At 40.6% G+C, this 221,383-nt stretch overlaps 1 protein-coding gene across 2 annotated transcripts; it reads left to right on the top strand.

Annotated features, from left to right (window-relative positions):
- Nucleotides 1–31,087: 31,087 nt before the first annotated feature.
- Nucleotides 31,088–208,733, top strand: kcnh5b (potassium voltage-gated channel, subfamily H (eag-related), member 5b). 2 transcript variants are annotated; one of them, XM_040041721.1, is made up of 13 exons: nucleotides 31,088–31,336; nucleotides 42,016–42,139; nucleotides 44,983–45,089; nucleotides 48,438–48,566; nucleotides 58,790–58,905; nucleotides 63,027–63,386; nucleotides 82,305–82,462; nucleotides 83,593–83,864; nucleotides 122,782–122,981; nucleotides 128,948–129,007; nucleotides 131,318–131,510; nucleotides 153,935–154,131; nucleotides 202,482–208,733. In XM_040041721.1, exons 1-13 carry the CDS (start codon nucleotides 31,264–31,266, stop codon nucleotides 203,574–203,576), a joined length of 3,084 nt encoding a protein of 1,027 aa, XP_039897655.1. In that variant the 5' UTR covers nucleotides 31,088–31,263; the 3' UTR covers nucleotides 203,577–208,733. The 2 variants fall into 2 exon arrangements, with proteins under 2 accessions (XP_039897655.1, XP_039897654.1); XM_040041720.1 differs by having other exon boundaries at nucleotides 31,090–31,336; nucleotides 62,994–63,386.
- Nucleotides 208,734–221,383: the final 12,650 nt, after the last annotated feature.

The following is a 221,383-nucleotide window of genomic DNA, read 5'->3' as shown; positions in this document are numbered from 1 at the left end:
CATTAGTTTTTCTTCTTTTATACCCTTTCTTGCCAGCCACGCTGTGGAGTACTTGGACGCGTGTGATGGAGCATTGTCCTGCATGAAAATCATGTTTTTCTTGAAGGATGCAGACTTCTTCCTGTACCACTGCTTGAAGAAGGTGTCTTCCAGAAACTGGCAGTAGGACTGGGAGTTGAGCCTGACTCCATCCTCAACCCGAAAAGGCCCCACAAGCTCATCTTTGATGATACCAGCCCAAACCAGTACTCCACCTCCACCTTGCTGGCGTCTGAGTCAGACTGGAGCTCTCTGCCCTTTACCAATCCAGCCACGGCCCATCCATCTGGCCCATCAAGACTCACTCTCATTTCATCAGTCCATAAAACCTTAGAAAAACCAGTCTTGAGATATTTCTTGGCCCAGTCTTGACGTTTCAGCTTGTGTGTCTTGTTCAGTGGTGGTCGCCTTTCAGCCTTTCTTACCTTGGCCATGTCTCTGAGTATTGCACACCTTGTGCTTTTGGGCACTCCAGTGATGTTGCAGCTCTGAAATATGGCCAAACTGGTGGCAAGTGGCATCTTGGCAGCTGCACGCTTGACTTTTCTCAGTTCATGGGCAGTTATTTTGCGCCTTGGTTTTTCCACACGCTTCTTGCGACCCTGTTGACTATTTTGAATGAAACGCTTGATTGTTCGATGATCACGCTTCAGAAGCTTTGCAATTTTGAGACTGCTGCATCCCTCTGCAAGATATCTCACTATTTTTGACTTTTCTGAGCCTGTCAAGTCCTTCTTTTGACCCATTTTGCCAAAGGAAAAGAAGTTGCCTAATAATTATGCACACCTGATATAGGGTGTTGATGTCATTAGACCACACCCCTTCTCATTACAGAGATGCACATCACCTAATATGCTTAATTGGTAGTAGGCTTTCAAGCCTATACAGCTTGGAGTAAGACAACATGCATGAAGAGGATGATGTGGACAAAATACTCATTTGCCTAATAATTCTGCACTCCCTGTATGAGCAGAGATGAATCTGTTGTGCCACATTTCCTTTGAACATCAAAAGGCTTGAAGTAACACAACTCAGTGATGTTCATTGAGGTGCCTTCTGGATGCAAGCAGACCCTAAATGCATGATAATGGTGATCAAAAAGCATGGTTTCCATCAGTTTTCACCACAGTAATGCAATTTTCTCTTTCACAGCCATAGTCTTGATTTTACAAAACACAGTCCTCCCATTTGCTACTTCTGCGCACATGACAAGGTCATGATGATGTACCGTGATGTTTTATCCACCTAGCAGAAAGCACACTGATGGACAATACGGCTCCACGTTTTACAGCAATCAGCAGGCCTTGTTCCAGTTCTGCAAAAATCACCATCTTTCCTGGTGCTAAAGCTAATCTATCCCTGCCATGGAGTTTTGATATGTCATAGCCAGTGTCTTTTACTACATTACTGTCAGAGGGGCCATGTCCAACCACTGTCTGGCCATTTGGTATGTGCAGTCCTCTCCTGTGACACTTGATCCTTATTCTCACTATCAGCAGGATAACAAACAGCCTAAGTGCAACATTTGCTTTCAGAAGCCAAAGGATGAAGGGCCATGGTGACTTCAGGGTCCTGCTCTCAGGTGTGCTTTCAGATGCACAATTCTCCTCTTGGTGCATATTTTATTCTAGGGATGCGTGCATGCTGTTTTACCCGTCTCTCAACAATCCTTCAAAGTGTCTGGCTTTGTGATACAGTGAAGTTCAGTCTGATGTGCAGTAAAATGTATTAGACTGTGTGCTGTAGAGCAGCGGTCCCCAACCTTTTTTGCACCACGGACCGGTTTATGCCCAACAATATTTTCACGGACCGGACTTTAAGGTGTCGCGGATAAATACAACAAAATAAAACTAGTACCGGTACCGAAAAAAAGAAGATTTATTCATAACACACGTGAAAAGACCCAGGAAAACCGAGTTAACGATAAAAACGATAACAAAATAACGCTGAAAACCGATAAAAACCCTGAAAACCATACATTTCACACCTGAGCCTCAACTCTTGCTGCCCGGTACCAAACGACTCATGGACCGGTACCGGTCCGAGGACCGGGGGTTGGGGACCGCTGCTGTAGAGCACCAATCATTAACACACACACACACAACACTCAACTCAACAAAGTCTAAATGTAGCAGTGAAATGTAAAGTTTGTAGTGCTGCTGAACTGTTTGTAAGAATCATAAAGTGGAAATGCTCAAAAAATATAAGTGATAGACTAAATTTAAGCTGACTTAAACAAGCAGAATTGCAGTTCACCTCCACTGGGTCTTATTAAAATATCTCCTCAGCCAGTCGTGTTTTTAAAGAAGTGCCAACATTAACTTATTATTATTATTATTATTATTATTATTATTATTCTTTTTTATTTTTTAGAATGGGTCTTCTTTCACCAGCACTCATGTCTAGATGAGAAGACAATCTAACTTTCCTCCTACATGTTTCAGTAGTGTAGATATTCCAAGTCAAAGAGTCACGAGACACTCCCACACTTTTACAATCAGCAGGTCTGAGTCTAGTTTGTCTGGTACATCAGTGAGCAACATGCTTTTGATGACAAAGAAATATAATTTGCAGCAGGCCAGGGTCTGTTTTCAGACTCCACATTGATTTAGTTTAACAGGAATACCTCATGTCTGTGAAGGTTCTCAGTCATCCAGTCTAAGGAGCTTGGAAAGAAAAGCGTCTGGACTTCTTTAGGTTTCCTTCAAGACGTTTTACCTCAGATCCGAGAAGCTTCTTCAGTTTTAAGAGCAGTTGGTGGAGAGTCCCAGGAATATGTGCCGTTTGTGTTCTTAATGGTTAACAATTCTTGTTGGAAATCGAAGTAAATGATCACAAAGACACAAAAAAGGACTTCAGACAACTACAAAAAGATGGGAGACCAATAAAAACAAAAAATGTAAACAAAAAAGTGGTGCAGGCAGACCACTAAGAGACGACAAAGAAATAAAAGCAAACATTTTAACTTAAAAATGCAGATTCAGATTTTCTTCTTTCTTTTTCTCTTTATTTAAAGACTCATTTTAATTATTTAAGTTATCTCATTACATATTTACTTTGTTTTCCTTTCTCACAATCAAACCAGATATTGCACATATTTCAAGATTACACTGTGAAGCAAGACTATATTTAGATGTGCAATCCTACCTCTATCTAATTTAATTGTAATGACTTGAGCTGGAAATAATTAGTGTGTCTTCTTGCTTATTTACTTTTGAAAAATGCGGGGAAAATGCTACAAAGTCAAAAACCGAGGCCTCTGCATTATTAGTCTCTGAAATGTTTAATTAGGAGCATTTATTTGTTGCTGTTCCACCATCCTTATGCTGTATATTTCTGTGGTGCTAATTAATCCCAGTAAACGTAGCAGACGCTCTGACGGTGCTCGGCTTATTTATTAGGAGGAAATGCTCGGAAACTAGGAAGCAGGCCAGGAGAGGTCGGAAATCCACCAAGGACTCTAAACATCCACTTTGGCTGTTTGAAGGCAGCGCAGCTAAATATTTAACACAGCTTAATGCACCGTGTTGAGAAACAGACTGTCAGATTGTGTAGAAACCACTCCCCCACTCTCACACATCCGTTCTTCCGCCAACTCCCTGACCGAGCTCGGGGCCAAAGCATTTTTTTAAAAGCTGTATCTCAGAGAGTTTTTCTCCTTGCTGCCATCTCATGTAGTAGAAAGAACACAGCACAGATGCAAAACTTCATGATCTGTAAAACCAGCAGCTTGTTTGTGTGCAGATGCACGGGACAGGTGCAGTGATGTGAGAGCATGTGAGACGATGAGTTTTCATGAGTTTTGTATGTTTCAGATTGCTCCTGTGCTGCTGGGGAATGTTTGGTCATGGCAATCCACGACCTCACGTCTTACAGAGTCATGTTTTCTCTTATCATCTTCTCCTAATTCGCAGCTTCTGTGATCTTGTACATGATCTTCTCTTCTGCTCCCAGTAAAAGAACTGCTGCTCCATTCTCACCGTCACTTCCCTGCGATGCATCTTTCTTGCCTTACGTTCAAGCTATATGTAAGCCATCTAGTTGACATGGAAACTGAAAACGAAGCCATGAATAGCCCACAGTGGGCGACAAGGTGACTCACTGTGCATCTTCCTGCCTGGAAAATGTCTCCCTGTGACCAAACATCTGTTTATTTGAAGTTCCTGCTATTACCTAACAACCAGCCAGCTGAGAGCTTGCTGATGTAAATAATCATCAGTCATTCCAGTAGCTTTTTGTGAAGTCTGTTTTTTTTTCCCTCAGGTGGAAAGTGAAACGGTGTAATCAGCTGGGGAAATGCTTACGTGGAGACATAAATGAATAACTTACATAGATTTTCTTTTCGTAATCATCAGCTGGACACTGGCAGAAGCAAGGCAGGATGGTTATTCACCCAAAGTTTGGTCAAGTTTCTGCTTGAACTGCTGCTTCTGAGTATATCTTCCTAATAATTTAAGAAGACTTTTTCCAGCCATCTGTTTTCCACCCATCTCATCAACAGCCTGTTCAGCTTCAAACTTAGCAGGTGTATTGCTCTTGACCCAAGTAAGTTCAGTGCTGAGGTTGAGCTCGTTTTGACAACTTGACAAGAAGTGGTTCTCATGTTTTAGCTACTTGCTGCTCTGTTATCAGTGCTTCAGCTACAAAAACTGGGGTTCATGTTAAAAGAATGCAGGTTTACACCCTTTCAAAACAGTGACCACATGTTAACATGCCTTTATGGCCAATGCCCTGAGGACAAATTCTCTAAGCTTCTTCGCTGTTTTCTTGGTTCCCAGGTTGACAGACAGTGATGGCAACAGTGGAGATTTAAAATGCACTTTATCACTCTGGCACAAAAAGCCACTTTAGACCCTTTAAACTGTTACAGAGTGTTGTTATATTTCAGGTGAAGTTGGGTGATGCTGTGCATGTGCCGATAAAGGATTTTGTTCTGATGATAACTCTGAAAACAGTTCACGATTTTCACCTCTGGGGACCATGAGTACACCACGCCAAGGACCTTTAATACCGACACAATGTAATGGAGGAGTTTGTCTAAGGGATTCAACATCAGCTTTACTGATCTTGACTTACTGATCCTCCACTAGTCTGACAAGCATAAATATGTGAAGCAATTTCTATAAAAGACATTAGCTAAAGAGGAAATTTCTTATCACTGTGATTCGAATGGAAATACCACGAAAAGCCTGAACAGCTCTGAACATAACGTGGAAATTCATGTACATATATTCATGTATTCATGTACATTTGGTCAAATTACAGTATGCTTGATGCTGTTTCTGCTACCCCTCAGTGCAGCATTCAACCCTGTTGGCCACAATATTTTGCTGCACAGATCACAACATGTCATTAATGCTTTTCTTGGGTAATATTATTAGAACTAGAATTGTAGTCTTAAAGACACGAAGACCTGGATGATCTGGAAAATATCCAACTTCTAAATTAAGACTAAACTGTTATTGTGAGTTATTGTACTCTGTTCTAAAAATCTCAGAAACACGATGTGTAGCTGATACTTACTTTAGATGGCATTACCTTGACCTCCAGTAATACTGTCACGAACCTTGGAGTCATTTTTGACCAGGATGCCTGAGGCTTCTTTTTGTTAAAAGGGAGTTTTTCCTTCCCACTGTTGCTAAGTGCTTGCTCATAGGGTTGTATGATTGTTGTCTTTCTAATATTGGAGGGTCTTTACACTATAATATAAAGCATCTGGCTTGTGGCTTTCTTCTTTCTCAAGTAAAGAAACCTTATAACACTCATCCCTCTTGCTGACCGTCTTCAAATATGGCTAACGTTTGATATCAGGCTTCTGTTTCCCACTGCTGAGACTGTGCGTCTTTACACTGCTGCAACTGCTACTGTATATCCGAGATTAGGAGGAGAGTGATTAACTAAAAGCTCCAAAATGAGCCTATTCAAGCTGCAACATTCAGATGTAGGAAAGGGGATTCAAAGAGAGAGAGAGGGGGTGCAAACTGCAGCGGGAGCAGAAACAGCTGTAATTAAGCACTAATTCTAAAAACAGTAAGGCAAAGTCATCACAGGCAGGTTACCTCAGGTGGCTAATCCAAATGCTTCAACAAAGCTTATGCCTGGGAGAAAAAAAAACACAAAAAACAAAACATTTACATTTCAGATTCAAGAAGTAGTAATTAGCCTACAGCGGAAAAAGCTTTGTTAAATGCCACAGCAAGCTGTTCATGCACCCGCCAGCTGACACAAAGTGGCTATTAGGTGTTAGATCCAAAAACAGGAAAGCAGAGAGAGACAGAGGAAGTCCCATAATAAGAACAGCAACAAGGCAAAACACTGAATTATAGTACTGTTGTATAATATCAAAGGCAGCATTAATAGCTCACACTTGATCCAGTTCTGTCTTCTCTCTGGTTGTTCTATTGTGTTTTATGCTGTCACACTCTTATCTGGCACTGTGTGCCTTTATGCAGCCCTCATGTTCATCCACTGTCTGAAACAGGCTTTTTAACTCCTTCCTCCAGAAAGCATTTTTATTGTGATTGGCTGCCCCTCGTAGGGGCAAACAGAACGTTTAAAAGTGTCAGGTTGGTGTTTCTGTGGTCCCAGCCAGAGCTGTGTGCCTGAGTGTGGGAGATGGCCTTAGGTATCTGATATCTGCTCTCTATGACATCATACAGAGCCTAGAAAAAAATCCAAATCCCCCAAATATTACTTTAGTTTCAATTTTGACTGTAACTTGTTTAAGATAATCATAACACTCACACTCTGATGAACACATCGGGAGCAAATCAGGGATCAGCGTCTTAGCCAACGATACTGTGGCATGCAGACTAGAGCAGTGAGGCACTGAACCACCAGTCTCACTCCCGAGTCAAGCCACCCCATCTGTCCTTTTGCCCCATGGTGACTGAAGACAGGCTCTGACTGCGGATAAACAGAAGAATACGGATGGATGTATGTTTACCAACAGAGTTGCTTTATCCATGTTTTATTTTGTAAAAATGATGGTTACGTGAAAAAAGCTATCATTTTCTCAGTGGATATATGCTGTGGAAAATGAATAAAGGTGTTCCTGCATATGACATCTGAGGGTCATGAGACTGCTGCTTTACCACAGAAAGAGGGATTCATGCCTAAACCCTGGCGGTCAAGTTGTAGCTGTGGATTACAGCCACTGTCTGTGCTTGTCAACTGAGGACATAGAGAAATAGTGGAAACATGTTTTTTTTTGCCAAGTGGATCCCTCCAACAGGTCAATCTGTCCTTGAGAAAACTCTTTCTCCAATAAGTGTAATGGACCTCTTTTTATTGACTAATGCAGCAATTTAGACCTCCCGCTGGCCCCCTGATGCAGCACACTGGCAACACAACAGAGACCTGTCTGTATGGCATAAAACCCATTTAACACCATGTCCCTCGGCTATGCTATTCTCATCCTCCTCCCACCTTTATCATCAGTAAGCTCCCCCTCCACCCGGTGTATTTTTTCCCAGGATGACCTAAGTCTGGGGCAGGGTTTGGAGGTTTGGTGCGGTCAGTGGACTTTGCGGTTGGGTGGGGGCAGAGAACGCTTTGATTTTTGATCCTCTTCCTTTTTAAGGAGCAAGTGAGAACACTGGTGGAAGCTGCACTAATTAATTCTGAGATCAATAAAGAGGGATGCAGCTATGCCTTCCTCCAGATGTGCAGGCGGTTCATTGATCGGCTCTGGGCGGTTCAATACTTCTATCTCTGTATAGTCCCACTTTCCTTCCCCAAATGAGGCGTCAGTGTCATCCCACTGCTGCCTTTGATCTCTACCATGTGACATTTACTCCTTTCTACTCAATGAGCAGGAAGCTGGAATTAGCTAATGCTGAGACGTGGAGCTGCACAGACAGAAGATTTCGGTTTCTTCCTGCTGATTTTTTTAATGCTCATTAGGGACCCGGTGTTTTGTTTTGTTCAGTGCCCCCGACATCCAGAATCACATTTGTCCAGCTCATGGCTGGAGCGTGGCTCACTGTGAGGATGGTGAGCACCAGCGCCTTTGTCACATGAATAAAGCAGGCCTGCTTGCTAAATAATGATTGGGTTTAATTGAGGGGTTGGTGATCCGATGTAATTAGAGTGATTACAGTCATTAAATCTCTATAGAAGTGCTCTTTTCTGTCCAACATGGCCAATCAACGATACATGAAGCGGTTTAGCGATGAGGTGGAGTTGACCGCATCAGCAATAATGCATTTTAGTTTTAAGGCCGAGAGCAACTACACTGACACAAACCTACAACTGCTTTTGCTTCACAGCAACAAATAGGAACGATGTCAAGTTGGATTTTTATTTAGTGCTTGTAAGGTACGGTCTACTCTGGCTCGGGTTATTTGTTATTGGTGTCTTTTTATTGTTGTAAGCCTATTCAGACTGGGAATATTGTTTAATATGTGGCATAATAATAAAATCAATCAATCAGGCCTACAATTTCCACATTACATCATACCTATAGGCCACACTGTGGCCCTTTTCCAGGGAAGAATATCAGTCTCGATTACAAGTCACCAGAGATGGGCAGTAACGCGCAATCCGACTACCTTTTTCAAGTAACGAGTAAAGTAAGGGAATACTATTGCAAAAAAGGTAATTAGATTACTGTTACTTTCCCGTAAGGATGCTGCGTTACTGCGTTACTAAAACCGTGATTTTTTTTTTGCGAGAGTGTCTCATGATAATGACGTAAGCGAGCGCGACGTTCGTGGCAACAGCTGTGTGCAGATCAACAATGGATAATATAAGGAGGGCGGGAGAGAGTATGAGCGTGCAGCGTTTAAAGCGTGGAAGTACCGACCTTACTTTGAGTTTGATTCCGTAAAAAGTAACAAAAACATTAGCGTCCGCTGTACACTGCGTGGGAAGAAAACTTCTTTTTATGCTGCCACGGAATGGGAAACTCCCAGATGCTTCCACTGACTGCTGCGGCACATCTGCACCAGGGCAAACCTCCGCCTGCCCCACTCCTGCTATAGAGGTGAAAATAGAGCAACAGGACCACTGAGTCTTTGATTTTATTTATTTTCTGTTGTGTTTTATGTGCATTTATTTGAAAGAGTGAGTGTAAACACAAAAAGTATTTTATTTTATGTGCTGGAATGTGCAGAAAATAGGTTTAAATGTTAAACAAATTTCTTCCAGTCAGAGAATGTTGCATATAATTTAATGTTTGCTTGATGGGTAAAGTTAAAAGATTAAAACTAATAAAACTAGTTTCAAAAAGAGACTTTTTCATTTGATTACATTTTATATGATGGATTATGCAGAAAAAATAGAATTGGGCTGAAAGATCTATCGCTTTATCACCTATTCAGGTTGTAAATTTTTTTTTTTTTAAAAGTAACTAAGTAACTAATTACTTTTGAAAATAAGTAATCAGTAAAGTAAAGGGATTACTTTTTTGGGGAAGTAATCAGTAATTAGTTACTGATTACCTTTTTCAAGTAACTTGACCAACACTGCAAGTCACTAATTCAACACTGATGATGAAGCATGTGTATCACACACCGTGTTGTCTGTATGAGCATCTATGTAAAACTTAATGTTTTACTTTATGTACACAGTGCATGTGAAATATCATCTGTGTGATACCACCTGCTGGTTTCTGTACTATATGTTGCCTGTAATGATCTTAAATAAGGCATTTTAACATGGCAGTCTGTGTGGATGGACTCACTTTTGGAGTCAGTCACAAGTAGCCACTGCACAAGCTGCACATTTATGTTGGCTTAGCACTTGAATTTTTATGTAAATGGTAAACGCACTGGTTTTTACACAACTCTTTTCAACTCACACACTTTCTCCCCGTGTCAAGTTTTTAACATACACCCTGATGAAAGCATCAGGACCACCTTGGGGATACTTTGACCGTGGATCGAAAAATGTAGTAGACTCAGCTGGTGCAGGTACTTGCATTAATTCAGACTGTTTCATGGACATTTCTATAATTATATACAAAACTCCCGTAACTTACTTTGCAGTATGGATTGTTTCTTTGCCTTACAAACAGAACCTGACATTAAAAAGCAAACACAGCCTCAGTGTGTGTAATGGACCTGAACACATTTCACCCAAGTGATGATACTTGTTTTGTGAGCCTGCTGGGGATAAAAAACTTCCCTTCCACCCGTCTGCAACACAAACACTACTTATCGAAGAATTAAGGAAGCGGAACCGGCTGTTCAAACCCCCACAAGGCTGTCCGCTGGGATTGAAATGACGGGACGAGGCGTGAGTTTCTCAAAATGGGCTCATTGAGTGCAGCACGGAGAAGATCTTGGAGAAGATCGGCTGCCGTGAATACTCAGAACAAGACCTCTGAGTGAAAAACTGGATTACATCTGGAGGGGCTAGCTCGAATAACACCTTTGAGCGCAAATTCGATCACATCTTGGGGAAGTGCACTGTGGTCGTGAGTTCTCAGAACCTGCTCTTTGAGCAAAAAGAACGACAACATCACGGAACGTAAGTTTGGATAACATCATAGAAAGCTCATGGCTCTCCAACGGGAGATTGAGAGACCAGTGTTGGACTGTTAGAACAGCTTTGAAATTCATATGAGTTGTTCGCACTAAAGTAAAAAGCACCATCACTTCATGCGGATACCCTCTCGGCGCCAGCTGCGGTTGCAAGGCTGGAGCCGAACAAAAAAACACCCTGATAACGACTGTGTTTAGACTGTTCCTTCCCATTCCATGCAAGGCCACCTGGGTTGGCTGGAAGACTGTTTACTTAGCCTAGCAGGGCGAAGGACACTGTCTCAGCTGAACTCTGGACACGCACACACATACATATATACACTGATATGCACACACTCATCCCCCCTCCCTTTCCAAACGCCTTCGACGCTTGTTCCCTTCCGATGCTGACGGTGGATCAAGGAGACCAGCGCACAGGCTGCAGGCCCGGATGTACTGTCTAAACTGGCTGTCTCTCACCCTTTACCCACCCCTGTTGCTTGTCATGTGTTTCTTTGGCGTATTTAGAGTTTTTTTTTCATGTGCTATGTGCAGAGGTGTTTTTTTCTGTTCTCAAACTGATCTCCCTGTTGGAGCTCAGTCTGGGGGGAGTTATTTTTTTTCTCCTTATCTTTCCTCATGTGGTGCATTTTCCATTGTTATACCTCTCTGACCTGTCTTCCCCATGTGATGTTTGTGTAATGTATGTATGGTCAGAACGGTAAGTCGGCGCTGGCAAAGGTCGGCAGCCTTAACCCAATTTCCTTCGGGGTCAACCTTCAGGATCAATAAAGTTTTATTGAGTTGAATTGAATTAAAATGATCACCTGGGAAATGTTTATCAGCTTTTTTTTTTTCTAAAATCCTTCTGGGTGACTCAAAAGATCCAGAAAGCTGCAGTTACTTGACTGTAAGCAGCCTCTGTTAGATTGCATGCAGTCATTTCATTCATTATTAATATAAAAAATATTGTCAAATTCAGTTTAAAGAAACACGGGCGAATCACTCGCGAGGTACCTTTTTAAATAATGCTGTCTTGGACAAATCTAGAGAAATCAACCTGAAATAACACTGGATGTGCAAAAACACCTGCAGTGATGCACCTGTACAGATATTAAAAAAGATGTTTAATAACAGTAAATGAAGAAAATACTCTAGGTGATATTTGACTTTATTATTTAAGCTGTATTGTGTGTTGGTGTTGTCCTTGATGGCATTATGTTATTGTTAAATTGCACAGGTGTTCCTAATAAAATGCTAATTGAGTTTAGGTAGCGACACACCAGCACTGACTCATCATTTCTTTTCATGGAGGAGTCTGCAAACCCAATAAATGGAAGTCTAATAGTGACAAACTATTAGACTTCCATATACTATTTGTCATGGCTGCTGTGTGAGCAGCTGGGTGTGGCCTGTGTGGATCCTTGTTTCCTGTGTCTGCCTCTGGGCAGGGTCTGCCGTCCTTGCACCTGGAATAATTCATGACTATCAATGGAGGGTGTTTATGGCCAGCTTCACCATCATCTTCATTCTAAATTCTTGTCTACGTACCTAGTTGTCTATGTTCTCTTGCCCTGTTGCAAAACCGGTTAACAAAAAAAATAGTACAGTTGGCATTTTAAAAAGAGAGTGCAGTGACAAGAAGTGGGAACTTAGAGATTTTTGGAAATGACCCTTTAACAGATGTATTTCTTGGAGTTCCTTTCTCAAGTAGCAAACATTAAATTTTGCAACACAGTTTACTGCAAAATGTGCAAAATTTACTTAGTTAAAAAAGCATGTCCTGTATTTTGTGCTTGATGCTGAAATAAACTGATGATGCCTATATTTAGAAAAGAGTGCAACTTTTCTAAATCACCTGCAAAACTAACCAGAACTGTGAGCACTGTTTGTGGATTACACTCACGCTGTTTTGCTCTACTCAGTGAGTCTGGCCCTTCGTTGGGATGCAAGACAGATGTTTAAATGGGAAATTAGCACCAGGCAACGCACATGGGTGGTCTGTGTCCTCAATTGAAAATCTGGGATGCTGTGAATCTGTCAGAAATATTCTGTGTTGCAGATTAGTTGCATTTTTTTTGGACAATGTCATATCTAATCAAACATAGGAGTTTGTCTTTACATTGTGACCTGCTGGCATCCAAGATCCAATTAAATTCAGAAAATTTTTTTCAAAAGATTGTTTCTGTTTCTGCACATCCACATGCATACGTCTTTTCACACCTGACTAACCTCATCCAGAAACTACAACAAACTGCTAACTACACTTGGAAAAAGCAGGAATTTTATCATACTGGCTCCCCTCAGTGGGGATACCTCCTCTTCTGCACTTCTGTGAGGTGATTGAGACCTAAGTTATTCCAAGAGCCTTTGACAACTTCATATAATCTCACAGTGACAATGAGATAAGGTCTCCTTTAGGGGCCATACCATCACTCACTCCTTTTTGTTACCACGCCAGATCCGCGGGCCCGAACCGTAGTAAGGAAACCTCTGGCAGTTACTTGAAGGTTCCGTGACTGGCTCGTAGCTGCCAACCAGCTTACTATACAGGTCAACTCCGCTAGTAAAAAGATCGAAGGAGGCGTAGAAAAACTGCTTCACCGAACTTTATTTCTTCTCCAAGGCACGAACACCGCGTACAGTGGGCTGAAACAGTTTATTCACAGCGAGCATCGCCGACACAACTCTGGCTGCCGAGGGAGTTATTATATTCCTTTTACTAATTTTCTTTCTGCCTCTTCTGTTGCTAACCTTTACTTTTTCCCCTTCTCCTCTCTCTCTCCACACACACACCAGGGCAGTCCCACTAGACACATCCCGAATACATTTCCCATCAGACTTCACCCTTAAAGGGCCATGCCTGTAACACTACCCCCACTCTGGATGATGATTAAACCCTTAACATCATTCCAGCACATGAACCCCCCAATAACAAGGAAACATACAGCATTCTATGCGGGACAGCAGTCATGCCACTCACGCCCCCCCCCCCCCCCCCCACACACACACACACAGTCCATAAATGGCAATCCTTAGGAGGGAACAATCTTGAAGTAGACAACTGTGTCCATATCTTGCACACAAAAAAATAAAATGCACAGGGTTCACTTTGAGGAGGTGCAAGTCAATGTCCATATCGGGTTCTTCACATATACAGTATTCATAAAGAAAAAAAACCACACACAACAGCAATTACATTGATCCCATGAGCGTTCAGAGGTGAGGCCCATATTATTCAAGATGCGCTAAGACATTAAGGCATTACAGCTGAACGTTTGCCCCTCTCTTACACCATTTGCCCCCATGTCCAGCTTTACTTCGTTAGTATAAACGGTTCAAACAATAACTTGCAGCCATATTACCAGCAAACAACAAGACAAAAAAGCCCAACAGTACACGTAAGAATAGCCCCCTGTAACAACTCAATCTACAACAGTCATATCACTTAACATCTGTAACATGGACAATTTTTTTTCTCTTCTTTTTTTTTTTTTTTTTTAATGTTTGAATAACTGAGCGGGGCAGCGATCCGCCTACACCCCGACTCAGTTTGGGCATACTAGCCTAGTGACTGACCCAGTCACCAAACATGTCCGCACACGCTGTGGTCTGGAACAGGGTGTGGAACTGAAGGAAGGGGGATGTCCTGGTCCTTCAGCCTCATCCACGTAAGGCTGAACAGGGCTGGCTGGCAACCCGCTACCGTCTCCTAGAGCGGCTGCGGGTGTCGTCGGCTGGCAGGTCAATAGGCTCGGTTATCTCTTGCCCCAGAAGCATCATGTTTGGGGTCAGTCCTGTGGAGCTGTGTTTAGTTGCCCGATAAAGAGCTCCTCAAACAGAAAGTGAAACTGGCCAAACAGCAGCTGAAAGAAAACTTTAAAGATGCCGAGGAGCAGCTCAACAAAACCTTAAAAGAACTGAAGGCAAAAGAAAAGAAAGCCGAGGACAGGAGGGGATTCTGGAGCAGACTGCTGAGAAAGAACTGATCCAGCAGCATCAAGTTTGAGGAGATCAATAGTTTCTTCCTCCTTCCCCTCTCTCCACCTTTCTTTCAGCCCATCCTTCTTCTTGGGACGTTTGTTTGTTTTTTAAAAACTCTAATCTAAATACATGTACTGAAATACACCAATAAAATTGCCATAACTTGACCTCATGTTGCCTGCTTCTTTTCTTGTGTGTCTGTGGATGTAAAACAGTAACACACTTTCTGCTCTGTGTCTTTAATTGTAAATAAATGCAATATGTTTTCATTTTAAAATGCAGTGCCAAAAACCTTCTGCTCTAAATCTTTTTTTTTAGCAAAAAGCTTTTTTTTTGTGCCTGTTGTGAAAGTTTTCCATTTAAATAAAGCCTGCAGACGAGCGGTGAGCGGTAGCTAACATTCTTTAATCAAAACACACAAAGAACAGACAAGCAAGCTTGATGAAGTCCCTGCATGACCACGGGACAGACGGTCAGCAGAGTCTCCCTGAGCCTAGCATGGCTCTCAGTTAAATACCTTCTCCAGGAACAAACGGCAGTACACAGCTGTTTCACACCTTAAGGTTCACACGCCCTTGCTACCTACCAGAGTCCTCGAAGAGACAAAAGACTCTTCCTGTGGAGTTGTCTGCTTCCCCCAACTTCCTTACTAGACCCCCACCATTTGTCTTACTGTATGAGTGTGAGACATGTTAAAATCCAGTGGCACCAAGGTATCATACAATAAAATAATGTGATTAATACATAAGTAAAAGAAGTTCCTATACGTGCCCCTTCCTGATTTCTTATGTTTTAACATGTTTGTTACACTTACATGTTTCCAATTTCAAATGTTAACACAGATGTTCAGAGTAAATACAGATTGTAGTTTTTTAAATGATGGTTTCATTTAGTTTGGGGAAACAGCTCCAACTTTACCTCATGTAGAAAAAGTCATTTCCTTCTAAACCTAATAAGTGGTTTTGTCATCTAGCAAGAACTGCAATCAAGCATTTGCAATAACTAATAAAAAAAGCACTTGGGACAATTGTGTTGGTGACAGCTTTTGTTATAATATCAATAATATTTCTATGAATATGGGATACTGTTACATGTTTGCATAGACTTTTGTGGAATATGGAGACACTCCTGGCATTATATGAGCAAAGTGAGACTCATTTTTTAGGGTTGGTGGAGATGAGTGTGAAGATCCAAACAATCCCTGTCAGTGATGGAGAAGCTTTGATGAAAATATTTGGTAAAAAGTTCACCAGCATGAAGGAAATGAAGTTTCAAACTTTCCTTAGGAGGAGCCCAGCACGCCTGCTTAAAGAAAAGTAAGTGTGGCGATGTGGATGCTTGCAGCGACTGCTGTATAGAGGCCATCCTGCTACACATGAAACACAGAGTCATAATTGTTATTTTAGTCACGTGTTTGTTTATTAACCTTATTGTTTTATCTGGGACAGTTTGCAGACATCTCAGAGAGAGGAGACACCAGCATCTGAACAGAGACTCAAACCAGCAACCTGCAGCTCCCTGCTTGGCTGCTCCAGTTTTCTCCTCACTCATGTTGCCCACCAGTGATTTCTAGCTGCCCACCCACACAGCAGGCTAGAATATGCGCTGAGCCTCAGCACCCAATACTTGGACATGTTTTCTTTATTAAACAATGAACCAGACCCCAAAAAGTAAACAGCTGTTATTGCTAGGCAACGGGAGCAGCATTTGGAGATGCAGCACCTGACATTCCTGACCGTGTGGGCGGAGCATGCATGAAATGGAATGTTTAGTAGAACTGTGCAACACAAGCACTTAGTTCCAGCATGTTTCATTGTATCCAGACACAGCTAGAGACACATCTACAGCAGCATCTCTGTGCAGGACAAACGACAGTTGATGAAGAAAACATCAAAAACTTCACTTCACTCCTCTACAATACGTTGGTTCCTTTGTTTAAAAGGCCAAAATGAATCAAGGGAGATCGAGAAGAGGATCGGCGAGTGCTTCACCTCACAATACAGTACAGCTGATTAACCTGCAAGAAGAATTTCAAATGATACAGGCTGAAAATGTCAAATTAAAAGAAGAGGCAGAAAAATCAAGAGGAGAAGCTAAAGATTCAAAGTTTGAAACTGAAGTAGTATTGCAGGAATTACTGCATGTGGGTCTCAAACTTAAAGGAGAGAAAATGGGAAAACAACAGGCAGAAAACGAGAATGAAAACATGAAGAAAGAACTGTTGGAAGCTCAAAAAGCATTGGAGGAAGAGAAAAGCACAGCACAAGAAGCCAAAAATAAATATCAAACTGCAAAGAAGGAGGCAGGAAATGTGATGCAGGAATTACAGGAGGTGCAGGAAGCTTTTGAAGAGGAAAAAAGGAAAATGCAGTTGGCAACACAAGAAGCTGCAAATGTAATGGCTGAAGCTGAAAAACTAAGGAAGGAATTACTGCATGTGAAGCAACAACTTGAAGAGGAGAAAAAATGTAAACATGAGGCAGAAAATGAGATTGAAAATATGAAGAAAGAATTGTTGGAAGCTCAAAAAGTGTTGGCGGAAGAGAAAATTAAAATACAGGAAGCAAAGAAAGAAATGGAAGATACAAAGAGTTACACTCAAAACATGAAGAAGGAACTGATGAAAGTGCAAGAAGAACTTGCAGAAGAGAAAATTGAGGTGAAGGTATTCAAGAAAGAAATGAGCGGCTCTGCGGTGACCAAGAAAGACTGCAAAGACGCACTTAAAGAAATACGAAAGCACAAAAAGGAAGCTAAAGAGCTCCTCAAACAGAAAGTGAAACTGGCCAAACAGCAGCTGAAAGAAAACTTTAAAGATGCCGAGGAGCAGCTCAACAAAACCTTAAAAGAACTGAAGGCAAAAGAAAAGAAAGCCGAGGACAGGAGGGGATTCTGGAGCAGACTGCTGAGAAAGAACTGATCCAGCAGCATCAAGTTTGAGGAGATCAATAGTTTCTTCCTCCTTCCCCTCTCTCCACCTTTCTTTCAGCCCATCCTTCTTCTTGGGACGTTTGTTTGTTTTTTAAAAACTCTAATCTAAATACATGTACTGAAATACACCAATAAAATTGCCATAACTTGACCTCATGTTGCCTGCTTCTTTTCTTGTGTGTCTGTGGATGTAAAACAGTAACACACTTTCTGCTCTGTGTCTTTAATTGTAAATAAATGCAATATGTTTTCATTTTAAAATGCAGTGCAAAAACCTTCTGCTCTAAATCTTTTTTTTTTAGCAAAAAGCTTTTTTTTTTTGCCTGTTGTGAAAGTTTTCCATTTAAATAAAGCCTGCAGACGAGCGGTGAGCGGTAGCTAATATTCTTTAATCAAAACACACAAAGAACAGACAACCAAGCTTGATGAAGTCCCTGCATGACCGCGGGACAGACGGTCAGCAGAGTCTCCCTGAGCCTAGCATGGCTCTCATATAAGCCATGACAGCATATGGGATCATTATATCCCAGTCCCAGTGGCAGTGCTCCGCGGTGGTGGCTAAGGCCTTCTGAAGGGTAGCATTAAAACGCTCTACCTGGCCATCGGACTGTGGGTGAAACGGCGTGGTGCGTGTCTTTTTGATTCCGAACAGTTCGCACATCCCCTGGAACACAGCCGACTCAAAGTTGGTGCCCTGGTCACCATGCAGAGACTGTGGGGCTCCATATCTACACACCCACTCCGCAACAACCTTTTCTGCCACCGTGGGTGCTTGTTCATCGGGGACTGGATAAGCCTCCACCCACTTGCTGAAATACAGGGAGTGCAGAATTATTAGGCAAATGAGTATTTTGTCCACATCATCCTCTTCATGCATGTTGTCTTACTCCAAGCTGTATAGGCTCGAAAGCCTACTACCAATTAAGCATATTAGGTGATGTGCATCTCTGTAATGAGAAGGGGTGTGGTCTAATGACATCAACACCCTATATCAGGTGTGCATAATTATTAGGCAACGTCCTTTCCTTTGGCAAAATGGGTCAAAAGAAGGACTTGACAGGCTCAGAAAAGTCAAAAACAGTGAGATATCTTGCAGAGGGATGCAGCAGTCTCAAAATTGCAAAGCTTCTGAAGCGTGATCATCGAACAATCAAGCGTTTCATTCAAAATAGTCAACAGGGTCGCAAGAAGCGTGTGGAAAAACCAAGGCGCAAAATAACTGCCCATGAACTGAGAAAAATCAAGCGTGCAGCTGCCAAGATGCCACTTGCCACCAGTTTGGCCATATTTCAGAGCTGCAACATCACTGGAGTGCCCAAAAGCACAAGGTGTGCAATACTCAGAGACATGGCCAAGGTAAGAAAGGCTGAAAGACGACCACCACTTAACAAGACACACAAGCTGAAACGTCAAGACTGGGCCAAGAAATATCTCAAGACTGGTTTTTCTAAGGTTTTATGGACTGATGAAATGAGAGTGAGTCTTGATGGGCCAGATGGATGGGCCCGTGGCTGGATTGGTAAAGGGCAGAGAGCTCCAGTCCGACTCAGACGCCAGCAAGGTGGAGGTGGAGTACTGGTTTGGGCTGGTATCATCAAAGATGAGCTTGTGGGGCCTTTTCGGGTTGAGGATGGAGTCAAGCTCAACTCCCAGTCCTACTGCCAGTTTCTGGAAGACACCTTCTTCAAGCAGTGGTACAGGAAGAAGTCTGCATCCTTCAAGAAAAACATGATTTTCATGCAGGACAATGCTCCATCACACACGTCCAAGTACTCCACAGCGTGGCTGGCAAGAAAGGGTATAAAAGAAGAAAAACTAATGACATGGCCTCCTTGTTCACCTGATCTGAACCCCATTGAGAACCTGTGGTCCATCATCAAATGTGAGATTTACAAGGAGGGAAACCAGTACACCTCTCTGAACAGTGTCTGGGAGGCTGTGGTTGCTGCTGCACGCAATGTTGATGGTGAACAGATCAAAACACTGACAGAATCCATGGATGGCAGGCTTTTGAGTGTCCTTGCAAAGAAAGGTGGCTATATTGGTCGCTTATTTGTTTTTGTTTTGTTTTTGAATGTCAGAAATGTATATTGTGAATGTGGAGATGTTATATTGGTTTCACTGGTAAAAATAAATAATTGAAATGGGTATATATTTGTTTTTTGTTAAGTTGCCTAATAATTATGCACAGTAATAGTCACCTGCACACACAGATATCCCCCTAAAATAGCTAAAACTAAAAGCAAACTAAAAACTACTTCCAAAAACATTCAGCTTTGATATTAATGAGTTTTTTGGGTTCATTGAGAACATGGTTGTTGTTCAATAATAAAATTATTCCTCAAAAATACAACTTGCCTAATAATTCTGCACTCCCTGTAGTCTTGTACCACCAATATGAACCGGTTATGCCTCTCCGTTTCGTTCAATGGTCCAATCAGATCGACTGCAATTCTTTCCATGGGGGCGCCAACACGTACCGTACCCATTGCTGCCTGGGGGGGGGGGTTTAGGGGCCGTGCCCTTTCAGCACAACTGGTGCAAGTGCGGCACCACAGGGTCACATCATCTTTCATGTTGTACCAGTAGTACCTATTCTTCAGGCGTGCCAGGGTCCTTTCTGCCCCAAAGTGGCTGCCCACTGGGCCATCGTGCATCTGCTGCATTACTGAGTGACAACAGTCCACCGCTGCTACGGGTGCACACTCTGGTCCTGCTACCCAGCTTTTCCCATTGGTACCATCAGGCCCCACTACCCCCACTAGGGGCTGCCCTGGTGGGGGGGGGGGGGGGGGGTTATGCTGGTACGACAGTCCTCTAAGTTACACTGCACACCTTTATGCTCAAACTGGCCGCTGTTTATGGTGGGCTCTGGAAGTGTGCACGGGCATGAAGCACGGCAGGGTCTCCTGGAACATGCATCTGCATTCTGGTGGTTTTTCCCAGGTCGGTGCAGCACCTGGAAGTTATACTCTGCCAGCTTCTCCAACCAGCGGGCCAGCTGGCCCTCAGGCTCCCTTAGCCTGGTCAGCTGTGAACGGCCTACCCAGTGAACGGCCTACCTAGCAGGTACTGTCTGAAGTGGGAAGTGAATACCACAACCGCCAAAAGCTCTCGCCTGGTCGTGCAATCGTTTTGTTTGGTAGCTGACAGCCTGCTCCCAAAAGCCAAGACCCTCTTTTCGCCCCCTTGCACTTGGGAGAGAATTGCTCCGATCCCACAATCGCTGGCATCAGTTTTAAGGAACAAGTCACCCTGGTCCAGTGGGTAACCCAGGACAGGGGCTGCTGTAAGCCGTTTTTTAAATTCCTGGAATGCTTCCTGGCACTCAGCAGTCCAGTTAAAATGGGCATACTTCTTAGTGAGTTCGTGGAGGGGTTTAGCTATTGTGGCAAAGTTCTCCACAAAATGGCGGTAGTATGAAGCTAAGCGAACAAACTGATGCACTTCTGTGATGGTCCGCGGTGTATGCCATTCCGTCACTTGTTGAACTATCAGGGGATCTGTGGAAATACCTCCAGCAGAGATGATATGGCCCAGATAGGTAACCTGCTCCCGAAACAGGCAGCATTTCAGTTTTAGGTTGGCTCCACGCAATCTGATGAACACTTGCTCGAGTCGCTCCAGCATCTGGGTGCTATCCTGAACCAGGACAATGATGTCATCAAGGTACACTAAGCACGTCTCCCACTGCAGCCCAGCCAGGACTCTGTCCATAAGCCTTTGGAATGTGGCCGGTGCATTGCACAGTCCAAACGGCATCACATTCCACTCGAACAATCCCTTACGGGTACAAAATGCAGCTGCTTTTCGGGCTCTGGGGGTCATCTCTACCTGCCAGTAACCTGATGTCAGGTCTAGTGTACTGAAGTACTTGGCAGTGGAAAGCGTGTCAAGGGTATCCTGGATGCATGGCAGGGGATAAGCGTCTTTAAGAGTGCGCTCATTTAGTGGTCTATAGTCCACACACAGTCTGAGAATGATCTTTCTTTTTCACCATAACAATTGGAGCAGCCCAGCCGCTATTGCTAGGTTGAGCTAGCCCAGCCTCCAGGATCTGCTGTACTTGCTGGTCGGCCGCTATTTGTTTGTCCCCTGCCATCCTGTGCGGTGGGTGCTTAACTGGTGGCCCTGGTGTGGTCAGGATGCCATGCTGGACAACACTGGTGCAACCAAGGTCATTCAGGCCAGTGGAGAAGACATCAGACATTTTTCAGTGCGTATGCGCCAACCAGCGTGCAGCCTGTTACAGTCGCTCCTGCTTTTTCTCTTAGTTTAGCTCTGTTTTCTTACGTATTCTTTTTTTTCTGACTTGTATTTTCATCCGTTTATTATCTTGAAGACCATCACTGGATTCAGGCCAACCAACAGCAGTGGAGCTGAGGGAGGTGAGAATAGAGCTAATGAGTTGAATCTGTTTTTCAATAGATTTGACACCACAGTGTCTGCTCACACCCCCACAACCTCACCTGTAGTCAGCCCGGAATCCAGAGCCACACCACTGTGCCAGCCTCTCTCTTCACATGGCGCTGTTGCCTCCTGTGAGATTCCTGACACCCCTCCCCCACCCATCACCTTCACTCAATACCAGGTTGAGATGCAAATGAGGAGACTTCACTCAGGCAAGTCTGCTGGACCAGACGGAGTGAGTCCCGGTAATCAGCAACACAGGGGCACCACAAGGGACTGTCCCCTTTCCTCTTCACCCTCTACACCACAGACTTCAGCCACTGCACAGAGACCTGCCATCTTCAGAAGTTTTCTGATGACTCCGCGGGGGTTGGATGTATCAGCAGGGATGATGAGACAGAGTACCGGGCTGTGGTCGACTCCTTTGTCACGTGGTGTGAGCAGAATCATCTGCAGCTCAATGTGGCAAAGACCAAGGAATTGATAGTGGACTTCAGTAAGACCAGGAAACACTTGACCCCTGTTTCAAACCAGGGGGTCAGTGTTGACATTGTGGAGGACTATAAATACCTCGGAGTACACATTGACAATTAACTGGACTGGGCTAAAAACACCACAGCACTTTACAGAAAGGGCCAGAGTCGTCTCTATTTTTTGAGGCAACTGAGGTCCTTCAACATCTGCCAGAAAATACTCAGGATTTTCTATGAGTCTGTTGTGGCCAATGCGATCCTCTATGCTGTTGCATGCTGGGGGAGCAGGCTGAGGGTCGCAGATGCCAACAGACTCGATAAACTGATTCGTAAGGCCAGTAATGTTGTGGGGATGGAGCTGGACTCAAGATGGTGTCGGAGAGGCGGATGCTGTCCAAGATAAAGACAATGTTGGATAACAACTCCCACCCACTCCATGACATGCTGGTCAGTCACAGGAGCAAGTTCAGTGAAAGACTGTGATTACCAAAAAGCACCACTGAACGACACAGGAAATCATTCCTGCTTGTGGTCATCCACTTAACACACTGTTTACTGCAACAGCTACACCCTTCTTGCACATGTTCTTTTTCAGCTATTTATTAATAAGTGACTTTTATATATATATATAAGCCTGTATATATTGTGCTATTCTTAGTTAGTGTATTGTCTGTCTCTGTTAATGTTTGTTTATAATGGAGCACTGTAACAAAATATAATTTCCCCTAGGGATCAATAAAGTATTCTGATTCTGATTCTGATCACCATAGGACCGCAGCAGGCCTGCCAGTTCGCAACGGGCAACGTGAGTCAAACTGGGGCTGCTCTCAGCATAAAGGGCCTGCAAATGGCTTGGCACAGAAGCAGGGGCAGTACTGTTAAACTCGAGGGCTGCCAAGACCCTTGGTGGGTGACTCTCCGACCCCTCCAGGATCTGCACCGGCTGAAGAACCCCTGCCACGGCACCCCGCTTTAAGGTAACAGCTGCAGCCCCAGGGTTAAAGACTCTGATTGGGATGCTAGAGGGTTTATGAGGTTGCACAACTGCGTGAGCCACCAGCACTTGGTGCTTCTCCACAAAGCCCTTTGTGGGGCTTAGCATCATGTCTCTATGAGCGGCACAATGGAAGCTGGAAAACCTGGGGACCACATACTCGCAGCCTGGTTCCAAAACCGTAGTGCGTGTCACCCTGACAACAAGCACCTGGGGTTGAGGGCACAAGCCAAAGCATGGTATCTTTTCATCAAACAGGGTTATCTCTTGGCGGCCATAGTCTAAGCAAGCGCACAATTGTTGCAGGAAAGGGTGCCCCAGGATAACTTCAGTGCCCTCAGCCATGTCGGCCAAAAGAAAGTCTACATTGTTAACACTGCTCCCCACATGTACAGGCAGGATGACCTCACCCAGGATGGCCAATCCCTCTGGACCAATGCCTTGTAGAGTCTGAGCAATGGATGCCTGCACCTGGGGTCTTGACTCTGCGGGGATGGTGTTAAAATAGTGGAGGGGCAGCACATTCCGCCGTGCATTTCCCATCCCTGTATTACTATCTGGACACACATCACATCTTGGCCTCCGTTATGGAACACTGTGCCTGGGTCAGGGGCTGGGCCTCTAGTGGCTTTTACAGGCTTTTGTGCAGGTGAGCGAGGAGAGGGGCAGTTCCTCTGTAGATGTCCTATGCCGGAGCAGTTATGGCAAACAGCCTCCTTCCTGCTTGGCTTGTTAAATGTACTCCAGCTTTGGCGCCCACGCTGGTAAGGTCTTTGAGCTCTCTCCGGTGGTTCATAGCTTAGGATATGAACATTCTCCCGTAATGCAGCTGCTCGGGCCCTCTGTGCTGCAGAGACTCGTGCGCCTGGCTGCATAAGCTGCGTGACTGCCCTGGCGGCCCTTTTCGTTGTCTCGAACCTGTTGCCGATTTCATTTGCTCTTGCCAGGGTGCATGGTTGTTCTTCCAATAATTTCTGGACCATTTCAGCATCTGCCAAAGCATTAGTGAAAATCTCTACAGCAATACAGTCCTGCTCCAGCTCGGAGCGGGTAGGAAACCTTCTCATATATATCATCTCCGAGGGTGTGCAGAGCCTCACCTGGTTTCCTGATTCTCTGCCGTAGCTCAATGCCAATGGCTGCTGCATGCTCTGAACACGGCCCATAGGCAGCCTCCACCTCCTCCACAATCCTCTGGTAAATCCAGCGAGCAGATTTGGGGTTTTTGTGGACTATGGCTCCAGCCGCGCCCCTCAGGCTGAATCTGAGTTGGACAGCCATGGTCTCCTCTGTCCAGCAGTTGGCCTTTGCACAGGTCTCGAACTGATAGAGAAAGTCTTTCCATGACCCTGACCCATTGAAATGGTTGTAATGTGGGAATTTTCTCCTTGCCCCTCGTCTGTTCATCAGCATTACAATCCGCAAAGCCACTGTCTTGCACCCTAAACAACCGCGTGGCCCTGGCGTGGCTTGTTTCGAACTGTGACCTTGGCCATGCTTACAAAGCCCACACCCCCCAGCTGGTGCTTGTATTACCATGCGAGGTGTTGGGGAAAAATAGCCCTGAGCTGGCATTTCATAACTGTATTGCGCAGGTTGGGGTGTACCTGGCATAACGTGTAGCTTCGCTGGCTCAGTAAACTGTGGTTTTGTAGGGACATTGCAGGTACAGTTCATGGCGGTGAATGGCTGGCTGCATGGCAGAGATGTAACAATCCGAGATAGGTGATCATGTGTGCCATGCCGTCCCACTGTAAGCGGTGTAGATGTAATATTACCAGGGCCTTCACAGTCTGAGTACTGAAACTGCTTAAACTCGCTGCACACTGCATTCTGCTTTGCTGTTGGTGTTAAGAAAGGTTTGGTGTAAGCTGAAGGTGGCGGGGTGAGATGCCATGCAGCCTCAAACTCTGTCATATTGGCTGCTGCTATGCTTGCCGCTGGCATTAACTCTATGTCTGTGATGAAGGGGTTGCTGCTGTGGATTCTATTATTTACATTAGTAGCACGGTCCACAGTAACTGTGCCACTCTCCGGGGATTCTGACAAAAATGGGTTGCTACTCTTACTGAAGTACATTACCATGTCATCCCCTTCAGCATCTCCCGGCGTCGCCATTCTCTCTGTCTCTCTCTGCACTTTGCGGAGTTTAATCCCGGAAAAGAGCCCCCAGTGTTACCGTGCCAGATCCACGGCCCCGAACTGTAGTAAAGAAACCTCTGACAGTTACTTGAAGGTTCCGTGACTGGCTCGTAGCCGGCAACTAGCTTACTGTACAGGTCAACTCCGCTAGTAAAAAGATCGAAGGAGGTGGCGTAGAAAAACTGCTTTACCGAACTTTATTTCTTCTCCAAGGCACGAACACCGCGTACAGTGGGCTGAAACAGTTTACTCACAGCGAGCATCGCCGACACAACTCTGGCTGCCGAGGGAGTTATTATATTCCTTTTACTAATTTTCTTTCCGCCTCTTCTGTTGCTAACCTTTACTTTTTCCCCTTCTCCTCTCTCTCCACACACACACCAGGGCAGTCCCGCAAGACACATCCCGAATACATTTCCCATCAGGCTTCACCCTTAAAGGGCCATGCCTGTAACATTTAGCTAAAGTTATGACTCTGCCTGATGTTCGGACTTATTGCAATCCTGCAACCTGATGCCTCCCTAATGGTATGGTGTGATGGAAATGGACCTAAACATCTAAAGTTGATTATACTTCAGTAGTGGTTTGAGAAGTTCACATGGATATTATGGGCTTTTGCATTGAGGACCCAGACTGTCACGGTTTGGCATGGCAGACCGTGGGGGTGTAGGGAAGGAGGACCCAGGCGCGGTGCTCTGTGTGTAAACAGTGCGTTTATTTACAGTGTATGGAACTAAACAACAATAAATCCCCGTGCTTTCCCCAGACTCCCGTGTCGTGTCTTCTCCCAGTGTTTGTGCTCTCCGCTCCCGTGTCTCAGCAATCCCCGATCTGGCTGCTGTCTGGCACTCCACACCTCTCCTGGGGACACAATAGAAGCAGCCGTCAGGACACATATAACCGCGGGCATACACACACTAACTGAGCTCAACAGGATGACTAACGTGGAGTCTCACGCAATGATCCCGCGTCGGTGGGAGCTCCAAGACTCTCCTAAGTAGCTCCCCCGACGAGGCCTGATCAGCAGCAGGCAGTGTTGGGGAGTAACGGAATACATGTACCGCCGTTACGTATTTAAAATACAAAATATGAGTAACTGTATTCCGTTACAGTTACCGTTTAAAAAGGTGGTATTCAGAATACAGTTACTTTGTTGAAATAAATGGATTACACTGCAGTACTTTCCTGTTTCATTTTGTCGCGGGTCAGGACTGTTTGGGTTTTGTTTGACAGCTACGTTCTTTTGTTTCAGGCGGCAGCGTTACGGTTGCCATGGTTACAGGGTGACGCTCTCTCTCTCTCTGCGACTGTGTGTTTCCTGGGTGAGAGAGCGCCTTTTCGTTGTTGTTGTTGTTGTGCTAAGCTAACAGGCAGAATGCTACAAGCATAGCTCTAAAGAATGTAGCATCATGGGCAGTGTAGTCCGTGTTGCAGGGAGAATGGACTGCCATACACGTTATGTTTCTGTGAGCGCGAGGAGGGAGAAAAAGGGGAGTGGAAAGGTACGAGTTGTCATCGAGCAAAAACGGGAGCTGGAAGCATGTAAATATAATAATAACCACTGCAGCCAAGAAGAGTGCCTGACGAGCCCAGTTGTAAGTAAGCTATTAAGACTCGACTGTACACCGTGTTTGTGTTTTCCTCCGAAAACAATAAGTTCCGTTGGAGCAGCCTTTCAACGCCTCTCTCTGTCTCTCGCAAGAAAAGTTGACCCACACAACAAAGTAAAGCTATTTTTCGGCTACGAGCCAACAGGGACCCCGCCATATTAGTCAGAGGTCCCTTTACTACAGTTCGGAGTCGCGGACCTTCAGTAATAGTAATAAATCACACAGCAATAGTACATTCACGTTGTTGTAAAAAGCATGATAATATATTAAGTAATCCAAAGTATTCAGAATACGTTACTGTCATTGAGTAACGTAACGGAATACGTTACAGAATACATTTTGGGGCATGTATTCTGTATTCTGTAATGGAATACATTTTAAAAGTAACCTTCCCAACACTGGCAGCAGGTGTGTGGCTTCGGGTGTGGCCAGTCCGCCAGCAGGCCTGAAGGCGCCTGCAGAAACACATATACACACACGCAAACAGGGAGAAGGACAGCAACACCAAATATACATACAATAATAATATAATTCATAACTGCTCAGGGATCCTGGGTCACTCCGACCCAGGACCTTGACACAGACACCTTTGCATTCTAACATGCCATGACCTCGTCTGACTGCTAATTTTTCGTGTGCCAGAACAACTTTCAGACCAACAAGCATAAACAAGGCGCATATTGAGCTCACTAGTATTCTTTTGTTAGTTGACACGCTGAAAACACTCTCTTTCGTCCACTTCAATATAAAGTCAGCTACACCAACTGACTGGTTCCTTTCCAGCAACAGATTTGTCGTTAATGAACCTCTGTAGAGTGAGAGACATTCACCTTGTGTAAGAGAGAGAGAGGCTCGTCTGCACAGCTCAGCCTGTTAGAGCAGACGGCAGCTGTCCGACCTGCGCTGTCACATATGGTTGATACCCCATGATGCAACTGGGCCAATTAAGGTTATCCCATGAGAGCATTTGCCACCTCGCGTGTTTACACACATGCTGGAATATCCGAGGTGATGCTGACAGATTTCTTGACAGCATCAGATGAAAAGAGTGTTAGTAGGTGCAAAAATGAGAAGGGAGATTTGCACGTAAGACTTTGGGATAGAGTCCAACATTTGAGTGTTAACTCAAAGACTTAGTCAACGTATGGTTTCCATAATGTTGGTTTTAATGGCCACTTAAAACTCAATGGGATGGTTACTGTAGGTGTTTTTTGTCCTTTTTGAACATTTATAATTGTGTTTTTGGATCATCTCCACAGACACATTCAAATTCTTAATAAGGTTAGTAACTTAGTTTTCAAACTCAGGGTTGATTTTCTTAGGGGGTTACAGTAGAAGAGAGGGTCACCAGGTATTTAAAGCGCAAACAGTCAAAGATTGAGACAATCTGATCAGCTTTAGTGCAGTTTTTAGACCTGCTATGTACAGTGCAGTAGATACAATGTGGTGACCAGTGTTGGGCAAGTTACTTTGAAAAAGTAATTAATTATAGTTACTAGTTACTTCTTTAATAAAGTAACTTAGTTAGTAACTAAGTTACAATATTCTAAAAGTAATTAATTACTTGAAAAGTAACTATTGCGTTACTTAAAAAAAAAAAAAGAAGTTTAACCCTCTGGGGTCCAGGGTGTAATTGGCCATTTTAACTACTTTTGATGTTTCCTCTACATTTCACCTTTAAAAACAGTTTACTTTGCCTTGTTTGGTATCATCCTTTTCAGCACAACCTCACATGTCTGAATTTACAGTTATGTTTTCATTTTGACATACTGTATTAACACAATTGATCTAAAATCCGACAAAAAACATAAAACCAGAGTAGAAAAGGTTATATTTTTTACTGTAACAACCACTAAAAATGTTTAATGAATCATATTTCATAAGTTTAAATGCAAATATAAATGGTCAATTTTAAAATCCTATGCACAAGTTTTGCAAACAACAAAGTTATTTGCATCAATTTACCTTTTACCTTGATTTTTTTAAAATAACCATTTCAAACTATTTACAGAACAATCAGCTGTTCTTTATTCAATAAGATGCCACACAAATTATTTGTGCCACTCCAAAAAAATAATTTCTGTCCACTATAAAGGAGAACATCACAGCCTGATGCCTGCAGGTCTGACAGCAGCAGGTGTATCACTCCTGTTTCTACCTGGAGACAGCAGCCGCCTCATTGTTCTGACACACAACACAAAACTATCCACAACACTACACACTAACTAACCAGACAACATTAACTACACACTCCAAACACGCTAAACGTCACAAATCTCTCACATCTTAAAACTCGGTCTCTCTCTCTTTTTCTGCGGTCTGTCTCTCTCTCTCTCTCTCTCTCTCTCGCGTCACTCCTAAAACTTCCCCTGTTTTTTTTGTTTTTTTCTTTAAGTGGTCATGTGATTGGCTTAACACGACTACTTTATTCTTCCTCAGTCAAACAGCAGCACTCATGTGATTGTTTTGCCCCCTTAGCTCCAGGTGTTGTGCTAGACAGTGATCGTGATTGCCGTCTGCGGGAGCGCGCGCCGCTGCTTAAAGCTGTAGCGTCCAGATTACTTACAGCTACTTCCGTGCAACTGATATAAAATGCGGTAAGCTGAACACAGCTCCAACTGTCTGTTTGTTGAAAAATAGTAGCGGACCGCGTTTTCTTGTTAGTAACTGTAACGGCGTTGTAACGATAGGAATAGTAATTAGTTAGATTACTCGTTACTCAAAAAAGTAATGCCGTTAGTGACGCCGTTAGTGACGCCATTATTGTAACGCCGTTATTCCCATCACTGGTGGTGACGTCAGCATGAAGTGTGGTCTCTTGCTCCAGTGGAGGCCTTCTGCTCCCAGGTGCCCCATTAATCCTTTATGCAAGCTAATGAACGTTCCTGGGGGAAGCTCGCAGAGGGAGACACTAGTTTTACTGCTTCATACTAAAGCAACTCACAGTTACTTATCTGCTCACTATTTTGAATTATTCTGCTAGATTTCTCTCATGTACCATGTTTGAATTAGGAAGCGCAGATAGTTTATTAAGAGTGGATGCAGGAAACAGCCAGCCTGACTCTGTCCTGAGATTAAAAACTGCATCTGTTGACAGCTCTAAATCTCACTGATTAACACACTATATCAATTTGCTCAGCATGAATTGAAATAAAGTTAAAAAGGGGGATTTTGTGGTTGTTTGTTTCACTTGGCTCTTTATTTCTCCTCGCATTAATTCCTGCTGTGTTACAAGTTTGTCTCATTATACCTTCCTCCTTCCTCTAGTTGGGCCCTCTGCTCCAGTAGACCAACATTTAAGTTTTCCTTTCTGGTGCCTAAACAGTTAAATTGTTAACCTTATATTCTTGATCTGTAGACTGTCGATGCTGTGTATCCTATAACCGTAGATGGACGTGTCTATGAAATCAACTTAAAAAGAACTGTATTATGGTTTTAACATGCTTTTATGAATAGATCTTTTGAAAGAAATTGCCATTAAAACTTGATGTCTGTAAACTGACCAAGTATAGCTGATTTATTAATAATCCACAGCTACCTTTTGGTCCTCTGGTTCCAGCTTCTCCATTGGAAGTATTTGCTGCTTTCTTTCAGTCTGGGCTGATTTTCTGTTTTCATAAATTCTTCTTCAATCTTAAAATGCATGAAACTATGACTGATTACCACCATTTTCTGTGATGTTGGAGAGCAAACAATAAATTAGTCAACAGAGGAAAACACTTGGCAGATTAACCCTAATCAGAACAATAAGAAATAAATAAGCTGCAGTTCTAGTGCCAAATAATTTTAATTCTAATGCGCTATTGAGCAGTTATGTAAATTGTTTAGAAAATCTCATCAAAATGCAAATGAAAAACATAACTAGTCTGATATTGCCATCTGTGTTACTAACGATGCAAACCGAATGTGTGATAAATATATAAAGGTTCCACTTATTGCTAAATATTAGCCAGTAAACAGCATTTATTACACAAACATTACAGTACATCGTTATTTTGAAGAGCAAGCACTCGGCAGCCGACACGCATGCGTCCTGGAGCTCCGTGCAGGCAGCGGGATGTAGCGCCGCTGCTGTGGCTCAGTGCGCACCGAGCATCCAGAGCGCACGGTTACAATGAGCTTCCCCATCGGTCCGACTGAGAGCCAGCGTCAGTACCGACATCCCAGCAGCAGACACACCGCCACAGACACCAGCTCCGTCCGCCCGCAGCAGGATGCCCGGGGGAAAGAGAGGGCTTGTGGCACCGCAAAACACTTTTCTGGAGAACATAGTCCGGCGTTCAAGTGGTGAGTCCACGCGTAGGAGCGAAGCTTGCTTTGGGTTTGGTTTTACCAGATCGCTTGGACCAGGACTTCGATGGAATACAGTGTGCGTGTGTGTGTGTGTGTGTGCGTTTTATATCAGTGCAACGAGGGAGGTTTGGAGGATATAATCACATAAAGTCACTTTATACCTGCATTTATTTGTTTGCTCCCCGTGTGAGGCAACGTGAACCCAATATTATTCATCAGCCGATGCCCGTCAAACCCAAGCAAGAGATAAAAAAGAAGCTGATTTCAGAAATGAGAATATTTTCCAATCACATTGGATTTTGTTTGCGTTAAGGTCCCTCAACAGTTACAGTTTACGCATCGCCTTTAACTTTTCATGTTAAATTATTGAGTTTATGCGAGGCCATTATGTCGCCAGTTTTTTTTAAAATAAAGTTTATTTGTCATAAACTGAAGTTATTATAATTATTATTATAATAATAATTATTATTATTATTACACGGGAACAGACTGAAAGGACTACACAGTGGTTTGAATGTTTTATAGCATGCTCCATCATGTAATGCTGTATCTGCGTTAGGTTTAGTTAGACGGAATGAACGATCTGCCTGGTTAAATAATAAAAACGTGCCCCCCTTTCCTTAAATTGCTAGGTATTACTCTGCATCACTGCTGACTGCTTTTTTTGTGTTGTTTCTGCACGAGAAGGAAAAAAAGCTATCTTTCTCGTAAACTGCGCCTTGTCTTGGCACCGGCCTGAAAACGCGCTCTCGTCTCTATTAGATTGATTGCTTTCCTTTATCTTCCCAAAAACGTCTGCCGGGTAATTGGCCGGAATGACTTGTGAACTGAGGAGGTTCAGGCTGTGTGGTGGTATTGAGGTCAAAAAGATGGTTCCGGAAAGGTGTTTCTGTCGCTTGCCCTTAGTCAAAAAAACATTTGTTGTAGTTTCTCTCGTGTTATTTCGGTTTTTTTTTTCTGTTTAAGAAGTCACAAATGAAACTGTCTGGGATGATGTGAGTAGTATAAGATGTAGATGTTGTACATTGTTCTCTGGCCTGTCAGCTCCTCCATACCTCAGGATTGATCTCAGGATTGAACAAAATCCATCACAGACTGTTTCAGTGCACCTTGGCATTGATTGTCCAAGTCTCTGATGCTTCTGCTGGAGTGCTGGAATATTTTTTTCCAAAACCACATTCATTTGATATTTGATATTTTAATTATGGTGGAGGAGAGTGCTGTCACATAAATCCGAAATCTCCCATAACTATTCAACTGAATGGAGGTTAGTGACTGCAAAATTCATGGCACCTGGCTCACATCACTTTCAGATTTGGTGTTTATGTGCCCTATAGAAGTGAGCGTGGTCATCGGTAACACTGACAACTTCACCAGTGTCAAAATGTTCTGTCCCAGGATAAAAGCCTGAAAACACGCCAATCACTCTTCCATCAAGGGCACAAGGAGAGCCAAAAAAACAGCAAAATTCAAATTTACGTTTTATGTTTACAAATGTAAACTTACATTTAAATGATGACAGCAGCCGAAGTGTGTTAATGTAGAACTTCAGTGAGTAATGATGGGTATACAACCCCAATTCCAAAAAATGGATCATGGCTTCTTCTTTGCAACCTGGATTTGTGGCTGGCATGGTGAACTCTGCTCACAGACAACGATTTCTAGAAAATGATGCTGTGATTTCCGACAGCATCTCTTTCATTTCCGTTCTACAGTTTATAGACATTGTTTTTTTGCAGATTGAGGTGAACCTCTGCCCATCATCACTTCTGAGAAACTCTCCCTCCCTAAGATGCTAATTTTATATCCAATCATGGTACTGACCAGTTAACAAAAGTTCCTTTAGAATAGAATAGAATAGAATAGAATTCAACTTTATTGTCATTGCACATGCACAGGTACAGGGCAACGAAATGCAGTTTGCATCCATCCAGAAGTGCTTTAGTGATATAGATATATTACAATATATATTAGCAATAATATAGATATGTGAGTATATTACAGAAATGGGTCTATTATGGTATGTTATAATGTACACGGTATGAAGTATGTTGTGAATATTCTATAACTATAAGTATGTACAGGCTGTAGTGAGTACAAGCTATGTACAGGATATGAACAGGATATAAATATGAAAAACTATACAGAATATGAAATAAATAACTTTACAGAATCTGAGATATACAGCTATACAGAAATGGGAACTATGCAAGTTGTAAACAGTTGTAGGATTAAAGATTATCGAATGTACAGAATGATTATTTACAGAGCTATACAGTAGTGCAGTTAAGATAAGTGAGGGTGTAGATAGTTTCTACAGAGGCTATATAAAGTGCTAGTGGTTGTGAGTGGTGGTTCAGTCCATGTTATTATTGTGTGTTTGAGGGTACAGTTGTCCATTGTGGGTGTGTGTATGTTCAGTCCATGAGTTTAACGTGGGTCAGATGTCAGGAGGCAGAGTTCAGGAGTCTGACAGCTGTGGGGAAGAAGCTGTTCCGGTACCTGGTGGTCTTAGTCCGGAGGCTCCTGTAGCGCCTCCCAGAGGGCAGTTTGTTTAGCAGTTTGTTTTACTTTTCCAGCCCTCTGCATGTTCTGTTTCACTAAATCTATGAAACGTCGCTGAAGTCTTCTTTGTTTGCTCATGCATATCCACTATCCCTCCTCTGCACATGTCCAAACCATCTCAGTTTTGCCTCTCTAACTTTATCGCCCAACCTCTACTCTACATCCTCTTCATAGCTGCCATCGATTCCTCCTTATTGTTCCTCTTCACTTCCTTATTCGTTAACTTTCCTCCATCCACCTTTGTCTCTATCTCATTTCCTTCATTCATCAGCTCCTCAAAACACTCCTAACATTTTCTCAGGACACACGCTTCACTCATTAGTACATTTCCCTCTCTATCCTCAATCGCTCTAACCTGCTGCTCATCCTTTCCGGCCTGAGCTCTCTGCCTACCCAGTCGGTACAAGATATACAAATCACAGCATTCTGTTTTGTTTTATATTTTAAAAAGCATCCTAGTTTTTTGGAGTTGGGGTTGTATTTCCAGCTGGAAGTTGAGTACTGCTAAGCAGCTCCTGTCATTTTTAAGGACATTGGAATGTGTTGGTAGGATGAGCTCTTACAGCACAACAGATTAAAAAAAACAAAAGACTGAAGCATCTTTTAATTTAAATGTATTATTTCTTTCATTCAGCTTTAATAAAAATTAAACAGTAACAGGTTTCATAGCCTGTCACACAGTTCTCTGAAAATTAAATCAGAGCTGTTAACTTTGGAATAATCTATTAAAAGTGGGTTTTAATAAAGTCCCACGATGGCTTTAGTTTTTCTTCAGGTGCTCCCGTGGTATCTGCCTTCAGGCAGCCATACTGGGCAGATACCACAGTCCAGCTAACGACTTGGCTGGGATGAAAGAGGAGAGTGGGAAAAGGTCAAGATGATTCAATGTGTTTTTTGTGTGTGTGGCATTAAGTCTTAGTCAGCACTTTAATTTTAAAGAGCCCACAGGAGGCTGCAGTCATCAGGTTTCAGGCTTAAAACAAGAAGGTGATAAATTAAGTAACTCCCGTTCCCTTTAGTGCTGAAAAATCTGTTAAGTAATTGTTTGGAAAGTGATGCAGAGAACAGATGAGGCTGATCTTGTTCCGGACTCTTCTGTCCATCTCACCCCTTACCCATGATGCTCTGCGGATTTTTTGGGGGATCATTTTTCAGCTCCATCAGCACGTAAGCCTGAAGCATTTTTGCACTAAATTAAATAAAAAAGTTATTTTAATCAAATGCCTGTTTCAAACTAATCTTTTGGGTGAATGAAAAATCTGGAGATGTTCTCCTGTGGGTGGTGCCAGAGAACACATCATATTAGGCTCAGTGGAGATGGTGGAAGATGGACAAGACCAGGTGAAAGTCTCAGATGTATTGGCAACCCATAAGATTTTTCAGTTGTTCATTAATTAGATTGTTAGTGCAGACATCTGAGACTCGTGTAAGACTTGGCTTAGTTTTCATCAGTTCGCTGAACTCTGAATAAGATTTGAGGTTATGCTTCGCTGAGCTGATTATAAGTGAACTTACACCAAAAGTCCTCCTAGAAGCAAATCGTTTGTTTTTGCTTTGTGCATTTAAAAATCTTCAGTTTTCCTGAAACCACATACCACATTTCCATTTTCTGTGGGGTGTTTGAATGTTCTCTCTGGGTACTCTGGTTTCCTCCCACAGTCCAAAGACACGCAGTTTGTGGGGTTAATTGGTGGTTCTAAGTTGGACGTAGGTGTGAATGGTCTGTCTCTCTGTATAATCCCACCTCTTGCCCTATGGTAGCAGGGATAGGCTCCACTACGTGGAAGTGGATTGATGGAAATTTCCAGCTAATCTGGTGTTGTAGGACATTGATTCAAAGGTTTTATTTCACACAAATAATATCCCTGCTGAGCTCTAAAGAACCCACTCTATACAGTACTTGGATTTTCTTTTCCATTGAATCCAGCAAAAAAATAAATACTTACAGTGAAGTTTAAAAATATTATCCGTGATGCTTCCACAACCACAAAAACAAAATTCAAGGTGTTTTTACAAGCCATGTCCTGTTTGGATATGGCCTTCCACTCCTCATTTTTCATGTTGTAGAAGTGCTCTCTCATAACAGGAGGGGCTGTTAAAAGAAAAAAAACTTCTCTTCTTGTAGCAGGAAAGAAAAACATGTCAGTGGAGACATAAAATCAGTGAGAATATCATTTTAAAACAAAGTCACTGAAAACCAGCCCCAGGTGATACTTTGACTGTCAGCCTGCTGTTACGGCTTCATGAAGACAGTTAATATTATAAAAGGTCACCGTTCCCCTTTGAATATACTCGCACACTTTCAAATGCCATCTATATGCTTTTCCAGTATGTCTGTGGTCACATGATCATTGCAAGGCGTTCCACTGATGAGTTTTTAAAAAATATACAATTGTTAAAAATCAAATATCACCCAGTCAGTGCTGGCAGGCCAATGCAGTGATAGAGGTTTTCTCCTGACTACAGCAAGAACGTTTTTATGATCGCTTTTTTTTAATCATTAGATGGCTGACTGGTGAAATCAATAGAGTGTGCTGCTTGAGGGTTTTACTCATCAGTCTGTAAATGGCTGAAAGAGCTGCTGACACACCTTCAAAAACTCATCCGCTCGTGTCTCACTGCAGAAATTTTATTGTCTTTCCAGAGCTTAAATGCTGTTTCACAGAGTTTTCCTCAATGCTGTAAATGTAGAACAGGTGGAAATGCTGCTTTTTGTGCATACATGCAGTCTTATTTGATTGGCTGCTACAGTATCTTTTCATCCTAAAATCCAGCCTTTTACCAGCCAACTGTTTTTATTTTGGAAGAGAGAAGTCTCTCTGAGTTACCAGGACAATATTCCTGGCAGGTGATAAGGGACATCACTGCTTTTGCATGTTCATTCCAAATACTGCTATCTGTTTTTTGACTTCTCAGACATGTTAACCAATGAGTTAGCTTCATAAATATCCATTCTCTTCCGCTTATTCAATTCAGGCCCACATTGGGGTTGGAGCCTATCCCAGCTGTCTTAAATCAGCGGTCCCCAACCTTTTTTGCGCCACAGACCAGTTTAATGTCAGACAATATTTGCACGGACCGGCCTTTCAGGTGTCGCGGACAAATACAACAAAATAAAATGATACAACCAAGACAAAAACTGCGGTCTTTTGTAAATATAATAATAAATGTGAATTCACTGTGTAATTGTGTAAATTTATTAGCAGCGTCCTCCTGAAATGCGCCAACAACATTGAGAGCAACGTCCTCCTTTAATGCTCTCTGGTCGCTATGGTAATGCGTAAATATTTCTTTCAAAATAAGACACACAACTACAACACGGGAAAAGACAGAGTTAATGATAAAAACCCTGAAAACCATAAATTTCACACCCGAGCCTTATCTCTCGCGGCCAGGTACCAAACAACTCACGGACCAGTACAGGTCTGTGGCCCGGGGGTATGGGACCGCTGTCTTAGGGTGAGAGGCAAGAGACCGTTAGCCTCACATAGAGACAACCATTCGGGCACCTATGGGCACCTAGAAACATCATTTAATCTAACCCCACTAACTGCATGTCTCTGGGCTGTGGAGAGAACGCAAACACGGGTTGAACATGCTCCACACAGAAAGACCGGCCTGATGGTGGAAAAGGAGGTGTATGCTGTGAGGCAACAGTGCTAATCACTGCACCACCATGCAGCCCTTAAATATACTTTATATAATTAGTAACTATTACAGTGAACCTTTATTTACTTTGCTAACATTATGATATTGTTATTTGCTGTAATCACCTACTTTTTAATGGAAAGAGCCTTGAAAATGAAACAGGTGTTACTATTTTCTTGCTCGTGTGTTTTGTTGTGATTTCGAGGAGATGCAAACATCGGAGAGATCGGATAGATTTAGCTGAAGTCTTTTGGGATTTCCTTATGCAGCAGCTGATTGTCAGCTTGAGGATGTTTAGGTGTATAAAACAGACAGCGACAGGAGAGTTTGGGAGATGTGTTGTGCACGGCTTAACAATGAAAAGGTTATTTACTTTAAAAGCTCAGCTGCCTCTTTAGCTCAGCGGGTGAGCAGACAACCTCGTGGCCAGAGTGCAGCAGCCTGGGTTCAAGTAACCCATGGACCTTTGCAGCATGTCTTCCCTCTTCTCTCTCTCTGTCCATTTTCACTGCTTTACCATCTAATAAATGCAAACATGCCAAAAAAAAAAAAACCCTTAAAAGATCATCTTGGCCCATTATGATTAGGGTGTTATTTCTCTGAGTTTGGCTATCAGTTATATATATTATTAAATGGTTCAGCAATATCTGGGTATTTCATAGCATGAAGAGCAGTCATGGCTGTTTCCAGCTTTTCCAAAAACAAGACGGTAAAAGTTGATGCACTAGATGGCTTTTACTTTGAAAAGACTCTAAGGAATTAAACAAAGTTTTGGCCTACCCTGTAGTGCTGCTGATTGGGCTGTGTTTAGTGTGATAGGTTGATGCATAACTCATGAGCAGTGATAATTTGTTGGGTTAGGCACAAGGAGGGAATCAAAGGCACAGTGGGGCCAGAGCCATCAAGTAAGTAAATCTTTCTCATGGGCTGTTTTAATTTCAAGTAAAGGAATAATGTGTTTTGTTTTATTTCATTGTTGTACACAAACAATACCCATCCTCCATATTTCTTTAGTCATAGTTGCTCCTGATAAAGAGTCATTTATCATTTTTAGCTTTGATTGTATTGAAATGCAGGACTTAGTCTTTTCACAAGTGTAGCCTTTTTTACTGGTCATTGGAGCACAGGCGCTACACCTCAAAAACATTAAGAGTAAAAAACTGAACCTCGCTAATCCTGAAACCGAATGTGTGTGTGTTTTAATATACTCCAGATAATTTATGTACAAAAAATTGAATATGTCATTGGGACTGCTCACATCTGTTAAACCTAAGCAGCATTATGATGTGCATGAGATTTGTACAGCTAATTGTTAAACAGTCAAAACCTTCTGCATTGTTCTCCTCAGTGACCAAGCTATCACCATGCAGAATATATCAAATGAATTATTAATGTCTGTGTGGTTAAAAAGGGAAAGGAGAAAGGGCAAGAAGCTGCTGGTGGTATTTTTCCTCTGCCCTGATGTTTCTGCAGTCTCATTTTTGCCAGACTGTAGCTGCTGGGTAACTCATTCAGGTTGAACAAGAGGGTTGGGGAGGTTTATGATTTTCTCACTCATTCTTATAGATTGCATGTCTGGGGGGAATTTGTGTTCATTCTTGTTCATAAGGTCATGTCCATTATTTATTTTGTCCTTATAAGTAAAACTGACTTGAAGAATCAGGTTCAGGTGACTTTTGTATCCATAAAGTTGGACCAAATATTCATGATGCAGATGTGTTTTTCTATCTGATAAGCTAAACAATGAATAAAATGAAAACAGTAATAAACACTAACAAAATATATAGCATACTATACATGGTATTAGGGCAGGGCAATATGGCCAAAAATATTCATCACGATATATATTGTAAAATTTGCAATAACGATATAACTGACGATATAACTGACGCGAGACAAAATACTTTACAACTCCACACCCACAACCCATCAATGTATTTTCACTTAAACAAGCAGCTGTTTTTTATGTGCATTAAAGTTATATAAAAATGTAACAGTGCAAATGCAAATTCCTTGCTGAAAGTTTAACTAAAAGGCATTTCCAGTGGAAATTGGCCGACATATCTTCAGCCATGTATAATTTCCACAAAACCTAGATTATACACACACAATAGGGTAATATTATGTTGAAGCACAGTACGTATCACTCCGCAAGGCTCCTGCCTACAATAGCCGTAATGCTCCGACAATCCATCAAGCGGTGCAGGTTCGTAGCTTCGTAGTAAAACATTTTTTGACAGATTTTCGAGCGCCGTGTACCACATAAAATCAGTTCGAGGTCAGTAACATTATATCTTTATATTTATATATATTATATCCTAACATTATACCGACCGGTATTACCGTGAACGGTATGATATGGCGCAAGCCCTACATGGTACACTGTAGTTTAAGACCCAAAAAAGGTGGAGGAAAGCGCGGAGCTATGTGTGACATCTCAAATATATCAAGTTATCAGGGGCATTGAAATCAAATGTGAAAGGAATAACGATCTAAATGTTTTCTTCAACTCCACTGAATCATTAACCTTTAGAAAACAATACATATACACATATATTTGAATATAAAGAAATATCATTAAACAAATAAAACAGGAACTCTTCAGACTCTTAATGTCTGCTCATTAGCTTTTCCCATAGGCTACAGATGGATCTGTTTTAATGCCAGTATCGTGCTGTTTTTCTTCTCATAGTACATTTTATATATATATATATATATATATATATATATATATATATATATATATATATATACACATATATATGTGTGTGTGTGTGTACAGGCAGGGAATTATTTATAATACAATGTTACAGTGTTTAAGGGAAATAAGTATTTGATCCCTACAAAACCATCAAAAGGCAAACAGGAAGCTTGGTGAGAAGGTGACAACTTTTGGTGCAGTTACTGTAGTTGGAAACAGAAGAAATGAACTTCAGTCGCCTTCAGTCTGGAGCTCTGTGCATCTCCATCCAGCTCCATCAAGTCTCAAGGGTTGAGGAGGCTCATAAAACAGGTGGTGGATCAGCCCAAAGCTACACAAGAGGAGCTTGTTAATGATCTGAAGACAACCACAGTAACCAAGAACTGCACTGGTAACACACTACATTATAATGGACTCAAATTTTGCAGCCCCATCTTAGGTTTGACAGTAAACAGATAAATGAGTTGGAGAAGGCTTAGGAGAAAGTGTCGTGGTCAAAGAAGAACCAAAATTAAGCTCGACTCGCCATGTTTGGAGGAAGAGAAATGCTGAGGATGACCCAAAGAACATCATCCTCACAGTCAAGCATGGAGGTGGAAACATTATGCTTTAGGGTTGTTTTTCTGTTAAGGGTACAGGATGACTTCACGGTATTAAGGGGTGGCTGTAGCTCGGGAGGTAGAGAAGATCATCTACTGATCGGAAGGTTAGTGCTTCGATCCCTGCCGATCCCCGGCATGCCAAGCATCCTCGGGCAAGATACTAACCCCAAGTTCTCTTCAATACATCCATCGGAGTATGAATGAGTGTGAATGTTAGATAGTAAACATTGAAGGATGTGATTGTGTGAATGGGTGTGATTGGGTGAATGTGCATGTTATAGCTTTGAGTGCTCAGGGGGAGTAGAAAAGCGCTATATAAGAATCAGTCCATTTACCCCTTAAAATCATGGACGAGACACTGAAGATGGATCATGGAGCTTCCAGCATGGCAATGACCCAAAACATTTTGCTCAGGCACCAAAGGAGTGGCTAAAGAAGAAGCACATTAAGGTCATGGAGTAACCTAACCAGTGTCGATTTGATTCAGGCTGACTGTCTTGAAGTAAGCCTTACTCAGCTCCTTATTCCATAGGGCACACATACGGCTGCAGCTTTTACGTTCAGAGTTTTTGAAGTCTGTCTTACTGCATGCTGGCTCACAGAGTTCTTGCTTGGTGTAATCGTTCCTCCTCATGTTACCAGTGCAGCATGTCCCCTCCGCTGTGAGAAGTTGTTTCAGAGTTAGTCTTTTTAGTGTAAAACACCCTCTAAACCTGCTTTTAGCTTTATTGATGGTCAAACCATTTCCTCTGGTTTAATAGCTTTGCAACAAGAGCTCTAACAAATCGGTTTAAAGTCGAATCACTTTTTTGTGGTTTGGCTAAACAAAAAGTTCATTACTAGTATAATAATATAGTATATTTAAAGCAAAGCTTAATGAACCTTTACAATCAGTTGTCAAAGATCAATTAAAGTATGCATCCTCTGAAATTCTGAGGTCCTCAAACCAGAGACTCTCCTTTAATCTCTTCCCACTAAGACTACAAACAGAACAACATGTTGGCTTCATGAAGAGTAAAACTAAAACTGACACGGCCAGTCTAACACATCTTTATCCAGTCCTCCTCAGAGGCTAAGAAGCTTTGTAGCCTTTTATCTGTTATTTATATTTGATGCTGTCTGGAGCTGATGTTCTGTCTTTCCTGTCTGTCTGTCAGAGACCAGCTTTCTCCTGGGAAACGCCCAGATCGTGGAGTGGCCCATAGTTTACAGTAATGACGGATTCTGCAAGCTGTCTGGCTTCCACAGAGCCGAGGTCATGCAGAAGAGCAGCACATGCAGGTACAAGTCAAATTAGATTTTGTATCATTACCAGACATTTGAAGTGGACCTGATATGTTTTTATTTGTTTTCTGGCATATATTTACTGCTGCACTGAAGGATGCTCAAATTAAAAATATCTGAAAGTTCAGGTAATAAACTGAAAAACTTAGTAAACTGCAGTCAGAGCAGTTTACTTGTATGTGATTGGCTGCGACCAAAGTCGACCTGCCTGCTTGTTGTTTGAGCCTAACGTCTGGAAGGAACAGCCAATCAGAAGAAGGTTGGCTAAAACACAGCTTAAGACAGTGGGTTGATTGAGGGGTGCATCAAGGTCCAGCATGAGATCAACTATTTTGAACTCTGAATCATGCAGAGCTACTGTCTTTGAGTCCAAGAAGAAAAAAGGTGGAAATAAGAATAGGTTCATTTTAAAGACTGCAAATATGCACGTATTGTTGTGTAATAGCATTATTAGTTATAGCGTGGTAATGGAGCAATAATCCAATCCCAGTTTAGCTATATATGCATTAAATTTCATCTTCACATTTGCATACAGTCCTTTGCTGAATTTCTAGTAGACTCATATGTCTTATTTAGCTCCCGGGTTTATGCATTTTTAATGGTTTATTCTTCAGTGAGAGTGGGACTCATAAAAAACCAATATATATTTATATGTTTTTTTCAACACTATTGTATTTATAACCACACCAGACTAGCCATGATTCACAGCTCAAACCCTGTCACTTTCAAAGTTCTCTATTTAGCCTGCAAAGATACACACAAACAAAGAAAAGGTTTCAAAGTGTCAATTGTTTTGCACCTCCCTAATTCTGTCCTCCTCTAGCCAAAAGAAAAACTCTTGTTTTGAAAGAGAGGAAGTAGAGAGAGGATGGCACACCACTCAGTGAGTGTCTGAAATGAATCCAGTCTGGAGCTGTCAGGGGAGCTCTTCCCGGTCCACCTCGAGGACGGTGCCCTGCTCGCCTGTCAGTCAAGATGTTTTAAAATTTGACTCCCTTTCCTCAGGCTGCTCTCAGATGTGACTGGAGGGTGGTGTGTGTGTGTGTGTGTGTGTGGGGTGGGTGGGTGGGGGTGGGGTCGGCCTTGACTAGCCTGCAGCTAAAAAGACTCCATTCGGACACTGAGCTGAGTGAGAACAGAGACACGGATTTATCCCTGTGCTTCCTGCTGCTCTGGGCTGAAGAGGACACTGAGACTGACAATGCGCTCAGTCGTGACACTGAGAGGATTGAAGAGGCCACTGAGAGCTTAAACTTACAGGCTGCTGCCAAACTGATGGAAGACAGCAGCCTGTTAATGGGGTCCAGAGACATTTCTTTTTCTTTTTAGTCTTTTAACTGTGGTACAAAAGGTATGAATCGGTAACAGTGGTGCAGATGTGCTGACATTTCACATAAAATCCTAATAGCAGTAAGTCAAGGAAAAAACAAAACAATTTCATAAAAAGTGAAGGTAGACCTCTTCAGCTGGGAATTGAAGATGAAACATTATGCTATACAAATTGCAGTGTTTTGCTTTTGGATTTTTATCAGCCAACCTACAAAGGACTCGTGTCTTAGACTGGTCCCATAGGCCGATCACCACACCACTACACGTGTATTGCTGGATTTCCCAGTAATTAAACATGCACATGTGGAAAGCCAAAGCCCGTGAAAGCAGGAGACCCCCATACAGAACAAGAAAGATATGACATTAATTAACTTAAGAACTGTGGGCAGATTAAGGAGCTTTAGTCTGCCCACACTGATTCACAGATTCACTTATTGGATGGATAGAAAGGCCAGCGGAGGATGTGGGCTGGCACTGACAACAGCTAATCCTAAACTAATGCTGTGCTTGATTTTTCACATCATTTCACTGAACTATGTCTTCAGCTCGCAGTAAGGCCAGGTTGAATTTTCCACTCTGCTTACTAATATGTCTGACATCACTGGTGACATCATTGCTAGAAGGCGACATTCAACTTTGGCCCATTCCATTAGAGGTTAGAGGGTGGGGTTAGATGTCAAATCCCAGTTTTCTGAAAACGTCCAATTTCTGTGTTCACATCAAGGTGCTGTGGTGGGTAGCACTGGTGCCTTACAGTAATGGTCCTAGGTTTGAATCCAGTCTGTAGTCTTTCCATGTGGGGCTTTAGCCTTTCTTTGGTAGACCTGTCCGGGGTGTACCCTGTCTCTTGTTGTATGATAGCTGCTGTTGGCTCCTGCATCCCTGATTTGGATTGATTCTGATTTGGATTTAAAAAAATGGATGGCTATACTTTGCATTTCTAACCAAAAGATGTTGAAATTTAATAAAATCCTCATTTTAAGTTCTTTGGCAAAGCTGGAAGAAAACATAAAAGCATTTACTGAGCTCAAGGATGAACTGATTAGGATCTGGTCACTGAGTTTGTTTGTGTATCAAGGAAAGATCAAGTGAAAGTCTAAACTGGTATTTTATTTTCAAATGGTCGATGGTCACCTGCACTGTGGCAGTATAATGGATAAAATAGTGACTGAATCTGTGCCCACACTAAAAAGTACAAATGTGTGTGGATGTGCAAACTGGAACTGGAATTTGATCTTGGAAAACAAAGTAGGAGAAATGTATAAATGTTCCTTTTATGGAATGATTACAGCCCAGAACAAATCTGCACTCACATCCCTGTGAGCCCAATTTATCCTTTAGCCGTTGCATCACTTTATTCTATTGAACCAAATATAAGAATTAATGGAGTTTTGATGGTGAGATAACACATTGACAGTACCATTAATAACATATATGAAATATCATACAGAGGCATGAAAGACTGATGATTGATTGTTGCAGTTTCTCATATTGCTTATTTCCCTTCACAGTTTTATGTACGGAGAGCTGACAGACAAGAAGACCATCGATAAAGTCAGACAGACGTTCGACAATTATGAATCTAACTGCTTTGAAATCCTGCTGTACAGAAAGAACAGTGAGTGTTCACTTCAGTTATTTCTTGATGTGTCTCATCATGTCTTTTATGTAATTTTTTAACACATATACATTACTGATAGCCTTCTGTCTGCATTGTTGTCATCATTTCTATCAGTGTGTATTCAGTTGAGTTATGTTAAGTTCAGTTATGTTTTTGTATTCTGATTTTAACATTCTATCAATCGATTATTTCTAATGAACATGTTCTTTTCATTTTTGTTTGATTTTACATGTGCTTGACAGACTTTTTTTTATTTATATGTCTTTAAGGATGTGAGATTTAAATCACTGCTCATGTTAGATAAAGGCAATAAATGGAGGGCAGATACAATTTGATAAAATGAATTTAAAAATGTAAACACAGTGTTGTTGACTGTGTATTTGAACAATAGTAAAGTATACCAACTGGGCATAACATTATGACCACCTGCCTTGCCTCATCCAGCTTGACTTCTTTCCATAGTGCATCCTGGTGCCAGGTATTTCGCATGTAAGTGACGCAGATGTATCCGGTTTTCCACACGATGTAAAAGATTCATCATCACCTTCTTCCATTCCTCCGTTCTCCAATGCTGATGCTCACATGGCCACTGTTGGTGCTCTCGGCATGGATATTAGTCAGCGTGGTCACCCTGACTGGTCTGCGGCTATGCAGCCCCATACAGAACAAATTGTGATGTACTGTGGATTCTGACATGTTTCTATCAGAACCAGCTTTAACTTTACTGGCAATTTGAGCTAAAATAGCTCATCTGTTGGATCACATGGAACAGATTTCGCTCGACACATATGAATGAGACTTGGCTGCCCATGACCCTGTTGCTGGTTCACCACTGTTTCTTCTGTGGGCCTCTTTTGATAGATACTATCCACTGCAGGAAAAACCCAGAGCCCGTCACAGTTCCTTGTGAAAGTTGCTTAAATCCTTACGCTTGCCTCTTTTTCCTTCTTCTAACACATTAACTTTAAGGACTAAATGGACTCTTTATCTCTATAAGGTCTTTAAGTCTGAGCCGTGTCCGGGTCCAAACTCCGCTTCGGGTCCCAAAGTCAAACAAACATTGCAGCATCACTGAGAGTTTAAAAACTGTATAAATTCTGTCATCTGTAATAAAATGATCAGTATGGCTGCTCTACCAGGTGTAACAATTAAGTTTAACATTCAGGCATCCATGAAAACAGGTTTTATGAAGTTAAACAGAGTAAGAAGATAGCAGGGAGTTAGCTCGCTAGTTTCCATCTAAACATACCATGTTCTGACTGAGGGATTTCTGAAAAAATTAAAACGTACAGCTCTGTTATCACTTCTGACATAAATGAAGACAGAAATCTAAACAGTAGTGACGTTTGTAGGGCTACTGAAGTTGGGCTAGCTGGTATGTAACGGTATGCTACATGGTGGCTAGCTACACAGCTAGGGTTAGCATACTATAAACACATTAGCACAGTGAAAACTTTTTTCCACTTGATAAAAGTTAACGTGAGGGTTCCCGATGGTTAGGGACAAACACAATTGTATGACAGAATCCTGAAAATGGACCAAACAACTGAACAACTGAGATAATCCATCCACAATACCAGGTTAGTCATTAATATACTGCTGCCTGTGCTGGGCTGTAATCACATAACAAGGTTTTAAAAACTGAGCTTTAGAATGAACAGTGGTAATAAAAACTGAGAGAGATGGACAGTGATTACAGCCTTTTTTTTAGAGGCTTCTTCAGATTAAGTAGAACAAGATACAAAGCATTAAAATACGTTAAAAACACAACAACCTAAACGCAGAGTAGTTTGGACCCGGAAGCAGGGTTCGTATGTCAACACTTAAAGACCGGATATCCCACCCACTAACAGGAGCCATGAGCCATTCACTTTACCTGTCAGTGCTTATAATGTTAACCTGAGAGGTACTAGATCAGCGTGTTAGGACAACTGACAAGCTGGAACTACAAAATGGTCCATCTTTGAGTGCAGAATGGAGAAGGAAATAAAAACTTTTACCATGGCACAAATTTGATGACAAATTATGAGAGCAGGGCCCTCATAGAGGCGTTTGTGTAATACGTGAATAAGGTGAATTCTTTATGTGTGAAGTATTTTCTCTTCTTTTCCTTAGTACATGTAGATTAATTGTTTTGCTTCTTTATCTACTGGCTTCCTTAGGGTGCCATCCACTGCCCCCTTAAAAGCTGAAAGAATATCACTTTGACCTCTGACACATCCACTTAGTTCAATTGCCATGTTTACCACTCTCACAAAGTACCCAAGTGCCACGTGAGTGCTGGTTCAGGACTCAACTCAGCCTTTTGTACTAATGAGTTAGCATGTTCATTGCCACAAAATTGCTTAAATTTCAAAGTAAGAAAGCAGAATATGATATTTCTTTTTATTTGACTTATGTTTTTTTAAATTAAATTAAATTAAATTTTATTTATATAGCACCAAATTACAACAACATTCATCTCAAGGTGCTTATATACAATCAGACGACCCCCTATGAGCAAGCACTTTTTGAAAAAAATCCCCTTTAACCAGATTTAAAAATAATGGTTATCACACACTGGTGTGTAATTCAGTTGTTTTCTTTATTAAGATAAATATCTCTAAAATCCATTATTGGTATATAGATTTAAACGTATATCTATATATCTATATATCTATCTATATCTATCTATCTATCTATCTATCTATCTATCTATATATATATATATATATATATATATATATATTTTTTTTTTTTTTTTTTTTTTACATTTATTCTAATATCTGATACAGACTCTTCTGAAACCAACCACATTTGACTCAGTGGCACAAAGATTGTCTTCTGAGAGTCTTAATGTGGTTGCTTGGTCCTGATAATGGAGCATAATTAATGGCTAGATTATATTTATATCTGCCCTCTGTTGATTGTTTGAGCAAGCCCAGAGCAGCAATTTAGATGTGAAATCACTTTAATCTGTTTTCTGCAAAGACAGCAGAGATGTCATAAAAGCTAGTGCAGTAATAAAACATTTTTTCCCCACAAATTGTTCCTGTGCAACATATATTTTTCACATTTTGAAAGAAGTGGTCAAAGGTTTGTGGACACCCTAACACAAAACCCTAATGGAAGCATTGATAAGTAGTTTGAAAAATTCTTTTAGTAAAGCAACATAAAAGTATAATGTTTCAAACCTAGTAAGGATTCCACAAGAGATTGTTCAGATTACATTTGGTAAGGTTATTTCGAGCATCATGGATGTTAAATCCTCAATGGTGACACTGTCTTGGGTCTATTTGTTATTTTGTTTTATAGTGACTCCCTTTGGACATAGGTACTCTAAGATTTGATGATGTTTTGTTGCAGGAAGTCCTGTTTGGTTCTACATGCAAGTGGCTCCCATCAGGAATGAGAATGACAAGGTGGTGCTGTTCCTCTGCACTTTTAAGGACATTACCCTCTTCAAGCAGCCCATCGAAGATGAAACTACTAAAGGTGGGTGTTTTCACACTGCACAAATGTTTCTCTCCTTTTGTTGAAGATAAGTTTTGTGTGGAGGACGACGGAGGGCCCAAAGTCTTGACAGATTTGAAAACCCGACGCTCCCTAGTGCAGATGATGATCAGCTTGGTGCTCTGAACCACTTGAAAAGATTATGTTGTGTTTCTGGTTTATTAGACAGCAACACACTATGAAGAATAACAGCAGAGCAGTGCAGGGCATGACATGTGACAAAATGTCTGAGAGCAAAAGAAATTAATACATGGCTGGATGCTCCAATGCAATCTAACGCCACTTGGCTTGTGATCGGACGTGTAATTAGCTTTCTTCATCCTTGTCCTTCAACAGCTTTTTTCTTCCTTTCTCTCCATCTCCTTCTGCATATGTACACTCCTACACTTTATTCTTTTCCTTTTATTACTTGATGTTTCTCTAAACTTCCTTCACCTTATCTTTAACTTTTCTTTATCATTCTCTACCTTTTCTTGCCCTTCATTTACGGTACTGACTTTCTCTTCCTTATCCTAGTTTCTTAGCTTTTCCTCCTCGTTCTTGCATCTTTTTCTTTGAACACCTGTTTTGTTTATCATCTCTCTTCTTCTGTTTTGCTCAGTCATCGTCTTCGCCTTTCATTGAATTCTCTCTGATATTCTCTGGTTACTGATTGCTACCTCCGTTACATTCTCTGTGTAATTATGCCCATTATTCTTTTTATCCTTGCTGGCACAGTTCATTGCAATACCAGTTGGCTGACTGGTCCACCACTTTTGCTTCAAACTGCAGCTTTAGAGGTTTTTCCCCCTGTGGCCCTCATGATGATGACACTTGTTCTTTGCCTCAGTGGATGGCTGTGAAAATGGATACTCAAATTTACATTACCCTCAGGAAATGCCTGATATCGTTGGTGATCTGTTGACTTATCGGTATGTGCCATCGTCAGGCAAAATTTATCTGTCTTATTATCTCCAAGTTAATGTGATTTCTGTTAGTCTGGGCTGCACTTTGTGTTAAGTTCCAATTAGCAAATTAGTCTCAATTGTCATCCACCTCATCCTTCTGCTCCCTTTGACTCTGCGTACCAAGCTCTCCACTGTCCTTTCTCTCACGCTGAGAAGTCTCAGAAGATTAGTACTTGCTACAAACCTTTTTCCTTTCTTTTGTTTTTCATCCCAAGCTGAATGTGAAAAAAAGGAACATGTCAAATCTCCCTGCAGTTTCCCTGCAAAGCTGTCAGGTTGTGTTTGACAAGGTTGTGATGCTGTCAGGAGTCACTGGAGGAGTGGGTACCGGTGTTATCCTCCGCGCCCTGACTGATGTACAGTGTCAGCTCCCCGCCTTGGGAGTCAGTTCTGGTGCTGCCATTCTGGTGTGTTTTCCCTTTTTACAAGGATCCTGCACCCTTCCCCCTTCATTGATATACAGGCACCTGTAAACGTGTGCGCACACATGCACTGATGTACTCCTGCCTCCTCGCTGCAAAGATCTCCCCAATGTTCTCATGTGTGTTTCTTTTAATTAATTAATTTAAAGTGTTCTCAGCGACATGAAAAACATGGCCTGAATCGAAGCAATCGAACGATCGAAGCCTTAGTGGATCTATTCGTCACATTAGCGTGTTGACATCTTTGTGATTTAGCTGTGGCTGCTGCCTCTGACAGTGTGACAAACTTTGCTTAATATTTTGACAAAGTGAGGCATCAAGTTTTATGCAGTATGAGTGTACTTAGCTTATCCAAGTTAAAGTATTTTTGTACAGTAATGGTGCTGTAGAGAAGCTCTAAAAATGTTGTATTAAAGTATTCTCACAAACATTACAGTTGTTACATATTAATAACCCCAAAGCTATGTAGAATCTGAAAAAGCAGTGGCACCAAATTACTGAGTTGTTCCCTCAGTTATGCTGTAACAGTATTCAATCAGGGCCTTTTTCCAGGAAGCAGGTTCATCAAACTCTGAGTCTAGCCATAAACCGAGTTCCCTTTAAAAAAAAAAAGGGAGATCAGAGTGAGTCCAATAGACTCTGAGTATGATCATCTTGAGTTAACTATATGCATGCGTAGAGAAAAAAGCTCCTCGTCAGTGGAGCTGTAATAACACGAGTTATAATTATGGGTAAATTGTACCAGTGCTGAATATGAACATGTGCCAGTACGGCCCAGAATATTGATTTAAGAAAATAAAAATAAAAAAGGGGAAAGTTTAGTTCACTCTGTCATCATCAGACACAGAAAAAAAAAAGTTGCATACAAATATTTACATTTTTCGTGCTCTCCATGGTCACCATTTATCTTAGCTAACGTGAGTTTTCATTAGCTAAAGCTGCAATCTTAATTTGACATCACAGTTTGTGATTCCATCTAATTATTCAGCAAGTTAACAGAGGAAAAATGTAGGTGACAGAAGCTGAAGATAAAAACATTGACTGACTCATCAGACATGTAACAGTTTATGGCCACTTCATTTTTTTTTAAAAATGAAATTCAATCAGCATTTAATATACTGATGTGCTGTAACAGTCTGATTTTTAATGTTAGAGGATTTAATTATTTCTTCCATTACTGGATAAAAATGCTTAATGAAATTTACAGAAAAACTATGCTTTGTTTCCCAGTTTAACCTTTTTTTAATCTGATCTAAGATCAGCCTTTACTGATAGCTGATAGCTGTCATACAGTCAGTAGTAACTGTTTCACATTTAACTAAAAAAATGCAGCTTTCCAAGTTTTGTAAGACACATCTAAGCTTTTATAGCGCTGTCTACTGTACATCAGCTAGATTTGACATATTTCATTATAGCTTTGGCGAGATGACCTATTTCAACCCATGAGAAACCAAGGTCACACAGGTGTTCTTGTTAAAGTTTTGACACTGACTCTCCCATAGTTTTCCTGACAGTAAAAATTGGTCTGGGCTCTTACGGGTTAAAATCAGGAATACAGACAAAATAAGCCCACCTTGATTCACCTGAATGGGAAGAGCTGGGAAATTACCTCATCTGAAATGGATCTGGGCCTGATCTGGTCTGAATCTATGATCTTTATCCATTTTGGATCTGCACTGGATAGTTTCACTTTTCCTGTACGCCATCCTATGTTAACCCCACAGATGGTTGTGCAGGAAAATCTCAGTCGATCAGCAGTTTCTCAAACCAGCCTGCCTGGTACAAACAACCATGCCACATTCAGAGTTACTTAAGTCATATTTCTTCCCCATACTGACACTCGTGACCTGCTGCCAGGTGATTGTCTGACTATATAGTTATGTTAACAAGCAGTTGAACAAGTGTACCTGATAATAAAGTGGGTGAATATTTACTGCCAATAAAGAAAATGCATTTTCATGTCTGTCAGTTTTGGATGCTATATTAAAAGTTTTTTAAAGTCATAGTTCATTAAAAGTCAAAAGCAATGGTTTGTGTGTATAAAACACAACACTAATTTATTTACAGTTAATATAAGTTCAAGCTAATGTGAACAGGGTTGGTTTGAGCAGAAAACAGTTTAGCATTTAATACTCTGATTCTTTTCATTTCTGACATTTCAACATGAAATTAAACATAATGTTAAAAAGGAATGGACTACTAAAGATATGGCTTCTTGTTCTAGACATGCATGTAAGTGCATATAGTTTGACCTTTTAAAAGACAATCTCCTTGGTAACAAAGCTCCACCTCGCAGGTGGTGGTTTGACTGGCATACTCCAACTTCAGACCAGCTAGTGCACTGTGGTGTATTTCAGTACAGTACAGCTCATTAGAGGCCACAGAGAGGATGCAGCCTTTGCCTGCTGTGCCACAGAGCACACAGGGGCGTACTGGGTTCAGCAGTTTAGCCCGCCTGGTGATAAGGGGGGTGGGAGAGGCCGTTTGTAGGGAAGGGAGATTCGCTGCTGCAGGCGTTGGTGGAGTTGGCTCGTGCTGCAGACTAAAATTCACTCTGGGCTCCGTCTCTGGCTGCTCCCACAGCGCGGCACGCCACAGCATGTCAGCGTCATCAGAGTGGGAGATATTGCAGTAAAAATCTAACAGGGGATTTCAAATTCATTGTGTGCTTTCTTGACACCGTGCCCCCGTTTCACCTAAAAATAAACCATTTATACACATTTATTGGTCTAAAACCTGGATGTTTCTGCATGTGAGAAGAGATTTGCATTCTTTCCTTCATGTTTCCACTTAAACTGAGCTTTAAATGGTGCTTCTCCCACGAACCTAAAACATCTGGATCGAGACAATTTTCTTTGCACGTGGCTGATTGTGGTTATCAAGGTGAACCAGCTGGCCGGTGCTTATTCGTCTCAGTATCATCCACTGACTGAAGCAGTAAGAAAAAAAAAGAGGAAAAAGAAAACACAGGAAAGCAGAACTATTAAAAAATAATGGTCACTGTGTTGTTGTTGTTTTATGGTAGAGTGGCTGTGTTGACTGCTTTGCTTTGTCAGCACCTGTGAGTGCTTCACAAAGTGCTGTTACCTCAGCCTCAGGCGAGACAACATTTCAGGCTGACGGCTGATCACAATGAGTGACGAGTACTGTGGCAGGAACACAAGTGCCTCAGGCACTAAGTGTAATCCTTCAGTTTTTTTTAAACCAATAGTTTGATTTAGCTTGACCAGTAACAGTTACCTTTACTCAAAGTGGTTTTGTGCTGTGGAAATTACAGTCCGGTCTGTTGAGAAGATCGGAAGTCTTTTTAAATGGTGACCTTCTTTTAAGGAATACAATATTTGAGAATGTGGAAGACATTTAATTGAATTGTTCTCCATTGTGTTTAAAAAATGCATAGATTTCATTTCATTTGTTGGAAATCTATCTGTGGCAGGGTGGGGCTCAGCTGCAGGGGAGGCTGAGACACACCGGAGCTCCGTCAGCCAATTACGTCTCCCCTATAAAGAAATGTACCGGGACCTGAGTTGGGGTTGTGTGTGTGGCTGGCAGCTGAAAAGCTGCGACCGTGTATTAAAGGCACGAACAGCCAAATAAAAGGGGTCAAAACGTGCGAACTGTGTGGTCGGGTTCGTCACTCTGTCTCACTGTCCAAGTTAGTTAATTGTAATCCATCTTTGGGTGAGAACAACTTGTCACACACAAGTTTTTTACAACTTGGAAAGCTCAAGGAACCTTACTAAGCACTGATATATTACAACAAATTGTGCAACAGCTACACTATATGTAAAAAAACATAGGTTGAATCTTTGAATTTGGGTGTTTTCAGTCCCGAACACACGCGTGTATAAAATCACAGCACCTAACCATGCAGTCTGCTTTTACAAACATTTGTGTCCATTTGATTCAACCACAGTGCTGTAACTGAATGCCATCTTTGTAACAAGTCTGCTTGTATTCCACGATCAGCTGGAAGTGGCATTACTGCAAGGTGAAGACCCACAGCAGCTCAGTCATGAAGTGGCAGACCACGTAAATTTACAGAGCAGGGTTGGCGAGTGCTGAGGCTGGGAAACGTTTGCCAACACTCTGCTGACTGATTATGGTATCTCCATCAGCACAAAAACGGTGTGCTGTGAACTTCACGGCATTTCAATGGCCACATAAAACTCATTTAACAATCTGACTTCCATTTTGGCTAAATGTCCAAATTATTGCTTGGATTTAGGGTTCTTTTTCCAAGGTTATCATTATGCAGCAATATTGTTAACATTTGTTGAATTTATCCTCTAAGTCATAAAAATGTTTGGGGCTGTTTAATTCCACTCAATTCTTAGCAACAAACATGATTTGCTGCAATTTGCTTCAACCTGCGCCATACTTGGATGTAGAGTTAATCTTTAAAACCGTCTGTGACCTCTTGCCAAACTCTGTTGTGATCTCTATATCTCCCCTCTTACAGGACATCTTTTTTCACCTGCACTTCCAGGTATTACAAAATGAGAAAGAATGATGTGCTTTTGCACTGCATGTATATAAGTCATGTGTCCTACATGTGCTGTTTATAAAGGCGCATGTCATGCAATGCAGTTTGCTGTGTGTAGTATTTTCAACCAAAATCTAATCTCAGACTCTACTTTGTTTGGTGCGTGCACTAGTTCCGCTCCTGTGTTATTTTTAGCCGAATGCCTTTTTCTTTTTTTTTTCAATTTCCATTTCAAGTCTGATAAATCACACGGTTGCTGCATTCTTGTGAAACATAGGCAGACGCAGCACTATTAACTGTGAAAAAGACCGCTTATTTTCTTGTCCTGCAGTTTCCTTTCATGCTCTCTGTGAGGGCCTTTTGTCCTGTATTTGCCACAATGTACAGTGGAAGCCTGTGGGCTGTCAGTATGTATTTACGTGAATGCCAGCAAGACAAATTCTCCCATTTTGCTTCATGATGAAAGTGTTTGTATGAAAAAGAGCACATTGGCTCATTTTCTCTGCCAGCGGCTCGCTGTTTTTCTGTTAATGCATTGTGCTGCTCTGTAATGCATGCACATTTTACCGTGAACTATTCAGCCATTATAGGCAGCACAGAAAAAAAGTCTTAAGAATGATATGAAAATGATAAGAATTACATCACAAAGGAAAGGCGCTACAGTCAAATCATTCTTTGTCACGGTTTCTAACATAAATTCATATGCAAGATTTAGGTGTTAGAAATAGTTCAGGTTTCACAACAAATCATGTGTCATGATGGATTTCCCTGTTTAAGAGAGTTAGATGTGGACTATTAATTTGCTGTCATGAGTGAAAAGGATGCTTAGTTAATGTAAGCCTCAATCGCAGCTCCTAGTGGTCAGCTTCATAGTAAATTGAAACTACTTGAAAAGCATAGGCAGCAAGATTTTTATTAGTAATGATCTAATTCATATTGTTAGCAGCTTGTTAGCCAACGTAAACATTGCTTTTCTTTGGACATTTTACTGCTTTTTCATGCATTTTCAGTCTAGTCCTTGTACCTTTTTCAGAAGAAATGTTTAATATTATCATCATCATCATCATCATCATCATCATTATTATTATTATTATTATTATTATTATTGTGATCTATGAGCCATTCAAGTATAAAAAGGCACCCAACTCAAGGATGATCCAGTGTTGTCTAAACATTAAATTTGCTGAATTAATTACTTTCAGCCTCTATCAAAAACATTTTATATGTTCCAGTTTCTTCAGCTGAATCTACAAAAATGCCAAAGATAACACATCTTGAAAGGCTTTGTCCCCAAGTTGATTTCTTATAAGTTAGAAACTCAGAATTGTGTGCAGTGTGTCCCTAAAAATTCTGAGGAAGAAGGTTTTTAGTGTTATAATGCATTAGTAGTGCTACATTAATGTGGGTCAGCATTGAGGGCCTCTGCTCTCTCCCTTGCTTGTTGAAGTTATTTGGGTTAGTGTGTTTTTTTTGGCTGATATCCTGTCTCACTTGTGCAATGATGTCAGTAGAGAGACCAACTAGGAGTCTCAGAATATTGTGTTTTTGTTATTATCTCATATTATTAATAGGTACATTTAGCATCCACTGAGCAACATTTACATTTTTTAATCAGTAGCCACCTTGACTAAAAATTGGCAGTTATGCGCCAAATCAACTCGAGCTGCATCGTGTCCTACACAGTAATTTGTCTCATAGTTTTCCCAAACTGGTTGCCTTACTTTCATTTTGACAGTACATTTATGTCCACAAGTTCCCAGCTTTACCTCTGACAGCTGCTACTGCTCAGCATCACTGCATGTTACTTTAACCCCCTCCCCCAGCCAGCATCCACCTGTAGGCTCTGGGGCTGTATTCATCACTTCCCAATTGCCCCATGTGTTGTATTTGTTGTACTCCGCTGCAACCATTTCAACACATCTACGCACAGAATGTTGTTTACACAGCAATATCTATTTACATGTACACAAGTGAGCACAGCTGTGTTCTTGTGAATGAAACATAGGAATAATATTATTAATAATAATAATGATGAGTAATAATTATTTGTAATTTAACAGTTTAATTGTAACAGTCCAAAGTTTGAGGAAAGAAAAAACTACACCCTTTTTTTAAAAAACAACCCCAAAGATAACAAATTAAGCCTTTCGAGATGGGATGTGAATTTGGTAAATGGACAGGTAAAGCACTTTTTTCTGTTGAGGATGTGACAAGTTGTTCATATAGCATCATTCAGACATGAACTTATACTCTGCTGGATGCAGGGAGGAACTCTGTACCTTTTTCTGTATCTTGCCCACGGATACTTCAGCATACAAACTGGAGAAGCCAGGGATTGATTCACCGACCTTCCGATCGGTAGCCGACCCAGTCTTCCGCCTGAGCCGCAGGATGTTTCGTGGGTTTACATGTATTTTTGTGTAAATATGAAATTAGAATCTTCAAATGTATTAGCTGTAGTTGTTAAAAGGTAATAGGTAACATTACAGCATAAGCGTAGGAAGTATACAGGTAATATTAAAGCGCACTGATGTAGAATGTGAGGTAGAAAAGATAGGAACACACTGCAGGGATTATGACGAACAAGTTAAATTGATCAACAGCCAACAAAATACAGTATATTATACAGTGAGTTACACAATCAATGTTAGTGTACATATGCTGCAGCAATTTCCCTGAAGAATATATACTTTAAAATACTCATTTTAGCTAAAAATTAAGGCTCATTTTCTGTGGTTGTGCAACACCAACTTTAAAAATGTGTAGAAAAAGAAAAGAAGCCTTAGAAACTGAAGCCGTACAGTAAGTTTTACAATAGCTGCAGCAGCAGTTTTGCTCGAGGGAAGCTGAGTGATTGGGTTTCGGCGCTCAGAATAAATTGGATGCCGTGTTGATATTCCTCCCGTATTGACATCAGCACAGCATTGTCTCAGGCTTTTCTACACCGCTGCACAAAGAAGTGAGCGCCTGAGTTTCTCTCCGTTCTAACAGAGAATGAAAGGAGGATTTTCACATAGCTGGAGGCCTGAGGGTTAAAAGCCATTTCAAAGTCTGCTTTTTATTCGTAATGGTTTCTTCAAAGGGCCGGGTCGATCACGACGTGTGACTACTGTAAGTGATGTGCCCCTGTTGTGTGACCCCTTTCTCTTTGAAATATTTGATTTTATTTTTAGAGCAATAGAGCAGGAAGCACCTGACCTCCAAAACTGTGTTTGCTCTTACTGAGAAAGGTGTGGCCATCATTACTGAAATGACCTCTGCTGACAAGGCTGTATTTTTAGGTAGACTTACAAACTTCTATATGAATCTGTTTTTAGTTAATAATTACATTTTCCAAAGAAACTGCAGCTATTACTGTCTTTATTTATTGGAATATTTCTTATGACCATGTTTTAAAAAAATGACAAAGACGCACAAACACGAGGGCTCAGAGGGCTCAAGAAGTGTTCGTTCATCTTAATCCTTGTTTTTCTAGTTTTTCCATGCATCTTCAGCATTTCTGTGTTTGTTTGGTTATGGACGGCTCTTCTCTACCCTTTTTCTTCTTTTGAACTGGAACAATTTACAATGACAGTTCAGTTCTGCCATTTTCACGACTATCAGGGTGTACGGATCTCTGAGTGTTGCATGCGGTCGACCGCAGATGATGGTGTGAATAAATATCAAATTACTGGGAATTTTCCTAGGAATAATGTCTGGTTGACTAGTACATACAGACAGCAGGTTCCCTAAGCCTTCGCTTTTTCACAAGACAAAAATGTGCAAAATTTTCAGTGATTCCTGTGTGGTCAGGGCACACCGGATGGCTCTGGGTTTTGCGCTGTGTTTACATGAATTAGTGAAATGGAGACAAAATGCCATCTTTTTGTTTACATGAAGACAAATAATGTATTTTACTAGGAAGGGTTTTGCTGCTGTGCTAGAAGTGTAAGTGAGGCTCCCCACAGTTGTTGTCAAACAGGTGCTTAAATGCTACCATGATCTTTTCATAATCCTAAGTAGCTTCACTTTTAATTAAGAGTACAATTGGCATGAAGAAAGTGTCAGTGGTTTGAAAAATATTGGAATTATGACTGTAGTAGGTGAAAGTCCTGTTACTTAATCCATGGCTCTGACCTCCTAAAGCAAACTGTGCTGCTTTGCAATGAAAGCACGGTGATTCAGTAGACAACATTTTGTGAAAATCTGATGAACTGCTGTGAGCCTTGAGCAGGGAAACTGCATGGGCAGTGGTAACATACAGCTGCCTGGGGTCTGATTGTGTTTGTGTAGCTCATAAAGTATCAGCTGACATAGATGACAAGACCAATGACTGTGATTTTGGCAATAATTGACTTCTCATTTTTTCAGGATGGACCAAATTTGCACGGCTCACACGTGCACTCACCAACAACCGCAACACCCTACAGCAACTGGCGCCTATTGGCAAACATGAAGTCAGCCATAAACAGTCCAGACTGGCTGAGGTGAGCACATACGTTATATGAAGAACATTTTTGCAGGTTTTTTTTGCAGGTACTTATCCTAGGTCCGATGAAAAAGTTACTCAGTGCCACCTATAAAAAAAAAAAAAGAGACCCAAACCAGTTTTGGCACATCGCCCCTTCAAGGTAATCATCTCGTAGATTTGGGTTTTGCGTAATGGATCATCACTGGTGATAAGAACCAGACCACAGATTATGACCCAAAGATGTACAAGTGCAACAAGACTTCATGGAGTGATCTAAATTTGTGTTTGAGACATTGTAACTGGACAAGAAGGTGACATGTGCTTATCTATTTATTACTTTGTTATTTCCAGGATGTCCTGATGTAGGAGACAGACATATGTCTATGTCTTTATAATATTGGGCTTAAGACTTTCCTGTTTGGCAAAGCTTGTAGCTAGGGCTGGATCAGGTGACACTGAACCTACCCTTAGTTATGCTGCAAGGCTGTTGGTGGCTATTAATTATGAGCTATTATTAATCTCTGGCTCTCTTCCACAGCATGTCTTTTATCCTGTCTTCCTTCCCTCACCCCAATCGGTCGCGGCAGATCGTTGCCCCCCGAGCCTGCTTCTGTCGGATGTTTCTTCCTGTTAAAAGGGAGTTTTTTGTTCCCACTGTTGCCAAAGTGCTTGCTCATAGGGCAGGGGTGGGCAATCTCAGTCCACGAGGGCTGGTGTCCCTGCAGGTTTTAGATGTGTCCTTGAACCAACACAGCAGATTTAAATGGCTAAATTAGCTCCCTAACATGTCCTGAAGTTCTCCAGAGGCCTGGTAACAAACTAATCATGTGATTCAGGTGTGTTGACCCAAGGTGAGATCTAAAACCTGCAGGGACACTGACCCTCGTGGACTGAGATTGCCCACCCCTGTCATAGGGGGTTGCCTGATTTTTGAGGGTGCTCTGTATTATTCTAGTATCTTTACAATATTAAGCACCTTGAGGCAACTGTTGTTATGATTTGAGTATTAGCTTGCTCAACTTTGAGGTTTAAAAAGCTTTTTTCCCCACCTAAATTGTACTTATGCCGTGTGTGCACAAGGTTTCACTAGATACAAATAGTTTTTTATCTGGCTGAAGTTGGTAACACAAGCTGAACTGCTCACACAGATAGATAATTTGCTGGTTACCTAGTAATAGCAGCTAGCTGGCTAATCCTAGCTTGATAAAAAAAAGAAATTGTATTATTGTAAATTTAAGTGCGTTTTCTGTTTGCCTGCTAACCTTTAAGCAGTGCAAAACCTTCTATTAATTGTTCCATTTAAGCAGCAGCTTAGTTCTTCAACTTAAACTGAAAATCATTCCCAATTCTTCATTCTGCAAACAACATAGTCGCTAACTGTAGCTACCCTGTCACACCAGAAGGAGTCTTCTGTATAAACACACACACTGTAAATTTGCCACCCTTGAAATATTTCTGCACCAAAAAAATCCCCGTATAAAAGATTTATAGCCTCCTTCTGACCATATTCCCAAAGCTCACTAAAAGAGAACATCAACTTTTACAGTCAAAAACATGCATATGCAGTCACAGGCTTCACCTTTTCCTAAACACGCACACCACCCTCCCCTTAACTGCTGTTGTTGGAAGTAACACATTCCCTGCTGCTCCTCTGAACTGTGGGCACCATTCAGGACAGGTGGAGAGACACAATAGGGTGGTGCGAGCACTCCAAATGATTGTGCTATAAAGTTAGAAAATGGATTGCAGGGTGGAAAGAAGATGGTTCATTTTCCCAGTGTTCATCAACCTGTTTTATTCATGAATGTTTGAGGAAGGTGTGATGCCTTTAATCAGAGTTTGTTTGTGTTTAGCGCATGATGCAAGAAGTTGTGAGGGTTTCTGGGAAGGTGTTACCGACTCAGGTGTCCTAAAGGTGAAACAGAGGTGAACTGAGAAAGGTGGAGAAAAAGAACTACAAAGAGAGGGAAGAGAAAGGAGTGGAAGTAGCAACTTAAGAGGGAAAGAATGGCATGAGAGAAGGAGATGTGGGAGAATGTAAGAGCAGTAATGGTTAGGAGAGAAGTAGGAAGGAAGGACTGGAAAAAGAAATAAGTTAGACCTGGTATAACAAGCTAATGCACTCTCTTAGCCGTTTTCCTGGCCTGGTGCTGGATGGGTTGCAGGGTAATGTGTTGAGGGTGCTCAGCAGACACTGCAGGTGAGCCATCTGCTCTGGAGTCTGAAAGGCACAGCTGGCGTCTGTCAAGGATGCTGTTGAGTGTCTCACGTGTAAGCAGGGATTTGTGCGAATGTTTTTTTTTCTTCTCCTCACAATGCTTCTGTGGGTTAATTGGCAGCCTCGTTTCTGAGCTGTGGTGCAGCTCTTGACCAGTTTGACTGACAGCTTTGATGAAGAGAATTAGAAGTGACTGAGCTCTGATGTTATGAAGCTTGCTGTTAAACCTCAGCTCTGTCAATCCATCGTTTTATTTAGCACCAAACTGAATCCCAGTGTGAGGACAGTTTGGGCTAACTGAGGCCACGCTGTCCCAACTGTTTTGTCAGGAGAAAATGATGATGACATGCAGTATCAGTAGTTTAGGGTTATTACTTGTAGTCATCGCAAATACAATAATACCAGAACCAGAAGAGCTGTATTGGTAGTAACTATAAAAACAGCAATTTCACTATTAGAGCTGTATTACTACTAAATATGTATATTTAACAGGCTTCTTTCACTGAATACAGAAACCTGTTAATGTGTTATGTTTGCGGCGGCAGAATATATTACAGCTCTGTAGCTGACACAAATAGACTATTATTTTGTATAAATAATGAGTCGAATGGTTAATGTGTGATCTGCATGTGGAGCTGCTGGATTTAATGGAGTCTGTTCTGTAGAGGTGGCTGAGCTTGGCAAGGGTGATCATCACCACGTTAGGAAATAGACTACGTATTCTTTTAAAAAAATGTTTTTAATTTAATTTTTTGGTCATCTATTCTTTCCCCTCTCTCTCTCCTTTTCTTCTTGCCAATTTCAGTCCCCCTTCTGTGTCTTCCCCACGTCAAGCCAAAATGTATTCATAATACATTTCTGTCACCAACAGCCTTACAGACGAACAGACGTGATGAATACAGATTAAAACTGAGAGGAAAAACTTTTCCTTCACAGTGCTGAGCACCATGGGCTGATGATCGTTAGACTTAATAAACAAAAACAAAACAAGGACTGTTTTTGTTGAGCTTTCTTTCATCTATTTCACTAATTTAATTTCCCCCTTTCTCTCATTTCCTTTCTGGAAACCGTGCATGTAGTTAGTAAAAAACAGAAATGTGCAATCGTCTGTCTTGGACTGCTGTTACAAACATCGCTGACAGTTAGAAATTCGCTTGACAGGACAAACTTTTCTCTAATGAACTAATAAATCGGACTCATGCTGGAGAAAGAACCAGGGGAATTTTAGCTTTCTTTGGAATTCTTGCATATATAAAATTTTCTGCTAATTCAAATCAGTATTAAAGGAAACCTGCAGCATTATGCTTTCCTTTAGTTCATGTCAATGCTACAATGTTGATATGAAACTGGTTTCCTAATGTTTCCAGTGTCTTTCACTTCATGCAATAGCAGGTCCAGCAGTACAGTTAGTATGGCTCACCCGGCTGCCCTCAGCCGGATTCCAGGAATTGGCTAATGAAGTGAAAATGGGCTTTTAGGGAGGGATTTCTTAAACAGACAACAGATAAAAATGACTTGTTTCTGAGAGACAATCAACTAAGAGCCCAGAGATAGAAATAAAAACAAAACAAAAACTTACTCTTATGCATTCTCAGAGTTTAAAAAAAGAGCTGGAAATGCATAAAATGCATAAACAAAACTGGCAGTTCAATATTTACAAGTTTTTAACACACAAAGATGCCGAAGAGCTGGAAAATCACTTATTAATTCATGTTATTAGTAAAATGTACACTTAAATATACAAAAGCCACAGATGTCTAAAGCATTAACCTGTTTTTTCCCCATACTGTACATTTACTGTTGTATTTTGTTTAGACTAAGGGTGCTTTTGATGAAGAACTGAAGTCTAATCATATTGCTGTTTCCATCTGCAAAACCACCTCCAGGTTTTGCAGCTAAACTCTGACATCCTCCCGCAGTACAAGCAGGAAGCCCCCAAGACACCACCTCACATAATACTTCACTACTGCACCTTCAAGACCACTTGGGACTGGGTCATCCTCATCCTCACCTTCTACACGGCCATCATGGTGCCCTACAATGTCTCTTTTAAGACCAAGCAGAACAACATTGTTTGGCTGGTGCTAGACAGCGTAGTCGACGTCATCTTCCTGGTGGATATCGTTCTCAACTTCCACACCACCTTCGTGGGGCCCGGTGGAGAGGTGATCTCTGACCCCAAACTCATTCGGATGAACTATCTGAAGACTTGGTTCGTCATCGACCTGCTGTCGTGCCTGCCCTATGACATCATCAATGCCTTTGAGAATGTGGATGAGGTAAGTTTGGGCATTTCTACCGTTGTTAGAGGTGCAATTACCTAGAATTCTCACAAACCTAAATCTCAATTCAGCCCTGAAAGTGGCCAACAACATTAAAACCACCGGTCTAAATATTGCGTAGCTGCCTCTTGTGCTTCCAAAGCTGCTCTGATCCATCAAGGTATGTTCTCCATTAGACCTGTTACGGTGACGTTGTTGTACTAATTACCAAGATGCTAGCAGCATATCCTTTAAGCCATGCAGAGTCATGTTGAGGTGGCATTTGGAAGCCAAAGCAACATCTTGAACCTCAAACTTTTTTTTAAAGTGTGGCAGTACGCATTGTTCTGCTGAATGGGGCTGAAGATACAGTTGACTTTACGAGGTGCACTTGTCCTGCAGTGTTGCTTTGGTTTTGGTACATGTCAGTGTAACATTCGCATTAATGCCAGGACCAAACATTTCCCTCTTGTCAAAGGTGCTCAGGCCCTTTTGCTCATTTTCTTCCCTCCTCCTGCTCAACACATCCATTTCAAAATGTAATAGATCTGTTTCTTCCTAATATATTTCACCCCTTTACAGGTGCCATGGTAACAAGATGATTTATATAATTATTCACTTTACCTGTCAGTGCTTTTAATGTTGTGGCTGAATTGTGCACCTCTCAAATAAGCTTTTGGACTATTCGTCAAATTTTTTGCCTTCTTTAGACTTCAGGGTTAAAAATCGTTACTGAAGTACAAGATGCAGTGAATGAACAGAAGCTTTTGAGCTTTTTTTAAATAAACAATGCCTAAGTGCTCAAACTTTATAGTTCTTCTAGGATTGTCTCGCCATCTTTTGTCTATTCATGCAGTCCTCGTCTCAATGCGTGATCTTGAGATGACGGGTTCGTATGAGAGTGGGCTTCTTCTTTTTGTGGCTGAAATGAGTAAACATTTAAAAGGGACTAATATGTTTCCCGGTACTGTTCTGTCTGTAGTCAGTCTGTCAGTTTGAGCCAGATGTGTAACAGATTATTTTCAGATGATTCAGAAGATGACTGATGATTGTTTTTTGATTTGCCACTTGGGCTTTAGTGGCTCCGTAATTCATTTACATCTAAATGAAAGGGATGTCATTACACAGCAAAAATCAGGCTTCGTGTTATACTTCCAAGATTACTGTAAGTTCTCTCGAGATGATGACTCATCAAGCCATTATGTCAGTCGTTTCCCACAGTTTGCTGATTGGTTGAGTTTAAAGCTCGGGGGCACAGATGAGTCACAGTGAATGTTTGTGACCCCATTTACACCTGCTATTAACAGGCAGTCTGTGTCTGCACGTCTTATCAGGACAAGGTAAGAAGGCATTTAATTCAGGTGTAAATGCAAATGTAAAATGTGATGACATTGGCCAAACCAGGTCTGGAGATGGTCACAGCTTGAGCTGTAATTGGATCTTGTAATGTAATTGAATTCTGTCCAGTGTGGTCACTATTTAAAGAAATAAAAACATCAAAACATTTGATGAAATCAAACATATGTTGGAAAGCCAAGAATTATGATTAATACCAAATGCAGCTGCAGGTTATATGTTGAAATCAGATGTACATGGGGTCATGTACTAATATGAAGGGGACGAATATGAAGCAAAATCTAAGCTCATCTTGCTTCTGTGATGCTGTTAGGTTGTATTTTGGCAGATTTAAAATCTTTTTAGGTTAAAGGGATGCACAGAGGAGGAAAGATTTTGAATATTGGAGACAGGATTTGCTCTTCCTCTTCCCAGAAGAAAGTGAGTGTCTGCTCTAGGGCATAATGACTGAACATGAGTTGCATGGATTTTTAAACATGCTAAAAGGTACTGCCATCAGATTTTCAGAGTGGTGGAGAACTCCTATGTCCCAGCTTTTCCTCACAAGGAGGTTACAGAAAATACTGTTGTACTGATGTTCTCCTGCACATTAGAGAGTTTGATTTCTGGTTAAGGTTTCATAATGAGATCGAGCTCATTCGGAGTATTTTTCACGCCCACTTACCCCCATCAGATATCGTGCAGTTATATCAATATGGCCTCAAGTCCATTAAAGGTGATTTTCCACTTGATTTCCCAGCAGTTAATTATATTTCAGCCCGAGTGTACGGAGTAATCAATTGAACGTAGAATGAAAAGAACAACTAATATCTACTGAAGTTTTACTCGTGTAATTCTTCGTTTTTTATGTGTTTCAACATTTAATTATTTATGTTTGATTTTTGCTCTTGTTGTGACACGTGCATGTGAGCTTGTGAAAAAACAAAGTGCGACTTGTGTTTTTTGCATTCAGTGTATACATGCATACATGTGTGTCTGCCAAGCTGGGCTTTAATCACATGAGTGCTCAGATGCCAGGAATAACAATAATAATACCAGCATTTAAACTACCAGCAGCTGAATTTTAATCATCTATTAATTTTTCATTTCACACCTCTCTTGGCATTTTATTCTTGTTAACATTTGGACTGACACAACATGCTGAAATGCTCACACATTCTAGTGGCTTTTTTTGGTAACTATTTTTAACAGCTCTTAAAGGCACAACAAAGTTATCTTTCTGTGTTTTCTAACTTAAATGTGCACCTACGAATCAGAACCAGAATACTTTATTAATCCCAGAGGAAATTATTTGGTTACAGCTGCTCAAAGACAGTAAGGACAGAAGTACCAACAGTATTAAATAATACAGTCACTGTCACAAATAGCTCTAATGTATAAAAATATCTCCAAAATCATACACAGAAGAGATAAAAAAATATCACACTGACAGGTATTTTCATGCGAGGATGTACAGATGTTGTTAATTAACTTTTTTTGTATTTTTATATTTTATAATTCTTTAAAAATCCCAGTGTTTTAGAGAGATCATTTGTTCTGAAAGAAACAAATAGGTATTTACTAAACAGTTTGTCATATACATAGATATGTACTGTATGTACTCTATCTTCTGGAAATCTGAATGAAACTTTGCATGAACAATGTCACACATACTGCAATTATCTAGATTTATACGTTTAAAAAACTTATTCTAAATGGCAATTCTTTGGCTTTTTGACATGTTACATTCATTTCCGCAAATGCGATGTTACCTTCTCTGTTTGCGTTTCTTTCACGTGTCAGATTCAACATATGTTACAGATTTCCCCTTACATTTGTTATATTTAGTAATTTATCCTTACTTACGCAGTTTAAAAATAAACTAATTTCACTGTCACAACAAGTCGAGGATTACTTGTTTACATTCTTGCCCAACTGCTTGGCTCAGCTGGTTGTTGTGTTTGTGGCATTGCAAAGATACGATGCCAACAGAGGAGTTGCAGAGTGCCCTCTGATGAACAAATGAGCAATAGCAACAATCATAAGTGTTGAGTAGAAAGTTTAAAATGTTTATTTAGCTGCCGTCACAAATGTCGATACCAATATATAATTGCAAATAGCTAATACTAGCTGATATATTGGTAGCACCCATAGATCAGTTGGACCAGTCAGATATTGTAATATTACGTTTTTGGTAAAGGCAAGAAAAAAAGTTAAATGAATCGATTCATGTTTTATAGTTTCTGTTTCAATTCAACTCATTACTTGCAGTATTACATTATGACCTGTTAACAGTGAACAGCATATTAATGACATGTGCATAAATATGCAGTAAACACTGAGTGAAAACGGTTGAGGGTTTTCAGACTATTTCCTTCTTCTATTTCAGCTGAAACATGGCGTGAGGGTTGAATTACTGGTAATTAATTCACGGCCCAGTGTCACAGCCAGCCTTAAACCTCCCCCTCAGCATGTTTTTGTGGTTATTTGCATTGGCTGGCCAACTGTGTCCACTGTCAGAGTGAATGATGTATTATATTGTGGATCATTCAGTAAGTGTCTGGAGCTGTGCTGCGTGTTAGTTCAGGTGTCTCTTGTCCTCCGGCCTCTCACCGCCGGTCGCTGATGGATTCGATGAGATCCCTGTTAGGTGGAGTTTTGTGTTGCTGCCTTTCAAATAGTAGACAACAGTGAACTGGGAGAGGGGGTGGAGTGTGGGGGAGACAGGCAGAGAGGAAATCAATGGCACGTAAATTTCCAGAGGACACAGTCAAAGCCTCTCTGCCCCTCTTTGCCTAATTGACATTTTTGCTGCTGCTTTTCTGTATTAGCAGGCTAGAAGAATGGATGCATGCTGACTGAGGACGGTGTTTGGGAGGCTTAAGGTGTAATGTGAAAGGAGAAAGGCAGAAATTATTTTAGCCTCATTTCATCCTCGTGTTGATGCATTCTATGGCTGAAGCAGGCGGGAAGTATTTTTAGTTGTATTTTAACGCAGGTTTCAAATGTTGTCAAGCCATGCCAACGCATGGTGAGATGTAGGTGCTGCCAACACATCCTTACACATACTTGCTTACACACAAACACATGACTTTTAGGGCTCTCATAAGAGCTCTCATAAGAGCCTTAAAAGTCATAACCATATATATATATATGCAGAAGATACCAGAGTTTGGAGCACTTTTCTTTTCTGTCTGAATAACAACATAGTATAGCCATATGGCAATGTTCAGTATTTTTCATAATAACAAGGCTCGTTAGTCCCAATTATATTGTTTTTGACAATCAGTGACAGTACTTTGAGCCACAACACTGCTTAACATTGTGGCTAATCAAAACTAGAGATGCAGTTCCTCTATTGCTCATCTTTTAATGATTGACTTTGACTTTGAAGCATTTTAAGTGTCAGGAAATAAACCTAATGTCCTCAGAGAGCTGCTTTGCCTGGCCAGCTATCCCATACTCAGAGATAATCACTTTACAACGATGCAAAACAGAGAAAACTTGTGAAAATGTTTTCCATTTTTAGGGTATTTGAGGGAAAGTGAAAAAGACAAAGTCATTACAGCAGTGAAAACAAGAAAATAATTAAATTCTATCTACCTAATTAACATAATTGTTTCAGCACATGAAACAACGAGAAAGTATTTTCTGAACAATTTAGAAAAATAAAAATAAATTAGCCCTAAAGCATATAAAGTAAAGCATTACAAATCAGTCCAGTTTTGCACTGCTGCTTCCTGAGTCTGCTTTAAAAAAGTGCACACAGCTACATTCATCTTGCACACTGGTGAGGTGTTCTGGTCATAAACTAAGAGTAGCAATTAAAGGTTGTTATTTGTCATCAGTTAAAAACTAGCATTTTGTAGGAATGTGATTAATGGTTTTTAATCTTTGCTTGTTTGTATATGCCCATCACATTCACCCAGAGCTTAATGTGACAGTTTGTTTTGACAAGTTCACGTCAAATAGGAAGAGGTTGATAGAAGATAGAGTTCTGTGCAAAAGTCCTGCGCTCTACCTCACTTCTTTATATTTGACAAACATACATGGAAAAACAGTATTTAAGGCAACAACAAGTTTGAGTTTGTAGAATTTGAACAAGCCTTAAAGTCAGTATTTGGTTTGACCACCTTTATTCTTCATCACAGTCTGAGCTGTCTTAGGCAAGCTTTCTTCTAGGTATAGATCATCAGGTATTTTTGTATTGTCATAATTTCATCAATTTTGACAAAATCCCATCATCACATTAAATTCAACTCCAAACCATGACAGAGCCCACAGGTAACACCAGTATGTCTTGAATAACTGAGCTTCTCACTCCAGCCACCCTTTAGAGGAAACTCATTTCCACAATGAGGTCACGGACACTACCGTGACCTCATTGTTTTGGTCATTACCCAGAGTTCATGACCAAAGTTGAGGTTAGGAACGTAGATTCACTTGTAAATTGACAACATCGCTTTTATGCTCAGCTCTTTCTTTACCGCAACAGATTGGTAACTATCACTCTCCCTTCACTCTTGAACAAGAAGATACTTAATTTTGTCCACCTGGTGTAGTAACTAGTCCCAGAGGTCTAGTCCCGGAGCACTCCCTCATTGAAAACCATGATCTTGAACTGGGAAGTACTGATTGTCATTCCTGCTGTTTTACACATCAGTGCGAGCTGGAATTCACAACCAAGCCAAGAGAACAACATCATCTGCAAAAAGCAAAGATGAAATCTGGAAGTCAACAAAGTACAGACTCTCGATCATCCTGTCCAAATGATCTAATATGTAAATGTGAAAGATCCCGCAGGCATTTTCATGCTTTTCAACATAAACTTTTATTTACGGCTGCTGTTTCACACAGACGGCTTCAGTTTTTCAGCTCACAGCCGAGCACACACCAACAATAACAGTGACAGGACCTAGTTCAGTTGATTTATGCCGGCGTGGTGTGATTGTGGATGCAGCTCAGGTGCGTCCGCCTCCCTCGCAGCTGCACCACAGACCACATAACCTCATCGCCCGGCTGAGGCATGCAGGGATGTCTTAGTTCAGGGGGCTGCCCGCGTATCCAGTGGCGGTGGTGACGAGTTGGGTCTGGGGGCCACCTGCGTAGCAACCGGCGGACCTCACGGTGCACGGGCCTCTGGTGGGAATGAGGCAGGTCCAGACGGCGCGCTGGCCTCTGGCGTGGACGCTGTTGGACCAGCCGGCATGGCTTTGGCTGTGCAGGTCCCTCACTCACACTGACCTCTAGCTCCATTTGAGCAGGACTCTCCGGCCCTCTGTCCATGCCCTCTGGCTGCACAGCAGGTCCCTCTGGCTCCTCGACCTCCGTCTCTGGCTGAGCAGGTGAGTGAGTCGGTGGACGTGGAGGTAACATTTTAGTTATATATACAGTAATACAACTAAAATGAACAGAATCCATGACAACCCCCCAGAGTACTGATGGCAATATGAGCCAAGCTCTAGCTTTGGTTGTACAGTGACTGAGTGGCCTGTAATTCTGAAGAATCCTCCACAGGATACCCCAAGACAAGTGGGTAAATGGCTTTTTCATAGTTTGTTTTTCAGTTCGTGATCTGACAGCTGGTGGTGTTTATCCTTTTCGAATCCAGTGGTGCCACTTCCAAAGATCTCTGCAGTTAAGTCTTTGAGTGAAATGTTTTTTTTCACAGGATAGTGAGTGTGTTAGAAAGGACAAGAGCAAAACCCTGAAGTTGTACAAAACTTTCCACTCTCCTCTTCTGTTCGTTCTAGTTGGCATTTTGGAGATAGAGGTTATGGATAGCTCAAAAATAGCAACACCCACACATACACAAGATGCATGGAGGTCAGCAATAACATGAACAGAGCAAGTGAAGTAGTCGGGCTATTACTGTAAAATCACAGCAGCAGAAAAAATGATGTAACGCTCGCATAAGGAGTGGTGCTGACTCTCCCTCAGGTTGCAGCAGGGTTGGTGTTGGATGAGGATTTGTGCGTGTGTGCTGAAGTGGGTGTTTGATACGCAAGTGTGGGAGTCAGGCATGGAGGAACCCCCCATGGGCCCGAAGCCACCTGCTGTCACAGAGAGCCCGGAAGGCCATCGGGAGTTCACAGTGTGCATCTGCAGGCACTGCGGCTGCTCAAAAAGGTCTAATCCACCCTGACCTTTCTGCGTGCCGTGCATGTTGCCACAGCCATGGCTGGCCAAGCTGACAGGGCCGGGAGGAAGCTGTGTGCCATGCAGCTAGGGGTGGGGATATTAACACTGCGTGTGAACACAGAGACTGTAAAGCTGAAAGAAGATAACAGAAAGTGGGAAATGAATGTGCTTGCAGTAAATGAGTTATTATTGAAAGAACTGTACGGAGTAGTAGAGAAGTGATCAAAGATCAGTGTTTAGATGTGGGAGATTCTATGTATGAGCAGTGTTGGGCAAGTTACTTTGAAAAAGTAATTAGTTATAGTTACCAGCTACTTCTTCAAAAAAAGTAATCGAGTTAGTAACTGAGTTACAATATTATAAAAGTAACTAATTACTAGGAAAGCGTTACTTTAAAAGAATGTTTAACCCTCTGGGGTCCAGGATATAACTGCCTGTTTTACTTTTGATTTTACCTCTACATTTCACCTTGGCTCGTTTGGCCTCACATGTCTGAATTTACTGTTATTTTTTCATTTTGACATACCGTGTTAACACAATTGATCTAAAATCAGACAAAAACATAGTTCAAGTTCAAACAAGTTCTTTTTTTTACTGTGACAACCACAACAATGTTTAATGGATCATTTTCATAACTTGAAATGCAAATATAAATTGTAAATTTTAAAAACTTGTGCACAAGTTTTACAAACAACAAAGTTATTTGCAGCTATTTACCTAAAAATTATAACCATTTCAAACTATTTACAGAACAATCAGGTGTTCTGCATCAAATGCAGATGCCACAAAGATTAAATGCACCACTTTGCATTTAATTTCTGGCTTATTATTAATCTCCGTTGTCCTGTCTCCTTTCCCTCATCCCCAACCAGTCGTGGCAGATGGTCGCTTCTCCCTGAGCATGGTCCTGCCAGAGTTTCTTCCTGTTAATTAGGAGGTTTTCCTTCCTGCTGTTGCCAAGTGCTTGCTTATAGCGGGTTGTCTGATGGTTGGGTTTCAATATGAGATGCCTTTACGGAGCTGTCAAGGCACTTTATATCACTTTATGCCACTGTTGTCACCTCTAGAGCTGATGATATTTGTGCTTTATAGATACAGTTGAACTGGATTCTATTAAATTAATTCAAATTTTGCTGTTTAAAGTTCAAATGTCATTTTTTATCCATAATTCAGGAGTTCATACGTTAATTGTAAATTTAGTTTTACACATTTTAGTTCGCAGATTATAATCACAAGTTAACATAGATAATCAACAGGTCAAAGTTCAACTTCACTTGGACATCATAGCATTGTTTTCATTTGCCATTCTTGAAAACCAGACAGTAGTATAAGAAAAAAAACATGTCTATTTTGATTCGATCCTGAACATACTTGCTGCACAGTGTACAGCCCAATCTTTGCTCTAGATAACGATTGAATGGTGAGGTTATAACATTGTTCTGTCTAAACTATCTTATGTTAATATTTAATACAGTGTATTACAGTATATCATACTTGTGGAAAAGCCATTCAGTCATCCTCTCAGTTGTCATCACAAGTGTGAGATGTGTGAAAATTAATGATAGCTGTAAGCTATCACCCACCTGGCAATATAAACTACACAAGTGTAAACAAGTCTGTGTCAAAATGGCTGTGAAGCTTTGAAGAAAACATGACTTTAACACTGATAACATTACATAAAAACTCCTTATCAGGCCTGTAATTGTGTTAGGAATTGGAAAAATGGAGGGATTCTCCAGAGATTTCATAACCTGTTTCTTATTTAAGGTTGAAAGTGTTTATTTGATCAGTTGTCTGTCAGCAAGACTGCAATAAAAACTACAACAACAGTTTTTTGACAGTTTGTGTAAAGTTAGGTCATGAGCACATGGAGAACTCATTAAAGATTTGGATCGCATTAAAAGTGCATGATCAGAGCCCGTCCCGTTCTTTCTGTTTTGCATTGTGTGAATTCAGCACGGAACGGAGAGAGCAGACCTTTAGATATGCGATAGCAGGAAAAGTACAGATGGTTCAAAAAATGCATTTCTCCATTTATAGGTTTAATACATTTTGGCACAGCAGTGAAAAAAATATGTGAAAAATGATTTGCTTCTCATTTATTTTGGAAAGCATAAAATTCCATCAGCGGCTCGCTGACTCATTCTGTTCAACACCGACCGGCCATCTTCTCTCAACCTCAGTGTAATAGCCAAAAGAAAGTATGTGTATGTGAGTTATGGTGGCCCTCAGTTAACTGTTAAATACCTCACCTCAGTCTTTTCCTGTTGTCACCACTGGTTTGACGAAAGAAAACTGTTGATGTGTTGCACTCTCTGCATTATCTGTTGGTGACTGTGTTTTAGATTGACCCCTACTGTATGAGCAGAAATGTAACAGGTACTAGCTGTGGGAAAATTTGTAGTGCAAGTTAATGCATTATATAAAATGAACAGAAATCACATTTTACTAGCTATAGCATGCCTGGTTAGCAGGGTTAACCTCTGACATAGTTTCTGACCAAAATGATGTACAACACTGAGCCATTTTGAAACAGATGCAAAACAAAACTGGTGATGAAGATGCCCTCTAATTATTTGTTCTAATTTTTTGCTAATTTGTTTTGGTGTTGTGTCTCCTCACTTTCTATATCTGAAGATATGAATTGTATACGTTGTTATTGGAGCTATTTTGGGGTACTAGGATATGGGAAAGATATTTACTTTCACATTTTCTCTCATGTTTTAATGTTAAATCAAACATTATATGGGATCAAAACCCATATAAAAATATTTTTTTCATTCTTTTTTTGGCTGCTTGGAGAGGATTTTGCGTTTGGTTCCTGTTTGGCATGAAGGGGCAATTGAAAACACAGTCGAATCATGAGATTTTACAACAATTTTGAGTTTTAATGCTTGTCGCATTAAACCCTGACAACACACTAAGCTCCCAGCGCTGTGAGGAATACTCAACAATGTGTCCTGAGCTGTGGAAATAATAAAAGAAAAAGCCTGCACTGTGAAAAAGAGCTTCCCGATGGACACATAATTTCTGCCTACACTCCGTCTCTCTTCGCCATGCTTTCTTTTGATAAACAGGTGCTTATGAGCCATGATTTTACATGCGTTGCTTGCTCTTGACTCATGCTCTTTTCATCTGCGCTGCTCTGTCCTGTGGCTGCTTAATTTAGAGGCATTTACATATGAGCTGGGAGCTGTCCGAGTCCTTGGGGAGGCCTTTGAAGCTGCGCCTGCAGAGAGGAGAGGTGGGGAGGGCTGCAGAGGGCTGCCTGGGATTGTGGCGTGAGAGAGTGACTCAAAACCTGCAGCAGGAGTTAAGTTGAAGTTGCAGCTTTGACCTTCTTGGTCCAGTGAAGACCAGGCCAAGTTAACAAAGAACTCAATATTAAAATGAGTCTTCAACAGCAATAGTAGTGACATAAAATGTTTCTCTATCACTGCCTTGAAGATGAGCACAGATGCAGATTCATCCTTATGTGTGGTGCAGCCAGGGCTTTTAGTATTTTGGAAGCGTGTGTGAGAGCCTGAGGTATTGTAATTTCTGGCACCAGGACTGTTGCGACAAGAGCTGGATCTAAAACTGGTGCTAGGGTGTGAAGCAGCTCACACTTCGGCTTTGATGGGAGAGGAGGTTCCAACTAAAGATGCAGCTCAGACTCAGAGCTGAACACGCTGTAGTGAACTTGTAGGAAGATCCCCATATGCTGTACGATACGTGATAGGATGTGTAATCTTTAGTAAAATCTGAAATTTTGATTTTGTTTTGTTGTATGAATTAGGTCCTGTTGCCATAGTAATGAGATGGACTCCTGCACCTCCCTAACCTTTGACTAGACAAGTAGTTAAGAAAAAGAATGGATAGAATCAAATGCTGATAAATACTATTTTTCCCCCCCGATACATCCCATATGTCACTATTTGCATAGCACACTGTTTTAACCCAAACGATACAATTTACTTAAAAAGTTTTTCCTTGTATATATATAAAGGGAGATTTGCAACACATTAAATTCAGCTCACATGCCTCGTTCTCTCAGGTATCCTTATTTATAAAGCACGTAACATATAAAAGTAGTTCTACTTTCTCTCTTACTCACATATTCTCAGTTAGTTTCTTCCACTGTAGCTACCATATGCATCTGTACCTGGATCATACAGGCAACAAACAGCATTTTTTGGGCATATTTAGTTGAGTCAGTTTCACTGCACTTTTAGCTCCCTGGTCACTTCCTTTCCCCTCAATGATTAAATGCCAGATTACTTCCTGTCAGGCTAATTGAAAGCTGTTAATCTAATAACGTTACTGGAAAGAATTAGTAAGCAAGTCTATCTCATTTGTACCCAGGGTGCATTTGTCAATTTGTTTTTAAAGACTTTTTCAGATGGTTTCCGATAACTGTTGTACTGAATTGGAGGAAAAAAAAATCTCCTAGAGAACATACATGAATATGAATATCAGTCTAGTGATGCTGTCAGGCTTTCAGTCAGAGCGAAATAATGTTTTACTGTAAAGCTAAAGGGCAAAGCTCTGGTCTTCTACTCAGGTCAGAGTAAAACAAGTGAGCTGGCTTCCAGCTGCAGACGGGGAAACTGAGGTTGAATGCTGATGTCAGGATGGAGGTGAAGGCTCACAGAAAACTGCAGCTCGTCTGCTCAGCAATCTCCCTCTTTATTACATAACATCCTTAGATAACCCTCCTGGCTCTGGCCCCGTCTTCTGTTCCATCTTTTTGCTTCAAAGTTGAGAATTTTTATTTTCTAATGTTGTAAATATTTAGCTAGGGGCTGTACAGTGTTGGCCCCTGCTGCTCTGAATACTCAGCTTTGTTAATTGTGTTAAAACACTTTGTGCAGAGCGTGCAGAAGCCTCCGGGGTCCTGGCTGCTACTCCTGTTTTTAAGAAGAATGAATGACTTATGTTTATTTTTATGAGCCTTGTTCTCTGCTCACTGGGTATGTGTAGATTTTTGACATAAAGAAAATATAAAGGAATCTATTTAGAAGACAAACACTGGTAGCAGAGGGAGCTTACTTACTAGCTGAATGAAAATCATTGGATGATGTCAAAATGTTGACCAACGTATGGACTAGTTGCCATCTCTTCTGTTGCATATGCAATTTCTAGTTACTTATCAGCAATATGCTGTTTAGTAATGGAGCAATATCAGCTTACACTCCACTGACTCATATTATTATACGTTCAAGTTTGAAAGTAGTTCATACTAAATAAACTGACTTATTAACACCTTGGTGGAAGTAATGTTTTTGCTACCGTTTGCGTTTCTGTAATTCTGGCTGCAAACACAACAGCTCAAAAGGTTTTGAATGAATTCTGATAAAACTTTGTAGACGTATAGCGTGGAGTCATGTTAACAATCACATCCACCAAGATCGTCAAGGTCAACTTAATGATTTATTGGTGGAAAATTGACAAAACACCTTCTAACTTAGAAACTATGATTCTTCCAAGTGTGGTGTCTACTGTATAAAGTTTTTAAATATCAGGTCACATTTGACCTCTGACCTCTCCTACAATATGGATCTGAAGGTCAACAAGATAATAATGCTCTGTAGAGCTATTTAAAACCATGTTTCGTACTGCCACTGTTTGTATTGACATTTAGACAGAGAATGATATATGAAGATTCTAAATATCACGATACTTTAGACCTCCGACCTCTTCAAGGTCAAATAAAGTCAAACTTTCATGAAATGTCTTGCCTTCAAAATTATTCTTAAATTCTACTGCCTTTTCACATCTGATCTTTATCTGATTTTTACTGCGCTACAAAGTTCTTAAAGTACGTTTAAAAAACAATAAATAAAACAAAATTAATATATAGACAATACAATACTATTACCCTTAATGGTAAACATAGCCCAGACCATCTCCAAGGCAAGCTTTCCCAGATGAATGTGCCTGATCCCATCTGCCGGTGGATCACTGACTTCCTGACGGACAGGAAGCAGCATGTGAGGCTGGGAAAGAATGTCTCGGACTCCCGGACCATCAGCACCGGCTCCCCTCAGGGCTGTGTTCTTTCTCCTCTGCTCTTCTCCCTGTACACCAACTGCTGCACCTCCACCCACCAGTCTGTCAAGCTAATCAAGTTTGCAGATGACACCACCGTTATTGGACTCATCTCGGACGGGGATGAGTCTGCCTACAGGAGGGAGGTTGAACGTCTGGTGTCCTGGTGCAGCCACAACAACCTGGTGCTGAATGCCCAGAAGACAGTGGAGATTATTGTGGACTTCAGGAAGCACACAGCCCCACTCCCCCCCATCATCCTGACTGACACCCCCATCACCTCTGTGGACTCATTCCGCTTCCTGGGTACCACCATCACCCAGGACCTGAAGTGGGAGCCCACCATCACCTCCGTCATCAAGAAAGCCCAGCAGAGGATGCACTTCCTGAGGCAGCTGAAGAAATTCAACCTGCCAACACGGACGATGATGCAATTCTACACCGCAATCATCGAGTCCATCCTCACCTCCTCCATCACCGTGTGGTACGCTGGAGCCACTATCAGGGACAAACAGAGACTGCAGCGTGTTGTGCGCTCTGCTGAGAAGGTGATTGGCTGTAGACTCCCATCTCTGCAGGACATGTACACCTCCAGGACACTGGGGCGTGCAGCTCGGATCACAGCTGACCCTTCTCACCCTGGACACAGTCTGTTTGACCTGCTCCCCTCAGGCAGGAGGCTCCGGTCCATTCGCACCAGAACCTCTCGCCATAAGAACAGTTTCTTCCCCTCTGCTGTTGGACACATGAACAATAACCGTATGACTGTTCCCACCACTAACACATGACCCTACGCTGTGTCACTGCATCATTCCATGTTTGGCACTGATCACCACCTGCACTCATGTATATATCATGTATATCATATATCTATCTACTTAGCGCTTTTAATTCTTATTCTCATTTTTATTTTCATGTCTATTTAAGCTTAATTTATAACAGTATGTTTGCACTGAAGCACCGCAGGAATTTCCTAATGTTGTAAACCCGCTCAACATTTGGCAATAAAACCCTTTCTGATTCTGATTCTGAGAGTGGGCAGTGTTTACCTGGCAAAGGTTGTGCCTTCAAGTGCTTCTTTTTTTGATGCTTTGTAATGTCGAACAGAGATGCAATTTAAGACAGGATTTGCCTTAAGCTGTTTTCATTTCTAGCCTAATCTCTCATTTATATTTTACAGCTTTTGAGGAACCGTATGTATTGAACCTATAAAACTGCTGATCTCTCGGCACATTTTTCATTTGATACGTCCAAAGACAGTTTTGTTTTCAGCTGCATAAGCACCTGCACACTGTGATAATTCTGTAAAGACTCGTTAGAGTTTAAGTGGGGATGACACCAAAAATAACTGAGCTCCAGGTTTTGTTTTCTTTGTATACACGTGAATTTTAGTGCGTGTACACCCCCTAAAACCATGTTCCTGCTTTTAGACAGACCTTTCTCTTTCAGGCGCCTCGGCAGTGATGTGTTGCAAAGCCGACAATAACACGGCTGAAAAGAGTCGTAGTGTTATTTATTTACTTTGTCTCATTCGCTGATGTTGAAAGTATGGTGTGCTGTTGATGCTTCGGGCCTTTCTGCTCAGTTTTTTTTCTAATGCCGTCTTACTATAATAAGACTGCGAATCAGTTATGAGTATCATTATTATTAACACTTATACTGAACCCAGACTAGTGATATCAGTGCTTTAGTCTTAACCTCTGGGGCTGAAGCCAGCTGGAAAAAACTGCAGTACCTGGCCATAAGATACTGCAGTATCTTATGGCCATGTCAGCAATGACATTAAAAAGCCTGTTACAGTGGTTTTCGGCTGTGTGATTACCACATGTTAAAGATATATGTACGACTGCTTTCATGCGTCTCTAAAATTAAAAACATCCTGTCTCAGAGTGATGCTGAAAACTAGTTTGTGAATTTATTACGTTTAAACTGGACTGCTGTAATTCACTATTATCAGGCTGTCCTAAAAACGCCCTGAAAGGCCTTCAGTTGATCCAAAATGCTGCAGTGAGACTGCTGATGGGGAGAAGAAAGAGAGAGAATATTTCTCCTACATTGACTCCCTGTTAAATGGAGAATTTAATTTAATTTCCTTCTCCTCAAATAAAAGGTCTTGAATAATCAGGACCTAATAATGTAGTAGTACACTGAAAAAATAACCTATTGGATTGACATGAAAAAATCTGTACAGTACATCAGTTACAGGAAGTAAAGTTATGTTTAGTCAACTTTATGTTTTTTATAACTGCACAACTTTTACATGTTAAATTAACAAGTTATCAAGTTTGTCAAGTTATCTCATGTTAATATAACACAAAAATGTTTGTTCACATTTAAACTTTTTTTTAATGTTGAGTGTATTTAGTTACCTTATGTTAAACCGATATAATTCTTTCATTTTAATGTATGTGTTTGTCTTGATAATCAAAAATTACAAATATCTGTTGGTCTATCAGCTAGTAGACCTGATGTCCTCTGGTTTGTCATGGGCATCTGTGTTTGGAGTGTTCATCATTCTCACTGTAGTCTCCTCAGTGCTGTGAAATGAGCAGTTTCTGCTCTGCATCAAACCAAAGCTGAGGAACCTGTAAGATTCTGGGCCAAAATATCCTTTAGCTGGATGAACTGGATGAGTCTAGGGAAGTCAGTATGTAGGGAAGGCACACCCACAGCACTCTGTCCTCTGAAGAGAAGAGAAGTAGTTTCCTAAAAGCACACTGTAAAAAAAAAAATCCTAATATAAAAGTATTTTACTGTGTATTTTACAGTTTTGTACTGTTCTTCTAGAATATCATTAAATTCACATAAATAGACTGTGATTTCACATTTCAAATGTAAATTACCGTAAAATCACTGCAATGTAATAAAACATAATTTTCTTGTTTTTTTAAATGTATTTGTCTGTACATATGCAAATTTAGATTGTTAAAATACATTCACAAATGCATCATAATTTCACAAATATTTGTCCGTTATTTGAAAGATTAAGTATTATTATTCATATTGCCGCATTCATCGACCTTGTTTATAGGTAATTTCATTGTTTAATCACATTAAATTGTTCCTAATTTAATGTTTAAAAGCACTTGAAAAAGGCAAAATCCCATGTAAAATTAGGGCAACAAACTGTATTGTCATTACTGGAAATAACCGTATTTTTATGAGTAAGTTATTTTCTGTTATTTTACGGTATTATTTTGGCGCCCCAGCTGCCGGAATATTACTGTTTTTTTAAGATGTTTTTTCTAACAGTGCATATCCATAAACTGAAGCTTGACATTGGTGTTAAGGCTGCAGTGGTTTAGTCTCTCTTTGTAAGTGCTGTAACAGATCCAGGAGTCCATCTTCAACTCTGTCTATAGTCCATCTCTGGTCCTTGAAGTCTTCATGGATCAGACATTGAGCAACACTGCATGTCTTCATCTGTTTAAGAGATTAAAATGATTGTTGCATATACTTCATATTAGGAACACGGTTATTTTTGCTGTATTTTCATCCACATACTGATGAGGGGGAGAGAAAAAAATAAATAAAAAAATAAATACTGTCATCGTCATCATCATCGAGCATTTTTTATAAACACCAAAAAATGTGATTTAACCCGCTGGAGTCAATGCCTGCGACAGTGTGTCCAAATCACATGACCTATTTAACGTAGCAACAGGACACAGCCTCGCCGACTCTCCATTTGTACAGTTGACAGCCAAGTAAAACCAGAGCTATGATAAATATTTTGCACCATCCTTTTTCAGAATACTGTCGTCACATTTAGTGCAGGAAGAAACGGTGAAAAAACAGATTTTCTAAGACAAGAGCTTACAACCTGAAAGTGCTTGCAAGTAAAACAACCCCTCACCAAAAAACACCCATGTCAATCAATCAGAAAATAAGATGGCAACAAGTCGTTGTTGTTGTTGTGTAGTTAGTGCATAGGCTTGTTGTTCTTTATTGCTTTATGTGCTAACATAAGTCATTTTATTTCAGGTACCTGTGATATCTAAAGCAACATTTCATGTCAACAAATAAATTAAAGCGAGTAAATGAAAAAAATGACTAAATACTGAAATCGTATGTAGATCAGTCAAAACGAACCAGTCTACAAAAGCTTTGAGCAGAGAAACATCCACAGACATACTCAGAGCTTTAATATATTTTCAGGGCTTGTAAACAGGATACAAAACATTGGGATAATTTTTACATTGAAGCTTGGGTCAGTGTAACTAAGTGTAACTTATTACTAAACTAATAGTAATAAAAATACTTTTTAGAAAAAGAATAAAAAACAAATCTATGGAGAAATAAGCATCCCAAACATATGTTTCAACCAGCCTTAGTTCAATATTATAGTTTGAGTGTGTTTCTAGTGTTTCTGTGTATGAAAAGTAATATGTCGTAATCCAAATGGTCAAACACCGGAGAACCAGTTCAGTGTATCGTTTTATCAAGCGTTTACCAGCATCTAATTTTCTGCTTTACTGAAAAATTTTGAAAAACATTTACAATCATTAATCTTAAATGTGATTCTCTATTTAAATTCTTGGCTGGTTTAGGTTCCTAATTGTGTTGTGAAAGATAATGATGGATTATAGAGGCTAATAACTATGTTTTCTCTGTGTTTTTCTCAGTTTTGCTGGTTTTCCCCCCGTTGAGCTTTGAGCTGCATAACAATTTATTTCTAAATGACAAAATGTCATTTAGCTGTAATTTTGATGGATGCTGAAGTGCAGCTTAGAACATAATAGTCTCTCTTGTTTTGCTGCAAATCGCTTGACCATATCTACCAGTTTCTCTATCAAGAAAATGAATACAAACATGGTAGCTGCTTAATGATATATATTGTAAAGTAATGAAAATTGGGCTTGCTGTTATGAATAGGAACACCTCAATATCTTTACTACTTGATGTGGTTGTAAAGACGCGTCTTATTTGTTGCACATATCCTAATTTGGGTAGTTCAAGTCTTGATAGTAGGGTTATTTTTGTAGTCGTGAACATAAAGCACTTTTTGAATGAAACAATTAACTTGCAGGTAAACTAAAAACAACAAAAGCACACTGTAATTAGAGTTTTCTTTACTCCATAATTCATTTTCCCTTGTGCAGCTCTTATGTAAGCACATAAAAGGTCTCTAACAAACTTTTTCAAAAGTTTTAATTGCTGCTGTGGGCGGCTCCGATTTTCTGCCTGTTTTGATTACATGTAAAAGTATTGTTGCAACAAAATATCAGTCTCAACATTTCTACACGTGTTTCAGGGTTTCATTTCCCCCGTTGTGATGACACTGTTAAGACAGATTTGACATAGATGCAACTTATAATAACCAATTTCTCTCTTTCTGTACTCGTCCCGCTCCTTCCCCATACCTTCCTACATTTCTAATATTTCTTTTTTTCCCTTTTCCTTCCTCCTTTCTCTCTCACTGCTGCTCAGGGCATCAGTAGCCTGTTCAGCTCTCTGAAGGTGGTCCGCCTGCTGCGTCTGGGCCGGGTGGCCAGAAAACTGGACCACTACCTGGAGTATGGTGCTGCTGTTCTGGTCCTCCTGGTCTGCGTGTTTGGACTGGTGGCCCACTGGCTTGCCTGCATCTGGTACACTGTGTTTGAAATGATTTCAAAAGTCATTGAAGAAACCTTCCCTTGTAGTAACATCTAAAGGCTGCTGCTGGCTCTTCTAGGGATTTACCTAACCTCACTGCACCTAATTACTCATGCATGCTCATTGCTTCCTTGTCCCTATCTGTGTTTTAAAAATCATACACTGCTGTTCTGCTTTGTTTAGTTTCTTCCACATGATATTGAGTAATATGCTAATTTAATTTGCCCCATAGCAAGATTAGGGGAACAGTTCCCACATGAAAACACAGAAACCCACTTCAAATCGTTCCTTAATTTCACATAATCATGAACATTTAACACAACAATATTTTTCTAACGTATTGCTCACTGAAATGTAGTCCATGGTCATTTTTGTACATTTCTTGTATTCTTGTAAGACACTCAAATTACTTAGTTAAATACTTTTAATGCATACTTCCAAAGGTGCATTAGTTTATTTTTATTAAGATTAAAGTGAACAGTCCATAAACACACCTAAAGTCTGTCATATGATAAAGGATTAACGATTTCAATAACCGTAATGAATATTTACTGAAGTTGTTTATTCACTACTGTAAGCAAATAAGAAATAAAAGTGTCAGATTTTATGCGCCCAATTAATGAAAGGAATAAAAACGGTATACATATTTTTTAAAGAGTTTTCCCTTCATCTAAATCATAGTTGTGATTGCTTCTGTAATGAAACAGTTCTTTCCTGCATTATGTTGTCTGTCATTTTCTTTGAAGCCTACTATGTTTGCACATTAAACCTGTAATGTTGAATTGCCGCATGCTTTAAATTTGGGTTGGGCAGCATTTTTTTTAACCAGAGCACCACATCGTCTTACATAAAGTAAGCAAATGGCCAACAGGATAACTAAATTGATACATATAAATGTATTTGAAAGAAGATGGTGATATTTAAGCACATTTACAGATTTGTTGAAATCAGCTTTCTTAGAATATAATCTCTCATTTAGTCAAGGCTGCTGAAAGTAAATGGGGAAGAAGATATTTTATTCAAATCTCAATCTAATTGTTCAGTTGTCAGACTAGCTGAAGGTACTTAAACTACTTAAACTAGGTACTTAAATGTATTCAAATTCTGATTTTGCCCCAAACAGGTACAGCATCGGAGACTACGAAGTTATCGATGAAGCCACCAACACCATCAAGATGGACAGTTGGCTTTATCAGCTGGCTATCAGCATTGGATCGCCTTACCAATACAACGCCAGCGGTTCTGGAGAATGGGAGGGCGGCCCTGGCAAAGATTCTCTGTACATCACGTCCCTGTATTTCACCATGACCAGCTTGACGACCATTGGATTTGGAAACATTGCCCCCACCACAGACGGAGAGAAGATCTTTTCTGTGGCCATGATGATGGTGGGATGTAAGTACAAGCCATGTGTTGTTTGGGCTTTTTGGTGATTTTCACGGGGCAAACGGGTATTGGCTGATGTTTCGGCCAGTGAAATGGTACTGGAGGCCATTTCCACCCAGTAGTTGTCCTCTGCTGCTGTAATATTCTTTGCAGACATTAAAGTTGTCTGAAGGAACGCTCGTGATGGAGTTTTGATATGTGCTGACATAATGTGGTGTTTGAAAGGTTCAGGTGTTGTTAGTTAGTCAGTCCAATGCTTTATTTCTACGCTAGTAATTTTAATGATTAAAGATATAGTTGAACACTTAAGACATCCAAGAGGTAATTACTAATGAATTTACTGACAGCTAAATCAGGTTGAAAATTCTTGTTGCACAGTCATTTGTGCAATCACATTCAGAATTCACAATGAATGGACCACAATGAATACTTAACATTTTAACTACACCAACTTTCGACTTATGATATTTATAAGGTCAAAATTTGTGCTTAGGGTACACCCCATGACAAAAGGATAACATCATCATGGTAGGATCACATCGCACCTGGCCAAATGCTAAAAAAAAATGCGTTGAGACGCTTTAAACATTCAAATGTGTGACTAAAGGCGTTGTTAAAAACAATGTTAAAAAAAGAGCCCAAGCGAAAAGCATGTTGGAGTTGTCATGGAAATGTCCCAGTGTTGGCCTCATTTGCAGATCATTCTTGGATTAAAAAACATGGTTATTCATAACCATGACACAAACCAGACACACACACACCTCGCCCTGATGTATACGCTCACAGACTTTTAACATCAGTGCCCCTTGTGAGGACACTTTTTACCTAAACTCTGGACACGCCAAGCCACATTTGGAGTATCATAACTGTGCACTCAGATGAGTGCTTTGGCTTAGTATGAGCTGCCACAGAGCAATTTAACATTATAATTAAGCAGTAATTTTACAGTCCTGCCTTTGTTGCAAAAGGATTCCTGACTGTCTGTCTATGTTAGGCTTTTGGGCCACGTAAAGTGTCCATATTTTGATAGATTCTGGTCAGCTGTGTGCAAATAGGTTCATTGTATGTTTGACTGCTGTTGTCTCAAGAGACTGTAGTTGGAAGGAATTTGAATTTGCTCACCTGTGTGTGTGTGTGTGTGTGTGTGTGTGTGTGTGTGTGTGTGTGTGTGTGTGTGTGTACCTGACATGTGCACCGTATAAGGTTTAATTATTGTCATGTATATTGTGTGTAAGGCAGGACATTTTCCTCAGCTGTGTGGACCAGTTCAGTTCAGTTTTGACTGACATACTTTAGTTATATTAGAATGTAAAACAAATATAGTACAATACCCACTCTATATCCTATTTTTACATTTTTAACAGGCTATATCAGGGTTTAACATACCCTGCTAATCATTACCATGATATTCTTGGTATCTAATATTGACTTCTTCACAAAAACCCACATGATGTTTATATGCAGCAAGCTTTAAGGTTATTATTGAACAGAATATCACAGTTGATTTAAATAATGGAAAATATTAACAGGAAAATTGCTGCTGAAAACGTTTCTCTAAACATATTAAAGGCTTTTGCTTGGAAGCACCATACTGCTGATGAAAGCAGGAGATAACCAAAAAGAACAATAGAAGGCAGCGTGAGGCAGAGATGAAAAATGGAAAATTGTGCTCCCTGTGGTTAACCCAAAGAATCATCTGAACAAATGACTTAGCGATGTAATATTTCACAGTGAATGGCGAATCCTGGCACGGTCCTTTTTTTCCTTAAAAAAAAAAAAAAAAAAAAAGTAATTCCATTATTCTGCATTTCAGAGAAAAAAAATGCTCACATGGAAATCTCATCCGGCTTCATCTTCAGCTTGTTGAACAGAATCACTGCTCTGAATCTTATTTGTCCCCTGGACCTTTCCCAAGTTGCCAAAGCCTGACTATAGCTCATTAGTTACGGTTTCACAGGCTCATGGTGGACACTACATAGAGGAATGAAGCACAATGTTCCCACATGTTATATTTCTTAAAGTAACTGAGTTGTGTGGTAACCTTAAGAATTGGTCCTGGGATTTATCTGAAGATAAGTCAGGATCTTCTTACACTGTGCATTTTATGTGTGAATACAAGACTTTAGAAAGTAGAAGTCAGTTCAGTTTTATTGAAACAACAAATAACAAAAACAGTCACCTTAAGACCTGATAATAAAAGAAAGGAAACCCCAACAATCACACAACCTTGTATGAACAAGCACTTGGTGACAGTGGAAAGGAAAAACTCCCTTTAACAGGAAGAAACCTCTGGCAGAACCAGGCTTACGGAGGAGCAGCCATCTGCCTTGACTGGCAGATGTTTTTGTTTTTTGGTTTGTCTGATATGGAGGGAGGATATGATGGAGCATTTGTTGATATGAACCTGCAGACAGGATCATGGCCCTGCTAGTTCGAATGGATCAGGACTCCAGTTTCAAATGTTATCAGTCCAGTAAAGGGCCATTATGAGTCAATGTCACTCCCGTACAGTTACATCCACAACCTGTTGGGCAAAGACAATTTTTATGCACCACTGCAGTGGACTTTAAATCAGCATGTGATTGAAGTGTAGCCTTTCAGCCTTAATTCAAGGGATTTTACAAAAATTACTTTGAGCCTCTGAAAATGGGGGAAATGGTAGCTATTCCTAAACAGTTACCACAAAATCTCTGTGAAACCCATTGAATTAAAGTTGAAAGTCTAACACTTCAATCACATATCAGTTGTTTGATTTAAAATCCACTGTTGATTCACAAATTGTGGATGAAAACAGCACCCACAAAGTAGCAGGTTCATTATCACCAAATTTTATAGTTAATGTGCACAAAAAAGGTGGGGGATGTTTCCGCCTAAAAGAGGTGGAATAAATGCATGAATAAATGTTAACATGAGGCGGTGGCAGTGGTTAGACAGGAGTTGAGTCTGTTAAGCTTCAATGAGACTCAAATTTTCACATGCTGTTTTATAAAGCACCACAATATTAGAAAAGCTAATTGCTTGGATTAAAATAACCCTTTCGCAATGCTATCCACATGTTGGCAAGTTTGATTTTCTATGCTATCAGGCTGACATAATCTAGTTTGCGTTTCTATTTATTACTGAGATAAGTAGAACAAATGGGCAATAATGCACTGTGGACTAGCACTTGGAGTCAAAGTATAGGATAAAATCTGTGAAACTAAGCAATTAGTCCAAAAGCAGACATCATGTGGCCAATGGTTATTTTTAAGTGTTCGCTTGTTTTCATATCTTTCATTAAAGCATTTGGCAGTTTTCCTCATACGTGTCACGTACAACTTTTAAAGCCAGTTTTCAGTTTGCCAAAACTCCATGAAGACTCTGCCTGCTTGGCACAATTTATTATCCATTTGAGTGGTATAAACAATCTGTTTGATCCTGTTTGTTCAGTGGTTTCTCTTTAAAAACCTTTCAGTGTTTTTGAGGAAGATGAGTTCTCCCCTCCTAAATTGTATTGCAAAAGCATTTCTGTTTGGAATTCTTGATGCTTCTGCTGGCCTGATGGGGCTTGTGTAACAATGTCTATATCCTGGAGGAAAAGTTACTTTCAGGTCATCAATTATTTAAGTGTACGCACAGTCTGCAAAACTGCAAATACAGATTCTTACACCGTGTTCTTTTTCTATCAAGCAGTCCCCTGGAGGCTTTGTCAGGGGAATGACAAACAGAACAGTTTAGGTAGAAAGGTCAAATAGTTACTTTAGCTATGACTTCTAAAATAGGCATTCACATTGTCAACAGCAGTGTGAGTAGTGTTTTCTATGATTATGTTTCTCAAAATTACACGTTTAAGTGAAATCTCTCTCGTTGTACAAGTCACAAATCTTAAGAACTCATACGTGTTATCACAACCACAATATTTTACACAACTCGAATCAGGAATCTTGTACCTGTCTTGTATTTTGCAGTTGTTTCACTTGGCAAGAAATAGTTTTTTTCTGTAGACACAACTGCCTTAGGGAAAAGCTGCTGTACATTATTTATCACATCTTTTATGCTAGAACAATTTAATTACGGTCGCTCTTTTTTTTATCCTGTGCAAATAAGTTATGTGTGTCTTTAAAACACTGTGGCTGTAGTTAAGCATTTTTGTCGAGTTTATCATTGTAATCATTAGTTTTAAGTCTTGTTGAGGGCAACATTTTCACGGCCAGCGGGGGCAGACCGTGTGGAGAGTGTGTGTGGTGGACCCAGGCGCGAACACAGGCGAGGAGACGGGAGTGAACTTAAACTGAAAGCGAGCCTTTATTTGGGCTGATGCAGACATGAACTTAACATAACCACATAGACATGAAACATGACATGAACTTAACCGCATACACATGAAACGTAGACGCAGGAACCAGGGACACTGAGTACAGGCGGAGATGACAGAAATAACTAAGGTCTGAACAGCAACCTAGAATTTAACTAGATTGAAAATGAATACAAAAAAATACATAAAACTCAAACACTGGGTCACACGACCCAGTACCGTGACAAACATGGTGTTTGTAAAGTAGTTTTTTGTCAGTCACAGCTCTATTTCGTGCACTTTCTGGAATATTTTCCAGCACTGTATTAGAGTTTTCAGTCAAATTACTTCAAACTTTCATACATATTTAAATATGTATGAAAGAGCAAATACAGTAACATACTGTCCAAGGTTTGTATTTCAAGGTTTGAAATACACACATTCAGTTTTGTGTCACTGCTGCTCATCCAAATTGTCCCTTTCAAGTACAACCCAAGAATGCTCTACTGGGCTGAGATCTGGTGGCTGTGGAGGCCATTGGAGTGCCTTGTTTTTCAGTCTTCTGTTGTCTAATTTTGGCCAGTTTGTGCAAAATGTAGCCTTAGTTTCTTGCAGTTAGCTGCTAGGTGTGGTCTTCTGTCGCTGTAGCCCATCTGCTTCAAGGTCAGATGTGTTGTGCTTTCAGTAATGCTCTTCTGCATAACTTTTTTGTAACGAGTGGTTAATTTTTTACTGTTTCCTTCCTATCAGCTCACAGTAGTCTGGCCAATCTCTTCTGCCAGACCATTCCCTGTAAAGCCTGGAGATGGCTGTGCAGGGAAATCGCAGTACATCAACATGTCTGAAATACTCACACCAGCCCGCCTGACATCATCAGCCGGTATCTTTCTTCCTTATTCTGATGCTCGGTTTGAACTTCAGCTGGCTGTCTTCATCATGTCTACATGACTAAATATTTTGAGTTGGTGCTCACAGGCTGATTAGATTTTTTTTTTTTTTTTTGTGTCCCGTTTGGATCTTTAGCCATCAGAATTGTTGTCTTAAGGCCAAGAAAGATGCCAAGCGGATTTATTTTGCCAAGTGGATCATCATGGCCTTGCCATATTGGTCCATTTGATTGACCTTTATTATAATTATGAATTTATTTTATTTTCAGTTGCAACAAATGGGACAGACATGACTGGGGGATAGGACAGGGAGAAAGAATGAAAGAAAGAGAGGGAGAGAAAGAAAACCAAAGGGGAGAAGAGACGGTGAGAAGGGGGGGAAGAAAGAAAACAAAACACACAAAACACCTGGGTCACCTGTATGGAGAAAAAAAACAGAAGAGAAAGCAAACAACAAAGAGCAACATAATAAAAAAACAGCACCATCACAATAAACTAGCTAGCAGTAGATATCAGTAGATACTAAATAATAAACGATATTGTGCAGCACGCAAGATAGACAGCGCACAATGTGCTTTGAGGCAGCAGCCAAGAAAGCTGTAGTCCGCGTCTGTGAACACCCGAGTGTACACCTGTGTGCACACCTGTGTGGATCAGCATGCTTGCATTCCAAAGGTTTCTCCATGTAACGATCTGCTAGGGAGTGTGGGGAGCCACAGCCCCGTCCCCCAGGGCATGAAGCAGGTATGGAGGAGATCCAGGCCCCAGATATCCAGAGGCCCCAGAGTACAAGGACCCGAGGAGGACCACCAAAGGGGGAGGGAACCATGCCACCCTCCTGGGAAGAGCTGAGTAGAGCCCCAAAGGAGAGGTCACCCCGCAGCTACGGAGCAGAGGCCAGAGGGGGGTGCAGTGGCGTGCCCGCGGGCTCTGCCGGCAGCCAGCTGTGCCAGAGAGGACCGAGCTTCAGGCCCAGAGGCCAGAGGCCTGAGGGCATCCCACCCCCCGGAAGGAGCCCAGCCGGGCCACAGGCGTCCGGCCCCGCCAATCGGCCACCAGGAGTGAGCCGGTACATACATGAGCGCCCAGCCCCAGACGACAAGGACCACCAACACACCAACGTCTGAGGGCATCAGCCACCGGCAGGGAGTGTGGTGAGGGGAGATAGGCCTCCGTACTTTAGAGGGCCTGAGATGTACCCAGAGAGGTTGAGTCTAAGACCCAACCTGACATATAGACACAGATGAACAGGCACACGCAGACACAGACGTGCATTCCCACCCCATATACACAACCAAATACTTGGCACTCACCCAACGTGTAGACAGACACAAATAGACACTGCACAGACAGTCGCACTCCCCAAACATACTCTATATCCCAGGTCCAGGTACCCCCGCCCTCAGAGGGGCAAGCCGCACCTAGACCCAGGAGATGTAACCCTTCTCTCTGGGGTGGAGGCAAGCAGACCACCTCCTTATCTGCAGTAGCAGGGAGGCCCCGCATCCCAGACCCCAGTCTGACGGCCAGCACCTCCTCCCAGCCCCCCAGCCCTGACGGCTAACAGAACCGGGGTGAGTGAAGACCTCAAACCTCCCTACGCCCGCTCATATGTAGTGTTGCTGTGTGCTGTTCTAAAGTGCATTTAAAACTCAGGAGAGCATGGTACTAGCTTCCTCTCAGAGAGCAGCACGGCTCTTCCTGAAAACCCTCAGTGTCTAAATGCATTTAAAATTGAGGGTAGGGCACCAGCGCCAGAGGTGGGTTGGAGTACACCGACCGTCCTCTGGATGCTGTAAAACGTGCCCACCCCCAAGGCCGTATATGTATGTGTTATGTGAGAGTGTGAGTAATGTGGATGTCTAGGTTGCAGAATAAAACTGAGGCACAGGCGGCCAGAAGGGGACAGAGGGGGAGTGCCTCCCCTGCACCCTGGTGACATACCTGCACCCCAAGCCCTGCGTGTGTGGGTGGGTGTGGTAGAGCGGGAATAGGGAGGCAGCTGAGGATGGGGAGGGAGGAAAGGGAGGGGCAAGCGGCCCCTCCCTGGGGCCAGCTCCCCCGCTGACCCCAGTAGGCACCCCCACACTCTGGAACCCACCAGGGCAAGGGGGCCCAGGCCCATCCGGACCGGGGCCCGCAGCAGCAGCACCGCCCAGCCCCACAGAGTCCGGGCAGCCCACCCGACTCCAACCCCAGAAAACGTGCCACCCACCCCATCATCCAATCAGCTCCCAAACTACACAAGACAATAGACACCCAGGTTGAGTTCATTCTCCCACCTCTCCTATATCTCTCCCCCCACCTGCAGAGTGAGCTCCTGTAGTGAGGAGACCACCTGCAAAGATATAACAACCGCCCCACCAGTTAGAGAGCCCCCTAGTTGGGCCGATGCACCAGAGGTCCCCTGCACCCACCCGCCCACTGCTCCGGTGACACAACAGCCAGGACCCAAGCCCCCAAGGCCCGGCCAGCACCCCAGACTGGGGGGCGGAGCACCCCCAGACCCCCAAGCCTCCACGCCCATCCCGGACCCTCCCAGGGGCAGCCAGGCTACCAGGCCAGTAACCAACGTCCGCCAGCACAGACCCTCCCCCATCTCCGCTGTACGCAGCCACAAGGAAAACACCATTCAAGAGCCCCAGAGCTCCTAACCAGGTCATGGCCACACCCCCCAGGTTAGTCCCTCTAGGGAAACGTCCCTAGGGACTCCCCAGACGCCCTAAGGCCGTCCCTACCCCCATATCAACCACAATAGCGAAGGCAGGACCAAACCATGACCCCCCACCCCCACTAGGTGATGAAGCCGATCAAAGGAGCCCAAAGGGATTGATCAAATGTGATGGTAGATGTTGTATCAAGACTAATGTGATCTATTAGATGGTTTCTATATTGGTTAGAATTAAGATGATTTTTATTTTTCCAGTTAATGAGGACCATTTTCTTGGCGATGCATAGGGCCGTAAAAACAACGTGGGCTGTGTTTATTTCTGCAGTGACCTCATCCAAGTTGCCCAGCAAGCACACTAAAGGGGAGGCTGGAATGTTACATTTCAGACACTTTGATAAGTCTTCACATATCTCACGCCAAAATTTCTGAACTGGTGGACAGAACCAAAGAGTGTGGATGTAATTGTCCGGTGTATTTGCTGTGCAGTGTGAGCAGGCTGATTAGATATTTGGACACTGGAACAGGCTTCTCAAGCCAGGACTTTGCATGACATCATGCTGGCTCTGTTCACCTTTTATATACAGGAATAACTGGTCTACTGTACAGTCTTTCTGATGAAGTATTCCAGAGTTTTACCTGTATAAGGTTGCAGGTAAAAATTAAACTTTCAAAAAAGATCTGGATATTGTGAACATTTTCAATAATATTTTTTATTTTAAAAAATCAACAATATTGTCCCTAAAAATGTTCGTTTTCATGCTGTTTTGATTTTCAGCTGAGAATCAATCCCGACTCAAAGCCTGTGGTTGGGATGAACCGTGTCCTTCAGCTTTATTCAGTATAGATTATGGATGTGGAGTTCACTTGAATCAAAAATGTAAGCGTTATTGCAGAAAGCACTGCTGTTTGGATTTAGGGGTTGAAAGATTTGTTTTTGGAACAAACAAATAGTTTTTGGCAACCTGTCGTATCATCTGACTTTGTCCATTTTAAGGACAGGGAAACAAAGCAACACACATCCAGAAACCGCTTGCAGCCAATGGCTATTTTTAGGTGTTCAAATTTGTTCTTAGCCTTCCTTAAAGTGTTTGGTGGCATTAAGCAGTGTTTTTCTTACACATCCTATAAAAATGTAAAAAGCCAACTTTCTCTGTTTGCCAAATATCCAAAAGATTCCAGCCTGTAGAAAGTGTTAAGTTTGGCCATTTTAAAAACACTATGAAGATTTTTTTTTACTCAGCCACTTTGTGAAAGCCAACATTTTGGAAAAGCAGTGTTTTTTATAATTTTCTCTTTAACTGATCTGTTCCTACCCTGAGGTTTAGTATCTGGGCCAAGCCAGAACCTCCTTGGGCCGCTCTACATATTGTTTATTTCTGGCACCTGGACCTTAAACAGCCTCGGCTCCGTAGTAAACAATAGAGAGACATGATATGTTTTTCAGTGTCTGTTCTGTCTGGCTTTGACTGATAGTCCTCTTGGCATGGCAGCCTCTCACACAGGCTGTGGGCAGTTTTACTGATCTCAGCAAGCAAGTGCTGATAGTGGGACAGATTCATTTCGCTTTCTGGATTTTTCCCGAGACTTACAGTGCATTACAATATAAATAGTCAGATTTACACCACCGTCAAGCTGCAGGAGAAAAAATATTTCCAACAAGGTGCCATTTAAGCATGGTTTATAAGCTTGAAGTGTTATGCCTGTGTTGTAGTCCACAGATCAGTCACTGCTGTTCTCATTAATAAGAATTTTGGGATGCCGAGTTGTGAAAATACATTTCTCTGGCATAATACCCATGATGCCATCAAAGAGCAACTCAGTACCAGCTCTTTAAAAAGTTCCATGTTCCTGAAATTCCTTTAAAAAAGGAAAATATTGCTTAGGGAAAGCTTGGATTAATTTGAATTCATTCAAATTAATCTTTAGTTAATGTTTCAATTTATGCAATGCTAATGTAAAAATGTAAGAAGAAGAATGTTTGTTCTAAAAATATTTTAAAATTGAATTGAATAACCATACCCCAAATTTAATATGGCACAGTTATGTTAGGAAAATACATCATATTATCATGCTATTTTATAAGGCTGAAGTAATGTTACTGACTAAGTTTTTATGTGTTCTGAACATTTTGCAAATACTGAGCAGTGCTGTAACAACGTCACCAGCTGGTAATGTTGAATCTTACCATATTATGACCAAATGCAACATTTGGATTATGTAATGTAACTGTGTGGTCGTAAATGCTCTCTTTTGTCTCTGTAGCCGCACTCACCTTTGATGTCACAGAGCACTAACATGTGAGATGGTGATCAAAAACTTTCAGTTGGTGTTACAGATGCATCAATTAAACTTCAAATATCTGCTGACACTGACTACTCATCCGGTATCTGTGTTAAATTTTTATGCTGTATTCGTCACACTGAGGCATGGGAATCCGATTGGAACACAAATTATTCTTTAAATGTGTAAGGCAAAATCAGATTTGACATTAACACTCCAATGTGCATTGAAGATGTAACAAATAATGACGGTGATGTGTGTAGAGTGAAGTAAATGAGAGAGAATATGAAGTGAAAGAGTATTAAAATGTTAATGGAGTTGATGACAACATGTTATGTTGCTGTAAGTGTAATAAAACCTTACTAAAAGGTATTAAACTGAACCAGATATCTTCAGGCAGCTACAGGCTACATTAGCATAACAGCCATTGGCAGCCATTCCCCAACTCTTTGTGCATGGTACTCATGACCACTGTTTAATTGTCATTGATCAGTGGTTGTTGTACAATGGTCATTACAATTTGCATATCAGTAATCAAGAAATTGACCTCACAGCCCATTGTTCCTCAGTGGTGCTAGTTGCAGTCTTTATGCAAATGTATGTTTATAAGGTTGAGGAAACCTGCAGTGAGCTGAGACTGAAGAATGGATGAGTGACAAAACGTTTCCCCCGCTGAAAACGCTACGTCCAGATGAACAGAGTCAACTTTTTGACATCAGCGTAACATTTGACCTCAAATAAACGTGTCAGATGTCCACTGGAATTGTGGGTAATGCAGTCGACAGATTTTGGTAGACTGTATAGAATAAAAAGATAGATGTGACAGATTTATTTTGATGTTTTTATCTTTTTCTAACCTACCCCACAATAATTCCAGCATTTTATGGGAATATAGTCACTTTTCAAAGAGTCATGACTCCAATCAACATCAGCAAAAGTCAGCAGAACACTTGTGAAATCTAATTGATTTCCTTATTGATTTGCCTTATTGTAATTAGCATTGCAGTCTTCTCTGTGAATTAAAGAGCTAATGTCAAAGACAAAGTAATGTCATTGAAACAGGGCAAACACCTGTGAAAGAGACTTTTAATCATTTGCCAACACATACACACAATCCTAGTCCTTTTTTATTAATCCTGTAGCTGGTCTATCAAGTATTAACAACAACGTATTATTGTTATTTATAGAGCATAAAAGTAACAAACTCTTAAACAGCTACAAAAGGACAAAAGGACCTATTCTTAATGCAGCCATTCACACCGACTATGAAAATGAATTGGAACTTATTGATTAGGCCTACATATAATATTTCACGTTACCTTTGTTAATCAAATAAAAGAGAACAAAGATGCATTGTGTCATTTTATATGTTGAAGAGCTATGGCTGACCCTGATGGAAATATATTGTTTAGAGACTTTGTTGATCTGATGAACATTTTCAACAAATTATTTTAAAAAGACAGATTAGATTAGATGAAGAGACGACGATGTCTGGGTCAAGTGCAGCATGTCAGGTTTCCTGCCTGTTTAAATGCTTGCTTGCCATCTTTCATTTATTCAAAGTTAATCTCTCATGACAAATGCTCTCAGTTAGGGACAGGAGGCCAAGTACAACACAGATGTCTTGCCTTGAGGGAAAATGGCACTTAGCTCAGTCCTAGTGAGCCCTGCTTGGTCCTGTGTTTGAGTGTTTTGAGGCACTGACATGCCAAGTTTGGAAGCGGTGAGTTAGGTAGCATCAACATAGAAGGACAATTATAACTACTTAAAGGATGCAGATTGTTTCTATATGGTTGAACACATCTTCAAGGAGAAAGGTTGATCTTTTGTATCCTTTATTCTATTTGATTCTGTTGTCTGTTTCTACTCAGTGACAGGAACATCTGGATGACATATCTGTTGGCACCATATACTGACTATGGATCAATGTTACTGTAGAAGCATTTATGCCACACTATCCACTTGTCTTCTCTGAAGACATAGGAATCAAATCCATCTGAACTGATAACCTTGGTATGTTATCAAATGTTATTCATCACATACACAAACACACAAAGTACAACATGCAGTGAAATGCATGTGTCCCAACAGACAGGCTGTGGACGTGGTCACGCCATCTCACCTCAGAGAAACTCCCTGATGTGGGAATTGAACTTGTGACTCCCACTCCAAAGGTGTGTAGTCATACCACTACTTCGAGAACAGTTTAAACCTGCCATGCATTACCAGTGTTACTGTTTGTAGCTAACCATGGGTTAGCAGATCAATATACGTTAACTACTTTGGCTCAATTTTACTACAGACCCCCTGCCCCAGAGTTGTAGCAGTGCTGTTTATAACACAGTGAACTGGGAACACATGTAACCTTCACTGATTCCTTGGTGCTTGTTTGGTTTTGAGAACTGACAGAACATTTGCACCTGAAAATGGCTAATGGTTAACAAGCAACTCCATCATCAAGTCATATTAGATAAACATTTTCAATGTCAAATACTTTGCTTTGGTTTGTGAAATATTCTTTCATGTATATTAAAGTGCTTTCCACAGTGTACATTAAAGGTTAACTTGTGATTTTCCATATTTTTCATGTAGTTTTTGAATCCTACCTGATCTAAATACTATCTAAATACTGAAAACGGTGAAATTCTCTGTAGCACTGTAGCTCAACAGTAAAAAGCCTCAGCACACACTAAATCTTGCAGAGAGGCTCAAGTAACAAAACACTATTTCTAGACTGTGCAGTGAGAGCTTTTATCTATCCAGAAAGAAAAGCACTAGTCAGTTCAAGGACATAACTCTTTGTTTTCTGACAGACTGATAATAAGTAATACTCCCATCATCATTTAGGCAGTTATTGACTCTCTGTTGCCTCTGAATGACAAAATAGACAGCCGAACCTGGGCTGTCTGCTTTCCATCTGACCATCACTCCTTTGGTCCTTTTGTCAGTGCTTCTGTCTGGCAGACTGAAAGTCAATCTGTGACTGAGTGTCTGTTTGTCGTCATTTCAAATAATCAAACCAGAATGAACCATGTGAATGACTCTCAGTGGAACAGAGATCGTTCTGTACAGCTCCTCCTTTGTGCTTCCCTCTGCCCGTCTCTCTCCCAGCTGTCCTCCCACACGTCTTACACCCAGTTTGTCATGAGACGGTTCAGGATTAATGGGCCTACTTAACAGTATCTGCGACCATCAGCAGAGAGCCAAGAAACCTCTCTGAACTCATGTATACCTCCCTGTTTGAAGGCTTGACTCACAAGCAAAGCGACAGCACAGACTTCTGAACCCAAACACCATGAAACTTTGATCAGCACCATTAAAGAGCCATTAGTATAATAGCCCTTAATGATTTTCATTTAATTCCATTATACTGTATGTAATTACATAGTAGAATTATCACATTGTGGAATACTTTCATAGCTGCTGGGCCACCTTGGCTCATCCCACTTAAGGTATGGGTGAGCAGCAAATTCTAAAATACCTTTTTAGAAATGATCCCAATATTTTCACTTCACCACCTTTTACATAAAAAGAAAACGCTTCCATCTGTACAGATACCACTTAACTGATTATAAGAAACACCAATCATACTTAGATAGTGAGAGTCTCTTCATCTGATATTTTCTATGGAGAGAAAATACATTTAAAAAGGAAATTAAATTTTGTTTCAGGTTGCAAATTTGAATTTGTTCTGTCAAACATTTTTAGTTAGTTTTGCTCCGTTACTGAGCACAGTTTTGCAGTGCAATCATGCATATGCATATGCATATTTGATCTGTGGTAACATCCCAACAGCTTACCTGAGATCAAACAGCTGGAAGAGAACTCGGTGCCCAAGACCACTTCAGGTTCAGTTCAGTTCAGCTTTGTGACCCAGAGTGTTTTCTTTACCATTCACTCGTCCATCAGGTTCAGAGTGAATACCAAGCATGGCAGAACCATTGGGGGTGTTGTTTTAGTGAATGAGGTGACTTTGAATGGGACGGCAACCAAATTCAGACTTGTATGCTTTTGTTAAAAGTGCAATCACAGTACTGTTTATTAATCACACCTATGAGATTTTATTTTTTTCAATCAGCAGAGAATTTAAATCACAAGATTTGTTAAAATCACTAAAGCTACAGGGCAGAATTATTTACCTCGAACTGTCAGAGTGCAATATTCAAAGAGTCCCTAAAACATTCATAGGGTGGCAGAAATGATCTGATGTAAAGGGGCACTGTTCTCTTTAATATTTTGTTGATGCTTTGTGGGCGACCGTGGCTCAGGGGGTTGGGAAGTTACGTATCTGTAACTGGAAGGTCGCCGGTTCGATCCCCGGGCTCTCTGTCCTGGTCGTTGTGTCCTTGGGCAAGACACTTTACCCTACCGCCTACTGGTGTTGGCCAGCTATGGCAGCCTCGCTTCTGTCAGTCTGCCCCAGGGCAGCTGTGGCTACAACTGTAGCTTGCCTCCACCAGTGTGTGAATGTGAGAGTGAATGAATAGTGGCATTGTAAAGCGCTTTGGGTGCCTTGAAAAGCGCTATATAAATCCAATCCATTATTATGCTGTAAAGTCAGTATCACAGATGCCAAAGGCGCACGGAAACACTTGTTCAGCCTTTATGGTTCTGCTCATGCAGCAGTATTGAAACAAAATAACGCTCCTTAACCTGCTAATTATTCTGAGAGGATTGGTTTTCGTCACAATATTCCGGCCAAGCAATGAGTACATACATTTTTTCACATGGGTGTGTGGTATTCTGAGCTTTTATTATTACCTTTGTCTGCCACTTACATTAATTATGAAGAAACTATGCAGAGGTGTTATTTTGAATTTTGAACTGATAGTATGAGGGTATAGCCGGCAATATTCCTTACAGTATTTAATTTAATTTAATTTAGCAGCATCTAAAGTGCTTCACATCACGCTTAAAAAAGCTTCAAATGCTGCTAAATCTCAAATATGGCATCATACTTAAAAGGCTGCTTTAGCCTAAACACAGTCGCTGTGCAGTTACTACAAGCTGCTTTACAACCCACTGCCCCTTATATCCTCCTTTCATGTTGTACCAGATGTGATCTTTGTCACGTATTGTCAGTGACGTCCACCTTGCTCTGTTTTAAGCTGCTGCTTTCCCCGCCTCTAACTTTCCATGTATGTATGTAAAAGTGCATGATGACTTATATGACCAAATACAAATTACTGCAGTGACAATCTTCTTTTAACTATAGTTGTCCTGACTGAAATATTAACATGGCAAAGAAAAAAACAGATAGCAGATACAAGCAGCCAAAATGTACTTTGTGGGGTAGCGCCAAATATTTTTAGACACAGAGTGATGAACTGAGACATTCAGAAAGACCTCAGAGTAGAAGTGCTGCTGTTCCACACTGAGAGATGTCAGCGAAGGTGGTTTCATCTTGACAGTCCTGTATTTGTTGTCTATTCAGTGCAGTAAGCGCTTTTCATGTGTGGATGCCATTTTCCTTGTTATCTTGAATGACTTGAGTTGTCAAATGCCAAGGTTTTAATTCGACATCTCTCGCACACACACTTCTGTTTAAAGGTTTAATTGTGGAGTAGATGAAGAAGTGTTTTTGCTTTTGTTTTTTCTGCAGTGGCTTAGAGGGAAATAACAGTTCTTTTAGAGCACAGACAGTAATTACAGTCTGAAAAGCATTGCATAAGTCTTGTGTGAGACCTCTCTATCAAACTAAAACTCAATGGGATTCTTGTATTTTCCCGCCTCCAACTGACGCTGCTGCTTCGAGTTTTCTTGTTCATGACGCTAACACTGGCAAACTGAAAAGGGCATGGAAAACCATGACTCGGAATCAAACATGAATTGGGAAATATTTCCAAAATGGAATCAAGCTTTTTTAGTGAGAGAGAGAAGTTCAGCTTCAGCACTGTATTATTTTTCTCATGTTTTTATCTGTCAAGATTGAAAAAGTAATCAACAGATATTGATGGAGTGTCACCCCTGCAGTGTTTTCTTAATGATACAGAGCAGAAAGGTGTGAAAGTAATCCAGCAGGACATCTGGATCAAAGAGGTGAGGCAGGTCGAAACCACAAAACAATGAAAAAGTGCTGCTGGCTGCACTTGGATGTGCCGTTAAAGCTCCGCACAGCCAGTGGGTGAAAACTGACATTAGCAAGTCATTAAGGCAAGCACAGAGTCTTACTGGTATTTCCTAATGAATATACCACTGTAGTGAGGCAGATTCACTTATGTCCAATACAAATGACCTTTTTGAGCAAAAGAAATGGACTCCAGATTCTCCCCAAAAGTCCTTTTTAATTCCATCTTCCCCCCCAAAAAACCTAAATAAATCAGAGTCAGACTAAGGGCACCTGTATTAGAGTTAAACACACCATCTTGCACCACTTTTGACGAAGATAATCTTGGGAGATCGGGATTTGGCACAAATACTCCTGTGAAAAAGAAAATATCTATCTTCAGGCTATCTTTCCGACTGACACTGTCAGAGTTACCTTCACGCTAACTGAAAATCTCTCTTTTTTTAAGGTAACTACAGTATGGGTTTCTAACAGGAACCAGACAAACTAGTATTTTTGTGCAATGCAAAAGCAAAGGAAAACAAGGTGAGGCAGTACAAAAATCACAAATGATCACACAAACGAGGCTGACTTGATGGTCATCAGCTGGATGGTAATACTGGGAGTTACATGCATTCAAAGGGATTTGGTGATGCTGGTGATGCGTTCACCTGGGTGGAAGATTGCAATAGGTTTAGCTTGGGGAGCCTGATTTCTCTGGGTTTTTAAGGGGAGGAGACTTACGAGACTCAAAGGAGGAAAGGGGAGGACAACATTTAAAAAAAGAGGTGAAAAAAATCACAAAGGGAAGCTCTTCTGTTTGACGTCTCGCCCTCGGCTAAGTATTTATCTGAATTAAAACCCTGCCTTATAAGAAAAGTGTTCCAGTAGTGTCTCCTCTGGAACCGGTTGCTGCTTCCACACAATCTCATGACAAGTTTGGGTTTCACAGAGTGGATTGGAAATGCTCCTGACCTGCCACCCCCACCCATCTATCCCAGCCCACTAATTCATCTCCTGACAGAGTCAGAGGCCCGCGGGGGTGAGACGGGGAGGTAAGGGGAAGAGAGAAGGAGATGGAAGCATGGAGAAGAGAAGGCGGGTTGATGAAAATGATGCAGAGAGGCTTGGGGGAGGAAGGGAATAAAGTGGTGGAGCTCCAGGGAAAGAGAAGGTGGTGAGAACAGAAAGCAGGGATGGCAGAAAAATGGGGCTCGCGAGGATGAGAAAGGAGACAGGAAGAGTGGGGGAGGACGATGGGGGAGGAAGGGAAGGACGGCAAGACCGAGAGAAGAGGAAGCAGCTCGGCGTGTCGTTTTCCCCTCTGGCCTCTCAGCTGAGATGCTCTGATTAGTTTGGAAAGCAAGAGCTGGAGAGATAGAAACACGTACACTCAGAAACAATTGGATGAAAAGTGCTCTGTATTGTTGTGCTAGCTCATCCTGTGGGAGACTGGACTGTGTGTGGCCTCTCTGACAGCAGCAGTCGTGAGGCAAGTAGTCCTCTAATCCATAAGAAGCCATCGGGTTCTTTGTTTTGGCCACTTTTTTCTTTCATTCTCCCCTTTCTTTATCTTCTCTAATGATCCCTACTTTTCCTCCCACCCTTATAATGCCATTCCCTCAGAGATTTGTTTCTCTCCCTCTGACTCATCAGAGCTGGGATTAATCTGTGAACATTAGGTTGACCAGTTGTAGACAGCCTTCTCCTGAAGACTACATCCATTGGTTTATCACGATCAGGTTTCCTTAAAAGCAGAGTTACTGAAACACTGGATTACTTGGCCCTGTGGTGATTTTTTTAAATGTGTGGATGTTCTTCAGTTTGTTGTTTTGACTGAAATATATCAGCAACATTTGGACAGACTGCCAACAAATTAGAACGTGGGTCACGTTCAGCCTGCACTCTAACTTGGTCCGATTGTATAATATATCCAGTACTTTTTACTGGTATTGTCGTCACCCCGTTGGCTGTTTCCTGACAGGCAGTGGATGATGTAAACACATAACTTTGCTACAATGATAACTCAAGTAGGATGTCAGTATTATTTTGGGATGAAGACCATGCTGCATGTTTCAGGTAAACAGCTAATATTCTGCTAATTTGTCTTTCATTTTAAGACCAACCAGGAAAATCATCATCAAATAGAATATTAGTCCAACTATTGTTCTTATAACAATGCCGATCAAAAATGAAGTTTAAAAATGACGTAACTGTGGTTTTCACATCTAAAGTATTTTGGAGCCACAGAGATTCTGTCCTGTCAATAACGTTCCCACACAATGACGTTCTCTCTGTCTCTCTCTCAGTATTGTATTTCAGGTTGTCCGATCAGTTGTGATCCTGCCCTTTTTTACGAGTGTCTCCTGGTGACTGAGATCCCGTGGCTTCAAGCTTGGTGCTGCTCGCCATGTACTCTCTGTAAAAAACTAAGATGATGATTTGGACACCCTGAAAAAAAAATGTTTAGCCTCCATGATTTTTCTACCATTTTTATTATTAGCCACCCCTTCATATGATACTGTACTGTACGACTGTTTGATTTCAATTCAGTTTAATTTCTGTTAGTTTCCGCAGTGGATTTTCTTTTTACAGTTTAGTGTTTATTGTTTGATTAGTCTTTTTAGTTTTTAATGTATGAATGGTATGTTTAAGAGGCAAAATTAAGGGAAATCAGGCCAGGTAATATAACAAAAACACAGAATTTTTTGAAAGCAGCTGACTCTCTGTCCTGTAGACTTACAGAGACTCAATAAACACGTCATCAGTGGTTCATCAGGCAACCATAATACCCTTGGTACAGATACTGTACAGCAGTTTGGGTCAGTTTAATTCAAGACAACCGTTTGTGTGATACCTGTACAGGTTCTTATGTTGCGGTTTGCAGAGCACTCAAATTATGCCTCATTCACCCATTCACACAAGCACTTTTTTCTACACCTCAGTGCTCTTTATCACTCATATTCACACTCTGATCAATACATCTAAAGTCAACTTGGGGTTAGTATCTTTTAGTATATTTGGGATGCAGACTGGAGCAGCCAGAAACCACCAACCTTCTGATTAGTAGTTGGCTTTACAGCCAGGGGCTCTTGATACAGTACTTCAATCAATCAATCAATCAATCAAGGCTTTATTCGCCACGTGCAGGTTGCCCTGCAGTGAAATAGGACCCCCCCCCGACCTTACACACACAACACAGACATCACATGGGGATACAGGTCGGAGATCGGTAGCGTTACAGAAAAAACACTGAAATATACACTACAATGGGAAAGTACAAGAGGAAAAAAAGAGACCTCTACTCATGCTGGGCTCCTGGGAGGACAGCATGAGAACAGGAAACAAAAAAACTCCTCTGCACAAAAAACACATAAATGTCCACAGCACAACATTATGGAACACGTGACAAGCCACAGGGTCGGGTGGGGGGTGAGGAGTAATCCGAAGCAAACACAGCAGCCATCCTGCCCAGCGCGTTTGGAAAGGGAGGGGGGATGAGTGTGTGCATATCAGTGTATATGTATGTGTGTGCGTGTCCATAGTTCAGCTGAGACAGTGTCCTTCGCCCTGCTAGGCTAAGTAAACAGTCTTCCAGCCAACCCAGGTGGCCTTGCATGGAATGGGAAGGAACAGACTCAACACAGTTGTCATCAGGGTGTTTTTTTGTTCGGCTCCAGCTTTGCGACCGCAGCTGGCGCCGAGAGGGTATCCGCATGAAGTGATGGTGCTTTTTACTTTAGTGCGAACGGCTCATATGAATTTCAAAGCTGTTCTAACAGTCCAACACTGGTCTCTCAATCTCCCGTTGGAGAGCCGTGAGCTTCTCCATGATGTTATCAAGCGCTCTGTGATGTTGTCATTCTTGTGCTCAAAGAGGCGATTCTGAGAACTCACGACCACAGTCTTCAACTTCAACAGGGTTTTACTTGTTCTAACTACCAGTATACCACTACCAGTATACCACTACCAGTATAACTGCCTTCATCAGACACTGACAGCAGTTAGTTACTACTTGGTTTCTCACACACCCCTGTACTTTCCCCCCTAAAGAACAGCAGTCGTGTACAACACATTATCAGAATTGGGTCTAGTTGCGGATTGATTAATGTCAAGTAAGTGTTGCCTGTAGAAGTTTGGTATTCACAGCTCAGAGTTTTGTTTTGGAATGCCAGACACTTTGAGTCAAGTTTAAGTTTCTCCCCCTTTGTAAAACAAAACTTCCCTTTAAAACCTGAAACTTTTCAGAACACGTTTTCTCATCTGCTGTTCTCAGCAGTTTGCTGCTTTACATTCATACACTTCCTCACATTTACTCCTGGGAGCTGCCCACTAAACCTACAGTCTCCTGTTGTTGGACACTCAGCAGCTCTCCTGGGTTCAAATACAGACGCCTGCTGTATTGCCTAAAAGTCAGTGTTAGTCTTGGCGAGTGAGGAGGGAGTTATATCATAGCTGCTCCAAACATTAGTTGTGGTACCTTTGTGTTACCATTCTAACTTTTTATTGTATTCTCTGTCTCAATGCTGTACATCTGTGATTGGTTGCAGCTCTCCTGCATCCTTTTCTCTGCCCTCTGGAGGTTGCATTACTGCTCATACACTTGTAGTCTTATTCTCTTTCATCACAATGGCATCCTCTCCTCAGCATCTTAGGAAAGTCATGGTACTACCCGTAACAGAATGCTAAACATGGCAGAGGGAGCACACTGGGCACCCTGGCACACTGAATAATAAATGGGCCGTGAGAGTATAATTTTCTTGCTTTCCTTGCAATGTTTTCACCCCAAGGTCTTTGAGGGAAGTGGCTCTCCAAAACAGCGATCTTGTCACTGAGATGCTGCAAGCAAACCAAAGACACAAACTCCTATATTCCATCTAGAGATCTGTTTAGATATCTTCTGATGCAACTGTGGAAAAATAATGGCATATAACATCACGATATTGTCCAGACAAAAAAAAAATTGTTAAAAGGTCGTAATCATGGTGAATGCAGAAGGCCATTGTTCATTCTGTTTTTAGGGAAACAAAGGAGAGAGGTGCTAGTAGCATTATGGCTTCATCTCCAGAGCACTACAGATGCGATCTTTGCTTTGAGAGTGCTAATAGAGAAGTATAGAGGAGGTCAGAAGGAAAGAAGAAGTAGGACTGGCAGAAAGGTAGAGAAGAAGTGGTGCAGGACATGTATGAGGACACCGAGACAGGGGTGAGGGGTGTCGTAGGAGTTAAATGGCCTGTAAATGGCCTGTATTTGTATAGCGCTTTACTAGTCCCTAAGGACCCCAAAGCACTTTACACATTCACTCATCCACCCATTCACACACACATTCACACACTGGTGATGGCAAGCTACATTGTAGCCACAGCCACACTGGGGCGCACTGACAGAGGCGAGTTACAGATCATAACGATCTCGTGAACTATAGGCCGATTTCTAAGCTTCCATTCCTGTCCAAAATACTGGAGAGGATCGTTCTTTCACAACTCCAGCCGTATTTGGATGCGAATGCCGTTAATGATAAATTTCAGTCCGCTTACAAACCCTGTTATAGTACTGAAACGGCCTTGCTCAGAGTCCTCAATGACCTCCTTCTGACTGCTGACTCTGGACGCTCTTCAGTCCTGGTCCTACTAGATCTATCCTCTTCCTTTGATATGGTAGATCATAACATCCTATTAGCGAGGCTTGAACATACAGTTGGCATTAGAGGTGCCGCCCTAGATTGGTTTAAGTCATATCTTTCTAATAGGTCTTTCTCGATCAGTATTTCTCCTCTGCTGCACCTGTCTCCTGCAGCGTGCCTCAAGGATCTGTCCTTGGCCCCCTGCTCTTCTCACTGTATATGCTCCCCTTAGGCGCAATCTTTGAGAAGTACAACATTGCACATCATTGTTATGCTGATGACATACAGATCTATTTCGAATTAACTGATGATCCTGCTATGTCTTTGCACGGTTTTCGTGAGTGCATGCGCGAGGTCAGAAATTGGCTTGCAGGTAACTCTCTTATCCTAAATGACAGGAAAACTGAAATCATCGTGTTTGACTGTAGTTTCCCCGCGGCCAGCTACGTGATGCCTTCGGTTCCTTTGATAGTTTCCTCACCGACACTGTTAGTGGCCTGGGTGTGTTTTTGGATAGCTCTTTAAATTCGACAAACAAGTGTCTGCTGTTGTCAAATCTTGCTTCTATCAATTGTGTCTTATTAGCAAAGCCAGACATTATAAATCCTGCTGCTCACCTTCCACAATATAGCTCCAAGCATTCTCATTGAGCTACTTAGATTATACACCCCCACTAGAGTACTAAGATCATCTTCCCAGTCACTTTTGGTACAGCCAAGATCCCGGCTGAAGACTAGAGGTGACTGAGCGCTTGCCTTGGCTGCACCCGATCTATGGAGTAACCTCCCCATCGCTATCCGCGAGTTTGATTCCATTCAGTCCTTCAAATCGCGGTTAAAAACCCAGTTATTTAGCCTCGTCTTTTCTACCAGTTAATGATTGTCTGTTTGTTAGTTTAATGCTTATTTCTATCTTCGGTCTATTCTTAACTACTTTTAATCATTTTTAACATTTTTGACTGTTTTATCCTTTACATATATTGTTCTTTTATGTTTTTATATGCATTTCTTTTGCTTCTGTGTTTTTAATGCCATTTAACATGCTACCATGTTGGTATTTTGCCATAGCCATCATCCTCCGTGTTACTTCATCTTACCCTCTTGTATGTTAAGCACTTTGGTGCACCACTGGTTTTTAAATGTGCGATATAAATAAAGTTTGTTGTTGTTGTTGTACAGAGGGGTTCAAATGGGGCTGGGATTATATCAGGGATCTGCTCTGAACTCCTTCCTGTTTGCAGTGGTGCTGGGCAGGCTGACAGATGAGCAGGCAGGAGTCTCCATGGACTATGATGTTTGCACATGAAATTGTGATTTTACAGTTAGAGTAGAGAGAAGGTGGAAAAGAACCTTAAGAGGTGGAGGTCTGCACTGAAGAGAAGAGGAATTGAAGTAAGTAGAAGCAAGAGAGAATACATGTGTGAATGACAGGAAGGCGGATGGAAAGATGAACATACAAGGATCAGAGATGGTGAAGGTAGAGACAAGTGCACGAGTGAAGTAGGGAGAGTGGGCAGGGAGTGGGTAGAGACAAGTGTCAGGGGTGATTTGTGACAGAAGGATAGCAGCAAGTGATGAGTGGAAGGGAAGTTTTACAAGATGGTTGTAAGACCTGCTATGATGTATTGTTTGGAGATGGTGGCACCAACAAAAAGACAGGAGGTGCAGGTGGAAGTGGTAGAGTTGACCAGGAAAAATGATATTGAATAGATCAGAGGGACAGCTCCTGTTTAGCAGTTTGGGGAAAAAGCAAGGTGAAGGTGGTTTGGACATGTGGAGAGGAGGAACAGTGGACATACTATTGAATATGGAGCTGCCACAAGGAGATGAAGAAGGAGGAGGAGACACAGAGGGTTTGTGTAACAGAGGACGGGAATAAGGTGACATTGAGTTGGCTCATTATTTGTTTATGATTAGTTTTAGTGTTACACCTTCATCTCTATTGAAACTGAGACATGTCTTAGTTATTGTTTTAGCCTCAGAGGTGTGACTATGAATTTGGACAGTTTTTTAACATCCAGGTTTATAAAAAGCAGTTAAAGACAACATGACTTTTTGTCTCTCTGAGGGACTAAGGGAGCCAGGTTTTGTTCCGTCTTAAAGTTTTCTAAAGGACACATATCTGTGGGCCATAAATTTAAAAGTTTTCAGCCTTGGTCTAGGTAATAAATTGTAACAAGCATAACAATGCAAAGGAGCCCATTGTTTCGGAAACAAAATTTGTCATAGTTGCTGACAAGTAACACCTGGCACAGAAAAAAGTAAATATTGTACAATACAGGCTATGATAAAGCTATAATCTGAGAAAAAAAGGGGGAATTTCCTTCAACATTTTAAGCCGCACTCACAAAAGCTTGGTGTTCCTGGGGGAGGCTTGTGCATGGGAAAAGTTTATTCAGATTTTCTCACATCTGTGGCTACTAGCTAACCATTAAGTCTACTGAAAAAACAGCAAAACATTTATGCTAAATGCTGCTCTGCCTCTTATCTATCTCATCTTGCTCATTTTGTGACTGGGTTTTCATATCATGTAGTGACAGTGCTGTCCAAATATTTATTCATAATTGTCAATGCAACCTCCGTGACACTCATGTTTCCAAAAGAGATACGGCAAAGATATAGAGATCACATGAAACTGCAAACAGAGAAAAAGACTGAATTTTCCAAGATGCCTATTCACATATTCCAGCATAATGAAAGGACCTTTGTGTTTTCCAAAATACAATTTTTTTTCATAAATAATTACACACGACAAGTTTGCATGGGATTACGATCACACAGAACTTCCACTGTTATTACTTATTACTAGAAGTCCCTTAACTAACACTAGTTCTGTTCATGTGGGCACTTGAAACACATTGACAAAATCTTCTGAGTCCAAGTGTGTAAGGAAAATAAAAGAAAAAAGAAAATCAAAAACTCACCTTAAGACTTTTCAAACGCAGCAGATGTCAAATGTGATCATGTCTGGCTCCAAAAACGGCAACATGGCCTTGGCTAAAACTCAGATGCTGAGCCTGCAATATGTAGAGTCCAGAAACCAGTGGGTGATGTCAGCATGAATTTGTACATTTTTTACATTATCGACAGGAGGATTGCTGGACAACCACAGACTGCAAAACATGACAAACCTGGAGTGACTGAGAAGAACTTGGATCAGTTCAGTTTTGTTGCTTTAATTTCACATTTTACCCACAGAAAACATTCATCAGTTTTCATGGTAGATCTCAGTTGCATCAAAGATGAATTTAAACCAGTGAAGTTAAGCCTGCCTTAAATACATTGAGCCTCCCACCTGGAGAAGATCCTTTGCTAAAACCTTATGTTTATGCAAGTCTTCCTACTGCTAGCTTGACATAACATGGGAGCTTCCTTTGTTTCCCCAAAAACCAATTTCCTGCAAGGATTGACTGACACGGCTCTTAATGATCCCAGCCAGCTACTCTCTCAGGCCCTGACATGCTGATCGGACCACGACAGGAAATTAACTTACACCACAGATTACATGCTGCTGTTACTCTTTCACCTTTCAAATGCTGTTACTGTCAGATGAGATAAAATATATCAGCTATCGGGTGGATGGATGTACAAGATAGACAGCTGATCAGCCTCCTCAGACCGACTGTCAGGAAAGTTTGTTATTTAGAAATTCAGCAGTAGGCAGAAGGGCAAACCCATTCCTGATCCACCCTGACCTGCCTTGCTTTGCTTACCAACCTGAGAAAAGAGAGAGCATATGCTGTTAGGGTATACTGCAACTCCTAGTCTTAGTCTCCAACACTGGCCATTGTGTCAGTAACTACATCTCTTTAGTTAAGTGACAATACGTGGATAATCTTGTGAATGCTGTGTATATAATGTCTGTGGTTCTTTTAAATTAGTATCATATGTAAAGAAAAAAATAACACCAGAGCAGGGTGGATTAAATTAGCTTGGTTCCAGCTTTCTGAATCACTGCCCACATTGTCAACTTTTATTGCAGTTTGAAAGGTCAAGCCAGTCAGATCTTTGTAGGTGGGAAAAATCTGTAAGGTCATCTTCTTTTGCTGGAGCTGGAAAAATGGTAACATGAGTTGATGACGCCAATATAGTTGTGCAGGTTGCAGTAACTTAAAGATGTAACAACCTTCTAATATTAATAGCTACAACTGTGTTAACTCTACCTGTATAAGAAATGGTCTCCCTGCAATCCAATTCACCAATTGAAACACATTTTTGCATCATGCAACCAAACATACAATGCAATACAGTCGGCAGTCGGAGGGTGGACCCAGTACTCAGGACTTGGCAGGCAGAGGTAAAAAAAATCACAGCTTTATTAGCTGACAAAAAGATGGCATAAACAAAATAATAACATTAAAAGGCAGGAATGATCTAACAGGTAAACATACTGACAGAAGCTTACACACCATGAGAGAAAACATAACAAAGAACAGAGAGAGACGTGAATAGAATAGAATGCCTTTATTGTCACTATACAGATGTACAATGAGATACAAGATAAATAAGATAAGTCTAAAACAAACTTCAAAAACTGGAACAGGACCATGACATTTATATGAGACAAGAACAGGACAACACAGCTGGTAGGAGAACCTCCGTTCCCAGATGTTTACGGACTGCGGTGAAAACAAGTGGAATGCTACACATTAATGAACACTGGTGGCAGCCTTGTCCCAACTTTTTAGACGTGTTGCTGCCATCAAATTCAAATGACCCTAAAATACATTTTGACATTTTAGACATGTTTGTTTTAACGTTATATTGTGAATACATTGACTTAATGAGATTAGCAAACCATGACATTGTATTTTTATTTACATTTTATACAAAAGGTCTAAACTTTTTTGAGCTAGGGTTGCATTTTGAAATTATATTAGTTTGCCCAATTAATTTTGTGCTTTTGAAAATGTAGGGATTTGTTTAAATGGCTGTAATTCCTAAATCATTAGAGTGTTTTGGAAAGCCCTAAATTAAAGCTGAAAGTCTGCACATTTGTTGTATGTTGATTACATGTTTTAAAATCCCCAAACTGTGTCTTTGTTTAATGTTTTATTTGCCTGTGTATCAGTGACAGTGCTGGCTTCACATCTAGGAGTTCACAAGAGCCCGTCATTTCCATCTTTCTAGGTAATGGAGTGGTTTCCTTCTTCCACATTTTGTCTCCTGAAAGTGTCAGTTTTCTGGTTTGGATGTTCATTAAAACTTAGCCTATTATTAATGCATCCCACACATCAGATTTCAGATATTTGTTAGTTTTTTGCTAGCAGACAGAACTGACTATAAGGCATTTTCACACAAGTAATTCCAAAACTGCAGTGCAGAAAATGATGTTGTTTCAGGTCATCTTTTCAGGGATTTGAGTGATTTAGAGTGTGATTAGCCAACCCACTGGCTTCATGGAAAATATGAGGAAAATATGAGGGCTTTCAATGGCATATGATGATAATATGAGTCATACTTGTGCTAGAACATGACACCAGATAAGAATTGTTACAATGTCTCCAGTAACATTGCAGGGTTTGGATAAATGGGAATAACCAGTGACGTCTTTTGTTAGATTTCTGTATATGAGTGACACTGCTTGTTTGTGTGAGTGCCCTTACATGGAGGTATGTGTGAGAGGTAGCCTGAGGGAAAATTTAAATATTGAAGCACATTCATCGGCACAGGTTTGAAAGTGTGCCGAGTTCCAGGATTTTGGTAGTAAGGCGTTAGGGGGAAAAATGCTTAAAATGTTACTAGCAATGAATTTCACAATATTACACCAGAGCTTGGCCATAAATAATTAATATAGGTTTCATATTCTTTATGTGTGCTGTGCAAATCATCCAGGGGTTTGGTTTCGTGGTGATTCACTCCCCATTTCCATAATTATCACCAGTTTTAATCGTTCTCACAGCTCTTTCCCGCTCATTCGTTTAAGAACTCAATCTCTAGATCATTTCCACAGTGAAAAGCCTCTAAAGGCAGCAATCAGTCCTATTTTTATTATAATTTTTTAATTTCTGCTCTTCTAATTTATGCCAGAGACATAAGTGTGAAGCCTGCAGTCATATGGATAGTGGGGAGATAATTGAATCAAGCAGGTGCCAGCCATGATAGATGAGTCCTTCTCAAATATAATTGCTGACAGTGGGGAAAACGGGGGCCAAGCTGTGATTACCACGAGTCCCAGAGCACGTGAGCTATCACAGTTGCTCTGTACTTGTCTCACCTGCTGATACGAGTCACAGCACTAAAAAAGCCTCTTTGCGGAACAGAGAGTGTGTGTGTTGCCCTCAGATGTGAGGTCCCCTGACAAAGTCCACTAACTGCAATGAGTGTGACCTCGGAACCTCCCTGAGCTGCAAAAACTGACTGCCAAAGTGAGACGAAACCAGGAGCTGGGAGGTCAATCAATGTCTGCTGGAGGTGTCATCTGATGCCAGCACTCCGTAGAGGCCAGTCTGGGGTCTCCTAATGAACCGTCAAGGACTAATCAAAAAGTATCAAGTCTTGACAGTAGTGAACAGTTTATACAAGACAGGTGCACTGAACTTTGAGATTTCTTGTCATACCCTAACAGTGAGAGATTGGAAGTCACCACTGAAAACTTAAAGATCTCACTGACACCGTGACAATTTCGCTTTTCATATACTCTCAGTCGACATGCCTTCTTAATTCAAAGCTGCTGGTCCAAAACCTAGTACCTCGTGAACCTTGTGTAATGCGTAAACATGAAATTCATGTTGCAAGTACATTCAAAATTTTAAGAGAAATAGAAATGAAAAGAATGAACGATCAAAAATTCAAAGAAAAAAAAGGAAATCACACCTGTGGAAAAGATAAGGGGGTCAGAGGTCTATCCAGGTGCTAAGAAGGCTTTACAACATAATAAAAGCAAATATCAAACCAGTAGGCATGTATAAGTCATTCGAATGGATCAATAAACACGTCTTTGCAGATATGTTATGTAAGACATTATATAAAATTAAGACTCTAAAACTCTCCTAAATTCATAATAGTAGTTTCAAAGCTGTAGAGTATTTATAAACCCTCTGACAGACTGGTGACCTGATGGTTTTGTTAACCTGCTTCCCCATACCTGTTTTGTTTTTTAAAACCTGTATTTTAGGCATAATTTGCAAAACAAAAAATGCAGTCAGTCCTTACTTGACGTCCTACATTCAACCTACCTTATCATATTCAAACAGAACCTAAACACAACATGGACAATCATCTGCTTTAAACACCTGCTCCTCGTTTCACTTGTCCATATCAGAAGATCACATTCTGACCTGCCGCGTCATATGACAGCATTGCTTTCCTGACGTTATCCTACAGTCGACTTTAATTTTAAGCTCTCCACAGCCCCACTTGTCCCTCCTGATAAAAACCATTTCATTGTTTACCAGGCGCTTGTGGTTCGATGTGAGTACTCCTCCATGACTTCATTATTCCTGCCCTGGTCCACAGGGAGCACCGCTCAGCCCCTGATGGCCTTGTTACCTTCAGCAGTGAAACCTCAGAGTTGGCTTGTTTGTGCTGTGTTTTAATTTGGTCCCATTAGCGAAACCACAACACTCTTCTCAGCTTCACAACACCAGATGAAAAACATTAGTGCAGTAACAGTAAAAACAAGGCAAGAGTTCACTGATGCACATTGTTTGTATTTAGAATATGTTCTTGTTCAGAGGGATTTCCACGGTGTCTGCTCTTTTAAAGGAAGTACACGCAATTGTATTTTTGCCGCTGTTCCTAAAAACGTTTTACATTATACATCACTTAGTATTATAGTTTCCTAGCAGTTACTACACAAACCTATGAAGCAATCCGAAAAAAAGACACTGGAAACATCTTAGTTTAAACCCTCAGGAGAGGAATTTCTAACAAGCTAGGTTCAATGAAAGTGTTGGGGAAATACAAATATAAAATATTAATATATAAATATAAATATTTTTTTTAAAAAGTGCTATACTACTAAAACATGTACAAGTCTGAGGACTTGGGATTTCTTTTTTTCCTGATAGTGATTGTATGTTTTGATATGTAACGAGCACCGCACCATCGCTCAGTAAAGTAACCCTGCTGAGCATTCGGCTGACCCCAGGTTATTCTTTTAATCATGATTTATGGGTGTGATTAAAGAACTAAATGTGGTGATTCATCTCTGAGCTTCATATGTGTCATTATCAGGTTTTCACCAGGATATCTTTTGCAGAGTGAGATGTAATTTAAAATTTCAGTTTCTGGAAACTTAAACTGTGATCTTCTGTAAAAAAAACAACAACCCAAAACCATTTATTACACAGCAACATTTATCCAGCATCTGTGTTACTTTCTTTTACTGCCATAACTGCGACATTATCACAAACAGATTGCATGTAATTGCTACCTTGAGCACATTTAATTTCAAACCGATAGACTGATGAGTTTGCTCCCTCTTATTGCGATCTTCACACACTGAAGTTACTTTGAAGGTTGCAGCTGAGTGCGAGTGTTTGCAGTCATGGTCTGGGTCTTTTAAAGAAATCATTTAAAGGCAACAAGATTACAAGTGCATTGCACACATGGTCACTGTAATTTTGGTCGTGTTGTTGTCTCCAACTACTGTCCCTGTGTGACTGTAGCATTACAGGAAGAGGTGCTGCACCAGGACCCAATACTATATAAGATAAACAAGTATTAGTTGGATGAGTAATGGAAAACTACTCTAGTAGTGATCACAGTTAAAGATGTAGAGTTAAGAGTAAGCACAATGGGCCTTAATAAGCTTAAACAGCGAGACACTACCTGCAAACAGGTTAATTTGACCTGTAAGGAGGTCATTTTTATTACCTGAGTAGAACTTAGCTAAGTGCTCCAGTACTGCTTACTTTAGCTCCATAACTAAAAAAAAAAGAATTCCAAGTTATTTCTAATGAAGATGTTATTTCTACAGGATGTAAGTCTTCATTTTCTTTGAATTTGCCCTTATGTTCAGGAGGTTAGATTTTCTCTGAAACAAGGACATGTTTTTCTGTTTTTCTCCTGGATTTCTCGAGTGTAATCACTTTGGGGGTTTAGGTCTAAGGTGGAGACAGACATTTGTCACACATCAACCCTCCCACCAGCCGCCCGACTCACTCACTACAAAACCCATTAAAATGTTTGCACAGCAGTAAATAGTCTATTAGGTTGTCCTAATGAGAAGTAAACAATACATTCTAGTCAGGATTTATTTGGAGACAATCAGCCAGAATATTTTACTTAGCCAGAAAGATCTAGATGCACAGTTGGTGCTCGTTAAAACACATTTATGCGGTGGTGTTACTCTTGAACCATCGTCCCCACTGAATTTTCTTTCGGTATGTATTTGCAACCGGAATCCAACAGCTGAGCTTCTGTTAAATCCATCATCTGACAACACACACACATCAATGTAGAGATTTTCTGTGATCAGTCAGTAAACGAAAACACTTTTTCCTGTGTATTTTTGCTGTTACTTAAATAAACATGGCAGCTAGCCAGTATGCGTTCTTCTAGATTTTTTCCCATGCCATCATATAATTATTTATTTGACACATGAATTCCAGCTTCAGGGTTGTCTAATATTACTCATCATAATTAATTCCAGTGAGAGCTCTGTTCGACATCAACAAAGATTCTAACTCACGATTCAATAAAATCAAAAATAACAAGCTGTTAGCTTGTAGTAAAAACTTGCTATTCATTTTCCCCCATGGGTCTGTGAAGCAATAGCGATGCTGCAGCATTGTCAAAATTGATTACAGGTGTGTCTGAAACTAAAAAGGCAATTTATCTCATTTTCTTTGTGAAAATGACCACAGATCATTTAAAAATAAAGGACTCTCGCAGATGGGAGCTCATTTCCACTTTGCCTATTTGGGTCACATAAGTTGTCAGGTCTGTGTGTGTCAATATTTTCAATACTGGAATTTATGGGTAGTATCAGCTTTTCACTGTAAAAGCTTTTATAACTATAATATATTTATTCCTCATATATTAAAGCACTCTTCTCACTGATTGCATGTTAATTTATTTGACTGTTTGACTACCATCGCATGGACTACATCCTAACTGAAAATGCACATACAAAAGAAGCACCAATCTTCTCATCTTTCATCTTTAAGACAGCAAAAAATTTTGAGACAGTAAATCATTTGATTATATTGACTGAAAATGAAAATCTGAATTTAATTTGAATAATATACTGTGAAAAAAAAACAATGAACCTTTTTTTCTAAAGGCCTTCTGTCTATTTTGGCTGCTCCCTTTAGGGGGTGCCTTATCAAATGATTTGCCTCTGTCTAACCAGCCCGTTCTCACTCCCGAGGCGTAATATGTCGACGTTTTGTCACGTCCCGCGGCGTTCCTGAGGAACGCGAAAGGAGACCTTCGGCATTCTTATGGTACGCGGCGGGTTATGGCTGGAATCCAGTGCAATGACGCTCCCGCGGTAATAGACGTTCCAGCCCTGTATTCCAGCCCTAAACCTAACCTTATCCCTAGCCCTGACCATAACCTTATTCCTGATCTTAACCAGGACTTTAATGATGTTAAATAGCGTGTTTCTAAGCGATTTGAAGAAAAAGAGCGAACATGTGTAGATGGAGTCCAGACGGTTCCCATATTTCCTCTTTTTTCCGAGGTCGTCATTTAGGAACGTGGTGGGTAGCCGAAACCGTAATATGTTGACGATTTGTCACCTAGCGCAAAATGTTACACTTTGGGAGTGAGAACGTGTTGGTCTAACCCTATCCCTAGCATTCTTGTGTTACAATAACTCTCTGCACGTCCTCCTTCAGTACTTCCATGAATCTTCTCTGTGGTCTTTCTCTTTTCCTCCTTCCTGGCAGCTTATCTTCGACAACCTTTGTCCAATATATGTATAATCCCTCTTCTGCACATGTCCAAACTGTCTCAACCTTCTAACTTTGGATCCAAATTGCTCAATGTGAGAGTTGTCTCTCTACTCATACTCATTTCTAATTTTGCCCATCCTGGTCACTCCAGATATTGACCCGATACTTGACATGATCCAACCCGTCAGCTTGCAGCTTGCACCACCTTGCAGTCTCCTATTTCTTTAAGATTGCACCTTCGGCATAAGATATAGTCCACTTGTGTACACTTCTCTCTTACCTCCTGCATTTCTTTCTTAGCAACATACCTACCCATAAACTCCTCCTCATCATTGTTCCCTTAACCTACAAACCCACTAAAGTTTACTCCAATCACCAAGTCCTTACGCTCACCTGGAAACTCCTGTCTTTCCTTCTCTCTCACTACCTGCTAATATATCTTCCCCCTTTCTTCTTCCATTGTTTTTGACCAACAGTAGCACAGTTTCCATCAGCACCCTGTTGGCCAACTTCATCAGGTTGCTGTTTTTAACCTGGGCCCATATAGATCCAATACGGAAATCTCATTTTTTATGATCCATATGTTTGATTTGGCCAGATTGTACTTCCCCGTTTATCCCACTCAGGAACCGACACTAGGAGTACATCAGGTTTTGACTCTGGCTTGACTAGGTTTTTAAAGTAAATATACAGGAATAATATAGTAGTAATTTAATATAGAAAGTAATATCTTACCCTCAAACAGTTAACTTGGAATTCACTGTTTATTTATGAAGTTAAACTTAAAAATAATCATACACTTTGATTGTGTGTGTGTGTGTGTCTTTTATGCTTCTACAGTATATCTTTGCATTTGTGTGGGTACTTCTGTTTGTGTGCAGGCCACCTTATCACAGGGTTTTTTTCTGTGTGTCTGGGCTGTAGGCGTTAACACAGACTGACAGATTTTTGTCCCTCACACTCATTCAGTCTGACAAATCATCCTAAACTCCTCTGGCAGATTATTTAAAAAATAGAAATAGAAAATATATCAACACGGAGGTTGGATTGCTGAAAAAAGTAATGTAAATGGGGAGCTTTTTGGCTCCATCATCTGGTTTATGATGTTTCTTTGTACATTTGTAATTTTAATACTCATATGGAAATATCTACATATCCAACGTTGTCTCATTTGAATGATTCACCTTAATGATAAAAAAAGTCATGACAAAAGACAAGTTTTTTTAAAGAAAAATCTTATCAAGTGAGAGGTGATGTTGATATCCTTTGGTTCACAAAAGCAACAGGTAATGATTAGAGGCTATTCCGTAGAAAACAAAACAGGAAGTAATATACTTTTACTAAAGGCAAAAGCTATTTGAGCAAATTTAGCAAGACAAGCTGAACTGACAGATCTGTCCACACTGTTTGCTTGATGGGGTTCAGAGTATGCTATTATAAAATACTGCTGCTGATATGACATCAGTGCAGGGGATTGTTTAAATCCAGTTTTCTTCTTTGTGTCACAGTGGTTTTAGAAACAAACTTCCTGAAAAGATTCCTACCAGCTGATCAGAGCCTCACTTTTGACAGCATCTTGTCTTCTCTTCCCTGGGGTGCTTCGGCATTTATTAAATATTAGCAAATCTACTACTTTCTATCACCCCCAAAACTCGCCACCCCTGTTTCTGTATCCACCAGATGGGAAAACACAGACAGATTTAAATAAATAGAGCCATAGGGGACAGGTCAGATTTTAAATGCAGTATTGAGATGACAGCTTCAACCGTAGCCTGACTACATGGATTAACTGTCTAAATTCACGTGAGACCAGAAAAGTGTTTCTGGAAGCTGATACAGAACGATGCATAATCAGAGATCCATCAGTAACAGGTTTCTGTGATTCCAGGGCTTTGTTGGTTACTTCTGTATTTATTTATTTACTCTCCCACTGAGATCAGATACTTCTGTATGAATATATTTTCTCCAAAATACATATACTGTGCAAAAAAACTGCAGGTACACTTTAATCAGATAAGTAGAGGAAGGGGTTGTTAATCAGTATCAGCTACTTTCTGTTAATGAAATAAACAATAAGTGCACTAGAGGAGCAACAATGAGACAAACCCCAAAACAGGAATGGTTTTACAGGTGGAGGCCACTGACATTTTTACGCTCCTGGTTTTTCACTAGGTTACATTTGGCTAGGGTCATTGTCACTACTGGTAGCATTAGGAGATACCTAGACTCTACAATGGTTGCATAGATACTCCAATTCTCCAGGTTGGCACATCAATGCGTGCCCTTTCCAAAAGGCTTGTTGCGTCTCCCAGCACAGTTCCAAGAGTGTGGAGTGTGGAGATTCCAGGAATTAATTCAGTTCAATTATTTATATAGCGCCAAATCACAACAACAGTTGCCTCAGGGTGTTTTATATTGTAAGGTAGACCCTACGATGACACATACCGACAAAAACCCAACAATCATATGACCCCCTATGAACAAGCACTTTGGTGACAGTGGGAAGGAAAAACTCCCTTTTAACAGGAAGAAACCTTCAACACAACCAGGATCAGGCAGGGCGGCCATCTGCTGCAGGAGGCCCTTAACTCACCTGCAGGGATGGTACCTGCTCCTTTGTGGAACAGAATGAGCATTGCCACTGCCCTAAAAAATGAGCTTCAGCAGGCTACTGTAGGAATGTCTCAGAACAACTGAAACAGACTTCATGAGGGTGGCCTGACATCCTCTAGTGGAACCATGTGTTTACGGTCCAGCACTGTGGAGCCCGATTGGCATTTGCTGTGGAATACCAGAAATGGCAGGTCCACTCCTTGTCCACCATCTGTGCTCTTCACGGATGAGAGTACGTTCACCCTGAGCACATGTGACAGATGGGAAATGGTCTGGAGAAGCTGTGAAGAATACTATGATGCGGTTTGGTGGTGGGTCATTGATGGTCTGGTGGGACGTAGCCATGGAGGGAACACAGACTTCAACAGGCTGCGCAATAGCACCCTGACTGCCGTTAGTTATATGGATGAAACCTTGGGTCCAAGGATTTCATCCTGTCCTGGAACACCTCTGGGATATGTTTTGCTCCGTTCAACGTCACCAGGTTGTATCTCAGACTGTCCAGGAGCTCAGTGATGCTCTGGTTCAGATCTGGTGGAGATTCTTCAGTTTACCATTTATCATCTCATTTGGAGTTCTCATGTATGCAAACTAATGAGTGCTATTTTGAGTTGCTGCAAGGAAATTTTGGCAAAATAGATGGAGTCAGCCAATTTTTCAGGGAAATGATTCATCAACAGAACTCTTAAAACTTTGTGTCAAGATTTTTGTACACTTGTTTATAAATATGGTGCAAATATTATTTAACAGCATGATTCCAGTTCTTGACTTTCTTTGACTGACTCAATTGTGGTGAGCTTCAAAAGGTTGATTTCCACAGGCCAAACTCAAGCCATGGCAGGTTGTATAAGCTATGGAAATGTGCTTAAGTCAACACAGACAGGAGAAAGTACCGAAATTGTAAACTCAACATATTTAAACTGTTTTTTTTTAACACTATAAGTTCAAGTGCTTATCTTAAAGACTCCTGAATATCTTGCTTTTGTACCTTTGGAGGCTCAATTCTTTGGCAGTCTGTTTTAATTTGAGCCCTGTTATTTGTCTTGAGCTTCCTTGACAACCAGTATTCCAAAGTGCTGATAGCCAGACCTCATTTACACCTGATGAATGGTACTAATTAGCTTTTCATCCCAAATAGTTTTTGTACTGTGGTTACTTACTGTGGTGACACAGATTTCTTCTGCAGCTTCTCTTCATACTCATCCACACATCCACATGTCACTACTTTAGATAAAATAAAATTGGCTAGAAATTGATATCCCAAGGTTGAATTAACCTTCAAACCATTGCCTTTCTGTGTTCTGAGGTGACACTTACCTCCCTATGGGCTATCAAGTCAGCCAATTAGAAGTCTTGGGTTTGGGGGGCGGAGAGCTGTGAGTCTGAACCTTAAGTTCCAGGCCAGATGTGCTGTTGGAATTCTTCCTGAATTGCTGACGGGGTCCTGGAAAGGTTTTGTAGGCTGGGAGGCAGCAGACTTTGAAGGACTTATCTCACCACTGACATGCAACACCTTTATGTGTGTGACTGTCCTGCTTTTATTCTTTGTTTTGTCTCTCTTTCAGACACACTCTTTTCTTTTTGAGTCTCTGTAGACTTGCTTCTGTGAGATAAACTGTCCGAGGAAAAGAAGTGCACACATACACACTTTGTTTTTGTCATGTTTCTGGTTCACTTTCTTTGTTTTTTTAATTTACTATTTTTACACTACCTCATACAGCATCCATATAGAGAGTTTATCTTGAATGCACAGTTACTGCAAGAAAATCCAACATTTGCCTCTTTGATCCTTCTTTACAAACTACCCCTTTGTACTGTACATTCATTCTGCCCCAGCCTTGCATTCTCACACATCATGTCGTCAGATTCCCTCCACCTCCTGCAAACCACAAGATTTTTCAGAAGTCTTCCAAATTATTGTTTCTTTTTTCTTTCCTTTGTCACTTGTATTGTCTGGGAGGAGGCAAAAAACTATTTTGAGTGAGGTCTCTATGGAAACAGTAAAGTACAAGCAGGATAGTGAGGAGGCTGAGCAGTGACGCATGATGGCTTTAAATTTCAAAGGTGAGAAACACTCTTGATCACCAGGAGACATTATATAATATACATCTAACACTGATCTCTAAGTTTGCCTGACTTTTGTAAGTGGCTTTAGATGATTACTCAAACCTGCACCCCTCTAAGCCACTGTCACAAACATCTGTTTGTATTTGGCTAATAAAAAGTCAGTTTTTGGTGATTACCCATCTGCTTCAAATAATGCCAAGTTAATGTTGTTTTTGAAGTCTTTCAAGTCATGCAGCTCTCTCCTACAAGTGTATACTCATCTGAAGATATTTGGTAACTGGACTGGTTCTTATGTAGCAGTTTTCTGCTCTACCATGGCATTCAACGTGCTTTATACAACACGCCTCCTTTCATCTACCCACCCAAGAACTTTTTCCTGTGCTTAAGTGCATTCTGTCTAACATTCACACTCCGATCAATGCATCAGAGAACAGCGTGGGGTGATTATCTTACCTAAAGATATTTGGCGTGCTGACACTATGAACGCGTTCGTTTATCTACATCGTTCATCTAAACAGTAACTGCAGCCATGAGAGTACCTATCTTAGCATTACACAGAGTTTTATATGGAAAATGTGCACGTATCAGATTGCTTAAAACAGGTGGGGAGAAGTTAGAGTTTAAATTTAACTCTCCCTTCTTTGGCGCTTTGGCTAGTCCCAGCTTCTCAGCACTCTGTCTCTCTGCCCTGGAGACCTGCACCTAGAAGGCGGAAGGTTCCCCTTCCTCACATCTTTTCCCTGATAACTTGTTCTTCTAATGACCGTGAGAGTAATTCTGGCTGAGACTGGATACTGTTTTTATCTCACAGGGTCTGGATGACCGACCTTATCATAGGACTTGGTGTCCCTTCACCTTGAAGCTTCTACACTGTCGCGATTTCTAACTAAACACTGTCTAGACATCTAAATTCTTAAGCTGTTATTCAGTATAATACCTAACACAAACCAAAGCCAAACACAAACCTCTTTGGTTTTCAGCCACTCTAAGTCATCTTTGCCTTTTTCATCTTAGACAACAGGACTTTTCCTGTTGTTGAAGTTTTTCCATTTGTCCATCGCATCGGACCCTTGGCAGAAGGGTCTTGTTACCAAAAGCTGTACCTACAGTCATGTGAAAAAGAAAGTTTTCCTGGGACTCTATGCAGTGTAACAAACTAAATATACCCTCTCTTCTTCCATAGAAACTCAGAGGGTAAGTAGAAGCCATGTTCTGCTAATCAAATGCACCCAATTAAATGATCATCAGCGATTGGGATCACCTCTATAAAAGCAGAGGTTTGGTGCTTTGCTAGTCTGGAGTATTCAGGAGTATTGGTATAAACCCAATGCCTCAATCTTTCCAGCAAATTCACTGAAGGTCAGACTGCGCCATGCTCAGAGAAATTGCGAAAGACTGTACAAGTACGATTTGTTTGGAAGGTCTGCCAAGCCAAGACTCTTCTATCTAGAAGGACCAGTTGCTTTAAATGTTGTGGTGGATTTTTAAAACATTAGATTTTTGGCTCGGTGTGTTGCAGTAAGCAGATATTTAGTTCAAGTCAAAATAATTGTTTTCATCAAATGTTTTTGAAATGAGCGCTTTATACATTTCATATTTCTTCTCCTACTTGCTTTCTAGCTCTGCTCTATGCCACCATCTTTGGAAATGTGACCACGATTTTCCAGCAGATGTATGCCAACACCAATCGCTACCATGAGATGCTCAACAATGTCAGGGATTTCCTGAAACTCTACCAAGTTCCCAAGGGTCTAAGTGAGAGGGTGATGGACTACATCGTCTCCACCTGGTCCATGACCAAAGGCATCGACACGGAAAAGGTGAGACTGAGACGCAACATGTCAGGTAAAGCTAATGTATTACTGATGTGCCATCTGTTTATGGAGATTTGGTATTTTGTGCTACAGTAATCATCCGGGCTGGAATTGAAAAAGCCAGACACCGTGTCGCTTTTTGCCATTTATACAGATTACAAAGCATCAAGTGATGTGTCAGGAAGCAAAAGCTTGAGAGTGATGGTTTTATATTTAATAGTCATAGATGCTTATAACATCCAAAAACAGTACATTTAAGAGCATTTACCCATATACGTCTCAAAATTAGCTGCTGTATCAGTGTTCTCAAAGAGTCTTAAAGTAAATCAATCAATAAATAAAAATCTACATAACATTTTTTTCAGAGCAAAGAGAAAACGTCTTAAAATACACACAAGTGTTCATTTCAGTATTATGTGCAGTAATGAAAGTGAATATAAATGAGTTTTAACCTAATTTACACAAACATATAGTGTCAGGAAACTTTTAACAAAAAAAAAGACTCTTAATTTTTTCCCCCAAAATGTATGAAATTTGGGAATGTACATATTAAAGGCTATTGTCTCATTTTGTTTCAGACATCTGCACTTTGGTGAAGAATATATACATTAAATTGAAGTTCTATTCATGTATTTTATTTCGAGAGTGTGTACGTTACACATAGCTAGGAAACTAGCTATGTGTATAAATGACTGAAATGCACCCAGTATGATGCAATATGGCAGCGCTGTTATAACAGTTAGTTATGGCACGGTAATTTATGGAATATGCTGTGAACCTAACTAAGATTACGTAGCAGTAGCAGTAATGTGAGTGACTTTCCTTAAGTGAAAGCTTTAAGCCTTAGCCTGATGCTTAACTAGCCCAATTAAGGCTTTCTGATTGAAGGCTAAAAGCGGCGTTGTCACCAAGTAAATAGAATATTGATTATATTTTTGTGTATTGCTGCAGCTTTTTCAAGCGTTAACTAGGTGCCTTTGGCAACACCTTAGTGGGAAACAATGGTAATATGACTGATCCATATGTGCACAAAGAATAGGCACTTTTTTTGTGCTACCGAAGTTCCCTTGCTTTCATTCAAAATCTGTTAATCGTTAAACAACTTCAACATTATAATGGCTACAAGCTCACATTGAGGCCTGTGGGGCACTATCAGCCACTGAGACAGAAGACAAATGAATATTTCATACTTTAAGGCTGCCTGTTTATTTAAGGCAGCTGAACATTACATTATAATTGTACATAATAACCTCACAAATGATAGATTAAATAAATAGGTTTTTGATAGATGATTGTGCATTCTTAAAGTCTTATATGTTGAATTGAACTGAGTATGTCATCTGTTCAAAGCCTCTCCCAGTCAGTGCTGTTCTCCATGCCTGTCTTACTGTACATGATGTTATTAGCACAAACACTTTAAAGGTGATAATTTAGGACTTCAACAATAACACAGCAGCGATGTAGTTAAACATCTTACAGTTAATTTTGAATGGATGAGCTTTAAAAAACAAACAAACATCTGTCTCCTGTTTTTTGTGTCACATATGAAAGAAGCATCAATATCTGATGAGATATTAATTTGGCTGCGGTGTGTAGTATTTTGTGGTTTTTGGTGCAGTTGTCTTGTTTTGTGGGGTTGTTTTTTTTCAACAGGAGATTAATATCTCTAACAAGTGGATTTGTTCACATTTACACGTCTTAAATTTTAAGTGAGATGTGCGTTTTGAGTTTCGACACTATCTACATATAAGGCAGCCTTTTTGTTTTGCAGTATTTTGTATGGTGTGTTTTTCTATGTTTTAGCAAAAGGGGAACAAAAGCGTTTCAGTCAACCTCATATGATTTGTTTTAATTTTCACATGGTCTTACTGAGGTGATGTGAAGTGAAACATGCATACTTTTTTGTTAATGTGCTGGAAAAGCTTGAAATGGACCTTAAAGTGCTTAAAAATGCTTGAGTTTGACCCTGAAAAAGGTGTATGAACCCTGCATTTTACACCTGTGTGTGTTTGTGTGTGTGTGTGTGTGGCATTAATAACCGTTATGTGTGGAACTTCAGGAAGCAGTTGCTTGTAAATGTGAGGTGGACATCACATTTCTGACTTTTGGAGTACCATTGAATCCTGGTACCTCACGAGCCCCTCTGTAGTCCTATCTATGTTCCTAACACACATACACCAATACAGATGTTGGTGCTTACCCACACACATTACCTCCTAACTGCACCTTAAAACTGTTTGTGGGTTCCACTCTTCCTCACTGTCATTATCATCAAGTTGACTACCCTGAGCGAGTGCATGGTCTTCACAGGGCTAGAGAACATGCAAATATGTGCACGCTTAAATTATGGCACAAGATTCTAATCTGAAATTCCATTCTCTACTCAGCTGACCTGTCAAATGTATAAATATGATTGTAGAGCTTGTATAAAACATTTTATATGTGATTTAGATATTTAATTTTCGTTATACAAAGTTTCCTCAAGATCGTTCTTCTCATCTAGGAGGAAATAAGGAACACACATACATAAAATCTTCACATTATGACGATTACCCATAGAAAAGTGGTCCAAAGGCATAATGTTTCATGATGATATTTCAGCACACTACCACAATACCTGTATACTTTGTGCGTACATCAGAGTTAGCTAATCACCCCACATCATTTACCATTAAATACATATTAAATAATAAATAATATTTAGAACAGAACTGTTCTAAATGCCAGATATACACTAGATGAAAAGCTCTCTTTTCCAAGTACTAAAATTGTACCAAATAGACATTAAGCCTTGGTTGCTAATTAACCAAATACATACATGTATACATACATATATGTATATATTGCATTTTGCAATAATACTGTTTGAACCTCCATTTTTGAGACTTTGAGATTTGAAATTTCCCCAGTTTGATTTAACTTTGACGATATTAAACAGATTAGCTGTCTTTTGTTTATTTTTATGTTCTTTATTAAATATGAAATAATATTAAAGCCTGTTGTTTTTTTGTTTTTTTGGCTGAACTGGAGACTGGCACATTATAAACTCATGATCCAAGATAAGCCTCATGTAATCTTCTTATTATTTATTTCCTGTTTTCAAGTTTTGTCCATGCCTTCTTTCTCTGCCCATTTAGTTTACTTTCCCAGTAACGTTATTTTCAGTTTAGCCTCTTCTTCATCAGTCCCAGATAATTATACACTTTTGAAGAGACATAAGGCTAGTTTTGCTCCTGCTCTCTGGATAAATACCTCACTGTCAGAGCTGAGACCAATTGGTAGATAAGTTTGTCACTTTGGGAGCCGTTATATGGTTCATAGTCAGCTCTTTATATGAGTACACACCCAAAAAAGACCAGTGTTTCCCAAAGGCTTCTTGATACTGTATGATCCACATTAAATGGAGCAAAGAAAATATAAAATACTTTTATATGTCTTTTTTCTCTTAAGTTTTCCCCCACTCCTCAATTTTGTTCATATGTAAGATGGCAGCATTTATGGAGGATGATATTTTGTTTTCTTTGATTTTGCTAAGTACTTCATTTATTGTGACAGATTTTAAAAAGTGTGTAATGAGTTACACTAAACGGTTATCATTAACAGTCTGCCTTTGCTGCAGTTGTTTTCACTGCGAGGTAATGAATGCAACTAAACAAACTGGAATATAAAATCTGTCACTCATAAGCAGACGGGAAGTTTCTGAAAAATCAGGTTTCAAAACAAATAAGCTTTCACTTTGAAGTTGAGGTTTTTGATCTTCTCTGACAGCATCTGCTTTCTGCTGAAGTGTTCTTGAGCAAGAAAGCCTCTGGTCTTTTTCTGCAACTGACTTTCTACTGATCCAAGGCAATCACACTACAAATACACTGCCCAGGATGAAAATAAGATAAGGCTGATGGAGCAGCTGTGGGTCAGGTGGTGGTCAGTGGATGTCTGCCAACTGGAGTGTTGTTGGATTGATCCCTAGCACCAACAGCCCTGTGCTCAAGTATCCTTGTGCAATATACTGAACCAGGATGCATCTGTGTGAATGTCAGATAAAGCATTTTGTGTGTAATTGGGTGAATGAGACTTGTAGTAGAAAGTGCTTTGAGTGCTCAAACTGAGTAGAAAGGCTCTATATAAGTAAAAGCCCATTTACCATTTAGCTTTTGTTTGCAGCAACAATGTTCAATAAACTCAATGCACATATATTGTTCTTTCACCTTGCATAGACACCTCATGTTTGTCATAATCTAAAACACTGCATTGAGCGTTGAAATATTTATCTTCCAAATCCCTTCCTCAGCCACATGGCATCAATGAGAAGTTTTTTAAAAGGAACCTTGTTACGCTTCTCTCATATCCTCATATTGTTGAACAATCAGATAAAATGGGCTTTCTAATAATGAGGCAAACAAATGTAGTATTCTTCGTGAGCCAAAACCTCAGAGGGAATACTTGTACATTCATTGATACGGTCATCTGCTCCAGGCACAACACACCTATGACATCCAGGTGATGCCACTACTGCCCACAGCTCACAAGAACTGGCTGCTGCCCCTAGAAGGCATACAGAAGTCGGCCAAGCACAGAAATAGTAGGTTTTTGGGCAGAGTGGCCTTAAAAGACAGGAGCTATTACAGATTGCTTAAGACAGAACATGAACTGGGGTGGTTGAGTAAAGACACACACAACAGAAATAAAGATATGTGTTTTTAAATTGTGAATCATGCAGAGTTAGTTAAGTAAGTAAGTAAGTATTTATTTATTGTCATTGTCAGAGAACAATGAAATTGCGTTTGGGGCTTCCGTACAACCCGTAAATAAAATAGTGAAGAAAATAATAAATACCCCTTAAAACCCAAGTGTAAATATTTAACCCAGTGTGACTCCAGTGCAATAAGACAATCCTTAGCAACAACATGAGAACATGACAAGTAATGTTCATAAGAAATTCAGACAAAGACCTGAGAAACATGACAAAGTACAACAATGCAACCCGTTCAATATTATTGTACTGTGAGATATGATGTCAGATATGATAGTTATCTATTTAAGAAAGAGGGGGGGGGGGGGCAGGAGGGGGAAAGAGAATAAAGATATGATGCACCAATGCAGACCAGTTCAGTGCTATTAAGAAGTTGGATATGGTTATTGTCCGTGAGAGGGGGGCAGAGAGTTCAGGAGCCTCACGGACAGTGGATACAGGCTGTTGGCCAGTCTGGATGTTCTGGCCTGTATAGACCTGTACCTTCTCCCTGAGGGCAGCAGGTGGAAAAGGTGGCGCGCAGGGTGATGTTGGTCCCGCAGACAGCGAGTGGGGAAGATATTACTAATCTCTGGCAGACTTGTTCCAATAATTCTGCCAGCTTCTTTCACCACCCGCTGGAGTGCTTGCTGATCGGCCTTGGTGCAGCTGGGGAACCACACTAGAAATCCATACGTCAGAACGCTGCTGATGGCACAGTTGTAGAAGTTCAACATCAGAGATCTGGGAATGTGTGTTAGGTGGTCTGAGAATAAAAACAGGAATGCAACAGGTCTCACTGCAAAAACAATAAGAAGGCAGAAAGCAAACATCACGCAGCTTAAAGGATTTCCACTTGTCTTTAGGTTTGAATTTCAAACGTTCTTTTCTTAACACTTTGAATTACTTGACAATCCGACAGATGTAGTATGACAGAGGAAGGTGACGGCTACAGTGTAGCTGACCCTGACCGCTGACCTCTCTTTAAAAATTTCTGTTGCCTAGCCTAGATGAACCAAAGCAAAGTAGCCCTGAATCTGTCTCCCCAACAACATTTTCAAGACTTGGGAAATCCAGAGAACCCAGAGAACCCAAGTCGGATGAGGTTCATATAATCTCAGGGTCTACTTGGGATTCTCCTACTAGCTGGATACCTGGTATGCATCCAGAGAAGGTCACCAAGGAAGCCGTTGGACAACAGGAAGGTGCTGTTAGTCATCCTCTCATGTTTCTTGTGTTACAGGTCTTATCCATCTGTCCCAAGGACATGCGGGCCGACATCTGTGTCCATCTCAACAGGAAGGTATGCAGTTATTTTCATATATCCATACATCAGTTCTGTTACAATGCTTAATTGAGTTATGAAAGGTGCAATAATGTGTGTCTCAAGGTAGTGAAAAATAAGCTCCTGCTATGATATGTAACTTTATGTGTCTGAGTGAGTCTCTTTAATAGCTACACTTTGGCAGACCTTTCAATATGGTTGGCAACAAAGTTGAGATTAGAGAGGCGTGTGCACACTGCTGAGAGAGGACAGAGTCTTTTTCTTGCTGGGGCTTAGCATAAACTTGGAGTCAAGGCTTTGGCACAGCTTTAAGTCAAACACCTGCAGCAATTACACACTTGTTCTTATAATGTCTTCCCTCATTCCAGAAAAATCAGCTGCTAGTGACAACTATCATGTCTTATGTCAGATGGGAAGTAAGACATGATGTTTCTGTGGCATAGCATGGCATACCTTTCAGTTCTTTAGTTCAATTTTGATTCAGTTTTATTTATACAGCACCAAATCAGTACAACATTTGCCTCAAAGTGCCTTGTACCATAAAGTAAAGACTCTATGGTACTAAAAGAGAAATCCCTACAATCAGATGATTCCTTGATGACTGGCTGCCTCGACCGGTTGGGGGTAAAGGAAAGAGAGAAAGGCATAGGGAATAGAAATAAAATTTCTGTTTTGTTTTTGTTCCGATAAAGAAAGTTTGTCTCCACTTATCATTGTATATCTCCAGGATAGTTCACTAGTGCCTGAATAGAAGCATGGCTGCTGGTTTGTATATTCAAATATATCTGTGGGTCATATACAGAGCAGCGAAAGATGTTGTGCTTTTTTGACTATACAGCATCAGCATCAGGAGCTTTTGTTCTATAACTGAGTGAAGGTTAATTGTGCTCAGAGTCTTTTAGATATCACTTAACATGCAATGATATTGTTCTCAAAACTCTAGGAGATGTCAAATGCTAAAGTGGCGTGATCAGAGGACACCTTCAGTTGGGTAATTGTGCTGTGTGACAACCGTCTCCAATGACAGTTAGTCAGAAGTTACTAAAATTAGTCTTGTCATGCAGTGCGGCTGATTTTCAGTGTCTCTTCTGAAATAAAGCTCACGCACTACATTCGTTTCAAATACATCTAATTTTTCAGGGATGTTTGACTATGATAAAAGATTGTGAAACAGGACAAGAAGACATTCTGTTTAATTGTAAGAGGAAATTAAAGCTGGATGTCATTTAGGAGTTTCAAAGGAAGAAGATATTGTGCTTTGGTTTTATTTCACAAAAGAAGTGGAATTAGTTGTTTTTTTTTAAAAAAACAAGATTTTTGTTTACTTTTACCAGTATTTCATGTCCTGTCCTGTCCATTAAATTGTTTTCCCCCCCACAAAGGTTGGGTTAAGATGCAAATACAATTTAAATTAAGCCCCACATTTTTTTCAAAGTGATTAACAAAAAGAAAACAGGAAAAATCTGAACCTCTCCTTTTTTCTTCCCTTTCAGTTTTAATATGAAGCAGCTCATAGCTAATATGATGTGAACACTTTAACGGTGCCACACTAGATACATTTCAGGTGTTGTATCCCTTAAACCTCAACCACTTCATGCACTCACATTGTGCTGCAATTTGCTGACGGTGTGCTGCCTGCTGTCCTGGCAAAACAAGACTCCAAGAGCGAAACCACAAAGACGCGACACTGAAGTTTGAGAGATGTGCTTCTGAGTGATTATTTCAGATGGAGGCTTACATTTCTGCTTGAGGGCTTCAGGTGATTGACAAGGAGCACTGATATAAAAACACTCTTGCACAAACCAAATAAAATCTTCCCCTGGTGTTCTGATGGATTATCTCACCTGGTGGAAACGGTTTCATTTTCTCAAGGATATCAGAAAATGTGTACTTCTGCAGATAGTAAAACGAGGAAGCAATGAAATCTAAAGTGTTCTTGTCCACTTATGAGATGAGAACATTTTTTTTTCAAAGAAAGCCCTCCAAGCCTGCTGTAGTGTGTCTGTGTTCCTCGAGCGTCAGCCATCCAAAGGCGTTGAAAGAAAAACTTGCTTTAAAATTTGGTTTAAAAACTGTCATCAGTGCTGAAAAGAAACAGGAAAGCCGGCAGTAGTAGTGTGATGCTTTGGGCAGTGTTCCGCTGGGAAACCTTGGGTCCTGCCATCCATGTGGATGTCACATTGACACGTACCACCTACCTAAGCGTTGTTGCAGACCATGTACACCCTATTCCCTGATGGCTGTGGCCTCTTTCAGCAGTATAATGCACCACATCCTATCTGGTCATTTTTTCCCAGTCTAACTCTTCAATCTGATTCTCTTATTCAGGTGTTCAACGAACATCCAGCATTCAGGTTAGCTAGTGATGGCTGCCTGCGCTCACTGGCAGTCGAGTTTCAGACCACCCACTGCGCTCCAGGAGACCTGATCTTTCACGCCGGGGAGAGCGTTGACACCCTCTGTTTCGTGGTGTCGGGGTCACTGGAGGTCATCCAGGACGACGAAGTCATTGCCATCTTAGGTACGTGATCACTGAATTAGTTTGATTCTGACAGGTTTGAAAATTGAACTTAACTCTAGTATTTGGACTGCTGGTCAAAACAATTGCAAAGCATCACCTTTTCTTTTCTGACCTTTAAGCAACAAACATATTCACGTAGTCATCTTTTGGATGTAATGCCATGTTTGGAAAGTAGAAATTCTTAAATTAGATATCATTGTGCAACAACAACAAAAAAGTCTTTCTCAAAATGTCGACTGAGGTAAGGAGATTGGCATGTTCAAAGATTGCTGCACATGCACAATAAATATTGAATTTGTCAGTTATCCATAAAGCAATTATTAAAATGAAAACAAACATGAAATATGTGCCTTGGGAAAAGGGACACATTCATGAGAAGAGTTCATGAGAAGCCAGCAGGTGAAGTCAGGAAGAAAATTTAATAAAACACTTAAACTACTTTAACATCTGAAAATACAAAAACATAATTTTGTGTATTTCAGGCAGCCAGTGAGAAGGTCAGCCAGGTGACAGGTGGATTTGTTAAATAGTTTGATCTCAAGATTCTTTCTTCTTTTTGACCCTTGAGATCTGAGCAGATTTCACAACACAACAGGTTATGCAAACCTTTCCAAGCACACAAGATAAACAATTGGACCTGCTGTTTTTATATTTGACTTTTAAACTTGCAAACAAGAGAAAGTGAATGTGTGGGCACACTTCAGAGAGGAGCCACTTTAATAGATATGTTCAGTCACATCAGCAAGTTGACGTCAGTTTGGACTTTCAAGTGTTAAACCCAAACAGTGTGTCTCTTATCTGCTGCTGTACATATCGCTCTCTGCTGCCTTGTACTGTATAATATTTATGAGGTGGAGAAGAAAGAGAGAAGAAAGGGAAAATGCTTTTTATTGAGGTGTGCACAGATAGCACTGATGCTCAAGGCATCCAGTGAAAGGCGCTTTCTCATAATCATCAGCGGGCCCCAAATGAGCGTTTACCAACAGCGAATAACAAGAACAAATGATTATTAGTATGAAGAATGAGTGCAAAGCTGCACAGCAAAAGATCATCTGGTGCGTGTGCAGAAGCTTAGATGAAGTAGCACGTGCACAAACATGCACATCCACAAAAATCGCTGTTATGATCTCAGTAATGGAGACGCTAGTATGTAAAGGGCGAGAGTGTGACATTGGTGTGATGGTTATTTTCCTATTATTAGGATAATGTTTTCTGTGCTTCCTGTTTTGAGACAGACTTGTTTAGATGAACGCGAGTCCTAAAACTCAGATCTGTGTGCAAAGTACAGAAAGTTCTGAACATGAACAGAAATAATCTGAAACACTTCTGAGCTGTTAAATTACATTTGGGGAAAAAGTTCACCAGAATGCAGGAAATAATGTGCCGATTGCTTGAACTTTCCTGAGGTGGACCCAGCTTCTCTGTTTAAAGAAAACTAAATGGCTGATGTTAATTCCTGCAGTGACTGTCTGGCATTATTTTACTTTTCCATCTCAGCCTAGGGATACTTGGACATGTCTTCTTTCATAAACATTGAAACAACCTAAAAAAGTAAAACTTTTCACAGCATCCATTGGTCAACAGCTGCTTTTGCTAGGCAACAGGAGAGGTTTTTATGTTTTTGTCGTACTGTTCAGTGTAGGCAGAGCATGTTTCAAACTTTAGAACAAATAGACTGTTCAGCAGAACTCTGAGCCCTGTGGTATGAATCAGGTTCAACACACCCAGGGTATCGTTCTACCAGCTGAACTGACACACCCTGACTCAGGAGATCAGGAGAGGCAACCAATTATCAACTTGCTAAGTTAACCCAGCTGTTTTACAAAGGAAGAGTAAACTATAAGATTAGAATGCAAGTAACTGGGCTTCTGCTGATGAATTAGAGGTGCAAGAGGTAAAGCGCTGTACAGTATCTTTGTGTTTACAGTGATGTAAACGTTTTGGTCAGTAAGAATGGAAAAGAGCTGATATATTAATAAAGTGTGGCCTGTTTGAAGGCAGGAAGAAAACTGTGTGAATTAAAAAATAAAAGCTTTATTGTTAAGACATGGGGGAGACATTTAAATTCATCTTCAAATTTCCATAAGATAGTTTTCGTTTTTACGCCTCCGGGGTGTTGCTCTCACCATACAAGGACGCCCAACTTTGTTAACGCAACAACATGAATGAGGCAACACTTTTATTTTCAGCCACAAGGTTTTAAAAATCAAGCAATAAAGTTGCATTTAGGACTCTGTATTTATTACTGATTTTCATTCAGGAAAACAAAGACTTGAGACACTATTTAAAAATTTTAGCTCCTCCTAACTGTCTGATTTGTCAGTAAGCGGACACATTACCACATCTACAACTGCTAGAGAAGTGTGTCTACATAAGTAGCTGTGCAACAAGATAGAAACTACAGTCCGCAACAGGCAACGTGAGAAGAAGAAAACATCAACTCCTCTGAACTTCTCTAATGTAGCTGCATTTCCAGGTGAACAACAGGATTGGTGAGCGCTGCTCCACGAACTATCATCTGTGAATTGATTGAGAAGCAACCCAGGCTGAGAACTTCCAGTTAAAAGAGGATTCACAAAGACATATGCAGGCCATTGAAAATCTGCTAGCTGAAAGAGCAACTACGTGAAGCAGCCTGAAGGAGAAGAAAGTGACAATAGACAAACTCAGTAAACAAACTCACAACATTCTACAAAGACAAACTCTTTACACTGTGTGCAAAGAAGAAAGCTGAAAATGGAAAGAAGGAATTGTTGGAAGTCCAGACAACACTGGTAGAGGAGAAGATGGAAGTAATGGGAATTAAGACAGAAATAGCAGACACTGAACTTACAGAGAGAGTGTAAAAAAGCCCTCAAATGGCTGAAAAGGCAGGAAAAAGAAGCAAAGGAAACATTACAAAGGAAAGTAAAAGAGTTGAAGAAGGTGAAAGAGCAGGAGAAGAAAGCCTCGAACTAGAGCTGCATCTGGAGCTGCTTCCAAAGGCAAAAAAATCTCCCAGCAACACAAAGGTGGAGGAGATGAAGGTTCAGCTCAGGCTGAGCCATAATTTTCTATTCTTTCCTCCTCTCTCCACTTCTCTCTCCTTTAAACAAGTAGTTCTCTTAACCTTTCCTCCATCACCCCACCACCTTCATCTTTCAACCTCACCTCCTTCTCTCTACACTACTTCTAGTCTTCTGTTCTCGTCTTCACCTTCCTTTTCTCACCTTTGAAATGACGATCATAATCTTCATCACCCTCCAGCCATTAAGTATTTCTGCATGTGCCTGCCTCTATGACACTACACATTGTGGTTATAGAGGCAGGCGCATGCAGAAATAGTTGTTATGATTTCACTTATGGGTGTTTTTAGATAGATAGAACTATCGGTATCTATCTATCTATCTATCTATCTATCTATCTATCTATCTATCTATCTATCTATCTATCTATCTATCTATCTATCTATCACACCATTTCCAAAATTCAGACTGCAGTGATCTTTTTTTAAATCTAAAAATTTTCTGTCTCCAAATCAGGTGACCTCTTTTTTTTATGTCTACTGATGCTCTAATGTTGACATCCACCCCTTTATCACTTCCTTTATCACCATCTTGATGGCGCCAAAGCTCATGCTCGGCTCTTATTTATTGATTTTTCTTCAGCTTTTAATACTATCCAGCCACATCTTTTAGTTGATAACCTTCTTAACCAGTTTAAACTTGATTTTAATCTTGTTGGTTGGATTTTAGACTTTTTAACTGACTGATCTCAGTGTGTGAGAGTAAACGGTTGTTTTTCTAAACAGCTGAACTCTTCTACTGGCTCACCACAAGGTTGTTGTCTCTCTCCTCTACTGTATATTTTGTACACTAATGACTGTCGCAGTACACAGGCCAACAGGCATTTCATTAAATACGCAGATGACACAGTCATTGTAAGCCTCCTTCATGGTGAAGAGGATTCCCATGGGCCTGTTGTGGATGAGTTTGTTTCGTGGTGTGATCAGTCCTTCTTAATGAATAACACCTTGAAAACCAAGGACATGGTTATTGACTTCAGGAAGACATCCCCCCATCCTGCGCTAACAGTGGTAAATGGTGCAGCCATTGAACTGGTGGACAGTTATAAGTATTTGGGGGTTGTTCTTGATAAGACTCTGTCCTTTGAGTCACATCTTGCTGCTACAGTGAAAAAGGTTCAACAAAGACTTTTTAAGGAGGTTGAGAGGTTTTAATGTTTCATCTGAAATGATGACTCTTTTTCATAAAAGTTTGATTGAATCTGTTTTAACTTTCTGTATCATTGCTTGGTACGGTAGTATGTCCCTGAATAATAAGACCAGACTTAACAACCTGGTTAAAGTGGCTGGCAAGATTTCAGGGAGGTCTCAGGTCCAGCTTGTGGACTTTTATAACAGGCAGGTGCTGAGGAAGGCAACCTCTGTCCTGTTGTGTTCAGATCATCCTCTCTTTAATGATTTTCAACTGCTTCCATCAGGTCGTCGTTATAAAGTGCCTGCAGTGAAGACAAAGAGACATAGATTGTCTTTTGTACCTACTGCTATTATCATAGTTAATAACACTAAACCATAAGTGTTGTTGCCATTGCACATTGCACTTTTTCGATGAAAAATCTAGGTTGTTTTATCAGGGGTTTTATTTATTTTCTTTTTTTAACGGTATAAATGAATGGTGGTGGATTGGCCAGTTGGTCATGATCGACTCTGGGCTGGACCAATTACAGCCGAGGAGGTCGAACTTTAAAGTTGAGGTGAAAAGAAACGCGATTTGTCCTATATGTCTGTGAAGGTTCTCAGCCATCCAGGTCATCGTAGTCTAAGGAGCTTGGCAAGCAAAGCGTCTGGACTTGTTTAAGTTGCTTGAAGATGTTTCACCTCTCATCCGAGAAGCTTCTTCAGTTCTAAGGGTCAAATGGTGGCCCACATCCTGGGTCATCTGACCTCAGGAAATCACATGATAGGGTGGGGCCAGGTTTCACAATGAGCTCACCCGAAACCCTGGCTGATTGTGACCTACACCCATTTTCACACCTCGGCTGGATCATCAGAGGGTCCTTTGTCCCTCTTTGGGGGGAAACTCCCACTAGGTTTAAATCTGGGACTCTCCACCATTTGACCTTAGAACTGAAGAAGCTTCTCGGATGAGAGGTGAAACGTCTTCAAGCAACTTAAATAAGTCCAGACACTTTTCTTTCCAAGCTCTTTAGACAATTTGTCCTATACTACTTCAGCTAGAAAGTTGCTAATTCAATCATGAAACTGATCCATGATCAGCTGATTGGCTTTTCTCTCTGTGGCAGAAAGAGGAAACCGGCGGAGGTCACGCTAAACAATAGCAGCACGTTTAAGTTTGATCAGATGTTGTTAGAATTTATTTAATATTACTTTCTAGTATCGGCTGATGTTTGCTGGAGCCACAGCTGTAAAAGCTGCTGGTCATGATATCAGTTTGTACATGTGGTGAGAGGGAAACATGAAGATGAAACCAGGAGATGTCCTTACTGAATCATCAGAGCTGAACAGGTGATGGAGAAACAGGTTTACCTTTTAGGTGACATGAATGAGTTGAAGGGAAGTTATGAACTGTTTCTGAGAGACAAATAACACCAGGATCCTTTTCTAAGTAGCTGACAGCTACGTGTGCAGGGGCGGGTCTAGCAAAGTTTTACCAGGGGGGCCAGGTAGGGCATTAAAAGGGGAAAGGGGGCACAAAGAAATACTTTTCTTTCTTATTCTTATTTAAAATGTCTAGCTTTTACTAAATAATTATCTGAATTTTACAACCAAAGTTTTCATCTGATGTAAAATGTATAGAAATCCATTATTGTATTCAGTAAATATTAAGTCTAGTATATACCCTATAAGTTATAGTATTCTTTCCTTTGGGAAGGTACCATCTGTGCAGTCTGCAATTCTGTTGAAGAAAGATGTTGAATCTATTTAATTACTGGAGAAAAATAATAGATTTCTGTGCATTTGTTTTATACGTGCATTAAAGTAAAATCAATTTAGCCAATTAAGCATCTTGAGGTAGAGGGTGGGGGAGTGGTTCCCTATTTTTTTTTCTTTTTTTGCTGGGAGTTGGCAACCTTATTAGTTAGGTATATGTAATTATAAATTAGGTTGTTTTATATTTTTGCTAAGTACTGTTTAGAATACCAGAATAGGGAGGATGGTGTAGGTTTAAGTTTATTAAGGCTTTATGGCTATTCCTATAATACCATGGTGGGCCGGTCACTAGTCAAAATGCCCGGGCTGATTTTTTGTCCCAGTCCAGCCCTGGCTGTGGATGTCTTTTCAACGTCCAACTTAGACTGATTTTTGATGCCGTTCTATTACTGCTTCTATGGGCTCTGCAGTCTCATGTTTCCAGAATCTGGAGGACACGTTTTCTATAGGTGACCAGTGAATTTTTCTGTAGCTTTGTGAGCTGAGACAATCAAATTACATTATTGGAAAATGATCTCAAACAGGATGCCACCTTCTGAAATGGGACTAGATCACAACAGTTATGTGTGAAGGAATGCAGTGTGATCAGCGGACATCTCCAAGATGGCGTGTGCTCTTGACGCTTGACGTTCAAATGTTAGGGAATACCGTAATCCCTTGTTGTTTCTGGCATCTAATATTGTTAACTGCTATTATGCAGCTATGGGTCTCACGTAGATCACCAAATCAGTTGCAGATGACTGTTATGGGCAAGAATACGTCAGAGTGGGCCTTGTTGTCTTATCTGGTCTCTGCAGAGTCTCCGTTTGTGTTGCCTCTTTGCTTCCTTGACATCATTAGGAGACTGCAGCAGGCGAGGAAGCAGCCTGAGGTTTATAAAGAGCATATTAAATGTTTGATAAATTGCTTCATCTAACTGGGGTCATTAATCAGTAAATTGTCAGCTAGTCGTCTGCTGCTGCTGATACTGTGGAGACAGACAGGATCGAGATTGCACTGAAATATATTTTTAACATGGTTGTGTTAGTTTTACAGTTATCATTATATCTTTAAACATTTTGACATTTTGAAAGCACTTTGTAACAGCTCACACTGCTCAACCAATTATTATAATAGCCTTTATAATCATTAAAACAGTTTCATTACTGTTGTGATCATAACTATAGACTCGTTATAGACTCTTGCAATCAGAAAAACCACACAAATACACATATCTTCATTTATGTAATATGTGTATGTATGATAGCACAAAACATAGTTTTTTAAATGTATTTATTTACATATTTTATTTATATGTTTTATAAAACTAGATAAACAGACTGCATGTATAAAGTAACATAGTGTATAGCACACCTTGAAACTCGATGATCTTTGAATATCCTCTCCACATATGCTGAAAGAAATAATTAAGGACTGTTTATTGAATTTGAAAATTTCTCCACAGAATTCACTGTGGGTAGCAACAAGCCCATCTGATCCTAACTGGATTGCCTGCAAGTTGTTGTTAAAGTTTGTGTTGCATAGCAACCAAGTAAACGTCTCCTCAGTAGCGGTGCTTAGGGCTGCAACACGTCTTTTGTGCTGGAGAACAAGGTAGCTGTCTGATCATAGCCTGCGCACTGAGAGGAGGATGGAGTGAGGCCAGTGTAGGTGTAAGGGGAACGGCAAGATCTTGGAAAGGTTGAGAAGAATTGCAATAAATAGTAGAGGTTAAAGGAAGCAAGATAAGAGTATTTTCTGTATGTTCCTGGCATGAAAAGAAGGCTTCACTTTAATAATTGCCTTCTTCTGCAAAGTTTTCCTCTTCATACTTCTGTCCCATTCTTTGTCTTTTTTTCTTTTAGTGAAAAAGAAACAAAAACAAGGAGAGGAAAGAGCAGTGATTGGATATAATAACATAAGCAGAATGCACTGCAGGATGTAAAGGGACAGCAGCAGAATTGAAGAAAGGAGTGGTGGAAGGGAAAAGAAGAGGTAGCTGTCTGATCATAGCCTACTAAAGAAGTGAAGCCTTCTAAAGAAAGTGATTTCAAAATAGAGGAATAAAAAAAAGCATAATGCAATGGTGGTGAGAGGAAGAGAGGGTAGACTGCAGGATAGAAAGAAGATGAGGAAAGGATGAAGGAACAAAGGAACGGGGAGAAAAACACAGTCGACTTATACAAATAAAATAATAAAAAGGAGATGGAAGGATTGATGGTAAAACGAGGGAAGGAGAAAATAAGTATGATCATACAACTTAAAGACAGAAGTGAAATAAATGGAAATTAAGGTGAAGCAGAAAGAGGGAGGAACAAGAAAAGGAGGATGAAGCTGCTCTGTGCTGGATGTGGTTTCAGAAGCAGTGATTTTGCCCCAGGCTGAGTGGTGAGGATGCTCCTTGAGCATGTAACACACTCTGCTCTCATTAGTGTACAGTGGCATCAGGTGACACACAAGTATGCGCACACATATTCTGGAACAACAAAGATACTTGTGGTAATGCCAGTGTGTGTTTTTTAAAATGGCTCTTTAATGTCTCCATACACAGGCTGTGGAAACAGATTTTCTCTTGAGGGACAATAAAGTATCTGTGTGGAAATGTGGAAGTGTGGAGAACAGAGACATACAAATTAACCCACATAAAGTCAAAACACTACATGTAGTGTTAACTCCATTATTAAATATGTTAGGAAAACAATTACCAGCCTTTTATGGAGCCCCGCAAGGCACCTTGGAGAAAAAAAACAGAAGTGCTTTTGCGTGATCCTGAGATAGAGTTTTTCCCCTGCATTTATCTTTGCTTGGTTGTCAATGAATTCAACCAAAACCAACATATGTCTGGTGATGAGTGTGTCCCCTTACACCAAGAACTCTCTACAGATCCATTCTATTCATTCTATTCATATAGCAATATGTTCTGGCCCAGTGAGAAACAGTGAGCAGCAGGACATGAGCCTCTAATCACATACAAGTGTGCACTGGCTGCATTACAAAATATGGTACTAAGAATGATCGTGTAGCTTTTTTGATGTGTAATACATTAAAAGAGGAATATATTAGAAGCAGAGGTTAAAGAGACAATGATAAAAGGGAACCTTCCACGGAGAGGGTAATATCTTTTTTAAGGCAGTGCTGCTTTGAATGACTGTCTCAAGAGTGCAGTGAGATAACATCTGAGTCAGAGTAGTGATGCTTAACAATTCACCCACAGTGCCAGTATTTTTTTTCTTATTATCAGTATTAATATTAGTATATTCATCTACATCTAAGTGACTGTTGTTATGAGTTCTTCTGTATGCAGACTGCTACCAGCTACAGCTGAATCTGTCAAAGTGGCCACACACTTAATAATAATTAATATAGTTTTACTGAAATGGAAATCTGCTTTAGACACCAGACTTTTAACATGCTTATATAACCCGATATCATGGCATGTCTAAGTGTGTATAAGTGTGTATTAGAATTCACTCAACCTTGCTCTGATCACTACAATAGCTAAGACTGGATCTTATGCAAAATGTAGCTTCAACACTAAGGTTTACCAGAAACTCAAATACAAAGACCAGTTATGGCTGAACTGTCCCAGGCATCTTCTGTTGCCCAACTACTACAAATGGGCAGACCTCCAGGGCAACGGAAAGCTACGTGACCATGACAGTTCATTACAGGGAGTGCAGAATTATTAGGCAAGTTGTATTTTTGAGGAATAATTTTATTATTGAACAACAACCATGTTCTCAATGAACCCAAAAAGTAGTTTTTAGTTTGTTTTTAGTTTTAGCTATTTTAGGGGGATATCTGTGTGTGCAGGTGACTATTACTGTGCATAATTATTAGGCAACTTAACAAAAAACAAATATATACCCATTTCAATTATTTATTTTCACCAGTGAAACCAATATAACATCTCCACATTCACAAATATACATTTCTGACATTCAAAAACAAAACAAAAACAAATCAGCGACCAATATAGCCACCTTTCTTTGCAAGGACACTCAAAAGCCTGCCATCCATGGATTCTGTCAGTGTTTTGATCTGTTCACCATCAACATTGCGTGCAGCAGCAACCACAGCCTCCCAGACACTGTTCAGAGAGGTGTACTGTTTTCCCTCCTTGTAAATCTCACATTTGATGATGGACCACAGGTTCTCAATGGGGTTCAGATCAGGTGAACAAGGAGGCCATGTCATTAGTTTTTCTTCTTTTATACCCTTTCTTGCCAGCCACGCTGTGGAGTACTTGGACGCGTGTGATGGAGCATTGTCCTGCATGAAAATCATGTTTTTCTTGAAGGATGCAGACTTCTTCCTGTACCACTGCTTGAAGAAGGTGTCTTCCAGAAACTGGCAGTAGGACTGGGAGTTGAGCTTGACTCCATCCTCAACCCGAAAAGGCCCCACAAGCTCATCTTTGATGATACCAGCCCAAACCAGTACTCCACCTCCACCTTGCTGGCGTCTGAGTCGGACTGGAGCTCTCTGCCCTTTACCAATCCAGCCACGGGCCCATCCATCTGGCCCATCAAGACTCACTCTCATTTCATCAGTCCATAAAACCTTAGAAAAATCAGTCTTGAGATATTTCTTGGCCCAGTCTTGACGTTTCAGCTTGTGTGTCTTGTTCAGTGGTGGTCGTCTTTCAGCCTTCCTTACCTTGGCCATGTCTCTGAGTATTGCACACCTTGTGCTTTTGGGCACTCCAGTGATGTTGCAGCTCTGAAATATGGCCAAACTGGTGGCAAGTGGCATCTTGGCAGCTGCACGCTTGACTTTTCTCTGTTCATGGGCAGTTATTTTGCGCCTTGGTTTTTCCACACGCTTCTTGCGACCCTGTTGACTATTTTGAATGAAACGCTTGATTGTTCGATGATCACGCTTCAGAAGCTTTGCAATTTTGAGACTGCTGCATCCCTCTGCAAGATATCTCACTATTTTTGACTTTTCTGAGCCTGTCAAGTCCTTCTTTTGACCCATTTTGCCAAAGGAAAGGAAGTTGCCTAATAATTATGCACACCTGATATAGGGTGTTGATGTCATTAGACCACACCCCTTCTCATTACAGAGATGCACATCACCTAATATGCTTAATTGGTAGTAGGCTTTCGAGCCTATACAGCTTGGAGTAAGACAACATGCATGAAGAGGATGATGTGGACAAAATACTCATTTGCCTAATAATTCTGCACTCCCTGTATATCACGGCAGAGTGCAATATAATGAGCGGTATGTATTATTGTAGGGTCTACCTTACAATATAAAGCGCCTTGAGGCGACTGTTGATGTGATTTGGCGCTTTATAAATAAAATTGAATTGAATTGAGTGGTAGATACAAAGACTGTACTGCCCTATATTGAACCATAATTTTTTTTTAATAATTGCGTGGAATGAGTCTTGAGTTGAATGTTTTTAACAGGCAAAAAATACTTCAATAAGTAAATAAGTAAATGTACAATTTTTGTCTTTTTTCTTTTTTTGCTGATCCGAAAATTGATCCGATCCGTGACTTAAAACCGTGATCCAATCCAAACCGTGAGATTTTTAATCCGTTGCACCACTAGTAATCAGGACCCTACCATTCTCAACAAAAGAAATGGAACAGAAACGTAAAAATAGATAAATAAATAAATACACTGACCTCTTAAAGCCTGATGAAGACCAACTGGGTCTTCATCAACTCAGGGAAGATATATGGGAAAGAAGGCCAGACACCAACTAGGAAGAAACAGAATGACAAACAGAAAGTGTTGGGAAGGTTACTTTTAACATTTATTCCACTACAGATTAAATAATACATGCTCCAAATGTATTTTGTAACGTATTCCGTTAAGTTACTCATTGAGAGTAACGTATTCTGAATACTGTGGATTACTGGATATATTGTCATGCTGTTTACAACTACATGAATGTTATATTGCTGTGTGATTTATTACTATTACTGACAGTTACTCGCCATACTAATACCAACTAGATTTTCAAATCTTAATATAAAATGAGTAACAATAGGGTGGACATTAGGTAAGGCTGCACTTTTTGCAGTGATCTGGTAGAGAAAACTTTTTCTGTATCAGTCATATGTTTTCTTTTTGTCTGTTTATAATCATGTGGAACTGTACATGATTATGTGCAGCTAGCAGGTTGTTAATGCAATCCATCAAATCTAAAAACTGCATGTTAATATGTGGAGATCCTGAAGACTGCTCCAAAAAGTATCAGATTATCTTTTAAATATTTATTCAATTCAGATTAGTTCAAATCAGTTCAAATTATCTTTTTTTTAAACATGTATATCATGTATAATGTTTTTATGTCATGTGTAATTTCCATTGCAAATATTAATCACAGTTACATTAAGAGGGGATGGCAGTAAAAATGACAGCTGTGATGTCATCAAGTACACTGCCATTCCAATTGTAGAACAATCGCGCTGCGTTCTCGGGAAGTCTGGACTCATGTGTGAACTTAGGAAGTCCGGACCAAGTGGATCATCATGGCCTTGCCATATTGGTCCATTTGATTGACCTTTATTATAATTATGAATTTATTTTATTTTCAGTTGCTACAAACGGGACAGACATGACTGGGGGATAGGACAGGGAGAAAGAATGAAAGAAAGAGAGGGAGAGAAAGAAAACCAAAGGGGAGAAGAGACGGTGAGAAGGGGGGGAAGAAAGAAAAACAAACAAACAAACAAACAAAACACCTGGGTCACCTGTATGGAGAAAAAAAACAGAAGAGAAAGCAAACAACAAAGAGCAACATAATAAAAAAAACAGCACCATCACAATAAACTAGCTAGCAGTAGATATCAGTAGATACTAAATAATAAACGATATTGTGCAGCACGCAAGATAGACAGCGCACAATGTGCTTTGAGGCAGCAGCCAAGAAAGCTGTAGTCCGCGTCTGTGAATACCCGTGTGTACACCTGTGTGCATACCTGTGTGGATCAGCATGCTTGCATTCCAAAGGTTTCTCCATGTAACGATCTGCTAGGGAGTGTGGGGAGCCACAGCCCCGTCCTCCAGGGCATGAAGCAGGTATGGAGGAGATCAAATCTCCAGACATCCAGAGGCCCCCAGAACACAAGAGACCAAGGAAGACCAACAGAGGGGCAGCCGCGCCACTGTCCCAGAAAGAGCTGAGGGGAGTCCCAGATGAGGGCTCACTCAGCAGCCGCGGAGCAGAAGCCAGGGGGAGTTGCAGTGACGCGCCCGTGAGCTCCGCCGGCAGCCAGCCGTGCCTGAGTGACCGAGCCCCAGGCTGAGAGGCCGGGGGCACCCCACCTCCGAAGTGGCCCGAGCGAGCCCCAGGCTCCAGGCCCCGATAAGCGGCCGCCAAGGAGTGAGCCGGTGTGTACCCGGACGCCCACCCCCAGACACAAAGAACCACCAACGCACCGACACCTGAGGGAGTCCCCCACTGGCAGGGGAAGTGGTGGTGGGTGGAGATACCTCCAAACCTTGGAGGGCCTGAGATGTCCCCAGAGAGGTGGCGTCTGATACCCAACCTGACATATAGACACAGACATACAGGCACACACAGATACAAACATCCATTCCCACCCTCATGCTCTCATATGCACTTACTCCACACTCAACCAACGTGGAGACAGACATAAAGAGACGCTGTACACACGATCACACTCCCCAAGCGCACTCTACGAACCGGGTCTAGGTACCCTTGCCCCTGGAGGGGGGAACTGCACCCAGACCCAGGTGGTGTTACCCTTTTCCCTGCGGTGGGGAGAGGCAGACCGCCCCGACTCCGCAGCAGCAGGGAGGCCCCACACTCCAGACCGCAGTCGGACGGCCAACTCCTCCTAGCCCCCCCGCTCCAGCAGGCCGCAGAGAACGGGGGTGAGAGAAGACTCCAAACCTCCCTCCACCCGCTCATTGTAGTGTTGATGCATGTGTGTTCTAAGGTGCAATTGGTATCCACTTGGTAAAATAAATCCGCTTGGCATCTTTCTTGGCCTTAAGACAACAATTCTGACGGCTAAAGATCCAAACGGGACACAAAAAAACCCAAAAAAACCCCAAAAAAACCAAAACAAAAGGAAGTCCGGACTAGAGAAAACGCAAGTACAGACCTGCGTACATGAGTATTTAGAAACGGCCTAACAGTCTGCAGTCAGCTAACGGCAGCTAACAATGTTAGAGTGACGAGTGTCGTTCATTAATAAATAAATATAAATAAAAATCAAATAGCAATAGTACATTGAAGATACTGAAGGTTCCCCTATTCTATTCTTATCATGAAGCGGTGTCGGAATTTCCAAATAAGAGATCCTGCCCGTGGATGCTGGCTCTGGGTCCATTGTGTAACTGACGTCACCAGCGTTAACGGGACGCTTACATTAGAGCCTTTTATTGTGTGTTTTGTACTGTATCAATCCCAGATGGAAATTGAAAAAAAAAAATTAAAACAAAAGCCGCGAGTTGTTCTCAAACCTGCGCCGGCTGCTCTAACCATGCGATAGATGACTACATGCTCATCCAACTGAGCTAAACCTACACCCGACTGCATTTTATCACAGAAATTGGAGAAGGCATAGAAAGGGGATAGCCAAACATATGAAACCAGAAATGACTGCCATGTATTCTATTTATTTCAACAAAGTAAATATATTCTGATTATCACCCATTTAAACGGTAACTGTAACCAAATACATTCACTCATGTTTTGTATTTTAAATACGTAACGCCGGTACGTGTATTCCATCACTCCCCAACACTGCAAACAGAACAGCATTCTGTTTCATCCTTTATGTAGCAGGTTTGTCTGAGAAACTTGGGACAATTTAATTCTAAGTATGATATCCAGCCACACCGTCAGACAAAATCTGGTTTGCCCCAAGGACAAAACTCCTAAACACAAGCTACACAACATAATCTATGCTGTGCAGTGTAGTGAAGAGTGCTGAGACATCCACATGGTACAAACCAAACAGCCACTCTACAGATGCATGGCACAACACCTCAACAGCTACCTCAACAAGTCAAGACTCAGCTGTATATCTGTACCCGAAGAAGAACATTCACATTTCTGACCATTAAGACAGATGGTTTGAGAGACGAGTAAAGGAAGCCTTCTGTATCTACTGTAAACAACCATCATTAAACAGAGAACGACACCACCTGTCAACCGCCTACAATGCAGTCTTGAGATCCCTTCCCAGGTGCTTAAACCCTCTCAGACCTTCAGGTGACCTTGGTTACACTTCATAAAGCTTGTGTAAATGCAGTGGACATATTGCTGTAACCAGATGCAGCAACATTCTTTATTTAATTAGCTAATTATTTTAATTAATCATCTCATTAGAGTAAGTAGTGTTGATTAATACCTTGTTGGTCATGTTGGGACTTTGAGGCAGTTCAAGTTCCTGTTGTTGAGAATAGAATGAACTTAATTATATCTTCACTAGAAATTATTAATCATTCATATCTACAGCATTTCTACAAGTGGACAGTTTATCTGCGGCAAGGCCAGCATGGGCTTCAAATGGTAATAGTGGTGCTTCTAATACAGTAAGGACCACTAATGCTGCTGTTGGAGGATATCAGTGTCACTGCAGCTGTATAACTATCTCCACCTACTCGGTTCAGGATAATGGGCTGACAGTGGTTACAGCAGCATCAGCACACCGGTTCTAAGTACCACCTTGACATGTATCTTATTGGACTGCCATCAGGTTGAGCAGCACTGCTAGATAAAGCAATAGAAGGGCACATCCACCCACAGGTAATTTCTTTTTCTGCTGATGGGGGATACACATATGTCAGAACGTTAACTGTGAGTTGGTGTTTGCAAAGAGAAGAAATTCTCCAGTGTAATTCATTTAGAGCAAATGCATTCATCTGCATAAATACCACCGGATAACACCGCATTTGTCTCAGTGACACTGATGCCTAAGAAAAGCTGTGATCTGTTTTGATTCTTTTTTTATCTGGGTTGTTTATGTTGGCTAAGATTTGGCACCCAGCGAGTCCTGTTGGATTCCAGTGGGATCAAAGATGTATTATTGTACAGTGTGTCACAGAGGGTCGGGATAATATGGGGGAAACAAACCTTGGAAGTAAATTCAGCAGGGAGGAATTAACATCTGTTGTTTTCTCTGCCAAGGCTGTTTCAGCATGGGGTTCCTTAGTGAAAGATCAGAAAAAAACAAGACTGTTTTCTCCAAATTGAACATTTAAAGCACTCAGACTATACTGACACAGGTTCGGGATGAGATGTGATTGAACAAGTAAACTAGGTTATTATGAGATCGAGGGTAGCTTGTTTATTGGCATTCTAAGATCAGGTCATGCTGAAATGTACTTCACATTCATTTAATTTACTGACCTGTGATTGATTTGTCTCTTTTCTTCAGCGTTTTCAATGATTTTAGTTTTCATGTTGAAATAAAGAAAGATATAATAATAGAATAGAAGTAATAAAGAAAGAAGATAGTTGTACTGCTACACCGCAGCTTCCTAGGGAACAGGAAAGTAATGTTCAGAGGTCCAAGCAAAGTTTGGACACACTCTGACTGAGTAAAGTTTATACAGTGGAAATACAAATCAAGCACAGCTCAACCAGGGCAAATGGGTGCTAATTAATCAACAAACAAAAAGTTTAATTCTCGCAGAAATATCCCAACCTACCTAATTATTCTATTTAAAAATAATAAAATGGAAATGAGGCCCCTGACCCCATCTAAGTCAACAGAGAGAAAGATCTAACTCTTGGCTCATTCTCCAGGGAATAGCAAGAGGATAAAGAACTATAGAAAACAATGCAAAAGAATTCTAACCCTACCCTGAACTCTGTTTGTCTCACATATAGTTACTCACAAAGAGCAGAGATTGTTTAGGTGCTCATACTAAATCACAGCTGCCTTCAATGGCAAGTTGGCAGCCCTTTAAAAAAACAGAAATATATATATTCTGAGGGTGCAGCATAGAACTATGGCACGGATCCAATCAGTTGGTGACAGAAGCCAGAATGGAGAAGAAGCAGAAAGGGGAGGAAGGCAGGATGAGGAACAAGTGCATGCCCCAATCAGGAAAAGGTAGCACTCCTTCACAGCATATAAAACAGTCAAATTAAAGATTCTACAAGAGGAAGGAGTGCAACATCCCAGTGCCATGGTAGTACAATTTGTGGTCTGGCCTGAGAAGCCAAAATCGTTAAAGTTGATCACAAAAGCAAAGGTGGAGTAAAATGTGGGCTTTGTTTAGGCCATGCTGTAACATTTTCACTACCAGCCATCTGAATGAGCTGTTCTTGTGAGGGTTTTGTTAGTCATAGATGGTTAAATAATATCAACATCTGGATTGCAGAAAACAGAAAATCCTGAACTGTTGTTGAAGATTCTCTATAGTAGAGAAAACCTGTCACACATACTGTCCAGACAACATGAACAAATATTAGAACATGCTAGTCAGCTCGATTTCCTTTGCATCATCTCAGATTTTTGATGCCAGACTGGCAGAGCAGCATATGATTGATGAGGGCAAGAAAAATGCAATTTGCAATCTATCTGTTTAGAGAATGCTAACTGTTAATTGCCATTTTAGGGTGGTTTATAGTTTTTAGCCTCTAATGTGGTGGCTGCTACAACCCATCAGCTATTTGTTTCAAGGCCTGCAACTTTTGCTGTCACCACTAGTGACACTAATTCTTAAGATTAAGGGTGTGGTTTCATTAATTAACAGGTTGCAGACACAAGGGGCTTGAGACAGTTTTCTAATTAGAGCTGCAGAACAACACTTAAACATGAGTTTAAGTGTTGGGCAAAGGTAGCCAATGTGGGGCCTGTAGCAATTTTGCCCGTTTGGATCCCCAAGAGGAAATTCTCTGGGTACCCGACGGTGGGCTTGCTCACAGAAAACCCTCTGTGGCTGCTTTGTGGGTTAGCCCATACAGGCCCCATAGTAGTTTTACGTGGGCAACCCATAATAGTCTTGCCCATAGAAAACCTATATAGCGACCCAAAATAGCCCGCTGCAGGCTACTGTGGGCACACATTTTCTGCCCCAGATTAAAATATATGCTGAGCTATGACATAGACTCTGCAACAAAGTTTATGCTTCAGTTTTGGTGAGTAAAATTCTAGTACTTTATTAGTCTGTTACTTGCTACTTATTAGCAGGTATGAATGCAACTTTCTAACAAAGCTTATCAGTGTTTGCTGATAACTTAAGACTTACACTGGTAGCCCAAAAATTGTAACCTTTGGCTGCAGTCAAAAAGATAACATTTAGGCTTTAAGACTGCATACGAGAGTTGATTATTTCTTTTTTGCTTCTTATCTATAGTCCAACACTGTACACCACTTTCCTTTTTGCAGACAGGCAGAATAATATGAAGGCTTTAGATGTGTTTGAGTGATCAGGAGTATTGCAGAGCCTGGAAATGGGGGTTATGGCCCCAATGTATCCATCTTCATCCATCTATAATCTCATTGTACGCGTTAGATTCAGTGCACACATTGCCACCATCTTCAGCACCCCCTGGTCCGCGTGACCACATCCACATCCAGACTCCTAATTGGCAAGGAACTGTGGGTCTCCAGGGAGCTCATTCCAGATGAGTCCTGCTGCCTGAGCCTCTGTTGGATGTTCAGAAGGAAATGGGCCTTCGAGGCTGCAAAGGAGGGATTGTCAAGATGAGATTCACTCACTCACACACCCACAGTGGCATACATGCTTTGTTTTGCGACTGTATGTTGGAAGCAGTATACGTGTATTACTCAGCGTGTTGTGACAGCTTGTGGACAGCGTGGACTGCTTTTTGTCACGTCTTATCCAGGTCAGCTGTCAGAAAAATGCTGAGACGATAGTTGTGGCAAGTTTGACACAGATTTGAGTCTCGTCTTCACTTTCTTGAGCTCAGAGTGCACAGATGTCTTCTGGGAAAAGTCATGCAGACGCACCATTATATTCTGTGTGCTGCCTATTTAAGATATCTTGATTTCATAATGGGTCATTTTTTTAACTATTTTTGTGTTTTATAACTTCATTTCTTTTCATATCAGGAAACACAGTGGGGTTGGAGCCTTTTTTGAGTCAATTAATACACATTCATGTTTGACTATCAGGCACCCATTGAATTCATTGATATCTTTTAAATTCTGCTGTTCTTCAGATATTTTATGTTCCCTACTGTATTTTTTAAAATTTTTTTAAAGACTTTATGAATCTCCTACAAAGAAAAAACAAAGGTTATGTAGCAGCCTCGTGCATACTCTGTCAAGCTACTGCAGTTGTCTTCTGTGTGTGTAGGTATTTAATAGTTTTTTAAAAAGTACAAAAAACACAGGTAGTGGCTACAGTAGACACGTTTGCTCTTCTCTGCGACTGGTTGGCAGACCAACCACTGCACAAGCAAGAGTAGTCTACAGAGCAATTGCACCACATGATTTGTACACTTGCTCCATCTGGCAATAGAGGCAGCTAGATGGGCTGTCTGTAGCTCACCCAGGTTTACCAACAGTGCCAACATGCTTATAAAGCACTTGGAATGCTCAAGTGGAGTAGAATAGGGCTATATAAGAACCATCTACTGAGCATACACGTCATGGATGGTGAACTTTCTATTTCCAAAGACTAAGTGCTTCAAAGAAACTTGCTATACTTCAGACACATTGATCAACACCCAAGGGTGAAGCAGAACTCTATAGTCAATGTTTCAAAAAATATTTTTTCTGGTTTCTTCTATGGTTTATTAGTTATCTACCTGGCAACATAACAGTATCCATACCCACTACATGCCAGCTGCCATCAACTTTTAATGATGGAAATGGTTAAATCAGCAGGTCTATTTGCTATGGACTAGGCCAGGTAAAACTGTTGCTAAGGAACAAAGCGTAGACTGATAGAAGAAGAAGAGTGTGGTTCACACAGAGATTTAATGTCATTCTCATTAAATATTAATGTACTTCTTATAAATGACATTTCCATGCTGTGTGACCATTTAACTCATGTAAACTCACACTTTGGTGAGTGGTGGTAAAACACAGAAATATGCAGCAACGGTATATGTGGCTCCATATCAGACATCGACAGGGTTGTTTGTAGACATACTCAGAAATTGCTAGTAAATCACTACATCTCAAGTTATACATTACAAGCAGCTCTTATAGTATATTCAGCCTCATTCATTCAGGCCTAGTGACAGGTGTAGTGAGTCGTAGTTGCCAGAAGATCGCAGACAGCTCCCCAGTCCTATATGACTGTGGTCTACACTGTATTCATGCTTTCTATCAGATACTTTTTAAAGGCTTCTATATTTCTTCAATTAAACTAGAGATGCACAAATTGCAGTTTTATCGGCCGATTGTCATTTACCCTTTTTTGTAAGTGTGACCTGCGAATACTGTATTTTGCCAATTATGATTTTCTTTGTATGTCCAATAACTGACAGCCTATACAAAGAAAAGTCAGGTTTTCTTAAATGCAAATTTGTGTTTGTATAATAAAATAAATTATTAAACTTGGACCTTTTCCCAACTGCAAATAAAATTATTATGTAACATACCAAAATTCACGTTTTCCCAACTTGCAGAATTGCAAAATAGGCCCTTTTAAAATTAAAATTATAAATATATATTTTAACTCAAAAGTACAGTTTTTAAATTTAACCCTAACCCTTGTGCGTGTTTTTATTTTGACAGCGAATGCGCACCTGCGGACCACTTATGTGCAGCCCTGGTTATTTAGCTCGTCATATTGCAGCCACAGAAATTCTTTTGTCCATGAAACCATAAAGCTGCACTTTCTTTTTGCCTTATAGTCTGATTTGTCATAACTTCTCCGTTTTGTGGTAAGCTTTTCTTTGGCTGTCACTTCTTCACCCTGACCTGTCTTATTTGGCTCAGCAGAACTAAAATATATATCCTGCTGCTTTTACACACGCACTCACATAAGCTCAGCGATTCTCTGCGCGATCAACCTCTCACATGTTTAAGCTTGCTGCGGGAGATTTCACTTGTCATGTTTGCATAGTAAGCTAACGATTAATAAGACGATGTCAGAGGAATTGGTGCACAAATTATCATCACTCACAGATCAGTGCTGTCGCTCTCTATACACAGTTCGCGCGATTGCAAAGTGAAAGCAAAAAAACAAGCGCAAATTCAAACGCGATTGCAATATGTCACATATTGACAGTGGCTCACCGATGCCAATGACATAATTACCCAGCTACATTTCTGAAAGAATGCAAAAGCATTGACATATATTTTTCCTTCCTACAATAGCCCGGCAGGGCAGAGATAGATTTTGGTAGCCCGACTGAAAAAATCGCTAGCTCCAGGACGTCGGGCTAGCGATATTGCGAGCCCTGTATCTGATTGAGGAATCACTCATCTTTGTAAAAGAGAGTTTATTACAGAGAAATGTCTCTTTCCAAAATAAAAGCTATACTATCCGCTTCTTCTGGGCTATATTCTCAGCAGCAGAAGGAGAATCATGTGCTAACAGCTGTCTAAATGACTCGGCTAAAGTTAGTAGCATGCTTGCTTGTTTTTTTTCTGCTTCCACTTGTCTTTGCACTAGGATGATGTCGGCGTAAATGTGCAGTCATATTCGTTGTGTTCCCACTAGTGCTTTCAGGTTAATCTCGTTGAAATGACCTTAACGCCACAACACGGCAAATCTCCATTAACGAGCTACCGCCGATCGCCCTGTGCATGGGGCTAGACGGCCAACATGTTAACGAGCTAACTGCGCTAACACACTAGTTCCCACCCATGTAATTGAGCATTGCGTGGCACATTCAACATACTGTTTTACTTTAGTCCATGACTCGCTTACCTTCAGGGTCATACGTCACATGAAAACCAAAATAATTCCAAACGCCAGATCTGAATGAGGGTGGGGGAGGTCCATGTTACAAGGAGAGCTTAACTTCTGTCTCGCTAGCTTGCCCTGCGCTCTTCCTTCTGACGATGCTGTCTGTGTTGCAGCCTAGGCGGAGTAGTCGAACGCAGATTCACTGAGCGCTCAACACAGACCGCATCGTCAGAAGGAAAGTTGATGAAAAAAATTACAAATTTTGTATGCGTACCGAACCGAAAGCACTGTATCGAACGGTTCAATATCGATACGAATATCGTTGCACCCCTAATACATAGATTTATTTTACTTTACCAAACAAAAGCAGACACAACAGATTTATATAACAAAACAAATCTTACATGATTTTCCAGTTTCATAGATAACAGGACAGGATTTCTTTTTTTTTTTTTTTCCCACTTCTTCTTAGTGTGTTCGTGCTTGTAACTCATTGTTGGTAAGCATTTCCAACATTAGGCTGTGCTGTGCCACAGCAGCAGGAATCTGAATAACTTGTGTAACTTCACAGTTTTAATTTACTGAATGTGTCGGGCATGCAGGGCTTGTTCTGTGCTTTACCTCAGCTGTCATCTTTGTAAACAATTGATGTTGCGATAGTTGTCACTGATGAATAAAATGCTCTTCCTGTTTACTGTGTCCTCAGGAAAAGGTGACGTGTTCGGAGATGTCTTTTGGAAAGAAACGACTCTTGCACATGCGTGTGCAAATGTTAGAGCGCTTACCTACTGTGACCTCCACGTCATCAAGAGGGAAGCTTTGCTCAAAGTTTTGGAGTTTTACAGTTCCTTCGCCAACTCTTTCTCCCGCAACCTCATCCTCACCTGTAACTTGCGCAAGCGGGTAAGGCATTCAGCTCTTTGTACATGGTACATAAATAGTAATAATAACAGACATCACTCCACTTTGCAGTCTGACAAACCTTTCTTGCTGCTTTCTGTGTAGGTGGATGTATTTATGACTTCTTCTCACATCACTGACAGTCAGATTGTTCTTTATTTGACTTCACAGTTGGTTTTAGAGAACCTATTCTCTAAAGCCAACTTTAGAATGATTTTTTTTAGGTTTTCAGATAGTTAAAAGGAAACAGGTAAAAATGAGCCTAGATACTAAACTCCTCCAGTTCTGCCAAGAAGAGAAGAATGGTCAAACATTCAGCCAGAATTATGCAAAAGCTGTTGATGGCTACCAAAAATATCTTGTTGAGGTGCAGCTTTCTAACAGATAACCAAAGGTTAAATGTCCAAGGGTGTATGTATGTATGTATTTGACCCTGTGTGTGTGGATTAGGGAAAATCCAAAATAAACTCAAACTTGTAGAGTTTATTTTGGATTTGGATTAAGTTGTATGCTGTAAATCCTTTCACCCTGTAAAAAGATCAGTTTAAGAGATCATTAATAGCCCAAAATCACCATGAGTACATGACCACAACTGTGCATAGACCCATCAAATAAAACAAATAAAAAACACATAAAAAGTTTGGGGATTTTGTAAATTTAAGCAAAGTGACACATCTACATCTTTGCTTCATTAATAAGTAGACAGTATTGTCGATGCACTGAAGCTGTTGTGACAACAACCGTACTCATCAGTGCAACAGCACAATTGACTCATAGTTTTTCAGGCTTCGCTGCTGTTGACAGGGTCAGTAGTAGTGGCACCTAAATTTCGTATTTAGTCTACCAACCCAAGCTGTCTGCTCCTCTGGCCAATAGCATCAAGCGATGACTGGACTTCCACTCCCCGCAGAAAGCCAAGATGATGTAGATTAGAGAGCAAGATCAGATTATCATGCAGGTTGGTTGTTGAATTACGTCTGTGCTGTAGCAGTGTCTGCTGATGCTAGACACCAACACAAACATGTCACGGTGACACTGAATTTTTAAAACAGTCAAGTAAAGAGAAGCACACAGCACTGCTTATGTACCAGAGGAGGCATTCTGTGTTGTTGCAAAACAACAGCTCACCTTTTTATAGTATGGTTTTTTTTAAAATATTACAGCTTTGATACACTTTGACAAACATGATATATCTTCAATACAACTTCCTTTGCTGGCACAGCCATGCTCTAGTGACAAATATATCAAAACACAAAGTTTGACATTAGTAGTCACGAGTCCCCATTTGAAGGTTCTGGTAAATCTTGTTTTTATGTGACAAGTCTGCGTGAGATTTCTTGCTTTTGAAATATCAAAAACATTGCAACTGGAAAAACGATAAAACATTCAAGTTCAGGTGTCATATACACTACTTTCTATGTAGTGATCAAGCCTTTAAGTTCAGTTTGATGGCTTGTTGGATGTTGGTGATAGTGAGAATGAATCTTTAGGCTGGTTAGCTTTCTAAGCTTTTTTACTCACTGTAATAGTGACTAAGCAGTGTGAATGTTCAACAGCAAGTATTTTAATTTCTGACGCCATGCTTTACTTGTCAATTTCATGCAATCAACTCTAAATGCTAGAACGCATTTGAGCCAAAGCTCTTTTTTCTCTGGAAAAGTGGGATATTATTTGGAAATTTGAAAAGTTTTGACATTCCAAATAAGAGAAAAGTATGGCTCAGCTGGGGCTGAATTCATTAAAAACAGATCGATACAGTTGAACAAATTTGACTTGCTAAATATCTTATAAGTTTTCTAGTGCAGTGTGAGCAGACTTGTAGCCTCAGTGGTTTTATGGCCACAGACATGTGTTTTTTGCCTTTTTACCAGAGACGCATGATAATTTCTGATACCGTTGCTCATCTTTTGTAAAACTGTGAAGCTTCAAGCAGAAGTTTCACAGCCACACATGAGGCTTGTTGTTTAGGTTTTTAGGGATTTCTGTGCTCTCTCTCTGTTTTTTGAGAGAAATTTGAAAGTACGGGCTTGCGAACACAAGTCCTAATCAAACACTATTCTCTGCCATTCTGGCGCATTTTCTGTTTTTTCTTCACACACATCATATTGTCTGATTTTCTTTCATAAAAAGTCTGTTGTTGTTGTTTACTTGTCGTGTTTCATATTTCATGGTCCCTCAGCTCAGTAGGGTTTTTTTCCATTTAAGTGTGGCTTAAATGTGATAAATTATACATACAATACAGATAGCCTCATTGTGCTCTGCACCCTTTTGCCCATTTTCACTGACATTCAAACAGGAAATCTTGTCTTTCTCTGAAGCAGGTTCGCTGCAGTTTGTTTGTATTCATGTCTTTGAGTATGTAGTTTACCGTTTATTGATGGCCACATGAACACCTTTTATTTTGTCCCTTAAACCTGCATCTAGAGTACATGAACATGTTGATGTATATTGTAACTAATAACACAAGACATTTTGTATTTTGGATAATATGTTTACCTTTTAACCTTTGTATTTTTGGCATCTTCCCACCATAATAATCTATAATACATAGTATACTGTCAGTTGTTGTTTAAATATGTATGTATTCAATTCAATTTTATTTATATGCGCCAAATCACAACAACAGTCGCCTCAATGCGCTTTATATTGTATGGCCCTAGCTGAGCCATACATACAGAGAAAAAACCCAACAATCATATGACCCCCTGTGAGCAAGCACTTTGGCGACAGCAGGAAGGAAAAACTCCCTTTTATCACGAAGAAACCTCCAGCAGAACCAGGCTCAGGGAGGGGCGGCCATCTGCTGCGACCGGTTGGGGTGAGAGAAGGAAGACAGGATAAAAGACATGCTGTGGAAGACAGACAGAGGTTAATAACAGATATGATTCAATGCAGAGAGGTTTATTAACACATAGTGAGTGAGAAAGGTGACTGAAGAAGAAATACTCAATGCATCATGGGAGTCCCCCAGCAGCCTACATCTATTGCAACATATCTAAGGGAGGATTCAGGGTTACCTGGTCCAGCCCTAACTATATGCTTTAGCAAAAATTAAAGTTTTAGGCCTAATCTTAAAAGTAGAGATAGTGTCTGTCTCCCGAATCCAAACTGGAAGCTGGTTCAACAGAAGAGGGGCCTGAAAACTGAAGGTTCTCCCTCCCATTCTACTTTTAAATACTCAAGGAACAACAAGTAGGCCTGCAGTGCGAGAGCAAAGTGCTCTAATAGGGTGATATGGTACTACAAGGTCATTAAGATAGGATGAGGCCTGATTATTTAAGTCCTTAAGAGCAGGATTTTGAACTCAATTCTGGATTTAACAAGGACCCATTTTGGCTTAACTGAAGGCTTTTCAGGGAGTTTTTAGGACATCCTGATAATAATGAATTTCAGTAGTCCAGCCTAGAAGTAATAAATACATTAACTAGTTTTTCAGGGTCACTTTGAGACAGGATATTTCTAATTTTAGAGATGATGTAAACATGTGGGTTAACATGTTTACATCCAAATTCAAGATATAATTTCTAGGATATCTATGTTTTCAGTCAAACTACAGTTACATTGTGACTCTAGTGAAGTGAATGGATCCAGGCTTCTTCTCTTAAGTAAAAACATGTATCATATATTAATTACCTGTGTCTAAAAGAAATTACCTTAATGCAGGCTAGCCCTATAATTTCAGTGCTCTATACACACACAGCTTTAGTCTGGCATCAAGTACAGGTTTTACAGTAGCTTCTGTTATTCCTGATTTCACTGGTCAGTTAAGCTGACCTTCTTACTTGACTTTTGATTGTGGGTGTCTGGGTGGGTGTTTGTAGTTGCATAAAACCAAACAAAAGTAGAAATGAAAAACACTGATGCTATATGTCCGTGAAGGTTCTCAGTCATCCAGGTCATCGTATTCAGTTCTGAACTGAAGAAGCTTCTTGGGTGAGAGGTAAAACGTCTTCAAGCAACTTAAAGAATTCCAGACGCTTTTCTTTGCAAGCCCCTTTGACTGATGTAATATTTATTCTGAATTGCAAATTATGTTGGAATGTAAACCTATCATATGTGACTTTTACTTCTTTTATTTGTTCAATTCTTTTTCTTTACCTGTAGTACATACAAATTGCTTTTAAGCAATAGTTGTTATTATTGAAAATAATGCTGAAAATAATAGCAACAAATTTGTTATGTTTCTTGTAAAATAATCATTTTTTATTGAAGATAAGTTTGCAGGGTGAAGTATACAAACACAAAACTTTAGGAAACAGTAAAAAACTAAACAAACCATTATTGTCAGTCTATTGCAGGACATAGAGGCCGACAACAATTCACTCCCACAGTAACACTGATGGCCAGCGTACAAACTCCAAGCAGAGAGGCCCCAGCAGGTTGGCAGATTTAAACTCAGGACTGTCTTGATGTCAACCTTTCACCATTGTACCCCTCTAAACAGAAACTCCACCCAAATACTTACTGAAAATATAAAATTCCAAAATGCAAAAAGACCTGTAAGCTAAAGGTCTATCAGAGGCTTTAATCCTCTTCGTCTGGCTGCTCCATCATCCTATACCTAGCATCCACTTCTGTCACACCAGCCATCTACATTTTCTTAAAATACTGTAATTTAATAGATTAATTAGTTAATGATTTGGCAGTCCATCTATGACCTTTGACTAAATTTAGTTTATTACTTGACATTAACTTGTCAAAATATGAATGAGAGTTAAACATTGCATATAAACTTTCCAATTTCTCTAATTAAAATTCTGAAATATCAGAGTAATGAAAAAGAACTACTCCATACATTTGAAACCTACAATCACGTGGCAATAATGGGATTAATAATGGGATTAATATTGTGTGTAAAGCTCACCAGTGTTCATCGTGGCTCATCATGTTTTAATAATTCATGCGCATACCAAGGGTCAATTGAATTTCCTATGTCTTCCTTATAATTACATTTTAATTATATTAATTTTGTTTAATAATCTGTTTCTACCAAATACTATTAAGTCTCTGGGCGAAATATTACTTTAAGAAGTGAAAAGAAAGGAAAAAAAATACATTTCTGGTTTTCTGATGGAGGCTGGAGCGTAATTTTTCTACTTTTCCATGTATACTTGTCCTGTCTGGTCCTTATGAACTGAGAACAACTCAGTTTCTGTTGTTATTTTAGTAATGAGTGCATGTCAGTTAGAAAAGGACATGATGCTCATTTTCATTGCATCCCCAGTGTGTGATTTAGGCTGATTATGCAGCAGCAGTGCACTAACAAATTGCTAAGTGAAGCTTTAAAAAGTAAAAAAGACCAAAACAAAACCCCTAAACATTACAATAAGGTAGCTGCTTTAGTTTTAAACGCAACCTTCCTTCATGCGTTGACAGCTTCATCACCTTCCTAAGAACTGGACTTGATTCATGAACGAGCCTTTAAATGAGCTTAGCTGCACTGGAAAGAAGTGGGAAGCAATCCCTTGTCTTTGGACAGCTCTTTTTCTAAACTGAGGTAATTGTAAAGATGGACACTTATTCGCAGTGCCCTGTAGGAATTTCACCCAGCGGTACCTTCATGTAAACATAGAGAAAGCTTTGCGGCCAGAGCTTTCTCCTCTCTGCTGTAGCTCGTTAGTTCCCAGGATGGTTGGCAGCTGCTACATTGCCGCCATGATGAAGACAAACAACTTCTGGAGGGAGCTAAGACTGGGCTTCTGGGACTGTGAGGAGACCAGAATATGTGTCAGCTCTAACTCGTTCTGTCACTCGTGGCTGGCTACCAATCTACGCCTGTAAGCACTTTACCTTCTCCCTTCAGCCCTTTCTCTTTATCATTCTCTCTTTTCCGCTGTCATGCTTTGACTTTAATTATATTTCCTCATTTTGTTGACTCCTCATTTTTCTTGTTCTCCAGTACAATATTGTTTGTTTTTGAAACGTGAATGCTAAAAGCAAAATTTTTGAACTCTGTGTTAGACAGTACTCAGTAGAGTGCCAAAAGTTTTATTTACAACCCTGCTGGAGGGCTCAAGTACCTCGTTTGGCTTTTATACATAGATGTGTATTTCTCAATGGATTGGTTCATCTAACACCTCACCTACGCAGTTTGAACATGAGCTAATTTCTTTTTAAAATGCCTTCCATTTTGGCATTTACCTTCCAAATGTGGGATAATCCATTTAACTACAAAGACACGACACAAAGTCTCACGTCCCCCAAATATTTTTTTAAATTTTCATATCTAGTTGTACCCCTGCCACGCATACCCCACCAAAGTTGACTTCAACTGTGTATGTTTGAACAAACTGCTGTAGAACTCATGACATGACACAATTGGCACTACCATTTCTAAAATAACTCATTTGGTAACCATTTGATTTTGATTTAGATGCTGTACAGTCAAGGAATTCTAGCAAAAACATTCAGATGAGATGAGGTTGCACTATAGCAAGACAAGTGGCCTGAAAACATAGGAATATAAACAAAGTTTTTTTCTTGCTTTGGTTGTTTTTGATTTTGGATGACACTTAAATTCAAAGTTGATGATAAGGTTAGTCCTATTAGCTGTGCAGCATGTCAAGACTGTGGATCTTACTGTTGTTGAAATATTTGCTATCAAACATTGGAATTAAAAACTGATAGTAAAACACTAGACTTTTAGTACTTTAGATTACCTTGCAGCCAAAAAGAGCATTTTATTAGCTTTGCTATGGCTGAGACTCTGCATTATGTGAGTTCAGGACTGGACTGGGACAAAAAATCAGCCCGGGCATTTTGACTAGAGACCAGCCCACCAGGTATTATAGGAAAAACCATAAAGCCTATGAAAACAAATGCTGTTGTGACAGTGATGTACACTATCTTGTTGGTATATATTTAGCAATCTAATAAACTTAAACCTAAAACCTTAAACGATCCTCCCTATTCTGGTATTTTAAACAGTACTTACCGGAAATATCAAACAACCTAATCAATAATTACATATACCTAACTAGCAGTGTTGCCAACTCCCAGCAAAAAAATAGGGAACCACCCCCGACCCTCTGCCTCATGACGCTTATTTGACGTAATCAACTTTCATTTTTTGCCAGGGTAAAACAAATGCACAGAAACCAATTATTTTTCTACAGTAATTAAATAGATTCAACATCTTTCTTCAACAGAAGTGCAGACTGCACACATGGTGCCTTCCCAAAGGAAAAAGTACTATAGCTTACTAGGGTATATTAGACTTAATGTTTACTATATACAGTAATGAATTTCTATACATTTTACATCAGATGATCACTTTGGTTGTAAGATTCAGATAATTATTTAAAAGCGAGACATTTTAAATGAGAATAAGAAAGAAAAGTATTTTTCTTTCTTATGCCCAATGGGCTGATGGCCAGTCCAGCTATGTGTGAGTTGGTGGGTCATGTTGAGGATAGACAGTTTGCCATTACAGGCTTTGTGGATTTCCAAACAGTTATAATCGATTTCCATTATTTAGATGACACCTTGGCCTCCTTTGTGATCCAAAAAGAAATGGAAAAATCAGTTTCTCCAATATTTGCCATCCACTTGATTAACCACTGGTCGCAGTACTTTTTAAAACACTGCACCTTTGACTAAAGCCATCAGTGTCATGCTTTTTTTCAATTGTGTTTTGATGAAGTTTTTTAAAAAAAAATTGTAATCATTGGCTCTTGTGTATTACTGTCAGTATTTAGTAAATTTCCATCCTTGCTTGGCCCAGTCTGATTAGTTTCATTGGTGTTGTGTTCCACAATTATGTCTTGTATTCTGTCAATTCATCACCATCACTCATCAAATGTCACGGTTTGTGGAGACAGACCGTGCGGAGATGTGTGTGGTGGACCCAGGTGCGAACACAAGTGAGGATACGGGAGTGAACTTAAACAAAAGCGAGCCTTTTATTGTGGCTGATGATCACGAAAGAAACAAACAAGAATGAGGGCAGCACAAGAGCAGTAACTAAACAGAAACCTAAACTGGGAACAAACTATGGTAAGGCTATGGCTGGGGATACAAAAGACTGGGCATGGAAACACGGAGGGTGGGAACACAGACGACGCGACACAGACTGAATGAAACACAGAGACTAAATACACATAAGGGATGATCAAGGGAAGTGGAAACACATGAGGGGGAACAGCTGATACACATGAACCTAATGACAGGACAGGGAAAGTGAAACTACATACACTGACATTAGACACAGACTTTCAAAGTGAAACAGGAAACATGGGGATTAGACGTGACCTGAACTGAACTTAACCACACAGACATGACAGGTAGACGCACGGACCAGGGAGACTGACTACAGGAGGAGATGACATAAACAACTAAGAAACAAAGGACTAAACAGCAACCTCGAAATTAACTAGATGAACTAAACTAGGGCACAAATGAATACCAAAATATATATAAGAACTCAAACACTGGGTCACAGACCCAGCCCATGACATCAAATGTGGATCACCTAGTTGATCAACCTGCTGCTGCCTCTTCTGTAGATGACTTGTCTGCTTTGACTTAAGATTTGGCTTTTGAACTTTTACTCTCTGTGTGTCTTGAATTTGGGTCCATTTCCTCCAAGTCATTAAAGAGAGGTTTAAATTGTCTTTTTTATCTAGATGTTTTTGAACTTTTGAACTTAAAAATGATATATTAACAATTAGAAAGGCAGTTTAAGTGACACTGAAAGGGGGAAGATTGTTGGTTCCAGACTGGCTTGCCAGAGTATTTCTGAAACTGATAATCTACCTGCATTATTCCACACACAAAGAAAGGTCCCCCCTAAAAAATCTTCAGTGAGCAGCAGTTCTCTGCCTTGTTGATCCCAGGGGTCAAATGTGAATGGCCAGAGTGCTTTGAGTTGATAGGGAGCCCACTTGTTACAGCCAAGGTATGAAGAAACACATCATCATGCTGAACCTCAAGGCAGATGGTCTGCAGCAGCAGAATGCTGTCAGCTAAGAATTGGAAACTGAGGCTACAACTCTTGCAGGTTCACCAAAATTGGACAATCACAGAATGAAAAACCATAATCTGTTCTAATGTGTCTCGGTTTCTGCAGTGACTTCAGGTCATCCTCTAACAGCAACATCACAAATGGCAAATTCATTGCTGATGCTGCAGTTGCAGAACACACAGCTGTATTTCTCTCTGCATTTTTCCTTCGATATTTCGTGGATGTAATTGAGAAGTGTGTCGGGGAGAAAGGATTTTCGGTCACGCTGGTCACGTCTACACGTTAAGCCAGCAGCTCAATACTGCTGAGCAATTTACAGCTAAGTCTGCAGTTTCATTCTCATTAAGATGCAAAACTTGCTGGGATGCAAATTCAGAGAGGGGGTTTCTTTCTGCTGATAATAAATATTTGGTGGTATTTTTAGGTGCTTGACTCTTTTTAAGTTAGTTTTCAGCATTTCTAAATCGGCAAAATCATCACCATTGGGTACATTAGGTATGACAGTGACACTCTTGTTTCTATTGGTTTACAATGTACTCACAATTCGAAGTTTTTAACTCCGGATCCGAGCTGGCCGAGTGAGATCTTGAGGGAGAACAAAGGGAAGCGGCGGCGGCCTAGAGGGAAGCGAGCCGGCGTCAGGAACAGGCTGAGAGCTCGTGCACACCGCACACCTCTGCCTAGCATCCTGCTCGCCAACGTCCAGTCACTGGAGAACAAGCTTGATGACCTCAGGGCCAGGGATAAAGTTCCAGAGAGACATTCGGGACTGCAATCTCCTCTGCTTCACCGAGACATGGCTGGACCCAGCGGTGCCGGACCACGCCATCCAGCCGGCCGAGTTCTTCTCGGTTCACCGCATGGACAGGACACGGGACTCGGGGAAGTCAAGGGGAGGCGGCGTGTGTTTAATGGTGAACAACAACTGGTGCAACAGTGCGAACGTTGTTCCTCTCACACGCTCCTGCACACCAAATCTGGAACTACTGTCCATCATGTGTCGTCCTTTTTATCTACCTTGGGAATTTACATCGGTCATTATAAGTGCCGTTTATATTCCACCACAAGCGGACACGGTCACCGCCTTATGCGAGCTGCATGAGGCACTCACACAGCACCAGACACAACACCGGGACGCTGCGCTTATTGTGACGGGGGACTTTAATAGCGCCAACCTCAAACGCGCAGCGCCGAACTTTTATCAACACATCACCTGCCCCACCAGAGGTGAAAGGACACTGGACCACTGCTACACTACGGTCAAGGACGGCTACAAGGCACAACCCCGCCCCCCGTTTGGCAAATCTGATCACGCCGCCATCTTCCTCGTGCCAAAATACAAACAAAGGCTGAAACAGGAAGTTCCGGTTCAGAGGAAGGTCGCGCGCTGGACTGATCAATCGGTGGCCGCGTTACAGGACGCACTCGATGACGCAGACTGGGGCATGTTCAGAAACAGCTCCGATGATGATGTCAACGTGTTTACGGAAGCGGTTGTGGGATTCATCGGGAAACTAGCGGATGATACCGTGGAGACAAAGACTATCACAACGTTTCCCAACCAGAAGCCGTGGGTGGATAAAACCATCCGCAACGCTTTGAGATCCCGCACCGCTGCCTACAACACGGGACTCACGACGGGGGACATGGACCCGTACAAAGCCGCGTCATATAACGTGCGGAGGGCGGTGAAAGAGGCGAAGCAGCGCTACGGGAGGAAACTAGAGTCACAACTCCAACAGAGTGACTCTAGGAGCCTGTGGCGGGGACTAAGGACAATAACGGACTACAAAGCACCAACAACCGGTATGACGAACGCGGCCGTGACTCTGGCAGACGAGCTGAACACTTTCTATGCTCGCTTCGAGGCTGCAGCTAAGGACTCCAACAATGCTAGTGTTAGCGGCGCTAACGGCTGCAGACAGGAAGATACTGCCAGCACCGGAAACGTGCTCGTCATCTCCGAGCATGAAGTAAGGAGAGCCTTCAAAAGAGTGAACACCAGGAAAGCAGCAGGACCAGACGGCATCCCAGGTCGTATCCTAAGAGACTGCGCATACCAGCTAGCTCCTGTGTTCACTGAGATATTCAACATCTCTCTATCTCAGTCGGTGATCCCCACATGCTTCAAAGAGTCCATCATTGTTCCTGTCCCGAAGAAACCCCACCCTGCTTCTCTCAATGACTATCGCCCTGTAGCCCTCACCTCAGTAGTGATGAAGTGCTTTGAACGCCTGGTCAGAGACTTCATCATTTCTTCACTACCAGACACACTGGACCCACTACAGTTCGCTTACCGTCCAAATCGTTCCACAGACGATGCCATCTCTCATCTCCTCCACACATCACTCACTCACTTGGACACTAGAAGGGGGAATTATGTTAAAATGCTCTTCATAGACTACAGCTCTGCATTTAACACCATAATTCCCTCCACACTCACCACCAAGCTGGAGCATCTGGGACTCAGCTCATCTATGTGTCAGTGGATCTCCAACTTCCTAACTGGCAGACCACAGGCAGTAAGGATGGGCGGACATGTCTCAGCCTCCACCACTCTCAGCACTGGAGCCCCCCAGGGGTGTGTTCTGAGCCCCCTGCTGTACTCTTTGTACACATATGACTGTGTGGCCACTACCAGCTCCACCACCATCATCAAGTTTGCTGACGACACCGTCGTGGTGGGCCTGATCTCTGATAACAACGAGACGGCCTACCTGAAGGAGATTAGGAATCTGGAGAACTGGTGCCAGAGGAACAACCTCCTTCTAAACGTCAGTAAGACAAAGGAGTTGATAGTGGACTTCAGCACTAAGCAGGAGAGGAACTACCAGACCCCTGTCATCAACGAGTGCCCAGTGGAGAGAGTGGACAGCTTCAAATACCTCGGAGTTCACATCACGCAGGACCTGTCATGGTCCTGTCACATCAACACCGTGGTGAAAAAGGCCTGTCAGCGTCTCTACCACCTCAGACGCTTGAGAGACTTCCAACTGCCCTCCAAGGTGCTCAGGAACTTTTACTCGTGCACCATAGAGAGCATCCTGACGGGAAACATCTTAACCTGGTTCGGAAACAACACCATGCAGGACAGACGAGCTCTACAGAGGGTTGTGCGATCAGCTGAGCGCACCATCCGCTCCGAGCTCCCTGACCTGCACTCAATCTACAGCAGGCGGTGCTGGACCAAGGCCAGGAAGATCGTGAAGGACCTCAGCCATCCCAACAACAGACTGTTCTCTCTGTTGAGGTCAGGAAAGCGATTCCGCTCCCTGAAGACCAACACAGAGAGACTGAGGAGGAGCTTCTTCCCGCAGGCGATACGGTCTCTCAATCACACCACCACACAGTACTGACCCACACATATAGTTCTTACACACACACTGGACATTCTGGACATTGTTTTCACTTCATCACTTAAATCACTTTAAGCATATTTGCACTGCACAAGACATAATGTGGATTGCACAACACTGGACATTATATTCTTCATTTCCAGTTAATATTTGTACAGCTGCTGTTATTGTGTATATATTATTTATATTTCTTCATACATTCTTATATAGTTCTATATTGTGTATTTTGTTGTACAGTTATTTTATTTTCAACTTTAATTTATATATTTTATCTTATTCTTCCCAGTTAAATTTACCCTTCATTCTAATTGTGTTGTACAGTTATTTCCTTTTTAACCTTAATTTATATTTTATTCCTCCTAGTAAAATTTACCCTTTTTAATTTTTCATATTTATTTCCCATCTTATTCATAGCCTTTTCCTTTTTTGTTTTCTTTAGGTCACGAGCAGTTGTCCAAGCATTTCACTGCATATCGTACTGTGTATGACTGTACGTGACAAATAAAATTTGAATTTGAATTTGAAAACGTATAATTTTTAAGATTCATCACACAAAATTTGATGTGTTTTTGTTTTGTTTTTTTAAATCTAAGAATCTATTCTTTGTAATTCAAACTGATGAGATCTGTTGGATCTGCCTATAATGATTTTGATGTCATTTACAGTAGTCTTAACCCAATACTAGGCAAAGAAAAAAGCTATTTATTTTATAATTTATTTTTTGATTCTAACCAGTCTTTGGAGCAAATGTAAAAAGCCCAACAAGATAACAACAATCACAATTTTTGGTTTGTGAATCATCAGGTCCAAGATATACAATATAATATAAATCCATCTATATAATATTAGTATTGCTTTAGTGTATCTTGTGTCGATGGTCTGCTCTATGAACATGCATTTATAGTCATGTCACATTACTGGGATGTCTTCAGTGTTGAAACATGACTGGTTCACAGCCTCTTGCGGCCACCAAAGGTCCAATATCTTGCATCAATCTATTAGAGCTCTAATCGCTTGTTTATATTAGTTTATACCTAAAACGACCTAATTACTGTCAAATTGCAAAGGAACAGACATACTGTACACTTTAACACACTTTAACTGGACAGCAGAGCCTTTTATCGAAAAATACAACTGTGCAAAAAAAAATCAAATTCAAATTCAAATTCAAATTTTATTTGTCACGTACACAGTCATACACAGTACGATATGCAGTGAAATGCTTGGACAACTGCTCGTGACCTAAAAAAAACAAAAAAGGAAAAGGCTATGAATAAGATAGGAAATAAATATGAAAAATTAAAAAGGGTAAATTTTACTAGGAAGGAATAAAATATAAATTAAGGTTAAAAAGGAAATAACTGTACAACACAAATTAGAATGAAGGGTAAATTTAACTGAGAAAGAATAAGATAAAATACATAAATTAAAGTTGAAAATAAAATAACTGTACAACAAAATACACAATACACAATATAGAACTATATAAGAATGTATGAATAAATAAATGAATATATACACAATAACAGCAGCTGTACAAATATTAACTGGAAATGAAGAATATAATGTCCAGTGTGTGCAATCCACATTATGCTTCTGCAGTGCAAATATGCTTAAAGTGATTTAAGTGATGAAGTGAAAACAATGTCCAGAATGTCCAGTGTGTGTGTAAGAACTGTATGTGTGGGTCAGTACTGTGTGGTGGTGTGATTGAGAGACCGTATCGCCTGCGGGAAGAAGCTCCTCCTCAGTCTCTCTGTGTTGGTCTTCAGGGAGCGGAATCGCTTTCCTGACCTCAACAGAGAGAACAGTCTGTTGTTGGGATGGCTGAGGTCCTTCACGATCTTCCTGGCCTTGGTCCAGCACCGCCTGCTGTAGATTGAGTGCAGGTCAGGGAGCTCGGAGCGGATGGTGCGCTCAGCTGATCGCACAACCCTCTGTAGAGCTCGTCTGTCCTGCATGGTGCTGTTTCCGAACCAGGTTAAGATGTTTCCCGTCAGGATGCTCTCTATGGTGCACGAGTAAAAGTTCCTGAGCACCTTGGAGGGCAGTTGGAAGTCTCTCAAGCGTCTGAGGTGGTAGAGACGCTGACAGGGCCTTTTTCACCACGGTGTTGATGTGACAGGACCATGACAGGTCCTGTGTGATGTGAACTCCGAGGTATTTGAAGCTGTCCACTCTCTCCACTGGGCACTCGTTGATGACAGGGGTCTGGTAGTTCCTCTCCTGCTTAGTGCTGAAGTCCACTATCAGCTCCTTTGTCTTACTGACGTTTAGAAGGAGGTTGTTCCTCTGGCACCAGTTCTCCAGATTCCTAATCTCCTTCAGGTAGGCCGTCTCGTTGTTATCAGAGATCAGGCCCACCACGACGGTGTCGTCAGCAAACTTGATGATGGTGGTGGAGCTGGTAGTGGCCACACAGTCATATGTGTACAAAGAGTACAGCAGGGGGCTCAGAACACACCCCTGGGGGGCTCCAGTGCTGAGAGTGGTGGAGGCTGAGACATGTCCGCCCATCCTTACTGCCTGTGGTCTGCCAGTTAGGAAGTTGGAGATCCACTGACACATAGATGAGCTGAGTCCCAGATGCTCCAGCTTGGTGGTGAGTGTGGAGGGAATTATGGTGTTAAATGCAGAGCTGTAGTCTATGAAGAGCATTTTAACATAATTCCCCCTTCTAGTGTCCAAGTGAGTGAGTGATGTGTGGAGGAGATGAGAGATGGCATCGTCTGTGGAACGATTTGGACGGTAAGCGAACTGTAGTGGGTCCAGTGTGTCTGGTAGTGAAGAAATGATGAAGTCTCTGACCAGGCGTTCAAAGCACTTCATCACTACTGAGGTGAGGGCTACAGGGCGATAGTCATTGAGAGAAGCAGGGTGGGGTTTCTTCGGGACAGGAACAATGATGGACTCTTTGAAGCATGTGGGGATCACCGACTGAGATAGAGAGATGTTGAATATCTCAGTGAACACAGGAGCTAGCTGGTATGCGCAGTCTCTTAGGATACGACCTGGGATGCCGTCTGGTCCTGCTGCTTTTCTGGTGTTCACTCTTTTGAAGGCTCTCCTTACTTCATGCTCGGAGATGACGAGCACGTTTCCGGTGCTGGCAGTATCTTCCTGTCTGCAGCCGTTAGCGCCGCTAACACTAGCATTGTTGGAGTCCTTAGCTGCAGCCTCGAAGCGAGCATAGAAAGTGTTCAGCTCGTCTGCCAGAGTCACGGCCGCGTTCGTCATACCGGTTGTTGGTGCTTTGTAGTCCGTTATTGTCCTTAGTCCCCGCCACAGGCTCCTAGAGTCACTCTGTTGGAGTTGTGACTCTAGTTTCCTCCCGTAGCGCTGCTTCGGCCTCTTTCACCGCCCTCCGCACGTTATATGACGCGGCTTTGTACGGGTCCATGTCCCCCGTCGTGAGTCCCGTGTTGTAGGCAGCGGTGCGGGATCTCAAAGCGTTGCGGATGGTTTTATCCACCCACGGCTTCTGGTTGGGAAACGTTGTGATAGTCTTTGTCTCCACGGTATCATCCGCTAGTTTCCCGATGAATCCCACAACCGCTTCCGTAAACACGTTGACATCATCATCGGAGCTGTTTCTGAACATGCCCCAGTCTGCGTCATCGAGTGCGTCCTGTAACGCGGCCACCGATTGATCAGTCCAGCGCGCGACCTTCCTCTGAACCGGAACTTCCTGTTTCAGCCTTTGTTTGTATTTTGGCATGAGGAAGATGGCAGCGTGATCAGATTTGCCAAACGGGGGGCGGGGTTGTGCCTTGTAGCCGTCCTTGACCGTAGTGTAGCAGTGGTCCAGTGTCCTTTCACCTCTGGTGGGGCAGGTGATGTGTTGATAAAAGTTCGGCGCTGCACGTTTGAGGTTGGCGCTATTAGAGTCCCCCGTCACAATAAGCGCAGCGTCCCGGTGTTGTGTCTGGTGCTGTGTGAGTGCCTCATGCAGCTCGCATAAGGCGGTGACCGTGTCCGCTTGTGGTGGAATATAAACGGCACTTATAATGACCGATGTAAATTCCCGAGGTAGATAAAAAGGACGACACATGATGGACAGTAGTTCCAGATTTGGTGTGCAGGAGCGTGTGAGAGGAACAACGTTCGCACTGTTGCACCAGTTGTTGTTCACCATTAAACACACGCTGCCTCCCCTTGACTTCCCCGAGTCCCGTGTCCTGTTTTGTACCCCAATGTCAAAGTGGAACATGTGCTCTTTAAGCAATTGCAGTCATCAAGTGTGATTGTATGTCTATAAAAGCAGAAGTTTTAGCAGTTCACTTGTTTGTAACACAGTGCCACAAGGAGTGGATGTCCCAGCGTATTCATGACGGTCAAAGAGAAAAGACGGAACAATATGGCTTGTTGTAGCCTCTTCTCTCTAATAAACAACAAGGCAGCACAGTGCAGGTTTGCAAAGCTGCACAAAACTTCCGGAGCAATTGTGTCTTCATGAGTGTAGACCAACCGGTCGCAGCAGATGGCCGCCCCTCCCTGAGCCTGGTTCTGCCGGAGGTTTCTTCCTGTTGAAGGGGAGTTTTTCCTTCTCACTGTCGCCAAAGTGCTTGCTCATAGGGGGTCATATGATTGTTGTGGTTTTCTCTGTATCTATTATTGTAATATCTACTGTACAATATAAAGCGCTTTGAGGCGACTGTTGTTGTGATTTGGCGCTGTATAAATAAAACTGAATTGAATTGAATAAAACTTTGTGGAACATACACTTAACCTTTATCTTAGACAAGACACGTAGGGTCTTCTCTGTGTGATGTGAACATACAGTAAATGTAGTAGATATTTCTGAATTGTTCCCCACCTGCACTTTGCTATTCTGTGGCAATTGTTTTTGCCATGTATCCTACAACCGAGACTGAAATGAATTAGGATCCTGCGTTATCACAGTGCAGTTCTTGAGTTGTTTTTTAAAATCCACTCATGTTTTTCTGTGTGTTTTGAAATTAAGTATAAAGACTGCATGGAAACATCACACATCAGGAAACAGGGCTGAGACAGAAAAGTGTGTGTACTGATAACAGAGAATGTAACTGTTCAATGAAAGGAAACAAGTGAATAAATGTGTCTGTGTGGAGTAATGAAGAAAGAAAACTCATCTTCCTCACATTAACATGGAGCAAACAGAAGTGCCAGCATCAGTATTCATCATTTTATTGAGTTATTTTATTTGTTCAAGCCCTGCTATCTGTAAGTCAGCAGAAAAGACTCAAAACTCTTTTTCACAGGGCCTTTAGCAGAGAATAGACACTAGGTCCTTACCTTCAGAGCAGATTAGGCACTGAGGTAAATAGAGAGAATGAAGTGATGCAACAGCACAATGTGAGCCAGAGAGGGATGCAGCACAAATGGGGCTTCAGAGTCATAGCATGCCAAACCTCAAGTCACCAGAGCTCTTATTACGTAACTACTCTGTAAGTGAGGCTCTTCTTTTTACTACGTCCCTAGGCTACTACGCCTCTTCACCAGTCTAAAAAGGATTTATTACCCTTAGAAAAGTGCAAATTTGCTGTTTCTCAGTTGCTGTTCTCGGGGCATCAGCGGGGTTTATTATTTCAAATCCCAACTTTGCAGCTTTGTCTTCATCAGAAAATTCCTCTGTTTTTTGTTAACTGGGGAAATGCTAATGACTCCTCATCACAGTCAGAAGCACCTTAATGGTACAGTGTGTGATTTTAGTGTTGCGATCACAAACTTTAAAGAAAACAGTTACAAAAGGCTGAACATATTTCTGCCTGTTTTGATGTCTTTTGACGTTTTAACTTTTTAATAGTAGCACCGAGTTGTTTCTTATGGGACGTGCAGTTCCTGTGATGATCTGTATGGTTTAATGCCAGCACATTTACCAGCATGACTTCTTTTAGTTGTTGGCTATTTTTAGCAGCAGAACCTACTGTGCACTGCCTGCTCAGCCTCTAACACCAGAAACATCAAACACTCTAAATACCAGTGTTGGACTGGCTGTGCCATTAAGTTTAAAGCTTTAAAGATACTTCCTTGTGCCCCACCTGGTCTCGGATTTGTTGCTAATCATGTTTATACGACCCAAATTAAATGATAAATAATGAAAGATTTGAGTAAAATGTAAAGACGAGGCTAAACCAAAGGAAGATCCACCTTAAGGCACACACCAAATAAGCTCATGCTTATGTGTGTTTTTGGTACTTCCTGTAATTTATCAGAATATATTTAGATACAATTTTTTATAATAAACCCCTTCACATTTATTAAAACCACCTTTTAATAGTCTTGAGAAAGGTTTTTATTCTGGTTAATTTAAAAAACATATATTGCTAGCTTGACTTTAATTGTAAAAACCATAAAAAATGCTTGTGTACATGCTAAATGATTTGATTTCACAAAGTAAGTGCACACAAACAGATCTGATTACACAGCAGAAGGAGCTGGCTGCAGCTGACTTGGTGTGTATCTTCTTTGAGGTATTCATCCTTGTTCTGCAGAATTTTGGGAACATAAATAAACAAATAAACAGGGCTCGTAAGTGTGTTTTTTTTGGCGAAGTGGGGCTGTTAAAGGCGTCTGCTGGGAGGCTTAGCATGCTGTGCTGGGTTTTTCGGGACAGCTTGTATGCTGGGAGGGACAGACTTAAGGGCTGAAGCCTGCAGACTGGGAGGCTTTTACCAGCCTTCAATTGGATTATTTATGTGACCGAGAATAAAAAGCGGATGGGCGTGCATGTTGAGTTAGTGTGTGCCTGCCTGTGTGTGCCTGCACTTCCTTTTGTGTGAGGAAGCAGTTTGACTGTGCAGCAGCATGTGTGCATGTCACCGACACTTGTCTAACCTTAGCGAATAAAGGAACTGCTGAGGGGATTTTTTCCAAGACCGAAAAAACATCACTGACTGTGCACACACAAACAATTACAATAAACATGAATCAAGTGCTGTGATCCAGTGCATTTATCAGTGCAGTGTTAAGCCTCACATTTCCACTTCTTTACTTTGATTTCAGTTCATTTGAATTTCATTTAAATAGTGCCAAATCACAACAACAGTTGCTTCAAGATGCTTTATATTGTAAGGTACAAAAAAACCCATAATAGATACAAAATTTTTATATTTTACTGATATTTTAGAATCAAACTACACGATGGAAACAATTCCCATCAGTGTCATATTGGTTCATTAATTCATCGCAGTAACTTTAACTAAACTAAAACTAACCACACTATTGCATTACATGATGAATTTGTATTTTATTTTACTTTATTTTTTTCTCCTGAAGTGACTCGGATCTCTTTCTGTTTTGACTTTAAACAAGCCACTCAGATTTTAAATCAGTCTTCTGCTTATATTTATCTTTTATTCCATGTCAGCACCTTGCAGCTTGGTCAAACCTGAGAGAGCAACAACCACAACTATGCAAATTAGATTGATATCTATGGAGAAGCTTCTGATGATGTCATTGATGGTGTTCTTTAACATATTCAGCTTACACACTCTGGTGGCAGTTTAGCTTTGTTCATGCCAAAGCTGGATATGTGACTTACAAAACATGAGTTACTGGTAAAGAAAAAATGGTTTGGTTCAGAACCTAAAATATTACTTATGAACTGTTTTTTATGCGAGACAAGACAAACGTGCTCCACAATTTATTATCAAAACGTTTAGAATTTCAAATTAGTTTTACAAGGTGCCATGGTGCCTCCTCTCTCTGGCTCAGAGACAAAAGGCTGCTGTGTGTCTCTTTGCTCGCACTGGAGACCCAAATGAACAAAGAGCCCCACACCCAGACAGTAAATGCTTTTTATTATGTGTGATGAACAGGATACTAAGGTGATTGGTCAAAAGCCACAGTTCTCGTTATTTGGCTGAGATCCAGCACTTCGGCTCACATTTCTTCTTCTGCAACTTTTGCAGGCAGCACTCCCGTTTTCCTGGCAACCATCTCTTCAATTAACATGATAACAAACTGATCATGAAGAGGGGTTTGTTTCTACTCTCACTGCTCATCTGAAAGCTCTTCCCTGAAACTCCAGGCAGTTTATGTTAGGTACAGATTATAATCTGCCTGACTTGTCTGCTGTAAGGGAATTGTTATGTAAAGATTTGGCTTTAATAATGTAATTTAATTGATATGTACACCTCTGTTAATATCTTGACTTTTTTCAGTGCATTAGAAATGTCAGACCTTTCATTTTTAAGATGAAGAATTTTAATATTTCATATTAATATTTGAACATTTTCATAATGTTTTGGAAAGCCAGTAATTATACACAGCCAACAGCAGGGAGAAAGCTATGCTGTTTCTGTTGACAAAGCATTCGGCTGTATGGAACAAAACAGGGAGAGTGAGGATCTTTGTGTTTTTACTCACATCTGAGATTAAAATAACTAAGAGAAGCTCAGGTCTTTAGGTCATCCCTGCTGCAAATGTGTGCTCTTGAGAAAACACACCAGAAAAGACCCCGGCTGTTTGTGTTCACTGCACATTTTGCAAAATATATCTTATGACATCCCATAAACAGATGCACAGAGATGATCTGTTGTTAAACCTTTTTCAGTTATACAAAAGCATTTGTTTTTAAAAACTTACATTTTTGCATTATATAGTCAAATGTTTCTATAGACAATTCCCCCTGGGTTAATGGTATTCTTGTATTAATCTTATATTAGTCTAACCCTGACTATCACCTCACAGTGTTACAATCTAAACTAGGCTAAAGCCTTGTTTGGTACTATAGTTGGTTCCAATTTTTCACAGCTAAAAATAGCAATGTAGAATGTAACTATGGGCTAACTGGCATATTGTGAGAGGGAAAGAAGCTGCAGGCCAAATCTCAGTTTCCAGGACAGGATATCTTCAGGCTTTGAGAACAATTACTCATTTCTCACACGATCTCTGTTTCCAAAGTCAGTTAGTATGCTATCATTCTCCAAGATCCGTTCTCTATACATCTGTCACAGTCTAATGTTCTATAAATATATGGATCTTGTACGGCAACTAAACCCTTGCTGTGCTTTTCATCCAGACATGGGTAACTCTTATGTTCATGTTCAAGGAAAGGGTTCTGTTATATGTAAGCTGTCATTATCTCTCTTGATTATCTTGTATTTGGTGAAAAAAGGTTCTCTGATCTCTGCATCAAATAACTTTCCAATCAGTTTTTGCAAATCAAAATTTCTCCAAATAATAGCTCCTGTTAGTGCATTTAAAATGTTTTAAGTCAAAACGAGCTATGACCTGAACAGCGTCCTAGTATGAAACAGTAGTTATTGCTTTTATATATATATATATATATATATATATATATATATATATATATATATATATATATATATATATTTATTAAATATGTATATATATATGTGTATTTTTTTTTTTTTTAAATATGTATAATACTGAATGTTTCACTGAATGTGACTGTGTAAAGTCATGGTCTCTACTTTCTTTAGGCCAGCACTGTTTTTAATTCAAGTGCTCCTAAAGAAGCTGGCTTTTTAATCGAATTTAAATGTTTGTGGACAGGACTGTCAGAATGAGACGAATCGCTGTGTGTGTCTTTGAAAGATGAGGGGTAAGGTTGTGGGTAAGAGAAGTGTGTAAGTGCAGATATGTTATAAAGATGTCTCTTTATCCTGCCATTAAGACACTAAAAGGAAGTGCATTTTCCAAAACAAGTATTGGAGGATAGCCAACAGAAGACCATTGAGGTGTAAAGGGAGTTTGGTGGCTGTGCAACAGTGAAGCTAGTGACTGATTTTGGAGTCTCACAGGACAATTTAGTTTAAGGAAAATTAGGTTGTTGCTCTTTGGACTCCTTTCGCTTCCAGGTTATTGATCCCAGAAATCTGTGAATATCTTAAGTCCAGCATGGCTCATCAATTTTTGATGTCCTCTGGAAAGAGATCCATTGTCGCTTGTGCTGCTCAGAGCAATTTGTCCACCATTACCAGGGGAAGTGAGAGAGTTTCAAGCTCTGTTCTTGGATGCCTCTTGCCAAATTGAACAGAAAGCATTAAGTAAATTTTAATTACCGTCCTCCAATGTTCTTTAGGTATACTATATCTACATCATGCTATGATCGACCAGTCATGCAGGGGTGAAAATGATCACATGTAAATGTCATTTAATCCGATTTCCAACCCTTTATTGCACTTTGGGGATAGCTGAGAATATTTTTGGAGAAACGATCTATTGTATGACGGCCAACTTTTCACTCCCCCGTCCTGTGGTCCATTCAGAATAGAATGTAAAGCATCACCTAACTGTGGTCAACCTCAGCTCTTGCTTGTTTTTATGGATTTCCAGTTGGTTTTTAGTAGTTGCGTCATTAAAATTGGTTGAGACACTCACCAGTAGAGTTTCAAACAGTTTAATTCTATTGCCCAGCTTTAGCAAGAGTATTTTTGGACAAGCTAGTCCGTCTTCCTAATGCGAATAAATAGAAAATTTCATTTTGTTTAGCATTTCCCATAATTATACCTTCATTTTGCCCCGATGGTGGAGGATAATTCTCATGGTAAATAATGTAGGCTCATATCATGGCTATAAGCAGAGCAGAGATGTTCACAACTGATTGAACATATAGTTTATTCTTCCTTTGGTGTTTAAAATATGAAAATGTACACGTCCTGTATTCAAACACGTGCATATTGTTAGTAGAAGTCATAGCGACTTTTTTTTCCTGTTATGTCTCCTGATTGCTGTACAGGAGAGCCCCTTTGTGCAATTGTGTGCCTGAGCGCTCATTGTAGCACAGCACAGTGCATTGGTTTAGTGTATGTTTGTGATTGTCTAAGGTTCGATGGGCAGAAAGTCTGCAGGAGCATTAGGGACGAGGTGCAGCGGAGAGTAGAGCAAGTCATCCATGCACACAGTCTCATTTTCTTTCTTCTTCCCTGTCTGGTAAATAATGAATTGTTCAACTTAAGAGGAAAAAGAAGCCCATTTTTTCCTCTCCTGTGTGTCTGTCTCCAGAGAAGTAAGAGCTACATTAATGAAAGACGAGGGAGGATTTTCTCTGCGGTCTAGCTGCTGGAAATGAGAAAAACTAACATGCTTTTAAAAGCAGAAGAGTTAGTAGTAGGTGTTCTTTAAAGTATTTTTTTTTCTAATACAGTAGCAATAAAAGCCAATGTGTGTGTGTGTGCTGTTATTACCCTTTGAGTAGTTTCTTGTAACTGCTAAAACAGTTATTAGATGAACAATTATTAGAGTGATACAGCAAGTAGAATTTGACATGTGTCTGTTTTATAACTTTGAAATGTATTTCATTTTGTTTCTGTTCATCACTTTGTTTTGTTTTGGGATTTTTCTTCTTTTAAATCTCCTCTATAAAAATTGTCGATTAATCAGTGTCATCATTGGACATGTACTAGAGTATAAGTGTTGGTCTTGATCGCTACCCTCTGACTTTTGGTGAAGTCCACCTGTGGAAAGAATATGCCACAGAGGAAAATGTTAAAAGAAACAGCTGAAAAAACAACAACTACCTGTTGCAGCATGTGCCAGCACTCTGTTGCTCAACATGGTTCAAGTTAGAGGACATTCAAAGTCCAAAAGGAAAATATTCTGCTCAATGCCAGCTCCATGTCCTTAATCTAGGCATCTAATAGGGTAATATTTGCTTTATTGGAGTTTAAATAATCCTCATGGGGGCAGTGATCTTTCCTGGTAGTCTGTATTGTCTCGTTCAATTCCTCCTGTGGAGATCGGTGATGGCGAGGTGTGCTTTGGTGTTTCTTTAGAATTAATTGTGGGAGTGTTGCAGAGCAAACAATCCCACGTGAGGCAAAACCTGCTGTGTCTCGTGAACCACCTCACATACAGTAAACACATCACTAGGCAGCTGGTAACATGTGACTGTGTTTTTCTGGAGTCCCTGTGTGCATGTTTGGATGTAGTTTCTGTGTTGGTTCCCCCGTGGTGGCTGCGTGGCAGGGAGATGACGGCCACGATTAGGATTTCTTCTCCTCTCAGTCCCTCAGGGCTGTTTGGAATGTGGCTGAGAGACAGAGAGCCATACAAACAAGCTATAAATAGAACAGTAAATAAAGGACATAGTACTGTAAATACTGTACATGTGATACTATATACACTTGCCCAAACACTATTTGTGTTTGGGCAGGTTCAGCAATATCCTTTTGTAGCGATGCTGTCACCTCCTGATTACATTTATTGTGTTGTACAGTGTGCTGGTATAGGAATTGATAACACATACGAAATGATACACCTGACACAATTGTACAGGATACAGAGAAATATATACATAGATTGATTGCTGGAGTTTTACCCCTCAGGATAAAAGGCTGATGGCATATTGTCGTCACCCTAGGCGGTGTGGACAGGCGGTGTGTCACGAAGTGGGATGGACTCAAGCGCAGACAAGGCAGCTAGAATACAGTTCCGTTTATTACTATACAACACCAGGTACAAATATATACAAGCGAGAGGGCGGGGGGAATCCAGGGCACAGGGAAATCCGGGAAAGGAGCTCTTCACACACGAGGGACTTCACAAAAAACACAGCACACCAGCAGCCCGCACACCAAGGGTTCCAGGGAAACGGAATTCCTGTTTACAGACAACAAGTAATTAATCCAAAGGGTCAACAATACGAAAAGGCAACAAGAGACTAGTACTCCGGAGCTTACTACCGAGGTTACTCATTAGTCCAGCGACGAGATGTTTCCAGCCACTGCCTTAAGTAGTGGATGAGTTTAGGCGACGAGCCACAGGTGTGTGATTAACTTCAGGTGCGAGGGCCAGGGGCGGGAGCCCGCAATGAGCTCCGCCCCAGCGAGACACGGCAAGCGTGAGAGAGGTAGATGTAAACAAGAAACATATGTAGCCAACCTGAGTCAGCCGGGCAGACACGGGGACCATGACACGGTGTGGACACCCAGCTTTGTGAACACAATAACTCAAGAAAGACATGACCTAGTATGTCAATTTTATACCATAAGTGCATCTTTTTAAAATCTTGAACAAGCCAGAATTTCAGTGACCTCGACCTCAAGGTCAAGTTTTCTGAAAATCCTGGGAATCTGATAATTCAAGAAGAAAGCCACCTAGGATTATCAAATTGATTCTTGACATATCTCCAGTTAAAGACTTCTTAATGAAAGTCATGGATGGTTGAGAAGCTGAAATATAGTTTATTTTCTGTTAGCCTGATCACGGTTGTAGTGGATTAAGTACCAGAATGCTTCACTGCCACACAGGCACTCACATATATCTACATGCATAATTCTAAAGTTATGCAACTTACTTTCTGTCTGTAGAAAGTTGGCATATAATCAAATGTTCAACAGACTTTGTTGATGAAGTTAACCAGGTTATCATTATGAACAAGTATATGCGAACTATTATGTCATTTTCCTGAACCTTTTAACAAGGCTAATTCAACTCCCAGCTAAAGGCAATGCTCACATCAGTGGTAACAGATATTTTGGATATGAAAAAAATGTTTGGTTGGCAAGAGATTCTTTGTTTTTTCTTGTTTGTATGTTTTGTATTTAATGTTATGTATACATGCGGTAATCTTTCACGAGATTTTAATTTAATGTTTACAGTGTGTGTAGATGTTTCCCTGCTATTTAAGAGACTACATTTGCTTGAAAAAAAGAGATGAGCTTCTTTTCGTCCCTTAAGTCAGTAAATTCTACCTCCTCACGTTCTTGTTTCTGCCCAGCAGTCTCTCGATCTCGCTGCTGCTATTTTTAGAGGCTTCATGATATGAGCTCCTTCGATGCCTGCCAGAACAGAGCTGTAATGTCCCTCCCTCTCTGCCGCTTCCTGTCGGTTGCTCTTATTGTTATTTCATTTTCCCATTGATGTGGGATCGCGGTCGGATCCAGCACAGGCAGACGTGCGGTCCGGTTTGGATTCCTTTATTCACTCCGCCTATTGTTGTATGAGCCAATTGAGCATCTATCCATCATGGTGACTGCTGCTGGTTTGATTTTGTGTGTGTAAAAAAAAAAACACAACTCAACAGAAAGAATTTAATCAAGTGCATCCACACACACACACACACACACACACGCTGAGGCATTCTCTCTCACATACAAACACACACACCTAACTTTTTCTTCAGCGCTCTCGATTAAACTTCCCACACCAGCCTCATCTCTGAGTTATTACTCGACTTCCACCTGTCATGGTGGCTCCTGGTGCTTTGTCTCCAGGGGCCTCTTTGAAATGGCAGGGCAAGGTGTGGAAAGGAAGCAGACGGCCTCAGTTGTCTATTAATGTGATATGCTGTAAAGTCAAAGTCAATCTGGGACTACAAAGATTTTAATTTATACGAGATTAGTTCATGGTATTGACTCCAAAACCCCTGAATGGTTTGAAAGATGAGGATGGATGGATAGTTCATGGTAACTATAAAAAGTTTTATCTATATACAGTGGTCCCTCATTTATCGCGGGAGTTAGGTTCCAAAAATAACCCCCGATAGGTGAAATCCACGAATTTCCTCATTTAAATTTGTATTTCACCTTCAAATTGTTTCATTTTATTTTATTTCCTTGGCTTGGTGTCATCCTTTTCAGCTCAACCTCACGTGTCTGAATGTAGTTGTTTTTTCACTGACATACTGTATTAACACAACTGATCTGAAATCGCGCCAAGAACATAAAAATCCTAATAGTATTTTTTTTGCCATAAAAAAACACAGACATGTTGAGTAAATTATTTTTATAACTTGAAATGCAAATATAAATTGTACATTTTGAAAACTTATACAACTAGTTATCTAAAAGTGCAGCCAATACACCTGCCATTTTTTTATTTTGTACAATCATTTAAAAATATTACTATAGCTAAAATGAGAAAACAATCAGGTGTCGCAAAAGATGCCCCACAAATTATTTGTGCCAGTAAAAGAAAATTGTTTTTCCACCACAAGACAGAGGAGAACAGCACAGGGATAAACCTGCAGGCCTGACAACAGGAGGTGTATCACTCCGCTGGTTTTCTACTTGGTGGCAGTGTTTACACTGCAATGTGCTTTTGTGACATTCATTACTTAGTTCCCTCACTGACACACAAAACAAAACGACTACACAACAGACTAACTATACATGGCTTTTTTTCTTTCTTTACTGTTTTTGCGCTGTCCTTAGAAAATGCTTTTTTTTTTAAAAACAAAAAACAAAATGTGACGATATATATTTTATCAGAACTCTGGATTTACTGGCCTGTAATTAAAATTTAAAAACCGGTGTATACTTTGAAGTCTGAACTTTCAACACAGGCTGAAAGACTCAGCATGGCTGCAGATTGTTGCTATGTCAGCTTAAATCAGTCATGTGATTTGGAGGTGCAGCGTGTCCGTGGACCCCAGAGGGTTAATAACCCTCCCCTTCATTCTATTTCCAGAGTGTAACAACCAACCACTTATGTGAAACCTAAATTCCCATGGTGTTGTTCAAAATGTGCTCTGGCACAATTCTAGGCATCGGTTGCTACTGAAAACAAGAAAAAAGCCGGTCTGCGCTATGGACTGAACCATTTTTTAATGCTGGAGCGGGGTAACACTATGCAATATTTTCAGTTTTAGAATTTGTATTCACTGCTAACTGTAACTATGCTCAAAGTGTTAAGAGATTATTTTAGGGTGGCACTTGCCACCCCATGCCACCCTTCTAGATCTGCCCCTGTCCTCATGGAAAAACGTGGGGGGAGCAGGAAGACCCCTATTTAGGAAGAGAGTAGGCATTTGTACTAATAGATACAACACTGATTAAGTCAGACACTGCATGAAAAGGAGGAAATTGGGTGGATCAAACTGCAGCAGCAGTTTCAAATTGCAATATGTTTTAAAGGTGCTTAAATTAGATGATTTACCTGTATCATCTGCTGGACTTGACTTTGCGGCTTAAGTAAACTAAAGCTATACCCAGGTTAGTAAACAATAATTAATTTGATGACTAAAATAATTAATCCTACTTCCAGTTAGCAATAAATTCCTTGCACAAAGTCTGTACAAGATTCACCGCCTCCATCACGGCCCTTTGTAACGTGAAACGCAAAACTACTTTCTGTTAAAACTTGAGCCTTGGCACACAAATTCATAATAATTTGTGTTCCCTTTCCATTAATGGTCATCAAAGATGAATCATGGTGCAATACATAGACAAATCGTGATTTATGTGCATGACAACATCCGCGACAAACAAGACCCTGACATGCATGCATGCCAAAACATCTGAGAAACAAACAATCTAAAACAACCACACTGTGCCAACCCTCAAGGCAAGAAGAGGTCTCAAGCTGAGGCGGCAGTGTTGTTGTGAAGACCTATGTATGTTTTTTGATTCACTACGATAACACTGGGAAAATGCACCACCTAGTAAACACATGCTGATTCTTAAGAGTAATGATAACAGAAGCACAGAGCAGCACGGCTGTTATGCTTCTGATGCGTTTCTTAATGTTAGCACAGATGGTAGAGTTACCTTCAAACCAGGTACCAGAGAGGTTCACACTGACTACAGAATTAGTGCCAGAAGAAAATATCTTGTGATTATCTTCTGCTAAAAAACTATTATTGCCAAGTTTATATGTATCCAAAGTGTCTCTCAACTGAAAAGAATATTCCTAAGATCATGACATGAGAAGTAAACACAACTTTATGTCTGTCAGAGCTGATACCAGAGGTACGTCTTTGATAAATGGATTCGTTTTTATATTGCTTTTTTACTGTACTTGATCACTCAAAGTGCTTTGAACAACATCCTTCACACGCATTCATACAAGGACTTTTCTTCTATGCCTAAGTGCTTTCTATCTAACATTCACACTTTGATGAATGCATCAGAGAGTGTCCATCAGAGAATGAGTCACCAGTAGCTTGACTAAGGATGCTTAGGGATGCCGACTGGATCAGCCAGGGATTATAGCACCAACCTTCCAGTTAGTGGATGACCTGCTCCAGTTCCTGAGCCACAGCCACCTCGATCTTTGTGAAAGACATCTTTTTTTAGGTCACTTAGAGTGTAGCTAAAATGAGTCATGAATGGGTTACTTGACTTCTTCTGCTTTTTCTCTCAGCTACTCACTTTGGGGTTCACCACAGTGAATCATCTGTCTCCATCTCACCGTATCCTTAGCATTCTGTTCTGTCACCCTAGCCCACATCCATGAATCCTATTTGTAGTTTTCCTCTTTTTCTCCTACCTGCTAGCTTCATATTCAGCATCCTTTGTCCAGTATATCCACTGTCCCTCCTCTGTCACTCTCCAAACCATCTCAGCCTTTCAAACGTTGTCTCTTAACTGCGTAACCTGAGCTGTCTCCCTGATGTACTCATTTCTAATCCTCTCCATTCTCTTCACATCTTTAACTCTGTCAAACCATCCATCACAGCAGGTCTTTCACTCTTGCTGTTATCCTTCTGTCACAAATCACCTCTGAAAACTCAGCTCCACCTGCACCACCCTGCCTGTGCTCTCGTCTTCACCTCTCTTGTGCACAGTGTGTTGGTTTGCATGGTTGATTGCAGCTATTTAAACTTGTCTGCCTTCACTACTTCTACACCTTGCAGCTTCACTGTTACACCTGTTTCACTCTCATTCACACTCTGTTGCTTCTACTGCTTGAACCCATCTGTCACTCCCACCACACTCCTACTGCACAACTTGCCACTGTCTCGCTGTTGGATGTCCCGTACCACCCTTTTCTCCCACTCCTGATTTCCTCGTGCAGTAGCACAGTTCTTCTCTTGGCACCCTATCGCATACTTTCTCTAAATCCACAAAGAGACATGGCGATACCTTCTGACTTACTTTATTCTTGCCCGTCAGCACTCTCAAAACAAACACTGCATCTTCAACAGGTAAAAAAGTATTAAACACGTCACCAGTTTTGTGAGTAAGAATATTTTAAAGGTGCTTTTGACATACGTTGTCTACAGATGTCTGTAACAACCCATGCAAATTACTATCAGCTGGTTCAGACCAAACTGATGGCCTATAAAAAGCTGTTTCATTACCAAGGTGTCACACAAGAAACATCTCATGATGGGCAAAACCCAGTGAGCTCTGTTAAGACTGGTGAAACACACACTGATGGCACTGGTTACAAAAGAATTTCTAAACTACTGAAGGTTCTATTGAGCACTGTTGGGGCCATAATGTGGAAGTAGTAAGAACATAATTTCACCATCAACTGGCCACAACAGGTACAAAATAATAAGTCTGTGAGATACTGGGAGCATATCCGGTTGTTCAGTGATAACGCGACGAATCCTACTTCCGGGCCTAAAGTAGTCTGCGTTTAATATGGCTTTTGTGTTGTTAACATGTTTAATGTTATGTATTTTCTTCTATTTGATCTCAAAAAGCTCCTAAAACAGTCAGTGATCACTGTTGACCTCCCTCGGCTTTTATTACCGCTAATCATTTATTGAAGCTCAGTTTTTAAAACCTTAGGATGTAGCTACAGCCCAGCCCATGCAGCAGTATATGAATGACTAACCTCGTATTGTGGATGGATTATCTCAGTTGTTCTCCTGGCTGAAGTTTGGTCCTTTTACAGCATCCTGCCATGCGATTACATTTGTTCCTGACCACCGAGAACACTCACGTTAACTTTTATCGAGTGGAAAAAAAGTTAGCTTGTTTATATTATGCTAACATAGCTGTGTCGCTAGCGGTCACGTAGCACATCATTATATACCAGCTAGCCAAACTTCAGTAACCCTACAAACGTCACTGCTTTTTGGTTTTCTGTCTTCATTTATGTTGGAAGTGATAACAGAGCTGTACGTTTTAATTTGTTTCCAAAACCCCGCAGTCAGGACATGCTATATTGTATTTAGATGGAAGCTAGCGAGCTAACTTCCTGCTAACTTCTAACTCCATTAAATGTCATAAATTCCGTTTTCATGGATGCCTGGATGTTAAACTCAATTGTTACACCTGGTAGAGCAGAACGCTGATCATTTTATTAAAGATGAAAGACTTTAGACAGTTTTTCAACTCTCAGTAATGCCATAGTGATCGTTTGATATATGGACCTGCAGCGGAGTTTAGGTCCAGACACGGCTAGTGACGTCAGACTGAACAATCGGATAGTCTTGCAAGATGAGACCAAAACAAAGGCACTGTATTTCACCTCAAAAACACCATACGAGCAGTAAAGTGTGGAGGTGGGAACATTATGGCTGTTTTTCAGCAAATGACACTGGAATGCTTTATGTAATGGAAAGAAGGATGAATGGAAAAATTCTTTCAAGACATTCTTTATAAAAATTTGCTGCCATTTCCAGGATGATGAAGTTAAAGTGAGGGGGGATGTTTCAGCAAGAATATGATCTTAAACACACAGCCAAGGAAATTCAAATGATTTCAAAGAAAGAAAATAAAGCTGCTAGAATGGCCCAGCCAATCACCTGACCTGAATCCAACTGAATATCTGTGGAAAGAATTAAAGCTCAGAGTTTATAGAGGGGCTCAAGAAACCTCAAGATTGTGGCAGAATTGGTCGAAATCACACCTGAGCAATGCATGTGAATAGTTTCAAAAGGCTTTTGGACAAAGTATTAAACACATTCCAATAAGCATTTTTAAATACTTTTTCCCTCTGTGTTCCTCATTATTACGCATATCCTAATTTATGGACCTCTATGCTTTGATTTCTTTGCATGTGTGGATTGGATGGGTTACCAACATCTGGTGAAAACTTCAAGTCAACAGCACCTTTAGAAATATATCTACTTGGAAAATTGGTGACATGTCCAATACTTATTTCACCTGCTGTATCGTGCACTTTCTCTGCTCGCTGATCACCTTTCATGTTAACCTAGCTTCAAAAGCTTTCCCATAACTTTATGGTATGGTTCATCAGCTTTAAGACAAGTTGGTTGTCTGGACCAACAGACCTTCCACTTTCCACTTCTCTCTGCTGTCTACTTTTTCCTCACTTTCCCAGTCATCTGGTGACTCTTCCCTACCACCCAGAAAACTTTCTTCACTATTCAGCTTCCAAAACTTTATCCTTCCTTCTTCAACTTCCACCACAAAACCTTACACTGACAATCACTATTCATATTTCAATTGAGAGTACAAAATATTCAGCTGTAATATGTGTTTTTTGCATCGTTATGGAACTGACTGACTAACAGATGGTAAAAAAGTGGCATTTTAATCAGTATCACTTCTGCAGAATTTGTATGCTTTGCTTCAACTTGCAGCGCTAACCTGGGAATTCTAAATAAGTCTGCTGACTCTATGTGACTGTGTTGTTTACACCGTGGCACTGAAACTGCAGTGTGTAAAAGGGTTGCAACTACCCTTGCAAGTACTACTAATGATGATGATGATAAAAAGGGGGGGGGCATACTGTCCATCGTCTTCATTTAGAAATCACATGCTTCAGTCACATGCCAGTTCCAGGCTCAGGTGGTTTTACCTGCAACCCTCTCAGGTTCCAATTCAATATAGTACATGCAGAAATAACACATTATACACAGATGAGCATTGTTTCACCTATGAAAGGCAAAACAAGCCTATTGTTACCATCTAGGGAAGCAGGTTTGGCACTCATGGGCAGAAAGGTGATAAAGTGTCGATACTGGACAACCAGGGGTGGAATTTTTCTGAAGATCAAATGTGCCCTTTACCTGCCTCTGCCTCTTCTATGTTCCTGACACCCTGCCAACTATAAGCCTGTGTATTGATTCCTGAATTACATAAACTCCCTGTTACTTAACCAGCTGTATCTGCATTTGGATCCTGGTTCCAGTTGCCTGCTATAGGAGCTGTTAAACTGCCACTTTCTGCTGCTTCAAACCTTTTTTTTTATAAATGTTATTATTGTATAGATACAGCTAATGTGAGATGAAAGCAAAAACGCCTCGATTGCAATTAAACTAGGTTTTATTGCTCTATTACTTTGCATAATTGACTCTGACAGATTTCTAGCTGGCAATGGTAATGGGAGGGTTTGGATGTGTTTCAGTTTGCTGAGCTGGCTTTGGCTTTATGTATATATCCTGCTGGTAATTACATAAATTGTTTTTATATCAGAGAGTGCAGAGTAAGGTAATTTAGAAATACTTTTAATTGTCATCATCATTTCAATGAGTCTAATTTATTGCAAGTAAATGATGAGGTTAGCTGACAGAGAGCATGTATGCTGTAAGTTTGTAACCTCCAGTGACAGCTTCTTTGGTCACTTTCAGGCAGCAAAAACACACAACATTGAGGGTTAACAGCATCAAATCTTAAGATAATATTGTGAATATGTTTGTGAACAGTTATTACTTAAACCTCCATCCACTATAAGTCATTATTTACGTGCAAAGCCATCGGACTCCCTTGTTTTTGGTCTTTACCAACTTCTATCCATTCATCCATCCAGTGCTAATTTTATTGACCTGTGAATTTTGTCATTGTTTACATCAACAACCTTTTTTCCCTAACAAAAACAAGATAATTAATAAAAACGAATGCACAAGGACAAAACATATGATCAAATGTTTTGACAGTTTTGTCAACGAATAAAGACAAGATGAAAATATATCGGAAAGACGAGAGCCAATCAAACGTATTCAGTTGTGTAGAAAGATGGGACACGTTTGGAAGGGATCCAATTAGAAGTTATCTCATTGTGCAGTATGGTGTGAACCAAAGGTTGATCTTCCCCTGGGAAAAACAAACTAAAATAATTTAGATGCCTAAAATTTCATGTCAAAATTAGCACTTATTAGTACAACCAAGTTATGGTGGTAAAAATGTCCATATTTTTTCATCTTTGCTTCAAATGCTCCACAGTGTTAATCAGATGTTCAGTGAAGAATTTCTGTTTCTTTCAAGACATGTCAATGTGTTTGCAAAACTGTACAGAGCTGATGGTGACTAGGGGTTGGCCTAGATGTATCCTAGATGCATTCACATGTATCGTCTTATCGATATATTGTAATTACATCTCAAATTAAAGTAACGTAATTTACAATATTGTCACATAATAAAACTGAAACTGAAAATTATATTTCACCTGGAATGTTGTAACATGTTTCCAGTGCATCCGCCTTTACCACTGTTTAACCGGTTTAGTAATTTTCATCCACCATTCGCTCTTCCTATCATATGGAGTGCACCAGCATGTGCTCCGGTGATGCCTGGTGGAGTCTTTTTATTGTTTAGTTTTGGCCCACACATCATCAGCTGCTACTGTCTCCTACTCATGTGCCCTCACAGCCTAGCTGTGCTCGATACTGTAGTTTTGCCTCAAGTGATGAAACAAATTTGGTGTTTCTACCTTTAGCAGGAAAACTTTTCTTGCTCTTTTTGCAAAGCATTGTGCGTTGCTGGAGGTTGTTGAAGTAGCTCCCTTTTTGCTAAATCATCATCGGAGGGTGACACGCTTTCTCTCGCAGTCAGACATGTCTGGTCTCGTCTCATTGTTGTGCGCACTAGGGAACGTAAAGGCATGGTGTCACTATATCATTAATATGACAGTGGAATATCACATCCCTAAAGTGCACACCTCCCAGATCTCAGTAACAAATTCTGATTCTATAAAAGCTGACTGGTTCACATTACTCTTGGTTCGCTACTGTCCAACACTAGAACATTTGTAGTATTTCTAGTAGGGATTAGTGACAAATCCAGTATTAAAATAAAGCTTCATTATGTTGGATCATTTTTCCGTCGGTATAATCCTCACAGCAAACTGTGGTGACTACTATAGTGACAGAAACAGGTATGGTTTTGTGTAAATCTTAAAAATGATACATTTGAAGCATAGGTGTCAAACTCTGGCCCGCGGGCCAAATTTGGCCCGCAGCCTAATTACATTTGGCCCGTGAAGCCATACCAAAATACTATTAGAGATGGCCTACTGGTATTATACAGCTAATATATATATTGTTTAGTATTAAGCTTTGCTTGTTCCATATTCAGTTTTCCAGCAAAACTTATTTGAGTCCATAAGAAAAGATTCATTCTTATATCTGGAGGAAGATTTTTTTTTCAATAAATATTAATGTTAGCCCGCGACTTTGTTCCAATTTTGAATTTTGGCCCACTGTGTATTTGAGTTTGACACCCCTGATTTAAATAATAAAATCAAACATGAATGCATTCTGCTTTAGACAGGGCAGAAGACTTGCTCTAATGCTGTCATCTACCATTTTTAATAAAAAAACGAAACTTTTTACTGAAGTGCTGACCTTCAATTATCTTCTTATTTTTTGGTGTTGTTGTTCAAAAGAGGCTGGGGTACTGTTTGAAACGTTTCATTAAAGAGTGTTGCAAAAGTGATGATTAAACAACACTATCATCTTTATTTCTTAAGATAGCATGTTCATAACACCCAAAGCATGGCAAATTGGATTTTTCTTGGAGAGGACAAAATAACGACTTTTCATTTGATACTCTGGGAACTGAAGAGAGAAATAAACTGAATATAACTTTCTGACTTATTGACATTCTGCTTAGAAGCGTGTAATAACTTGTAACTGAAAGAGGTGGCAGATAAATTGGGTGGATATATTTATATCTATAGCGATATACTGCGCAGTACATCTCCACAGTTGAGATCATCCTCAAGAAAAACAAAGTAGTGCAATTTTTCCACTGATCATATCATTAAACTTTCAATTTGCTTGTTTTTATCCGCTTATTAAAGTTGACACATTGTAATTGGAAAACCAAGAAACCTTTTTTGTCCTGTAGAAGGAGCGACCATCTTTTTGTTTAATTAGTTCTTAAGTGGCAGAGGAGGGAACAGGTTCTACAAAGCCTGAGTCCAAAATAATTGGACTCAGGCTGGGCTGCCATCTGCCATGGAAAACAAATGTTTGTCCTTTAAGAACTTAAAAAGAAACATGTGTGCTTGAAATCTTGGGTTTATTAAAGAGAAACGTTGTTCTCAAAATGTAAGCAGACTGAAGCTTTTCTTAAGGAAAGGAAATATGGAGAAAGGCTGAGATATGCCAAATTACTCAAGACCAGCAATTAGAATCAGTGGAATGATGAGTCCAAATGAGTTATGTTTTAGAGCTGCTTTTCAGCCATTGATGTTGGAGATCCCGTCAAAACTGATGGAATATAGTAAAAGCAAATCGGAAGATGATCTGACCAGGCTGCGGCATTACTGAAGCAGTGTGGGCTCATCCTGACAGAACAAACAAAATTCAGACGACATCCTCTAGGAGAGCTTTGGCTTGCCTTTCAAAAAAGCCTATTAGCTTTTTCTGAACACGATTTAAAGAAAGTTTGCTTAAGAGAGTTTAGGCTCAGTAAATTGTTGTATCTATTTAGAAAAAATACAGAAATGAGGGACTACTTACGACTTTTGCACAGTACTGTATATGTGTCTGACCCGTTACATAAACAAGTCACGCTCTCTTATGACCCCCTCTGTCATTTCTGCCACAACATCCTCTCACCTCGTTCACACGTAGCTGCTTCCCGTTGAACACTTACAGTGACGAATGAGTGAGTGAGAGCGCCGCATGACTGTAGGCAGCTCTGCATAAACGAGAAACCATCACTAGATAAAAAAAGAAAAAGAGATTTCCTCTTTAGGAGTGACGTGAAAGTGATAAAGGAGTGACATCAGTTCATAATAATATAGCCAGAGAAAGGGAGAGGCTGGAGGTAATCATGACCCACAATGCTTTGCAGCAAATTCTTTACGGGCCACAGTTGATATTGAGTTTGGTAGATAAGGAGGCAGAAATGGTCGTCTGTTATTCCTCCTGGTCATTTTCTCTTTCACTCTCATGCCTCATTTACTCGTGTTTTTTTTTTTCATTGTTTCTTTCTTTAGGCTAATCTTTACTATATATTTCCAAGATGTGAGCATTTTCAGGAGAAACATGTTGCAAAGTACCTCATATTAACATCCATAGCCCATTTGGTAATCTCTAATTGAAAGTCACGAAGACTTTGTCAAACCAAACAGGTTACTGCAGAAAATGATCTTAAAGCAATTGCTAAAAGCTTTTACTGACATTTCTGTTATTATATACAAGTACAAGGATGTTCTAACACATGATGTGCAATGTTGCATATATCAGTTATGTTTCTAATGACCTCTGCATTGAAATTCCCTGTGTCACAAAGTCACAAAGTTATGCATCAAATATGACACACTAGGTGTTAGGGGGGGTCTTCCAAACATCAGCTGTACAATAACTGCCTTTAAAAATGATGCATAAAAGCTTTTTGTTTGATCCTTATTGTACGTACAACAGCATTAGTCAGCATTTCCTTTGCCATCACTAGTCTTTATGCAAGCTGTAGCTTTGTATTAAAAAGCCTGACATTAATCTTTTCACCTACCTCTAAAGACAATAAACATATGTATCATATATTTAGCAGTAAACATGACCTTTCTCTAAGCTTAATCACACTGCAGTGAAGGCTCTCATATACTCTATGTATGCCATATTATGTGTGCAATTACAGATTCTTCCGGTAATGACGTTTTTGTTTTTTTGCAAGTGGTGTGCTCTTTTCCTCCCGCTTTGTCTAACCTTTCTCAGCGTAATTAACTGTACAGTGTTATTTTTCACTCTCTGGCCCATCTATTTCCTTTCTTTCTGGATCATCAGTTTTTCTTGTTGCGTCATGTTGCTCTGTTAGTATTTCAGGTCCTCGCTTTCTTTGTGTCCATCTTCTTAATGACGTATGTTGTTTCCTGTTGCTGCTCAGCTTTAATTTATCTGCCCTCGCTACTTTATTCTTTGATCCCCTTCTCTCCATTTTCCACTCTACTATTTTCTTTCTCTTGTCTTCTCTGTCTTTTTCTTTTGTCATGTCTCTTTTGTCCTGTCCACATTTTCCTCTTGTTATCCTTTCATATTTAGCACCGCTGTATTGTGTGGCCAGGGTCTTATAAAAGACAAAAAAGAAATGAGCATAAGATCATAGCACTTTATTCTGTTCATACATACAGCATTAAATATTATACACATCAGACACTTACTGCATTTAATATTATGTAATCTGTCCTCTTCACATTTCCTCCTCAGTGTGCAGTGTTTGCTATTTCGTTCCTCCCCTCCAGTCAGAATATCATGACCTGAGTAAAATGAAGACATTACTCAGCCCAACCAGCATCTCTGTGCGAACCCCTAAATAAACCCTGACACTCTCCTTCTGCTCAGCTCTGCTCTTGAATATTTAAACAAGCCCGACGTACATTTGGACAGCTCGCAAACACAATGTCACATTTGTTGTGAGTCCCGCTCCAGCTCTGTGCTCTCTTTCGAAATAGTCATGAAATACACTTTCTATTTAAACTGTTTTTAAAACTTTGAATTCCCAAATAGATCTTTGGTGCCAAGATGCTTCGAGCACCTCTGCAGAGAACACAGGCATACGCATGTTTCAAATGTGATTATCCATTTCTGTTTTAGCTAACTGGATTCAGTCACTTGTCTGAGGATGCATTTCTCATTATCAAGCAGATCGCCGCACACGACTTGTTAAAATGACACTGCTCATTCTGTCCTAATTTAAACTGCATCATAAAACTCTCTCCATTCAGCCCTGTGGGTTAACAGAGTTTACAGCTGGTTAGAGGTTTAAACTGAAATCTTTTTGGATGCATGAGGTAGAAGGAACAGTTTTGATGTAACTGATAAAGAGACATAAAATACATGAGTGTCAGGAGCCAGACAGTCAAAAGAAAATGGCTTTTTCCTAGGAGCTCTCTGCCCTGGATTGGGCACGTGTGGAAAGGTAGAGGCATGGAGAGCAGCAGCGAGAGCTGGACATAGAAGAGTGCCAGCGTCAACAGCAGAATTGACTTTGATTAAGTCAGATGCAGCATGGAAGGAGGAGCTGGGGGTGGAGGTGGGGTACAGAATGGCATGCAGATGCTCATCAACTTTGGGCAAACTAAACTGTGCTCTGTGAGAGATTTGCCACCAAAAAGTGGTCTGCTCATTGTTTTCAGCCACATGGACAAAATTCATGAAACAAAAGCTTCGGTCACTCTCAGTCCATGTACAGTAATCCTGCAGCAACACTACTGCAGGGCTGCTGTGTGTATGTTAATATTATAATATATGTACAGTATTTTCTGTCTTCATTCATGGTTATTTTAGGGAGAATTCACTGCCTTTAATGGTTTGGTTGGTTTGGAAAGTAGTGGTGGCAACCAGCTTCTTTTTGTTTGTATCATGGATCTTTCAAGTTCAGTTATTGATAAATGTGCAGTTTGTATCTTTCTGCTTATTTATTTATTTATACTTCTGCCAGTTTGAGTATTTATTTGTTTTCTTATTTCATTTCATGATTTTACTTTTAGTCTTGGTTCAGTCTCCTTTTTTAATCTTTTATTATCCTCAGAGTTTGTTTTTCCTGCCCTCCTCTGTTCTGTGTCAAGTCTGCATTTCTGTTCCTGTGTTCAGTCACTTCCTGTTTTATTTTGTTAGTCACTGGTCTCTTGTGCTTTTTAATTAGTTTTGCATCCCTTGTCTCGTTTTCTCAGTTAGGTTCAGCTGTCCTCCCAGATGTCTCCTGTCAGTTTGTTTTTGTTCATTGTCACGTCCTCCCTCCTGGTTGGGTTTATGTTCCTGCTCTGTGTTTCTCTAATTTATGGATTCCTTTGTTTTGTATTTTGCTTGAGTGTAATGTTAAAGCTGTTTTTGACATTCTGTCTGCCGTGTTCTGCAACTGAGTCCAAATCCTGCCTGTCACACAGACGTTATGACAGTATGATCCAACACGAACTTCAAGTCCAGCTCTTCAACAATTCTACTGTAGTTCAATACAGAATTGAAACCTCACTCTGCCCTATAGCTAGCATAAAATGGAGGAAGAAAACTTTAATACACGAGCTTGTTCACCATCTAAATTCCATGTTGCTTTCTAACACTCTCTCTTCTTTGTACCTAAACTATGCAAAAATGCAGCTTTCTTTCACCCTGATGTTGTGCAGTTTGCTGAGGGACCATTTTTTAATATTTTTTATTTTTAAATGTTGGACTAGTTTTAACCAAGGTAATGATAATGCTGCTACTGAGTAGAAAATTGTGCATTGAGATGAATGCTAACATTTGCTTTGTGAAGATGTTGAACTAGCCAGCAATTAATAAGCCGGCTACCTGACATCAGTTGTTTGATTCAAAACAATTAAAATGACCTTGAGTGTCACTGTTAAAACAATAAGCATGGTTATATTTCATGGATGATTAATATAAAATATTTGAAAAAGACTAGAGGTAATGAAGCTTAATGACCGCTTCATGTTGTTCAACAGGTAATCCAGTTTAATATATTTATTTTCCACCCATTATTATTCCCCATATTTGTCCCCCATAACTGAATTATTTGTTCAACTGGGAAGGCTGGTATTTACATTTGGCTGTACATGTATTGCGATGGTGGAGCAGACCACTAAACCCAACCATGTAGCCACAAAAGAGATGACTCCAAGTTGGCCTTTAAGTTTTTCCGTTAATGCAAATCTGGTTCTACTCATGATGCTTACATCCTCTAAACTAAACATGCATTTTGAAGCATTTCTATTTTTTTACATTTTTGCCCATTTTTGTATTTATTTGTTGACCAGGGCTGTGTTAATGGGAGTCACAAAACAAGCAGAAGAGCAGAGGAACTTCTTTACTAATGAGCCATTAGTATGAGCCAAAAGCAGGTCGCTTCCACCTCTCTAGAAACGTTTCACCAGATTTATTGTGTTGATTTGGCTCCTACGTAAAGAGAGGGACACACTGGACCTGTGCCATAATAGTCAGTCACGGTCCCCCGCCTCTGCACTTTGTACAAGTTCATTTAACATTCATATATCACTGGGGTGATATTTCTACGTGTCTATATGTCTTACAGTTTTTTAGCCTTTCTGAAATGGCACAATGTAATTATGGAAGCAGCCACTTCCACTACCTGACAGTAAGCGACAATAACTAGATGGTTACCTTCAATCTCAGATGAATAGATCAGTAAATGAGCAAAGAGAAAAAAGACAGGAACGCCAAACTGAGGGAAGTCGGCCTTTAAGAAATCAGATTCACAACAAACATGAGCAGCAACAACTTAAGGCAGCGAGCCAGAGAAGCAGCCAGACTGTCTCAGTGCCCTTCTATGTTTTCATTCTATGAATCCTCAAATTTGCATATGAAGCTCTCAGGGGAACCCAGCAGTGCTTCCAGTGTACTGTGGGCGGACTATGAAAGGACCGTACGGACTTAATGGACATCAGCTCTCAGATAATTGCCGCCAAAGTGATTATCCTGTGGAAAGGTGGTAACATCAGACTATTTCAATGTGCAATTTCAGGTCCTACTGACCTTTTGACTGGTGCTGAAACATTAGCTGATCAGTCAATTAGTCAATAAGGAGAAAATGGACTTGAGAGTATGTTTGCAGAGCTCATACTTGTGACCTTCTGTGACAATCAGGTGAACACACACACAGACACACACACTAATACGTTTTTGGGACAAACACCTTTTTAAAGTAGCACAATAGTTTCTCAGCAAAAGCAGAGAATGAAAGAGACAGGAAGCAGCCGTTCTACTGTTCACCTACAGCTGCACTGTGTCTGTACCTAACTACTTGCACAAATATTAGATGTTGAAATCCAGGAGAAATTAAGAATTAAAAATTGTCATGCAAAATAGAAATCCTTGTTCTCGCAAAGTCTGTGCTTTGTGCAGCTTCATTGCATTATCTGTTGAAAAATACATTTCAGAAGGCAGAGCCTGGCCGAGGTTCTAACAAAACAGGAGAAAATCAGGAATAAAATAAATATGGTGCACCAGAGTTGTTGTGTATTAAATTATTAATCAGCGTATTGAAGCTTGTGTGCAGGTTGCTAAAAAGTCAACTTATGGGTTAATGACAGATTACTAAACTAGCCATAACAAGGCTTTGTTAGCAGCCTCCCATAGCAGGGAGGATTTGTGGTGAAGGTAATAACAACTCAAAGTTTCACAACTTTTGTCTTTATGAAGAAGGAAAAGGCATCTCGGCCTGATTATCAGCTTAAAAACTGTCTACTTTGGCTTTTTGTTTGACCATATGCAGATAATTTTTTTGTTTTTTTGTTTTTAAACAAACAAGTGCTGCGCGTAGTACGTGCCCCATTTATTTTATATTTACAAATGAAGCACAAAGGAGAAGCTCTAAGAGACACATCAGGTCGAGAGATTGAAAAGATGAAAAAAGAAGAGCCAGTAGGAAAGAATCATTAATTGAAATACGCTGCTGGTGAATTTGGAAAGCTTTTAAAAAGCTTGTGAAAACGCTACTCGCCAAAGGGAGGAAATCAAATCCAATTCCTTTCACTCCTAGACATGAACAAACATTTTGATTCAAATGAAGTACACAAGCACTAATTTCAGAATCTATTCAAACACTGAGCTGAAAGGTTTTATGTAATCAAAGGTCTTACATATAAATGATATAATAGGATTCATCATTTTAGCCTTAATGTCATCTCAAACTTTTCATGCAGTAAATCCAAAGCCAAAACCAATCTGCCAAGATTTTGTGGTGCTGCACAGCAGAGCTCACACTCCACTTTTTTGTATTCTTTGTAGTAATCATACTGGAACGTCAGGTTCACAGTAATCCCTGCATTAATTTGACAGCTGTTCAGCCCAGTGGTTCACAAGAAACCCATTTATCTGTCTTCCCTTTCCTTATGACTTCTTACTTCGGAATGATGCTGAGAGGGAGCCGTTCAGCAGCATTCCTCATAACTCCTAGTTATATTCTGTACATGAGTCGTGGAGGACAGCCACTTCAGACTCCGAATGAGGCTTCGTATGTGAGTGCTGGCTGTCAAGCAGGCAGAAGGCCTGAATAATTGGGTCAGCTTTGGGTCAAAGGTGAGAAATGAGTCAGGTCCCTCTAGTGTATGCAGTCAGAGCGATCATCCTGAGGTCCACTGAGCCAACTGTGTAAACCCAACCAGTTTTGTTTCTTTTAAAAATCCAGCAGGCAAAGTGTTTATACTGATGGATCTGAATAAAAATTACTGAGAGGGATTTTTAGGGCTGTTCTAGGTCAGAAAACATGTTGGGGTGGGGGTAATAGTCTACAAAAACCTTGAAAACTTGAATATCTGTTAAGGTTATGGAGTCATACATTTTTAAGAAAAACCCTCAGGTTCAAGTTTAAAATTTCTGGGAAAGCAAAACATGGAATACATTTTTTTTTTTCCAGGGATCACAAAGTTTCACTTTAAAGAGGTCAGATCAACCTCACAGACACCACCAGAACACGGAGAATTTAACAGACATTGTTAGTGAGGAGATGCAACAGACTCTGAAATGGATTAATGGCCAAAACTACAAGTTCTTTCATGTTGGACCGATTTTCAAAGTAGACGTAATCAGGTCATCGACTGCATCCATGATACTGGCAAACATCTTTATTGCTGTGATGAAAACCTTCTGCCGTGACTGTGGAAATAACAATGTTTCTTTTTCAACTCAGACATTTTCAACAGGTTTTTCTTTTTGTTATTAATACTTAAAATAAAAGAGACAGACTAGCTGTTATCATTACTTTAGGAAAAGAACATTGGTCAAAACACAAATCAGTCAAGAAGTTAGCAAAAACACATTCCACCTACTCCATGCCACAAACACACAGCTCAAACTCTGCCAAGAAAATGTCACTCTGGCCCCGGAGCATTCGTCTCCCTGACCTTAAGTACTCGCTTTCCTAATCACCGAGTGAAATCTCAGGGCGGTACCTACAGGGCTTCAGAAGTGGTCGAGCATTGGCAGCGTGGGCAGCTGCAGACTGCTTGTCTGTCTGCAGAGCGCGTCTGCTGTCAGATGGGGGCAGTGTCAAAAATATGCAATACAATATGTCTGTGGGGTACGCTTGCTTGTGCTGTGATGAAGTGCAAAGTTAGAACATACAAAGAGCTGAAGGTCATCAGCATTCAGCATACTACACATGTTTGCATTGATTGAAAACCTCTTTCCACTGGCTCTCTGTAGGCCAGTGCATATGCAAACTGGCACAATTGCAGTACCATAAATTAAGCATAAAGCAGGATAGTGAGCAAAACACCCCCACAAGCAAAACCACAGTTCACACCAGGTCTGTAACACCGTCATAAATTACGGTATGTGTTTAGCATCTTCAACTTTATTTTCATTTGAGAAAAGTAGCAGCATGGCTGCTAGCCAATGCCTTAGTTATTGCACCTATTGTTTAAAAATACTCACTGCAAAAATAATGTTGGCACTAAACAAAGCCCATTGTTCTCCATTGTGTATTCTTATCTGGCAATACAACTGCGTTTTACATCTGAAAACTAAAGTCTACACAGGTAATAGTACTTATGAGGTTCAGGTTCAGTTGTCATAGATAATCTGGCGGTTTCACAATAGATCTCATTTTTTTCATTTAGTTGAAACATTTTTACCGTAAGAGGATTTGTCTCTACTTCTGAGCCATATAAAAAATGTATTTGACATTTATGTGGTATTTAAAAACCAACTCACACAAAAATTTAAATCCTCCTGATTTAAAAAAAGTGAGATGCAAAAAGGAGAGACAAGAACTTGGATCTAATGTTTCTACATGTTAAAACCAGTGTTGGGATTTTTACTCCAGAAAATCAATGTATCATTACTTTTCTTAAGCGTAATGCAGTATGTTACGTAATTACTCACTGGAGAAAGTAATTTGTTACAATACTCATTATATTACTTTCTCATTAGTCCTTAAAATGAGCCGAAACACACCGTTTCGTAATTATCAGTTAACAATACAAACCTTGTGTTAGTCTGTGGGACTGTAATCTGAATCCCAATTCTAATGAGAACATAACTAGTCTTTGTTTTAGTTTAGTTAAAGCAAAGTTGAAAATCAGTTGAAAATCAGCCCAAAGAGATCGTCACACTGTTTCATACTCCAAACACAAATGACTCATCACTACTTTTGATACCTGTTTTAAGTTCAGAATCTGCCTGCTGGGTTGGGGGTCGGCATACACTCAGCTTTAAAATCCCTCTGTGTTCTTGGCTAGCTTTGCGTTAGCATGCTGTCTGTGCAAACGTTCTGTTATCAGTAAAATCCATTTGTTTCTGTCTTGGATGCAGTTTCCACTTTACTATTAAGCTCTTGTCCTTCTGTGCTATAAAAATACAAGTAATGTGCATATCTCTACTCCCCAAAAGCTGTAGCCCTGCACACAAACTGAAATCAAATGACTGTAGCCCATTTACGCAGGGGGAAAAGGCTGTTTGTTTGATGTTTTGTTTTTATTTTTTATTCCTCGGCCAGATAACTGGATAACCTTTGTAACACAAGTAACAACATAATTAAAAATGAATAAAAAAAAGATTTAAATGACTGAATTTAATAGTAATCCGTTACTTCACTGTTACTGAAAAATGTAATGCAATTAGAGTAATGCATTACATGTAATGCGTTACACCCAACACTGGTTACCCGACACTTTGTATTTAACCACAAACTATTATCAATATTATCTTTGTCATGTCTTCTTCCAAGAAACCAGTAATGTTGAGTCCTGTCAGTACTCAAAGTTCAGTAGTTCATCCCTAAAGTGACAGCAGAGTTAGTTTGTGTGATCCATAAGTTTGAGTCAGTTTTGAGTCTCGGGTATAACTAGTCAAGCAGAAATCCACAACAACTGCCTCAAGGCATTTTACATTGTAAGGTAAAGACCCTACAACAATATAGTTCAAATCAAGAGTTGGCTGATTGATTGGTTGAAAAGACGCCGTGAGTTTAGGAACGACTTGTATAATTAGACTGGAAATTCTTGGTGAAGTGAGCATCCCTGCCTCAGGGTCGATAGTCAGCAACAAGAGTGTGCAAAGATTAAATATTAATGCCCAAATGAAACAGAAACTGAAACACAGAGAACTTGAAGGGAAAAAAAAACACTATAAGATTATTATTATTGTGAAAAAGTCCCTGACATAATGGAACAGATGCTGTCGCTGTAACTAAAGAAGCTGTGGTTCAGCTTGGGCCACTGCAGTCAAAAGGATTGTTATTTTCATCAGCACTGTCTGTTATGTGACCTCCCCACCCAGAGCAGCAGCAAGACCCCAACACTGAACAGAGCAGACATTATTAACAAGGCGTTGGATTGCAGCTTAAATAACCTGCGGTGTTAGGGATTTTCCTGTTGAATCACTTACCAGTTTCAGCCCCTATTACCAGTAAAATGGCATTTAAAAGAATTTAAAAACTGCTCTAGACCTAATCAGATTTAGCTTAATGCTGGGCACTGACAGCTTATTTGGATGCGCGAAAAGTGACATGTGACAAAGCTTCTAAAGCAGAAGACTGTAATTTAACAGTTAACCAATCAAAAATGTGATTTCAGTCAGGACAATCAGTGAGCAATCAGCAATCAGTGGTTATTTAAGCTTGTAAATAACCACTAAGGGTGGAGTGGGTCATTTACTAATTGGAGGGTTGGTGGTTTGTTTCCTGGCTGCTTCAGTCTACATACCAAAGTGTCCTTGGGCAAGATTAAACCATGAGTTGCTCGAGTTGAAAAGCATAATAAGAGCCAGTCTATTTATCATTCATTTAATTCTTTTTAATTTGGTGGCATTCTTCTAGGACCAGCAGCAAGACACTGCTTTAGTTAAAAACTTCATTAAAAGGAGGAGTTGGGGCCAAGATGGGTTGCAAAGGGGCTTGCAGGTAGTAGCCACTGTGGGTGCACTAAAGCAACTCAAATACTAAGCTCTATGTGAAGTTTTCTAAGAGGATTGGCTGAGATTGTCCCTGTGGCCAGCATTTTCAATCGGTAAATTGACTGAACAGGCAGAAGTGTCAGTGAAACATTTCATCTACACAAACAAAAGGCAAAAATATATTTGTTCCAGATATTTCTTCTGGGGGAGTTAGTTTGGACTGTGATGAAAGAAACCTCTGTTTTACTTGACAGTTATCTGACACTAATTCCTTTCAGCACTTTCACTTCTGCTGACATTTAATCTAATTTCAGCTGACACTCAGTATCCCTTTCACTTTACCAGATGAAGCACTTTAATCACACTGTTTAGATGCACTTTGTGTAACATCTGCAATGCATATCATGATAATAGGAAGGAACATTTACTGCTTTAGTTGATATGAAGCAATGACGGTTCATCATGTTTGATCCGATCACATCATGTATCATCAGCTCAGCTGTGACAGAGATTCTCCTGATTTGTATTCAGCAACAGTGGACTCATTGTTTTTGTCAGAAGGTAATGAGTAGGAGAACAAAGCCCACCAGTGATAGCTTCTCATTTACTTTTTATCAAATCGTACTCTTCTTGCCAAAAATTCATTTAATTAAAAGTGCTAATCTTTCAGCTTATGCCTCCAGGTAGACATGGAGATATGAAGTGACACGTAAGGCATTCCCCACTCCCACCACAGATTCTCTTCTAGCTCAGAGCAGCTTCTAGCTTGGGTTTGCTCAGCAGCTCTCGGCAGCAGGTTGGACGAGCAGGAAGTATGGGTGGATGAATGGAAGAAGTTTAGGAGATGTGCTAGATGTGGTCAGTTGGGTCAATTATGGCTGGGCAGCGAAGTGAGCGATTTCCCCTCGCTTCCATCTTTAAGTCAAACATCGACTCGGCTCCCCATCCATTGGGCACCGTTATTTTAACCAAAAATAACACTTAAATTACCAGTTGGATGGCTGGCTGACTGCCTGGCAGGGATTTCTGTCATTTCCAATGTAATTAGGGTGTAAGAGGAGCCAGAAGAGAGCCTGGCGCCAGGCTGAATAATACAGGCGAGGTGTAGGAGCACTGATGGATAATTTAACATGACTGTCCAGAAGTCAGCTACATTTTGCAGTACCTGAGTGCACTGCAGAAAGAATGTGTCATGTGTTCTTAAGTGAAAAATGTTAAAACAGACCGTCAGATTTCCATAACAATAATAAATCTTTGTTTACTTCTTGTTGTAGAAAAACGCTTTTATCTCTGATGAATTATGTGCAATGCTCATCGGGGCGCACCGGAGACAGAATTACTATTCATAGCATTCATATGAAATGATGTTTGCTGATAAGCTGCATTTTGCTTATTTATGTGTATCCCTCCTCCCCCGCAGATAATTTTCCGCAAGATCAGTGAGGTGAAGAAGGAGGAGGAGGAGAGACAGCGAGCGAAGAACGAGGTACAGCTCACCATCCCACAGGACCATCCTGTCCGGAAGCTTTTCCAGAAGTTCAAGCAGCAGAAGGAGCTCCGCAACCAAGGAGCCGCAGCTGCCTCGCAACTAGACCTGGAGAAGAACCAGCTGCAGGTGGAGCACCACCAGCACCTGCATCCCCACACCCTGCAGCTCGGCCACTCCAGTCTGCAGCACTCCCTGCCGCTCACCCTGCAGCGGCCCCTCACCTCCATGCAGAACGGGGCTCCACCCAGCAGCAGCGTTCTGACTGTGTCTCAGGTCACACCCATGCAGAGCTCTCTGGCTTACGGCCATCCCAGCGAGGCACCTGCAAAGCAGAACAACTGTGACATCATGGAGCTGCAGCCCAGTTCTGCTGGAGGGGGCAGCGAGCAAACTGTCAGGCTCAAAGTCAGCACCAGCCCTGCGCTTGGAAAGCCGGCCGCCAAGGCGAGTGGCTGGATGCGCCTCAAAAACAACATGGCTCCGGCGGAGACGAAGAAGGAGGGTCTTAACAACAATGTCAAGGCTGTTTCCGTGGAGATGCTCTCTCAGGACGGTAAAGGTCGGGAAACAGGGGGGAGCAGGGATGGAGAGGAAGGTGGGGTCTCCAGCAACAACCCACTTCGCAAAACGGACTCCTGTGACAGTGGAATCACTAAGAGCGAGCTGCGCATCGACCGGGCAGGGGAGCCGCGGACCCCAGCGGCAGTTACCCCACTTCTTCACAGCCCTCTTCCCGGAGGAGTGGGGTCCCCTCACTCTTTCTGCCCCATACCGGAACAGGCCCTGCAGGCTGCGTTGCACGAGACCCGGATGGAGCTCCGGGGGGACATCCAGACTCTGGGAGGCCGTCTGGGCGCCCTGGAGAGTCAGGTAGCTGAAATTATCAAACTGCTGTCGGATAAGAGACAGCCGTCCACGGGGGCGCCACCTGCCTCTGCCACGCCCAAAACCAAAATACAACGGCAAGACATTTTCACCGTCTCCAGGCCCGTTTCTCCAGACTCAGAGAAAGACGACGGGCTCTGAAGAGAGCTGAACCAGCGGTGCAGAGTGCGCACTGGACTAACAGAGATTATATTAACATTAGCTCTATCAATTCAAGGTTACTCTCATTTTTGGGCATCCTCTTGGACTCTCGTACACCGCTGGTCTCAATTCCAAATTGAAAAAAAAAAAAAACTGGCTTCTTGTTTGCACACTGATTTTTTTTGTCTCCAGGTGATGTGAGAGTCTTTACTCTCCAGTCACCCGGACTCTGGTTTCTTTTTGATTGTACATACCTCTCTATGCATGTCCAGCTGGATTCTGGCCTGCCAAAGAAACAACTACTAAACGTACTTATTGCCTGTATATTATGCAGTTGACTGCATGCAAATAAGATTCAAAGAGACATTTTATTGAGCTACACTGTACATATAAATATTTTTCATTGATGAATTTACTATGTGGACATTCAGGGTTTGCATACTAGTAGCACTATAAACATTGAATATCTCAAAGGGTTTACAGGCAGATGGATTGTGCATGGATTATTTATACATAGAGAAGTTATAAGGGGACAGAGGTTTTGTTTCATTTCTTTTGCCTGTCAGATGAAGCAGATGTGTGATTCTGTTCTCACGCCACAGAGATGCTCGGATGTGAGGATCAGCATCTGTTAAAACAGGGAGGGAAATTTCTGATATGTTTTTCTAATATATATATAATAATAATAATAATAATGATCATTGATTTCTATTTTTGATTACAGAAATGCCCTTGGCCTCAGTTTGATATGTAAACCCTGAAAAATGCTTGTTTTGTTTGAGCCCTCCTTGTGTCTATGCATCACTCGGGTACGCTGCCAGAATATTGTACCTTTGTAATCTCGTTGATGAATGATGTTTTTTGTTTAGTTTTCTTTGGGGTTTTTTGTTCCATTCCTCTGCATGAATCAGGGATGGCAGAATGCACTTTTGGGTAAAGTTGGGGTGACAAGAAGGCTTTGGGGAAATAACACAGTTCACGCAAAAGTCCACTCAGCACAGTGACATGTAATCCCACGGCCCCAGCAACACACACGGCAGTCTTAACCAGCTAGCGTCTCTCTGAAGCCTGCTCTGAATTCCATTAAGCAGCAACAGCTTTGCCTCAAAGCTAGCAAGTCATAAAAATGGAATAGTGTACTTTCTATGATATAATTTTTTGTAAAAAATCTGCATGTGAAGGAGCAGTTTTATGCTCCGCAGTACTTACAAATACACGTGTGAGAAGTGACACATTTGCTTCATGCATACACATGCAGTGTGAAGGCGTCTCGTGGTGTGAACCCTGAAGGCTCGCAAAGACCTTTTCTTCACACAAGGCAGATCAGTTGGTTTGTCAGAAGTCACAGTCTTTTCAGGTCCTCTGTGAATTGGACAATGTCCCTCCTCCTACCAGCGCTCATTCCCTGAAAAAACACACACACACTTTCAGAATCATATTTAATAAGACAATGATAAGAACACAAATGTACAGTAGCCATCATGAAAGTTTTATAAACATTTAATTATTTTCTGGTGGTTATATCAAATGAATAGCTGAATGAATAGTAAGTTAAATAGTTAACAGTAGTAAATATGCCAAAAAGTAAAGAATTAGATTCAAAACGGAGGATTTTGCAGTTTGTCCTCTGCACAGTGAATGGTTTGGTTTAAACACAAGAACCTGTTTTGATGCTGCTGCAAAGTATCTTCTAACAAGCACTTGGCGACAGTAGGAAGGAAAAACTCCCTTTTAGCAGGAAGAAACCTCTGGATGTTGCTTCCTCTGCCCAGGGAGCGACAGCCATCTGCTGCGACCAGTTGGGAGTGAAGGGAGGGCGACAGGACAAGAAAAAGAGATACTCCATTATAGGTTTTTGTCAAAAGAGTGGATGGGTGTGGAAACTGCTTCTGCAAGAAATCTAATGACATAAAAAGAAACACTTTTTAACCCTATGCCATAACCTTCCAAGCCATTCAGTCAATCCAGGCTTTGTTGACCCAAGGTTTAGAAATAGGGTTAAAAGGGATTCATGCCTATCATACAAGTTCTCTTGTAGATTTCCTGCTGCTGAAGGCTAAATCAGTCCTTAGAGGGAACCTGCATGCAATTATTTCTATATCATATTAAAATCAATCCTCTCAATATTTAGCCTCGCTTTACATCTTTGCTGAGCTTCTGATAAGCATAGATAATCTCTATCATCTCCCATGTGAACAAATAGGAGTACAAACCCTAAACATGTCTTCCAGGAGGCTGTTAGGAACAAGTCTTACCTCTTTGGATTCACATTAACCAGACTAATGCATCATATTGAACTTGATTGACTGTCAGAATGTCACACTGCTGATCCAGGAAATCTACAGACAAGACAAATTAGTAGCTTAGGCAACACCAAGGAGATGCATGCAAGTTCCAAAGCGATCGCCCTCCATTGTCGACATAAAACATGTAGTCTAGAAAGTGGTGAAATGTAATCAATTGTTACTCTATGGATGAATGTACACTGCTTGATTTGTAAAGTAGAAGTGACCAACAGAATTCTAACAAATCAGAACCTAGATGCCTTTCAGTGGTGCTATCGGCACCATGTCTTCTTTCTGTTCTCACACCTCATCTCTGCCCCCTTTGCGTGCCGTTAGGATTCACAGCAGAAATTTAAACCATCATGACTACACAAACTGATATAGTGACCATTTCAAAAGACATATATTGTGCTGTCTGATCTTGACTGACACCCATGCTTGAAAAATAACAAATTAAGGGATGTTTTGCTATAATTTTAATGAGCCCAGTTACAACTCTTGATTTTTATTCTGGAGAAACTTCACCAAAACAATTGTCATTTTTGGTGCAACAAAAACGAAGCATTTATTCAGAATGTTCCTGCCATTTTTCGTGATTATAGGTGTGAAGGCTCATTCAGATTCATTTCTCTCTGTTCTCTACAGACAGAAAAATAATGAGAAATTATAACTTTATGATGCTAATTGGCATAAAATCACAGTAGTCCGAGTTAGACATTAGATTTCTGTCACGACATGCTAATCAGGTTGTTCAATTTGGAAAGAATACAGTTTTAATGGCTGCAGTTATGCAAATGACAACATTTAATTTAAATTGGAAATTCATCCTGTCAGCACAGGCCCATTCCTTCTACCAACATCTTTTTTTACACTCACACTTGGTCACTTGCCACGGCGGGCCATATACTCTGTGCTTCAGGCCGCTAAGCAGATCCCCTGCTGGAATCAGCAGCAAGTGCCTTGCTCAGGGGAAACGCAGCAGCATTTTCAGTCAACTTGGCTCCAGTGATTGTTGCAGAAATCATCTTCAGTGATGGCTACCAATGTATGTGTGTAGTGCAAAACATGCCAGTGTGCTTCACGTCACTTAACAGTTGGAGTCAATATCACACAAAGCGAGATATTATAGTAATTATTCAAAGTATATCCATCAGGGGGTTTTCACATTGATCTCTTGCTTCAGCTTTGGACAAGAGATCTTGAAAACATCAAAACTCTCAAGTTAAATGCTACATTCCACATATTGGCTTGCGTATATTCAAAGTTCTCCAACTGAAGCTGTGAAATTCAGTTTAAGATCTGGTTTTGTTCACACTTTGCACTGTGCACGGTGAGACCTACCAAACAAGCTTATTTAGCCACAGTAACATAGTACAAGACAAAAATACACAGCGGTCATTAATGTTTGTGGATCTGCAGATGGTAGTGTGTGAAAGGGTTTTGTAGTTTGACCAACTGGGCATGACTCACTGTGGCTTTACCCCCACCATACGCTCAGCTACCAACAAAGACTCTTCTATGGAAATGTTAAAAGCTTTTTGGGAAACTAGGAAATCACTTACTGACACAGCAGGAGGAGGAGTGAGTGCAGCAGTAAAATTAATTCCTTAATAGCTCTCAGAAAGTACCAAACATCCCAGACTTTTTCTCTTCTTAAGTCTAGGGAGAATCTGAAAGACGTGTTTTGTCGGATGTTATCATATTAGAATTTATAACAAAAATAAAGCCACAATACAAGACAAGACAAACTCCTTAGAAAGGGATCATTTCTTTACATTTGTGGCTATGGAGGAGTCTAATATGTTTTCACAAAAAGACATGAGATCAATGTCACATACTCGTGTTTGGAGTATATCATATGCTGTTTTTCTCTACCTGACGGAAAGATTTTCCTCCCAGACAAATACAGCACGTGCTAAAAAAAAGAATTAGAGTACTTCCTTAACCTAAAAGTATCACGTTAGGGTCAACTTTTCACCCAGAACATCACCTATAATTGATTCAAAAATGTCTTCTTAAAATTATTCAGTGCAATAAAATATGTGTTAGAATAAAAATCCATTAAGCAAAGAGTACAATGTATCAAACAAAACTAAAATGTGTATTTTTATTTTTAAAAAAACCCACATTATTCATACCCCAAATAAACAGCTTGGTTTCATTTATAACTGACTTGTTCAGGATCTCTTGCTGTCACTAAGTAGCATTGCTTTTCAATGCGAGGGGTTAAAGAATGTATTTTATAAACACTTAAATGCCACTTTTTTAGATACACTTGTTCAACTGCTTATTAACAAAATATCTAATCAGCCAAACTCATGGCGGATCCTCAATGCATGTGGGCACATAGGGATGGTCAAGGCGACCATCTGAAGCTCAAAGTGAGCATCAGAATAAGAAAGAAAGGTGGTTTAAATGAGTTTGATAGTGACGTGTTTGTTGGTGCTAGACGCGCAGGTCTGAGGCTTTCAGAAACTGCTGATCTACTGAAAGTTTCCCACATAGCCATTACTAGGGTTTGCTGATGAGAGAAAAATAGCCAAGCTATATCGAGCTGATAGAAAGGCAACAGTAATAATCACTTGTTACAACCCAGGTATGCTGATAAACATCTCTGAATGGACAACACATTGAACCTTGGAGTAGGTGTAAGCATGGATTCATCCTACCTTGTATGAATATTTCAGGCTAATAGTGGTGGTGGAAGGATGTAGGGGGTATTTTCTTTGCACATTTTGGGCCCTTTAGTATGAATATAGCATCATGTTAATGTCAACACTCTACCTGTGTTGTTGCTGACTGTGTCCATCCCTTTATGATCAGTGTAGCCATCTCCTGACGGCTGCAGGATAACGGGCTATGTCACAAAGCTAAAAAAAATGGAAGATGATCTCAAACTGCTCTGGTGAACGCAACAGTGAGTTCATTGTACTCAAACGGCCTCCACAGTCATGTTTGTACTCGTTCCAAATGGAGTTCAAATTAAAATAAACAGTGTCATTAAAATTTAGCTTTACCAGGAAGAGAATGTGTGATTCATAGTGGTCAGAGTGTCAACCCAAACCGCTGCAAAAGTGCTAATCAGATCAATCCACCATGAAGGTTTCTTTTTGTAATTTTTCATTAAAAATCATATATTGGTCGATGTGTTCTCTATAAACAGACACATATTGACTTTTTATAGTCTCCTTATAGTCCAGGTACTACAGACCTACTGAGGGTCTGAGCACAGTCTGGTTTTATGCAGGTAAACATGGAGTCAACAGCATAAGATGAGCTGCATCTCAAATGCACCTTAAATGCAGTTTAGAAACCATCAGCTGCCATTTAATGATGGTTTTGCTTTTTGCAAGTTCTTAAAAACTTACTTGCATTTTGTAAACAATGCAAACAATGATCAGCAGACGGAACAGGAAGTCTTGGCCTGGATGCAAACTTCAAAATATTGGTTTCCAATTGGTTGTCTGTTTTTCACGCAGCAGCAAGTCTTAAGACAAGACTGTGAGCACCTTGGAAGTGCTAAGTAAGATAAGTTTGAAGAAGTAACCCTAAATTTTGCATTAGCAATACTGCTATTCTGTCCTCAGACATAAAAATCATCCCCTGAGTAGTTGCAGTACATGATGAGGTGCAGGACAGGGGGCTCACAGGAGAACTTGCAGCACTGGATCGAGTTTGAGAGCTTTCCTGTCAGCGAATTTACCTGAAACTTTACGGCTTGTCTGAGGAGAAACAGCAGCGTCCTCGTCCTCGGCTTTATTAATTTGACAAGCGAGTGAAGGGCAACTCTGTGATCTGAGGCCTGTATACACACAGACACACACACCTACACACACACCTTTCAGCACAGGATTTTTCGGCTTTGCCGCTTGAATGTACAAACCCCCCTCCAACCCCACCCCCACTCCAAATACTGTCCCTTCTCTGTGCTCTGAGAATTTCTTCTGGAGTAGGGATGGAAGTTTTTCCCGTCTCTCTTCTTTTCTTTTTATTTCTGAAAAAAATATTTTGCTTTTCTCTACTTTTTGGAAGCGTCCCTTTTCTGTGTCTTTTGCCTTGAACCTGATAGGAAGTCCTGCTCTGTCTCACTTCCTTTTCCTATGAGCACCTTGGTTTTTTAGTTTTATTATTTATTTATTTATGTTTTGTCATTTTGGGTCTCCTCCACCTTCACCCTTCTGATCCTCCATTCTCTCTCCCTTCTCAATGATCCCCACTCACATAACTGCAACTGCTCCCATAAGCATGTTGATGAAGCACCGTCTTCTTTGTCGTGCCAACTGACTGACAAACCACAAACGCGCCAATCTTGGGATGGGCGGGCAGGACAGAGGGGCCTCATTTATTAAAATTATCCTTTGGTTTGTATTTGATTCTGCATAGTGCGTCCGAGATGACTCAAAAATAAATGGAAGTCATTTCTCGGAGAGTGATAGAATTGTTTTTTATCTTTTCACTTATCGACACAACCTGCAGACTTTTTTCACCTGAATTAATTTTTCATCAATCTCACCTTTAGCTCAAACTTTGGATCCTTTTAATAAATGGGGCCCACTAGAAAAGCTTTTCTATTTTTTTTTCTGCTGGAATGTTTTCAATTTCTACTGTATTGTTGAAGCAGTGGTATGACACAGCACTGGATTCCCACACTGACTCATGTATTGTTTTGCAGTTGCACACCTAAACTGTAGTGTCAGAATAATAAACATCCGTCTGGGATACTCTCGCTGGGCTTCCTGTCTGGTTCTCTGTTTTCAGTGAGAGCTTCCTTTGCACTCATCTTCCAAAACAAGCATTAATGAATCAATGATCTTTTGCTTTTTGACACCTAAAAGGAGTTCAAAGAACCTTATTGAGCTGTGGTGGCTAAAAGCATAAAAAAGATTAATTGTTTTCCTAAAACTGTTTTTTTACCCATGTTAAAGTCAAAGCCACTTCCCCACTACCTTAGCAAGACTCAGACAGATTTCATGAAACTAGGCAGAGAGGGGTGGCATGAGAAAAGGAACGATTAAAATACACTTTGTGGATAAAGGTTCTGGGCCACCTGCTGTACACATACACATACTGAGGCGTGTATGCACTGCACTCACTTTACGTAAGTTTCCGAGGTCTGAGTTCCTGTAACTTTCATTTCCATATCTATGGCGACGGTGTGGTCCCTGGCTCAGCTGCAGGGAAGGGTTGGTGCAATGAGCTCAGGGGGCAGAGCCAGGCAGGTGGGTCAACATGGGGTGATGATGGAGCTGTTTTTAGTGACGCTGGAGTGGAAAGGAATGAGGTCAGAACGTGTACACAACGCTGGATCTGTCCCACCTCTTCCTGGTGGGACATGCCCGGAACACCTCGCATACTTGTCAGGTGCCCTAACCACCGTGGATACATGTACAATGTTCCTGAATAAGTTTTTTTGGGGGGGACAAACAAAATAAAGTTTTGATCAAAAATGTTTTTTCCCTTGATATTTATTACATTCAAAGGACTTTTACTAAACAATGAAACAAATGCTACACATGTACTATACCCACATAAATAAATAAAAAATAGCTCTAGTCAAAATTACATCACGTATATTAAAATGGGTTTCAATAGGGCAAATAACAAAAGCCTGCACTTAGACTTGTTTTTAAAGTAAGTTTAAAGAGTACAAGGAAAACTACATGAGTATATAGAAAATACAACACTGCCTGGAGAGCGAACTGCGTTGGCGGAGGTTTGCACCCTCAGAGTACTTCTTGTTTACACCTGTGACAGTGATAAAAACATCTGAATTCAAAGATTTAAAGGAGTCTTCCAATACTATGTATGTTAGCTGAAATGGCTCTTTGAATGGACGCTTCAGTATCAAAGCACAAATCAGTTTCCTGATTCCAATCACTTCTTGTAGTTCAGTTCAAAGTTTCCTGCTCACTGAACGTAAACTTTACATGCTTTTTTCCTCAGCTCAGATTTGAGCTGCTGTTTTCAAAGCATTTCAGTTGTACAACAGAAAGTGAAGGCATTGTTCATTCGGCTTAATGGACATTGATGATTCTGACTCACTGTGTTCACTCTTGTTTCTTCAAGCTGTTACTTTCATTTCAGCACAAACGTCTGCTGACCGATAGCACTGCTCATAGGCTTAACAACTCAGCAGCACCTTGTTTATGACTAAGCTGTCAGCTTATGATCGTTGCTGTAGCATTCACAGTCTTTTAATAGTCTATCAATGAGGAAGTCACGTACTGTGATTCACCACTGAGATGGAAATTTCGCTCTCAGTTGCCAGATAGGAGCTGTGTTGCTTATTGGCAGTAATCATAATGATTCACTATAGTTCACTTTGAAAAGTTATTGGTAGAATTATTCATTCGTGTGGAGAACACCTGTAACACTTGGCATGCTACTTCTACATGTCAGTCGAACTGTTGGCATTATTCTATGTGCATCAGTTGCGTGCAAATAAACAAAGCATGCAGTGAGGATACTGGACACAAATCTGGCTCCTGGTTTCTTTAACAAACACAAAAAGAAGTGTACTTTTGGCAACACAGTGCACATATCCATTGGGTTTCCTGCATAAGCTCTAAACTGTGATGGGCCCTATCAAAGCATATAGCACAACTAGAGGTCAAAAACTGTCATCCTAAAGCTATGATTGAACAGTTACTGCTCAGGGGAGCAGTTTAGCAAATGACTGGATTTATAGATGTTATGTTCACTAAAGATCTGCACTTATGTTAGATTGTTTTCTGTGTTCCTTATTTGTATATACCAAAATAATACAGAGAACTTTAAATCTCACACAGAACTCTACTTATTAACTTGGACGTGTTACCCTGAGAAAACACCAGCTGATCGCACCCTCTTAAGACAATGCTGGTGATTCCAACAGATGCATCCCAGAAGCGGTTCTATAATTAAAATAACACAAACAAAATAACACACAGAAAACAAAACCAAAAATGAATCCACATAGTGCTGCATAAAGAATGCACGCAAAGGATATTTTATGTGACATCCAAAGACACGCACCTAAATTATTCCTGAGGTTTGACTACAACTTCACTTGAAGTTTTTCCACGTCATGAAGAAATTGTGCTGTAGAGATCCAGAACCTTACGTTTTTTGGTCTATGCTATAAAAAATAAAGAGAAAACATCTTTAATCCAGTGAAAACAAAACAAAAACACCCTTGAAATTATTTGTGAATTTAGAAAATGTCTTATTTTGTACACCAACCAATAAATAAATAAATGAACTGATGGTGAATATATGTAAAAATAAACCTGCTTTCCTCGTCAGTACAAAGATTGTAAAAAAAGAAGAAGGTGAAAATACAGTTAAACATGCAAACTTTATGCTGTCACTGGTGGAAATTTCCAAATTTTCAAAGTCAATGAGAAACACCAGTTTGAAGGTTATTTTCAGCATGAGAGAACAACTTTTTGTGACCTCCGTTTACTTGTGACTTGCTGAAATTTAGATCTGAAGGATAATTCATGCAGATGCTACTTGCATGGAGGAGAGAAGGTTAAACTTATTCACTTATTTCTGAACTTTAACAATGAAAATTTCTCCACAGGTTCCAATTCTTATTACACTTGCTGCTCCGCCAGACGTCAGATATAGAATTTGGAAACTTTGAGTCTCTTTATCGTGTCCCGCAGCTTAACCTTTTTAAGCATTTGCTCATCTCCCTCTTCTCAAACTCCACCTCGTCCTCCTGCAATTGCATTTTTTTCAATTTCTTTCTACCTGAGATAATCTAAGCGGATCATTGTAATGTGAAATAATCTCAAGTCCCAGTTTAACACCACAAAATCTCATTAAGGTGCTCAAAAACATCAGAGGTGTGCAGAGACTTTGGATGTTGAAGCCGCTGCTGTGATTTTGGATATTTTAGCAGGAAAAAAATTTGTTGTTGTTGTTTTTTAACATCTTTAAATGTATTTTTTTTCAGCCTCCCTTTCCATCTAATAATGCGTCCAGCTAATCTGATCAGACATTTTTCTGTCATGGACCATTATGAGGTGATGGGCTCTGAATCTCCACAGCCAATTACCTGCAGGCACCAGAATTATCACGGTTAGTTTCCCGTGGATGGTGAGCAATGACGGCGAGCCAGAGGAAACACAGAGGAGGAATTAGCCTGTCAAGGCTGTGCCGTAGCCCCAGCAGGCCCACCTGCAGCTCTGCCTGGACACAGAAACCTCTGCTGATTCCAAAAGTTAGAGCTGAGCCCCGTTTTGGTGCCAAGATTGAGCACATGCTTATCCCCATTAGTGTCTCCTCACTGCTCCTGAGAATAGAGAAGAGGAGACACACTCTTTTACCCAAACTGACACCCATCAGCTCCGGATGTGCCAGTGGAATCTCTTGGAAAACATTTTTAATTGCTGCTGGTGGGAAGTAGACGTGCGAAAGGCTGTCTCTCAGTTTACAGTCGACGAGTTACAGCAGTTTGAAGTAGAGGTGCTTTTAAAACTCATTTACTCCAGAATTGCTTCTTTTTTAGTGTCAGTCATAAAGTGTTGGTGTTTTGGTGCCTCTCTCTGTGTGGATCAACAACTTTTGAGGTAGTTAAATTCAGTATTTTTAAAGGTATTCTCAATGCCAAAACAACGTTACCTTTAAATTCACAGGATATGGTAGTTTTTTGGTGCAGAAACATTATCTTTTTGTGTCTAATGTGGAGAATTTCATCTGAGGAGAGGGAATTGCATTTTTAACTCAGTGTATTCCTAGTGCCAGTCCCAAACCTGGATAAATGGGATGGGTTGTGTGAGGAAAGCCATGCAGGTCATAAAGAATGAAATTTGTTCAGGTGACAGACTTTAACTGGAATGTTTACCACAATCCTGGAGAGGAAGATGATACCTGATATATACAGAAGAAGTGTAATGGTATCGACTGATGTCCAGAGCTGTATGGGATAGAGTGAGATGGAGCAAGATGATCCACTGTGGCGATCCTTAAAGTGAGAAGAAGAAAAGGAAGAAGAATAATGTATGTTTAGGTTTTTAGTTGTTGTTCTTCCAGCAGCACATTTAAAATGAGTCATAACCTGGGTGTGAATTCATTTCAAACTGTTATTGTTCTCTGGCTCATTCAATATCAGTGGATCATGCAGTGAGAGTTTTATACTTGTTTAACTTTTTAAAATATTAAAAATGTTGAATGAGATATTACGATTTAGTTGGTGGTGGTAGCAGTTGTAGTGGGTAGTGGTTCATTAACATTTAAATCCCAATGATTGAAGTTTAATTTTAGCAGCGTGGTGTCTGCTACTGCAGGAAATCACTAAGCAGAGAAAGATGAAGCATTCTGGTTTTTACAAAGCATGTCTTTTTTCAAGTTAATTCTTGACACTGGAACAATCAGTTCAACAAATAGAAACTCATGGTTCACTCAAGAACTTTGGCCTAGATATTACAGTCCATCATTTGCAAATAATGTAATGATGAGCTTCATGAACTTCAAATGATCCCAGTTATTATCTGTTGCTTTTGTTGTAAGTAGCCAGCTGATGTGTCTTCCTCTTTGGATTTTGGGGGCAAACCCATCACGGCCCCCATGATGATGCCTCTAAAAACCTTCTCAAGTAAGAGAAAATCTAGAAGGGAAGGTTGACACGTCACGTGGTTACTTGCACAAAAAGTAACGAATATTAACTATGATATTTTTGTACAATCTGAGTTCAGCCACCGCTGCTTTTCTAATTCATTTAAGAACTCAAAGCAACTTATGCAACATGCCTCATTCCCCCATTCACACCACCACTTTGTTTTTTATACAAGTGCTTTCTATCTGACATCCACACACAATAGTACTCTGATGAGAGAGCAACTTGTTCCTTGCTACAGGCAGAAAACTTTCACATTAAAAAACAAAATAGAAATCAATAGGATCATGTTGTTCCCCTTCATCTCAACCAGGTCAAACACTCAGTCTTTTAAGGAGGAAATTCAAATTATGTAAGAGGACCACATGAGGAAGAAAGTGTCTCTCCTTATCCAAGCCTTCCACAAGACTGCACAGTCCCAATCATATAAATCAAAAAGTGCATGAGGCAGACTATTGAAGCTATCCAAATAGCTGTAAAATATAAAGACTTTTAATCATCAGAGGTTTATGTCTCAGCTCATTTGATCAAAAGTCTGTCATCTCGAGACAAACACTGCTTTGATACCAAACAGATGCCCAAAAGCATCATGAGAATGAAACACTTTAATCCAGACAGGAGACAACAGTCACGTTTTAGTTGCTGTCAATATCAGAGAAAATACCACAGTTTGAGTCGGGTTTAATACTGTAACATACAGTATTGAATCCTTTATGAGAAATTAGAAGATTGGATTGTTAATTTCACAAAGGTCTCCCCAGAGGCTACCTCATTAGATTTAAAATTGAATCTGGTCTCGGCTACTTCAACTCGCGCAACCATAAAAGATCAATTGACTATAGAGAAAAATAATCTATGTTGTTTGAGTCTGTAAATTAAATTCTCATATTTTGACTTTGACCTGATATCCTGACAGCTTGTTATTTCCACAAGTAAACGACAATACCTTGATTTTTCCCCCTAAGCTGTCATTACCATGATCATTAGTGGATAAATGTAAATGAAGACAGGCTATAATTTTTTTAGCTACAGCTATAGAGAAGTAGCTATTGGCACAACTTTCATTTACTCCTCAGCATTACCATGAGCTGACTGCCTCCATGTCACACCGCAATAATTTATGGCAACACAAAACACGAACAACAACCACTACCAAAATGAAACAGGAAGTGAGACACAACGATATTACAAGAGAAACAAGGACCAAAACTCACACTTAAACAATTTGTTACAGAAAGAGAATAAACTGAGGGCTTCACCCTCGTTGCATGAGCCAAAGTTAAAAAAATAAATAAATTATGGAGCCAAAAATTAATATTTTAGGAGAACTTTAAACACTGAGGCATGCAAACCTACATAGAGCCCAAACCTGTAGCCTTATAACGGCCAAGAACCTAAACTGTCTTTGATTTGTTGGGTGATTATTAGAAGAAGACACACAATCACTGTGACACTGTGACTGTAGATTAAGGTTTTTGTGCTTCAAATGTTAGGCGTTTTTCACAAAATGTGTTAATTTTAATTATAGTTTGACTATAAGTTGCTATTCCTGAAGTTTTTCTTTCAAGACGACATCGCTAACGAGCAGACCGAAGTCTCTATAATAAGAATGATAAAGTGTGTGTGTGTGTGTGTGTGTACTTTACTGTAGTTTATGGTCTGTACGTGCTCTGGCTCTACATGTAAGGACTTCTGTCTGATTTCAGAATGTTACATCATCAAGACAAAGTGGAAGCAAAGCAGACTGGAGGGATATCCAACATCTAAGGCCTATCACCCCGCTGAGCCATCATCACCACAATCACACTATGACTGTACTCCACAGGCTCTGCTGAAACATAACTTATGCTAGTAAAACATATTTTGTAAGCGTGGAGAGACGCACGTGAAACTTTCAGTGTTATGCTAGGCTAATCTTTCCCTGCAATGTTTGCTGCAGGAAATATAACTGCTAGCATCAAAGTAAACAAATTAAGGGTCAACAAATGAAAGGAAACACACTTTGAACAAGAGCGGTGAGTTTTTGTTGAGTAACACTTAAGATTAATGTATACTATACTATATGTACTACATATAGATGCATGCATGGTTAATTCAGTATCAAATACCACGATACAAAGCACAACAGATGACTGTAATAACAATGTGAAATAATTAGTTACATTTCTAAATTTGTAACTCGGTTTACGGCTCCCTTTTTAGTGAAGCAGTTAATGAATAAACAAGACTTTAATGAAAGTAAAACTTCATAGCGCGCCTTTAGCACTGAACTCTATAAATCTTTATCTTTGCAAAGAAGATAAAACGAGTTTTTCATCATATTTCAGCAAACTCAGAGACTGAGCAGCCTGCAGTTTATTACCATAGTTAAATTACAGTTGTTGAGCATAGACTTAAACTACTGAGATTTAATTTGTACAACTAATTAAACTAAATCTATTAACTGTCCACATGGTTATATAATAGGCCTGTTTTAAATGGCACTTTCATGGCTATATGTTGTGATTTATATACTAGAATTATGTATTTTTTCAGTTTATTTTCATCTATAGTTATTTTTTTGCCATCTCATGCACACATTGTTCCAACAGAGGTGTTGATATATACAGTCTGTGACGACGATTATCAACATTTGCACCTCTGTGTGAATATGTGCTGATTGCTGACTGAATGGGATTATGCAATGCCTAACCCAGTGGTATAGCGGCAGTTGTAGTGTTATATTTTTATATCTTACTGAGGAGGCGGGCGTGTTGTGACCCCCATCACAACCCCTCATAGTGATATTATACCTCAGTGTTATTTAAAGCTGAAAGCCTTACAGATTGCCAACTGGATACAATCTCCTTTAATATAATAAGTGGGATGGTGAGAAGGAAAAAAAATACAGTAATCACTGTATTACAAAGTAATCTCTGTGTATATTGAAAACTATATATATATATATATATATATATATATATATATATGCAATGCATATTTCAATGCAGCCATTTACCAGGAGAAGTTAGAGCACTTCATGTTTTCACAACCTTATGGAGGTCCTGATTTTCTTTTCCAGGAGGACGTGTCCATGGATCCTAGTACCAAATGGTATTTCACTTTGTATTGTGTGTAATGAATATTGAATATATGAAGGTTTAACTCTTAGGATTAAATTATGACAAAAAAAAAAAAAAACGGTATATAACAACAAACACCCACAGCAGACTCCACACTTACAATTTATAATGAACTTTTATTGTATAAGTGGTTAAGGAAATGGATGGAAGGTTTCTTAAAATAGAAATACTCCAAATATAAAGGTGCTCTCTCTTGAGAACCAAATAAGTCGTCACTGTCTTCAATTGTTGTTTCTTGGCCAGCAAAAAGAAAATATAGCGTTCAATCATAACACCTCTGTCTTATTACATGCCATTGGTAATAAAGGCTGTAAAAATCTCAGTGAGAATATGCCTCAAAAGAAATGTTATCCAACAAAGATACTCTTCCTAAGATTTATCCATCATATTCACAGGGATCCTCAATCTTCATGTCCCTGCAGGAACTGCTTTATAATTCATAACCCCAGCAGCTACCTGTCAGACTGTTACTACTAAGGCAATGGAGAAGGTGCCCTTAAGGCTTGAATGCAAAACCTACTCAGCTGCCCTTAATTTCAAACTACTGTTTATTAGTGAGACGCACTGCTTTTATTCTAGACAGCTATGTTTACATAGCCTGGCAGGAGGCTTCTTTCCGATTGGCCAGAAAGTTGTCAATTAGGGATCACAGCTGCCAGGGTGTTAATATTTAATATTTCAAATGCCTTTGAGTACTAATTCAGTGTGTGTAAGGGGGTTTAATTTCATTATGTTATGCAAAAACTGTTTTTTGATCATAGAGCACAACAAAAATAGATTCTTTTTAAAGTGTGCTGTTTTGGGAATTGTCTGTAGTCCGCTCTCTAGTTTGATAATCTTGTCATTTCACGTTATTCATTTTGTTTGAATGGCTGAAAACATCTAAGAGCGATTCAAGCGATTTAGACTTCTAGAACCAAGTTATTTAATTTGCTTTTTCCATCATTTATCCAAAATAAATTTATATGTTCTGCTAGATGACATTTCTAACAAGTGAGTCTGTGAAGGTTCTCTTGCTTCTCGGATGAGAGGTGAAACGTCTTCAAGCAACTTCAAGAAGTCCAGACGCTTTTCTTTGCAAGCTCCTTTGACTTCTAACGACTTCTCTTAAGAGAGAAAATACACTGACCCTTACTGGAGCAACACACATTACTGAAAAATGAAAAAGACCTATGAATATAACATAGAAGGTGCCCCCAAATGCTTATGCTAGTTTGTTCCTGCACTTTCTTGCTACTGGGTGTAACTTTTTATGAATTAGCAAAGAGTCATGCAGCCAGAGAAACACCCAGCTACCGTCTGCATGGTAGCTAGCCGATCATCCTTCACTCCCCTGGCTGCCCACCCCAAATTTTACTCCACTGCTCTTCTTCAAGTTTCTTAGTTGTCACGGACCCGGCTCTGGAGGACTTGGGGGTCCGTGAGCAGTGGGGACTGTTGTTGTTGTTGTGATTATTGTTATTATTTGGGGTCTGTGTCGTCTACTGTTCTCTGTCCACATTGGTATGTAGGGTGTGTGTGTGTGTTTGCTTCTCCCCCTCTCTCCTCGGGGCTGTTTTACGGAAGTGCGCGCCGTGGGAAAGGCGTGACCTGGCGACTGTCGTCATCGGGAGTCCCTCGCTGTTGCCGGCCCACCTGCAGCTGATTACCTGCTCAGCTGTTGGTAATCATCCCCCCCCCCCGGCTAGACAGAGGTATTTAACCTGGGCGACAGTCGACGTGGGATTATTACTCCTAATTGGTATAGTCTGTGCGAGACGTGTGTTCTTGGTATTCGGCTAGCGTGTGGCTAATTGTGGATTTTCCTTCTTCCTCCAGGAGAGTCGACCGAAGAAGCGAGTTGGGGAGCACACACACTAACGGAGCTACAGCACGGGACGCACTGGGAGCAAGGGACGAGCACTATTGGCAAATTGCACTTTTGAGTGAATTGTTGGACTTACCTGTTGGCAGAGATGGGCAGTAACGCGTAACGCGTTACTGTAATCTGATTACTTTTTTCAAGTAACGAGTAAAGTAAGGGATTACTATTGCAAAATCGGTAATTAGATTACCGTTACTTTCCCGTAGGAACGCTGCATTACTGCGTTACTAAAACCGTGATTTTTTTGCGAGAATGTCTCATGACAGTGACGTAAGCGAGTGCGCCGTTGGTGACAACAGCTGTGTGCAGATCAACAGTGGATCATATATCGAGTGCGGAGAGAGTATGAGCGTGCAGCGTTTAAAGCGTGGAAGTACTGACCTTACTTTGAGTTTGATTCCATAAAAAGTGACAAAAACATTAGCGTCCATTAGCATCGTGCGTGGGAAGAAAACTTTTTACAGCAAAAAAAAAACCTCGAAACTTCCAAACAAGCACCGAGTGCACAACGACGTAATGGGAAATTCACAGAGAAACTCGCGGATTCTTCAACTGACCGCTGCGGCACACCTGCACCAGGGTAAACCTCCGCCTACCCCACTCCTGCTTTACAGGTGAAAATAGAGCAACAGGACCGCTGAGTCTTTGACTTTATTTATTTTCTGCTGTGTTTTACTTGCATCTATTTGAAAGACTGAGTGTAAACACACAAAAATATTTTATTTTATGTGCTGGAATGTGCAGAAAATAGGTTTAAATGTTAAACTAATTTATTCAAGTCAGAGAATGGTGCATATAATTAAATTTTTGCTTGATGCATAAAGTTAAAAGATTAAAACTGATAAAACTAGTTACAAAAAGAGACTTTTCCATTTGATTACATTTTGTATGATGGATTATGCAGAAAAAGTAGAATTGGGCTGAAAGATCTA

The sequence above is a fragment of the Simochromis diagramma genome, unplaced genomic scaffold (genome assembly GCF_900408965.1).
Source record: "Simochromis diagramma unplaced genomic scaffold, fSimDia1.1 OVJJ01000304.1, whole genome shotgun sequence".
Taxonomy (NCBI): Eukaryota; Metazoa; Chordata; class Actinopteri; order Cichliformes; family Cichlidae; genus Simochromis; species Simochromis diagramma.
This window is presented reverse-complemented; position numbering and strand designations above follow the sequence as displayed.

Excerpts from the sequence above, each read along its gene's own strand:
- kcnh5b (XM_040041720.1), top strand. The coding sequence starts at position 31,264 with ATGCCCGGGGGAAAGAGAGGGCTTGTGGCACCGCAAAACACTTTTCTG. Across the intron at positions 58,906-62,993 it reads AACAGTCCAGACTGGCTGAG|GTTTTGCAGCTAAACTCTGA; the intron begins GTGAGCACATAC and ends AACCACCTCCAG. Across the intron at positions 63,387-82,304 it reads CCTTTGAGAATGTGGATGAG|GGCATCAGTAGCCTGTTCAG; the intron begins GTAAGTTTGGGC and ends ACTGCTGCTCAG.